A 236,010-nucleotide genomic window follows, 5' to 3' on the forward strand; every position below is an offset into this window, starting at 1 on the left:
AAAACTCTAAAGTGCTACATAATTATAAACATTTATATTATCTTTTCAGTATTTAGTATTGTTTTAGTACTTATATTATTATCATGCCCTGGTCTTTAAGTTTCAGCTCAAGTGTTTTTTCCTTTAAGAAAATATCCTTAACTACTCAAGTCTTTAATGATCTTGTTTTTTTCTGGGCTTTGGTATTTATCATATTTACTGCAAAAATTAGCCCCCATGATTATTCTATCTTGATTATTCACTGTAATTTGTGTTGTTGGTCTTATCTCCCCAACCCAGATTTTAGATTTCTTTAGGCAAGAGTCTTGTCTTCATTAGCATCAACAAATATCAGAGTTGCAGAGCTCATGAGGCCAAGGTCACTAAGAAATAGCACACGTGGGCTGGGCGTGGTGGCTCAAGCCTGTAATCCCAGCACTTTGGGAGGCCGAGGCGGGTGGATCACGAGGTCAAGAGATCGAGACCATCCTGGTCAACATGGTGAAACCCCGTCTCTACTAAAAATACAAAAAATTAGCTGGGCATGGTGGCACGTGCCTGTAATCCCAGCTACTCAGGAGGCTGAGGCAGGAGAATTGCCAGAACCCAGGAGGCGGAGGTTGCGGTGAGCCGAGATCGCGCCATTGCACTCCAGCCTGGGTAACAAGAGCGAAACTCCGTCTCAAAAAAAAAAAAAAAAAAAAAAAAAGAAATAGCACACGTACCCAGCCCACATATTGCCTTAGAATTATTTCCATCATAGCACTCCAGGCAGCTTCTATAAGTTCAGTGGTATTATATCTGACATAAAACCTACTGGCAATGGTGGATCTATGCTAACCTTCTCATTTTCCAAAGAGGAAATTAAGACCCAAAGAGGAAGTGAGTTACTCATGGAGCACAAACTCAGAGTGAGAACTCATGTCTTTTATTCCTTGTCGTCACTCTTTCTTCACCTTCATGAAACATGCTGCTTGTTAATGTCCCCAAGGTGTCTGACACAGTGGCTGAGGTCATACTGAGTCCTCAATAAACACCTATGGCCATCTTTCTTCCGGCTGAGTTTGCTCAGGTATTTGGAAAGCGGAGTGTTTCCACAATACTCTTGACATTGTAATTTAATATTGTTGGCTCTGCCTAGGTGGAAGCTTAATTCATGATTGTGAATTATCTGACCTTTTACTTCAAATTCGTAGTATTCAAACAATTTTTCTTCTATAATGATGTCCACAAAGGATACCCGAAATCTGCTAGCATACATAGCCATTTCTCCACGTCATTGCTTGCCAAAGTCTATACAAGTTACACAAATGGAATAATAATTGCACAAAACATTCTTAGTTAAATAAGATAATGGAAAATACATTAATCACATTCATAATGAAAATTCAATGTAAGAAGCTAAGTCTAAAAATATATTTGCATGAAATTACTTTATTCTCTTCTGAGTAATTTAAGGCTGAGTTTGATGTATCTGAGCAAAATTGTCCTCTCAGTTCTCTCTATAGGCACTGAAATGGGCACTTAACAAACCAGTTATTAAAGGCAGCAGGTTCTTCAAACCCCAATGCCAATACCCTTTTCGCTGTTTGGAGATTGTTGTTATAAACTAAATCTCTATGTCTTGACGGGGAGTTTTGCGCAGTAAAAGTCCAGACCACCAAATTCCTTCAGATAGAGTACCTAATATCCATTAATCTATAGCAATAATAGTTGCTACTTACCGTTTAAGCAAGCCATCCTCACTCTCTTTCACTTCCTACGTTATCTCTGGGAAAATACTGGGTGTTGTGCCTTCTACAAACAGGTTCAGGCTTGTTACATTTAGAATTGTATCCCCTGCTCCCACAGTCCTTTCTTATCCCATTTCTTTTTGTAAAGAAACTGTGACCAACCAGAAAAGCTGACATATGAAGAACTCTAATAGTAATGCTCATAGGGGCCATAGTAATGTTCACAGGTTTTCAGGCTGAAATTTCATCACCTAGAATTTTTTCTAAGAAAAAATTCAGGCCAGGCACTGTGGCTTATGCCTATAATCCTAGCACTTTGGGAAGCTGAAGCGGGCAGATCACCTGAGCTCAGGCGTTCAAGACTAGCCTGGGAAACATGGCAAAACCCTGCCTCTACTAAAAATACAAAAAATTAATCGGGCATAGTGGTGCACACCTGTAATCCCAGCTACTCAGGAGGCTGAGGCACGAGACTCACTTGAACCTGGGAGGCAGAGGTTGCAGTGAGCTGAGATTGTGCCACTGCACTTAAGCGTGGGTGACAGAGTGAGACTCAGTCTCAAAAAAAAAAAAAAAAAAGAAAAAAGAAAAAAGAAGGAAAAACAATTTGGAAAGTGACAATACATTTGACAACAGAAAAATAATTTATCATTATATGTCTACCCCAAGGGCTGTGATGCCAAACACTAATAGTAACATAAACAACTCTTACATTATAATAATAAATAGAAAATAGAAAAAAAAGTATATATGTATATTATTATTGGGACCATGTAAATATAGATATGAGTGAGGATTGGAAGATATTGAACTAAGACAAAAATAATTTACATTGGAGTGGCAGGACAATGGTGGTGTTCTGGTGGTGATCATTTTAAAAATGTTTTTAGTCATGCAAAAAATTACTAGTATACCAGTATAGTTAGTATTATGGTACATGAAAGTAGAAAGAACACTAGTTTGGGAGTCAAGAAATGCTACTAACTGGAAACGTAAACCCAGAAAGTTATTTTGCTCTCTGATCTCATGTTTTTCATCTACAAAATCAGCAGTTATTTTTAAGTTATGTAGCTTTAAATTATAGCATTTTTCAAGGATTTACTTCTTTAAGTTGATGTTTGAACTTGTTTTTTTTTTTTTTTTTTTTTGAGACGGGGTTTTGCTCTTGTTTCCCAGGCTGGAGTGCAATGGCGCGATCTCGGCTCACCGCAACCTCCGCCTCCTGGGTTCAGGCAATTCTCCTGCCTCAGCCTCCTTAGTAGCTGGGATTACAGGCACGCGCTACCATGCCCAGCTAATTTTTTGTAGTTTTTTTTTTTTTTAGTAGAGACGGGGTTTCACCATGTTGACCAGGATGGTCTCGATCTCTTGACCTCGTGATCCACCCGCCTCGGCCTCCCAAAGTGCTGGGATTACAGGCGTGAGCCACCGCGCCCGGCCCTGAACTTGTTTTAAATGTTTAAGGATGGTAAATATTTGTTAAATTTCAGGGTCTTGGTCCAGTAAAGAAATTCTCAGGTTTCAGTTTTAAACTTAGCGAAATGGGTTACATAAAATGAAAAGTAATACATCTATCTTGTCTCAAAACCAGTCTTTTTTTTTAGCTTAAGAATTCAATTTACCCACTTTTCAGAAAAGCTCATACTTTTAACCTGCTGCTGATTACATAATTAATCACACAGGAAGATGTCTTTGGAAGATGGAGAAATAGTATTATTCAAGGGCAGTCTGATCGTATGAGTGAATTAAATGGAAGTTTGACTGCCTTCTTCTAATTATTCCAAGAGACAGTGATATGTATATTTTAGTTTTATGTGCTAACAAGTCAGCAAATGAGGATCCCTAGTAGTGGCAATATGTTCATCAACAGAACTTTCCCTAAAGGTGATACTAGAAAGCTGTTGGGGATCTAAGAATCGGTGTTTCCAGAACACATTTTACTTAGCTTGGCTCCAAAACTTAGTTCCTTTTCTAAGGCTACCCTTCTTCCTTTCCTCTACAGATGGAAGTCCAACCCACCTTTTGAGTACCCAAGGCCTAGCAGAGGCTTTGTGGTCACATCCACATGGGTCTAAATCATCACCTTCCCCCTCACCAGCTGTGTGACAGTGCTTTTCTCTGAGTATCACCATCTATGTATCAAGCCCTTCCTCAAATAGCTGTGGTACAGAGATCTAATGCTTAATGTGCCTGGTATAGTGCCTGGAATTTGGTGAGTATTAAATAAATGTCGAGGTAGGGTGCAGCGGCTCACACCTATAATCCCAGCACTTTGGGAGGCTGATGGGGGCGGTTTGCCTGAGGTCAGGAGTTTGAGATGAGCCTACCCAATATGGTTTAACCCTGTTTCTACTAAAAATGCAAAAATTAGCCAGGCGTGGTGGGGGGCACCTGTAATCCCAGCTACTTGGGAGGCTGAGGCAGGAGAATCACTTGAACCTGGGAGATGGAGATTGCAGTGAACTGAGACTGCACCATTGTACTCCAGCCTGGGTGACAGAGTGAGACTCTGCCTCAAAATAAATAAATAAACAAAAATAAACATTGAGACCTTTCTCATTTTCTGATTCCCTCTTTTAAGAATCCTCATCGACTTCCACCAAGATGGCCAAATAGGAACAGTTCTGGAGTGCAGTTCCCAGTGAGAGAGACACAGAAGGGGAGTGATCTCTGCATTTCCAACTGAGGTACCAGGTTCGTTTCCGTGGGACTGGTTGGACAGTGGGTGTAGCCCAAGGAGGGTGAACCCGGGCAGGGTGAGGTGCTGCCCTAGCCAGGAAGTGCAACTGGACAGAGGATCAGGGACTTTACCCCCTGGGCACTTGGGTTCAGATACCGCCCTTCTCCCATGGCCGTTGCAACCCACAGTCCGGGATAACGCCACCAGGCTGAAAAGTGCTGCGAGTTACCAACACAGATCTGAGCGACAGCTTCGGCAGGCCTGGCACCATGAATTGTCAGCACAGATCTGGGCGGAAGTTTTGACTAGTGCAGAGTGCCTGCCGGAGGGATCTACCCACCCCCCAGGAAGAGGGAGAGCTGAAAGCAGGGAGACAGGTGATACAGCTTGGCAGGTCCCAACCCCACAAAGACCAGTAAATTGAAGCCCTCTCGCTTGAAAGTTTTGTAGCCAGCACTTCCGTCCGAGCTCTACCCAGAAATAGGAACATTTTTACACTGTTGGTGGGAGTGTAAATTAGTTCAACCATTGTGGAAGACACTGTGGTGCTTCTTCAAGGACCTAGAAATAGGAATTCCATTTGACCCAGCAATCCCATTACTGGGTATATGCCCAAAGGATTATAAATTGTTCTATTATAAAGACACATGCACATGAATGTTCATTGCAGCACTGCTTACAATAGCAAAGACCTGGAACCAACCCAAATGCCCATTGATGATAGACTGGACAAAGAAAATGTGGCACATATACACTGTGGCATACTATGCAGCCATGAAAAATGATGAGTTTGTGTCCTTTGTAGTGATATGGATGAATCTGGAAACCATCATTCTTGGCAAACTGACACAAGAAGAGAAAACCAAACACTGCATGTTCTCACTAATAAGCGGGTGTAGAACAATGAAACCACATGGGCACAGGGAGGGGAACATCACACACTGGGGTCTGTTGGGGGTTGGGGGTCTAGGGGAGGGACAGCAGGGGGTGGGGAGGTTGGAGAGGGATAACACTGGGAGAAATGCGTGATGTAGGTAGGTGATGGGGGGATGGAGGTAGCAAACCATCATGGCATGCTTGTACCTATGCAACAATCCTGCAAGATCTGCACATGTGCCCCAGAACTTAAAGTAAAATTTAAAAAAAAGAATCCTGTCTACGGTACTGTTTGTAACACGTACTTTGGCACCACACAGATTTCTCAAATGACTCATATGAGCATAACTAATCTACTAACTCTCTTTGCTACAGGACGCTTGCTCTAAGATAAGCATCAATTGAACATGCTAGAACCTTGGGGAGAAAGTCCAGTAACATCATCTATTATGAAGCAAAATGTAGAGCTAATATGTATTGAGTGGTTCTATATAAAAGCCACTGTGCTGAGGACTTTTAATGTATTATCTCCTTAAAATCCTTACAGAAATTTCATGTGGTAGGTAATACGTATTACTCCTCTCTATTAATGAAGAAATGGCATTTAGAAAGGCTAACTCATATACCAAGAGACATAGTTAATAAATGATGGCTGAGATCTGTAACCCACATTCCTCTGATTTTGAATTTAAACTCTCCTTAAGACATGAATTTTTTATCGACAATGACATTTGTAGAGTTGCTACAGAGTGCGCAGGGTCCACAATCCAACCCCAGATTTGTAGATGGAGTAGTGCCTTTGACTAATAACTGTCAGAAACTGGCTCTGCAGCTGTGTTCTAGCTCTGATGTCACTATATGGCTCGTATTTCTGCTCCACCAGCTGCAGGATAATAAAGAAAGGAAAGAAGGGATTGTCAGCTCCTTGACAAAAGTGAACTCTATTAACCTACCTAGAAGCAAAGCAAGAGTCTCTAAGCCCCATCTCTAGTCAGACCTTTCTCAGATAATATAATTGTTATCTCCTTTAATTGACTCTCACAAAATTTGATCCTGCTCTGTGATAGAAATCTTCTATCTGTAGGCTTTTTTTTTTTTTTTTTTTTTAGCAGACTCTCTCTCTGTTGTCCAGGCTGCTGGAGGGTGCAGTGGCACAATCTCGCTCACTGCAACCTCCACCTCCTGGGTTCAAGTGTTTCTCCTGCCTCAACCTCCTGAGTAGCTAGGACTACAGACATGCACCACCACACCTAGCAAATTTTTGTATTTTTAGTAGAGACGGGGTTTCACCATATTAATCAGGATGGTCTCAATCTCCTAACCTCGTGATCCACCTGCCTTGGCCTCCCAAAGTACTGGGATTAGGCGTGAGCCACCACACCCAGCCTATCTGTATTGGTTTTAAATGGCTAAATTAATGACTTTTGGAAACATGGTAACTCTTACGTAACACTAAAACTATTGAATCAGCACTGAATATTTAAAAATCTTGATGTTCCAGGATTCTTTAATAGACTCACATATTTTCTGGCTATCTTATACCAAAATAGTGATGATTACATTACTTCGAAATTCTGTCCCGAATGTGGCCTTTGCCTCATTGTTATTGCTACCTTTGAACTGTTAAATCTGTAGTCACAATTACTAAGGGGGCTGACGTATGTGGTTGTAACAACGTATAGGTAACAAAAATAAAATCTTTAAATATAGATGCTTTGAACTTGGGACAGGTTCACACCCTAGTAAACCCATTAGAGTCAAAAATGTGTTTAATACATCTAATCTACCAAATGTCATAACACAGTCTAGCCTACCTTAAACATGTTTGGGACACTTACATGAGTCTTTAGTTGGGCAAAATCATCTAACACAAAGTCTATTTTATAAGAAAGTGTTCAGTATCTCATGTAATTTATGGAACACTCTACAAAAGTGAAAAACAGAATGGTTGTATGGGCCCTCAAAGGACAGTTTCTGTTGAATGCATGTTACTTGCTCACCATTGTAAAGTATTGTTAAGTAGAACAATTTTAAGTTGGGGACCGTCTGTATATGTTTCCTTCAAAAGTTGTTTATACGTGCAAGTGTTGGTGAAGGTATCGAGCAACCAGAACTTGTCGGTAAGAAAGTAAAATGATACAACCACTTTGGAAAAGTGTGTCCTTTCTTAGAAAGTTAAATATTCAGCTACCATATGATGATCCAGCTGTTCCACTCTTGGTATTTACCTAAGAGAAATGAAATCATACATCCATGCAAAGTCTTGTACATGAAATTTGTGGCAGTTTTATTCATAAAAGCTTGAAATTGAACATAATCTAAATATCTATTACCAGGAGAATGGATACTGCTTCTGGAAGCCTAACTTGCCGAATGGGGTCAGCTTCCCTTCTTTAAGCTGATCTTATAATGATCTCCACCATATAAAGAGCTTGAAAGTTGTCATTCCCATTCTTACAATAAGAGAAAAAGTGAACAAACTAAAAATTCATAATTTTTCTTAGACCTATCAGAGATTTGATGTAGCAAGACAAACCACCACCCTGAAATCTGGAGGAAGAGGCTGACATGGAGAGTCAAGCCAAGATCAGCTTACCTGGAGCAGAAGCTACCAGAGCCATAAACTGATAGGAATACTAAATGGTTATTTTGACGAATTCCTGGAGGCTGAGTATGCACTAATGTGAGCATGAGATACTCCTGGGATCCTGTCTTGGGGTTATGGGGAAGGTGTTATAGGTGGCATACTTCATGGGTTATTCCAAGAAGCCCCACTAGGTTCTCATGGTGGAGAGCTAAGAGAAAACTTAGTAGTAATCATTTTGAAATACTCTCAAAGCATTTTCCCTTAAAAAAATCTACTCTTCATGAGAAAAGGACTTTACCAGAGTCTTACGAGCTTAGGAGAGGCGCAATTCCTCAGCTTAGGAGTATTCCTTCCCATATCACCTGGAGGAAAAAAGCTAAGAAACATTTGTGAAGGTCTCAGCCCAGGGACAAAGATCCACTAGTAGAATGAGATTTAATAGAGTTATAGACGGCTTTCCCTTCCCATCATTTACCACCACATCAGCAGGGGTCCAGGACATCAGTGGATAACAGCTGAAAGACCTGCAAGGCAGATACTTCATGTAACAAAGTGCTCTTAGGGAAACTCAAGCCAAGAGAGGAGATAAAAATATGGACTTTAAAGGAAGCTGGCCTCAGATACTTACAGGTATAACAAAGAGTAACCACAGCATAACTCCTCCAGATAAACATAAACCCTCACACTAATGGCCTATTTACCTCTGTTATTAGTATCTAATTCATCATGTCCCGCTTTCAGTAAGGCACACTAGGAGACAAGAAAAAAACAACCTCAAGAGACAAAGCAAGCATCAGAACCAGACTCAGATATGACACAGTTTTAGAACTGTCCCACCAGGAATTTAAACTATCTATAATTAATATGTTAAAGGCTAGAATGGGAAAAGCAGACAACATGCAAGATCGTATGGGTGATATAAACAGAGAGTGGAAAGCTTTAAAAATGAATCGAAAGGAAATGTTAAAAATTTAAAATGGCCTCATTAATAGATTGGGCATGGCCAAGGAAATAAACTTGAAGACGTATCCATAGAAATTTCCCAAAATGCAATGCAAAAAGAAAAAAAAAGAGCGGAATATCCAAGATCATGTGATGGTTTGAAAAGATGTAACATATGAGTAATTGGGAGAAAAAGAAAGAGAGAATGAAGCAAATGAAATATTTGAAGTAGCCGGGCGCGGTGGCTCACGCCTGTAATCCCAGCACTTTGGGAGGCCGAGGCGGGTGGATCACGAGGTCAAGAGATCGAGACCATCCTGGTCAACATGGTGAAACCCCGTCTCTACTAAAAATACAAAAACATTAGCTGGGCATGGTGGCGCGTGCCAGTAATCCCAGCTACTGAGGAGGTTGAGGCAGGAGAATTGCCCGAACCCAGGAGGCGGAGGTTGCGGTGAGCCGAGATCGCGCCATTGCACTCCAGCCTGGGTAACAAGAGTGAAACTCCGTCTCAAAAAAAAAAAAAAAAAAAAAAATTTGAAGTAAAAATAGATGAAAGTTTTTCAAAATGAATGACAGATGCCAAAGAACAGATAAGTAAATTACAATATGTTAAGGGAAGGCAGGGAGACATTGGGAATATCCTGTTATAATACAGCCACACTGCCCATGAAGCGTGCTGCAGGGATGCTCAATCTTTTGGCTTCCATGGGCCACATTAGAAGAACTGTTTTGGGCTGCACATTAAATACACTAACAATAGCTGATGAGCTAAAAAAAAAAAAAAAGAGGCAAAAAAAAAAATCTCACAATGTTTTAAGAAAGTTTACAAATTTGTGTTGGGCTGCATTCAAAGCCATCCTGGGCTGCGTGCCACTCACAGACTCTAGATTGGACAAGCTTGGTATAGTGTTACTTGAAAGGGATTTAGATTAGTTGCATATGCATAGTGCAAACACCAGGGAAACCAGTAAAGAAATTTTGAAAAGAACTATGATTGATATGCTAAGAAAGAAGAGGAAGTAAAACCATATAAAATTTTCAATGAACCAGAGAAAGCAGAAAAAGAGGAGAAGGGAAAAAAGAAACAAATAATGAGTGCAAGGAAAACAGTTAAACAAATAAAGGGATAAAATAATTGGAGTGAAGCCATTCAACAGTCATCTATTCAGCAATATAAAGAATCAACTATTGATACAGGTAACAACATGGCTATATCTCAAAATAATAATGCTGAGTGAAAGGAGCCAGATTTCCCCAAAAGAACCTATACTTAATTTTTCCATGTATATAAAATTCTACAAAATTTGAACCAATCTAGAGAAACAGAAAGCAGAATCAGTAGAGCCCTGGAGAATGCTTAGCTAAGCATTTTGTTATGGACCTATAAGGACTATGGCATTAACTTGATGGGATTTTTCTATGTGCATGTACAGAATAGTAAAACTTGGGTTTGAAAACACCATGGGCCGTGCATCTGTTTTAGCTGTTAAACTCAAAAGCCTGGAGGCAGAACAGTTTCTTGCATGCCATGGCTAAACTAAGTCCTGGGAATGAATATGGAGAGAATGTGAATTGTTGAGATGTGTATAAAAGGAAATTAGACTCAAAAGAAATTATCTTCTGGGAATATTTGAGCCATATTGAAGCTAGTATTTTAGGTGTAGAATACATTATCTTTGTAAAACCAGCTACCAATGCAGTGATTTAAAAATTTTTTACTCCACTGATGCTATTTAAACTGGCATATTCTGTTTGTTGTGTAGGTCTTTCCTTTGAATATGTTCAGATATTTAAACCACAAAGAGGCAAGATCATGCCATATCATTCATGGAGAAGATGTGAGTAATAAAGCTTGATGAGAAGAAACGTGAGAATTTGTAAAAGCAGTTTTCTGTAACCAACATGCTGTTGCCATGCACTCCCAACTTCATTATTACTGGAAAAAAAATTCCCTTTTTTAATCTAAAATATTTTTGGCACCTTGTGCTCTCAGATAAGCATATTAAGTTACTTTTCAATGTGAATCTTCAGTGCAATCTAATATTAGCAAAGATCTTCAAGAACATAGGGTTCCAGCATTAGATTGATCTTTAGTTGAGTTAGTCTAGTTACAGAGGTAGAGCCAATGGACAAAACACTTGAGGGATCCACTAGAGGGCAGCAAAATGTAAATGAAATTTAAATTTGCTCCCAGAAAGGCTAATGTTATCAAAAATATTTGAATTGCAAATAAGATTTCTTGAATGCAAAAAAACTCAAATTAGATTAGGGATGTACAGTGTTTCTCTTTTCCTGGAATTAGTAGTCAAAATGACATGAGATGGAAGAGCAAAATGAAAATCAAATAGGTTCTAGTCTCAACTCTTTTTACTGATTGTGTGATTTGGAGCAACCTAGAATTTGCTTCTCTGGTCCACTTCCATGATACAGATTTGCACAAAATGATTATTAAAGTTCTTTTCAACTATAAAATTTTATGGTTTTATTATTTATTATTCTATCTAAGCCCCTTTAAAATCTTTTTGATTAGACTCTCAGATTATTTGATCAAACCACAACTTGCCATTAATGGAGTGTCTGTTTGGAAATCACCACCACTATTTCATAAAAAATTTAGATCCCTCAAATGCATTGATTTACTTTTTTGAAAAAAAATCTTCTTAATAAAATGACATGTATATAATGTAGTGATAATAGTTATTGCAACATCTTCTGGAAAAAAAACTTGTGCTATTTAATCTATCAATGAATTTTTTTATTTTTAAAATGGAAAAATTAAAACCCACAATGATACTATACATAGCTAAGGGTTATTTTCACTCTCCATTCATTTTCCTTTTAAAATGCTACATATGTGAATTCATTAGTAGTTACCCTACCAAAATTCCAAAATCATGAAGATGGTTATACATAAAAAATGAATGTTGGCTTGAGGGCCAAGGAAATATTGACTAATAATAGAAAAGCACATGTTAGATCTGAACTACTGTACGTCATCATCATTTGGTCAACCACTGCAAGCTTCTGGATGTGGCTGATTTTTATAGAGTCACAGAATTCACAGTATTCTTCACAGTTGTTCAATGGTCATCATTATAAATACACATCACAATAACCCTTATTTGTGACTGAAACAGAAAATCTTCTTTTTTTCTTCGAACTTTGCATAATATTTATTTTCGTCAAACTCTTTTCTAAATAACACTTTTAATGAACATGAATGGATAAAACTGTGAACAATTTTAATAAAAGCAGAAACTGGCCAGGCATGGTGGCTCACGCCCATAATCCTAGCCCTTTGGGAAGCCAAGGTGGGATGATAGCTTGAGTTGGGTGGTAGAGGGTGCAGTGAGCTATGACGGCACCACTGCACTGCAGCCTGGGTGACAAGTGAGGTCTTGTTTCTAAAAGATAAAATGAAATAAAGCAGAAACCATTTCTGAATCCACACTGATAATAGAGTCATATCTAACACCATGCTGTATATTTAAATATTTTCAAATTTTTAACCTTCATTTAGGATGCATTTTCTATTTGCATATAAAAAAGGAAGAAAAATACCTTGCTGGCAGGGAATTCAAGGGATGAAGGAAAATCATCCTTTTAAAACAGAATTGTTAAATCTAGAATTCTTCTCAGAGGCCAGAGGTAAAACCCTGTTCCAGCAGATTCGCTTACCTGGTTACAATAAGGCTGACACCCATTTCTATGGTTCTGAAGCCAGTTAGCTTCCTCGTCAGACTCTTAGACCCATCAGCTCATCACAATGCCTGAAGTTATTAGCACGAGATGATAAATTATCCATTTCAGTCAATTTGCTTTTTCACCAAAAGCAGGGTAAAGAATGCAAGGAGACATCAACTTCAGAGTCAACAATTTCACAAAGAAATCGCACCATCTCGCAACTTTAATAGCGAGCTGTTTAGACACTGCAGTATTACCGATACCACTTACTTATATAAGAGTAATGAGTGAAATACGGATTGTCTAGGTTCAAATTCTGACTCTGATCTTTATTATGCGCCTCAAAATCCTCGTCTGTAAATGGGCATAGCAGTGCCTCCTTTTGGGAGTTAAGACATAAATTAAGACTTGTAAAACTAGTTATTATTATTGCACTTATTTGCAGACAGGGTCTCACTCCGGTTGCCCAGGTTGGAGTGCAGTGGCGGGATCTCGATTCACTGCAGCCTCGACCTTCCAGGCTCAGGTGATCCTTCTGTCTCAGCCCCGGAGTAGCTGGAACTACTACTAGGTGCGCGCCAACATGCCCGGCTAAATTTTGTATCTTTTTTTTTTATGGAGACGCGGTCTTGGCATGTTGCCCAACCTGATCTCCAACTCCTGGGCTCAAGCGATCTGCTTGCCTCAGCCTCCCAAAGTGCCAGGATTACAGGCATGAACCGCTGCGCCTAGCTTATTATAATTATTATTTAAGCTTAGAAAATGGTTTCATTTTCTCCAATGCTTTTCCAGTAAGACATAGCTAGGAGTATCAGACTGGCGTTCTAACTAATAATTCACTGTTGATCTTGAACAAGTCACTTCACCTTTATTGGCCTCATTTTCTTATCTGGGGTCTTAAACAAAATGCTTCAAAAGTAAATGCTCCAAGGTGGTTCGATGCATGTTGTGGAATGCACCAATTTTAAAATAAGATGATTGGAGCAAATAGATCGCGAAGACACTTTCACACCATTCCACTGCACACCATTCCATTTGCTGAAAAGAACTCTGGAGGTATCTATGGAAAATATCATATCTTTTGCGGGGATACTTTTAATCTAGAGTCATCTCTACCAGTGTTGAAATGAAACAGGCCTGATGAGAACAACAAATACACGTTTATTTTATTCAAGGCAGCTGTCAGTGTCGGGAGCGCCCGGGGGAAGGCCGGGCCCTCAGAGCAGCAGGAGGGCGCCCAGAGGCAGCTCGCCCTGGCCCAGCAGGCGGCCCCGCTCCCGGCCGCGGCCCTCGTCCCGAGCCTTCACACGAACCGTCAGGCGGCGCACCTCGTCCTCCGAGAGGCCGTCGAAGCAGAAGTCCTGGTCCAAGGCGGCCTTGCGGCTGCGCCCCACGACGGCGCTGCACTGCCGGTGCGCGGTGCCCGGCGGCCGTAGCACGAGGCTGAGGCGGCAGCGGACCGCACGGGGCACGGGGGCGCCTCCGGCCAGGCCCTCAGCGCGGAGCAGCCGGAGGCGGAGGCGCCCGGTTCCCGGACAGTACTCGGCGGCCAGGCGCAGCGCGTCGCCGGCGCGGCCCAGAGCCACGGTGCCCTCGGCCTCCAGGCGCTCGGGAAGCGGGGCGCGGGCCGACGGGGGGCTGGCGGAAGGGGCCCGGGCCGGGGACTGGGAGCCTGCGCGGCGCTCCTCGTCCTCATTCCCGCTGGAGACGGAGCGGGCGCGGGCCCGGCGGCGACTCCTTCCCGCCCGCAGCGCGCGGCTCAGCAGCCTGTTGGGGGCGCGCAGGAGGCGGCAGCCGCGGGGCTGTGGGGCGAGAGCGTCCTGGGGCGGGCGGGGACCACCGGGGGCCGCCGGGGTGGCCGGGAGCGGAGCTCGCGGGCCGCGCATTGTCCCCAGGGGGGCGTCCGGGCTGCCGCCGCCGCCGTAGGTGTGAGCCCGGGGCCAGGGCGCCGGCGGGCCCCCGAGCAGGAGCGACTCCTTGCGGCGCGTGTGCGGGCTCTCCAGCAGCGCGCAGAAGCCGTAGGCGGTGCGCACACGCGGCAGATGCGGGAGCGACAGCGCGGCCTGCGAGCGCGGGTCCCAGTCCGTGTGGCCCGCGCCTTCGTCTCTCCCTGCTTCTTCACTCCAAGAATTCCGGAGAGCTGCCAAGGCCAGGCGGGGCTCGAGCCGCGGCGGGATGCAGAACTCGGGGATGCGGTCCGGGGTGAGCACGTTTGCGCACCCGGCGGTGGTGAGAGACCTGGCTCCGCGGGCCCGACCCGGGAGAAGCCAGTCCCCGCCCCGCCGAAGGCGCTCAGGGCCCAAGCGGAGTCGCTCCAGGCACCACATCTGGCCACCCTCTGCTGGAGCCTGTCTGCCTGCAAAGCACAAAGGTTCAAGGATTGTCAGAGCGAGCCCCGCAGGGTGCAGAAATTCCAGTCCCTTTTTTTCTATTAATACTTTCGGGGTGTTTCTTCCTGCCTTTCCCGAAACAAGGCAAACTGCTCTGCATGCCGCTATTGCAGACTATTTTTCAGTGATCGAAAAAGAGTTGTTTTTCTCTTGTCCTGTCTCAACTCTACTGTAATACACACTTCAGAGCTTGTTTTATTCTCTATCCGCCCTCGCTGGCCTAAGGCAGAGGTTCACAAAATGCTGGATTGTAACTTCAGTCGCTCTGTTCTCTGTGCCAACGATTGCCTTTCTATGCGCTATCGTTTTTGACTCTCTGGAGTATAGCAGTCTAGTCCTCAGCTAGAATTAGAGTAATTATTAGTCCTTCCAGGAATACTGTGGCTTGTTCTCCCCTTGCAGAGGCAAAGAGCTAAATCCCCCGGGGAATTTAGCAAGCTGACAGGTCTCTTCTAAAGTACCTGGAGTCCTGCTCAGATGGGTCTCTGCGCCTTTCTGCCTGGTACACCGACGAAGAGAGGAGACGTGCTTAGCCGCTGAGAAATTCAAAGCGCGCGCGGTGGGGTTCAGCACAAGTGCTCAAGGACAGCCGGCCTGAGCTTTTATGCCTGCTGCTGGGAGCGCTTGGCAGTGGGCCGAACAGAGGGGCGCTGCCTGGTAACCTGACGCCAGGCCCTCCTCTCTCCCTCCGCCACGTGGCTGGATTTGCTGAGCAAGGTCTGGAGACCCAGTTCTTTCTCTCTCCGGCTTCAGGTGGAGGTGTTTTCCTCGGAAACCCTGAGCAGGTTTCTGTTTCCTCACATGCAAAATGGTGTTAAGTCTCTACTATACCGCAGAGTCACTGTGAGGATTGACGGGTGTAATGAATGTGAACGTGTATTAGTACTCTACATCCACCATTAAAATGAGGACAAGTCCGGTTTGTCTTATTTTTGCCTAATAACCCTTCCCGAAATCCAGCTGCCAGTTGCCCAGCTTTCAAAGTTCTTTACTTGCTTTCCGGTTTTCGGTTCTGATTTTAGATGTTCTTCTCTGGTTATAAACCACTCGGGTTCAGGGGGAACGTTTCATATCTTGATCACGGTGGAGTTACAGAGGTGTATCCATCTGTAAAAAAAAAAATCAACTAGTGAACACTTAAGATTAGAGCACTTTATTGTGTGTATGTTATACATCAATTGAAAAAACGCAACCTACTTCTTAAGCCATGTGTGCTGATTTTTTTAATTGCAAAATGTACACTATCATGTATCTGGGCAGTTGGAATCGCCCTTTCGAGGCGCCCTGACCACATCTGACGTTTCTAGGCTGTGCCCACCAGAGAGATCCTTTTCCTTCCTTTTGAAAACTAACCTGTGTTCATTTTGTAAGATAGTTGCTTCCACTTAGCTCCGGCTGAAAGAGATCTGAGGCATTTTGTTCAGCATTTGGGTGTATGATATTTCTGCCTAATATCCTGCCTTGCAAATTATTCACTTATCTAAATAATGTTTAATGAATTAAATTGAATTCATGCAAAAGTGTTTTCAGGATAGGGCATGTGCATTTTGTTTCCAGGACACACAGGCACTGTGCTAGATGATTTATGGATCGTCTGTAGAACTGTCACAGAAACCCTGCCTATTCAGATTATCCTTATTTTATAGATGAAAACTAAGACTCAGAAATCAAGTACCTTATCCAACGTCACATAATGATGGGAAATAGAGCAAATAATACCTCCTAATGGGTATAAATGAGCTGTTTTTGGAATTAATATAATAATGTAAAATATTTTACACCATGCCTATAACATGGTAAGTGCTAAATACATAGAAGTGATTATTAATAAAGAGAGAAGGAAATTTGTAAAGGATAGTGGTTAAGAAAACTGGATCTGAAATCAGATCTACTGTTAATGCCAGAATGGTGGCTGTGTGACCTTGAGCAAGTTACTTAACCTTTCTAAGCCACAGTATCAAATTTAAAATTCTTAATAGTGTCAACCTATAGGGTTATCATGAGTATAAAGATAATGCATATGAAGAGGTTAGCATAGCACCTGATATGCACAATGTCACATATAATATTATTATTACAGAAGAGAGTAAATGCTCATTAGTTCATTCATTCAAAGCAATATGTACTGCGTGAGTGTTTTCTGGGTTCCAGCCACCATGCTAGGCAAGTGGATACAAGTTGGCTGTACAAGATCATATCAGCTATGTAAATCCATAAATGATGGAATTAAATGATAAGAGTAAAATATTTGAATTCCATCTAGGTGAGGCAGACATGAGAAGAGGCTACTGAACATTACTTAGGTTTTCTGGTTTTTTTTTTAGACTGGGTCTCACTCTGTTGCCCAGGCTGAAGTACAGTGGTACAATCTTGGCTCTTGGTTCACTGCAACCTCTGCTTCCCAGGCTTAAGCAATCGTCCAACCTCAGCCTCCCAAGTAGCTGAGATGACAGTAATGAGCCACCATGCTAATTTTTTTTTTTTTTAGAGACGGAGTTTCAACATGTTGAGCAGGCTGGTCTCGAACAAAGTGACCCGCCTACTTCAGCCTCCCAAAGTGCCAGGATTATAGGTGTGAGCCACCGCACTTGGCCTGGACATTACTTATATGTTTAGTCTAAGGGGCGGGATTGGTGGGTCTCTGGATTTACTGTGCCCTTGACTAGCTATGTCTTATTATTATTATTAATTTTTGAGATGGGGCTCACTCTGATACGCAGGCTGGAGTGCAGTGGCACAGTCATGGACACTTCAACCTCAACTTCTCAGGCTCAGGCAGCTCTCCCATGTCACCGACCTGAGTAGCTGGGACTACAGGCATGTACCACCACCCGGCTAATTTTTGTGTTTTTTATAGACATGGGTTTTTGCCATGTTGCCCAGACTTGTCTTGAGCTCCTGGGCTCAAGAGATCTCCCAGCCTTGGCCTCCCAAAGTGCTGGAATTACAGGTATGAGCCATGAAGCCCAGCCTACTTATTTGTCTTGATATCACCTCTACTCTTTGCCAAAGTTCTTGGGCCAGGGCTAAATCTATGGTAAAAGTTTTACCAAATTACATAGTTGAGGGTCATGTGCATGTGTTCTGACTCACCTTTTCTCAGGAAACAAGATGTTGGTGGCCCTGTGAGAGCCCTTGCTTGGTTAAAGTGATGAGGAGCACAGATCAGAGTTTACAGCCTGGGAAGTTGGCTGAAAAGTTGTTAAGCAAGTTAATGAACCTGTTTGAGTTCAAGTTATAAAATAATTCCGACCACTTAAGATTGTTGTGGGGGGCCGGGCGCGGTGGCTCAAGACTGTAATCCCAGCACTTTGGGAGGCCGAGGCGGGTGGATCACGAGGTCAAGAGATCGAGACCATCCTGGTCAACATGGTGAAACCCCGTCTCTACTAAAACTACAAAAAAAAAAAAAAAATTAGCTGGGCATGGTGGCGCGTGCCTGTAGTCCCAGCTACTCAGGAGGCTGAGGCAGGAGAATTGCCTGAACCCAGGAGGCGGAGGTTGCAGTGAGCCGAGATCGCGCCATTGCGCTCCAGCCTGGGTAACAAGAGCGAAACTCTGTCCCAAAAAAAAAAAAAAAGATTGTTGTGGGGGTTAAAAATCTATGCATGAAAACACTTGGTTGGCAGTTAAGCGCTGGCTAGCAGTTAGCTGTTATTATTACTATTATTATTATTATGACTGCTTGGCCAGGGATTAGCTGATTCACATATGGATTCCTTTAAAAACATTTTTCTCCTCAGGCAAGCAAAGCAGATTTACTTTGTTTTTATTAATGATTCACTTTCTTTAGTAACACTTTAATAGCATTTCCTGTACATGATTTCTTAAAAATAGCAGAGATTTGCCCTTGCCTGGCTGGTCCCTGTGACCCCATTAAGCCTTATGTTTTACTTAACTCGGAAGCACGAGCCAGCCACCCAGTACTTGGAAGGATGGTATAACCAGTGCCTAGAACATACAGATCTACTCAGAGGAAGCTCATAGCTGTAGCGGTGGGAACATCCAGTATTGGAGCTGGAAAACAATTCTGTCAAGTAAGCATAAATAGACCACACACCATCAAGACAAGAGGTGCTCTCAGAGTAAAAGGAAATTAAACATTTTAAAGCACTCTCACAAAAATACAGGAGGTTGAGTGTCAAGGAAAGCAAGAAGAGAGTTTACAGCCAATAAAATACTAGTGTTCTGACTTAGGCATCTTGTTCAACACAGCTAGAGTATGGAGTACTGGGGAGGAATACAGAGCAGAGAGTCAGGACACTTGGGTTTGCGTTTTCACTCTGACAGTCACTAACTTGTGGGACTTTGGGCAAACCTTAAATTCTCCCTGGCACTCAGTGTCTCCATCTGTCAACTGAGGGCGTTGGATTAACCAGATGATCCTCCCTCTGGCTTTAACATTCTGCAGTCCACTCCCTTGCTTTCTCCTAGTTAACCTCCCTAACTTTTCCTGCAGTCCATGGTATCATGGCTTATACTCTAGCTTTCTCCTCCATTTTCTTTTTCCTCCAAATTCCTTTTGCTTTTCTCCAGAAACTCTAGGGTTGGGGACTAGGATATGGGTGGTGGTTAGTGTGGATTTTGTTTTTTAAACATTTTTGAGTAATTTTTAAGTGTCCCTAATTTATACTTTTGTTTTTAACAGAAATACTATTTTGCTTATCTGTTTTTATTGTTCAGTCCTTCACTGAAGTTTAGGTTTGTAATTGCCTTTGTTGTCATTCTCACTGTTCTTAAGCCAGAATGAAGACAAGAACTATAATGAATGAGAATGCTCATTTTCTTCAGTTAACCTCTGTATCCAAATTATTTTTGATACAATGGCATACATAAGAATGCTAATGGCGTTTCTTGACACTGGTTATAGTTTGTTTTAAATTGGGACTGCACATTTCTGACTTCTTAAATAAATATGGAAGATTTGGGGCATGACTGAATGCACATAATCAATCACTTAAAACATGCTGAAAATGGAAAATAGTAAAATTTAAAGCTTTTTATACTATATGGTAATCTCATTTTTTGAACCAAAAATTTAGAGCCAAATTTTCCACTGAGTTTTTTTTTTCTGCCATGAACCTTTCAAAGTAAGATCTCTGATACTGACTAATAGCCCAGCGGTGATTAAACTGCATAATTACTGGAAGAGAAAAGGATGGCAGTGCTTAGGGAAGCAAAAGAAATTAATATCGGCTGTGTGGTTTTGGGTAAGTCATTTAACATTCCTGAGCTTAATTTTTCTATAAAATAAAGACCATACTACTACCTGCATTAGTTACCTCACAGATCTTTTGTGAGGATTACGCCAAAATGCCTACCTTTGCATAATAATGACAGCTCACAAAATATAACTGAAACATAATAAAATTGATGCATATGAAAGCACCTTTACACATTGTTCTTTCAAAATGGTCACATTATACCATAGAACTGTAAGGAATTACTGTATTAGACAAGGCATTAGTGGTCCTCACTTCTCCCAAAAGATTGTGCCTGTTGTCCCACCTGTCTGACCAAGCTATGTTTGTGCCATCTTTCCTGTTACTCATACGTCCTTGCATTGGTTTCTTAAGTATTTGTGGTACATGCCTTATCTCAACCAGAACATATATTGCTTCTTGACATTCCTTCTGGTGCATAGTCAATATGAATGTAAAAAGGAAGAGGGGGGCTGGGCGCAGTGGCTCAGGCCTGAAATCCCAGCACTTCAGGAGGCCGAGGCAGGCAGATCACCTGAGGTCCATAGTTTGAGACTAGCCTGACCAACATGGAGAAACCCCATCTATACTAAAGAAATAAGCAATTAGCCAGGCATGGTCATGCATGGCTGTAATCCCAGCTACTCGGGAGGCTGAAGCAGGAGAATTGCTTGAACCTGGGAGGTGGAGGTTGCGGTGAGTTGAGATCGTGCCATTGCACTCCAGCCTGGTCAACAAGAACAAAACTCGGTCTCAAAAAAAAAAAAAGGAAGAGGGGATTGTTAGGGTGTATGACTAGAAAGAACCTGGAGAAGGTTTGAATAGAGTGTTCTAAATGCTGGGAAGTTATTGGATGTTTTTAAGCAGGTGAGTAACTTAAGCTCACCTATGCTTTAGGAAATCAAGTCTGGTGTTCATGAGAATAGACTGGAGGAAGGAGTAACTGGAGGCTAGAAAGTGAGTTTCAAGGAGATTGCCTGGCTCAGAAGGAACACATGGAGAATTTAGGAAAGATGGCAAAAGCAGAATAGACCAGTTGAGCTGTTATTTTGTTGTGGACAGTGAAGAAATCCCGAGTACTTACTAGGTATTTTGTCTGTGTGACCAGGTAGGAAAAACACGTGGATAAGGATTTATCTTTTTTTTTTTTTTTTTTAAGAAACATCTTATTAATACAGTATTTATTTGTCTTTTCTCTGTCAAACCCTGAGCCAACCACGTTCCCCAGGGTACCTGGAGAGGTATAGGAAAAGGAACACACAGGGCCGACCACACATGGGTGAAAGAACTATGGGACATGGAGATGGCTTCTTCACATGGCCTAAGAGGATGAGAAAGGCCACCATCAAGCCAAAAAGCCCCATGGCCTCCGAGAAGGCAAAGCCCAGAATGGCTTAGGAGAAGAGCTGCTGCTTCAGAGAAGGGTTCCCGGCATAACCAATGATGAGGTTCCCACAGTCCCAATCCCAGCCTCAGAGCCGGCCACCCCAACGGCGGCAGCCCCAGCCCGGATGAACTTGGCTGCTGTGTCCATGTCCCTTGAAATGGCGCTGGTTTGGAAGCTGCAGCTGGAGACAAGTGAGGTAAGGGGATGTGAGACTGCCAAGCTTCTGGGGCTCTCATCTGTCAGTGTCTCCGGTCATTTCAGCACCACTGCAGACAGCGGACAGCTCAGCAGCTGTGACGTGCTCTTGACCAAGGAGGGAGTGGAGGCCAACTTGGAGCAGGCAGATATTTTCAGGAGGTGAGGGGCTGTGGCAGGACATCTGCTCCCAGTGCAGAGAAGACAGAGAGGGCGGGATTTATCTTATTAAAGAAGAGTGGTATGTGCAGGAGTGGGAGAGGAAAGTGGATCTTGACAGTACTGGTTAGTAGTGACTGGGTCTCTCTTTGTACCTTCAATTTTATATTTAAGGTACAAAGGTATTTAAGGCACAATACCAACTGTAGCCATTTTGATTTTCTTTCTTCTCCAGTGGACCTTGAATTTAAAATTTTTCTTTGTGATCCTGTACAAGCTTCAGTTGTTTAGGAATAATACATGGATAGTTTCTTGGACATCACCTTGTAGCAAAGCACTTATAAATGCCGTGACTACAAATCAGCATTTCTTAGGTTCTATTTATTGTATCTCAACAGCTTTTTGAAATACATTTTAGGAAAAAATTTCCAGTTCTCTGAAGAGGTGAACGTCAACGGGTCATAAAATTTCACCAGAGTTGAAAGACCTTGTGGTATAAAAGCTCTGCTTTTAAGGTTGTGCTGCATCAAAGACAGTTAAACGACATAATGAAATAAAGTGATATATAAATAACAAGTAACCCATACTTAAAAAGTCACTACAACATTTTGTTTTTTATTTCTGTAATAAGATAGGTAACTAATTAATGGCTTGTGAATTAAGAGTGAATCTTAGAGAAAGGGAAGAAGAATGAGTTTCCCACAAAACACATATATTCAGTTCCTATTCTATGATATCTGCCCTTTCATGTGGCTCTGTTCCCCTTCTCCCACTTTTGTTTGTTTTTTGAGACAGAGTCTCACTCTGTTGCTCAGGCTGGAGTGCAGTGGTGTGATTTCAGCTCACTGCAACGTTTGCCTCCTGGGGTCAAGCAAATCCCTGCCTCAGCCTCTGAGTAGCTGGGATTACGAGTGCCTGCCACGACGCCCGGCTTTTTTTTTTTTTTTGTATTTTTTAGTAGAGAGGGGCTTTCATCTTCTTAGCAAGGCTGATCTTGAACTCCTGACCTCGTGATCCACTCACCTCAGCCTCCCCAAGTGCTGGGATTACAGGCTTGAGCCACCACGCCGGCCCCTCCTCCCACTTTTAAATTATTTGTCATGCTCCACTGGTCCCAGCTATGGTCCCAGCTATTCAGGAGGCTGAGGCAGGAGGATCCCTTGAGTCCACGATGCCAAGTGTGCAGTGAGCTATGCTCCCGCCACGGCATTCCACCCTGGGCAACAGAGCAAGACCCTGTCTGGGAAAAACAAAACAGAACAAAAAAACCTATGTGTTTTCAAGAATGAGAGGGCGGAGTCGAACTCTAGCAGGACAAGAACGCAGTGGGTCCTTTTCCCCACCTGATCCACAGGTACAGGGGTGGCTGCCTAGGTGACGCTCTGCGCGTACTCCTGGCCAGGCGGCTCCGGACACCGCGCTGCGGCCGGAGGTCAACAGCAGGTGGCGGCGGGAAAGCAGAGCGGCCACAAAGATGTCCCTGTGCTCGGAAACTCTTGCCCTCACTTGTTCTTCTCGAAGGTTCTTTTTTTTCTCGTGCACGGCTGCCGAGGTAGGCCCAAGCAAACTTCCCCTTCGCGCCTCTGCTGGACCCCAGAAAGCCGGGGCTGCAGCGCCCAAGAGGCCCGGGATCACCGCCCGGCCCTCGCGGCTGCCAGCCGGGCGACTACGCGCCTGCGCACAGGCGGGGTCACGCGCGCGGCGCGGGGGCTGGCGGGCGCCGGAGGGGCTGTCATTCGCGGCGCTGGTCGCCGCCCTCAGCAGTGCCGGGCGGTTCCGGTTCCTCCCTCTCCCGCTGCCTCAGCCCCACCATGGTGCTGGAGTCGGTGGTCGCGGACTTGCTGAACCGCTTCCTGGGCGACTATGTGGAGAACCTGAACAAGTCCCAGCTGAAGCTGGGCATCTGGGGCGGTAAGCGAGGGGGGCGCGGCCGGCGGGCTGCGGACGTTGAGGGCCCTCCCGAGGGGTTGCTCCGCCCCGGATCTTGCCCGGGCCCTGCTCCCTCCGCCGCCCGAGACTCCCCCTCCTGGTGCGGCAGGTGCTGGACACGGGAGCCTCTGCGGACCGCGGATTCTCGGGGTCCCAGTGCCGACCCCGGCTGGGGAGATGCGGCGGGATTCCGCCTGCGCTGCCGAAATTGCCACCTTTCGCGTCCCCGAGGCCAAGCCCTGGCCCTGTTCTCCCCGCCCTGCCGGTCTCTGGTCCTCTCGCTGCACTCGGCGTGGCCCCTTTGGCCCCACGCGTAAAAACAGAGCCCTGTTTCGGTACCGCTTGGAGTGAGCATGGTTGTCTGGTCATACACGCTCGAAGTGGCACTAAGGAAAAAGAAGTCGGAAATTGTATTTCGCAGTTATCTTCACTATCATTTTACAGGGTGCAAGAACTGGGTTCCTTCTCTTTAGGATTGCCGGGTTTGGAGAGGAATAGGCAGGGGAAGATCTTTAAGAAAGGCGTGTGCGCAGGGATTCTTAACCCTTAATGCTTTCAGCTCTTGATAAGATGATTTCTTCTTTTAACATTTAGTTTTCCGTCAATACGAAGAGGGTTTTGCATTTTGTTTTGGAGCAATAGGGAGAAATTCAAGCCTTTATCAGCATCGTCATTAATTAGGTGTCTGCTTGGTTGCATGCCCAGGAATTTATGCCAGCGTTTTTATCCTGGAGATTAAGTGTATAGAAGTATTCAATGAATAGTATGCTTAAACATGCACTGTTCAACAGCTTAATCGTTTTCATGAATTACGTGTCAAGTTTTGAGGACTTTGGGACTTTCTCACTATAAGGGAATTTTGTCAGCTTTGGAGGAAAATTCAAAAAACGACTCAAATGTATGGATCTGCTTTTAATTCAAGCAGCAAATAGCTATAGACTTCCCCTGTCCATTAGGGTAACCACTAGCCACTGTAGCTGTTGAGCACTTGAGATGAGGTTAGTGCTAATTGAGACGCCCTGTTAGTATGAATTAAAACATCGTTTTGAATAAGTATTACTCCTAATGAAGTAGAAAAAACATAATACCTCAATTTTTATGTTGCTTATGTCTTGAAATAATATTTGAATATATTGGGTTAAATTAAATATAATATTAAAATGTATTTCCCCTGTTTTTAGTTTTCCTTTTTCTTTTTAAACCTGGCTTCTAAAGTTTATAATTACATAATGTGGAACATATATTTATATGTTGTTTATAGAACGGGGGTGCTACCCTGATTTGTGGAAGAGCCTGTTTTTTTTTTTTTTTTTTTTCCTTGTCTTTGAGACGGGGTCTGGTCCTGTTGCCAAGGCTGGAGTGCAGTGGCAACTCCTGGGCTCAAATGATCCTCCCGCCCCAGCCTCCCAAAGTGGTGGGATTACAGGTGTGAGCTGTAGTGCCTGGCGGAGAGCCTGTTTTTCATCAGTGGCTGATGATTTGATTGGCTCACTGTGGTGTGCCCAATAGTCCCTTGGTATCTATAGGGGATTGGTTTCAGTACACCTGCCCATACCAAAATCGAAGGTTGCTCAAGTCCCTTAAGTAGCCTAGTGTTTTTACGTACCCTATGCACATCTTCTGTATACCTTGTCATCTCTGGATTACTTATAATAAATACCCAATTCAAGTAAATGCTATGTAAATAGTTCTATTGTCTTTAAACAAAGTAATTGCGTTATTTTTATTGCTGAATTGGTATTTTTAATTTTTTTTCCCTGAATAGTTTGATCTGCAGTTGATCTGCAGTCAGTTCAATCCGTGGATATGGAGGGCCTACTGTGCATACTTTGTTTACATCCCCCCAACACACTAAATATAATGTAAAAGAAAGGGAAATAAAGACACACTTAAGGATTTAAATGTCCAGCACCTTCTGCAGAAATCAAGTGTTTCTTAAGAATCCTGGCAATATTATCTCCAGTGATTTCTTATAGTTTGTAAACATTTGCAATTTGAAAATGCACTGGAGTGGCAAATCTGAAATCTGAATAGGCCTAATGAATGGTGTGTTATGTTGGACAAGACACTTACCTTATTGGGCCTTAATTTCTTCATCTTAATTTAAACTTTTATAGAAAAAATATTTTTAAATTCTGAAAAATTTAAGTCATACTGGATCATGTAATATTACTGCCCATATTTTGATGTTACAATATTATGCCATATTTACTTCAGACCTTTTCTTTTTAAAAAGATAAAATGTATGGATACATAGTAAAAGCTTCCCTTGCCATCAAATGTTACTGTCTTTGTTTCTTTAAAATTAGAGGTTGGACTAGGTGACATCTAAGATGATGCCAGTATTCTGTTCTTCCAATAATGGTTTTACCATGACATCGAGGAGCACTGCTTGAAGATTTTGAACTTTTTCACAACTGACATTAAAAATGCCGTAATTTTATGTTATTTTTCCTTTTTTGTTTTTTTGAGGAAATCTAGAAAAGGAGACTTCTTTCATCTCATTTTTAAAGTTTTAGAATAAGGTATTCTGCCAGTGGCCAACATTAACTTTATAATAGGCCTGAGCAAATAAACCCTTTTGTTTTGTGTATTGTGTCCAGCGAACCTCCAATCAGGGATTCTCCTAGCTTTATCAGCTCTCAACTCTGCCTCTGTAAAGTTGTGCTGCCTTTTATTTTTGTGGTTGCTATAAAAAAGGCTAGAAGTCACGAGCTTTTAGAGTTACTGCACAATCTGTTGTTAACCCTAATTCCTCATTAATATTGGAAGGCAAGATATCTGAGTCGATTTTTCCTGTTCTTTCAGAATATTGCTAAATAAATTTGTCTTGAACTTTTTTAGAGTAAACAAATGGGAATATTTAATAAAATAGCTGATATGGCATCCACAATGTTGACAAGTTTTTTAAAAAATTGAAAATTCTGTATAATCTTGTTTGAAAACTATTTGCTTTAGCAGGTAAAGTTTACAGTTCACAGAGGTTTTTTTTTTTTTTTTTTTTCTTGTTGAATTTCCAAGTCTTGAGAAAGGGAAGAATTCATCCTGTAAATATTTCACACACCTGATCTTAGTATTCTTTGAAATCAATTGATACACTACTTTAATACATCTTAACTGGAGCATCTAACTAGCCTAAAGCAGTGGTTTTCAATGGGAGGTGACTTTGTGCCCCAGGGGATACCTGACAGTGTCTGAGACATTTTTGGTTGTCACACTGAGGGAAGAGATATGCTACTGGCACGTAGTGGATAGACCCCTGGAGTACTGTTAAACATTCTGCAATGCAGGGGACAGCTTCCTGCAATGAAGAACTGTCCAGCTCAAACTGTTAGTTGAGAAATCCTAGTCTAAGGGGGAAGACTGAGATTGTCTTCTGCATGTGCAGTAGACCTACTGGGTGCTGAACAAAGTGTAAGGAGTTAAAAAGGACACAGAGGAAGTAGATTACTCTTATGAAATCTATAATTTGAGAGAGAAATTGATACCTTAAGTGACTGAAAGGTATCATGTCAATAAAAATGCATAATCTTTGCTTGGGTGATCTTTGGAAGTAGTTTTAAGAATCAAAATATTATGTTAACATGATTTGGAAAAGATCATACTATGCATATATTCATATATGTAGACATTCATAATGAAATTTACAATTAAAAAAGGTTGAGAAGGTTGGGGAAAATAACTGGAATGCCCAGAATCAGGAAGTATGCTTTTAGAATTTGCCTTTAAATTTGAGAAGCAAAGCAAACAAACATCCTACCATTGTTTTTCTGTTCTTTAAATATTTAATGCCAGGCAATTCCTGTGTGTTTTTAAAAGTAATCTAAGCAGAATTTCCTTTTAAAAATCCTTGTCATTGTAGATAATTGAGACCTTGATTATTTATTAGCTGTGGGACCCTGGGCAAAACATTTCAATTCTCAGTCTCCTAAACTGTAAAGTGCATATATAATATTCAGAGATAGATTGTGTCAAAATCCTTTGTCATTGTTGATAATATTGATAGTAATAATGATTAACCAAACCTAGCTGGGTGATGGAAAACAGTCTTTGTTTTATTTTCGTATGGATGTTTCTTCTAACTTCAGACTTAGGTATGATTATTATTATTTTACTTCAAGTTCTGTGATACATGTGCAGAACATGCAGGTTTGTTACATAGGTATACTGTACATGTGCCATGGTGGTTTGCTGCACCTATCAAACTGTCATCAAGGTTTTAAGCCCTGCATTCATTAGGTGTTTGTCCTAATGCTCTCCCTCCCCTTGCTCCCCACCCCCTAACAGGCCCCAGTGTGTGATGTTCCCTCCCTGTGTCCATGTGTTCTCATTGTTCACCTCCCACTTATGAGTGAGAACATGTGGTGTTTGGTTTTCTTAGAGGTGTCCGTATTCTGTTGAGTGATAATCTTGTGTAGCGCTATCCTTACATATCTGAACATTTCTTATTTTCCAAACAAATTTCTTTAAAAAAAAAAACTCTATTTGCCTTTGAATTTATGCTTATACTTTTACAGTATTACCTGCCAGCTAGTTTGTAAGTCAGGCTTTTACAGGTTCAGAAAAGTGCCTGTTGGGTATGTACTGCCTACTTAAGTAGGAAGGTTTATCTAGATTTTTTTTCCCCACAAACATACCAGGAGATAAATTGCACAGCCCTTAGCTATTGAGATGTGTCCAGGATATAATTGTTTAAAGAGTAACGTGTATTTGAAAAGGTATGTTGAAATGCCACATCTTTTGCAATTTGATTTGAGTAGTAGTGTTGCAATGTAGAACCTTTGTCAATTTGATTTTTCAAAGTGATTTACTGTGGAGAGTCAGCAGGAAAATCTTCCATAACTCTGAACTCTGTTGTTCTTGATATTTGGACAGATGGAATCAACATAGATGCTGTGATGTGTTGGATACAAGGGTGACTCTGGTGACCAGGAATAGAAGCCAAGTGCAATGCCCTCAGAGTTGGTGGCTCTGCAAGCCAGGCCGAACCTGTGCTGTTTACTCTTCTGTCCTTTATCCCACCCCTGACACTTCCCCTTGAGCTGCCAGATACTGTTGGAGCAGAGCAGCATAAGAAAGGACAATGACCACTGGACTGGGAATGAGCAAACCTCTTTAATGTTACTCCATCTCTGATACTGTCTAGCTGTGTAGCTTTTGGCATGTCTCTGACAAGTGACCATTGGTTTCTTATCTGTAAGTGAAAGGTTAAACAAGGTCATCTCTTCTGTCTTTAAACTTCTATGATTTAGCAAGGCAGAAACATTGTGAGATCCTTATTGGATGACTGGTACGGCCACTTCCTCTGCAATCATAGTGAGAAAAGGTATTTAAATAATGTATCTTTATCTTTCCTTTTTGCTCTTCACCCAATATTGGTGAGTGAAGAGCCACAGTCAGTGACAGTGACAAGATAAATGAAGTTCCAGGCTCATGCTAATATTTGTGGGTTCAAGTCTAATATACTGTAATACATTGTCTTAACAGGTTCCTGTAAGGCAGCTTGAAAATGAAAGAAAAAGCAGGACTTTTTGCTTTCTTTGGCTTTGACACATAAAAGATGGCAGTATCTAGATATTTCTAAACCTGTAGAGGGATTTTCTTTAGTTTTTTCCTCTCAGCCAACAGTTGGTGTAGTGGAGGCTGCATTTCTCATTAGCTTGTTGTTTAGCGTTCAAAATAACAAAGGAAAACTCAATGGTGTAATATGTATTTAGGCTTAGTTACTATCAGTTAAAGCACTGCTTAAAATTTAAATGTAAGCACTTTTTTACATATTTAAGTAGCATTATTAATTAAAAATTTACTCCTTTTCTAGAACTAGAACTGAGAATTGGTACTTTGGTAACCACTCTGCTTGGAAGCGCTACCACACTACTCAATATTAGGAGATCCCTGAAGTGAACTGTAAGAGAGAAAGTTTAGCAGTAGCTGCATCTTTCCACCCTTATTCACTATGACTTCCTGTTTCAATAGGGAAATGGAAAGAGTAAGAGTCAGAGTTGTTTCCTTTCTCTTTTCTGCCTTCCTCTCTGTAGACAAAGTGAACTCACTGAAAGGAGTCTAGATTGGTTAATTTTGGTTGACTAGCTAGATTCATTTGAAACGAATAGCTGTAATATTTTCTTTGGTACTCTTTACTAAAACGTAAGTCATTGAAATAATTTGATTCGTGCTTTAAAAAACTGGTGAGTCATCTACTTTAGCTCACTTTCCTGGAAAATGAATGTATCAGATCATTTGGATATACTTTCAAATAAATAATGAATGTTTATATTATAGATACATAAACAAAATCTTAAAAAATAGGTACAGAGTATTCTTTAGTTCACTGTTTTACGATATGCAAAGCTAATTTCATGGATTATGGCATGGCATTTTTGTTTGTTGGTTTTTGTGTTTAGTCACAGTCGTGGATTAATTTCTATGTTTTATATTATATTCTACGTCTCCTGACTCTCTCTGACTCTGGAGAGTCAGGAGACGTAGATTCTATTCTTAGTACTGCCACGAAATAATTGTATAACCTTGGATAAACTACCAGATCTCTTTAGACTTTAATTTTTTCATTCATAAAGTGAGAAGGGATTAGATTTGAGTATCTTTATCTTCCCAGATAGTTCTAAATTGTAATTTGTGAATTTCTGTCTTTGGAAAAAAAAGAGATTTTTAAAAAGTACCAAAATGACCATTTTGTAATACCACCTCCTGCATCTGTTTTCCCCTGTGGCGCTATCTTTTCTTCTGGGTATGCTCTGAACATAACTCCTTGACTGTATCCTACCTTTCTGCCTGTGCCCTTGTTATACAACGTTTAGTTATCCTTTTTGTTTTGGATTTTTTCACATATTTTTGAAAATACAGACACCGAAAGTGGAAGTAAAACCACACTGGCCTGTCAGTGCTGAGTCTGATTTTTTGTATGGCATTTTTCTTATCCAGCGAGGTAGAACTGTCTTTTGAATGAACATTCTATACCCTTTATGCTCTGCTATTTGGGAGAACAGTGTAATTCTGAACACAGCGTTGAGTGTTATAAGATTTGAGCCTTGGCACTACCACTCATTACTAGATTGCCGTAGGATTCTTGGGCTAGTCATTTAACCTCTCGAAGCCTCATCTTCTATTGTTTAATACATACAACCTGTTTCCTCACCTAGGAGGCCATGAGGATCGAGTAATGTTATATATCTGAAAGTGTTTTCTAAAATATAAAGATTTATGTTCTTATTGCCGTTGTTTCTACCCCAGTACAGTATATATTCTAAAGTCAATATTTATTGAGTACCTATTCTGAGGAGAATCAGTAAGAAGTTTATAATCGGGCTGGGGGTTTATATAAAGTTAAGTGCTAAGTACCATAAGAAAGGTATAGCCTAAATTTCTGCAAAAGTTTAGAGATTATTTCTGGCTGGAGGTGTTTAACAATAGCACTATATATCTTATATTTATTTTGTAGGCCATTATATATTTGAAAAGCCATTCTTGGACTTAGGCAGGCTTTTCCCTATTAGGCCAGTACCATTTGGTTTTTATTTATAAATACAGTAGCTTGGTTGTTTTCTGTAATTTACCAACTATTTCTACTTTTTTTTTTTTTGAGATAGCTCCAACTCTTGATGTCATTTGCTAATTCCATTTTCATCTTCTTGTTCATTGACGAGGATTACTAAATTTTGATACAGGATTTACACTTTTAGTGTTTTTTTTGTTGTTGTTTTTATTTTTGAGACTGGATTTTGCTCTGGCTCTGTTGCCAAGGCTGGAGTGTAGTGGCACAATCCTGGCTCACTGCAATCTCTGCTTCCTGCCTCGAGCCTTCTCCTGCCTCAGCCTCCTGAGTATCTGGGATTATAGGTACCGGCCATTATGGCTGGCTAATTTTTTTTGTAGAGGCAGAGTTTTGCCATGTTGGCAAGGCTGGTCTCGAACTCCTGGGATCAAGTGATCCAAGTGACTTGGTCTCCCAAAGTGTTGGGATTACAGGTGTGAGCCACTGCACCTGGCCCTTTTAGTGTATTTCTTAAAATATCTTTCAAGATTGGCTTGGAAATTGACTTTCTAGCAATGTACGTACATCCAAAATATTTGTAGTTTATTGATGAGAATCATGTGGGGTCTCTTCTGAAGCACAGACTACTTACTATGCAGGTTGTCTACCCTCCACCCATGGGCCTGTCCCACATAAGGGAGATCACTTCACAGAATTTCCTTGTCTGTCACCTTAGTCTGTTTAGACTTGGTAAGATTAGAGCCACTTGATTGTAGGATTGGCTTTAGAGCTTTCCTTGCTGGGAGAGTTAAGTTTATTCATCTCCAGTTATTTGTCACCATTTTTTTTTTTTTTTTTTTTTTTTAGAGATTGGACACAAATATTTATCCTTCCTTCAGTTTTTTGGGAAACTTTCTAGGGCTTCTGTGTGTTCTTAGCCCTGGTGATCTGGCTATAGCAGTAAAGTTATTTACATGTATATAGAATTATTATGTTGCCTTAAGGTAGAAAAGGAAAATGAAATCTTTTTCATCGGTGTTCAGTTAAATATAAAATGGTTGATTTTTAGGGGAGTGATGGTTTAATCTGATCTTATAAATTACTTATCTTTCAACAGGATTTCTAGAATCCATAGGATATGAAATGATGCTGCTGCATATTTATCAGTCAGCATGCAGTTTAGTGGAGAGTACTTGTTAGTCCACTGCCTTACCAAGATAAATACTCATCTACTAGTTGAACGACCGAATGCACTTTTACCTCTTTACACTGGTGCCAGTGTTAATCTGAATTATGCTGCTTATTCCTTCCCTATTCTTTGTATTAGAACTAGAGGCTCCTCCTTCTGTGCAAATAACTTATAGACTGTATTATTCTTATTTCACTGTTATAGTTACTGTTTGTTAGATGACATTCACATTTTCAAAGAGGAAGTATGCATTTGTTAGACTGGGTAGCAGAAATAAATATTTCTTTGTTATTCTTACATGTTTGGGGGTAAGGCAGTACTACATATAGAAAAAATTTATATAAAAATATTTAAATCATATTGACATGTGAATTTACTTTTGTTTTATTTCCCCATTTTCCTTCTTATAATTTCCATAATAATTTCACTTAAAATTAGTATCTAATTATTATAAAACTAGAAAATCCTGAAAAGCATTAATAAAAAAGCCATCTTTAATTCTAGCACCCCGTAATAAGTACAATCTTTTTTTGTCTGCCAGTCTGTCTAAATATACTTACCTAACTCTGTTAGCCATATTGGTAGTTTTCAGCATTTCACATCTTAACTACCACCTGCTATCTACTACTTGATCAAAGAACCAAAGTGTCAAGGCAGCAGAAACAGCCCACGTTTTACAAGTATGTTTATATTTTTACACACATTATGTTAGTGCCTTAACAATTGTTATAAAGACTTCGCCTCTAACAAAGATGTTTTCTGATTACTCTTGGTGACACTTGACCTACCAATTGAGAATGACTAGGTAGAACAATCGAAATTTATGAGCAGAGTTTAAAGTCTGCATATGGGCCTTGGATCTATTTACACTAGTTTGGATGGTTTCAGATAGGCACTAGCATCTGTACAGATTACCCTGTGGGCTTCAATAGACTTCCCAATTATAATTTTGTGTAATTCATCATGACAGATTTGAATCCAGGAATATTTGTCTTTATGTAATATTAGTGCATATATAATGCATAAGGACTTTTATTCCTCCTCACTTGCTAAACATGTTAGTCTTCCATGACTACTTTATTGTTCCTACGTCTGGGCAGGATGGTATCCTGTATATTCTGCCTCCAAAATAACTCTTTACTGTGACTCTACCTCTTTTATCCTGAAGTTACTTCTTTATTTTAGGTTTTAATTTATTGTCAGTGTATTATAGAAGTTTCCTGACTGCCTATATTCTTTCATTTCCCTCCTACTATATGCTATAATATTTTCTTACCATTTGTGAGGTTTCTTTCCTCCTTTTCTTCCTTCATTGTAGTTTTCGACAATTTATTTTAGAAAATTTGAGAACTGTATGTACACAGAAAATGAACTTTATTATGTAGAAATAACCACTGTGAGCATTATGGCATCTTATGTTTTTTTTTTCTGTGTATGTGTGGAATGCACACTTGTGCATATATAGATACTTTTAAAATTAGATCAATCTGGGCATTCTTTTACCTGTAAAAAAACCCTCAATATTCTTTGAACATTTTCCCATGTCTACTTTTTTTTGTTTATAATATTGATGTATTGTGAGTTATGCCTTCTTGCTGGACATTTAGATCTTTAGGTTCTTTCCTTCCTTTCCTCCCTCCCTCTCTCCTTCTGTACTTCCTTCTTTCCCTCCCAATATTTTAATATCCTTGTAGCTTAATTGTTTGGGCAGATCAATAGTTATTCTTTAGGATAGTTGAGTAATAACATAATCTCTGTTATGTATATTTTCTCTCTTTGTTTTGGTGGGTCTGGAATTTTTTGTCCTAAAAGCTCTTCATGAGTCTGGCCCCTGCCTGCCTTTCTGACCTGATTTCTTATCCTTTTCTCACACCCTTCACTTACACCAAACCATTTGTGCTTTCAAAAATGTGCCTTACTCACACATATCTATTTGCCCTCTTTTCTTATCTACCCAGTAAATACTATTTAAGCCTTCCAGCCTAAACCTATGTGTGTTCTTGATATCCCTAGTCAATGAGGTGGCTCCTCCTTTTCATCTTGTATATGCTTCTATTGGAATATTTATAAAATTTTAGGAAATTATTAGTTTGATACAGAAGTACTTGCAGTTTTCGCCATTAAAAGTAATGGCAAAAACCACAGGTAGTTTTGCACAGTCCCCTCTACTAAGCTGTGAGTACCTTATTGCAGGAACATTGTTCTAGTAATCTTTCTCTTTCCAGCACCTAACATATAATGGGTGCTTAATAAATGTTTAATTTTGAGATCTGAGGAAAAGCAGATCTCTAAAATGGCATAAAAAATTAAATATACTTTTAAATTTACCCCAAAATACCCTAAGAAAAAGTTACTTGATTGAAAAATATTAATGGGGAACATAGCTACTATAGTGTAAAAAAAATAAATGTGTCATAAATGATTAGGAAAATATATAAGTCATTTATGCCTGCATTTAATGTTGAAACTGTAGTTTTGTTAGCCTTAGCATAATTTAAGTGAAATGAAAACTTTTTCCTTAAGTTTTTATGTGAGCATGAATATTTAACTGTGGTGTACCAACAAATACAGGGATAGTGTTTAAAATTTGTGTCATGTAATAGTGTTTTTATAACAGCATATGAATATAATAAAAGTTGGACTGAGAAGCACATCTAGTAGTCATTGGGAAGGTAGAATGTTTGGAGACATGAAAAGACACCATGTTTCTGAAGAAAATGTTAACTGATACCATAATTAAAGAACCGTGGATGATTGATCTGACCTTGTAATCATCTCTTTTTATCTTCGGATTTTGGCTCAATCATTCAAAATGATGGCTACTTTCTTTGGTCTTAAAGTTCTGTCCAAAAATCTCCAGCTTCTTTCCCATTGTTTTTTTAAATGTTAGCTAGTTAAATATTTTATAATTTCTTTTACACTGGGCTAACTTACAGTGTGCTGCAGTTAATAACTCTTGACCATATGTAGCAACTATTTTGTGCTGGTAGCCAATTAAGTCAGTTTCGTTTATCATTGTATTCTTAGCACTTAGCACAGTTTCTTAGTGCTTGGTAGTATATTATGGTAGGTTATACTAATTGGTGTGTTATTGTAATATTTTTCCTCTTTTTCTTTTTTAAAGGTAATGTGGCTTTAGATAATCTACAGATAAAAGAAAATGCCCTGGTAAGTTTTTTTTTTTTTTTTTTTTTAAAAACTGCGCTAACATCTCACTTAATTTGATAAGTTCTTAGAAACCTTTGCTTATTAGGCATCTGATACCTGGTACCAGGTAAAATAATGGAATCACTCAAGAAGGATTACTTGTTTAACCATTTGCTGTTGGAAAACCTGAGATTAAAGATTTAGAAATTTTTTCCCCTAATAATCAAAATAGTATCTCTTGGAAAATGGAGTGTTTTTTCTTAATCTAATTTAACTGTACAGTTTTGTGGTTGACTTTTTCCTTACAGAAATTTTTTTTTTTTCAGAAGTATCTTTACATATTTTTGAGATAAATGAGAGTTTAATTTAAAATAATATATCTAATAAATAATTATATTTTGGAAATATATTGACAATCTTGCATTATTATAGTAATATTAAGAGGTAAAATAGGATTTTCTGGACTCTAGCTCCAGAAAGTAATTTGTGTTATTTGAGTTGAAAACAAACAAAACAATGCCCCCACCATTAGGTTTCTATTTAGCTTACTGGGCTAAATGTGAGATTATGAAGTCACTTAATGAGTTTATTGTTTAGTTAATTTTTTCAGCTTTCTAACTTCTTAATTTTTTTTTTTTTTTTTTTTTTGAGACAGAGTCTCACTTTGTCGCTCAGGCTGGAGTGGAGTGGTGCAATCTTGGCTCACTGCAACCTGCGCCTCCTGGGTTCAAACAGTTCTCCTGCCTCAGCCTCTCTAGTAGCTGGGATTACAGGTGCCTTGCCTGGCTAATTTTTGCTTATTGACAGCAAAGATTTTTAGTAGACATGGAGTTTTGCCCTGTTGGCCAGGCTGGTCTCCAGCTCCAAACCTCAGGTGATCTGCCTGCCTCGGCCTCCCAAAGTGTTGGGATTACAGGTGTTGAGCCTCTGCGCCTGTCCTAACTTCTTTTTTTTTTTTTTGTCCTTTTGGCATGAGTTTAATCAACTTTAAAGTGGAGTTAAGTATAAAACAAAATCAGGTAAATTGATTATTTTAGTTAATTATTACCTATATTTTGGTGGCCAGATTTTTATAGTATTAGAGTATTAAACAATAAGATGAGAAGTAGAGCCTGGCATATGGTAGGTACTCAAAATATTGAAATATTTTTCTCTGTTTTATATAGGATGCTACAACTTTTAAATTTTAAACAAAAATTTAGACCTTTTGATTCTGTTGTTAAAGATTGGGTTTTTTTTTCTTCCCTATTTATGACAATATAAATAGAATTGTAGTGACAGGATATATATCAGCATACTTAGGGGTCAAATTATTTGTACTCTGTTTTAGCCTAATTAAAGTTTTGGTTATAATTAAATATAATAAACTATTTTGTAATTTATGTTTTTTATTAATTCAAAATAGCCTCCTTTCCCCAGTTAAATTAGATTGATGAGGTTTTACTTTGATATGAGTTCTTTACATTTATTTTCTGTGAAAATTATTTCAGGAGGATTAAAATGAACAGGAGACCTCCTTTTTGGAAGTATGTAGTTTGTAGTTTGTATCCTGTATAATGCGAATTCTCTTGAATTTATTTTTCTTGTCCTCCAGAGGACAGAGCTGCCCTTATTGGCAGCAGAGGTTTTTTTTTTGGGTGTCTGAAAAAGACTTTTTATCCAAAGCTATTGTAATATAGTATTTTGTTCAATTCTTGTTTACCTAGAATGCAGATGTAATCAGATGATCAGGTAAATTGATTATTTTGGATATTACCTATATTTTTTTGCTGGTCAAATTTTTATTGTATTAGTATATATTAAGTTACACCTAACAGAATGGCTGTACTAACTGGTTTAATTTTTAATAATTCTAAAGACTCAGGTAATTATTATGAGTGTCACTTATTGTTTAGCATTCTGTGAATAAAAACAGTTATTTGAACTTACTAGTTGTTTGGAATATAGGAAAGTGAGGGTTTATTATTATTTGTTGGTACCTGTCTGTAACTTATCTAAAGGAAATGCTAATTCGGTAAATAATATTTTGGGAATCTAGCTTTTCTTTTAAGATTTTAAAATTTATTCATTTACTAAATATATTTGAGTGAAAATTGTTGTTCTGTATTGTTTTCAACTAATTTATGCAAAAAGACTCTTCTTTTTCCTTGTTCTAGTATTTTAGATAAACATTGTCCATCTGTCTACATGCATTTGATTTGATGTTAATTTCCATTAGATTTGGTTTACTTAAAGCAAGTAACCAGTTTATCTGGTTATTTAACTATAAACTTTATGTTTTTCCTATTTATCATTTTGTTTTTTTTTGTGAATTCTTTAAAGTCAGAGTTTTAAGTTGTAAAACTCATTTTTTTTGAGATGGAGTTTTGTCTTGTCACTTAGGCTGGAGCGCAATGGCGTGATCTCAGCTTACTGTAACCTCCCCCTGCCTGGCTCAAGCAGTTCTCCTGCCTTATCCTCCCAAGAAGCTAGGAGTACAGGCTCCTGCCACCACAATGGCTAATTTTTTTTTTAAATTTTAAGTAGAGATGGGTTTTCCGTTTGTTGGCTAGGCTGGTCTCAAACTCCTGACCTTAGATGATCCACCTGCCTTGGCCTCCCATCGTGCTGGGATTACAGGTGTGAGCCACCGTGCCTGGCCAATAAAACTTTCTTTAGTTATAAAATATGTCCTTTATGAGTTATTCAAATATAGAAAATTTGTTTTTTGTTTTTCTTTAGAGATGTATATTTAAATGATCATACAAAAGTGATTTTTGGGGTGGCTTAATAATTTAAGATGTCCTTTACATTTTCTTTTTCTTCTAAAGAGTGAATTGGATGTTCCTTTTAAAGTCAAGGCTGGCCAAATTGGTAAGTACTTTAGTCTTCATTTGAATTATTCTTAGTCCTTTCAGTTTTCTATTTTGCTTGTGTTATCTAACCTTAACAAATCTTTGACTAAAAGTGTGAGTATTTCTTAAATTACATTAATTAGAGCTTGTAGAGTTCTGAGCCTAATGTATATTATATATAAAATATGCATACTGCTTATTTTTTATGACAAAAGGTAGAAAATGGAAGGATATTTGTACTACAGTGGCATTCTTCAGGTTTTGGTTCTACCACGCAAAGTATACCCCCATTTTCAAATTAGATTTCCAAGTTTTATGTGCTTTTTCTTTAAGTGTGAAAGTAGTATAATTTGCAAACTCTAGTAGGTAAACTGTAAATGGAGCTTATTTCCTTCATATTTTGTTCAACCATTTTCACTTGATGTATTATGCAGCAATGTGGTATGGAGGATATGTTTTGGTAAGTACAAAGTCTCTCTCATTGCAGTTAAACTCCCACACTAAGACTGTCTATAAGTAAATATATATCTTTGTGGAATAAATTTTTTAATAGGACATTTAATTTACAAAGTTTTCCCATGTAGTCCATGCTATCTGGTTTTTATTTTTATTTAATTAATTTATATTTTGAAAAAGTTTAGATTTAGGTGGTCCATGTGCATGTTTGTTACATACATATATTGAATAATCATGGGGAATGGGTTTCTAGTGTATCTATCACTCAAATATTGAACTTTGTATCCAATAGGTAATCTTTCAACCTTCACCTTTCTCCTTCAATCCCTACCCCTTTTTGGAGTCCCCAGTGTCTATTATTTTCATTAAATTTTTTTACTTTTAATTTTTATGGTTACATGGTAGGAATATATATTTATGGGGTACATGAGATATTTTGGTACAGGCATACAGTGTGTAATAATCACATCAGGATGAATTATGTTTCCATCACCTCAAGTATTTGTCCTTTCTTTGTGTTACAAACAATCTAATTAATACTCTTAGTTATTTTAAAATGTACAGTCAATTAATGTTGACTGTAGTCATCCTGTTGTTCTATCAAATACTAGGTCTTATTCATTTTGTCTAACTATATTTTTGTATTCATTAATCATCCTCCCCTATTACTCTTCCTAGCCTCTAGTAACCATTGTTCTACTCTCTGTCTCCATGAGATCAATTATTTTAATTTTTTTTTTTTTTTTTTTTTGAGACGGAGTTTTGCTTCTGTTACCCAGACTGGAGTGCAATGGCGCGATCTCGGCTCACCGCAACCTCCGCCTCCTGGGTTCAGGCAATTCTCCTGCCTCAGCCTCCTGAGTAGCTGGGATTACAGGCATGCGCCACCATGCCCAGCTAATTTTTTTTTTGTAGTTTTAGTAGAGACGGGGTTTCACCATGTTGACCAGGATGGTCTTGATCTCTTGACCTCGTGATCCATCCGCCTCGGCCTCCCAAAGTGCTGGGATTACAGGCGTAAGCCACCGCGCCCGGCCCAATTATTTTAATTTTTAATTACAACAAGTAAGTGAGTACATGTGAAGTTTGTCTATTTGTGCTTGTCTTATTTCACTTAACATAGTGACATCCATTTCCATCCATGTTGTTGCAAATGGAAGGATCTCACTCTTTTTATGGCTGAATAGCACTCCACTGTGTATATGTACCACATTTTTCATTCATCTGTTGATGGGCACTTAGGTTGCTTCCAAATCTTGGCTATTGTGAACGGTGCTGCATTAAACATGAGAATGGTGGTATCTCTTCAATATACTGATTTCCTTTGCTTTGGGTATATACCTAGTAGTGGGATTGGTGGATCATATGGTAGTTCTATTTTTAGTTTTTTGAGGAACCCTTGAATTGTTCTCCATAGTGACCATAATAATTTAGATTCCCGTCAACAGTGTACAAGGTCTTCCTTTTCTCCACATCCTTGCCAGCATTTGTTATTGTCTGTTGTTTGGATAAAAGCCATTTTAAGTGAGGTGAGGTGGTATCTCATTGTAGCTTTGATTTGCATTTCTCTGAGGATGTGATGTTGAGCACCTTTTCATGTATCTGTTTGCCATTTGTATATTTCTTTTGAGAAATGTCTATTCTGATCTTTTGCCCATTTTCAAATCAGATTTTTAGATTTTTTTCTGTAGAGTTGTTTGAGCTCCTTATATATTACAGTTCCTTAACTCTTACTTGCCCTGGCAATGTCTCTGTGGAGCTCAGTGTACTGCAATGGCTATTAAGCACCTTTATGTCTATGTGTACCCACTGTTTAGATCCTATCATTAAGTGAGAATATACAATATTCTCTAATATACAATATTAGATTTTCCGCCTTTGAGTTGGTTTACTTAAGATAATGGCCTCCAGCTTTATCCATCTTGCTGCAGGGGACATGATTTCATTCTTTTTTATGGCTGCATACTATTCCATGGTATATATGTATCACATGTTCTTTATCTAATGAACTGTTGATGGACACTTCGGTTGGTTGCATGACTTTGCAACCAACTTTGTGAGTAGTGCTGTGATAAGCATACGAGTGTAGGTGTCTTTTTTAATATAATGATTTATTTTCCTTTGGGTATATACTCAGTAATGGGATTGCTGGTTCTATTTTTAGTTTCTTGAGATAGCTCCGTGCTGTTTTCCATAGAGGTTAAACCAGTCTGCATTTTCACTAACAGTACACAAGTGGTCCCTTTCATCTATATCCATGCCAATTATCTGTTATATTTTGACTTTTTAGTAATAGTTGTTGTAGCTGGTGTAAGATAGTATCTCAGTGTGATGTGAATTTTTATTTCTCTGATGATTAATTATCTTGAACATTTTTTTCATGTGTCTGTTGGCTGCTTGTATTTCTTCTTTTGAGAAATGTTTATTTCCTTTGCTGTTTTTAATGGGATCTTTTTTTTTTCTTGTTCATTTATTTGAGTTCCTTATAGATTCTGAATATCAGTCCTTTGTTGGAGGCACAATTTGCAAATATTTTCTCGCTTTCAGTAGTTTGTCTGTTTGCTGTGTTGATTATTTCTTTTGCTTTGCAGAAGATTTTTATTTTTAGTTTTTAAAAATTAATTAATTAGTTAATTAATTTAGAGACAGCTTCTTGCTCTGTTGTCCAGCCTGGAATGCAGGAGCACAATCATGGCTTACTGCAGCCTCGACTTGCTGGGCTCAAGGGATTCTCCCACCTCTGCCTCCCAAGTTGCTGACATGACGGATGTGTCACCATACTCGGCTCATTTTTGTATTTTTTGTAGTGATGGGGTTTTGCCATGTGGCCCATGCCATTCTTGAACTACTGGGTTCAAGTGATCTACCCGCCTTGGCCTCCCAGAATGCTGGATTACAAGTGTGAGTCACCACGCTCGTCCTAGAAGCTTCTTAGTTCAATTAGTCCCATTTGTTTAATTTTGTTTTTCTTGAATTTGCTTTTAGGGTCTTTGTCATAAATTCTTTGCCTATGCTGATGTCCAGATGAGTTTTTCCTCAGTTTTCTTCTAGGAATTTTATAGTTTCAGGTTTTATGTTTAGGATTTACTTAAAAAAATATATAGAGTTACAACCCAAAATGGCTTACTCTTACTTTAGAATTCTACTTATGCTATATCCTTTCTTCCAACTTTATCACCCTGCTATTACACCATATCACTTTTATTCTTTATTCAGTATTCTATATTATAGGAAGGCTTTGTCTTTCACTACTCTAGCGTCTCTTAGCAATTATTTGGATATTGTGTTTGGGTCATATTATGTGATATATATGTTTCCTTTTAATATATTAGAATATTTTTATGTTTTTGTCTCTTGAAACAGGAGAAATTTTCTTAGATTGAAAGCATCTTTAGGCATGTACAATCTTTATAATTCCTTTTTTTTGGTATACCAAGTGTTCATTTTAGTCGTTAAATTTCTGCTTAGGTTAAAATATTATACCTAACCTCTAGGGTCAGTGTGGGTAATTAAGCTCAAGTGTGATTTGGTTTTCTAAGAGCTGGATGTATTTGTGGTTACACTTGAGTTATCCTTTTTCTTAAAAATTTTAAAAATTTTCTGGTATGTAAAAGGAGGGAGTAATATATAAAAAACTCAATTCTAGGATCCTTTTGAGAAGTTGGGGGATAATTAGGATAAATGTAGAGAAGAAAAGCTTTAGGGAAAGACAATTCCTTTGTGGTATGCTAAAGCGATATTTCCTACTTTTTCAATCTTACGCTCACCAAGAAGTCAATCACATACGTTTTGTTAGGAGATTTTGATATAATTACAAATGTAACAGTACCCATTGTAAATATAAAATTGTTGGACTTAGAAATGACCCAGAATGCTGTAGATTTCCCTGACATGTGAGCCATTTGAGAAACTCAGCAGGTTTACAAGCTGAAGAGAAAGGAAAATCTAAGTGGAGAAATAATTTGATATTTTATTCTTGGAAACAGATAACAGGTAAAACTGGCTTACCTACATATCTATCTAGGGGACCCCAAATATTCCCTCTTACAATACATTATTTTATTTTCTCTTTAGTTTGTTAAACAGTTTTTTAGTTCTTTGAACTTTGAGCATTTTCATTTAAAAATGATTTTAAATATGAAAAACCACTAGTGATTCTGGTGGTGTAAGTAACTTAATTATTCACATGCAAGCATGACTTAGTTGAATCAGAATCTTTTCTCCTGAAAATCTTGATTAGTAGCTCTGAGAGAACTATAGATTTTAAATATAATTTAAAAAATTATGATGAAGGAAGGTATTTTATTTTGGACCATGTAAAGCTTTATGTGTAGGAAAGGTTTGGATAGAGTTGATATAGAAAGGCAGATTGGATACGTTTTGCTGCCTGGAGACCTGGAAAGGGGATACTAGAGATTGGGGTAAGAAACATGGAAAGATTTTAACAGATTTTGCCCATTTCAAAATTTAGCTGAGAGTATGCCCTTTTTGTCTTCTCTCCTTTGCCCTGAATAGGCTTTCAATAAAACCCTAAACTTAGGACAGTAATACTAGGGCCATAGTTCGTCTGTGTCATGAGTGAAAGCTTTTGTGGGCTCGCCTCAGGAGGACCTGACATTAATACCATTGTTTCCAAGAGATAATATGTGTTCTGTCTTCTAAGTCATTTATAAATAGATATTTGGAATATAAATGGTCTGAGTTGCCTGTGATTCATAACGCTATTCTTGAAACAGTATGCCTTGCCTTTAGAGTTAGCCTCTTCCTGTCATAACAATTTGGTATAGTCTCAAAATTCCATTTGCACAAAGTTCTTTGCATCTCTTCGCTGTGTTGCTGCTTCAATTGCTGGTAGCTTGTGTAGATATTATTTTACTGTTCATCTGTAAAGATTTATTTGTTGATGTGGATAGAAGAGCATATACAATATTAATACTATGAACTGTCATGCACCGAATCTGGTTCAGCATCCTTACTGATAATCTGGTCACTGCTTAAGTCACTAGATAGACTTAAGCAATTAACTTCTTTAGGAAGTTAATTAACTTCTTTAGGACTGAGTTTCCTTTTTTTTCAGGTTTGAAATAATAGCTGCCTTATTCATTTTACAGTTTTTGAATAATGGATAATGGTTATCAAAATATTTTATATTGAAAAATAAAAATTACAATGTGAATTTTTACTTAAGTTTATGTGGAAAAGACTGTTGTAAACTTTAGTGTTGGAGTTTTTTCATCTTTTTTCAGTGATATGCATATTATATGCCTGAAGAGTTTTTTATACTTTTTCTCTAATGGAAAGTGAGAGAATTATGTCTTCTTGAGCAGTCAAATAAGAATTTAAGGTTGAAATTATGTTTCTTTAGATAAATTAACTTTGAAGATTCCTTGGAAAAACCTTTATGGAGAAGCAGTTGTTGCCACCCTAGAAGGATTATACCTGCTTGTTGTCCCTGGAGCAAGTACGTTATTTTAGGTTATAACCACTCATTAACATCACATTGAAATTAAATTGTTACCTAAGTATTTTAGTACATTTATTTATTAAGATAGAAGGTAATTTAAATAAACCAATCATACATATATGCATACATTTTGAATATTTATGAACATATATAACCACGTTTGTGTATAAAGTATTTTTGTTGTTGAAAATTTAATCTATTTTTGCAATTTATTCTTTCTGTGAGTACTTGTTTTGCAACTAGGGCTTCCTGTTGATTTGAATTAGGCTCAGCTAATAAAAAATGAAGTGAAAGAAATCTTTGAAAATATCCTGATGTGTTAATCTGCAGATTTCAAGGTTGAAATTTATTTTTTTTCTATTTCGTTGCTTCGTGTTTTGAGAGAATCCGCTCTCAAAAATTTGTAAAATTGGTAATTTTTTCCTTAGAAATTGTAGTATTTTAATTTTTAATTAATGCTTTAAAGTAATGATGTTTAAGTAATATCTTTATTATTTTTTCATTTGTAAGAACAATGTAATGTTAAGTTTGGATATTTTAGGGAAAATTTACAATTTCTCAACCATTACACAAATACGATTTTAATTTTTACATTTTGCTCTTCAGTCTTTAGCCTATGCATATGTGATTTTCAGTAGCTGTTACCACATTGTATATACAACATTGATCTGGCCTTTTATTATATACATTTTTGATGTGTTTCATAGCTTTCATGATGGCAGTGACAGTTTTGAAAGGCTGTATGCTGTTCTGTTGTGGGCTACTAACTGCTTTTTGCTTTATAGTCAATATTTTAAATATGTCATTATAGATCTTTTTAATTCTTTTTTTTTGAGATGAAATTTTGCTCTTGTTGCCCAGGCTGGAGAACAGTGGCGCATTCTCGGCTCACCGCAACCTCCGCCTCCTGAGTTCAAGTGATTCTCGTATCTTAGCCTCCTAGATAGCTGGGATTATAGTCATGTGCCACCATGTCTGGCTAATTTATTGTATTTTTAGTAGAGGCGGGGTTTCACCGTGTTGGCCAGGATGATCTCGATCTCTTGACCTCATGATCCACCGCTTCAGCCTCCCAAAGTGCTGGGATTACAGGCGTGAGCCACTGCGCCTGGCCAGATCTTTTAATTCTTTTGTGTTATTTCCTTACATTGCATGATCAGAAAGTGATTACTAGATAAAAAGGGCTTATATATTTTCTGACTGTTGATACGTATTTTGAATTACTTTCTGAAAGTTTAAAAAAATCAATATATATATTGATCCCAGGTAGTATTGGATATTAAATTATTTTGTAGTTTATTAAAATTGACCACTGACAGAGAAATATTCTGGTATACTTTCTGTCTTCCCTCTGTTTCTCCTTCTTATCTTTGTTTTCACCCTCCTCCTCTCTCCCTTTTTCCTATCTTCCTTTCTTGCTGTAATTTCTTTTCCTCCCTCCTCCTTTTTGTGTTTAAGTTTTTGTCAGTGAATAGGAATGATATATGTTTAAACATTTTGTAAAACTTTTCTAAAAATTTGAAAGTATTTTTGTATTGCAGAAAGATTACATACTTACACAGTCATAAGCAGGCTGAACTTTTTCCATTTGTTTATTTATGAATTCCATTTGTATGAATTGACTATATATTTTTAGGTATTAAGTATGATGCTGAAAAAGAAGAAAAATCCTTGCAGGATATTAAACAGAAAGAGCTATCCCGAATTGAAGAAGCCCTTCAAAAAGCAGCAGAAAAAGGTAAAAAGTTTGTTTTAGATAAACTTAGCTATACCTATATTTTAGATATATTTAGTTTCCTTTAAAGAGGATGCTTTCATAAACTGTCATAAGCTGTAGTTCTAAAGAAATAATTTTTTTAAAGTATCAAAATATTGGTTATATTTTCATGACTCACATTTAGGAAAAAGTAATTGCCTTTTTTCTGTAAGTGTTTTATCATGTTGCTAATTTGATTTTTCCACTTTTCTTAATTAGTCATTTTTATTGTGCTACTTTAGGAGACTTTCCAAATTTAGAGTATTTGCAGGCCTGTTTATTTTGGCCAAATGTTAATAGTTTCTTTGTGTGCGTTTTTACCTGTGTTCTTGCTAGAAAATGAGGTAAAGCATAATGCTATAGTGAAATGATGTTTAGGGTAAATGCTGCTGTAATTCTAGTCCTAGCTGTCTCCCTTCATGTTGTACAGGATAATAAAAGAAAACAACAAAACAAAGAAACAACTTGATTCTTCAGGTTTTAACATTTTCACATCCTGCCTTATGTTTACATTTTTGTTTTTATCTAAAAATAAATCTGATGACCTTGATTTGGTTTATAGAGCAAGAATAAGGGTAAGATGGAAGAGTATCTGTAGAGTGATGAATTGAAGGACTTTTCTAGATACCCAGTGTTTATCTCTTTTAAGTTAATCAGCAGTTGCTGATTAGGGTATAAAGGTTATTAGCGTTTTATATAATTTTTATGTCATTTGGTGGCATGTGTATATATTTTTATGATGAAGATAGTCTTGCTTGAAAGATAAAGCAAATATTGAGTTAGAAATGATGTTAATTATATTTAGATATAAGATTTCTTAGCTTAAGCTGCTTTTAATTGAATCAATTAGAAATCTTTAAAAATAGCTTGTTCCTTTAAGTTTTTAATCAGAATTTTAAATTCTTGCTCCAAGTATTTTTTTCTTATGCAGAAATATTGATTCTTTTATTAAAAGTTACTAAGCTATTTAAAAATGCAGAGGTTACCAGAATGGAAGAAATTTTCTAAAAGCCTCAATATTTTTTTCCTTCTTTTCACTCTTAAGCTTTTTTTGTCTTCCTGCTGAAGCTTAAGTATCTGTATTTTTAGGGAAACAGTTTTTAAAAAATTTATATTACTTTTGTGTGGCAAATAAAGCAAGACGAGAATGGTTTTGTTTCATGACAGTTCAGTGTAATTTTTTTGTTTGTTTATATTCAATTTTGGCTAATAAATATATATAAAAATCGTATTATAAAAATGAAGACCGTGAATTGGAGAGCACTAGAGTTTCACTTTTTTTCTTTAAACTGTTCAGATTAGGATATTGACATATGTATATTCATCAACAAGTATATTGATATTAGATATTAGACATTAGAGATATTGATATAACATATAATTACACATTTATCATTTATAATTCCATAAGTTATATATATTATTATTAATAACCAAATATCAAAGTCCACCTTTTTTAAAGATGGAGCATAACTTGTGTTTGCTTAAAAAATGCTTTAGTATTTTCAGTCACCTGTAAGAAAAGGCATGGTATATAGTCTCATTTGTTTTAGTAGTTGACAGTTTAATTGGTAATATGATTATCTATTTTACACACATTTCGTACTTAGGAAATTTTGACTTCTGGGTCTTCAGTGCTGAGAAAACTGATAATTGGGTCTGACAAAGAGGCTATTATGAATGGTTTGACATAAAGGATGTACATCTGTAGTATTTTGTGTGAATGGAACTATTAGGCCTATGCTGTATATAGTAATGACGTTATAGCTTGGATGATAAAATTTAAGTTTTTTTCATACAAAATTGAAATTCAACAAGTGAAACTGTTTTAACACGCAGTTTTAACATGTTGTATTTGTCAAAAAAAGTTTTGAGTCTAAAAGATGAATTCAGGAATTGGGAAGTATATTTAGATTATTTTCTTAACTGTTAAGAAATACATTTAATTATGTTGTAATTTTTTTTCTCATTTCTATGGATATGAGTCACATCTTACAATATTATTCATGTGAATGATAGACGACAACCCTGACCTTTATATATTTTACATTTTACATTATTAATAGTTATTAATTATACTTTATTTTTCTACTTTTTATTGACATTAAAAGCACAAAAGCACCATTGCACGTGTATAGGGACTCAGAGAGGGAGGGAAGGAGGTGATTCAACTCTAAGCAGCAGATGATTCAACTCTAAGCAGCAGATGATAAAAATGAAAACAATTACCATGCTGATCGGCTCAAAAAAAGCATTTTGACTTAGTTTGTTTTATTTGATAAAAATATACTGTTTCCCACTATCATAGGAATAAAAGGAAATTGAAATGTGACTATGAGTTCATTTCTAGAAAATTTGCTCAACTGTAAAAATAAACTCTTTGATATTTTTCTCCTTTTATTTCATTGGAGTGAGTTTATTTTCCTGTGAAGGCTATCATAAAGAGAAAGATTAAATTCCTAGTAAGTCCAAAAGATTTGCAAATGCTAGATTCTGTACCTAAGATGTTGAATTTTATCAAAGTAGTACGTACACACACTTGAAAATCAATATTTTGGCCAAAAAGACATGACGAAAAATGGCAGTTCATTCAGACCAACTCCTTTGAGCTAATAAGATATATATATATATATATATATATATATATATTTTTTTTTTTTTTTTTTTTTTTTTTTTTTTTTTTCTTCTTGAGACAGTCTCTCTCTGTCACCAGGCGCTAGGCTGGAATGCAGTGGCGGGATCTCGGCTCACTGCAACCTCCGCCTCCCAGGTTCAAGCACTTGTCCTGCCTCAGCTTCCTGAGTAGATGGGACTACAGGCGCACGACACCACGCCCAGCTAATTTTTGTATTTTTTAGTAGAGACGGGGTTTCGCCATGTTGGCCAGGATGGTCTCAATCTCTTGACCTCGTGATCCACCCGCCTTGGCCTCCCAAAGTGCTGGGATTAACAGGCGTAAGCCACTGTGCTCTGCCTGAGTTAATAATATATATATTTTTAGCAATGTTAACATCTGTCATTAATCTAGTTCATTAATATAGGGCATTATCTAGGACTTCCTGTTATGGTAGTAAAGGAGTTTACTTCTCTTACTATCTCCTTGCACCCTGAATTCTCCTTCCCATTTTCTCATAATAAGGACATATCATAGTTTTTGGTCAATTACTAGTCAGTACTTAGATTACTATGACAATACAGTTATTGTTTACTGTGCAGGTTAGATGATATATGTGTTAGGCAGTTTTTGTATTGCTATAAAGGAATACCTGAGACTGGATAATTTATGAAGAAAAGAGTTTTAATTGGCTCACAGTTCTGCAGGCTTTACAGGAAGCATGGTGCTATCACTTGCTCCTGGTGAGGGCCTCAGGAAGCTTTCAATCATGGCAGAAGGTGAAGTGAAAGCAGGCATATCATCATTTATGGAGGACCCACCCTCTTAATCCAATCATTTCACGTCAGGCCCCACCTCTAACTTTGGGAATCACATTTGAATATGAGATTTGGAGGGGACCAATATCCAAACCATACTAGTGTACTATGACTGTATTTCCTTTCTTTTACGATCTTTTGGTTTTCTTGAATTTGTGAATACTTTCTTATTTGCTTGGTCTTATATGTAAATTTATCTTTAATTCTTTTTCACATGCTACATGAAATTTGTCTGTTATCTGAGTATTGATGTTATTTTCCAATCATGTAAAGCCATCTGTTGATACTCTCTACCACCCTTTTGTCTTTTGGAGTTTCCCCTCTGAAATGATTGTTTTTTAGACCAGTGCACAGTTGTCATCTTAGGACTGGTCTTAATTGCTCTTCTATGATTAATTCCCTGTTTCCTGTGTCCTTTGCCTTCTTTTTCTTCCTTAGTTTACTCATTTGTTTTGCTAGAGCACATCTAGAAGCTTTTAAGAATGGATGCATTGGGTATAATTTTGAAAATTCTTTCAAGGCTGAATGTCTTTGTGTTTTACCTACACTTGTTTGATGCGTCTGGGGCTAGAATGCTAGGTTAAAAATTATAGTTTTGGAGGCAATGTTTTCTAGCTTCCAGGTTCTTTTGAAAAAAGTCTGATGCCAGTCTGTACATTGTTGGAAGCAAAAAAAAATTACAGAGTCCCTGGACCCTCCTGTCAATTCAAAGACCTTACATTTTAAATGGCAAATAAGAAATTTGCATAATAATAAGCAAGAGAAAGTGTTGAGTCCCATCAGAGGTACAGACTGTTTTATGGGAGTTGAGAACGAACATGTCATATTCAGTCAAAGAGATCAGGGTAGATACTGTGAAGGTGTGTATTTCAACTGGGTTTAAAGGATGGATCTGCAAAAAGGGAGGGCAGGCATTCTAGGTACAGGAGGCAGTGAGGTGGAAAAGTATAAATCATCTGTGGGCACAGCTAACAGTTTGGTAGTCTGATAGAGATTAGATGAATTTAGGGTTGGAAAGCTCAGTTTAGATCAATTTTAAGAGATTTGCATGCTCTAATGATGTTAATGGTAATGACAGTGAAAGCAGCTGACCTTTATTGAGCATTTATTATTCACCAGCCACTCTTCAAAATACGTTATATGAATTAGCCCATTAATAGTCACATGCTGTGCAAGTGCTGTTGTTCGTATCTTACAGTTGAGGAAAGTGAAAGTTAAATAAATTTTTCTAGGTCTCATGGTTAGAAAATAGCAGAGCTAGAATTTGAACCCAGTCTGGCTCTAGATCTTGTATTCTTAACCCTGTACAATGTGAACTTTCATCTGTAGCCAGTGGGGAAGTAAGTTTTCCTTTTTCTTTCTTTAAGAGTCCAAGGAATCACATGACCAGAGCTATGATTTAAGGAAGTTAAACTTGCGGTGTTGTCTAGGGTAGACTGGATTTGGAGAGCAATGTGGAAGATGCTGTCTAGCCATCATTAACAAGAATGGATATAAAGGATTCAGACAGTGTATCTAAAGAGACCAGATCACACTAAAGCAAGATCAGATCATTTCAGCTGACTGTAAAATTAGTGTCAAATATCTCAGTAATATTTTATTCTGAAAATGGGCAAAATGGCATGCAAAAAGAGAACCAAAATAGCAGATTTTTGCACTGTTTGAAAACTTGTCAAAGATTTCAGTGAGCTATTAGGCATAATTGATATTTACCTGCCTCACATAATTTAAAATGATTATTATAATTTCAGTTGTTAAGTAGTTTTGTTTTAATATTATGAAAATAAAGTTTTTGTGTTAAAAGAACAAAAATGGTGTTACTGTGACTATTTCCTTAGAAATAGTTTTCGTGTCACCAAATTTTAATTGTCCTGTTACATGATTTCTAATTATTTGAAATTAAGTTTAGTCATATTTTACATGTGAAATTGAAGGTGTCTTTAAATTGCTTTGCATTTTGATTACTGCTGCCATGTGGATGCAGGCACACATTCAGGGGAGTTTATATATGGCTTGGAAAACTTTGTTTACAAGGACATCAAGCCTGGTGGGTATGCATCGTTAATTATATTCAACTATATAAACATATTCTTGTATATGCTTGTGCTTTTGATGGAGTCCATTTGATGGCATGCCATCCTTTTAGAAAATATGGAAATGTAATTTGTGATTTCCCCCTTTACCATTGTTTCCTTTTCCTCACCTGTAGTCATTTATTCATTTACTAAATATTTGAGTGTCTTCTTGTGGCAATCACTGTGCTGGATGATGCTGGATGTTTGTGGGGTAAACAAACATGATTCACTGTTCTTATGAAGCTTATAATGTGATCTACAAATAGCTTTCAGATTTGGGCTACCCTTTTGACTTTAGTTCTAGAGTTCTGAATTAAGTAGTTTCTGAATTAAGCGGTTCTTCTCTGATAGTGGTGGTTTTGAAACATAAAAAGCAATAAAGTGGATTTAAAAAAAAAATTCAGACCCTTGATAGGAGGTGTTCCTCTGAGCTTCCTCTCATGCCCTCTCTTTCATTTGTTTCACCTCTGTAGTAGCTCTGGAAGTACCTCTAGACTACTGTTCTGTACAGCATACTGAAATTTCAAGCTTCGTAAAATGGAGATTAAAGTCTTACTGTTTGTATTCAGATTTAATAAACTTCAAGCCTTGAGCATGTCTCTAATATTTTGTGCAACAGCAGAGAAAGTATGCCTGAAGCATTTCTGCAAACTGAAGTAAGGTGATTGTCTCAAGGAAGAGTACTTGTGCAGATGTTTGAGTTGTGAGCTGAGCTAGTTGCTTTTTTTTTCTGGAAAACCATTTTTAGTTGGAAGAATCACAGAGTACCATTATTCGGATTTGGTTGTTTTGTAGACACCTCAACAAAACCACTTCAAGGAAAACAACTGGCAGTATTTGTTGCCAGTGATAAAATTTGAACTCTTGAGTAGAATTTTGGAAAACTTCTATTTGCCACCTTGAGATCGACAGCTTCCTAGTAATACTTTAAGACTTTTCTGATGAGATTGGTGGTAATATTAACAGATGTGACTTTTGACGTTAAATAATGAAATGACTTGAGATTTGGAAGATTTGCATAATTCAGTAAAGCAGCATTTCCAATGGATTATAAAAAATATACATGTGTAAAGGGTTCATTTAAAGTGCAAGATGGACTAATTGATTTTAATTTGTATGAAAAATTCATTGATAGGATTTCAGATTCCATGATGCAACTACCTTTAAGAAACTTCCACTTGTTAAATTTGATATAATATCTATAATTTCATGAAAAGGCATTGAAAATGCTCCTCCCTTTTCCAGTTATATATCTAGAATGAGATCAGATTTTTATCATGTCCTTCAATTAAAACAACATATCTCAAAAGATTGAAGACAGAAGCAGATATGCTAATCCAACAGTCTTCTACTAAGTCAGACACTAAAAAGAGTTGTAAGAATGTAAAACCATGCCACTTTTTTCAGTAAAACTTAGTGCTATGTAATGGCTTATTATTTTTAAACAAACTCATAATTTTTTTTCAGTTTTTATTTCTGATATGGTAACCATCAGTATTTATAACCCACATAAATAAAAAGTTCTTTAGAGTCCTCAAGTTTTTAAATTTATTTTTATTTTTTATTGCATTTTAGGTTTTGGGGTACATGTGAAGAACATGTGAGATTGTTGCATATGTACACAAATGGCAGTGTGGTTTGCTGCCCTCCTCCCCATCACCTATATCTGGCATTTCTCCCCATGTTGTCCCTCCCCAACTCCCCACCCCCCACTGTCCTTCCCCTGTTTTTCCCCTACAAACCCCAGTGTGTGATGCTCCCCTCCCTGTGTCCATGTGTTCTCATTGTTCAACACCCGCCTATGAGTGAGAACATGCAGTGTTTGATTTTCTGTTCTTGTGTCAGTTTGCTGAGAATGATGGTTTCTACGTTCCTCCATGTCCCTACAAAGGACACGAACTCATCATTTTTTGTGGCTGCATAGTATTCCATGGTGTATATGTGCCACATTTTCCCTGTCCAGTCTATCATCGATGGGCATGTGGGTTCGTTCCAGGTCTTTGCTATTGTAAACAGTGCTGCAATGAACATTTGTGTGCATGTGTCCTTATAATAGAATGATTTATAATCCTTTGGATATATACCCAGTAACGGGATTGCTGGGTCAAATGGAATTTCTATTTCTAGGTCCTTGAGGAATCGCCACACTGTCTTCAACAATGGTTGAACTAATTTATACTCACACCAACAGTATAAAAGTGTTCCTATTTCTCCACATCCTCTCTAGCATCTGTTGTCTCCAGATTTTTTAATGATCGCCATTCTAACTGGCGTGAGATGGTATCTCAGTGTAATTTTGATTTGCATTTCTCTGATGACCAGTGATGATGAGCATTTTTTCATATGTTCGTTGGCCTCATATATGGCTTCTTTTGAAAAGTGTCTGTTCATATCCTTTGCCCACTTTTGAATGGGTTTGTTTGTTTTTTTCCTGTAAATCTGTTTTAGTTCTTTGTCAATTCTGGATATCAGCCCTTTGTCAGACGGGTATATTGCAAAAATTTTTTTTCATTCTGTTGGTTGCTGATTCACTCCAATGACTATGTGGTTTTTTTTTTTTTTTTTTTTTTTTTTTTTTTTTGATGTGCAGAAGCTGTGTAGTTTGATTAGGTCCCATTTATCTACTTTGGCTTTTGTTGCCGATGCTTTTGGTGTTTTAGTCATGAAGTCCTTGCTTGTGCCTATGTCCTGAATGGTTTTGCCTAGGTTTTCTTCTAGGGTTTTTATGGTGTTAGGTCTTATGTTTAAGTCTTTAATCCATTTGCAGTCAATTTTAGTGTAAGGTGTCAGGAAGGGGTCCAGTTTCTACTTTCCGCATGTGGCTAGCCAGTTTTCCCAACACCATTTATTAAACAGGTAATCCTTTCCCCATTGCTTGTTTTTGTCAGGTTTGTCAAAGATCAGATGGTTGTAGATGTGTGACGTTGCCTCCAAGGCCTCTGTTCCGTTCCATTGGTCTATATCTCTGTTTTGGTACCAGTACCATGCTGTTTTGATTACTATAGCCTTGTAGTATAGTTTGAAGTCAGGTAGTGTGATGCCTCCAGCTTTGTTCTTTCTGCTTAGAATTGACTTGGCTATGCGGGCTCTCTTTTGGTTCCATATGAAGTTTCAGGTGTTTTTTTCCAGTTCTGGGAAGAAGGTCATTGGTAGATTGATGGGGATAGCACTGAATCTGTAAATTACTTTGGGCAGTATGGCCAAAATTTACAATAAAATCATTTTCACAATATTAATTCTTCCTACCCATGAGCATGGAATGTTTCTCCATCTGTTTGTGTCCTCTCTCACTTCCTTGAGCAGTGTTTTGTAGTTCTTCTTGAAGAGGTCCTTTATGTTCTTTGTTAGTTGTATTCCTAGGTATTTTATTCTCTTTGTAGCAATTGTGAATGGCAGTTTGTTCTTGATTTGGCTCTCTTAAGCTTGTTTCTGTCAATTCATCAGACTCATTCTCCATCTAGCCTTGTTCCCTTGGTGGTGAGGAGTTGTGATCCCATGGAGGCGGAGAGGTGTTCTGGTTTTGGGTGTTTTTATCCTTTTTGCACTGGTTTCTTCCCATCTTTGTGGATTTATTTACCCATGGTCTTTACAGTTGTTGACTCTCAGATAGGGTCTCTGAGTGATGTCCAGTTTGTTGATGATGAAGTTATTTCTTTCTGTTTCTTAGTTTTCCTTCTAACAGGCCCCTCTGCTGTAGGACTCCTGAGGTCCATTCCAGGCCCTGCTTGCCTGGGGATCACCTGCAGCGGCTGCAGAACAGTAAGAGTTGCTGCCAGTTTCTTCTTCTGCTATCTTTGTCCCAGAAGTATACCCACCAGATATCAGTCTGAGCTCTCCTTTATGTGGTGACTCTTTGAATATACGGGGGTCAAGGAGCTGCTTGAGGAGACAGTCTGTCCTTCATAGGAGCTCAAGTACTGAGCTGTGAGCTCCGTTCCATTTAGAGCTGCTGGGCAGATATGTTGAAGTCTGCTGCAGCAGAACTCATAAACACCTTTTTTTCCCCCAGGTGCTCTGTCCTCGGGAGGTAAGGCTTTATTTATAAGTTTCTGGCATGCTGCTGCCTTTTTTCAGGGCTCCCCTGCCCAGCAAGGAGGCAGCCTAGTCAGAGTCTGCCTGCAGAGGCTTTGCTGAGCACCTGTGGGCTCTGCCCAGCTGCCATGTGAACTTCTCTGCAGTCCTGTTTATAGGGGTATAGTTAGAACTGCCTCGGCAATGGCGGCCCACCTCTGTAATGGCAGAGGGTCTCTGTAATGGCAGACTGCCTCGGAATGGCGGACTGCCTTGGCAATGGCGGGCTGCCTCAGCAATAGCGGACTACCTTGGTAGTGGTGGACTGCCCCGGTAAGGGTGGACACCCCTCTCCCACAGAGCTGGACTGTCCAGGGTTCAGCTGTGCTTGCTGTGAAACTCTCAATTCAGAGCGTTTGAGATTGCTGTTTTTTGTGGAGGTGGGACCGGCTGAGCCTGATCACCTGGCTCCCTGCCTCAGACCCCCTTTTTTTTTTTTTTTTCAGTTGAATGGGTGACTCTGTCTCCCAGGCGTCACTCACCAGTTGAAACGGCGCCCGGATTTGTGTGATTTCTTGTGTGTAGACCTGCTGCACTGGCTGAAACATCTGCTGCAGACTTGTGGCGCTTTTTGCCAGGGAATCTCCTTGCCTAGCTCCCTGTTTCAGTCCCCTTTTTTTCAGTTGAACGGGCGACTCTGTCTCCCGGGCGTTCCAGTCGCCAGTTGAAAAGGTGCCTGGATTTGTGTGAGATTTTGTGCAGAGACCCACTGTGCCAGCTGAAATAGCCACTTGGAGATTTGTGGTGCTTTTCTGCCCGGGAATCTCCTGGCCTGGCTCCCTGTTTCAGTTGCCTTTTTATCAGTTGAATGGACGACTCTGGCTCCCAGGTGTTCTAGTCGCCTGTTGAAAAGGCACCAGGATCTGTGTGATTTCCCGTGTGGCGACCCACTGCACTGGCTGAAACAGCCGCTCGGAGATTGGTGGCACTTTTTTTGCCTGGGAATCTCCTGGCCTGGCTCTCTGTTTCAGTCCCCGTTTTATCAGTTGAATGGGCAACTCTGTCTCCCAGGTGCTCCAATTGCCAGCTAAAACGGCGTCTGGACCCGTGTATTTTGTGCAGAGACCCACCGCTGCGGCCACAACAGCCGTGCTGGCGACCCATGGGGCTCCTACGCCTGGGAATCTCCTGGTCTGTGGGCAATAAAAATCTGTCTGGAAATGCGGCATCTACTCACCCTCTGCATTCTCGCTGGGAGCTGCAATCCTGAGCTGCCCCTAATCGGCCATCTTGGAGTCCTCAAGTTTTAAATGTTAAATGGATTGTGAGGCCAAAATGTTTGAGAACTGCTTTAGTGTGTGATTGAGAATCATAAATTTATTATTTATTGGATTAATTAGAAATTTTTTCTAAAGTGCTGTAGAGCACTCAAATTAGATTTAAACTATTTATACAGGTTTAAACATGGTGTATCTGCCATTGAGATGAAAGACAGAATATGGGGCTAGAACAGATATGAAACCAGAAAGATAATTGGTCAGGTAAGAAAAGAATTTAAATCCAGGCAGCTGAGTCTGTGTCTTTGAAAGCTGTCCTACCAAGTGTAATGGTTCTCATGGCTAGCCTGGCTTTCTTACTTCTTTTCAAATGGCATTTCTTTGAGAACTTATTTTTTTATGTATATTTTATTTGTGAGTAGAACAGAGTCGGTGACTTTTACAGTGGCAAGAATTACTGGTATAGCACTATCCTGATTGTGTTACATTACTTATTAAATGTTTTCTTCTTGAAACTGAGGATTTTATTTTTGTAGTACAGGATTTGTTTTTTAATTTTTATAGTGGCAGAACAATTTGCTTTTAAAAATCAAGGAAGAACAAATTAAAAATTTCAAGCCAAATTATTCTCTTAAATATATATAACATTAATTTAGTTGCATGTGGATCTTTTTAAATCCATTTGAACAGATAAGTATTGTATGTTTTGTGCCCAGGTATTAGGATAATCTCTGACCCAATGAAGTCTTCTGCCTGATGGCAAGACAATTGAACAAACATTTCAGATACGTTATAATCACTGTTTATGCAGTTCTGTGTAAGGTACAGGCCCTGGGGCTACTTGGAGGAGTTTAAGAAGGCTTCACACAGGCAGTAGTGCTGGACCTGAGATTTAAAAGCTGCCTAGGAGTTCACCTGGTGAAGAACTTCAGGGAAGGCAACACAAGTTCAGGGAATGATATATGTAGAGGCATTAGGCATTAGAAAGCATGGCTTGTTTTGGAAAGTATAAATATTTCTGTAGTATCCAATGCAAGGATGCATGGCAGGAGAGAGAACAGGACAGGGAGGTAGGGGTCACATCATAAAAGGACATTCTTTATTGTGTAAACACATTTTAATTTTGTCTGGCAGGTTACAGAGAGCCTGTAAATAATTTTGAGCAAGAGATTAACAAGCTGTAATTAGCTTTTTAAAACACATCAACCTGATAACAGCATAGAAGGACCTTTAGTAGGAGGTGAGGCTGGAGAGTAGAGACCAGTTGATAAAACAGAGAATGCCTCAAGAGTTCAGACTGGGGGTGATGCCTGGTACGAAGCTGAGTATGAAGATTTCTAAGTTGAGTAAGACAGGTATTGGTAAATGCCAAAATGCAGTGAGGCAGTGTCAAAAGAGAATGAGGTTTTAAAGGAATTGCTAATTGAATTCCGTGTACAGTCCAATGTAGATGTTATGCCCACTGAATATTCTTTATATCCTTGAGTCATTAAATAATTTTTTGTGTGAAGTATATCATCCAGAGGAAGTTATCTGTTGCCAGCTTACCTTTCATTTCATCTGCATGCCTATGTTCCTACCACATGTTTATCAAAACCTTCTAAAAGTTTTATATTCTGTCATTGTTACATTTCCAATATTTTGGTAATATTGAAATTAAAGTGTAACTTTGTAAAGTCATTAATATTGTAAATGGCATTGGGAATGGAGATTTTATCCAATTTTAGTATAATTACACCTGCCGATTTATTTTCTGGATTAAAGAAGGTTATTCTTTACTGTAGAAGGTTATTCTAGACTAAAGAAGATTTGTGAATTTGTGTTTATATTGAAGTAACAGGTCAGTGTAGAATAAGGTAAGGTGAGTTGTGCCAGAATTTGCTGTCAGGAAGAATTCTGTTGTCTTTTTTTTCTGTCCTGTAGTCTGCTAACTTGAATTTTATCCTTTTCTCACTAAAATGCTTCCACTGAGAAGGACGTAAACGTAAAAAGCACAAAAAACATTTTAAGAAACCTTTTAAAGGTCTTGATCGTTCAAAAGGTAGGTAAAGTAGTTTTATACCATGGTGGTGTTTATATACATTACTGCTTTATTTCTGATTTGGAATGTTAAATGAGTGTTAGATTCCAGTTGGAAGGTGAAATGAATGTCAGATAAACAGTATAACTTCAAAAACATTTTAGGAAGAGGTGATACAGGCATTAAATATGAACAACAATGCCAAAAAAACACATTTTAGGTTGGAAATGCATATTAAAATATAAATAAAGACACTATGGCTGTAATTTCCATTGAGTAGTGCCTTAGCTATCCTTTGGTTATTAATTTTGATACATTAATTAATTTTGAAGTGTGTGAGAATTTCAACTTTTGAGCTTGTATTTTTCTATTTTTTAATAGATAAGCCAAAAGAAGCCAAAAAGGATACATTTGTGGAAAAATTGGCAACTCAAGTAATAAAAAATGTACAAGTAAAAATCACAGACATTCACATTAAATATGAAGATGATGTAAGTAATTTTTATTTACTCAGTTTAAGTTAATAATTAAATATGCATTTTATAATATTTTTGACTTTCTACATATGGATTATCTGTACCAATTTTTAAATCCAAGATTGATTTTTTTTTCTTATAAGTACACTACCATGTGTTCTTGTATTAGGCTAGTTTTATTGAGCATTTATGTACATAAATATACTATAAAATTACCATGTGTTCCTTTCTGAAGCTGATAAAAGAGGCTTTTGGATTGTCCTCAATTATCCTCTGTTTTTTTTTTTTTTTTGAGTTTTGTTTTACGTGTTGAGACTCATCATATTAAAACTTTAAGGAACTAATTTTTGCTTTCTGCTGACAAAAGAGCTAATTCTAAAAGGTGATGAAAAAACTATTGGTAATGTTAATTGCCCAAAAAATGACTAAAACTCTGGTCACCTGACTGTAGTCTCATTTGTTTTACATTCCACTGAGTTGGATTGAACAGCCACAGCTATTCACACACATGTGGAACAGTAATTGCGCAAAAGAAACCAAACTCACTCATAATCAGAAGTGTAACATCAGCTGATTAAGAACGGTTTAACTGGCTAATTTTAATTAAAATGCAACACATATTTTGAACAACATGTATTGCTTTGTTTAAAAGTTTGAAATGTAAGAAATCTTGAATTTTTTCATTTATCTAAGAACTTGGAAATGTTCATTGCTTCTAAAAATGAGTTTGCATTCTTTTTGTTTTTAAGTTGCTTTAAGTTTGAATTGAATTAAAGCAATACCGACACTGACATTTCTAGATTTTATTTTTCTTTCCTTGATAAGTTCCCTGTGTAACTTGAAAGTCAGCAGGAGACACTTGTAGATTTTCAAAAAACACCATCTCTGTCATACCGACTTTATCTCTTGGTTTAATGGAGTCATTAAAATGAATTGTGTTAACAAATAAATGTCTTAAAAAAACCTAACTCATAAATGCCTTGTTAATGATAAACTTATGAAAATAAAGTGTACTCAACACATTATGAAAGTAGAAGAATTATCATTAAAATCCTATGTGAAGAAAAGCGAACCTGGATACACTGTCGGTGGGAATGTAAATTACTTCAGCCATTTTGGAAGACAGTGTGGAGTTTCCTCAGAAAACTAAAAATCGAATTACTATATGATCTAGCAGTCCCATTTCTAGTTTGTAATATTAAACGTTATCATAGGTTTATATATATGAAAAAGCATAGCATATTTAGGGATTTGGTACTATTTGTGGTTGGAGACATCCACTAGGGAGCCTGGAACATATCTCCCGAGGATAAGAGGATACTGATTTCAATTCCTATGTATCCAAAGGAATTGAAATCAGTATTTCAGTGAAAAGGCTGCATTCCCTTGTTCATTTCAGCACTATTCACTCTAGAGAAGATTGCCCATCAATGGATGAATGGATAAATAAAATGTATATATACACAATGGAATACTATTCAGCCTTTAAAAAGGAGGAAATTCTTTCATTTACAAAACTATTTATTAAGAAATGGGTGTATCAAAGATAGACTGGATAAAGAAAATATGGCACATATACGCGATGGAATATGATACAGCCATAAAAAAGGATGAGTTCATGTCCTTTGCAGGGACATGGATGAAGCTGGAAACCATAATTCTCAGCAAAGTAACATAAGAACAGAAAACCAAACATTACATATTCTCACTCATAAGCGGGAGTTGAACAATGAGAACACATGGACACAGGGAGGGGAATATCACATACTGGGGCCTGTAGTTGGGTAGGGGGCTAGGGGAGGGATAGAAGTGGGTAGAGGGCTAGGGGAGGGATAGCATTAGGAGAAATACCTAATGTAGATGGTAGGTTGATGGAGTGCAGCAAACCACCATGTTATGTGTATACTTATGTAACCTGCACGTTCTGCACATGTACCGCAGAACTTAAAGTATAATAATAATAGTAAAGAAATGGGTTTAGAGAAAATACAATAATTTATCATAAAGATGCTCACTGGATAATAACTATGGTTTATAGGTAGTACGTTAACAACTGAGGGTTGTCTTTCATAAAACTAATGACAGTTTCTTCAGAATGAGCTGCAAGTTATTTTGAGCTAGTTATCTCTAAGTATAAAAAGATGACTGTGGGAATGAAGGAAAATACTTTGCCACAAATCATCATATATCTGATGTTAATTAAAAATGACTTATAAAGCTATTCATACTTCTCAACTGTACCACATGGATTTTTTTTCCATTTGAGAAAAGTGTGTGTGACTAAACTCTGGAATCCCAGTTGGATGATTTAGAACATTATCTTTTTCCCTTCTCCCTAATTTCCTTAGTTTCTGCCGTGACCGAGCAATTCTATAAGACTTTTCTTTAAGATGTCTAAAACAGTGATACTGTGCACATTGTGGTATAGTTTAAGCACTGTGGATTGCAACTTAGATATTGAAGATCAGAAATAGAGCAAAAACTTGAACACAAATCCAATTCAGCTGTATGACTTAACTTGAAAACACATTTCCCTTTGCTGCCTATTGTAAAGGACATGGATTCGCCCTCACCATCAGTATTTTTTACTCTTATCGTTTCTTTTTTGGTAGGTCACTGATCCAAAGCGGCCTCTTTCATTTGGTGTCACACTGGGAGAGCTTAGTCTGTTGGTAAGTTTGCTTTATTTAAAACTTCTGTGGAACCTGTAAAGTATTATTCTGAAGTCACAGGGTAAATTGTCTAAAATCAACTGTACTGTAAAGAACTATGATTTTTTAAATGTATTATCATGCTACAACTTTTCCAGGAGTTTACCATTTTTAGTGATGCCATTATTACATTTTAAAATTATTTTTAATTGTCTTTCCATATAACAGGTGTCAAAATATCATTATCGAATAATTTGAAAGAAAATAAGCTGTATCTTAAACATGGGAAAGTAGGGGAAGGTGAATTTCTGTAGAGTAATGTACTCATCTTTGGTATAGGTAGATGGAATTTCTAAGTAGTTTATAGATATATATATATATATGTTTATGTGTGTGTACATGTATGTGCATTTGCATCTCTGGGCTATATGTAAATTAATTGTTTTTGATTATTTTATAATAAGTTTTTCTTTTAATGGTCTTTAAGGGTAGACATTTGTGTATATATATTGTACACACACATATATATACACACGCAACTCTCTACCCTTAAATATATATATAGGCTGGACATCTATATACATATATATAAAATATATAGGCTGGATTTTTTTCTATTTTTTTCACTATCAGTATATTTTACTATTATATTTATAGGCTGTACATTTTTTTTCTATTTGGGCAGCTAAGTGGTAGGAAACATGTTTTAGGGTATGTAAGTGAAGACAGATAGCTGAATTAGGTTTTGCTATGGAGAAGATGTGGTTCACTTAGATACTTTTAAAGTTAAAGACAGTGAACCGTAAATGATACCAGACAAGTTTGCCTTGTTACTACTTACATGAGAGGGCCTCAGTAGGGAAAGAAGAGGAAGAAGAATGGAAGGGCAGTAGACTGCCAGAGAAACAGGAAAAGAAGGACATGGTTATATGAAAGACTTAACAATGTTGTGGGCACATAGAGAAGCAGAGACACACATTGAATTAAAGAACAGAGCAGAAACAATAAAGAAAAAGACAGCTGAAGAAACAAAGGAAAGGAAGTGAAGGAAGCTCGTGTTTAATATACTGTTTATCCTTTGCCGTTTCCAAAATGAATTTGAAGAAACTTTTGACAAAAAGAAGTATACAGTAACACCTTTAAGAAGGGTTGAATCTGTGTTCTAAAGGATAGAGAAAGAGTTGTTCCAGAATACTGTATCTAATGATATTGGTCATAAGGGAGCATAGTAACTTTGCGCTTCTAGCAGACAATGCGCAAAATACAAAATGGTCATATATCTCCTATTGTCTGATAACAGATATGCTAGTGTGTAAGAATATGTAGTTTCCTTAGTGTTTGCTGTTGTTTGACCTATTGTATCTTTGCTCAGACTCTTGATTCTGCTTTAGTTGTCTGTATTACTCTCTTTCCTTTGGCTGGCTGGCGATTCTACTCAAGTTTTAATACTTATGTGATATATGACCTTCTCTTTCTCATTCTTTTTCATTTCCTTCTTAGAATTTGCCACTCCCTCTTTTATGCTTCCTATTATATTTTATCAAAGACCTGCAAAATCACATTGTACTGGTTACCATGTTAATCTCCTTCTGTCAAAACCACATTCATTCACTAGCATAGTATCTACCTTTTAGTGTTTTTGTGATGATTAAATGAGATAGTTTATGAAAATATTCAGCACATTGTCTGGCTCAGTTATTTCCTGCTTCAGCTATTACAGTGGCTATTATAACAACAGCAGCACTAGCAGACCTACCTCTGTATCCACACCGTTTGTTTTTCTTTGCAGTTACAATCTAACTTTTAAATCTAAAGTTATATTCCCACATCTGATCTGGATTTCATCTTACCTTTCTTACCGATGCCTTACTCATTTTACTCTCACTCTACTGCTCCACTGAAACAGCTCTTAACAGGTTCCTCAGTAACGTGCTTGCTACTAAGTAAGTTTAGTATTTGGCATTGCTCAACGTCCTGTCCTTGTAGAAACATGGTCATGCTGTAATTTCCATACTGTCCTGGTTTTCTTCCTATTTTACAACAATTATTTGTTTGTTTCTTTAAAAAAGAATGTGTACCATATTCAGTAGTATATAGGCTGGCCCTCTGTTTTCATTTATACCCAATTCTTTCCAGTAATACACATAGTAGCCCAGTAATTACTTTCTGAGTGAATGAACTCAGTTAAGTTAGAACCATATCAATTCTCTTTTCATTGTTTCTTTGATTTTGTCTTATAAATATGTAAAGAAATATATAGCTAATATTAACTAACATTAACTAGATGTCTTTTCTTCCTAAGTTATTTCGTTACATTTTACAAGTATTAAAGCACCATTGTATGACATCTATACCACATTTCACAGGTATTATTTTTCCTTTTAGACTGCAAATGAACACTGGACTCCATGCATATTAAATGAAGCAGAAAAAATTATATACAAGGTATTATATTGGAATAAAAATTTTTGTTAGTTTTCTAGGTGCACTTAAATTATTTTCTTGAAGAAACATTGGTGGAGCATCATGTGCCATTGGAGTGAGTTAAAAGTCTGGGGTCTAGTTTTGGCTATGCTACTTACTATGTGACCTTCTGTAATCACTTACCAATTCTGAGATATAGGTTCTTTGTCTACCAAATGAAGATATTGGATACAGTTAATATTTCCCAAATGGTACTTTATGAACATTAGATATTGAGATATTTTTAGATGTTACAGAAAAAATATTCTCTGATCAGGTAAGAATATTGAATGAAGTACTAAGCTATACATAATTAAACAGATATGTTTCTTTTTATTTTAAACTACAGAGCTTCACAATACTTTAAATATGTTAACAAACATTGTGAATCCCCAGGAGGGATATTTAGTACATAGTTTTTCCACTGTATTGATCATAGACTCCTCTCCTACCACCTGTTTTCAGCAAACAGCCATTCGTATCTGCTGGAGGGATCATGTCTTTTTTTTCAGCAAAATACTTACAGGGTCTGTTAAATACTAAATTCTCAATAAATATTTGGTAATTGAATGAGTTCCTTGGAAATAGTATTCTTCGAAGCACGATTTAGCAAATGCTAGACTTAATGAAGTCTGAATAGCATGGATATATTTTCCCCTCATTTTTGTATTATTTTCTTTCTTTTAAAAATTCAAAATGGCATTTGGGTAATTTTGGAGTGGTGAATATGAGAATAATCTTTTAATATTGATTCATAATTTCAGTGTGGTTGATCTCTTTCATTTTTCTCTTACAGCTTATACGACTTGATAGTCTTAGCGCCTACTGGAATGTAAACTGCAGCATGTCTTACCAGAGATCAAGGGAACAGATTTTGGTAATATTAATGTATACTTGGAAGAGCTAACTTCACTCCCACTCCCTAAATTTGTTTAATATAAGAGGGCCTTCATGAGGAAAGGATATCAGCTATTCGTTTAACTTGTATTTCATTAAATCAGAAATTTGAAAAACGTCCTTTCAAACCTTTGTGTCTTCAGAAAAGCACTTTTGTTTTTTAAGATTTTTGTAAAATGATTCACTGGGCAATGACATGAGAGCCCATAGTATTAAATTAAGACTGTATTTTTTATTTTTTTAAGTTCTCATTTTGTTGGTATTCTGGTTACATTCTGATATTTCATATTAGAATGATTAAGAGTATTATAAAGATGATGATACTTTCAGATATAAAGCATATATCTTTGACAAATGTTTTAAACATTTGTGGTGATGTTTTCTGAATAATAGAAGATTAATTCAAAACTTCAGTGTGCTAAGCCAGTCTTAGCCATGTTTACTAATGGATAAAGGAAGAACAGTTGGATTTTTAGACCTGGCTAAATTTTAGTGTTCCATCTCTTAATTCTCAGAAAGATACTGTACCACCTAATTTGCTTTTGGCTAGACTGTGTCTGAAATCCTAATGTATGGATATACATTTATATACTTTTTATATATTTTTTCAGAGTCAGAGGGGACATACTACATGATTGTTTGTAAACATACAGAATTCTTAAAATTGTCTGCTTCTATATCTTTATACTTGTAAATAATGCTCAGTGTTGTTGTTTTTTTTTTTTTTTTTACCACCAGTAACAAATAGAGAAACAAAGATACCAATGTAAGAACCAAGTTTTGTGTGTGTGTGTGTGTGTGTGTGTGTGTGTGTGTGTGTGTGGCTGAATATCTGTGCATTTTCTTTTTTATTCTCATTCATATTTTTTGTTTAGGATCAGCTGAAAAATGAAATTCTTACAAGTGGAAATATACCTCCAAATTATCAATACAGTAAGTAATAGTTTATTTCACGTTATAGGAAGAAACATAGAATTAAATACATTATTTTAACATACCTGTGTGGTAAAGTTACTTTGTCAAATAAAGTTTATTAATTTTATACCTTAGTATTATGATACAGCATGTTTGTGTTATAACTATTTAGAAATAGATAACACACACACCACTGGAGAGTAAGAGAGAGAAGGGCAATGTGGCTGTAGTTCATTCCTTACAGCCAACCTTCTTTGAATTCCATGTATTCTTCTTAGATTGCTATTGTATTCTTTGTTTTAGGATTTAGGTTTTCCTTCTTTTTTCAAAAAAATAACTTTATCTCTGAGATCCTGGTATTCAGGTCATGCTTACCATGTTACTATTGCAGTGTTAACATAAACCAGCCACTCCAGAGAGTTTTTTTTTGTGTGTGAGCTTTTCTGTTTCTGGGCAGCCTCACCTTTATTTTATAATTAGATTTCTAAGAGAGCTTCCTTCTTATTTATTAATTTTTTCATCTGTTTTCTTTATTTCAGTTTTGTTATAATGAAGCTATTGGTTTATTTCGTCTTTATGACTGTTCTCGGCTTTCATACTCATGTTGTTCCGTGTTACTCTGGTTCACTGTTTTCTTCATGTTCTTTTGTAACTAATTGTCTCTGGATAATAGTTGGCACTTATGTTATATAGATCCCTGTATTTTATGATGACAAAACTTTCAAGTGCTGCTTGTTTGCAAAAGCATTTAGGTTCACTGACATAAGAAATAGTTAAGAAAAATCTACAATTTTATTCTTAGGCATTTTCCATTTATAACTACCATTTAAAGCAGTTGAAAATTTTGTACAATCTTATACAAATTGTAATTACCATAAGATACTACAGTTTTTATAGTTTTGATACTATTCATAGTTAAAATTTATCATTTATCACCTTGCATTCCCCTATTATCTTCCCTAATACACCTTTTTATATTACTTCTCAACCCAAAGATTATTTTCTTTAGTTGATTCTAAGGTTATGTATGTAATGATCATCTTGAAAATCATAAAGAGGTGAGCAGTTGCCTTTTTTGGAATGAATTTTACTCATGATTTTGTTATTAAATTCTGTTAGTGATTAAATAAGACAAAGTTACCACATCTTATTTCCCTTTTTCTGTTAGTATTTTCAGTGAATAATAAAATCATTAAAGGTCTTGCAGCAAGGAAGAGAAGCCTAATTTCATGCAGACTGTGAATAACCAAGAGTTGGTTGTCTGATTTATACATTTCTTACCTAGAAGCATAGGTCTCCAATTTGCTCCTTGGAGATTTCGCTTTAACCATTGAGCTTATTATTAGGCAGATAAGTAGAAGCTTAAACTGCTGAAATATTTTTTGGTAGTGATTTTGTTACACATATTTTTGATCATTTTTCTTTACTTCTAGTATGACAGTGCTGTCATAATTATTTATACTTGTTTATATGTAAAAGCATATAAGCATATCTTATGTCTTCCTGTGTGATATAAGTTTTCCAGCCAGTATCGGCCTCTGCAAAACTCTACATGAATCCTTATGCAGAATCAGAGCTCAAAACGCCCAAACTGGATTGGAACATAGAAGTACAAAATATTGCCATTGAACTTACCAAACCTCAGGTATGATGCATTTGGATACTTGCAGCTTTGATTAGCCTCAAATCTTGACTGCTTTTATTGGTGATTATTACTTCTCTAGTGGTTTGGTGGATTTGGGGGGTTCGTTATGTTAATATTTCACTGTTTAAAAAATTGTTTGAAGGAATATGAACTTCAAATTTAAGAAATAGTTTTCTTCACGTTTTTTCATCTTTTCCTAAATTGTGGAGAATCATATCAAACTGTAGGGAACGACATTATTTCCATTTGACTCACAATTGTTGATGGAAGATTTTAATGTATTTTTCCCTCCTCAGTTTTTAGTGGAAGACACTGTTATTAAATACTGTTTCTTTAATTTTTAGAACAGCTATGTTGGCAGCTTTTTCCTTCATTTGTTTCCCAAGCATGGTTATATGCCCAGAGAGTTGGGGTGACAGGCATGGTGAACTGCAAATGAAAGGAAGACAGGAGATTTAGCTAATTTAGCTTTTTTGTACAGTCCTGTTCAATCAAGATGTAATGCAAGTTGTAATTTTAGATTTTCTAGTAGATCTGTTAACAATGTGAAAAGAAAAAGGTGAAATTAACTTTAATAATACACTTCGTTAAACTTAACATTTCCAAACTATTAATCATATCAACATGTAATAAATGTAAAAGGTTGTAATGAGATAGTTCACATCTTTTTCTCCCCAAATGTTTGAAATCTTTTATACTTACAATACATTTAAGTTTAGACTAGACACATTTCAAGTGATCAACAGCTGCATGGTAGGTAACCCTGAGTTACAACTGCATTATGAAAAATTAGAGAGGAGGAAGCTAGACTTGCCCTTTTCTTTATCTTCTCTGCTTTCATGTTACTTCTGGGTGTATGTTTCCCTCCATTTGAGCTGTTTGTCAGATCTATGCAGAATTGCTGTGTTGGTGGTAAGATGGCTGCTTACATAGCTTTATCTTGCTTTAGTTATGCAGTAATTTTTTGCAGAAATTTCAAAATCAGCTCGTAGATAGTTACTGCTGAAACGATGGTCCAGAGGAAAAATATATAGTCTTAGAAACAGACATATTTTATGTCGTACTTTACAGATACCATATTTCATTGTTTCTAAGTTGTTCATTTAGTTTACATTTTAACATATCTGGAAATAGGATATATAGGTGATAAGACAGTTTAACAGCAGTTTTCTTTTGTAGTAGAACCTAAAATTATATTACAACTTAAAATTGATAGTGTCTTACATTTGATGAAATACAGTATACTTGTAGTTGATAGCATCTTAAGTTTGATTAAAAACAGTATATTTTTGGGTTACCAGGCCACGTTGTTCTGGGAATTGGGAGTCTCACTAGACTAAAAAATAGAATGAAATTTAGTCTTTATTTATATGTACAATGTAATAAATAAATTTTGTTTTGTTTTAACAGTACTTAAGTATGATCGACCTTTTGGAGTCAGTGGATTATATGGTTAGGAATGCACCTTATAGGAAATACAAGCCTTGTTTACCACTTCATACCAATTGTCGACTATGGTGAGTTAGAATTTCTTTTTTTTATTTTGTAAGAAGCATATAATCATGTAATTAGGTACTCTCAAGAGTTAAGAGACCCTTAAAAGCCATGTAATTCAGCCACTTTTTAAAAGAGACAAGAATATTAAAAGACAAATAGTAAATACATTGATTACTTATAAAAACAGGAAAACAGCTTTTAATTCTTTTATATGTCCATGTTACTTTTTTTCATATGAATATCCACTTGTATTTCTGCTCCTAGGTTCTGAAATTCTTTTTTTTCCTTTTCTTTTTTTTTTTTTTTTTTTTTTTTTTTTTACAGGGTCTTACTCTGTTGCCAGGCTAGAGTGCAGTGGCACGTTCTTGGCTCACTGCAGCCTCCACCTCCTGGATTCAAGTGATTCTCCTGCCTCAGCCTCCTGAGTTACTGGGACTATAGGCGCGTGCCGCCACACCCAGCCAATTTTTGTATTTTTAGTAGAGACGGGGTTTCACCATGTTTGCTGGGATGGTCTTGATCTCTTGAACTTGTGATCTGCCTGTCTTGGCCTCCCAAAGTGTTGGGATTACAGGTGTGAGCCACCATGCCCAGCTGGTTCCCAAATTCTTAACGTTCAAGAAATTCAACATTTTTATAAAAGTTTTATTGCTTATCAGTCACCCATGTAAACTCAATGTTATAACCTTACCGGAATACTATTTTCCACATGTAATTTTGTGCCTTTGGGATTTTGCTTTGGCAAAACCTCTTCCTTACGAGTTTTCTTATATCTAAATCTGTTTAAGTCAGACAGTTGCACTGGGAATTGCCGAGCTCTTAAAGGAAGACAGTTAAGAAGAACAAAAAATTTTATAATTTAATATCTAAAACGTCAAGACTCTTTTCCTGCTTTCTCTGAAATCTTTATACTCAAATTTACATTAAAAATTTGATTTTCAGGTGGAAATATGCAATTAATTCTGTTCTTGAAGTTCATATAAGAAGGTATACACAGATGTGGTCATGGAGTAACATAAAAAAGCACAGGCAGTTACTCAAGAGTTATAAAATTGCCTACAAAAACAAGTTAATACAGTCTAAAGTCTCAGAAGAAATACAAAAAGAAATTCAGGTATATCTTGCATGTATTAGTGAGAGCTGTTATTTGTGTAATCATCCTTTAATATTCTTCTCTATGTAATTTGAATCAAAAAATAATTTTAGGAGGAAAATTATTCACCTCTTTTTGAGAGAGAATCATATGGGAAAATGTAGAATATTTTTTTCCGGTTTTTCTTCTTTAAAAAAACTTTTTCCCCATGCTAATATCAGATGAAATAAGGTTACTGTAAGCGATTTGGGAAAGGTGTTTGGTTTTCATAATAATGTTTAGAGAGTCAGTATCATAGCTGTTTAAATATGCATTTATTAGATAGCTATATCTTGTTTTGTTAGTAAAAATCCTGTATTTAAATGGTAGTGGCTTTTTAAAATACTTCAAAATATTATTTATATAAAACAGCTTTTACTTCTCGGGAGAGAGGATGTCTTATCTAGCCCTTTTAAAAGGTAGAAACGCACTGGATATATAATTTCCTTAATGTCATCTGATTTCAGTTATAGAACTGTTTGTACCAGTGATTCATAAGGTGAAAAATGAGTTGAATTCCTGTTTTTCTGAAATATATTACAATCCCCAGTTTGAAATGTTAGAAAAAGTATAGATATTAGAATCAGATAGATTTGGGTTCAAATACTGACTTGGATATTTACTGAGTGTCCTTCTGATTATGGACACAAGTTTCACAAACTCTCAGGTCTCATGTTCTCATATATAAAATGAAACAGTATCTGTCTTACAGAGTTGGGAGAATTGCATGAGACAACACATAAAGCATCTGTAACACAGGTCACCTGGTTAATGTTAGATTCTCCTACCTATTTTTATATAAATGCCTTCAATCAGATTCTGCTTTAGCCAGCTTGTTGATTTGCAGAATTTTACCTTCTTAAATATTAAGTGTTTTGTAATGGTACTCTTAGTATAATAAAAAGAATAGGGGAGAGTAAGAGGTAAGAGCCTTAAGGATAATATGTAAAACAAATCCCCTTTCTAAATATTCTTGTTTTCATGTGCATTTATGACTATCAATTATAATGGTCTCACAGAAAAATTATTTTTGTACTGTATTTAATGAGGATTTATTTTCTTGGAAAACTCTTACTGTACAAAATTAAAAAAATTGAAAGTCTATACATTCAGATTTATACTAATACTTTCTTTAGATCACAAGTACTGATAATGGACTAGATATGCCTAGAAATCATAAAAGAAGAATTTCTTTTATCTAGTGATTATGTTTCCTGTTTACAAGTGTCTCTGTTTTTTACAGGACTTGGAGAAAACTCTAGATGTTTTTAACATAATTTTAGCAAGGCAACAAGCACAAGTTGAGGTAATCATTTTTATTAGCTCATTTTGTGTTTTAAACATGTTAATACCTTCCTTTAAACCTAGGATCAAGATACTGAAGTTTCATGAGGTGAGTTATTGCTGAATTTACTCTCAGGAGAAAAGAAACTGGAGTACTGAAAAAACTAACATAAAGGGAAAAGAAAACTTTATTTTGTTACCATTTTTTTGAGATGGAGCCTCACTCTGCCTCTCAGGCTGGGGTGCAGTGGCACCTGGGTTCAAGTGATTCTCCTATCTCAGCCTCCTGAGTAGTTGGGATCATAGACGCTCGGTAATTTTTTTTGTATTTTTAGTAGAGACGGGTTTTCGCCATGTTGGCGAGGCTGGTCTTGAACTCCTGACCTCAGGTGATCCACCTGCCTTGGCCTCCCATAGTGCTGGGATTACAGGTGTCAGCCACTGTGCCTGGCCACTTAAAAAATTTTATGATGAAAACTGAAAAACTCCAGGAAGAAATTAAAAGACATCTATACTCCTAACAACTTAGAATACTACTGCTATCATTTTGGCTACGCAGTTTTTCTCCCATGCTTATATACCTGCTTACTTATGGTTTTTATCTCCTATTTCTTTTACTTTTTCTTTCCTTTGTTTCTTCTTCCTTCCTTTCCTTGTTCCTTCTCTCCCTCTCTTCTTTTCTCCTTTCCTTCCTTCCTTTTTTTTCTTTCTTCACTTTCTTCTTTTTTTTCTTTCTTTCTGATAGATTTGTTGTGAAAAGAGGGTGAAATGAGATTCAAGGACTATTTTAATTTATATCCCTCTTTCTGCCTAGTTAGCAAGCCAGCGATGTATATGAATTCTGAAATATAATTGTTTTAAATTAATACTTCTTTGGGTGTGTCCCTTTCAAGGAACTTTTTGTTTTATAAACATGGCTGTCTAGTGTCTCCTTAACTTGAAAACTTGGAAGTCACATTGCTTAGAAACATTCTACTTGGAACGTTAATTATATTGCTCATAAAATGCAGCCTCATCAAAATGCTGTCAGTTGTTGTGAGAAGTATTAATAAACTGATAGGGGAAGTACATTTAACCAAATTATGTTGTGAGCATAATTTAAGCCAATACTGGCTTTCTTGACTGGTTCAGTCTTACGTAGTGTTTAAAAAAAAAAAAAAAAAAAAGTGAACCATTGTTTTTTCCAGGCTACACCTGAAAATGAAGAGGGCAACATTCTTCAAGTAAATTTTTTAATTTTTTTTTTTTAGGTGATTCGGTCTGGGCAAAAATTAAGGAAAAAGTCTGCTGACACAGGCGAGAAACGTGGAGGCTGGTTTAGTGGGTTTTGGGGTAAGAAAGAGTCTAAGAAAAAGGACGAAGAGTCATTGATCCCTGAAAGTAAGTTCCAAGTCAAATTTATTGTACAGTGTTAAGTAACAAAAAAAACAAAACTATGTAAATTATGTCTTCCCTGTTAGTTGAATTTTATTTTGAAATACATTTGAAATAAATTAATTCAGTATGGTAAATATATGAGCAAATACATTAGGCTGGAATGTTTCCATGTCTATCTAAAATAAAACTTAGACTAAAATAAAACTTTGATTTTTTTTTTTTGTTTGTGAAATATTTACGTTAAATTTAAAATGTTTAAGTTTAGAGGTCTCAACATTTAGCATTTTTTGTTACCTTTTACATAGGTCTCTTTTCCTTTTCTTGACCTTAGCAAGCAAATAGAATATGTTTAGTCAAAATTGTAGCATATTAGAGGAAATTACCTGGCTAATTTTGCTTTAGCAGTTATGTCTGTTGATTTTAGGATGCTTGTTAGTTTGGTTAGTCTTTTTAGTTATATCTGTCAAATGAATGCAATTAATTTTTTTAAAATGTTTTTTCTTCATAGCTATTGATGACCTTATGACTCCAGAGGAAAAAGATAAACTCTTCACTGCCATTGGTTATAGTGAGAGTACCCACAACCTAACTTTACCTAAGCAGGTACTTATTTAAGTGGTTTAAGAGGTATTTTTGTCTCATTGTACTGTATTAGATTGAATTGAGTTAGAGTTACTGTTAAGTAGTAAAAGTGCTGCTAGTTTCACTCTGCTACTTATTAGTTGAATGCTGTCAGTCAGGTTTTACCAATTAAAATTTTCTCTCCAACTTTTATTTTTATTTTTTTGAGATGGAGTCTCACTCTGTCACCAAGCCTGGAGTGCAGTGGCGCAATCTTGGCTCTTTGCACCCTCCGCCTCCCAGGTTCAAGCAGTTCTCCTGCCTCTGCCTCCCGAGTAGCTGGGGTTTCAGGCATCCACCACAACCCCTGGCTAATTTTTGTATTTTTAATAGAGACGGGGTTTTGCCATGTTGGTCAGGCTGGTCTGGAACTGCTGATTTCAGGTGATCTGCCTGCCTCAGCCTCCCAAAATGCTGCGATTACAGCCTTGAGCCACCGTGCCCATCCTCCAATTTTAAGTAGTTTTAGTGAATATAAGAACAACCTGATAAAAGTACTTATTATAGTGCTAAATTAAAGCTTTAAAGAATTTTATCTTAAAAAATTTGTTTCAAATTGTGAAGCATAACATATATAAAAGAGTAAGCAAAACCAAAATGTACTGCCTATTTGATTGACTAAAAAGGGAACAGCTATGTAATTATTATTACGATTAAGATTTAAATATTGCTGCCCCTTTAGAAGCGCCTACGTCCCCCATCATTGCTTCTCTGAAGGTAGCCATTATCCTGATTTTTATGGTAATCAGCTTTGATTTCTTTTTGATTTTTACTACTGACATTGTGATTTTGTTTTGCATATTTTTAATCTTTCTATAAATGGCCTCATTATATATATATATATATAATTATTTTTTTTTTCTAGTTTTGTTCTTGTGAGATCCATCCCTGTTGTTGCAGTAGATGTATTTTACTCATTTTCTTTGCTGTGCAGGATTCAGTTATTTGAAAATACCACATCTTATTTATTTGTACATTTGTTGATAAACATTTGGGTTGTTTCTTATTTATTATGAATAATGCTGCTCTAAACTTGTGCCTTTTAGTGTGGATGTGTAAGATAATGTTTACTGAGTAGAATTGCTGAGTCATAGAATATGAGCATATTTGATATTATATTGTACCAAATAGTTTTCCAATGTGGAAAACACTTCCACTAGCAGTATATGAGGATAATTATTGCATCATGTCTTCACCAGCACTTGGCATTATCAGTCTTTTAAATTTTAGCCGTTCTAAATGGGGATGAATAGTAGTAGTGTTAGGTTGATGCAAAAGTAGTTGTAACATTACTGTTTTAATTTGCATTTCCTGGGTGACTAAAGAGGTTTTGCACTTTTTAATGTATTTATTGGTCTTTAAATAGGCTTTTCTTGTGAAGGTGGGTTTTGAGTGCCTTCATTATTAGGTTGTCTTTTTTTCTTACTTGTTTGTAGGAATTCTTTATATATTCTGGATATGAGGCCTTCGCTGGTTGGATGTTAATATCTGCCCTCACAATGTGGCTTGGCTTTTCATTTTTAGTTGTGTTGCAAGTCTCTTCCCTCATAATGTAAAGTATATTTTTATTCTCTGTTTTTTTTGTTTTTGTTTTTGTTTTTGTTTTCAAGACAGGGTCTTATTCTTCCAGAGTGCAGTGGCACAATTTTGGCTCACTATAACCTCTGTCTCCCAGGTTCAAGTGAGTCTCCTGCCTCAGCCACCTGAGTAGCTGGGATTACAGGCATGTGCCACCACGCCCAGCTAATTTTGTGTGTGCGTGTGTGCGTGTGTGTGTGTGTGTGTGTGTGTGTGTGTGTGTATATATATATATTTAGTAGAGACAGGATTTTGCCATGTTGCCCAGGCTGGTCTCAAACTCCTGAGCTCAAGCAACCCGCTCACCTCGGCCTTCCAAAGTGCTGAGATTACAGGTGTGAGCCACCACTGCCATCTCCATTTTCATTCATTAATGGTATCTTTTGATGGCTAGACTTCTTATTTTTAATATTTACTAATTTTTTCATTTATGGCTAGTGCTTTTGTGTGTCCTGTTTAGAAGTCTTTCCTTACTGCAAGGTCATGAAACTATTCTTTCAGAAGTTTTATATTGTCTATTTAATTAATGGTCTGTCTAAAATTGGTTTTGTATATGGTGTGAAGTTGGGGTTAAGATTCAATTTTTGTCCATACAGCTGTCTCCTTGACACAACACCGGTTGCCTTTCCCACTGCTCTCCATTTACCCCTTTATCATCAGTTAAGTGTCTATACTTGTGGAATTCCTGCTTTATTCCATTGGCCATTTGTCTGTCTTTGTATTGTTCTGTCTTAGTTATTGCAACTTTGTAATCATTCCTTTGACCTTGTTGTAAAAATCCTTAAACTCTGGTGTTCTTATTGCCTTATCTATTCTTGGTCCTTAAAATTTCCATATAAATTTTAGAATCAGCTGGTCAGTTTCTATATAAAAACTTGAGATTTTTATTGGGATTTTATTGACTCTATAAATTAATTTGGGGAGAATTTATATCTTTATAGTATTGAGCCTTTTAATCTATAAATACAGCACATGGCTCCATTTATTTACCCCTTTTTCATTCCTTTAATCATGTTTTATACTTTTATCAGTAGAAGTTGAACATCTTTTGTTGGATTGGTATAAGTGGTGTCTTTAAAATTTGGTTAGGGCAGAATTACAAGATGGAGAACATTTCCATCTCTCCAAAAAAGTTCCCTTGTAACCCATCCAGTCATTTTTCTTCTTTTGCCTTTCAAAAGCAAACACTTTATAACTTACATCACCATAGATTAGTTTTTCCTGTTCACCTAGTGTTTTTTGTTTTATCTTCTTTTGCTTAAAATAATGTTTTTGATATTCAATCATATTGTGTATGTATTTATAGATGGTTCCTGTTCATTGCCGAATAGTATTTAATTGTATGAATATGCCATACTTTCTTATCTATTTCCTGTTGATAAATATTTTTGTTGTTTCTATTTTTGGCTATTACAGATAATGCTGCTATGAATGTACAAGTCTTTGGTGGACATATTTTTTTATTTCTCTTGAGTTAAATACCTGGGAGTAGAGTCGCTGGGTCATAGGGTAAATATATATAACTTTTCTAAAAACTGTCAAACACTTCTCCAAAAGTTGTAATATTTTATATTCCTACCACTAGTTCCAGTTGTTAGATATTCTTGCCACATTTGATATTGTGAGGCTTTTTAATTTTAGCCATTTTAGTGGGTATGATATGTTCCTCAACTATGGTTTTAATTTGTATTTTCCTAATGACTAATTATGTTGATATGGTTAGGCTTTTGTGTCCCTCTCCAGATCTCATCCTAATTGTAATCCCCATAATCTGTACCTTGCCATCATGGAGGGAGAGACCAGGTAGTAGTAATTGAATCATGGGGGTAGCTCCCCCTCTACTGTTGTAGTGATAGTGAGTTAGTTCTCATGAGATCTGATGATTTTATGAAGGCTCTTTCCCCTTCACTCAGCACTTCTCCTTCCTGCCAGTTTGTACAGAAGGTGCCTTGCTTCCCCATCACCTTCTTCCATGATTATAAGTTTCCTGAGACTTCCCCAGCCATGCTGAAAGATAGTCAATTAAACCTCTTTCCTTTATAAATTACCCAGTCTCAGGTATGTCTTTATTAGCAGCATGAGAACAGAGTAATACTCTTGATTATTACAGCTTTGTAAGTCTTGAACTAAGACCTCTGACCTTTTTTTTTAAAGAGTGTTTTGGTTATCTTAGGCCTTTTCCACTTATATATACCTTTTAGAATCATCAGTGTTTTTCAAAAGTATATGGTGCTTTTGTTAGAGATTACATTGAATCTGTAAATTATTATGGGGAGAATTATAAGTGTATAAATATTTAATATTCCAGTCATGTAATTTCTTTCTGTATCTCTAACCATCTGTCAGTCATTTTCCTTCTACCTGAACATTGCCCATCATATTATCTTATTTAACGCAGTTCTGCTGGTGACAAGTTAAAAAATTTTTTTTTCTGAAAAGATTTTTATTTTTCTTTATTTCTTGAAGAATACTTTTTTATCTATTTATTTATTTTTGAGACTGTCTCACTCTATTGCCAGGTCGGAGTGCAGTGGTGCGATCCCGGCTCACTGCAACTTCTGTTTTCCGATTTCAAGCAATTCTCCTGCCTCGGAGCCTCCCGAGTAGCTGGGACTACTGGCACGCACCACCATGCCTGGCTAATTTTTTGTACTTTTTAGTAGAGACGGGGTTTCACCCTGTTGGCCAGGATAGTCTGAATCTCTTGACCTTGTGATCCCGCCCCCGGGCCTCCCAAAGTGCTGGGATTACAGGCATGAGCCACTGCGCCCAGCTGGATACTTCTTTTTGTGTATAAAATTCTAGGTTGTTAATGATTTTCTGAGTTTTGAAGATACAATTTCATTGTTGTTTGGCCTGCATTTTCTTTGGTGTATTCAGCTGTTAGTCTTACTGTATCACTTTGAAGGTAATTTCCACCCACCTCTCTGTTTTGTCTATTTTTAAGAAAATCTCTTTACCTTAAATTTTCAGTAATTTTGCTATCATGTGCTCAGATATGTATTCATTTTTGTTTATACTTTTTGGACGTCTTACTGTTTGGACATCTTGAGGTTTCATCAATTTGGGAAAAATCATTACCTCCAGTTTTGTTTCTATCCCATCATTCTTTTATCCTTCATCCTTTGGGACTTCTAGCGTACATAGTGGAATCTTTTCATAATATCTCCTGTGTGTCTTATTTTCTCTGAGGTAGTTCCAAGTTCTTTATCTGTTTATTCTTTGGCTAGTTTCCTCTACTTCTGTCTTCAGCTCTTTGTATATTACTGTTAAACTCATTCATTGAATTCTTAATTGGTTTTTGTATGGTTCAGTTCTTGAATTTCTATTTGGTTCTTCTTTTTATAGCTCCCGAATTATTTGCTAGCATACTCTGTTTTATCTTTTTTGTCTTTGGCCATAATAAATCTAGTAGTCTGATTAAGTCTAAATTTAGACACACTTGATGTCTAGAGCTCCTGTGAATCTATTTACTATTGTTTCTGCTTTTATTTTTTCGAATTTATCTTGAATCTGGTGAGCCTGTGTGTGTGCGCATGTGTGTGTTTGGGTGTATATGTGAGAGAGAGAGAGAGTGTGTGTGTGTGTGTGTGTGTGTGTGTGTCTGTGTGTGTCCATGCACACAGTCAGTGTCACTGTAGGTATTGAGATGATTTGATGCTGTGCTGCAGATCATGGGAGTCTGCCTACTTCCAGTTCACCTTTACTCCTATGATATAGCCCTCTAGGGTCCCAGTCAAAGGAGAGAGTGTTTTATCAGTGCTTTTACTTTTTGTGGGACCTGGTTTCCAATTTTGACCCTGCCAGCCTAGCTTCATAGCCTCTAGACTGTCCCCTCTGAAATTTCCAAATACCTTTAGGAGAAACACATCCCCAGATTCCAGGATCATCTCCTTGGTTCTCTGTTTTACCTTCAGTCTTGACTCAGTAATTTTGGGGTCAGGATTTATTTTCTCAGTATCTTACTGATTCTGCACAGCAATCAAGCCAATGCACTATATAGTTTTCTTTCCTTCAGCCACAGGATTATTCTGAAATAGTTTGTTTCAGAAAAAGCTGCTAAATTGAATCTTTATGTCACAGAACGTTTTGTAATTGTTTCATTGTTATAACCTTTAAAAGTAAGAGAGGGTGAGCCTGTGTGTGCGTGTGCACAGTGGCTCATGCCTGTAATGCCAGTACTCTGGGAGGCCGAGGCAGGCGGATCACCTGAGGTCAGGAGTTTGAGACCAGCCTGGCCAACATGGTGAAACCTCGTTTCTACTAAAAACACAAAATTAGCTGGATGTGGTGGCAGATCACATCCCAGCTACTCAGGAGGCTGAGGCAGGAGATTGCTTGAACCTGGGAGGCAGAGGGTGCAGTTAGCCAAGATTGCACCACTGTACTCCTGCCTGGGCAACAGAGCAAGACGGCGTCTCTAAAAAACAAAACAAAACAAAACAAACTAAGAGAGAGAAATGAATTTATAGGTGTTTTGTAAGTATCCTATTTAAGTGGACAATTTTATATTGAATTTTCTAATTTATAGTGAATAAATTTGTAAATGAAGAATATTTCCTTTATGGTGAGCATATGGATGCCAGAACCTACTGTGCTCTATTTGTTAGGTTGCGTTATAATTCAGCAAATTTAAATAAGAGGAAAGTATTAAAGAAAGTAATAATTATTTAAACTTTAACAATTTTAATTTTATTCTTTCTCTATAGTATGTTGCCCATATAATGACCCTGAAGTTAGTAAGCACCTCTGTTACTATCAGAGAAAACAAGAATATCCCAGAAATACTAAAAATTCAGATAATTGGCCTGGGCACTCAAGTATCTCAGCGTCCAGGAGCACAAGCACTTAAGTAAGTTTTTAAGAACTTATTTCAATTTTTATTTCTAGCTACAGTTTTAGGCGAAAAATGTGGTGTGTTTTTCGGTATTAAAAAATGATTAGTGCTAGCTTTTCTTTAATTTCTTTTGCTTGTATATGTCAAGAGAGTCTTTTTATATTTGCTTTTGTTCTGTTATGGAGCTGTATGGGTACTTCATCATTTGTTCTGCCTTCCCTCCTTACGTTTGTGAATATTTATTTGATAGTATTTAATTTATAGGCCCACTACTGTGAAAGCTATGGAGAAGTACAAGTTTTTGTTTTCAAGAAATGTAAGTAGATAAGAAAAGATATAAAAAAATTAATAATTCAAGAACTATATAACAGTAGACAGCTCTAAGGTGAGAAGGTATTGTAAGATTAAATGCCTCATAGTTAACGCTACACAAGCTTAGTTGTGGAAGAGAATAACTGAGCTAGGAGAAGGCCTTGGCTCCTGATGGAAATGACTAGAAGAAGCTAGGATGGAGTAAGAGAGTGTTAAGGGTGGTGTAGAAATAGGGTGAGGAGTTCATCCATGTCGTGTAATCTTTTATTCATACAACAGTGATCACAACTTTTACAGTATTCTGAAGTTGGCTAAAGTGAGTTTTTCATGTGGATGAAAAGGAATTAATTAAAACAACAAGAGCAGCAAAACATTGTTTGGGGGCAATTGAATACCTGGCTAAGGAGGTTGAGCTTCAGCTCTGAATAATGTGCATGGGTGGTCCTGGTTCTCAAAGAAGTTTTTAAAGGGAAATTTGTATTTTGGCCCATTAGATTACAAAGACCTTATCTGTATTATTTCCTTTTTCTTCATTGGTTTATAGGGTAGAAGCAAAATTAGAACACTGGTATATAACAGGTTTGAGACAGCAGGATATTGTACCATCACTTGTGGCTTCCATTGGTGATACTACATCATCTTTGCTTAAAATTGAGTTTGAAACCAATCCGGAGGATAGTGCTGCTGACCAGAGTCTGATTGTTCAGTCTCAGCCTGTGGAGGTCATCTATGATGCTGTAAGTGCAAGGAAAAAGTAACTCTTTATTTAAATCATCTTACACTTCTGACAAATGGCTTTTTAATTTCTCCTGTTTCATATTTAACATTTATTTACTTAGTAGGTAAGTTTCCTAATAGGTTTTTCTTATTTGAAAAGCAGTACATGTTCAGCAGCTAATTTTGATTTTTTTCATATGCTATACATTTTTTCCTACTCTAAGGTTTATTTGTCTTTGCTCACGTTGAATTTTTAAAAATCTAATATAGTTGAAAAAATTCTTGTTTATTTGCCAACTACACCCAAATTGTTGTACGTTGACTTCTTACTCCAGTTCTTTTTTGTGTAGTTTCTCTTTTCTTTCATTGTTTAGAAGAAATTCATAGAGCTTTAGGAGTGATTAAAAGAATTTTAAATATTGTTAACGTGGGGAAATGCTGGCTCAGGTTCTGTATCTATGGCTTTACCTTTTGTTCAGGCTGTCTTATCCACCATCTCAAGTTAGTCAGCAATATGGATATGGTTCACTATTCATTGCATCACTTGCAGGTTTGCCCCAGCTTGTTGAGATCCCTTACTTAATTTTACTTTACAACTGAAAGCTAGATTCAGTGTGTGTGTGGGAGGGGCAATATATAAAGACTGCAGAACTCATTATATTTTATAATTAAAAATTTTAATTGTGGTATAATTTATATAACTCAATATAATATCTTAACCATTTTTAAGTTTACAGTTCAGCAGTGTTAAGTACATTCACATTGTTGAACAACCAGTCTCCAGAACTGTTTTCATCCTGGAAAATCTCTGACTTTTTTAAAGTTTAAGTTTGACATGTAGGTAAGAGCTGAATGGCTTCCTTCCTCGTAATTTTCTAAACTTCAAAGTGCAAGGGGATCTAATTACAGTGTAGAGAAGTGGCATTTCACCTTCTGATTAATTGGAGGCTAAAACTAGAGGTAATATCTGCTGCAGCATCCATATGACACTGTAGAACATACTTGACACCTTAATGATAAGTGCACATTTATAAGCTTGCTTAGGCCCTTTCTTTTCTCCAGATTCTCTTTCACTCCAAAGGGAGATGTAGTAGAGCAGAGTATCTTTGAAGTTCCACAGTTCAAAGTCACAGCTGTTTAGAATTGAGGTGAAACTTTAAAGTTTACAATATGGAAGGAACTATGTGTAACTTGGTTACATTAAAAAATTTTTCTTACAGAAAACTGTCAATGCAGTGGTTGAATTCTTTCAGTCAAATAAGGGGTTGGATCTTGAGCAAATAACATCAGCAACATTGATGAAGCTGGAAGAAATTAAGGAGAGAACAGCTACAGGTAAAGAATTTGAGTGTCTACGTTAGCATCAGCTAAGCTTTAAAAATTTTGTCTACTCTACTGTAAACATTGTATTCAAAATATTACGTTGCTTTTCTTCTTTATTTTAAACTCAGACTGTATTACAGTATAGAGTGGATATGGCTTACTCAAAGACAAATATACCTGCTAGACTGGGTGAGAAAGAACATAATATGAGGCACAGATGATTCTGCCTTCCATTACAGTCAAGAACTCATGCTTCAGAATGAGCTTGAGAGGAAAAACAATCCTCCATCTCAGTCCTCAAGAAACTCTTCATCACACTCTGTGTGAATATAGTTTGAAAGATACTTTCTTTTGTATAACATGGCCTCTAAACTCAAGCCAACTATTTTATCCCGTTCCTTAAAATACTAGCTGTGTTAGGTTTACTATAATGTGCTATAATAAGATTGTTTCCCATTGATTGTAAGCCATTTTCACCTTACATGCTGAATTGAGAATCTAATTTTTGACAAAAACTAATACTCCTTTGTAATTCTTTTCATGTAAAATTCTTATTCTAGTTGTTAATAATATGATTACATATTTCAACTTGACCATCTAATCTGTGATTATTTCTTACCTTTTTTAGGACTTACACATATTATTGAAACACGAAAAGTCCTTGATTTAAGGATAAATTTGAAGCCTTCTTATCTAATAGTTCCACAGACAGGTTTCCACCATGAAAAGTCAAATCTTCTGATTTTAGATTTTGGTACATTTCAGGTAGGTATATATGCATTTTTTTTGTCTGCCCATTTTTGACTGGCTTGCTAGCCCACGCTCCAATAGTTTGCTGTTTTTTTCTTCAGAGTTCACTAAACAAAATGTAGACTTATTTTTTTTAGCCTGTTTTTCTTTTTTTTCTTTTTTTTTAATTGCATTTTAGGTTTTGGGGTACGTGTGAAGAACATGCAAGATTGTTGCATAGGTATACACGTGGCAGTGTGATTTGCTGCCTTCCTCCCCATCACCTATATCTAGCATTTCTCCCCATGCCATCCTCCCCAACTCCCCACCCGTTTCTGCCCCTCCCCTGTTTCCCTCCAACATACCCCAGTGTGTAGTGCTCCCCTCCCTGTGTCCATGTGTTCTCATTGTTCAACACCCTCCTATGAGTAAGAACACATGGTGTTTGATTTTCTGCTCCTTTGTCAGTTTGCTGAGAATGATGGCTTCCAGGTTCATCCATGTCCCTGCAAAGGACACAAACTCATCGTTTTTGATGACTGCGTAATATTCCATGGTGTATATGTGCCACATTTTCCCTGTCTGGTCTATCATTGATGGGCATTTGGGTTAGTTCCAGGTCTTTGCTATTGTAAACTATGCAGCAATGAACATTTGTGTGCACGTGTCCTTATAGTAGAACAATTTATAATCCTTTGGATATATACCCAGTAATGGAATTGCTGGGTCAAATGGAATTTCTATTTCTAGGTCCTTGAGGAATCGCCACACTGTCTTCAACAATGGTTGAACTAATTTACACTCCCACCAACAGTGTAAAAGTGTTCCTATTTCTCCACATCCTCTCCAGCATCTGTTGTCTCCAGATTTTTTTAATGATCACCATTCTAACTGGCGTGAGATGGTATCTCAATGTAGTTTTGATTTGCTTGCATTTCTGTAATGACCAGTGATGATGAGCATTTTTTCATATGTTTGTTGGCCTCATGTATGTCTTCTTTTGTAAAGTATCTGTTCATATCCTTTGCCTACTTTTGAATGGACTTGTTTGTTTTTTTCTTGTAAATCTGTTTTAGTTCTTTGTAAATTCTGGATATCAGCCCTTTGTAGTTGGGTAGACTGCAAAAATTTTTTCCCATTCTGTTGGTTGCCGATTCACTCTAATGACTGTTTCTTTTGCTGTGCAGAAGCTGTGGAGTTTGATTTGGTCCCATTTGTCTATTTTGGCTTTCGTTGCCAATGCTTTTGGTGTTTTGGTCTTGAAGTCCTTGCCTACGCCTATGTCCTGAATGGTTTTGCTTAGATTTTCTTCTAGGGTTTTTATGGTGTTAGGTCTTATGTTTAAGTCTTTAATCCATCTGGACTTAATTTTAAGTGTGAGGTGTCAGAAAGGGGTCCAGTTCCTGCTTTCTGCACATGGCTAGCCAGTTTTCCCAACACCATGTATTAAACAGGGAATCCTTTCCCCATTGCTTGTTTTTGTCAGGTTTGTCAAAGATACGATGGTTGTAGATGTGTTGTGTTGTCTCTGAGGCCTCTGTTCTGTTCCATTGGTTTATATCTCTGTTTTGGTACCAGTACCATGCTGTTTTGATTACTGTAGCCTTGTAGTATAGTTTGAAGTCCGGCAGTGTGATGCCTCCCGCTTTGTTCTTTTAGCTTAGAATTGACTTGACTATGTGGGCTCTCTTTTGGTTCCATATGAAGTTTCAGGTGTTTTTTTCCAGTTCTGTGAAGAAGGTCATTGGTAGCTTGATGGGGATAACTTGAATCTGTAAATTACTTTGGGCAGTATGGCCATTTTCACGATATTGATTCTACCTAACCATGAACATGGAATGTTTCTCCATCTGTTTGTGTCCTCTCTTATTTCGTTGAGCAGTGGTTTGTAGTTCTCCTTGAAGAGGTCCTTTATGTTAGCTGTATTCCTAGGTATTTTATTCTCTGTAGCAATTGTGAATGGCAGTTCATTCTTGATTTGGCTCTCTTTAAGTCTGTTATTGGTATATAGCAATGCATGTGATTTTTGCACATTGATTTTGTATCCTGAGACTTTGCTGAAGTTGCTTATCAGTTTCAGGTGACTTTGGGCTGTGACGATGGGGTCTTCTAGATATACAATCATGTCATCTGCAAATAGAGACAATTCGACTTCCTCCTTTCCTATTTGAATACCCTTTATTTCTTTTTCTTGCCTGATTGCTCTGGATAGAACTTCCAGTATTATATTGAATAGGAGTGGTGAGAGAGGGCATCCTTGTCTAGTGCCAGATTTCAAAGGATATGCTTCCAATTTTTTGCCCATTCAGTATGATATTGGCTGTTGGTTTGTCATAAATAGCTTTTATTATTTTGAGATACGTTCCGTCAATACCTAGCTTATTGAGGGTTTTTAGCATAAAGGGCTGTTGAATTTTGTCAAAGGCCTTCTGTGCATCAATTGAGATAATCATGTGTTTTTTGTCTTTGGTTCTGTTTATGTGGTGAATTACGTTTATGGACTTGCATATGTTGAACCAGCCTTGCATCCCTGGGATGAATCCTACTTGATCATGGTGGATAAGCTTTTTGATGTACTGTTGCAATCGGTTTGCCAGGATTTTATTGAAGATTTTTGCGTCTATGTTCATCATGGATATTGGCCTGAAGTTTTCTTTTCTTGTTGAATCTCTGCCGGGTTTTGGAATCAGGATGATGTTGGTCTCATAAAGTGATTTGGGAAGGATTCCCTCTTTTTGGATTGTTTGGAATAGTTTCAGAAGGAATGGTACCAGCTCCTCTTTGTATGTCTGGTAGAATTCGGCTGTGAACCCATCTGGACCTGGGCTTTTTTTGGGTGGTAGGCTATTAATTGCTGCCTCAACTTCAGAACTTGTTATTGGTCTATTCAGGATTTCGACTTCTTCCTGGTTTAGGCTTGGGAGGAGGCAAGTGTCCAGGAATATATCCATTTCTTCCAGGTTTACTAGTTTATATGATAGAGTTATTTGTAATAATCTCTGATGATGGTTTGAATTTCTGTGGAATCTGTGGTAATCTCCCCTTTATCATTTTTATTGCATCAATTTGGTTATTCTCTCTTTTCTTTTATATTAATCTGGCTAGTGGTCTATTTTGTTGATCTTTTTGAAAAACCACCTCCTGGATTTATTGATTTTTTGAAGGGTTTTTTGTGTCTCTATCTCCTTCAGTTCTGCTCTGATCTTAGCTATTTCTTGTCTTCTGCTAGGTTTTGAGTATTTTTGATCTCGCTCCTCTAGCTCTTTCAATTTTGCCGATAGGGTGTCAATTTTTGATCTCTCCTTGCTTCTCATGTGGGCACTTATTGCTATATATTTTCCTCTACAGACCACTTTAAATGTGTCCCAGAGATTCTGGTATGTTGTGTCTTCATTCTCGTTGGTTTCGAAGAACGTCTTTATTTCTGCCTTCATTTCATTGTTTATCCAGTCAGCATTCAAGAGCAAGTTGTTCAGTTTCCATGAGGCTGTGCGGTTCTGAGTTAGTTTCTGAATTCTGAGTTCTACCTTGATTGCATTGCGGTCTGAGAGACAGTTTGTTATGATTTCTGTTCTTTTGCATTTGCTGAGGATTGATTTGCTTCCAATTATGTGGTCAGTTTTAGAGTAGGTGTGATGTGGTGCTGAGAAGAATGTATATTCTGTTTATTTGAGGTGGAGAGCTCTGTAAATGTCTATTAGGTTTGCTTGTTCCAGGTCTGAGTTCAACTCCTGGATATCCTTGTTAATTTTCTGTCTGATTGACCTGTCTAATATTGACAATGGGGTGTTAAAGTCTCCCACTATTATTGTGTAGTAGTCTTAGTCTCTTTGTAAGTCATTAAGAAGTTGCCTTTTGTATCTGAGTGCTCCTGTATTGGGTGCGTATATATTTAGGATCGTTAGGTCTTCTTGTTGCATTGATCCTTTTACCATTATGTAATGTCCTTCTTTGTCTCTTTTGATCTTTGTTCCTTTAAAGTCTATTTTATCAGAGACGAGAATTGCAACTCCTGCTTTTTTTCCTCTCCATTTGCTTGGTAAATCTTCCACCATCCCTTTACTTTGAGCCTTTGTGTATCCTTGCATATGAGATGGGTTTCCTGGATACAGCACACTGATGGGTTTTGGCTTTTTATACAATTTGCCAGTCTCTGTCTTTTGATTGGGGCATTTAGTCCATTTACATTTATGGTTAATATTGTTATGTGTGAATTTGATACTGCCATTTTGGTGCTAGCTGGCTGTTTTGCCCATTAGTAGATATAGATTCTTCATCGTGTTGATGCTCTTTACCATTTGGTTTATTTTTGGAGTGGCTGGTACTGGTTTTCCTTTCTATGTGTAGAGCCTCTTTCAGGAGCTCTTGTAAAGCAGGCCTGGTGGTGATGAAATCTCTGAGTACTTGCTTGTTCGCAAAGGATTTTATTTTTCCTTCACTTATGAAGCTTAGTTTGGCTGGATAGGAGATTCTGGGTTGAAAGTTCTTTTCTTTAAGGATGTTGAATATTGGCCCCCACACTCTTCTGGCTTGTAGGGTTTCTGCTGAGAGATCTGCTGTGAGTCTGATGGGCTTTCCTTTGTGGGTAACCCAACCTTTCTCTCTGGCTGCCCTTAGTATTTTCTCCTTCATTTCAACCCTGGTGAATCTGACGATTATGTGCCTTGGGGTGGCTCTTCTTGACGAATATCTTTGTGGTGGTCTCTGTATTTCCTGGACTTGAATGTCTGCCTGCCTTGCTAGGTTGGGGAAGTTTTCCTGGATAATATCCTGAAGAGTATTTTCCAGCTTGGATTCATTCTCTTTGTCGCATTCACGTACACCTATCAAACGTAGATTAGGTCTTTTCACATAGTCCTACATTTTTTGGAGACTTTGTTCATTCCTTTTTACCCCTTTTTCTCTAATCGCCTTCTTGTTTTATTTCATTGAGTTGATCTTCGACCTCTGATATCCTTTCTTCTGCTTGCTCAATTTGTCTGTTGAAACTTGTGCATGCTTTGCGAAGTTCTCATGTTGTGTTTTTCAGCTCCATCCATTCACTTTTATTCCTTTCTAATTTGTCCATTCTCGTTAGCATTTCGTCAAATCTTTTTTCAAGGTTCTTAGTTTCTTTGCATTGGGTTAGAACATGTTCTTTGAGCTCACGGAAGTTCCTTATCACCCACATTCTGAAATCTGATTCTGTCATTTCATCACACTCCTTCTCCATCCAGCCTTTTTCCCTTGCTGGTGAGGAGTTGTGAACCCTTGTAGGAGGAGAGGTGTTCTGGTTTTGGGTGTTTTCATCGTTTTTGTGCTGGTTTCTTCCCATCATTGTGGATTTATCCACCTGTCGTCTTTGTAGTTGCTGACTTTCAGATTGGGTTTCTGAGTGGACGTCCAATTTGTTGATAATGAAGTTATTTGTTTCTTAGTTTTCCTTCTAACAATCTGGCCCCTCTGCTGTAGGGCTGCTAAGGTCCACTCCAGGCCCTGCTTGCCTGGGGATCACCTGCAGTAGCTGCAGAACAGTATAGGTTGCTACCAGTTTCTTTTTCTGCTATCTTTGTCCCAGAAGTATACCTGCTGTATGTCAGTCTGATCTCTCCTTTATGAGGTGGCTCTTTGGATATACAGGGATCAGGGAGCTGCTTGAGGAGACAGTCTGTCCTTTACATGAGCTCAAGTGCTGAGTTGTGAGCCCCGTTTTTCATTCAGGGCTGCTGGGTAGGTACGTTTAGGTCTGCTGCAGTAGAACTCATAACCACCTTTTTTTTCTCCCCAAGGTGATCTGTCCCAGGGAGTTAGGGCTTTATTTATGAGTTTCTGTTGTGCTGCTGCCTTTTTTTTTTTTTTTCCAGGGCTGCCCTGCCCAGCAAGGAGGCAGCCTAGTCACTGTCTGCGTGCAGAGGCTTTGCTGAGCTGCTGTGGGCTCTGCCCAGCTGTCATGTGAACTTCCCTGCAGTTCTTTTTTATATGGGTGTAGTTAGTACTGTCTCAGCGTTGGTGGCCCGCCTCTGTAATGGCGGGCTCTCGCTGTAATGGCAGGTTGCCTTGGCAACGGAGGGCTGCCTCAGCAATGGTGGACTACCTCCGAAGTGGTGGAGTGCCTCGGCAATGGCGGACGCCCCTCCCCCACAGTGCTGGATCGTCCCGGGTTCAGCTGTGCTTGCTGTGAAACTCTCAATCCAAAGAGTTTCAGATTGCTGTTCTTTTGTGGGGGTGGGACCAGCTGAGCCTGATCACCTGGCTCCCTGTCTCAGAGCCTTTTGATTTTTAGTTGAATGGTCGACTCTCTCCCAGGTGTTCCAGTCGTCTGTTGAAAAGGTGCCTGGGTCTATGTGATTTCCCCTGCAGCAACTCCTGCGCCGGCTTAAGAGCTGAGATTCCTGGGGCTTTTTGTTTGTTTGTTGTTTGTTTTTGCCTGGGAATCTCCTGGCCTGGCTCCCGTTTCAGACCCCTTTTTAATCAGATGAATGGGCGACTGCGCCTTCCCGGGCTCCAATTGCCAGCTAAAAGGGCACCTGGACCATTGTATTTTGTACGGAGAACTGCCGTGCTGGGGTGCCGCAAAGCAGCCGCGCGGGCGAAAACAGCTGTGGGGACCAAAATGGCCATTGTGGCCAAAACAGTTGCGCTGGCGACCCGTGGAGCTCCTCTGCCTGGGAATCTCCTGGTCTGTGGGCAATAAAAATCCATCTGGAAATGCGGTGTCCACTCACCCTCTGCGCTTTCACTGGGAGCTGTAATCCTGTGCTGTTCCTAAACTGTCATCTTGGATCCGGGTCCTTTAGCCTGTTTTTAAAGCCTAGCTTGGAGTATTTTATTTATGTTTTATGATTGTTAAAAGAAAACACCTCCAAATTTTCTGTAATGATAGGTGAATTGACAGTAAGGACTGGATTCTGTCTTTTCCTAATTAGAAAGAAACATTCCTAGTTTTCAAAGTTTCCAGAGTTTAATTATACCTTGTTATTTGTTGCATATATATTTTGACAGTAGGAAATTGTATGTATATGAATATATATTTGTTAAACCACTGTCAGTAACTAAGTAGAGCAAGAGTACTTTTGGATTTTGGATTTTGATTCTCGTGGAAATCCAAGCCTCCAGTAAAAGGTGACGATTTCAGTTATATGAGGGGACTTCAAAAAGTTTGTGGAAAAATGGAATTAAAAGATAAAAAAAAAACTTATAAGCTTTGTTTCTCAGCATCAGATCCATCAAGTTCAAGACATTTTTGTAAGTGTTGATACTAGCCATTTAGTCCATTGCTCAAGGATTGAGGCTCCTAGAAATTTAATCATGTCAGTGTAGCCTTTTTTATATTACTAACTGAAGAAAATTGGGTGCTGTTTATAAATTTTTTTTTAAGAATAGGAAACCAAAAAAAGGAGGAGGCAAATTAGGACTATAAGGTGGGTGCCTAATTATTTCTCAGAAAATCTTACAAAACTGCCCTCATTTTATGAGAGGAATGAGCAGAAGGTGTATTGTTGTTGTGAAGCAGGGCTCTCTGTTGAAGATTTCCTGGGTATTTTTCTGCTAAAACATGGGCTGACTTTCTCAGCACACTCTCATAGAAAGCAAATGCTGTCGTTCTTTGGCCCTTCAGAAAGTGAACAAGCAGAATGCCTGGAATATCCCCAAAAACTGTTGCCATGACCTTTGTTCTTAACTGGTCCACTTCTGCTTTGACTTAGACCACTTTCACATCCTGGTAACCATTGGTTTAATTGTGGTTTGTCCTTAAGATCATCCTGGTAGAGCCATGTTTCATCTCTCTTTTTTTTTTTTTTTTTTTTTTTGAGACCGTCTCATTCTTGCCCAGGCTGGAGTACAGTGGCACTAGCTTGGCTCACTGCAACCTTCGCCTCCAGGATTCAAGTGATTCTTTTGCCTCAGCTTCATGAATAGCTGGGATTACAGGTGCCCACTACTACACCTGGCTTATTTTTGTATTTTTAGTAGAGTCAGGGTTTCACCATGTTGGCCAGGCTGGTCTTGAACTCCTGACCTCAAGTGATCTGCCCACTGTGGCCTCCCAACATACTGGGATTACAGATGTGAGCCACCATGACCAGCCCATGTTTCATCCATTATTACAGTTCTTTGAAGAAATGTTTCTGGATCTTGATCCCATACTTTTAAAAAATTTCCATTGAAAGCTCTGCCTTTGTCTGTAGCTGATATCAGCACAATGGTTTTGGATCCTGTTGATTAATTTGCTCAACTTTAAATTTTCAGTCAGAATTGGGTAGGCTGAACCAGTTCAAATTGTGTAGGCTGGAACTAGTCTGGTGTTGACTATTGTTTCTGCTGTTAATCGTCTATCCTCTTCGGTTAGGGAATGAACATGATTACGTTTTTCTTCGAAAATTGATGTGCATGGTCTGCCGCTGGTGGGCTTCATCTTCAAAATTGTGTTGACCCTTCTTAAAATTAGTTACCCATTTGTAAACTGCTGATTTCCTTGGGGCACTGTTCCTATACATTTTTTTGTAAAGCGTTACTGATTTATTCCTCCATACAAGCTTCAGCATAAATTTGGTGTTTGTTTTTGCTTTAATTTTAGCAGAATTTATGTTGCTACGATAGGGGACCCATTTTCAAACAGATGCCTTAATCTTCTTAGTGACTCAAAGTTGATCCTGTTCAGACATGATATAAAAAGTTAGTACAAGTTTCTTTTGATGCAAAACAGTTTTGAAATTTATTTATAGTTTTTTCATAATGGGCATTTTCCATCAACTTGTAAAGATCCCTTGTATACTCCTGAATTGATCTTTGCTTCCACCGGGAAGGGGAGGAAGGTAGTCTTAATTGGAGCTGAATTATAGTGGCCTAATTATTTCTGTGATATAGTGTGGAGAAGGAACAAAATGCTGCTATTTAATGGTGAAGGGTGTAGGTTGGGGAAGTAGGGGAGCTGAACTATAAGTGGCAATAACTCCTGAGAGCCAGGAAGAGGAGTAGTTGTACGTCTAGACAAGTTATTTGAGGCAGACAGCTTAAACATAAAAATGTGCTGAACACCTATTTCTCAACTTTAATAGAGATGTATGCTGAAATATTATATTCCTAATACATTGTTTACAAATAATTATCTGAAGATTAAACAAAATGCTTATTCATTAAAGGCAGTATTTTCAGTTTGTTAGGTTTTAACTAACTAAATGCAAGATTTAAACCTAACTAAAATGTGTTGATGTATGTGCTTTTCTGTTTTGGAGGAAAAACATTGAAATTTTTCCTTCGTTTTAGCTCAACAGTAAAGATCAAGGTTTACAGAAGACTACTAATTCGTCTCTGGAAGAAATAATGGATAAGGCATATGATAAGTTTGATGTTGAAATAAAAAATGTACAACTACTTTTTGCAAGAGCAGGTAAACCATTATTCAACTTTTAGGATCTTGGAATTATATTGGGTAGTTTGTGTAATATATGTGTGTATATATGTGTGCCTTTATATCAACCCTGACAACCATTTTGCACACATACTCTGTTGGCCGCTTAAAGAAACCATGTAGGACACTATCAGTGTAAATTACTGCAACACTCAGAAATGGAAATTTGGCTAGTCATCTTAAGATACCTAGCTCCATTTGAATCTGGGTCTATTCATAGCCTGTATTTTTATAATATGGCTATAAAACTGCTTAGAACACAAAATGGAAATTGCAGTTGATTCATATTTTTCTGTCTTAATGCTTTTGGGATGACTCAATATTATCCTTGCTGCCTTCATTATTAAATATTATATTAGCCTAGTCTTCATTTCAATAGTATTACCAGTATTATGCTTTCTATTTTTGTAGATATCTGAGAAATGTATATCTACAAAATCGTAGACATAGTCTTAATATCTTAAAGTAATTGACTTAATTATTTTCCAAAAGCTTTGGTGTTTTCTATGTTTAAGTAAATATTTTTGGTTTTTTTAGACTTAGTTTTTAGAAGCAATAAATATTAATTATCCTTGATCATAATATCACTTTGTGATAGGTCATTAGAGGGAAGGACACAGTTATAGTCTCTACATGTAGAGTTTATACTCTAGTAGGAGTGTTGAGATTTATTAAAATGTAAATACATAATACTTTTCATGTATTAAGAGCCTGTTGATTCCTTGGAGTATTTACACAGAACATTAAAACTGTCTTTTCTTTTGTATTTACTTAAAAATAATTGAATTATAAGTGATAAAAGATGTTCAGTCATTGCCATCAATAAAGATAGGGTTGCATAGGGCTCTGTTGGTTATAGGAAAATCTCTTTTTGGGACCTTATTTGAAGAAAAGTGATTATTAAACTTTTTTGGTCATGAAATTTTGATAAAACTCATCTTTGCTTTGGAATTGTGTGCTAAGCTGGTATAAATATTGTACTTTAACCATAAACCTCTTTTTTTATTTTTTCTTGCTTTTCTTCCTCTTTTCACTGTAATTATCAACCTTGGTCACTAATTCTGGAATTGGGGTAGTAGATCCTGGGCTTTGTTTTTTCTGTTTACTTTGAAATGGAAGATGTTATGTGAACATTCTCCAAACAGAATTATTTTATATCACAGTCTTTGATCCTGTCAGTTTGTATTTAAAAAGCATAGGTTATTTAACTAATATGCTGAAAGAAGTAAAAATTGGTAATCATTGACTTTGCATTAATTTACAGTGATTTTCCATAGACTGATAATTTAAAATAGTATTCATTAAAAATAATATTTTATCCATGTTCGACTGCTGTTTGTAAAAACAGTAAATAATATCTTAAATTATTTTTTAAAGAGGAAAACTGGAAAAAGTGTCGATTTCAGCATCCATCAACTATGCATATATTGCAACCCATGGATATTCATGTTGAGCTGGCCAAGGCCATGGTAGAAAAAGACATTAGAATGGCCAGGTAATGTATGAGCTTCTTTTATATTAGAAAATCAACAGGTGAAATATGTCTGCATCAGTTGCTAGAATTTAAGGAAGCAAAGATAGATTTATGTGGGAGACAGAAATAAATAAAGGTTATTCTATCTTGCAGCAGAAATAAATTTTTAAGAAATGTATGTTTGAGTTATACATCACCTCTTATTTCAGAAGTATTTGAACTTTTACATTCTGTAAAAGTTGATGGTCCATTTTTTGAATGAATGTAATCCCATGTTTAATATCAATGAAATAAAATCTTTAAAAACATTAGAGGCTCTTTTGATAATGAAATCTCATATTATCCTGAGAAGAATAAAATGACATAAAAATAGAAAATTATTTTTGAATTTAAGTACACAGTTATGAAATGTTTTTGCTGGTTTTTAAAAACAGCTTTATTGAATATAACTGCATCTATTTAAAGTTTACAATTGGATAAATATCACCTTAGCTATATAGCTGTGAAACCATCATCACAGTCAAGATAATGAACACATTATCTCCAAAAGTCACCTTGTTCCCCTTTGTATTCTTTTCTTTTCTTCTGGAAATTCTCTTCTCCCAGTCCCTGGACAACATTGGTCTGTTTTTTGATGCTATATACATGTTAGAATTTTCTAGAATTTTACGTAAATAGAATCATAGACTTTTAACTTTTTTGTTTGACATTTTTAATTCAGCGTAATTAATTTGAGATTCATTTATGTTATATGTATCAGTAGTTCACTGATACCCTTATCAGGTGGATATTAAACCAACTTTTCATTACTAGATTAAGCTCGCTTGGTAATGGTGAACATCCTAATCCAAAGACCCGAAATTTGAAATGCTCCAAAATTTGACACTTTTTGAGACTCAACATGATGTCACATGTGGAAAATTCTGCACATAAGTTCTTAACACAAGCTTTGTTTCTTGCACAAAATTATTAAACATTTTATATAAAATTACTTTCAGACTCTGTGTACAAGATATGAATGAAACATGAATCAATTTTGTGTTTAGACTTGGGTCCTATCTGCAGTATATATCATTAGGTAATACAAATATTCCAAAATCTGGAAAAATCCAAAATCTGAAACACTTCTTGCCCCATTTCTGATCAGGGATACTCAACCTTTATGTATTATTCTTTTAAAATATTTTTGGACTTGTTTTGCCAAAATTTGGTTACACAGTTTTATATTTGTGTTAATGAGGGATATTGGTTTGTGCTTTTCTTGTTTTGATATCAGGATAATGTTGGCCTCATACATTGAGTTTTCTGGAAAATGTTGTGTAGAATTGGTATTATTTCTTCCTAAAATGTTAGGTAGAATTCTCCAGTAAAGCCATGTGGTCCTGGAGTTTTCTATTTGAGAGGTATTTAACTACAAATTCATGTTTTTTCATAGATACAGGGCTAGATTATCTATTCTTTTGAATGATCTATGTGTTTCAAGTGTTTTGAGTTATTGTTTCTTTGTGTTAAGGAATTTGTCCATCTTAGTTGTTGAATGTATTGGCATAAAACTGTTCATAATGCTTTCCTCTTACCCATGTAATACACAAAGAATCTGTAGTGATGTTATTTCTCTTAGTCCTGATGTTAGTAATTTGTGCCTTTTCTCTTTTTCTCTTGATCACTCTGATGAGAGGTTTATCAATTTTGTTGATCTTCTGAGATACCCAGCTATTGGTTTCCATTTTCTTTTTTTTTTGTTTCTTTTTTTCCCCCTGATTTCCACTCTGATGTTTATTATTTCTTTCTTTTGCTTATTCTAGATTGTATTTGCTTTTCAGTCCTAGTTTTTTAAGGTAGAAGCTGAGGTCATTGATTTGAGACCTTAGTTTTTTTCCAATATAGGCATTTAGTGCTTTATGTTTCCCTCTCTATAGTGCTTTACTGTACATACCCCAGTATGGCATCTAGCAATTAGGCATCTGTCAGCTTGAGCTGTTCACAGTTTAGTCAGGAAGCCAAAGGTAAGCAAGAACCAAAAAGAGCTTTATGACCAGCATAGAGCTGCCACAAAGCTATTGAGACAAGTAAACCTGGGGCAATTACATTGAGTAGGAAACAGAATAGAAGCACCTGCCAAAAAGTAAGCAACTGATGAAAACACAATGGTGATTCAGCAGTGAGTAAAACAGATGTCCTCATGGAGCTAACATTTTAATCAGAGTAGACATGAAATAAACAACTATAAATGTGGTATGTCTGGTGCTGCCAACTGCTATATATAAAAGAAAGAAAGCAAGGCAATGGGATAGAGAGGTGATGGGGTAAATACTCTTTGATGTTTATAATATGAGATCTTTGATACCAGGAAGTAGTGTTTTGGTTTTGAAAGGTAGAGAATTGTGTTTGGAAAGATTTTGATAAAAATTAGTTAAGTTAAAGAGGTTTGGCTACTTAAGAGGGATATGTTGAAATTATCTGGAAACTTAGCTAACATAGAACTTCCTATTTCTTTTCTTTTTTTTAATTTCTCTAAAACTTTATTTCATAGTTATTCACCTCACCGTTAATAAGGTCTATGATTAATGCTCTATGCCAGTTTTGGCGGGCCTGCCCATTGCCGGCAGTGGACTTTGAGAAAACCCATTTCCTGGCACCCAAAAGTTAAATTACCCTTTTCAAAACATACCAATCTCCCCAACACTTGCAAAAGTATTGCATGCACCATTTTCCCACCATTCTTTAAATCAGAACTTAAATTATTAATCTGCATCAGTGAACGTTAAAATGAATTCATTTTAACAAATTATGACTGCACAAATCAAAATACTACTAGTTCATATTAGACAGACACTACATTACATATTACCTTGCAATTGGAAACATTACTTTTCATATTTGTGTATGTTATTTTAGATAGCTGAAACTTCACAGAATTTAATAGCAAAGTTTAAAAAATTTAGTTCTGTACGTTAGCTCCAACTATCTCTATTTTACAATCTATAAGGCTCATGCCATAGTTCAGCACCAAAAATCTACACAAAACTGTTTAACCAATCTTCTTATCCATCCTGTGTGATAGTTTTTGTTTGTTGTTGTTTTTTTTTAAGGTAAAAGTCCTACTTTCAGTCCTTGAAGTGGACTCCCTCTAGTCAGACTACAAAACTTGCATTGTACCTTCTTATTTTAATTGAACAGATTCAAAAAAAAGAAAAAAAAAAAAAAGAACTGTGTCACACCACCATTAATTTAGGCTGTCAGTCTATATGTTGAATTCATAACACTGAAGCATCAGAAGTAACCTAACAATGCCCTGCCTCTATTCTTCCCCTCCATTTTAAATTTTTAAAAAGGCAACCAGAAAAATGTTTCATTTATTCTTTAAAATAAGGTGCAAAGAAGGATTACAACAAACTTCTTCATCTACGCCTCCAGTTACATCTCACTGTTTAACATTTCTTGACAGTGTTGTAAAGGAGGCATTTAATGTAATTAGATTAAAACATGTTTGAACTTTTGACATGTTTTAATCTAATTATATTAATGCAATTCTTTCCTTCGTCTGTAATATTGAGATGCGGACTTAAAACCTTACCACTGAATTGTACTTTTAGATTTAAAGTATCAGGAGGACTTCCTTTGATGCATGTTAGAATTTCTGACCAGAAGATGAAAGATGTGCTATGTTTGATGAACAGTATACCTTTGCCACAGAAATCATCAGCCCAGTCTCCAGAGAGACAGGTAAATAGAGAAAATAAAATTTGTAAATCTATTTTTATCATCGTTTTAGAGTAGTGGTGAAAAGTCTGTTTCAGCGCAGGGTTTATAAGTGAAAGGACCAAAAGTACAGAAATGAAAGTAAAATGTCTTTCAGATTTATAAAATGTGTTTTAAATAAAGCTAGAGGAGAAAAAAACAAACAAAAATCTTCTTTAGAATCTTGCAAATGAAACACTTGGTATAAAATTTCCCTATATGTTAAGACCTAAAAGTTGTAGGTCACTTTAATTGGAATTGATCTTTATACAGTAGAAATGTTGGATTTCTACTTTGAAATGAAATTTGATAAAGCCAGCTGATGGTGGTACCATGTGCCAGGGACCTCTAAAAAAGATGTACTTTAATATTGTAATAGACAGAATGTAAATGATATGCAGTATTAATAGAGTAACTTACTGGAGCTACGCTTTAGTTTTGTCCTTGTAAATGTGGGAGGTAGACTTAATAATTTGTAATTCTAGTTAACTATTAGTTGATTGCACAATATGTCTTGTTGGAAGATTCGTATATTGTGTTATATTGTGTGTATGTGTCTTTCCATATCTCTTTATCCTCTGTTACTTTTTAGTCTTTCTCTCATTTATGACATTTAATCCTGCTAAATCATTCTTTTTAAGAAAACTTTTTATATTCTTTGCTAGGTATCCTCAATTCCTATTATTTCAGGCGGGACAAAAGGTCTACTTGGTACTTCACTGTTGCTAGATGCTGTGGAATCAGGTAAGGAGAGTAAAATACTCTTTCTCTACTAAATTAAGCCTATACATTGTTATACAGTGATAACATTTTCAGAAAATAAGGGCATTCTGAAAGTGCTATAGTAATTTACTGGTTTTAGTTCTAGTTGTGCCACATTAGTGTGACTGAGTCTTTTCTCTTCTTGAAGCCCAAGTTTCTGTCTTCATTGGATAAATGAAGGGATTTTTTTTTTTTTTTGTAGTTGACAATGCATAAGATTCTAAATAAGCTACTTTTTTTGGCCCCAATCTCTATATGAACTTTTTCTCTATCTCTGACCTAATTGATCTGTTTTAATTTGGAACTAGAATGTAAGCTTCATCAGGACAGGACTGTGTCTATCCTGGTCATTCTGGTATCCTTAGCGGCTGGCACAGCCTGATACATGGTAGATAATGCCCAATAAATATTTTGTTTAATATTGAATGAATGAATTAAAGTGAAAAACAGAATCATTGAAGAAAAGAACATAGTGCTATTTAATTTAACTAAATCAAATCTATTTACTTATTTTTGGAGATGGGAGTCTTGCTCTTGTCACCCAGGCTGGAGTGCAATGGCCAATCATGGCTCACTGCAAAATCTGCCTCCTGGGTTCAAGCAGTTCTCTTGCATCAGCCTCCTGAGTAGCTGATGGGATTATAGGCGCCTGCCACCATGCCTGGCTAATATTTTTTTTTTTTTTTGTATTTTTAGTAGAGACGGGGTTTCACCATGTTGTCCAGGCTGGTCTCAAACTCCTGACGTTATGATCTGCCCACCTCAGCCTCCCAAAGTGTTGAGATTACAGGCGTGAGCCATTGCGCCTGACCTTGACTTTTGATGTGATTATTACATGTCAGGTTGAGTTCCTTGGTGGAAGTTTAAAAAAGGCAGCTATTCTGATGATAAATAGAAGATTATATCTAATAAATGAATTTCCCTTTTTGGAGACTTAGATTTGAGTGTTTTATGCAGTTTTCAACGTACATTGTCCCAGATCAAATAAATATCTTTTCCCTTTAGAGTCTGATGATGAGTATTTTGATGCTGAAGATGGAGAACCACAGACTGGTAAAAGTATGAAAGGATCAGAACTTAAAAAAGCTGCAGAGGTCCCAAATGAGGAGCTCATTAATCTTCTACTCAAGTTTGAAATTAAAGAAGTATGTGCTTTTTTGTCTATAAGTAGATATATTCTGGTTGTCACTATCTTTTGAGCTATCCTCAAGCTAGACCCAAATGTCAAGTATATTAAAAATGTGGTACTCTGTCTTTCCTGCTGCCCAACACACATGAACATACACACTCATACACACTCACTCTCTCACACACAAAGATTTTTAAAAATAAAATGCTTTTTAAAAAACTGATGTATGAGAAGAGATCCAAGATGGCCAAATAGGAACAGCTCTGGATTGCAGTTCCCAGTGAAAACGCAGAGGGTGAGTAATCACTGCATTTCCAAACGAATTTTTACTGCCCACAGACTAGGAGATTTCCTGGTGAAAAAGTGCCACGAGTTGCTGGCATGGCTGTTTCAGCCAGTGTAGCGGGTCTCCGCACAAAAACTCACACAAATCTGGGCACTGTTTCAACTGGCGAGTGGAACACCTGAGAGACAGAGTCGCCTGTTCAACTGAAAAAAAGGGGGCTGAAACAGGGAGCCAGGTGATCTGGCTCAGCCGGTCCCACCCCCACAAAGACCAGCAATCGAAACACTCTGAATTGAGAGTTTCACGGCAAGCACAGCTGGACCCGGGATGGTCCAGCTCTGTGGGGGGAAGGATGTCTGCCATTACCGAGGCAGTCCACCACCACCAAGGCAGCCCGCCATTACCGAGGCAGTCCACCGTTACCGAGGCAGTCCGCCATTACCGAGGCAGTCCGCCATTACCGAGGCAGTCTGCCATTACAGAGACAGCCTGCCATTACTGAGGCAGACCGCCATTACCGAGGCATTTCTAACTATACCCCTTTAAACAAAACTGCAAGGATGTTCACACAGCAGTTGGGCAGAGCCCATGGCAACTCAGCAACGCCTCTGCTGGCAGACTGTGACTAGGCTACCTCCTTGCTGGGAAGGACAACTCTGAAAAAAGGCAGTAGCATGACAGGAACTTATAAATAAAGCCCCACCTTCCTGGGACAGAGCACCTGGAAAAAAGGGCAGTTATGAGTTCTGCTACAGCAGACTTAAACGTACCTGCCCAGCAGCTCTGAATGGAACAACAGAGCTCACAGCTCAGCACATGAGCTCCTGTAACGGACAGACTGTCTCCTCAAGCAGCTCCCCAACACCTGTATATCCAAAGAGTCACCTCATAAAGGAGAGCTAAGGCTGACATCTGGCGAGTATCCTTCTGGGACAAAGATAGCAGAAGAAACTGGTAGCAACCCCTACTGTTCTGCAGCCACTGCAGGTGATCCCCAGGCAAGCAGGGACTGGAGTGGACCTCCAGCAGTGCTACAGTAGAGGGGCCTGACTGTTAGAAGGAAAACTGAGAAAAAGAAATAACTTCATCATCAACAAATAGGATGTCCACTCAGAGACCCCATCTGAAAGTCACCAACTACAAAGACCGCAGGTAGGTAAATCCACAAAGATGGGAAGAAACCAGCGCAAAAAGGATGAAAACACCCAAAACCAGAACGCTTCTCCTCCAAGGGATCACAACCCCTCACCAGCAAAGGTACAGGGCTGGATGGAGAACAAGGCTGATGAATTGACATAAACAGTCTTCAGAGGGTGGGTAATAAGAAACTTCTCTGAGCTAAAAGAACATGTTCTAACCAAATGCAAAGAAACTAAGAACCTTGAGAAAAGGTTTGACGAAATGCTAACAAGAATGAACAGCTTAGAGAGGAATAAAAATGAATTGATGGAGCTGAAAAATGCAACATGAGAACTTCATGAGGCATATGCAAGTTTCAATAGCTGAATCAACCAAGCAGAAGAAAGGATATCAGAGATTGAAGATAAATTCAATGAAATAAAATGAAAAGGCAAGATTAGAGAAAAAAGGGTAAAAAGAAATGAACAAAGCCTCAAAGAAATATAGGATTATGTGAAAAGACCTGATCTGCGTTTGATAGGTATACCTGAATGTGATGGAGAGAATGAATCCAAACTGGAAAACGGTCTTCAGGATATTATCCAGGAGAACTTCCCCAACCTAGCAAGGCAGGCCAATATTCAAGCCCAGGAAATACAGAGAACAGCACAAAGATATTCCTCAAAAAGAGCAACCCCCAAGGCACATAATCGTCAGATTCTCCAGGGATGAAATGAAGGAAACCATGCTAAGGACAACCAGAGAGAAAGGTTGGGTTACCCACAAAGGGAAGCCCATCAGACTCACAGCAGATCTCTCAGCAGAAACCCTACAAGCCAGAAGAGATTGGGGACCAATATTCAGCATTCTTAAAGAGAAGAACTATCAACCTAGAATTTCATATCCATCCCAACTAAGCTCCATAAGTGAAGGAGAAATAAAATCCTTTACGAACAAGCAATTGCTCAGAGATTTCATCACCACCAGGCCTGCTTTACAAGAGCTCCTGAAAGAACCGCTAAACATAGAAAGGAACAACCATACCAGCCTCTGCAAAAACATACCAAATTGTAAAAAGCATCGACACAATGAAGAAACTGCATCAACTAATGGGCAAAACAGCCAGCTAACATCAAAATGGCAGGATAAAATTCACACAAAACAGTATTAACCTTAAATGTAAATGGGCTAAATGGCCCAATCAAAAGACACAGACTGTCAAACTAGATAAAAAGTCAAAACCCATCGTTGTGCTGTATCCAAGAAAGAAACCCATCTCACATGCAAGGATACACATAGGCTCAAAATATAAGGATGGAGGAAGATTTATCAAGCAAAGGGAGAGCAAACAAAAGCAGGAGTTGCAATCCTAGTCTTTGATAAAATGGACTTTAAAACCAACAAAGATCAAAAGAGACAAAGAAGGGCATTACATAATGGCAAAAGAATGCAACAAGAAGAGCTAACAATCCTAAATATATACTCACCCAATACGGGAGCACCCAGATACATAAAGCAAGTTCTTAATGACCTACAAAGAGACTTAGACTCCCACACAGTAATACTGGGAGACATTAACACTCCACTGTCAATATTAGACAGATCAATAATACAAAATTAACACGGATATCCAGGACTTGAACTCAGACCTGGACCAAGCAAACCTAATAGACATTTACAGAACTCTCCATCCCAAATCCACAGAATATACATTCTTCTCAGCACCACATCGCACCTACTCTAAAATTGACCACATAATTGGAAGTAAATCACTCCTCAGCAAATGCAAAATAATGGAAATCATAAACAGTCTCTCAGACCACAGTGCAATCAAATTAAAAATCAGAATTCAGAAAATAATTTAGAACCACACAACTTCATGGAAAGTGAACAACTGGGTCTTGAATGTTGACTGGATAAACAATGAAATGAAGGAAGAAATAGAGATGTTCTTTGAAGCCAACAAGAACGAAGACACAACATATCAGAATCTCTGGGACACATTTAAAGCAGCGTCTAGCGGAAAATTTATGGCAATAAATGCCCACATGAGAAGCAAGGAAAGATCTAAAATCAACACCCTGTCATCAAAATTGAAAGAGCTAGAGGAGCAAGATAAAAAAAACTCAAAGTTAGCAGAAGACAAGAAATAACTAAGATCAGAGCAGAACTGAAGGAGATAGAGACACAAAAAACCCTTCAAAAAGTCAGTAAATCGAGGAGCTGCGTTTTTGAGAAGATCAACAATATAGACTGACCATAAGCCAGATTAATGGAAAAGAGAGAAGAATCAAATAGATGCAATAAAAAACGATAAAGGGGATATCGCCACAGATTCCACAGAAATACAAACCACCATCAGAGATTATTACAAACAACTCTGTACATAAGCCAGTAAACCTGGAAGAAATGGATAAATTCCTGGACACTTGCATCCTCCCAAACCTAAACCAGGAAGAAGTCGAAACCGGAATAGACCAGTAACTAGGGCTGAAGTTGAGGCAGCAATTAATAGCTTACCAACAAAAAAAGCTCAGGTCTAGTTGGGTTTACAGCAGAATTCTACCAGACATACAAAGAGGAGGTGGTACCACTCCTTCTGAAACTATTCCAAACAATCTAAAAAGAGAGAATCCTTCCCAAATCCTTTTATGAGACCAACATCATCCTGATGCCAAAACCCAGCAGATACTCCACAAGAAAAGAAAACCTCAGGCCAATATCCATGATGAACATAGATGCAAATACCTTCAGTAAAATACTAGCAAACCGATTGCAACAGCACATCAAAAGGCTTATCCATCATGATCAAGTAGGCTTCATCCCGGGGATGCAAGGCTAGTTCAACATACACAAGTCTATGAACATAATTCACCACATAAACAGAACCAAAGACAAAAACCACATGATTATCTCAATAGATGCAGAGAAGGCCTTCGACAGCCCTTTATGCTAAAAACTCTCAGTAAACTAGGTATCAACGGAACGTATCTCAAAATAATAAAAGCTGTTTACGATAAACCCACAGCCAACATCATATTGAATAGGCAAAAACTGGAAGCATTCCCTTTCCTATTCAATATAGCGTTGGAAGTTCTAGCCAGAGCAATCAGGCAAGTAAAAGAAATAAAGAGTATTCAGTTAGGAAAGAAGGAAGTCAAATTGTCTCTATTTGCAGACAACATGATTATATATTTAGAGACCCCTTCATCTCAGCCCAAAATCTCCTGAAACTGATAAGCAACTTCAGCAAAGTCTTAGGATACAAAATCAATGTGCAAAAAATCAGAAGCATTGCTATACACCAATAACAGACTTAAACAGAGCAAAATCCTAGAATGAACTGCCATTCACAATTGCTACAAAGAGAATAAAATACCTAGTAATACAACTAACAAAGGATGTAAAGGACCTCTTCAAGGAGAACTACAAACCACTGCTCAAGGAAATAAGAGAGGACATGAACAGATGGAGAAACATTCCATGCTCATGGGTAGGAAGAATCAGTATCATGAAAATGGCCATACTGCCCAAAGTAATTTACAGATTCAATGCTATCCCCATCAATCTACCAATGACCTTCTTCACAGAACTGGAAAAAACCACCTTGAACTTCATATGGAACCAAAAGAGAGCCCACGTAGCTAAGTCAATTCTAAGCAGAAAGAACAAAGCTGGTGGCATCACCCTATCGGACTTCAAACTATACTACAAGGCTACAGTAATCAAAACAGCATGGTACTGGTACCAAAACAGAGATATAGACCAATGGAACAGAACAGAGGTCTAGGAGGCAATGCCACACATCTATAACCACCTGATCTTTGACAAACCTGACAAAAACAAGCAAAGCAGAAAGGATTCCCTGTTTAATAAATGGTGCTGGGAAAACTGGCTAGCTATGTATAGAAAGCAGAAACTGGACCCCTTCCTGACACCTTACACTAAACTTAACTCCAGATGGATTAAAGACTTAAGCATAAGACCTAACACCATAAAAACCCTAGAAGAAAACCTAGGCAAAACTATTCAGTACATAGGCACAGGCAAGGACTTCATGACTAAAACACCAAAAGCATTGGCAACAAAAGCCAAAAGAGACAAATGGGACCTAATCAAACTTCACAGCTTCTGCACAGCAAAAAACAGAGTCATTAGAGTGAATCAGCAACCAACAGAATGAGAAAAAAATTTTTGCAATATACCCGTCTGACAAAGGGCTGATATCCAGAATCGACAAAGAACTAAAACAGATTTACAAGAAAAAAACAAACGCATTCAAAAGTGGTCAAAGGATATGAACAGACACTTCCAAAAGAAGACATATATGAGACCAAAACACATGAAAAAATGCTCATCATTACTGTCATTACAGAAATGCAAACCAAAACCACATTTAGATACCATCTCATGCCAGTTAGAATGGTGATCATTAAAAAATCTGGAGACAACAGATGCTGGAGGGGATGTGGAGAAATAAGAACACTTTTACCCTGTTGGTGGGAGTGTAAATTAGTTCAGCCATTGTGGAAGACAGTGTGGCGATTCCTCAAGGACCTAGAAATAGAAATTCCATTTGACCCAGCAATCCCATTACTGGGTATATATCCAAAGGATTATAAATCGTTCTGTTATCAGGACACATGCAAATAAATGTTCATTGCAGCAATGTTTACAATAGCAAAGACTTGGAACCAACGTAAACGCCCATCGATGATAGACTGGACAGGGAAAATGTGGCACATATACACCCTGGAATACTGTGTAGCCATAAAAAACGTTGGGTTCGTGTCCTTTGTAGGAACATGGATGAACCTGGAAATCATCGTTCTCAGCAAACTGGCACAAGAACAGAAAATCAAACACTGCATATTCTCACTCATAGGCAGGTGCTGAACAATGAGAACACACGGACACAGGGAGGGGAGCATCATACACTTAGGTCTGTTGGAGAGGGATTAGGGGAGGGACAGCGGGGCGATCCGGAGTTGGGGAGGGATAACATGGGGAGAAATGCCAGATATAGGTGATGGGGATAAAGGCAGCAAACCAGATTGCTGAGTATGTGCCTATGCAACAATCCTGCATGTTCTTCATATGTACCCCAGAACCTAAAATGCAATAAAATATATATATATACAAAGAAAAAAAACTGATGTAAGAATGATCTGTGACATATCTAAATTATTCTGGAAGAGCTTCGACTTTTTTTTTTTTCTTGAAATGGACTTTCGCTCTTGTTGCCCATAGTGGAGTGCAGTGGCATGATCTCTGCTCACTGCAATCTCCACCTCCTGGGTTCAAGCGATTCTCCTGCCTCAAGCTTAGACTTTTAATTAGGATTTACTTTTTTGCAGAAAATTTTTATTACATGCATGCTTTAATTTTTTAAACTTTTAACTTTTTAGCTAAGTAATGTTGCTCATTGTCATGTTTATGGTTTGAAAAAATGTGAACAACCTAAATTTCCAACATATGTTTATAGCCTTTAAAAGTCATGTGGTAAAAGGAAACATGGAGAAATATTTACAATATGTCAGTATTTGGGAAAAGAAAAAGATTATAATACCAAGGATATTATGATTCCATTTAAAGTTATATTTATATATTTTCTTTGATAAATGACAGACAGTGTTCATCTCTGGGTGGTGAGATTACAGGTTTTTATATTTGCCTGCTTGCTTTTCCATGTATTCCAGATTTCTATAAAAAATTTGTCTTGCTTTGATAATAACACAAAAGGATAGAAAATGGAGATATTCCTTATTGACTGTTTCATATCTCAAAGTGACAGCATGTCCTAAAATACAATGTCAGAAATACTACATTTTATCTGTGTGTACAAACCTAAGTATTACTGATATTTGTTTAGAGAAAGGTTTGTTCTTTTCCATTAGCCACCTTCAACTTCTCTCTTTCTTTCATACTCCATCCAAAATATAATTAAATACCATGACCCATATTTCAAAATGCATTCAAATGATTGCTTTTCCTTTCTGCTGCTAATGTGCTGTCCAAGGTACCATAATCTTGCCTGGATTATATTCCAGTAGCCTCTTAACTGTCTTTGCTTCCATCAGGCACTCTGTTCTGTCAGTTGCCAGAGTGATCCTTTAAAAGTGAATGTCAGGCTGCGTGTAGTGGCTCATGCCTATGATCGCAGCATTTTGGGAGCTGAGGTGGGTGGATCATCTGAGGTCAGGAGTTCAAGACCAGCATGGCCAACATGGTGAAACCCTGTCTCTACTAAAAATACAAAATTTACCATGCATGGTAGTACCCTGTAATCCCATCTATTCGGGAGTCTGAGGCAGGAGAATTGCTTAAACCTGGGAGGTGGAGGTTGTAGTGATCCAAGATTGCACTACTGCACTCCAGCCTGGGTGACAGAGCAAGACATAGTCTCAAAAATAAAATAAATTAAATTAAAAAAAAGTGAATGTCAGATCATGTTGCTGCTCTGCTCCATATCCTCCACTGACTTCAGGTCTCACTAAGAGTAAATGATAAGTTCTTCCCATGGTGGACAAGGCCTAACATTTAACACTTCATATGACTGGCCATTTATTTCCTGCCTTGCTCACTCTGCTTCAGCCATATTCCATTTATCCTTTCCATAAGCATTGATCCTGTGCCATTTTTACCAGACATTATTTTAGATAATGGAAAACAGCAGTGAGTAAAGTTCTTGCCCCCTGGAGCTTATACCTGTCTTATGTTTTTCCTTCTGTGTACCAAAGCACATTCCTTGTGCTTGCTGTGATAGCAACCTTCACTTTCTCCAACTTTCCCTAGAATGTAAACTTCATGATGATAAAGAATGTCTTAATTTGTTTTATGTTACTGTGACAGAATACCTCAGCCTCCCAAGAGGCTGCGATTACAGTCATATGCCACCACACCCAGCTGATGTTTTATAGTCTTTGTAGAGTTGGGGTTTCACCATGTTGCCCAGCCTGGTCTTGAACTCTCAGGCTCAAGTGATCCACTTTGTGGATCCCAAACTGCTGGCATTATAGGTGTGAGCCACCACACCTGGCCTCTTCTTTAAGTATTTTTAAAGTTTTATTTCAGTGTGTAATTATAACATCTGCTAACAATATTTCGCCTTTTTTCAGTATTATATTATTCTGGTTATTATTGCTGCCTATCAAGTCAAATAGCTTAAAATAACTATTTTATTTTGCTTACAGGTTTGTGGATTAGGAATTCTGGAAGGGTCAAACTGGGCAATTTTGTGTGTAGTCTTTCATTTGGTTACATTCTGATGTTGACTGGGGCTGCAGTCATCTGAAGCCTCAAGCTGGAGGTCCATGTGGCTGACTTAATGAGGCTTGCAGTTGATACTGGCTATTGGCTGGGAGCTCAGCTGGGAGTGTTGACTGAAACCCCTCTTTATTGGCCTCTCAGCATGGTAAAGTCTATGACAGCCTGAGTAACTGAGCTTTTTACATGGTGGCTGGCTTCCCCCAGTATGAGTGTTCCCAGGTGGGGGTTTCATGGTCTTTTTTGACACCAGAAGTCCTTATAGTATCAGTTCCTTTCTACTCTAATTATTTAAGCATTCACAAGCCTGCCCATTCAAAGGGTGGGGACAAAGGTCTACACCTTTTGATTAGAGTAGCAAAAGCACTTACATCTTTTAAAAATTACCACTTTTTTTTATACAGGCTATCATTTCCAGAGTTAATTTAAATAGTAGTATGATAGTGAACGTCTTGCCTTATTTCCTACTTTGATGAGAATTTTTAAAAAATCCCCATAAAAAATTACTAAATAAAAATTACTAAACATGATTTTTGCTTTGAAATACAGGTTTAAGAAAATCATATTAAGGATATATATATTCCTCTTTTTACTAAATTAGAAAAAATAAACAATGAAGTTAAATTGTTATGGTTTTTTATAAATATGCTTATGTCCTCAAGAATAGAATTTCATTTGGTAATTTCCAATTATATTAAATAGCTATGGTCGTAGAAGGATATGAGCGAAGTTACTACTATTCGTATGGTGATGTGTATGGAGAAAGATTTTGTTTTCATTATTTTAAGTATGATTCAGACTCCTTATCAACTTTTCATTGGCTCTACTAATTCTTTTAGGTGATTTTGGAGTTTACTAAACAACAGAAAGAAGAAGATACAATTCTAGTATTTAATGTTACTCAGTTAGGAACAGAAGCTACAGTGAGAACATTTGACCTAACTGCGGTATCTTATTTAAAGAAAATCAGCTTGGATTATTATGAAATTGAAGGTAATAGCCATAAAAATAGAAATAGTAGCCTGTAATAAAGATAGCTCTTATAAGTATGTGAAACACTTTAATTTATGTAGTATTTATAATAGATAATATCTGTATGGTTCTAAGCATTTTCTAAATAATAACTCATTTAATCCTTATATCAGTGCTATGGGGTAGGCAGTGTTATTGTCTACAGTTTACATGTAAGTAAACTAAGGCATAGACAGATTATATTAATACAATTTATCATCGTCACAGAACTAGTAAGTGACTGAACCATGATTAAAACCCTGGAAATCTGGCCCTAGGGTCTGTGTTCTTAATTAATATTACCTATTGCTTCAGATAGTCTGTAAAAACCTCCTTGATACGGGGAATATTATTCTCATTTTATAAACAGATAAAGGCTAAATAAAGATTAAGCAGCTTACTTAATATGTATTTCATGAAGGACAAAACTTAGAGTTTATCTGTGGTCTTAAGATATTGAAGGCCTTGTTCTTTCATTTAAATAGTACTCATTTACCACAAGAAATAACCAAGTTATAAAAATAAAAATGGTAGGATATAAAGTTAGTTCTTTCAGAAACTCTGATAGTTTATTCATTTCAGTGTCTATGTTGTGTGCTCAGGTATTTCAGGCATGTAGGAATGGACAAATCTTCAATAATTAAAATTCCCTAACATTTGCCTAAAGCTTTAGTCAAATACCATCATCCCCTGGTATCTGTGGGGCATTGATTCTGGGACCTCTGTGGGTACCAAAGTCCATGGTGCTCAAGTTCCTTATATAAAATGGCATTGTATTTTCTTTTATTTTTATTTTTATTTTTTTTGAAATGGAGTTTCACTCTTGTTGCCCATGCTGGAGTGCAGTGGCATGATCTCGGCTCACCGCAACCTCTGCCTCCTGGGTTCAGGTGATTCTCCTGCTTCAGCCTCCCAGGTAGCTGGAATTACAGGCATGCTCTGCGACGTCCAGCTAATTTTGTATTTTTTTAGTAGAGATGGGGTTTCTCCATGTTGGTCAGGCTGGTCTTGAACTCCTGACCTCAGGTGATCTCCCCACCTCGGCCTCCCAAAGTGCTGGGATTACAGGTGTGAGCCACTGTGCCCGGCCCCGGCATTTCACATAACCCATGCATATCCTTCCATATACTTTAAATATCTTTATATTTCTAATACCTAATACAATGTAAATGCTATGTAAATGGTTGTTATACCATATTGGTTTTAGAAATTTTTGTGTTTTTAATTTTTTAAAAATATGTCAGTTGGAAATTGGTTTGGAATCCATCAATACAGAAGGCTAACTGTATAGAGACTTATGTTTTATAATTTTTTTAAATAGCTGAAACTAAAATCTCAGCTTAGAAGAAAAATATTTTATGTGTTTGTAATTTCTATAGGCACTGTGTTAATACAAAGTTTGCATTATTGTCTTGAGGGAAAAATAAATAATAATAAATTTTCTAGGCTATTTTTTCCTTTAGTGAAGGTTATGCCCTTGGAAGTCAAGGGAAAATTTTGAGATGTCTCAGAAGCAAGAGTTAAAGAATTGCAAATAATAAAAGATGGATAAAATGGTGGACAAGTACTTCTCCCTCCACAGCTTTTGGAGGCAGTTCCTTGGTACATCTACCTAAGAATATAAAGGACATGTGGTAATACCTGTTGTTTTTAAGTTAAAAAGGAGTTTAACAGCTCTCTCTTAAGGAAAAAAAGACAAACACAAAATTTTTTCTCTTTTAAGTCACCTCTCACACTTTAAACAAAAGGAAATTATTTTAATTTCTATAATAGAAGTAAAATAATTTGTCAGAATTTTAGAAGACACTTGTGAAATCAGGTGAAAATAAATATGCATGTTTTTAACCAAGATGTCAGAGGCAACTATTGGTGTTCATTAATTTCATCAGCAGTGATGGCCTTAGTATTTAATAACTGACAACATGCAAAGATTTTCTTTTAAAGCTTAATTAACAAGTTTTTAAAAAGTCTAAAAAGTTTCAAATTACAAAAGAGCAATTTATTTGAAACACATTTTTTTCCCCTTTTTCTTTAATCTAGGATCCAAAAAGAAGCCTCTTCACTTGATTAGCTCTTCTGACAAGCCTGGATTAGATCTTTTGAAAGTGGAATATATTAAGGTAGGGACCATAGAATGGTTATTTATGTATTGTATATTCCAAACTATATCTCTGGAAGGAAAAATATGACAGTAAAAAACTAATGGCTCTGGATGTGTATCACAGTTTTTAATTATAGGGAAATCTGCTTCTTTTTTCATTTGTACACCTTCTTTCTCTTTCAGTTAAGTACAGGGCTATTATTACACAAAGTCACTGAACTTCTTATCCCCAAAGATATAAACCTGGGATGAAGTAGGTACCATTTGTCTTTGACAGCATTCTCACATACCTATACTGATTATAGGTCATATATAGGTGACCTTTGGCTGAGTATCCTGCATGAAAAAGGATAAAGTCCTATTAAATTGGGTTCAGAAGAGAAATGCCAGGAATAGGAAGGGCCACAGAAATATTTCCTGTGAGCAACACTAAAGGAACTAATGGTATACAGCTACATTCAAGATATTCAAGATTAGTTGATTTGTTTAATCAGTCAGCAGCTATTTATTGAATATCTCTGCATGTGTTATTGGCTGTCTATACTGTTAGGCGCTTGGGATACAGAAATGAAAAACATTCCCTGTTCTCAAGGAAATTATAGACTAGTAGGGAGATACACAAGTAAATAATCATTAGAATATAAGGTGATTGATTTTCTAATAAAGAAAAGCACAAAGCATTATTAGAACAGAGGGGCAAGGGAAATTGGCAAGGCCAGAAAACTTCTCACAGGAGGTAAATATTTTGAGTTTGAGTTTGTTTATGTTCCCAAGGGACAGAACGAGGACCAATGATTAGTTATGATGGGAGATAGATTTTAGACTCAGTGTGAAGGCCTCATTAAGATTTCTAAAGATATGATTTGCAAAGAAACAAGGTTTCTTTTACTAGAGATATAAAAAAAAAATGGACTTGCTAAAGACTTGATGGAGGGATTTAAGCGTTAGGTGATAGATGGGCTATGTGACCTTTATACCTTACAACCTTCAGAGTTTATCGTTCTGATTCCTAGCTACAGTTTCCCAGAAGTGAATGTTCTCCCATGTTTGAAGAGGAGAACACATTTGCACTATTATAATAAATATGTTATTTGGATGTAACTTTAAAATAATGGCAATAAAATTAAATATACAATGTATGTAAAATATATTTATAACTAACTATAAATTAACTAGAGATCATAAATAAGTGATTTATTTACTTTGATCTTAGTTCCTTCTTTAGAACTTTTGTTTTTTTTTCTTCAGGCTGATAAGAATGGACCTAGTTTTCAAACTGCTTTTGGAAAAACTGAACAAACAGTTAAGGTAAGAAATTCTGTTAAAGGAATTTATCCTGTTTGAAAATAACCTACTCTTGAAGTCTCTCTAATATCTTTTGAGGAGTATTGACTGGGTAATTTCATGGCATAGTCAAGGATCGATATGAGTTATAAATAACCTCATCAATACTTATCATGCTCTGTGTTTATGATTCAGCTTACTAAAGCTGTTGTTTCATTGTAGCACATCCTAACATCCTTAAAATTTTCAGTATTATTTCTGAATTAGGAAATGTTATAGGCAAAGGAACTTTGATGTACAAAAAACTAAAGGTTTCTAAACTAGCCAAACTATATACCATTGTTTGATGTACAGGTGAAAAAGTGTATTAAATATAAGGAGAGATGTTGAGCACTTTTGAAGTTATACTACTTATGTAGTAGCTTAGAGTAAAAGGAGCAAAATGTACTTATGAGTAACATTAAAATGTTAAAATGAAGCCGGGCGCAGCGGGTCACGCCTGTAATCTTAGCACTTTGGGAGGCCTAGGCAAGCAGATCTCTTGAGATCCGGAGTTCAAAACCACCCTGGCTAACGTGGTGAAATCCTGTCTCTACTAAACTTACAAAAAAATTACCCGAGTGTGGTGGTGGGTGCCTGTAATCCCAGCTACTTGGGAGTCTGAAGCAAAAGAATCTTGAACCCGGGAGGCGGAGATTGCAGTGAGCTGAGATTGTCACACTGCACTCCATCCTGGGCAACAGAGTGAAGCTCAAAAGAGTTAAAATGAAAGAGCTGAGTTTTAGCTCACACATTTTTGAGAGGTAGAAGAATATATGTTTTAATATTGTGAAGCTTTTATTGCTTTTATATCCATTTAGTGTTACGAGAAAATGAAAAGAAATTCTTATTTATAAACAGAATTTTTAATTTTATATTAATTTGATGTTAGAAAACTACCCATTCTTGAAAGCAGTTTGTATTGCTATCTTAGCTTTCTAGAGTGATTGTTTTAACAAGTGTAGTACTTTTTCCCTGTAAGTTATATATTGTGTTTCCTTTTAAATGATAAGACAGTTATTGTGATTTGAGGAGATCACTTAGTAACTCACTCATAATTGTCCTTTTTATATTTAAATCTCATGGATGCCACCTTTGAAATCATTTCTAGACATAATAGTAGCACATGGTGGTTCTGGGATTTTATCTTTTGACTTGTAATTTTATATAATCATAATTATCTATTGAAGATTTAAAAAGCCATCTATATGTTGAATATCAGGATGGCCATGAGAAGCAGAGTATAGATTTCATGACCATTATGCTTGGTAAATGGAGTAATTAGGTTACTGTAATATTCTGATTACCCCTGTAGTATATAAGTGTAATTTTCCTCTATATGTTCCCTGTTAAAGGGGATTGTGATCTTCCTCTCTTCACTGTTCCTTCTAAATGGTGGAAAGCAATGATGCAGGCCCAGCTGAGAATCTTTTGGGTCTGTTGTGGAGACTACAGGTTATAATTGGCTGTGGAAAACTAATTTTCCTCTTTAAAACATTTTTAGGTGGCCTTTTCATCTTTAAATCTGTTACTACAAACACAAGCTCTTCTCTCTTCTATTAATTACCTTACAACCATTATTCCATCAGATGATCAAAGCATAAGTGTTACCAAGGAGGTACAAATTTCAACTGAAAAACAACAAAAAAATTCAACTCTGCCGAAAGGTATGAAAAATACATTTTTGTTTTTTGTTAGCAAGGGTTTTCAAATTCTAAAGCTGAATGAGGAATACTAGAGATTATCTGACTCAGTCATTTAATTACCATTTTCCCCTTTTCTTCAAATTAAATTATATGCAAGCAACTGATATATAAGGCAAATATAATCAATACTGTTGTTTTAAAAACATGTTTGTTCTTATTTTGGTGGTGATATAGGATGCCTTTAGGTAGGTAATAGGGGGAAAAGACCTGTATTTATACTGAGCTCTTCCTCCTCTCTCAGTGGCTCCTGAAGGGGCTTTATAAAGAGTTAGTCTTTTTTTCCATTTTACACATAAGGAAATTAAGACTCAGACAACAAAGGTAGGGAAGGATTCAGAAGTAGCGTCTAATTGGCCAAGAGCCCAGATTTCGGATAAGGAAGAACACAGTTCAGATCCTGATTTTGCAACTTCAGCCGTGTAAACTTAGGCACATTATTTAACTTCTCTGAGGTTCAGTGTCCTTATTTATTTTAGGTTTTTTTTCTTGCTTTTAAATCACTATTAAAAATGCAAATTTTACAGAATATATAAAGCAAAAAAATTATTTGAATCTTTAACAGTTGGAAAATGTTATAATTTTTTTTTAACGCAATAGTGGTTCACTTAATATAGGGAATAAACCTTAATAGAGTGTAGATGACTAGAATTTCACTGTGTGATAGAGTGCTTTGTTTTATTTCTAGTGATTGTATCCTCCAAAGATAGTGACATTATTGGCTTCAGGCTATTTGCTAAGTTGAATGCCTTCTGTATCGTTGTTTGCAACGAAAAGAACAATATCGCTGAAATCAAGATTCAAGGTAAAAGTTCACACGGTGTTCAAAATGGTGAAGAGAGAGGCTTTTTCTTCTTCCTTTTTTTTTTTTTCTTTGCAGTGCAAAAGAATGTACAAATAAAGGGCTCTGAGCTGTGAAAGCTGGAAAGACATAATTGGATTGTATGCTTTCTTCTCTTTGGGTTATAGATATTGGTCAAAATCTGACCATCCCTATTGAACTTGATACACATTCTGGTGTTTGAGACCTTCCTGAGAGTTATCTAGGAAGTGGAAAAGGGATACTGATGTCAATGTAGAAATGCTATTGAGCTAGGGGAGGTGTCAGTCTAGATTTGAGGTGAAGGTCTATGGACATGCTTTATAGTAACTTTACTTTTTAATTTTTTTTACCTTTATGTGATTTTTATATATAACATACTTATGTATTTGTGTTTATTTATCTTTCCTTATGAAAAGCAGTCTTATAATGAATGACAATATCTGTGAGCACATTATGTTCTTTTAGGTAAAAGTTGCTAAAACTCATCTAGCTTTTCCTCTGGCTTACCTTTACTAGCTTGTGATCTGGTAAAGATAAAGAATATGTTTAATAGGTGGCTGGGGGTGGTGGCTCACACCTGTAATCCCAGCACTTTGGGAGGCTGAGGCAGGCAGATCACCTGAATTCGGGAGTTGGAGACCAGCCTGACCAACATGGAGAAACCCCGTCTCTACTAAAAATACAAAAAATTAGCCTGGCGTGGTGGCGCATACCTGTAATCCAGCTACTTAGGAGGCTAAGGCAGGAGAATCGCTTAAACCTGGGAGACGGATGTTGCGTTGAGCTGAGATTGCGCCATTGCACTCCAGCCTGGGTAACAAGAGTGAAACTCCATCTCAAAAAAACAAAAACCAAAACCAGAATATGTTTAATATGTTTCATGAAATTTTTTAAGATCTTAAAAACTGGAAAACTAGTTTGTTTTTTCTTTTGTCGTTTCCAAACTGGCAGTGCATCTACTAGTCTGAATTTGATTTGTGAAACTTTTATAGTTTCCTTGTAAATGATTGGATATAAGGTCTAAAGGATATTTTCTTAAATCCTGAGGTAATCTATTTGTACTAGATGTGTTTCTTTCCTGGATTGAAAATTTAGATAATTGCTTAACGAATTTATAGATTTTGGTGTTTATAAAACCAAAAACTTTAATATTGCAACTTATTTATCCATTGGGAGTTGAAACACTGCTAAATTTAAAAGTCACCCCAAAGTAAAATAATGTAATGTAATGGAAATAAAGATCTTATATAGGGTAGATATGTAGAAATTATAGTACACTCTTTTTTCAGGCCTGGATTCCTCCCTTTCTCTTCAGTCAAGAAAGCAGTCACTTTTTGCCCGACTGGAAAATATTATTGTTATAGATGTTGATCCGAAGACAGTTCATAAGAAAGTAAGTGATTATAAACAGTTAATATTCTTTAATGGCTGAATATGAGATTCTGTTGTAAAGTATGTTTTATTTTAAAAACATTAATGAAATGTACTTCAATAGAAAAATGTTTTTATAAATATTACAAATATAAAGCCTTTTCTAAAATTTTGTCATTATCTTCCTGGATGAGAGTACATTCAAGTCTCTGTTTTTCAGGCTGTGTCAATAATGGGAAATGAAGTTTTTCGTTTTAATTTGGATTTGTATCCGGATGCTACTGAAGGGGATTTGTATACTGATATGTCCAAAGTGGATGGTGTGCTATCTCTGAATGTTGGCTGCATTCAGATCATCTATCTTCATAAATTTCTTATGTCACTTCTGGTAAAATCGTTATTTATATATGGATTTTTCACCTTTGAAATACTTTTAAAAGTCTAATAATTATGATGGCAAATGTTATAAATCTTGGATTTTAGGGTGGGCATTATTTTAATTATAGATGGTATTTATGCATGAATGTAGAGATTAAAACTCCTACTTAACAGTTGAAATCTGAATCATTTAATGATTTTTGTTTAGAACAAATTAGGTTTACTATAATATAATGAAGCCAAATTCTTTAGTACAAAAATTATTGGAAAAAAAATTCTTTCTCTGTTTCTTAACTATGTAACATTAACTCATTTCAGGCAGCTCTTAGCTATAGATGGATTATTGGTAATTTCTTACTACCACAAGGAAAGGAGGGCTCAACTGAAAGTTAAATATTGGGGAAAAAAAGTTACCACATGTATGAAAACAAGATTGTGTTATTATTGATGTGCCTGTATTCTCTTTGAATTTCTCTTTTTATACTTTGTGTCCACAGAACTTCCTGAATAATTTCCAGACAGCCAAAGAGTCTCTGAGTGCTGCCACTGCTCAGGCTGCAGAAAAGGCTGCCACAAGTGTGAAAGATCTTGCCCAGAGGAGTTTTCGTGTTTCCATCAACATTGATTTGAAAGCACCAGTTATAGTCATCCCACAGTCTTCCATTTCTACCAATGCAGTAGTGGTAGATCTTGGGTTAATCAGAGTTCAGAATCAGTTTATTCTGGTGTCTGATGAAGACTACGTAAATCCTCCAGTAATTGATAGAATGGATGTGCAGCTAACAAAGCTTACACTTTCTAGGTATGCTTTTTCAATAATTATGGATTTAAATATTATGTTCATGATTTCCATGAAATTTTTATGACCGTTGAAATTCTTACCCAACACAGTTTGTTCAAATAAACTCTTCAGTTACACAGATTTTCTTTTACGTGTGTGTGTGTGTGTGTGTGTGTGTTTGCTCTGTCACCCAGGCTGGAGTTTAGTGGCGTGGTCTTGGCTCACTGAAACCTCTCCCTCCTGGATTTAAGCAATTTTCCTGCCTCAGCCTCCTTAGTAGCTGAGACTATGGGCACGCGCCACGATAGCTGGCTAAATTTTGGATTTTTATTTTTATTTATTTATTTTTGGCTTTTTATTTATTTATTTATTTATTTTATTGCATTTTAGGTTTTGGGGTACATGTGAAGAACATGCAAGATTGTTGCATAGATACACACATGGCAGTGTGATTTGCTGCCTTCCTCCCCATCACCTATATCTGCTATTTCTCCCCATGCTGTCTCTCCCCAACTCCCCACCCCCCATGTATTTTTAATAGAAACGGGGTTTCACTATGTTGACCACGCTTGTCTCGAACTCCTGACCTCAGGTGATGCACATGCTTCGGCCCCGCCAAAATGCTGGGATTACAGGTATGAGCCACAACACCTGGCCCAGAACAGTTTTTTTATTTTGTTTATTGAGACGAAGTCTCAGTCTGCTGCTCAGGCTAGAGTGCAGTGGTGCAATCTCAGCTCTCTGCAACCTCTACCTCCCAGATTCAAGCAGTTCTCCTTCTTCAGCCTTTTGGGTATCTGAGACTGTAGGTGCAAAACACCACACCTGGCTCAATTTTTTGTATTTTTTTTTTTTATAGAAATGGGGTTTCTCCATGTTGACCAGGCTAGTCTCAAACTCCTGACCTGAGGTGATCTGCCCACTTCGGCCTCCCAAAGTGCTGAGATTACAGGCCTGAGCCCCCTGCACCAGGCCACCAGAACAGTTTTTAAATCAACTTTTACTTTCAAAAATTTCAAACCTACAGAAAAATTGAAAAAAATGGTACTGTGAATGTACCTACATATCCTTCATCTAGGTTCACATATTGTTTATATTTGATTTAATCTGTCTATACATATGTACATATTATTTAAAACATTTTTTGTTAAATCATTTGGGAATAGACATCTTAACTCTTTGTCTCTAAATACTTTATTATATGTCTCCTATAAACAAGGACATTCATTCTTTTACATTAACCATGATATAATTTCAGAAATTTAATGTTGATACATACTATAATCTGAAATTCAGTCAATATTCAGATTTTACCAGTTGTCCCATTATAATACTTTACATTATAGGAATATCCACTGTTTCACCCAATTCAGGATCACCCATAGTGTATAATTGTATTCTGTACTACTGAGGAGGATTTCTGTACTGCCAAAAATTTATTTTGGAGTAGTCCTTCAGCTTTTCTTTGTCTTTTATGACTATATGACTATTACTGTAGTTTTGAAGAAAACAGTCTGGTTCCACTTACCTCTCAATTTGGTTTTGTCTGAGTGATTCCTCCTGGTTTGATTGAACTTGCACATTTTTGGCAGGCACGTTGTGTAAATTATGTTGTATCTTAAGTGCTCATACCAGGTGGCACATGAAATCTGTACATAATACATTTAAAAATTATTTTCTACCCCATCAATGAAGATTTAATTATGTAGAATAAAAAATTAATGTGACTGTAAGGCAAGTCTAGAAAATAATCCTAGAGAAGAGCTTTATGAAATGCCTTAGAAAATGCTAACTGTTCACCTCTTGTTCACTTTGCCATCATTTTCTTCAGTCTCTGCACCAACACACCTATTAATCCTTGAACAACTGTATGTAATGATTTTCTCTATTTCTTTGTGTGGATTGCTTTTAAAAACTTATTCCATTTTTCACCTATCTCCTGTTTAAAGAAAAAAGTTTTCTTAATGGTTCATTGTATATCACCTTTTAATTTGTCCCTTCTAGTGGATTATAGATTAATTATAGATTCAGCTTTGAAAATATTCAAGCCACACTTACAAATCAGTATTTAGAATAGCCAAAAACTGCTTGACTTTGCTTTTTTTAATTTGTTGCATTTCTACCCTATATCTATGCATATGTAACATTTCTGTTTTTCACAGGACAGTCATCCAGCCAGGCGCCTATCATCCTGATATTCAGCTGTTGCACCCAATTAACTTGGATTTTTTTGTAAATCGGAATATAGCTGCATCTTGGTACCACAAGCTGCCTGTTGTGGAAATTAAAGGACATCTTGATTCAATGAATGTAAGTACATGAGTGAAAAAAAATTTCATTGTTGAAATTTTAAACTCTGAAGAATTTTAAAGTTGAAATCCAAATGAAATATAGACTTTTTTGCTGAACAGCATAAGAAAAATTTCAGTGAGACTTTTTCCAACAAGATCATTACTATTTTCTGTAGAATTTAATCTTTAGTTAAGATTTCTTAACTTTAAAATTTGTTATGCATGCATATTGGTAGAGATCTGTATATAAATTATGTATTAGCATATTATACTTTATCTCACATATTATATATGTACATTTTTATTTTTAGGGTTATCTAAGTACCCCTAGGATAATTATAGCATTGAAGAAAATATTTATTTTTTATATTGAAGACAACCTTTTTATTTCATTGGAGTTGTTATTGTTTAAAAAGTAGAATTTATGCATTTTCCCAATTTGTCACTTTTTAAAAAAAAGATAAGATTTCTTTGATCATTATTAACTTTCAGTAAACATAAGTCATTGGAGCTAATATTGACTGATTGAATTACATTGGTTTTTCTGTAAACATCTTCTTATCTTTGAAAATAAAAATTTTAACATGAAATAAGCAGTGCAATTCTTGTGGGTTTTGATTGTATGTAACTTTTTAGTGTTAGGATTATTCTGTCATGTGTTGCAACTGGGAATTTATTTTCTGTGTTACAGTTGTTTCATTAAAAAATGTAATATAGTTTTTTTTAACATAATATTTTACAGGTTAGTCTAAATCAAGAAGATCTTAATCTTTTATTTAGGATACTAGCAGAAAATCTCGGTGAGGGTACTGAAGACTTGTATAAAGTGAAACCAGGAGCACAAGAGACAGGTAAGAGGCTGACAGTAAGCGGCATAATACTTATGTGTCTATTTATTTTATGGTTTAGTAGGGAATTAGGAAATAAAAAGTAAACAAATGTATGTTTACAAGTTGCAGTTCATATTACCAAGAAAATAAACAAGATGCTATTGAATGAAATCATAGTTGGAGATGATTGACTCTCTTAAGTTTTCAGTTATAGTTTCAGACTTTTTTCTAAGTTGCATGAGTGAAGAGGAGGCCATAAAGAAGGACTTCAAATCAGTGGTAGATTGTTGAAGTAATCATTGAAATTGCGTGTATAGAAGAAACCATTCTGAGTTGGCAGTAGGTTATGGTAGCATAGTGTATCTGATTTTTCAAAAAGGCTTGGTAGTAAAATATCTGTAGGAATTGAAATGGTTGATAAATTATCACTTTCCAAAGATACTGAGAAGATTATACAGGAGTAAAAATGGAAACTGAATTTAAATTATTAGTTACAGTGGCCCTTTTGACTTAAAGACAAAATAACTACCAGCCTTATTTTTTTAAGGTAATATATGCATATATACATATATGTGTGTGTGTATATATATATAATGTATGTATGTACACATAAATGTATATATAATCTTTAGTTTTTTTCAAACATGGTAGCATCCTGTATGTATATACATGCATGTGTGTTTATGCACTTTGCTTTTTTAAAGAAATATTAACAGTGTATCTTGGTGTCTATTCCATATCTGTAGATACATATAGATCTCCTTCATTCTTTGTAATGGTTGCCTGGTATTAAGTTCTGTTGAAGTATCTTAATTTATTCAGCAAGTTCCTACTGGTAGACGTTTTTGGTTGTTTTTAAACTTTCATTATCACCATATTGCATTGAATATCTCATACATACTTTTATAAGTATGTATGTATCTATGAGATAACACCAGTTAAAAGATATATAAATTATTAATGTAAATTTAATTGACAATTAGGTCAGCAAATCAATAGACTAATCTAAGATTTTGACCGATCTTGCTGTTTACCCTCCATAGAACATTACTAACTTTGCACTCCCACCAGGTTGTTTTTCTTTACCTTTCTAACACAGTATATTATCAGATTAAAAAATTTTGTCCATATGATAAGTGAAAACTGGCATCACATTGTATTTTTTATTAAACTATTTTACTGTATTTTAATACATACAGTGAAGTGTACAAATATTCAATATACAATTCAATGAATTTTTTCAAATATGGATACTCCTGTGTAATCACCATGATCAACATGTAGTACATTTTCAGTACCCCAGAAGGCTTCTCTCTTGTCCTTTGTCAGTCAGTACCAAACATCCTGCCTGCAAATCCACCCAGAGGTAACTACCATTTTAACTTGTAATAGATAGATTAGTTTTGCCTCTTCTTGAATTTCATGTAAATGGAATCGTACAGAATTTACTATTTGATGTTCAGCTTCTTCAGCATTATGTTTGCAAGATTTGCCCATGTTGTGCATAGCAGTAGTTTGTTCTTTTTATTTCTGTGCAGTAGTTAGTTATATGAATGTATCAAAATTTATTTTATTCATTCTATCTTTGATGGACATTCAGGTTGTTTCCAGTTTTTAGCTATCATGAATGAAATTGCTATGAATGTTACTTTGTGTCTTTGACATAATTATATACGCTTTTTTTTTTTTTTTTGATATATAGGTAGGAGTAGAATTACTCAGTCATATGTGAGATTTATGTTTAGCTTCAGTAACTTGTACCATATTAGAGCAAGCAGTTTTCCAACTGGTTGCACTAATTTACTTTTCTAGCAGCAATGTATGAGAGTTCCAGTTGTTTCACATTCTCTCCAGTACTGGGCTTTGCCAATCTTTTAAAATTTAGCATTCTAATAGATATGCAGTGTCATCTCACTATGGGTTTTATTTGCTTTTTGTTTACTAGTGAAGGTGAACACCTTTTCTTATGGTTGTTGGCCATTTGGATATCTTTTTTAGTGATGTAACCATTTAATCCTATTGACAACCATTTTTATTGAGAGGTTTGCCTTTTTTCTTATTGATATGTGGTTTTAAAATTCTGAATATGAGCCCTTTGTTGGTTATGTGTGTTGCATGCATGTATGTGTAGAAATATTGTGTGTCACTGAGATTTCATCTACAAATGATCCCATAACCCATGTAGTGAGCATAGTATCTGACAGGTAGTTTTTCATCCCACCCCCTGTCCACCCTCCCCCATCCCCAGTAGTCCCCAGTGTCTGTTGTTCCCATCTTTATGTCCATGTGTACTTAATGTTTAGCTCCCACTTACAAGTGAGAACATGTGGTATTTGGTTTTCTGTTGCTGGGTTAATTCATTTAGGATAGTGGCCTCCAGCTCCATCCATGTTGCTGCAAAGGACATGATTTCATTCTTTTTTTGTGGCTGGTAGCATTCCATGGAGTATAGGTACCACATTTTCATTGTTCAGCCCACTGCCAGTTGGCATCTGGGGTGATTCCATGTCTTTGCTATTGTGAACAGTACTGTGATGAACAGGTGAGGGTATGTGTCTTTTTGGTAGAATCATGTATTTTTATTTGAGTATGTACCCAGTAATGGGAGTGCTGGGTCAACGGCTTTAAGTTCTCTGAGAAATCTCAAAACTGCTTTCTATAGTGGCTGAACTAATTTACATTCCCACAGTGTGTAAATATTCCCTTTTTTATGCAACCTGGCCAACGTATGTTATTTTTTTGACTTTTCAATAGCTATTCTGACTGGTGGCCTTTCAGTCTTTTAATGAATAGAATTTGTTAATTTCAATCAGCATAAATTTACTGTTTGTTAAAATGATCAATGTTTTTTATTTTCCACTTGAAAAATCTTTGCCTATTCTGGGAATTGTTTTTTGAAAGCGAAAATATTTGCTAGAATCATTTTCCCTGGTTCACATTATGTTTGGAACAGTGTTGGAGTAGGATGATAGTTAAGAAACCCTGCCCTATACAATGCCTTGTCAAAGGTAATGATTAACAATAGTGGCTTTCTATATGGAATTCTGGTATAGTTTATACTACATGGTTCCCATGTGTTGCATTACTGGTCAAGATAATGTCAACTGCAATAATAGTAATAACTTATTTAATGATATTGAGGGACAGTGGAGAGTGAAGACTGTAAAATCAGACTGACAAGTTTGGACTCTGCCATTTGTACAACACTGGGCAAGGGACTGAATCTGTCTGAATCTCATTTGGTCACTTCTGAAATAAGGACAATAAAGTTCTTGCCTCAAAGGTATATCATAAGAATTAAATAGAAAAGTATATATACAGCCCTTAGAACAGTGTCTGCCACACAGGTGAGCACTTAGCAAGTGATAGCTCTTAATATTTTTTATATTACAGTTTAAAAAGCAATTTTATTGCATTTCATGGTGTGCGAATTTCAGAAACAGCATCAAAATTATATAGCTGTACTTTTGTTTCGTAGTGTGGTATAAGAGTCCCCAACCTCCTGTTCCCTTTTTTCTTTTCTAGTCTTAACTCTTGTTATCCCCCTAATGACTTAACCATATCAAACTCCATTCTGTTTGCAAAACCTGTCATGTGTTTTCCTCCTTTCTAGTAATGTCTGTGCTGTGTGAGGTGGTCCTTTAGCTCTCCTCTAAGAGCCTTTCTTGACTTCTGTAAAACAGTGTCACACTTTCTTCTGTGCTTCCAGTGCATTTTATATAGCCTCTATTAACGTTTGTTCACTTAATGTGACTAGGTATGGCCTGCTTATTTTGTTTGTCTTTTTTTTTTTTTTTTTTTTCTGAGACGGAGTCTTGCTCTATTGCTGCTGGAGTGCAGTGGCACAATCTCGGCTCACTGCAGCCTCCGCCTCCTGGGTTGAAGCGATTCTTCCACCTCAGCCTCCTGAGTAGCTGGGACCACAGGCATGTGCCACCATGCCCGGCTATTTTTTGTATTTTTAGTTGAGACGGGGTTCCACCATGTTGGCCAGGATAGTCTCGATCTCTTGACCTCGTGATCCGCCAGCCTCACCCTCCCAAAGTGCTGGGATTACAGGCATGAGCCACCGAGCCCGGCCTTGTTTGTCTTTTAAATGTATATGTCTCTTCTACTAAACCATGAGTTTTCTAAGGGCTAGCGCTGTTACTAATTTGTGGATTTTCATTGCTTCTACCAGGTCCAGAATACTCATATAAGTCCACAATAAATATTTGTGGAAGAAATGTGTGAATAAAAGTGAATGAATTTCTTTTAAACATTTCAGGTGAAATTAAAGAGCCCCTTGGAATCTCCATATCACAACAAGATGTACCCGCTTCAAAAAATACTTTAACAACTGGAGTGGAAGAAATTAGATCTGTAGACATCATTAATATGCTGCTGAATTTTGAAATTAAAGAGGTGTGTAATTTTCAGCTGTTTTTGTAAAGTGAGGTGAATAAGTAATGGATATTTGGAATTACCTCTACTAAACTTATAGATAATTGATACTGATGAAAAAAATTTATGTGGGCTGCTCACATATAGCAGTGATTTTTTTTTTTTTTTGACAGAGTTTTGCTCTGTCGCTGGACTGGAGTGCCGTGGCTTGATCTTGGCTCACTGCAACCACTGCCTTCCAGGTTCAAGTGATTCTCCTGCTTCAGCCTCCTGAGTAGCTGGGATTACAGGCAACTGCCACTACGCCCAGCTAATTTTTTTTTTGTATTTTTAGTAGAGAGTGGCTTTCACCATGTTGATCAGGGTGGTCTTGATCTCTTGACCTTGTGATCTGCCCTCTTTGGCCTCCAAAGGTGCTAGGATTACAGATATGAACCACAGTGCCTGGCCCAGCAGTGATGTTTTAAATATTAAAAGTTATTAAGGATTTGGGAGCTACAGTATTTCATAGAGAAAATGACAGCATCCTATAACATGCTTTTTAATGATTTTAGGAGAGTTGGAATGTCACTTGCCTTGGATGTCATATAAGAAAGCCAGGAAAGGGAAACAGTGTCAGAGAAATTATTTTCAAATGTTAGCAACCCGTGATAGAATAAAATACTATATGCCTGCATTTTTAAAAAGTTAAATTACTAATATGTTTGCCATCTGCATATTCTTGAGAAAAGATGAAATGGATTTTCTTCTTTTTTCACACATCCAACAAATGTTTATTGTATGTGCCTGGTGATAAGGATGGAGGCAAAAAGTATAGAGCCTGAACTCATGTAGGAAAACTATTAAAAATTTTTGTAATCACTTCACGAAAACTCTTGCCGAAGATGCTGTTAGAGCTTGCGGTGCTGATGGTAGGGAGGGGGTATTTAAACAGACTGAGAGGCTCAGTAAGGATTTTCTGGAGAAGGATATATTTGAATCAAGTTTTTAAAGAGAAATAAATTATCTGAGAAAAGGGATCAGGAAAGGGTCTGGGGGCAAGCCAGAGAGGAACAGGCATAAAAGTGTGAGTATGTGAGAAAGCATAGTGGATACAGAGACTTGTGAGGACTTCCTCTAAATCTGTTTTATCAGAGCTTATGTTTTTTCTCTGAGCCAAAAATAATAAACTTTTAAATAGGCTGGTTGCAATGGCTTATGCCTATAATCTCAGCTCTTTGGGAGGCCAAGACTGGAGGATCGTGTGAGTCCAGGTATTTGAGACCAGCCTGGGCAATGTAACGAGACTGTGTCTCTACAAAAAAAAAAAAAAAAAAAATTTTTATTAATTATTCAGGTATGGTGGCATGTGCCTTTACTCCTGGCTACTTGGAAGGCAGGAGGATCACTTGAGCTCAGGAGGTCAAGACTTCAGTGAGCTCTGATTGTGCCACTGCACTCTAGCCGGGGTCACAGAGCAAGACCTTGTCTCTAACAATCAGTCTGTAATCAAACAAACAAACTTTTAAAGGAATGGGCTCTACTTTTAGGAATCTGAAATACATGCTTTGAAGCCAACTTCTTTTACGTTAAACTTGTATGTTTTTCAGGTTAATATCAGAGTTACTGAAGGTTTTAAGCCTTGGTCGTTGAAACATTGATAGATGAATCATTCTATTTGCAGATATACTTACACAACCATATGCAACATATATATATATACATATATAAAACCCGTAAGACATTTTAAATATTATTCGTAATGTATATTATGATTGTTCTCTTTCCTTAGGACAATGATTGGGTTAAAGGGAGCAGTTTGCATTGGATATTTGGCGTTCTTTGAAAACATTTTCTGTTGCCATTATCTGGGGGGAGAATACTAATGACATCTGGTAGGTAGAGGCTGGGGATGCTACCTTGTATCCTACGATTCATAAGACAGTCCCCGCTTCAAAGAATTACCAGCTCAATATGTTAATACTGCCAAAGTTGAGAAAAGACACCTTAGGAATAGTGTAAAAATTGGCTGTTAGTTTCATAGACTTTTAGATGGATAGCTGTCCATCAGACTAGGACTTCTGGGAATTAGGCCAAACTGCAGGCACAAATAGAAGTAAAGATCTTAACATTATGTCAATTTCTTGCTTATATCACTCCAGATACTTATTAAATTCTTAACTTACCTTTATTGTGTATTAGTGAAATAGTTGATGGTAATACTGGTACCTTCTTTTAGGTTGTGGTTACTTTGATGAAAAAATCAGAAAAGGAAGGAAGGCCTTTACATGAGCTAAATGTCCTGCAACTTGGAGTGGAAGCTAGAGTTAAAACCTATGACATGACTGCTAAAGCTTATCTAAAAAAAATTAGTATGCGATGCTTTGATTTCACTGGTAAGTGTGAAATATTGTCTGTGAAAATTATTCATTAGGCAGATGATCCCTACCTTTTTATCAACATTAAACATATTTATTTGTGTACAGTTGTGTTAATTTCCTATTATATTAACTCAGCTTTTCAAAAACAGTCCCTGGGTACAGAGGTAGGGGACCCAGTGAAAAGTTGAGTTAATTTACGAAAAAAAAGACATCTTATTTGTTTTTTTAATTTTTAAATTATGTGAGTTTTAACATTTCTTTTAAATTATGCTAATATGTGTTTGTGAAAAATCAAAATTAAACACAAAAGTATATAGAAGAAAAAATTAATATCATCTGTAGTCTCATGTCCTTCCCTCAGAATAAATACTAAGTTATTGTTAGTGGGTATCCTTGACCTTTTAAGTTCTTGCAATAAGCTAACTGTTAAAGTTCTATTAGTGTTTAAATTTTGTAAGAACTCTATGGGATATCTTTAAGTAAATTTGTATTGAGAATAATTCTTACTTTATGTATTTTATAGATTCTTTAATATACTAGGATTTGTTTGGATGAGAGTAATATCGTAGTACCATGTGTTATACTAGTTGTAATTGGTGGGTACTAGTATTTTGTTTTATGGAATTTGTTTCCTTTTTCTTCAAAGCCAGGGTTATTGAGGTATGATTTATACACAATGTACTTCACTCTTTTTAGTGTACAGTTCTGAGGTTTTTTTTTTTTTTTTTTTTTTTTTTTTTTTTTTTTTGATACGGAGTTTCACTCTTGTTACCCAGGCTGGAGTGCAATGGCGCGATCTCGGCTCACCGCAACCTCTGCCTCCTGGGTTCAGGCAATTCTCCTGCCTCAGCCTCCTGAGTAGCTGAGATTACAGGCACGCACCATGATGCCCAGCTAATTTTTTGTATTTTTAGTAGAGATGGGGTTTCACCATGTTGACCAGGATGGTCTCGATCTCTTGACCTCGTGATCCACCCGCCTTTGCCTCCCAAAGTGCTGGGATTACAGGCTTGAGCCACCGCGCCCGGCCCAGTTCTGAGTTTTGACAAATGTACATTTGTGTAATGGCTGGTCTTGTTTTAAAACGTGTGAAATGTTTAACTTGATGTATCAACCTTGTCTTTCTTCTCTATTAGACTCTAAAGGAGAACCTCTTCACATTATTAACTCTTCTAATGTGACTGATGAACCCCTTCTGAAAATGTTACTGACAAAGGTACATTTCATTTCGTTTCTAGGATTCTTTAATATTAGAATATATAAAGTTATATATATTACCCTTGTATTTAATATTCCAGTTTTCTCTCCCAACATTTTTCAATCTAAACTGATTGATTGTGGTAAATTTTGCAAGCATCTGAAAGTCCTGGATACGTTCATTAACCTTCTGAGTTACTCTATGATGTTGAATAAATGAGAATAACATAAAGTTCCATTGTAATCCAAAGTGAAATGTGTTATATATAATCTGGTACTTTTTCCTACTTTTTAGGTTAGTGTACCTAATCTAGTTATACTAGCATTTCCTCCACAGTAGGATAAGGAATTTGAGTTTTTGCTTGTATGGAGTGTGAGAAATGCTTATGTGGTCAGTTTGGTTTTTTTTGAATGATCTTCTTTGCCTTTAAAAAATATGGTTTCACTCTTTTAATAGCATGCTTAGAAAAGTAAAGAGTATATGTATTTTCAGTATATGAATTTTTAGTGTTTGAAACTCAGTGGTGTAATTTTCCACTATTTGTAGGCAGACAGTGATGGACCAGAATTTAAAACTATCCATGACAGTACCAAACAGAGACTGAAGGTAAATCTTTTATAATTTACTGTAAGGCTGTGTTGTGTTGATTAAATCTAGCTTCATAGCTATTTTCAATTGTGAGATTATAAATTCTAACGTGAGAATAACAGTGGCAGTAATAATATTTCTGATCTAATTTATGCATAAAGTTAAATAGATATAGAATTGTAATAAAGTTTTTACAGAAAGTTGATTTGAATTCTGAAAATATTGTTTCCTAATTTTGACTTAGATTTCTTGAAAAGTATGTGAATAATACACTTAAAGGCAATTGTGTTACTCATTTTAGCCGACTCTGTTTATTTGGCCTAACATTGATGGAAGCATTAAACATTTGAATTATGTATTGGCATTCGAATTAGAATAAGATATGGTGGAGGGTAAAGCATAACCTAGTACAGACATTGCTCACAGTCCATTTGAACATGGATAGTCAGCTTGGAACTGCCTGAAATGTGGTTTAAAGCCTGATAATATTTCCTGTGTCTTTACTTAAAATCCATCCAGTTCTGTTGAATTAAAAAGCGGAGTGTGCAGAGTGTTGGTTTATTATCTGGCAAAGATTAACATTTTAATAGAGTTAGTTCTTAAAAAAATTAAAATTTTAAAAAGGCCCTTAATTGGACTATTCTTGTGCTGCTTATATCTGTTGAACCCTGATGTAAAAATGTTACTGCATCTGAAATCTGCCTCTCTAATTGTTCATTGTATTAGGTTTCATTTTCATCCTTAGACGTAGTACTTCATTTGGAAGCTTTGCTTTCCTTCATGGATTTTTTATCATCTGCTGTTCCATCCTCTGAACCTTCCTCTTCTGAGAAGGAATCTGAGCTGAAACCACTCGTGGGGGAGTCCAGAAGTATCACTGTCAAAGCTGGTAATAATTTTGAATCACGATCTAATGCTTTGTATCTGAACTTTAATAATAATATAGCAACTTGTTTTTTTCCATTAAGTTAAGTATTTAGCATGTTGACATTGCTGCTCTGATAGGTTAGTTTCAAGAGAAAGAAAATGTTATTACTATGGGATTATAGAGCAGATTAGTGAAGAATTTTAAATAAATGTTGTTTAATGTTATGTATTTATATGTCAATTCACTGTCTAGTTTTTACATAAAATAGAAATTTATGTACTTTATGTTGATATGTTTTTGCAGTCTTCAGTTCAATGAAAGTGAGAAAGGAAGAAGTTCAATTATGGATTCAATCATACATGGTAACAAAGGTCCATTTCAGTTAGTCAGGTAGACTTGACTTACCTGGTGCTCAGTAATTTTAAGTGCTTTGTGGGACAATGCAGGGAAGGAGCTCATGGAATGGACAGACACTGTTTTCCAACCAAAACTATATTTAGATCACACAGATATGGTCACATGGTCCTCAGGCATATGACTTATGTTATGAAATATTAGGCATGACATTCTGAGTGAATAAAGAGCATTTGCTTATTTTTAAGCCAAATGTCATTTTAATTATTTTTCTTTTATGTTATATGATGCCAGTATTTAATATCCAGGGTGATTCAATTTTCAGATCATTACTGGTTTGAGTTTTACCTATATTACTGACATGTTTGGTGTAAAACTGTCATTACTATTAGATCAGATACAAAGATAGGATTTTTGTAAGCCATGCAACTAAGCAAAAACCCTAGTTTCCTTATAAACTAGGGTAAAAGAGCTTTACCAGACTCTTTGCCTTTAATGTACCTGTAACATTAATAGCCTCAGAAGTAATACCCTCAGAAGTTTGTCTCCTTTATATAATGTATATATACAATAAATACACAATACAGTTGAAAAAATGAAAAAGAAATGTTTAAACTCACAATACACTAGAAACACTATTAACCCCAAAGATAGTCTTCCAGTTTTACTATATTGTTGGTCTTTGTGGTTTGGTTATACTACATCAAATATTAAAGAAAAAAACCAGCCTGTCGTATTGGTGATTAAGGACAGATATTCTCCATGCTTTTGCAATTTCAATCAGAAGTCTCTATTTCCTTCAAGTGAGACAGATTTTTAGGAAAATGTAAATTTATCAATCAGGATCTGGACTCAAGTGGATTTAGGGAACTAGTTTGATTGTGATTCTTATGCACACATACACCTGCATGCACATACAATTATAAAATATATTTTTGGCTGGGTGTGGTGTTTCATGCCTGTAATTCCAGCACTTTTGAAGGTTGAGGCTGGCAGATCATGAGGTCAAGAGATTGAGACCATCCTGGCCAACATGGTGAAACCTCATCTTTACTAAAAATACAAAAATTAGCTGGGCATGGCGGCATGCACCAGTAATCCCAGTTACTTGGGAGGCTGAGGCAGGAGAATTGCTTGAATCTGGGAGGCGGAAGTTGCAGTGAGCTGAGATGGTGCTACTGCACTCCAGCCTGGCAATGGAGCAGGACTCAGTCTCAAAAAAAAAAAAAGTATATATTCAAAAAAATATATGTATATGTATATATACATTTTTTTGGAGATAGAGTCGCACTCTGTTTTGATTTGTTTTGTTTTTGCTTTTTTAAAAGTTTGGCCCTTTATGTTCATTTTTCATAGAATTTATTTTAGGATTATTCATGGAGCAACAGGCTATAATCTAAAGAAATTCTTTCTGTAGTTAATAACATGTATAAGTGCCATAGTAAATAATATGTATTTTATTAACTATGCATCACTAATTCATTTTGTCATGAATTATTATTTCTTTAATCTAACTTATTAGATTAGCAAAGGAGTTCAGAATCAAAACTTTAGACCAAGAGAATTCTAGAGTACTCATATACAATGTAACTTTTTCCCAGAAAAAGTTATAGTAAGATTTCCATCAAGTAAACTGCACTTTCAAGGTGCTATTAATAGTATAGTTGCCTTTCACACCTGTAGTCCCAGCTACTCAGGAGGCTGAGGCGGGAGAATCACTTGAACCCAGGAGACAGAGGTTGCAGTGAACTGAGATCATGCCACTGGACTCCTCCTGAGTGACAGAGCAGGACTCTTTTTAAAAAAAAAAAAAAAAAAAAAAGCATAGTTGCCTTTATTTGTAATTTGAAAGGGAAAATGCTAATTTTTGTATGATTGGAATTTGATAATTGATCCAAAATCTGTTAATTACATGCTAGCTTAATGGAGGGAGTTCTGGTTCCTCAGAGTACATTCTGTTCTTTTATTTTGGTGGATTTGAGGTTATTGTATGTGTTCTATCATGTTTGCCCTTTGCTAATCAGAAGGTTTCTGTGACTTTTTAGTATCCAGCAACGTTTCCCAAAAAGATGTGTTTGATTTAAAGGTCACAGCTGAATTAAATGCATTTAATGTCTTCGTCTGTGATCAGAAGTGTAACATTGCAGATATTAAAATACATGGTAAGTAGTTATTTCTTGTTGTAGGCATTTCTGTTTCTTTATATAACTAAGAAAAATGAGCTTGTACCTGGTAGACTTCTTATGAGTATTCTTTTGGTTTACTTACATTGAAGGCTTTGCAAACTTTTCAAAGATGTGCTTTAAAATGTTAAAAGTAAATTTGTTGTGATTCATAGCTGACTTGAGACATTCCTTATGCATTATGTATTATCTACATTTTTATGCAGTTGTAGAAATCATTATGCTTTTAGAAATTGAGAATGACAAATTTTGTTTTGGAGAGAAATCTTAGAGGACTGCTATCTAATACAGTTTATTATAGAAATAAGAGTATTCATCTTTATCCCTAAAGGTATTCTTATCTTTCTTAGGTGTCTCAAACATGAAAGTTGATGCCATTAATATGTCTAATAATGAGTAATTTTTATTCACTTTATATCTTGTCAGTATATTATTGTACTTAAATACCTCTGAATTGGTGAAAAGTTTATAAATGTTGTGTTTCCTATAGGAATGGATGCCTCTATTTCTGTGAAGCCTAAGCAGACCGATGTGTTTGCCAGACTTAAAGATATTATAGTTACGAATGTAGATCTGCTGTCCATTCACAAAAAGGTGATTAAAAATTAGATTTTTATATTGGAATTTATGTTGTTCTTTGGATTTGAGATGTTATTATTTGTTTGCATACTATACATTGATTGTCTGTCATGTACCAGGTACTTTATTAGGAATTGGAGATGAGAATGCTAATAGTCGGCTTTCACATTGTATATAGACTAGGCCTCTTGATACACACTGATTTGTAAAATTCATTTCTGAACAGTTAAGTGATTGATATTTTTACTGGTAAAATGATTTTTATAGAAATAGGAAGAAGTTATTGTTACACGAAATGTTTTCAGTTAATAATTTTTAAGGTTGAAACCATAGATTGCTACTTTATATATCAAGGATTCTGTAATAAGAGAACTTATTTATAATATATTGATAAGGGCTATAGAGCACTTTTGATATAATAACCAGTTAATGTAATACTTTCAGGCTGTCTCTATTTTGGGAGATGAAGTCTTTAGGTTCCAACTGACTCTTTATCCAGATGCTACAGAAGGAGAGGCCTATGCTGATATGTCCAAAGTAGATGGCAAACTTAGTTTCAAAGTGGGTTGTATTCAGATTGTTTATGTGCATAAATTCTTCATGTCTCTTTTGGTAAGTTTTAAAAAATCTATTTATTTTTCACTGAGGCCCAAATACCTTTGCTTGTATAGCTGAACCTAGATAGTAAAAATCTTCACTGATAGGGCTATGTGATGAGCACCTGAGTGCCGAACAGAATGTTAAATCCTTTTCATGGTATTAACCAAATGAATTTTTTAAATTACTGTTTTGAAGTTATAGACTATAATCCTCTAACATTTCCATAGATATACATTTTAAATGTATATTTTATGTTTTAATTTAGGGCTTTTCACTGTTACTTGTTTAATGAAATATATTTAAGAGTATTTAGTTAAAACAATTTTTTTGAGGAAACTCTTCAAGCATTTGGAGGACTCATATTGGAACTTACAGCTTTTGGTTATGATTGTGATCCACAGGATCATGAAATGCTTTTCTTTCTATTGTTTATTTCCATGTAAGTGTCAGGGTGTATTAGTCTGTGATCACACTGCTATGAAGAACTGCCTGAGACTGGGTAATTTATAAAGTAAAGAGGTTTAATTAACTCACTGTTCTGCACAGCCGTGGAGGCCTCAGGACACTTAACAGTCATGGTGAAAGGGAAGGCAGACTTGTCTTAGATGGCAGCAGTCAAAAATGAGCGGAGAGGGAAGTGCCCCTTGTAAAACCATCAGATCTCATGAGAACTCACTATCACGAGAACAGCATCGGGGAAACCACCCCCATGGTTCAGTTATCTCCTGCTGGTTCCCTCTCTTGACACCTGGGGATTACAATTTGAGATAAGATTTGGGCTGGGACACAGAGCCAAACGGTATCACATGGGCTAAAGGATTTAAATCTGCCTGTTCTTCTTAGCAGGGCTGCTAATCAAAGCTTTCTAAAATCACGATTTTTCAAAAAAAATAATTTCAACTTTTTTGGACTTCAGTTGTTAATTTCAGTGGATAATTTCAACTATTTAATTTCAGTTAATGATCCAAATATTTTAGATTCAGGGCATACATGGGCATGTTTGTTACATGAGTATATTGCATGATGATGAGGTTTGGGGGTATGATTGATCCTGTCACCCAAGTACTGAGAATAGTACCCAATATTTTTTCAACCTTTTCCCCCTTTCCTCTCTCTCTCTAGTAGTCCCCAGTGTCTCTTGTTACCATTGTTATGTTCATGAAATACCCAGTGTTTAGCTCCCACTTATAATCGAAAATATGTAGTATTTGATTTTCTGTTCCTGCGTTAATTTGCTTAGGATAATGGCCTCCAGCTGCATTCATTGTGAAAATATGTAGTATTTGATTTTCTGTTCCTGCGTTAATTTGCTTAGGATGATAGTCTCCAGCTGCATTCATGTTGCTGCAAAGGATGTGATTTCATTCTTTTTTTATGGCTATGTAGCTTTCCATGCGTGGTGTATATGTGCCATGTTTCCTTTATCTCGTCCACCGTTGATGGGTACCTAGGTTGATTCCATGTCATTGCTTTTGTGAATTGTGCTTTGATAAACAGATGAGCGCGTGTGTCTTTTTGGGAGAACAATTTATTTTCTTTTGTGTATATACCCAGAAATAGGATTGCTGGGTCAAATGGTAGTTTTGAGTTCTCTGAGAAATCTCTAAATTGCTTTCTGCAGTGGCTGAAATAATTTAAATTTCCAGAAATAGTTATGTAAATGTTATCTTTTCTCTGCAGTCTCCTTAGCATCTGTTATTTCTTGACTTTTTAATAACTGCTATCTTACAGATGTGAAATAGTATCTCATTATGGTTTTGATTTGCATTTTTCTGATCATTAGTGATGTGGAACATTTTTTCATATGTTGGCTGTTTGCATGTCTTCTTCTGAGAAGTGTCTGTTCATGTCTTTTGCCCATTTTTAAATGGGATTTGTTTTTTTTGCTTGTTCACTCATTTACTTTTCTTTTTTTAATAAATTCTGGATGTTAGACCTTTGTCAGATACTTAATTTGCGAATTTTTTTCCATTCTGTAGGTTGTCTGTTTACTTCATTGAAAGTTTCTTTTATAGTGCAGAAGCTCTATAATTAGGCCCCAATTGTCAATTTTTATTTTTGTTGCAATTGATTTTAAGGACTTAGTCATAAATTCTTTCTCAAAGCCAATGTCTAGAATGGTGTTTCCTAGGTTTCTTGTGGGATTCTTATAGTTTGAGGTCTTACACTTAAATATTTAATCCATCTTGAGTTAATTTTTTATATGATGAAAGGTAGGGGTTCTTTCACCATAGAATGAACAGTGTTTAATTCTTTTGCTGTGGCTAGCCAGCTCTCTCAGCACCATTTACTGAATAGGGAATCCTTTCTTCATTGCTTATTTTTGTTGACTTTGTTAAAGAACAGGAGGCTGTAGGTGTACAGGTTTGTTTGTGGGTTCTCAATTCTGTTCCCTTGGTTTATTTGTCTGTTTTTGTACCAGTACCATGCTATTTGGATTACTGTAGCTTTATGGTATAATATAAAGTCAGGTAATGTGATGCCTTAGCTTTGTTCTTTTTGCTTGGGATTGGTTTGGTTATTTAGGTTCTTTTTTGGTTCCATATGAATTTTAGAATAGTTTTTTCTAGTTCTGTGAAAAATGACATTGGTCATTTGATAGGTATAACATTGAATCTATAGATTGCTTTGAGAAGTATAGCCATTTTAACAATATTGATTCTTCCATTCTATGAGCATGGAGTGTTTTTCTATTTGTCTGTGTCATCTATGATTTCTTTCAGCATTGTTTTCTAGTTCTCCTTGTAGAGATCTTTCACCTCCTTGGTTAGATGTGTTTATAGGTACTTTGTTTTTTTGATGGATGTTATAAATAGGATTGCGTTTTTCATTTGGCTTTCAGCTTGAATGTTATTGGGGTATGGAAATACTACTGATTTTTGTACATTGATTTTGTATCCTGAAACTTTACTAATGTTGTTTGTCAATTCCAGGAGCCTTTTGGTAGAGTCTGTAGGGTTTCCCATGTACAGAATCTCATGAGTTCTTAAAATCATGAATTTCTACTTAAACCATCTTGTTTATTTTTCTAGAGAGTAACTAATTTGGAAGTGGGTGCCAGGGAAGATTAGATTGCCTTTGTAATATTAATAGATGTATACCAAGAATATTGCTCCTAAGAATGACCTTATCCTCATTGGGAAAAATTTTTCTGTTTTTAGTTGAAATTGAGATGAAATACGTCTTACTCTAAATAAATTTTGACTCTTACTAACGATTACCGGATTGTAGACAATTAATTGTCTTCCTTATGCATGAGTACATTAAAAAAAATCTTTAGAAGTAAGCCGGCAGAAGCTTAGTATCTAAGGCTAAACTTTATTGCTGTTACCTGCAGTACAGAATAGAACCCAATTTTAGAGTAGTACAGTACTGTCCTTTCCCTTTCATTTAAATTTGAATTTAAAATAATCAACATTCATGAATAAAAGGGAGATTTTTAAATTGCCTTTATCTTCATGACTCCCCTATTCTAGTCCACCCCATAGCTGCCAGGTAAGGCTGGAAGTAAAGTTGCCAGTTTCAACCATTTATTTGTATATGTGTTCTATTATACTATGCTCAGCAGTCCTAATGATATACTAGTCTGTTGTATCAAGTGTTCTTTCTTAGAACAACATTCTAGAAATTTAGCCTCAAATTTTCTTGATTTCTCATTATTCCATTTCTCTTATTTTTTCTTTAAAAAAAAAAAACAACTCAACCTTTTTTTTCTCTGATGTCTTCATCACTCAAGAGTAACTTATCACATATCTTCGTTCTCCTTACTTAGCAAAGTATTAATAATTTATCCTTTTTCATTTTTCCTACATCTTTCCTTTCAAATTCTTATTTTGCTTGACAAAATAGATTTTGAATATAACTAAACCATTTTAATCCCACTTACACTTAATTTTTTTTTTCTACTTCGAGATATCTTTTTGATGTGTAGCTTGGAAGAGCCCCCTACTTTAGTTTATATGTTCACTATTTTTATTTCTCTACTGAACTTATATAAATGGATCATTCAATTATTTTGAGTGTACTATGAGCAATATACATTTACTTTTTAAATTTAGTAACGGTGAGAGTAAAGTTTATTTAACTCTATCTGTTTTTCCAAGACTGAAAACAAAAGCCTGAAGTAGTAGTCACTTTCCATTTTTCAGTTATGCAAAAATCTTGGAATGTCATGCTCTCAAAGGCAAAACAAAATAAAACTAAGGAGTGTCTAAGGCAAGCTTGTTGAACCCATGGCAGGATAGCTTTGAATGTGACCCAACACAAATTTGCAGACTGTCTTAAAACATGATGAGTTTTTTTGTGATTTTTTTTTTTTTTAAGCTTATCAGCTACTGTTAATGTTAGTGTATTTTTTGTGTGGCTCAAGACAATTCCTCTTGTTCCAGTGTGGCCTGGGGAAGCCAAAAGATTGAACACTCTTGGTCTAAGGAATACTGAAAAGCTCTAATGGGGGTTCAGAGAAGGGTAAGATTGAAGCATATATAGCTGCTGCTGTCCTCTTGTCAACCTTGAGTCTACCAAGAGAATAATAGCAGTAGCAGGAGTAGCATACTCAGTTGTTTACAGGTGACAGATAACATATGTAAATGAATAAAGATCACTTTTCCTTGAAAACAAAAAAGAATTTTTGCAAAAATTTGTCATAAGAATAAAATAATTCTCAAATATATAAAATGAAAGAAAGAGCTCTTTCTTAGAGCATATGTTATTAATAGCTCAGAGTGTATGTTTCTAGACTTTATTCTCTCCATATACAAAATCTCTTTTATATTACTTCTGTACATCTTTTATATTACTTCTTTTGTTTATTTTTTCCTTTTAAAGTAAACGCTTTTTAAAGTTTTTCCTTTTAAAAATAATTACCTTTTTCCCTAAAAACCTGTCTCTTCCAACAGAACTTCCTCAACAATTTCCAAACTGCTAAAGAAGCTTTAAGCACAGCCACAGTCCAGGCTGCCGAAAGAGCTGCTTCCAGCATGAAAGACTTGGCTCAAAAGAGTTTCCGCCTTTTGATGGATATTAATTTGAAAGCACCAGTTATTATTATTCCTCAGTCTTCAGTATCACCTAATGGTGTTATAGCAGATCTTGGTTTAATCAGAGTTGAAAACACGTTTACCTTAGTTCCTATGGAACATTATTCTCTTCCTCCAGTCATTGATAAAATGAACATTGAACTCACTCAGTTGAAGCTGTCAAGGTATAAATATGTAATCTAGTTGTGTATTTCTTACTAGAGATAGGAGTTTCATAGAATTTTTGCCTAAGGTAAAATATTCTAGTAATTTGTGGTTTTCATTCCTTATTTCTTCTAATTATGAAATCTTGACCATTAGCTTCTTGGTCAGTGGTTAATAGTCATTTGTATGCCTTATAGAGTCTGTATTTTCTCTTACTAAGTTTATAATATGATTTTTTTCCATGCTATAAAAATTAGCTATTATAAAATTATAGTTTACTCAATACTTATTTTAATTTTTTTATTTTTCTTACTTTGCACATAACCCTTTCCTTTTTTGGGGGGGGGGTGTGGGAAAAAAACTTCCTAACATAAAAAATTTCAGATTCATTTCTTATTTTCAAACTTTGTCACATTTGGGAATTTTTTGTGAGTTATCTAAAGGATTATTTAATCCATATAGGACAGTGTTGGCTCTATTGAGTGACAAGAGAACTTATTTGATGATGCAAATAGTTGTTGGCAGGCAAGCTAGAATGACTATTACTATATGTTTGTTTAACTTTTAGAGAAGTTGAGTTTTCCCCTTGAGTCTAGAGAAGTACCAATAGCATATTAAGGGCTAAGTATAGATTACTTTCTTTATCTTCCAGTTTTAGGAGGATGTAGCATTTGTTGGCATGTCAGTATATACTATTTACTGTATCAAACAGCCTTTGTGAAAAATAGTAAATAATGCAGTAGTCATAGTGTATGACAATTATGTCTTTGAAATCAGTGTTATATAGGCTTGGTTTTGGATAGCTCTGCATATTAACTTTATTGTGATCTGGATTGATTTTGTGAAAAGAAGTATGTTCTAAAAGACTTCTGATAGCAGCCTTTAACCTTTATGAAAGGCTGTGTGGAAACTGTTACACATCGGGTAGTCCTTATTTTAAAATGTAAATTTGAAATAAAAAATAAATTCTTGTTTTTCTTTCAGAACTGTTTTGCAGGCTAGCTTGCCACAAAATGACATTGAAATTTTAAAACCAGTCAACATGCTTTTGTCCATACAGCGAAACTTAGCAGCAGCATGGTGTGTGCAAATTCCAGGGATGGAGATAAAAGGAAAACTAAAACCTATGCAGGTAAATATCTAGTATATAATATATGAACATTTCTTGATAGGCTTTTATCATTGATCGTAGTGCAGTTGTAGTGGATATCAGAAGAATGTAATACTGTAGAAGATGCTACATTATTGATAAAGCTAAACCAGTTTTCTCTTAGTGCACATTTGTTGTATGTATACTTTTGCCTAAGTAGTAAATAGAATAAACTAGATTTGTTTCCTATTCAAAAATGACAAAAATAAATAAAAAATAAAAGGGAATCCTTTGTTAACTGCGAATGAGATCATCCTTGTTTCCCTCACTTTTCTTTGTTTTCATTTTAGTTAGTTGTTCGGTAAAACCAGCAAGGAGTCTGAGATAAAATCTGCTGGAGTCTACTAAAAAATATTACTATTTTCTTTTTTTTTTTTTTTTGAGGTGGAGTCTCGCTCTATTACCCAGGCTGGAGTACAGTGGCATGATCTTGGCCCACTGTAACATCCGCGTCCCTGGTTCAAGGAGTTCTCCTCCCTCAGCCTCCTCAGTAGCTGGGACTATAGGCACCTGCCACCACGCCTGGCTAATTTTTTGTATTTTAATAGAGACATGGTTTCATGGTGTTAGCCAGGCTGGTCTTGGTTTCCTGACCTCGTGATCTGCCCTCCTCTGCCACTGAAAGTGCTGAGGTTACAGGCGTGAAACACCATGCCCGGCCCAAAATATTATTCTTAATTTTGGAAAATTATTTTAAAGTTTTAATGCAGTTAAATTGTAAGACAATGCTAAGTGATGTTCAGACACTACATTCAAAGCACCTTAGTATTTTTAATGTGTAGAGACCCTTTTTTAACTAGAAAGGTGATACCATTTTGAATTGGCAAAGGTGTGTATTTGATAAGCTTATAAATACAGCATTTTTAATAGTGTAGTTCATAGAGGCCATGTTTTAGTTAGAAAGGTGATATTGTTTTGAATAGGCAAATGTGTATATTTGATAAGCATATACTTATAGCATTTTTTTTTTTTTTTTGAGATGGAGCCTCGCTCTGTCACCCAGGCTGGAGTGCTGTGGCACAATCTTGGCCCACTGCAACCTCCGCCACCCAGGTTCAAGCGATTCTTCTACCTCAGCCTCCTGAGTAGCTGGTATTACAGGCACATGCCACCACACCTAGCTAGTTTTTTTTTTTTTTTTAAATTAGAGATGGAGTTTTACCATGTTCACCAGCCTGGTCTTCAACTCTTGACCTTAGTGATTCACCTGCCTCAGCCTCCCAAAGTGCTGTGGTTACAGGCATGAGCCACCGCACCCAGCCACAGCATTATTTTTAATAGTGTTGTTAGCAGGTTGCATATTAGCTCAGAGGAGGAGGTGAGACTGGTTGAAGGTAGTCGTGGCAGTATAGGAATCCTGTGATTCTTGTGAGCCTATGTGTGAAACTGTTGAAACCCAACAGCCAGGGATGGGTTAGGGGTGAGAGAGGCTAAACAAAACCAAACAAAAATTCAATAGTTTAATGGGTTTTGATACCCGTGATTATTTCAGAATTGACCCTAACATAAAACAAGAAGGATCAAAGGAGCAGAGTTCTACTAGGGAAGAAGTTAAAGTTGAAGCTTGCTGTAGAAATGAAAGGTTTCTGTTCATATACTAGTGTATATATTACATGAAGAACAATGAGCGAATTATGTCTGTTTGGGCATTGATAGGGTAGGCTTTATTCCAGAATATGGGTACCTTCTTTTAATTTCTCTCTGCTAAGAGATTAGATCCCACTAATGTTTGACTCTCCCTTTCAAAGATTGTGTACTTACAGGTTTGGTGAAAGCCTAAGTAAAACCTAAATGTCCGTTGGTAGCAGAACATGGATAAAATTATGGTGTCTTCATATAATGGATGTTGTAAAGCAGATAAAGTAATGAAGTAGAACTATATGAAACAAAATTGATATATCTTAAACATAAAAATGAAAAAAGTGAGTTGCAAAATGATAGTACAGTTCTATCAGTTCTGTATTATTTCAGATTTTCAACAGGAAAGATACTACTATTATGTATTGTTCATAAGAGATGCAGTAGTGGTAACTGTAAGAAAGTATTCATGGAAATAATAATTCTGTAATTTAGGCTAGTGTCTTTCTCCTGGGATGAAAGGAGAAGGGAGTAGGGTTTCAGAGAGGTACACACAGGGCTTCAGCTATATCTGTAACCTGGAAACAAGATCTCAAGGACGTATTGCAACTTGTTAAAATTTGACTAAGCCAGGTGGTAGATTCACGGGAAGATTATAGTATTTTCTGTTCCTTTCCTTTATGCTTGAAGTGTTTTAGAAGAAACAAGAAAACAAAAAGTAACGTCTGATACTTTAGCATCAAAGTATGATCATTACTTTAACCAAAAGGACTCTTATTAACTGAGGAATGCAGTAACAGTGGATGAGGCCACCAATGCTTAATTTGTCAGCAGTCCAGGTCTCTCTAAACACCTGTCTTTGGTCATAGTCTGTATAGTTTTCCTGAGTCTGGGCTGCAGCTCAGAAAGGGTATCAAACAGGTGATAGATACCAACAAGTTGTTTTGCATAGATCAGTTTGATGGTTTTTAAAGAACTGTGAGGCTGCCTTTCAAAATTGTTCTTTATACTTGTTTTTATTTTAACACACAGCAAAGTGAAAGAGGGGTGAACTTAGTTGCCCTTTAGGAAGCTGTGGTACCTTGGCTGGCATAAGAAGGGGGAAGGGTTACACAAGGAATTTCTAAGGCGTGAAAATTATACCTGTTATGTGAGGCCTGGGGCTTAGGACAAGCCATAAATCCCTGGTCTTTATCTTGTGCTTAAATAGCTCTGTATTTTCATTTAAACTGGGAACTAGGCAATTTTTCTGGTGATAGGGACCTAATTTGGCAGACACAGGGTATTGTGGTATTCAGAGGAGATTTGCTATGCATGCATGCATGCGTGTGTGAATTAGTGTATAAATACTTGAAACAGGTCTTTTGTGCCACTGTGTCTTGCACAAGGTGGAAGGATAAGAAACTTCAAAGAAAGTACTGATTTAATGGATTTTAGCAGCCAATAGCAGCTTTGTTTGTTTTAGTTGCTTTGTCTTGTTCTGCAGCCGACTGTGAGAAAGTTGGTATTATGCCTATTTTAAAGATTAGGAAACTTGAGTTAAGAGGTTAAGAAACTTGGCAGACAAGACAGCTTGAAGTGGTAGAGTTAATACAGATCTGTCTGACTCAAAGCCCTGGCTTTTTTTCTTTTTGCTACACATACCCTTTTGTGAAGGTAAGAGATAAAGAAGATGCTACCTTCCTATTTTTTGTTCTTTAAACATTCTTTGTAGATACATTTGTTATTGTTCTAAGTGGTATTATTCTTGATAAGTTAAACAAATGTTATATATATATATATATATATATATACACATACATACATACATATATATACACACATATATATATATATATACACACACACACATACATATATATATATATCCAGATGCATGTGTACTGAGATTAAGAGCTACATAGCAGGAGAGCATCTTCTTACTTTTTGATAGAGACTAGAAACTGAACAACACTCTCCCTGTGTTGAATTACAAGGGGAGGAAATAATATAGAAGTGCTGGTACTACGTGAGTTGAAAGAGAGACAGAATGGAGATGGGAAGATCGGGAAAGGGGACAGATAGGCACAGGTCCCGGAACAGGAGGACATAGTAACAGATAAGCCATAGAGAGTGTTGGAGTGCCAGAGGCAGAGGCCTGGATATGGGTGAAGGCAGAAGTGTGTGTACACACAGAAAACAAGCTGAAATACTTCTCTTCTGGTATTTATGGTCCCAACTCTAACTCTTTCTTTTTTAAGTAATGAACAATTAATTTAAAAAAACATAAATTGAGACATAAATACGATGGTCTGCATTTTTTTTGAGATGAAGTTTCACACTGTCTCCAGGCTGGAGTGCAGTGGCACAATCTCAGCTCACTGCAACCTCCGTCTCTGGTTCAAGCAATTCTCCTGCCTCAGCCTCCCAATTAGCTGGGATTACAGGCTCCTGCCACCACGCCCCTCTAATGTTTTGTATTTTTAGTAAAGATGGGGTTTTACTATGTTGGCCAGGCTGGTCTTAAACTTCCTGACCTCATGATCTGCCCGTGACCTTGGCCTCCCAAAGTGATGGGATTACAGGTGTGAGCCACCATGCCCAGCCAGTCTGCAATTTTAACATTACTTTCAGTTAACAAATTATTGGTGGTTTCCAGGTTGCCCTCAGTGAAGATGACTTGACAGTTTTAATGAAAATTTTGCTGGAAAATCTTGGAGAAGCTTCCTCACAACCAAGCCCTACACAGTCTGTGCAGGAGGCTGTAAGAGTCAGAAAAGTTGATGTTTCAAGTGGACCTGACCATCTCAAAGGTATAAATTGATGTTATACTTCATGGAGAAAAAATTAGTGTTAATGTCATATTTATATATAGTATTTTCCTAGTTGTCCAGCACATTGTGGTATGAACTAATTCAGTTTCGTTCTACTTACTGTGGAAATTTAGCTGGGGGTGGTGTGTCTGTTGGCTGCTACAGGGGGAATAGTCACTTCTTGTTGGCATGATGCTTGTTTACCCTTTACTTATGAATGCTAAATCTGCTGAATTCACTAGGCACTGAAGTGGAATATCTTGAGAGAAGAATCAAACTAGACAGGCAGTGTAGTCAGGTTCCAAAATAATTAAAAGATAAAAGGACCTTGGTATCACATATCATACTCAGATGATTGAACAATGAGAAAGGAAGATATTCTTGTATAGTAACTGCTTTATTTATCTGGACTTATTGGAGAAGTATGAATCAAATACATAAGATACTTTTTCAGATCATTTATTTGAACCTATTAAAAGCAGTGAACCTTTTTAATTCAGCCATTTTGAAATGATAGTTTTTCTGAAATATAAGGTTTCTTTTTGCTTTCTTAGATTATATTAAATATAATTTCTTTTTTCATTTAAAGCCATTGATGTGAATGTTATGTTTTATTAGACTGTAAATGGGTTAATATTTTCATGGCTAAAAAGACACGAAGTACCCCTTGCCCATATAGTAAGTGGTCCCGGGCTGCTGTGCTTTTCTAATGCTCTCATACCATCAGCTATTCTTCAAATGACAGTAATTGATAAAACTACCAGTTGATACACTGTATCAACATTACTTTTCCTATAGTTATGCTTGGTGTGTTTTGAAATGACACAAACAAATGACTAGAACAGTATGCAAGGTTTCTGGTTTAAGTGGATAGTTTTTTTTTTTTTTAATTATACTTTAGATTCTGGGGTACATGTGCAGATCATGCAAGATTGTTGTATAGGTACATTCATGGCAAGGTGGTTTATTGCCACCATCCCCTTATCACCTATCCCTGACATTTCTCCCCACATTATCTCTCCCCCACCCTCACTCCCACTATCCCTCCCATGGCCACCCCCAACGGATCCCAGTGTGTGATGCTTCCCTCTTTGTGTCCAAGTGTTCTCATTGTTCAACACCCGCCTATGAGTGAGAACATGTGGTGTTTGATTTTCTGTTTTTATGTCAGTTTGCTGAGAATGATGGTTTCCAGGTTCATCCATGTCCCTGTAAAGGACACAAACGCATCGTTTTTTATGGCTGCATAGATTCCATGGTGTATATGTGCCACATTTTCTTTGTCCAGTCTATCATTGATGGGAATTTGGGTTGGTTCCAGATCTTTGCTATTGTAAACAGTGCTGTGATGAACATGTGTGTGCATGTGTCTTTATAATAGAACGAGTTATAATCCTTTGGAGTAATGGGATTGCTGGGTCAAATGAAGTTTCTATTTCTAGATCCTTGAGGAATCGCCACACTGTCTTCCCCAATGGTTGAACTAATTTACACTCCCACCAACAGTGTAAAAGTGATCCTATTTCTCCACATCATCTCCAGCATCGGTTGTCTCCGGATTTTTTAATGATCGCCATTCTAACTGGCGTGAGATGGTATCTCAATGTGGTTTTGATTTGCATTTCTCTAAAGACCAGTGATGACGAGCATTTTTTCATATGTTTGTTGACTTCATATATGTCTTCTTTTGCAAAGTGTCTGTTCATATCCTTCTCCCACTTTTGGATGGGTTTGTTTGTTTTTTTCTTGTAAATCTGTTTTAGTTCTTTGTAGATTCTGGATATTAGCCCTTTGTCAGATGGGTAGATTGGAAAAATTTTTTCGCGTTCTGTTGATTCTTTTGCTGTACAGAAGCTCTGAAGTTTAATTAGATCCCGTTTGTCTATTTTTACTTTTGTTGCCAATGCTTTTGGTGTTTTAGTCATGAAGTCCTTGCCTATGCCTACATCCTGAATGGTTTTGCCTAGGTTTTCTTTTAGGGTTTTTATGGTGTTAGGTTTTTTGTTGCTGTTGTTCCAGTAAACCAAAGGGACACTTTATTGAGGTTCCAGGGCCATGGGGCCTGGGCAGGAGGCTGCCCTTCCAGAAAGGAAGAGGCTTATTTGACCTCCTCCTTGGGGCGCAGGTTGTTTGCGTGGCCACACTTCTTGTGGCAGTTGACAGCATGGGGGTACTGAAAAACATAGCACTTAAGGCAGATCATCTTGTTGTAGTTGTATTTCTGGGTGAGCTGGCGGAGGGAAGGCTCAATAATGCCACCTCGCAGGCACAGCACTAGGTGCAGGGTGGACTCTTTCTGGATGTTGTAGTCTGAGAGAGTGCGGCCATCCTCCATCTGTTTGCCGGCAAAGATCAGACACTGCTGGTCAGGTGAGATACCCTCTTTGTCTTGAATTTTGGCTTTGACATTCTCAGTGGTGTCACTGGACTCGACCTCAAGGGTGATGGTCTTGCCCATGAGTATCTTCACAAAGATTTACATCTCTGCATCTGCAACTTGGCCACTTTGCTGAAGAAAAAAAGCTAAGTTTCAAGTATTGCAACATCTCCCCAGGTGAAGTTTGTGCCACCATACAGACAAATGCTAGATAAACAGGCTGTTATTATAGTTAGACAAGAACTATATGTAGAGATGAATAAACTGTTAACAGGCAAGCCTTATGTGGTTAATGATCTCATTATGTTCAGTCATGATCACATTCATGTATCTGGTTCTTGCTATATGGACACTGTGGCACTTGGGAAAATTTATGAATTCAAATGGAAGCTGCAAAGATGATGAAAATTAGAATATAAATTATTTCCAAGAAAAATGGAATTTTCTAACTTGGAGAAGGCTTAGGTGGTTAGAGTTATGCAGTATTCGTTTTTCCAGTAACTTGTAAGAACAGACTCTTCTGTAGAATGACAACATTTAGAATCAATATTGAAAAAGATTATAGAATCAGTCCGTAAGAGGGATTGAAAGCAAGATCTATTCAGTCTGTATGCTCTATCTAAAGATGAGGGAAAAAACTAAGTTACTTCCTGAATTCTCATTCGTCTCAAAATTCCAAAGCACCCACTCCCTCCCCCTGCATCATATATGAACTCTGTTTGATTTTGCTATTGAGTTATATTCTGTTCTTCTTATAAAGATAACATGTTGGATAATATAGGTAGTTAAAGATACTGGGAAGTACATTAGGCTAGCAGAGAATCTGTTAACTAGCTGTCTAATCTAAGGGAAAATATTTGACTGTTCTTTGTCTCCAATTTCATAATGTCTTCAAAATGGCTTGTAGCCAGTTAGATTTAAAAGCCTTGAAAATTATAAACTATATTCTTTGTAAGTCCCCCTCTTTAAAAAATTTTTTTAACATAGTCTGCCTGTGCCTCTTTGTGCATATATAGTAAATATATATGGAATAGTCATTGCCATTTTTAGAATTTAACAGTTGGAATGTAATTGCCATTTTTATTAATTGTTTCTAGGTGATTTGCAGAATCCCAGAGAGTATCATATAAATTTAGAATAATAAATTCTCTCAGATTTAAAAATATTTATAAAATTATGTACCTACTTAAAAGCTTTTAAATTTTCACCATCAGAACAAGAAGATGGGACAGACTCAAAGCTTTCTGTGAACCAGAGTGTCACTCTTCAGTTTGACTTTCACTTTGAATCTCTTTCCATTATCCTTTATAACAATGATGTCAACCAGGTATGTAATACATTTGTATAATTAGAAATAAATCTGTAGCTCTTGATAGTCAGTTTTAGAGTATTGGCTTTTTTTTTTTTGGTGGGACTTTTCATTAAAACATTTAATATGTCTATAAAATTCTGTTTGGCCTACAGATGCATTGGTCCTGCCCTCTATCTTCACTTTGTTAGTATTTCTAATCTCACAAGGCTAAGGCAAGGTACTCAGGGTTTTCTTTCTTTCCAAGTAATATCAGCATCAATACACAGTTTGATTTATTACTAGTAGAAGAATTTTATATGTGAGTGATTAATTATACATACAGTTTTATTACACAGCTATATGTGTATGTATGTGTATATATAACTACTTAAGAATAATAATTTAGTAGTGGCTTTAGAGCCCTGCCTGATGATTTTTAAATTCATGATTACCCATGATATATAAACATTAATTATGTTTCTATTGAATAAATGTTATATGTAGTAGATTATGTATTAAGGAATATACCAATTATTGAATTGAAGAATCAAGGTCTTATGACATAATGATTTGAACTAATTAGTATATCAGTGGTATTGTTGAAAGCTGTTTTTTATTATGCAGATATTTCCTTCCAGTAAATATTTTTAATTAAATGTCATATATTAATACCTATAATGCATATATCGCATTTTAATATCCATATTTTGTATTGATTATAGATTGAACATTGAGGATATACCGTAATTGGCCAGTGAGCAGTATACTCAAATGGACATTAACAACAGATACAGATTGTGGGTTTTATATCTGTTGTTAATGTCTATTTATATGAAATATATTCATTCTTATTTCATTTACTACAAATTATATAATATTTGTACATTGTTACTATTGAATTTTGGGCTTGTATTTGTCATTTATGCAATGAACTGCCTTATTTTCTAATGTTTAGTGCTCATGAAAACATCAGAAAATGACCTTACAGAAAATGAACCATTAAATTCAATCTTTATTTTACTTGGTACCGTCATTCTGCTGGTTCCCCAGTCTTAGAATCTTGATGTCTACTTTTGCTTCATTGTTTGCATACCTTCCTTATTCATTGAGATGCTGCGTACTATCAGTTTTCTCTTAAGTAAACTTTTTCTTTTTTCTGTCAATTCTCATACTGCTTTATTTGAAACTCTTCTTACACTTGTACTGCAATGACTTCCTTGTTTGACTTTTTTACTTTCATCCATCCTAGATATTGGCACAAGTTCATTTTCCTAAATGAATCTCATGTAGTCATTTCCAACTTCCCTTTCCACTAATAAACATTGTGTTATATAATCTGAATTTCATCTGTGGAAAAAAATTTAGGGGCTCCATAGTGTCTCTATCAGGAAACCATATCAGTAATCCTATCAGGAAACATTAGTGTGTAGTAATCAGTAGATGTGTCTCATGCCCTTTCTATTAACGGTTATAGAATAAAAGTTTGTGAATAAGTTTCATTTTTATAAGTTAAAGGCATTCAAAGTTTGCCAATAATGTCATTCTGACCCAATTGCATGAACATACTCTCTTGAGTAAGAGAAGGGGTGAAGTTCTAACCAGTGTGCCGATGATTGCATATACCCGGCACATTTATTATCATTGCCTTGGTCTGTAGTAAGCAATGGTGATGGATGTTCATCGCTTGCCTGAAGGTTTTTGTTTGTTAATTGGCGAGTTTTTTTTTTTTTTTAAATCTGGGCATACTGAGACAATTTGGAATTATATGTTATGGTAGAATAAAGATTGAGGTCCCTTTTTCTGTAAGTGAAAATTTAAATATTTAGGTTGGGATTTGAGACCTTGCTTAGGCCTCTGTATTTTTTTCTAGTTTTTTCCCTGCCATTCTTTACTGGAGTATCCTAGCCCAATTACCCTGTATCGTATGTCCTCAGAGCATCTTAAATTGTTTGTTCATGTTTTTTCTTTATGTAGAGTGTCTCCTGCCACCCCCTTAGCCTATCTGATCCCACTTAGCCTCTGAAGCTGTATTAAGCTCTCACAGTCTTCATGAATTTTCCCCCAGCCAGAATGATCTCTTCAGCCTCTCTGAGCTCTTACTATTTATATTCTTTACCTAACCACTAAATGGCCTTTGTGAAATGTGAGAAGATATAAATACGAATGAATAAAATACTATGTGTCACAAAATATTTAATCATTTACAACTAATAGCATCTTCTTGTGATGTTCCTTTTAGTGTATTTCTGTTTTGTTTTCTCAAGGAATTGGGGTGTATGCTCACTCACATCACCTACCATGCCTTACTCTTTCTTATAAACCTCATAAATCTTATCACAGTTTTTTTTTTTAACAGAAGATCTCATTAAATATTTACTAGATTAATTGGTTAATTGACAGAACTCCTTCCTAATTATTTTTATTTGCAATAAGCTGTAAATCAGATAAATTTTTCTATACTAACCATTGTTGAATACTCACACATATATGTATTTATTAGTATGTGCAGGTATATTCACAAACATGCATATTCTCTGTTCTATTTAGGTGTTTTAGCATTGATTCTTTTAAATTTTGTGAAATCAATTCGCCTTTAATCTCTGAATTAAGAAATATGTTTAAAAGTAATTATATAATATTTAAAGATAATTAATTCTTTTGCTTGTAAAATATACCATAGGAGTCCAGAATTTCTTTTCATAATGACAGTTTCCAGCTTGGTGAACTCAGACTACATCTTATGGCCTCCTCAGGGAAGATGTTTAAGGATGGCTCAATGAATGTTAGTGTTAAACTTAAGACATGCACCCTTGATGATCTCAGAGAAGGAATTGAGAGAGCAACATCGAGGTTTGTCAGCTCTGAATTTGCTATACATTATTTCAGGTTGACATTGCAGTTGGCATGGCTTCCAGACATTGCTAGGCTAGGGATCACCAAAAAAGATTTCTGTCTTTTGATCATACTTCCTGATTTGAATTGCATTATGAAGTAGTGCAAATATAAGATTCAGCTGCTTTAAAGGTTAAATTAAAGGGAAGTTTAATAATAAAATGGAATACCATCTTTAGAATGGGAACTAAGAGAAAATGTGTTTTAATAGTTAAATCAACATGGGGTGATATATTTGGTGATACATTTTTCGAATTTTTTCCAGTAGGCAGAATTTTTATTTTATAAAAGCCTTCAAGTTACGGATTTTTCCTTCGTCTTGTTTATTTTGTTCATGTCTTTTTAAAACAGTTATGCAACATTTATTTCAAAGTTTTAGTAGAAATAGAATCTAGTGCATTCACATCATCAAGCCATTTTTGAAAGAGTGACTTATATTAGCTCACTCTAAAGTGGGAAATATGTAATTTCAGTAGCCTAATTATGTTTTTATTTTCTTTCTCAAGTTATGAGACACAAATTTTGTACCTTTTTTTTTTTTTTTTTTTTTTTTTTTTTTTTTTTTTTTTTTGGAGAAAAACTATGTTGCTACTTAAACTTGGACTCCATTGAATACATATGGGATACTTCTGAGCCCTTTGTTTTTCTGAGAGATGAATAAATAAGGAAGGAGTGCTGTCATGCACCCAGGTTTTCTAGGTTGGAAATTTCGTGTCTAGAGTAGCTGTCCACAGCTCTCTAGACAAGGGTGATAAATGATAACATCCATCAGGTAGCCTGCTTTTTCCAGTTTATGGAGGACATAGGGGAACTATAATTGAGCACTCTTGATAAACACTTGATGATTTATGTTGTATTGAATACTTTTGGGCTCAAATTTTCATAGGATTATCTTTGACGATGAATTTTTTAAGTGAGGTTTTATTTCATAAAAATAATATAAAAAGGCTGTGTTACATTTTGTGTCACTACACTGATGTGTTTTATTAATTGCCCAAATTCCATTCTGGCCATCATTGTTTTGTTTCTCTAGTATTGCATTATAATGTAATTCTCAAGAATTGAATTATAATGCAATAACATATATAATTGCATAATAATATAAGTATAAAATATTGAGTAATTGCTTAATAACCTCTGTCTTGCGTTGGAGATTGGTAGTCTTGGTTACTAATGGATAATTAGATTCTAGTTAACCTTGACCTGTTTTTTATACAGATTAGAAACTGAAAGGTGAAAGAAAGATTATTGAGGTATATAGGAAATGTTTCATCTTTTTTATTGGTTTAGCAAGAATAAAATAATGAATAGCATTTTTTTTTTCAGAATGATTGACAGAAAGAATGACCAAGATAACAACAGTTCTATGATTGATATAAGTTACAAACAAGACAAAAATGGAAGTCAAATTGATGCTGTTCTTGACAAGCTGTATGTATGTGCCAGTGTGGAATTTCTGATGACTGTGGCAGATTTCTTTATCAAAACTGTGCCTCAGAGTCCAGAAAATGTGGCAAAAGAAACACAGATTTTACCAAGACAGACTGCCACAGGGAAAGTCAAGATAGAGAAAGGTTAGCAGAATTTATCTGTCGTAGATGACAACTTGTATATTTTAACAAGAATTACAAACAGAAAAAAAAGAAATGAAGAACTTAAGAATGTAAAATTAGTCTTTTAGATTTAAACATATTCTATATAAAAACTTTAGCTTTTTAGTTTTTTAAAACATTTTAAGAAATGTTTAATATGTTTAAATGTTTAAAACATTTTAAGAAATGGTTTAAAATGAAAACATTTTTAAGAGAGAGGTACGGTAGAAATTGGACCAACGGCCAGGAAACTGCTTTGGTTCCAACTGTGCCGTGAACACTTCTTTACTGATCCAGAAATTGAGTTAATCTGGGTCAGTGGTTAGTGGCCTGTTTTATAGCTGGGAAATCTTATTCAAAGAAAACATTTTGAGAATTCTAGCACATTGAAAAACAACTGAAAATATTAAAGCAGAACATGGGGACTTTGGAGGACCCAGCAGGACCTCCCTGAAGGTCAGCTTAACTCCTTAAAGTTTGTAGAAGAGTTTCCAAATGTCTGGCCTAGCTGTATGCTAAAGCCACTTTGAGCTGTATACTTCTTTTGTTCCAGCATTATCTAGTAGATTAGTGATTTTCTTTCTTTTCTTTCCCTTTGCTTTTCTCTCCTCCCAACCTTTTTTTTTTTTTTTTTTTGAGATGAACTCTCACTCTGTCACCCAGGCTGGAGTGCAGTAGTGTAATCTTGGCTTACTGTAATTTTCACCTCCTGAGGCAGGCTCAAGCAATTCTCCCACCTCAGCCTCCTGATTAGCTTGGGACCAGTTTTGCACCACCACACCTGGTTAATTTTTTGTGTTTTTGGTAGAGACTGGGCTTTGCCATGTTGCCAGGCTGGTCTCAAACCCTAGGCTCAAGTGGTCCATCCTCCTCGGCCTGCCAAAGTGCTGTGATTATAGGTGTGAGCCACTTTGCCCCTGCCAGATCAGTGACTTTTCTATGTTAAATTACAATTGTCTTAGTCAGATATGTTTCTCTCTAATGTATTATCCAGATTGAAAAAGTAATATGTCCTGGTAGGGTAAGAATGCTGTTTTAAAAATTTACTGTTACTGTTTTTTAAATAGTAATTGTATCTGATATTTATATATGCATTGAATGTATTTATACTATAGATTATATGACACTGACTATGGACTTTTGGGTGAAACCGACGGAAACAAGTAACAGTGTCTGCTTTATCAGAGTTTCTTTTCCTCTTCCTGATATTCTTCTTTCCAGTTTTCCCTTTCTTGCACCTGCAGTATAATATATACTTATGTCTGTGTGTATGCATATATCTTAATTCTGACAAAAAGAACTTCAAAACAGGATTATTCCTGCTAGATCAAAGTGGTGATGGTATTCTTGGGACAGGGATCAGATTGCCTTATCTTACATAATCAGCATTTGTTAATCATTTAATCATTTGCATTAACCAATTAATGTTGTCAGTTTCACCATATCTTTTATAGGAAAACATTGAGAAGAACTTAACAACTTGTAGATAACATGCAGTCAAATGAAAATACTTAACCTGAAACTTTTCTGGTTCCTGTTTTTTGTTTCTTCAGATGACTCTGTTAGACCAAATATGACTTTAAAGGCCATGATCACAGATCCAGAAGTCGTATTTGTTGCCAACCTGACAAAGGCTGATGCTCCTGCTCTGACAGCCTCGTTTCAGTGTAAACTTTCTCTGTCAACATCCAAACTTGAACAGATGATGGAAGCTTCTGTGAGAGATCTGAAAGTACTCGCTTGCCCTTTTCTCAGAGAAAAGAGAGGGAAAAACATTACCACAGTAAGAATTACCTTGTGTCCTAAACTTGGGTTGAAGAGTGGCAGAAACAGTTGATTCATGGAACTCTAGAGTATGAGAGCTCTGCAGGACTTTAGAGGTTATTTATTGTGAACTTGCGGTTTTACATATAAAGACACTGAATTCCAAAGATGTTAAATGACTTAGCCATGGATGTGATGACCAAACTGAGGATTATCTCCAGAATGGTTTTATTTTCATTAAACCATCTTCTGTTGAGTAGCATTTGATAAAATTCAAAAATGTACGAATTAATATTCTTTCTCAACTGTTTCTTTTGTTCACCATAGTATACCTATTTAATGAATGAATGATATTTAGGCTTAGAATGAAAAAATTGGAATCATCTCTCCAAAAGCATTGGTGTTTGCTGTTACTGAAAGTGAATGTCGGCTGGGTGTAGTGGCTCATGCCTGTAATCCTGGCAGTTTGGGAGGCCAAGGCAGGCTGATCATGAGGTCAGGAGATCGAGACCATCCTGGCTAACATGGTGAAATCCTGTCTCTACTAAAAATACAAAGAAAAAAAAAATTAACTGGGCATGGTGGTGTGTGCTTGTAATCCCAGCTACTAGGGAGGCTAAGGCAGGAGAATCGCTTGAACCAGGGAGGTGGAGGTTGCAGTGAGCTGAGATTCCCCCCACTGCACTCTAGCCTGGGCGACAGTTCGAGACTCTGTCTGTCAAACAAAAAAAAAAAAAAAAAAAGTGAATGTCAATTATATTTTCACATTATTATTGAAAAATATGATTTTTGTCAGTTAATTACCACACCAATTATTTTGTAGTATTGATAATTTTATGATAAGAGAATCATTATATTATGTGACTTATTTGTAGTGGCATTTTAAATAAAAAAATTTGTGGGCAAAGTGACCTGCATAAAGAAAGTGTGAAGTCTGTACTTTATCGTGAAATATTCTTTGACAGGATCATCTTTATACATGTCACCAAAAGCTTATATCTATTAGCTCATCCTAATTCTTTCTCTTTTAGAGATAAGTGTCTCATTTTGTCACCCAGGCTGGAGTGCAGTGGTGCCATCTTAGCTCACTGCATCCTCAAACTACTGAGCTCAAATAACTGTCCTGCCTCAGCCTCCTAAGTAGTTAGGACTATTACTTGTCTAATTTTTTTAAAAAATTAATTTTTTTGTACAGAAGGGGTCTTGCTCTATTGCCCAGGCTGGTCTTGAACTCCTGGCCTCAAGCAGTCCTTCTACCTTGGCCTCCCAAAGTGCTGGGATAACAGGTGTGCACTACCATACCTGGCCTCATCCTATTTTTTAAGAAATAACAATTATGCAGTACTAATTGCTTCATTCAGTTCAGGTACAAGCTTATTCATTCATTTCTTTAATCGTATGTAAGCATATAAGCTTCACAATTTGAAGATTTGACTTTTATTGTAATAAGAGCCATATATGATATTTCAGACTGACCTGTTAATCATCTGGAAACTGTTTATTTACCTACCTTACCATAGTCTTTAGCTCACTTTTATAGATATTTCAAAGATATATTTCATAGAGGACATCATTTAAAAACTATTATAGCAGAAAGAAACATTTTAAATTTAGTAAATGTGCATTATTACTTAAAGATTTGGCACGATGAAATTCATCGGAACTGCCTAAAGTACTTTACCAATGTGTACAGACTTCTCATAGTTGAGAAGCGTCTTCAAAAGAGATTCTCAGCTAATTTAGTTTTGCCTTTTTGCTTTTAGAATAATAGCAAGCTGTAGTTAAAAATCCCAAGTTAAGTAAGACATGGTTCTTGGAAGTGTGTGTTACATATTTAATGGATCTATGGAAATGTGAACTTCATTTATCTGTTTATAGGTCTTGCAGCCTTGTTCTTTATTTATGGAAAAATGTCTGTGGGCTTCAGGAAAACAAAATATAAATATCAAGGTTAAAGAATTTATAATTAAGGTTAGTACTTACCATATTCTTTGAGTGAAAATTCTTATTTTTCCTCACAACATTGCATATTTTGCAGTTGAGACAGTATCTTTTGATGTCTCTCACAACTCAAGCATTATGCTAGTCATATATTCAGTAATAAGTAATTTCTAACATTAAAGTATATTTTTCTTTAATGCAAATGTTTGCTTCTATTTTCTTTAAAAGAGTACTTTTTACTATCTACAAATGATCAGGGTAGTTTTTCTCTATTATATTTGCATGTATGTGTTGGAGAGGTTGAGTTGGATGAGGGAAGAGACACGGGGTGGGAGGGAAGATAAGGGAAGAAAGGATGGAGAGAAGAGGTTGTTATTCCTTTATTTGTAATAAGTCATTTTTAGGCATTATTTGATGTATAAGTTGATTGAATTTAATAACTGTATGATTAAATTTTTTATTTGGCTTCAAATATTTGTAATGACACCTGTACAGTAGAAATAATTATTAGGGTTTACTGCTTTTTACTCTACATTTAAAGTATTGAGAAACATTACTTGTTTTCAGTGCCATTGAAATAATTGTTTTCCAGTGGCATTTAGATTCGTGCCCAGTCACAAATGGAAGATGTAGAATACTTTCTGCAATCTGTTTTTCTGTTTACACAAAGGATACAAAAATGAATCATTTTTTGGTTAATTCCTTAATTTTTGGTTAATTGGTTAATGCCAGTAATGGTAGTGGCTTTACTTACATATGTTCATGACCAACAGTGATTGAACTAAGGCTGAAACTCATTTCATTTGAAGTACAATGTAAATATTAATTTAGTTTTTTCTCAGTATTTTAAAATACTGAATAGTCTTAAAATGTATATTGTTAATGGATTTACTTTTAAAAATATATAAAGTAGTAAATGGGGGAAAAAATCCTTGAATTTTCATGTATTTTCTCTTAAGACATTAGGTTAGGTGCTGTTAAGACTTTACATTCTTTGAACATAAATGTATTGACTGATTCAACAAACGTTTTTGGGTTTTTACTGTGTATAAAAAAAATGTCCTTTATAAGGCATTGGAAATTCACAGCCCCTGCTGTCAAAAAACTTAATGACATATGCGGGAGAAAGAAAGAAATCAGTGATCGTAGTTCTCAGTGCTAAAGGCATGGACAAGGTTCAGTTGGGAGCAAAGACATGGAGCCTTTAATTCAGACCAGGACATCAGGGAAAGCTGTGTAGAAGCAGGACTATTTGATCTGAGTTTTGAAAGTCTAATGGAGATTAAATAGATGGAGAGCATGGAAAGTTTTATCCAGACAGAACTGATAATGTGCACAAAGGCAGAGGTATGAAAAAATCCTTTTAAGACTCAGAGGGGTGGTCTCCATATGGCTGGAGAGAATGGTGTGGTGGAGTTGTAAGACCGGAAGCATTAATTATAAGTGACGTTAATAAGACAAAAAAAGTTGACAAGTACGTTAGGAAAGCAGTGTGTACTAGATCCTGCTTCTGATGATGTAATTATATCTCTTTACATTTTAAGTAGGGATTGTGAGGAGTGAATAATAAAGGAATACAGTTAACTTATTTAACCTAGTATTTCTGGGGAATTTCTGGCTAGCTGGTTGAATAGGCACTAGGCCACAAAGAGCTTTGCACATTAAGCTAAAGAGAGTTTGGATTTTATCTTGTGGGATAAAAAAGTTATGGAAAGTTGGTGACGATTTTAAGCATAAGAATGACATGCTCAGATTTGGGTTGTAGAAAAATTATGCTGGTGACATTGTGGAGGGTAGGCTGAGAGAGTGTTGGACATAGAAGGTATGTATCATCAGTGTAGAACTCAAGTTAGAATAATAGAAAATGAGGGAAGTGAGCAAAGAAAGGCACTATCCAAAGACAGTAAGAGGTAGAATCTGTAGATCTTGGGGTAAGCCAAAGGAGAGCTATGGTTTCCAGTCTTCGAGTTTTAGTAAGGCAAACGGAAGCAAATGCATGTCTTCTTTTATTTTATTTTTTTAAGATCTTGTTGCTTAATGATATTTATGTGTGTCTTGACAAGGATCACACACTTTGGTTTAGTTAATGCAGCTGATTTTAAAATGAAGAATTTGTTTACATTTCTATACTTGTCTATTCACATAACACTATTTTGGTCTGAACTGATCAGTTTAACTTTAGATTTTGACTACTGACATATAACATTAGTTGCTTAATTCCAGATAACCTGAGTAGAAGTCAGTGTTGCATGGTTAGTTGGCTTGACATGTAATTTTGTGTTCTCTCTTGTTTTTCTTGGTTATGAAATTATTTAAAATTTATATTAGTTACTTTTTAACTTAAAAAATCATGTATGGATATATTGTCATCTGGGAAAGAATTTATTCTAAATATTTTTCTGCTTTTTTTTTTTAAAGATTTCACCCATAATTCTTAATACTGTGATGACAATCATGGCTGCATTGTCTCCAAAAACAAAAGAAGATGACTCCAAAGATACAACTAAGGAAATGGAAAATCTTTGGGGTGTCAAATCAATTAATGATTATAACACTTGGTTTCTTGGTGTCGATGTGGCAACAGAAGTAACGGAAAGTTTCAGAGACACTGAACATTCATTGATAGAGGAAAATTGTGCTGTTCTTATAGAATCAGTTCAGGTTACCTTAGAATGTGGCCTTGGACATCGAACTGTACCTTTATTATTGGCAGAGTCTAAGTTTTCAGGAAATATTAAAAATTGGACTTCTTTAATGGCTGCTGCTGCAGACTTGACGCTACAGGTATGGCCACTTCATTTAATACCTTCAGAGACAACTTATTGAAAATGCAATTTTGGAATTAAGATATAAGCTTTTCTTGTTTGTACATGGCCATCATGAGTATATATGTGAATAGATATTGTATTCGGACATTTAATTTGTTGATGTATTGTTTTTTGATAATTATTTTTTAAAGCTTGATTTGGTAAATAATTTATGACAATAGAGTAAGAGAGTAAAGGAATATACACTCTCTATATTGTTAGGTGGGTTTTTAAAATGGCTAATAATAATATAACATTAATATTTTTCCCACTGATCATGAAATACATAATTAAGGCCCAAAGACTCTCTTATCATTCTGTATGTATCTTTCCAGGTGCACTATTACAATGAGATTCATGCTGTCTGGGAGCCACTGATTGAGAGAGTGGATGGGAAGAGACAGTGGAATTTAAGGCTTGATGTAAGGAAATCTTAAAATATCTTTGGATAGAATGATACTGTGCGTATTCATTCCTAATTTTTAGTTCAGTGATTCTTAAGATGTGGTCTAGGATCCTTGAAGCCCTTTTAAGGGCTCTGTCCATGAGGTCAGAACTCTTTTCATATATCGTTTTCATTCTCATTCTCTTATGAGTGTATAAGTGGAGTTTTCCAGAGACTACATGAATGTGATACTGCAACAGATTGAATGCGGAACAGAAACGAGAATTTATCTGTCTTCCCTTAAGGCAGGCACTAAAGAAATTTGCATATTCTCCTCTTCTCACTGTATTTTTAAAGTAGTTATTTCTGATTACAATGTTATTTATATTAGCATGTAATTTTTATTTTTAAATGAATATTTAAGTTTTTCAGTTTTGTTAATAGAGTGCATATTGGTAGATACAACATAAATGATACTGTTTAGTATACTCAGTGATTTTTTTAAGGGTCAGACAAGAATATCTGAGAATTGCTATTCTAGTTAATAAACTCTTTGGTGTTACCTCTTTATGTTATTTTTTGAGAACACCTCAGTATCCTAGATACCGAAGCACATTTTTCTTGATTAAAAGGAACTTGAGTCATATATTGTTAAGAAATTGTCATAGCATACTTCATTGGGACAGCCTAAGGAGTCAGGCATGGAAACGGACTCCACATATTCTTCTGTTAAAGATAAGTCACTTAACCTGTATTCCAGTTTCCTCTCAATAAGGAAGTAATATTTTTCTGACATGCCTTTCTTGGGCATAGGGAGGCTAACAAAGAATGTTTTACAAGGCTTTTGAAATACTGCTAGAACAAAAGCTGATGGAATCTGATGGCTAGTTAAGTGTTTACTATATTAATATTACTTATTTGAAGGTGTTATTGGTTAAAAAAAAATAGAAGGAAAGAAGCATTTCCAGGTGGCACCTCTAATAGGGATCACTTTAGACTTCAGGGTCCTCTTTGATTGCTCAGCAACACATAGTCACCAGTTGAATGACACTGAATAAATAGCTGTGCTCTGAGGAATGCATAAGAAACAAATATTTTAGCTGGCTTTGAATAATTTCATGACATAATTCTAAACTTTTCCCCATGTTTGGACTATGCTCTGAAGGAATGAATGTTGATCTCCATGGAATCAAAGTGAACCACTGTGTATTTTTGAAAATAAGACTTTTGTGGAACATCTGTTTAGCATTTTTATTTTATTATCAGTTGGTTAATAAATTTGCTATGTTATTTTTCTTCATAGGTAAAGAAGAACCCAGTCCAGGATAAAAGTTTGCTGCCAGGAGATGATTTTATTCCTGAGCCACAAATGGCAATTCATATTTCTTCAGGAAATACAATGAATATAACAATATCCAAAAGTTGTCTTAATGTTTTCAACAATTTAGCAAAAGTATGTCTGAATTTTGCTTAGAATATTTCAAGTGGAGTTTTAAAATGAAACATGGATTTTTTTATCAAAATTTTTTATCAAAACGTGTGTAGTTATGGTATAGGTTTTAGAAAGAATGTGTGTTTTTCAAAAATTTTACTGTGATGATATGTTCCTTTTCAGGGCTTTTCAGAGGGCACTGCTTCTACTTTTGACTACTCTTTAAAGGACAGAGCTCCTTTCACAGTAAAAAATGCTGTAGGTGTTCCCATTAAGGTGCGGCCCAATTGTAATCTCAGAGTAATGGGCTTCCCCAAGAAAAGTGATGTTTTTGATGTTGATGCTGGCCAGAATTTGGAGCTGGAATATGCCAGCATGGTACCTTCAAGTCAAGGGAACCTATCTATATTGAGCCGTCAAGAAAGCTCTTTCTTCACTCTGACCATTGGTATGTTATATTTATTTTCTTTTGAGGGCATTTTAGAAATTGTTGGTGTGGGCTTATTTTTGATAAAATATGAAAAAACATTTTGCTGCACATATCTGGAGATACAACATTTGAAAAATATAATTGCTAACCTCTTGTTCCTTGTTTTCTAAACTTGAGAAAATTAAACTTTATTGATTTAAGGACTACTTTACAAAACTGTATTATTTTTATGCTCTTAAATAACACACACATATAGATATATAATGTGTTTTTAAAAAGATAGGAGTTTAATGAGGAGAGAAAATAGCTATATTCAGAAGTCTTGCAATAGTGACACTGTGACAGAGAAAAAGATTGTTGCTATATAATTGAGAGAATAAAATTATAAGTTGGATTTTGTTTTATATTCAAAATCCCAAGAAAAATTGTTTTGGTCAAAAATTTTCTAACAGTAACTGGTCTTCTTTTTTTAGTTTATGTGTCTTAGAAAAGCATTTTGTGGTGATCGTTTCTAGTCATGAAGAAAAATACTCATTATTTTGAGGTACTAATGATAATTCTGTCATACAGAAACATTGGCAAATTAATATTTGGAATTCTTTTCTCTTATGCACTGCCTTAGTACCTCATGGATATACAGAGGTTGCAAATATCCCCGTGGCCAGACCTGGACGGCGATTGTATAATGTACGGAATCCCAATGCCAGTCATTCTGACTCCGTCTTGGTACAGATCGATGCGACTGAAGGGAATAAAGTAATTACCCTTCGCTCTCCTCTACAGGTAATACTTCAGAGTGAACTGCATCACTTTCAGTGTATCAAGAAATATTCAATAATTTAGCTGAATATAGGAATATAGTAAAACTTCATTAGGTCAATGCTGATTATTCAGAAATAAATTGTAAACTGAAATGGCTTCTATTTACTACCCAACTTGCTTTGGTAATATTTATTTTAGATGTCTGTAGTTTTGTTAAATTAAAGCTCAGTTTTGTTTTCTATCTTTTAAGACAGCCAATTTAAAATGAATAAAGCTTTTTTGGTATATTCCTTTAAATATTCAGACCTGAGGATTATTGTAATTGTAGTTAGGCAACATTCCATTCTCTGAGTATGCCACTTGGATTATATTTTTCGAGTATGTATGAAGGAATATTGGAATGATCTACTCCTTTAAAAACATTTTAGCATCTTAATCTGTGTAAATATTTCTACTTTGAAGGTTTTTTCAACATTTTTCTTTTTCTCTGTATTACTACAGGTTTCAGTATATGGTCAGCAAAAGAACTATTTTTTTTTTTCTATCTGTAACATCAGATAAAAATACAAAAGTTTCAAATTTTGGTTATTGTTACGTCTTAGTTTGTTATTTATTCCAGTGCATAACAGACTTTAGTCAAGGAAAGAGAGTTGTACTATTTTTCTTTCTCTCTCTTTTTTATTTTTTGCTATTCATTTCTGTTTAGTTATTATACATGATGCATTAAGAAAAGATTGTCACAGAGAAAAAATGCTTAAATCTTCAAAGAATAATACATATTTGAAAGATAATATAGACTAATACTAAACATAAGCTTATAATATATGGAGCATTTGAATACCTTAATTTTCAACTGCCACTAAACATTAAGTTTAATATATGTAACACTTAAATATCCTAAAATTTTTCAATTGCCAGGAAAAATATTTTCCAGTATTGAGTTTGAAATATTTTAGATCTAAAAGTAATTGTGTGTGGCCCTCGTTTTTCTTTTGCACTTGTGTATCTTTTAAAAAATTTGTATGTCTTTTTGTCCAACAGATCAAAAACCATTTCTCCATTCCATTTATCATCTATAAATTTGTTAAGAATGTTAAGCTATTGGAGCGTATTGGGATAGCCAGACCTGAAGAGGAGTTCCATGTTCCTTTAGATTCATATAGGTAGATACTTCTTTAAATGTACTGAGCATTAAAAAATTCATAATACGTATTTTTAATTTTGTGAATTGGGGATTTATATTCTGGAAAATAACTTCATATTTTTATTATGTAAAGATTGGTAAAAGCCAATTTTAAGACATAATTTATTCTTACATTAAGAAATACATTTACATTATATTATCATTGAATTTATCAGATGAAAATTCCTTATAATATGTTTGATATCAGAATTTTTCTGAGTATTTTTATTAGATTGCCTTTGTATTTGAAATGAAAAAAATTTTTTAAGTTGTCTTTGTTTACAGAGTTTTTTTTCCCCCACTCCCCAGAAAGTTCCTCCACAAGTTGGGTATGTGATTTTGTGTGAATTTTGTAACCTTTTTTTCAGCCCTGGTTTCCTCATCTGTACATCTGTAAAAACAGGAATAATAGCACCTATCTTGTAGAGTTGTCAGGAAGATTTAATAAGATTCTTTTTCTTAAGTTCTGGATCAAAACTTTATTCTCACTGTTTCCTCTTTCTGCAGATGTCAGTTGTTTATCCAGCCAGCTGGAATCTTAGAGCATCAGTACAAGGAATCCACCACTTATATTTCTTGGAAGGAAGAGCTTCATAGGAGCAGGGAAGTCAGATGCATGTTGCAGTGTCCATCAGTAGAAGTCAGCTTCTTACCTCTCATCGTGAATACAGTTGCTCTGCCTGATGAATTAAGCTACATATGTACACATGGGGAAGACTGGGATTTAGCTTACCTTATTCATCTTTATCCTTCTCTCACTTTGCGAAATCTTCTCCCATATTCTCTAAGATATTTACTTGAGGTATGTCTTTTGCATTTGGTTTGATTTTTATTGTTGCACAGAGTAAATTTTGATTGTTTTATGATATTTTTAATTGAGGCCAGTGTTTTATATAGCATATATGTAATTTGTAATTCCTTCATAATATTAATGATAGCAAAAACTGGCATAACATTTACTATGTGCCAGGAGCTGTTCTGTGTACTTTGCATGTATCAGCCTATTTACTCTTTATAATAATCCTGATGTAGGTACTTATTAGGCCCATTTTATATATAAGGAAGCTGAGTTGAAAACAGGGTAAGTGACTGGCTCAAGGTCCATAGCTAGGAAGTGGTAGAGTTGCGATTTGAACCTAGGCAGTTTGGCTTTTTGATCCCTGCCTCTTTGTGGCATCTTCTTTCAATTAAGAGCCATGATCATCTCTTTATTAATTTAGTAAAATTCTATTAACTAAAAGGAAAAAATGAGAAAATATTTACTCTTAAATTTTTTATTTTAAAATCAATATTGTGATTATTTCTTCAAGGTTCTATTGAAAATAAACCTTGGAAAATAAAAATAATTTACTGTCTGTCTTAAGAAGTAATAAAGATTTTCTAGTAATGGAATATGATAAATATTTTAAAATTTTTGTATGCCAGTATATTTTAAAATACTAAAATCTGGAAAGTATTTGGAACCTATTTTTTTAAATGTGATAATGAGCCATTCCTGAGTTGTGGAGACAAAAATTAATTAAATGACTTAAATAGTATTTATATAAGAGGAGTTTTTAGTAAGGAAACCTGGTGTACATGTTGTTATTCATTTTTCGAATAATTCCACCTTAGATTACCCATCAGAATAGTTTGATGCCACTTTTCTTATTCCATTCATATGGGAACCATTAGGCATGGTATATGAATAGAGGATAAAACTGAAGGCCAGGCACTTAAGTGGTCCATTTAAAGCCATAGCGCTAATGGACAACAGCCAAGCTTCCTGAATCCAGCCTTTGACTCTTGTTATAGACCTGATTTTTTCACAAAACTATGGCTATTAGTCTCCTAATGGCCAAAGTCAGTTTCTGCCTGTGGCTATGGTATAGTGTTTGCTTTTTAGTCCTTAGTGAGTACTGGACATTTGTAATATGTAAGCATGGTACTGCACAGAAGACTTGGCAGTTAACTTGCAACTGGTAGGTTATTTAGCATTTGTGAAAAATATGGATTTTGTTATTTCAAAGGTTTTAAAAAAATCACTAAAAGTTTTTGTTTGGTTGTAGGGCACAGCAGAAACTCATGAGCTGGCAGAAGGCAGTACTGCTGATGTTCTGCATTCAAGAATCAGTGGTGAAATAATGGAATTAGTCCTGGTGAAATACCAGGGCAAAAACTGGAATGGACATTTCCGAATACGTGATACACTTCCAGAATTCTTTCCTGTGTGTTTTTCTTCTGACTCCACAGAAGTGACGACAGTCGATCTGTCAGTACATGTCAGGCGAATTGGCAGCCGGATGGTACTGTCTGTGTTTAGTCCCTATTGGCTAATCAACAAGACTTCCCGGGTTCTCCAGTATCGTTCAGAAGATATTCATGTGAAACATCCAGCTGATTTCAGGGATATTATTTTATTCTCTTTCAAGAAGAAGAACATTTTTACTAAAAATAAGGTGTGGTTTTGTTTACATAATAAGTTAAAACAGATAAATTTCTAATCTAGAAACTTGGGAATTATTTGCCTTCCCTAAAACCATGCTTACCTATTTGCTAAATGCCATTGGTATGAATTAGGCTCAAGGAGACTTAAGCATAATCAAAAGGTATGTTAGAAACTAACTGGTTTCCTGAACCTGAATTGCCCTTTTCTCCAATGACTATAGAGTTACCTCTGTTCTTGAAGTGGTGGTAGTAGTAGTATGGTAGATAGAATAACTTGATTTTATGCACTTTACCAGTGATGAAATGGCATTTCTAAAGATGTAATCATTGAATTTGGCCTATATTAATTGAGCCTTCCTATGTGTGAAGCACTCAGCCAGGCCTTCGGGAAAGAAACCTAATGGCTAAGCCTGGTCCTTTATGCTCTGTTCCCTTCATTCCTCTTTAGGCTCATGTCTTGGTATTTCTTACCACATGCTTTCCCAGGGGCTCACCTGTAGGCTTTTGTGTAGGGTGTACCCTTTGCCTACAGTGCCTCTTCCCCTATTTGTTTCTCTGTCTTCCTCATCATTCCTGATTATCTACTGTTCATCCTTTGGCATTGTGCCGAAGCCTAATATGTGTGAAGATTTTCTAACCATTTAAAATGGGTCTAGATATCCCATCCATGTTCTTACAGTAGTAATGGTTCTCAAATTTCAGTGTACATTAGAATCACCTAAAGGTTTTGTTTGTTTGTTTGTTTTTGAGATGGAGTTTTGTTCTTGCTGCATAGGCTGGAGTGCAGTGGTGTGATCTTGGCTCACTGCAACCTCAGCCTCCCAGGGTCAAGCGATTCTCCTGCCTTAACCTCCTAAGTAGCTGGGATTACAGGTGCCTGCCGCCATGCCTGCCTAATTTTTGTATTTTTAGTAGAGACAGAATTTCACCACGGTGGCTCGTGTGGTCTGAAACTCCTGATATCAGATTATCTGCCTACCTCAGCCTCCCAAACTGCTGGGATTACAGGTGCGAGCCACTGCACCTGGCATCTAAAGGGTTTTAAACACTGTTTGCTGGGTCCTGTCTCTAGAGTTTGATTCAGTAGGTCTAGGTGTGATTTGAGAATTTGCATTTCCAACAGGTGATGCTTTGGGATCTCCACTGTCTTTGAGTGTTTATTAAAACATGGTATTGTAGTTGTAATTGCTTGTTTATGTGTCTGACCTCTAGTTGTCCTCAGGTTTTTTTACAGTCTAATTGGGTGGGTGAGGGTGAGATTAACAAGGTCATAGTTTGATCTCTTCTGTGAATCTTTATCTAAATCCCAGAACCAGAAGTAAACGATTTACCCTCTCACCTTGATAGCATTTTTTGCCTCTTCTATGGCTCTTATCCCATCAAGTCTTGTATGATATTTTTGAGTATGTATTTCCTAGTCTCTCTTTCTAGTTGGAAGCTCATTGAAGACAGGAACTGTGTCCTGTTGTCTTCCATTCTGCCTATCACAATGTCTTTAATGCAATGTCTGCTGAATAATGTTAAAGACATCAATTCTCTATATGCTAAGACTTTAAAAATTTGTTAGCTCTGTATCATAGGTCTATCACTGAAAAACATCATGTTGCTTTATAATTCTTTTTAAAAACAATACAGAATCTCATTGGTATCTATCTTTAGGTTTACTATACTCATTGCATAGGTGAATGAGAAAGTCAGAACTTTGTTTTCATTTTATTGTTCCCTAGAGTTTTTTGTGGTTCTGTTACCTGTTTGCTATATGACTTTGATTATATTTTTCTGTGTCCTATAGTACTAAAGAAATTTCTAGTAGTCCAGCAGCTTTCTATCAGATAAAATTATTATTATTATTTTTTTTGAGACATAGTTTCACTCTTGTTACCCAGGCTGAAGCGCAATGGTGCGATCTCGGCTCACCGCAACCTCCGCCTCCTGGGTTCAGGCAATTCTCCTGCCTCAGCCTCCTGAGTAGCTGGGATTACAGCCACGCGCCACCATACCCAGCTAATGTTTTGTGTTTTTAGTAGAGACGGGGTTTCACCATGTTGACCAGGATGGTCTCAATCTCTTGACCTCGTGATCTACCCGCCTCGGCCTCCCAAAGTGCTGGGATTACAGGCTTGAGCCACCGCGCCCGGCGCAGATAAAATTATTGTAGTGTTTTAGGTTTCTTATATGATGATATGTGCTCTCTGGTATAGGTACAATTAAAAATTTCAACTAGTGCCTGGTCCAGCAGTTTCTCGTTGGATACAGTGGGAAGTTATGGTTGTGTGAAGTGTCCTGCCAACAATATGGAATACTTGGTGAGTTCTGCTTGCTTATTTACTTTTGATTCAATTCACCTTTTCTACAGTTCAATGAACAACTCGGCTCCTAAAGGGTACAGAAATTTGAATTTAAAGTGATATATATAAGGCTGTTATCACTACAGATTTTTTTGGCCGCTGATACCAGAGCACAACCTGAATGTGTCTAAGTTTAAGACAGTGAGCTTAATCCATCCAAGAGAGCAACTTGGAAAATATTCACAGTATGCTAGAGTCCTTATTCTATACCACCCCTTGCCAGACATTTCTTAAATCTTAAATTTGACTAGTATGAAAATTTGAATAATCTGGTGCCAATTGACCTTCAAAATTTTAATTTTACTAATAATAGATAATAAAGCGGCAAAACTTGTGCCTGAATACAAATTATAATGCAATTTATGTTTGGAATTTTTAAAAGTAAAGAATGCTAGACATATTAAATCTGTCATTGCAAGTCATTAGTTAAATTACTAATTGATATTTCTTGAGTTCTTGCGCCAAACTAAGGAACTAAAAATTTTTTTCTTAGAAGATAATCTGTAGTAGAATATAACTTGTAGTTGCTTTATTTAAGAATTCTTATTTTAAAATGTTTTAAGAAGTTGGTGTGTGAATGAGGGGCTGTGTGTATATTTCAAAGATATTGAATAAACTGGAAAATAAGCTTGTTTCCTTTCCACAGGTTGGTGTTAGCATCAAAATGAGCAGTTTTAATCTTTCACGAATCGTTACCCTGACTCCCTTTTGTACCATTGCAAACAAGTCATCATTAGAACTAGAAGTTGGTGAGATTGCATCTGATGGCTCAATGCCAACTAATAAATGGAACTATATTGCTTCTTCAGAGGTAACATTTTTCTCTATTACAACTGGTTCTAAGATATACAAATAAATGTTGACATCTAAATAAGAATTGTATATACCTCTTTTTCATACTCTATGATATTGATGTGTTAAAATACAATACCCAGCTTTGAAAGATTCTTTTTTACTATATTTTTAAAGAAACAATAAAAGTTTTGATAATACTTACCACTAGCCCAGTCTAGATCATTAATAGTCTTTTTTCTAATTCTTATCTGTATAGAATGTGGATATGTACTGTAAAAAGTATGTAGATATTATGTACTATGTAGTGTCTCCATAGTCAAGATAATGCCTCTATATTCAAGAAGCTATTATCTTAAAAGAGTTATAAAAGTCAGCACATGGAGACGAAGATAGCATATGCTAAGTTATAGGTGGTTATAGAATTTCTGACTAGGTGAGCTGGAAATTTCTTTGAGCTAAAATTTCGCCCTCTCTCTTTACTGAAAAGGAAACTGAGTTTCAGAGTTTTCCAAGGTTGATAAAGTCATTGGTAGTTGAAATCATAGTGCTATAGATGAAAAGATAAAAGTTTCACAGAAGAGTTGGATTTGAACTAAGCTTTTCATGCTCAGTAAGATATGAGGAGGTAAAGCAAATGGGGCAATGTGTGCCAAAAGAGGACAGGTGCAAAAATAAACACTAGAGCTTGATCTTGACTGAGTTTTCAGCCAAACAGCTGATGCTCAGGATAGTTGAAGATCAATTGCCACTGTTTAAAGAAAGGTTCTGAAGTTATTTTTAAAATGTTTAGCAAAAGACACAAAAGGAAGGATTCCAATAACAGTATACACAAAGTTAGAGCTCTAAGAGCCGTGTGTTCACGGCTCTTAGAATGATCACCGTAAACTCAGCAACAAATAAATGCTCATTATCTTTTTATCTTTATTGTGAGTTTGATTATGTAGTATTTTTAATTGAGAAATAGAATTTACCTAGTATATTCCATAACAAAAAAAATTCCATTTTTTTATTGGGAACTAAATCTTCAGTTTTATAAGTAAAACTGATGCTCAAAGAAGTAATTATATGGTCTGATTAATATCAAACAGCTAGAAGGGTGGTGTCAGAACTTCCAGCAAGGTCTGTGCTGCTCTCTCCTCTGACTTTAGTTGTCTTTCTGGTTTACCTAGGATAAGATACTCTGTGAAATAATTCATCATATATTAATGAATTAAAATGGGATATACAAAAAGGCAATTGAGGTTATAATTTTAAATAATTGAAATTAATTGTATAATTCTTAATCAACAGGCTCTTCAGTTTCTCATATTGTAATATACCATAAATGCATATAGATTAATATATCTATATTCTCCTGATGAAATTTCATTGGTTTCACAGTCATTATATTGTCAGTAATCTTACTATGAGATGGGGAGTATATATTTTTAGAAACTTCATAATAATTTAATCAAGAATCAGAATTTAAAATTTAATTAGTATGTTATTTATTATATTATAGTATTGTCTTAAGACTGATAATAACTTTTATATTTTCAGTGCCTTCCATTTTGGCCTGAAAATTTGTCAGGCAAACTTTGTGTAAGAGTGGTGGGCTGTGAAGGATCTTCCAAACCGTTCTTTTATAACCGACAGGATAATGGCACTTTATTGAGCTTAGAAGATCTGGTAAGTGTCCATATTTTAAAATAAAATTTTTTTGATTTCTAAAAGTTGCTTTGAGATATTTCAGTAAACCATGCTATCAAAATCTACTGGTAATTATTTGAAGGTGCTGCTATATCAATATGTCATGCCTACATATATTTGTAACAGATCCAGAGCCAGTTTGCTTTTCAGTAAGAACTTAAGAAAACAGGAGAGGCGTGGTGGCTCAACGCCTGTAATCCCAGCACTTTGGTAGGCCAAGGCGGGTGGGTCGTGAGGTCAGGAGTTTGAGACCAGCCTGGCCAACATGGTGAAACCCCATCTCTACTAAAAAATACAAAAATTAGCCAGGCATGGTGGTGCATGCCTGTAATCCCAGCTACTCGGGAGGCTGGAGCAGAACAATTGCTTGAACCCAGGAGATGGAGGTTGCAGTGACCCCAAGTTCTCGACACTGCACTGCAGGCTGGGTGACAGAGCGAGATTCTGTCTCAGAAAAAAAAAAAAAAAAAAAAAAAGAAAAGAAAACAAAGTTTTTGTGTTTTACATAATATTGAAATTTCCATATGTAAGTGTAGATTAAACCAATTTATCAAACATACATTTTTTTTCCTACAATAGGATGGGGGTATCTTGGTGGATGTAAACACTGCTGAACATTCAACTGTCATAACTTTTTCTGATTACCATGAAGGATCTGCACCTGCCTTGATAATGAACCATACACCATGGGACATCCTCATATACAAACAGAGGTATGAGAAAAAGGGGTTAATGGGAAATACTTATATTGGTCCACAGTAACTTCTGGGAAACACTTTGGTTTCACATTCAAAATGTTTTTAGATTTTAGAAAGATGATATGGGACACATGGTGTTTGAATACCCTTAGCATGTTTTGAGATAACACTCTGTAAACACATTAATATTTCTGCAGCAAAAGCGATGAAGATTCACATCAAATAGGATAAATAGAAACTATTAATAGTTTCATATCAGGTCAGGTTTTGCTGCCAAATAAGTTTTGACACCAAATTTCCAGAAAAATGTTTGGGCTTTTAAAGCTTTTAAGATATCAGAATGGCACATAAGGGAGTGAACCTGTTTAAGTATTACCTTTCCTATGTAATCTGGTAGTGCTCAGTGAACTTCTTCTTACAAATCTGCATCTAGTCTTTTTGGGTAGGAGTAGTAGAACGTTACGTGAGAAGACGATGAGGAAATAGTGGTGTTGAATGTATAGCATTGGCTGATAGGAATTTCGTTATTCTTGCATTTGCTGTCATTTGGTTTGGATGATGCCGTTATTTAATGGTAGAGAATTTAAGCCCTTAAAAATAATTTTATTTATAAAATTATATATATTTATATTAATATATGTATATATGTTTATACACATATATACACATATAAATATATGTATAAATATAAATTCCTTAAAAATTTCCCTAGTCTTAATTCTAATGGAGTGAATCCAGTGAGAGATTTAAAAGTACGTATTAGGATTCAAATCTAGTTGGATTACTTTTTTCTCCCAGTTCTCTGGATTTTTTTTTGCATTAAATGGACAAATGCTTCTTAAACTTTAATCATCAATTTTAAAATCTCCTGGGAATCTTGGTCAGATGCAGATTTTGATTTAGTAAATTTTGGATGGGGCCCAGGACTTAGCATTTTCCACAAGTCCCCAGGTAATCCTTGCTGCTTGTTTACAGACCACAATTTGCATAGTAATGGTATGGACATAATTTTTTTTGGTTGCTATGACCCATGATACATCTTAAGTATTGTATTTGATTTAAAAGCTTAGCTGGTTGTGGTAATGCATAACTATAGTCACAGCTACTTGAGAGGCTTCGGTAGGAGGATCTCATGAGCCCAGGAATTTGAGGCTGTAGTGCAATATGATCTTACCTCTGAATGGCCACAGCACTCTAGCCTGGGAAACATAGGGAGACCCTGTCTCTTAAAAAAAAAAAAAAATGTTGAAATTTAAGCACTGAGTGAAGTTCTTCTGCTACTAAAGATATTTATTGTTCACAGCCGTTTCTACAGGTGGACTTTGATCTGCCAATCTGTTTACCCTAATGAATTCCATTGGTATGATTCTACTTGGATCAATTGCAGGTGCCCTGAAGCTTCAGAAATGGCAATATTCTGTTTCCCCAAGCTTAAAAACCATTAGTTTATTAGACATTTTAGGGTACTTGTTTTTAGGTAGAGTTGTATTTTATTAACCAAAGCAATTTCATAGGACTCTTGTGCTAATCCCCTCCTCAGTAAACTACAGGTTTGGGTTTTTTAACTCCAAGATAATCTGATCTTCTCTCTGTCCATTGTGTTTTAGTGGGTCACCAGAAGAAATGGTCTTGCTGCCAAGACAAGCTCGACTTTTTGCCTGGGCGGATCCTACTGGTACCAGAAAACTTACATGGACATATGCAGCAAATGTTGGGGAACATGATCTATTAAAGGTATCATTTGATGTGAATGAGTGCTATATGAGTTACCTGACAATAAAGAAAGTAGAGAAGCTGTCTTCACTGACTCCTTGTCCTAACTGAACTAAAAATGAATTGGAAGTATTTCCAGAATAAGCAGCTTTTGGACTTTAGATGGCGAATACTGTAGTTCTGACCAATATGTTATCCTGGATCAATCTAAACAATTTAAAAAATAGACAGTTTAAAAAATAGACCTGCCTCACCTTGCCCAAGTAAAGACCACTAAAGCACCCTTTTTATTTACCTATTTTAAAAGGAAGGAATTGTAAGACTAAGTTAAAAACAACTTTATTTTGAACATATCTATTGCCACCTTTGGCTATGAGTTTTTAAAGCATGTCTTCCTAAACACAGCTATATATTTTGTTAACTAATGGAGTCGGCAAATTACCCTATGTAAGAAATTTAGTGAAATATTTATTGAAACAGTATTTAGGGATTTGAATTGATTAAATGTGTTATTTTTTATACTCTCAGCATCTGAAAGGGCCCTAAGAATTTACCAGCCTCCCATCTGATATAGGAATTGCTTCTGCATTAGTAGCAGATCATTTAGTTTCTGTATGAATATATTCCATGATGAAAGAGTTTAAATAGTGTCATTGTCCACTGTTCATCATCCAATACCGCCAGCTCTTAAAAGGCTTTCTTGACTTTTGCTTTAAAATGGTAATTGGCCAGCAGTGATTGAATTATCTTCATTTCTTCTCTCCTCACATTTAATACTATTTAGCAACCGTAGCTCCCAGTAAGTAGCATGTAGATACTAGAGAGAAGGTGGCAATGACATTCTGGAGGAGAATTTAAAGGCCTGTGTATAGAAGCAGATCCAGGAAGAATTCTGTTAACAGCGTGATCAGGTTTTTCAATTTTTAATGTTTCTCTTCTATTTGGTGTTAGAGAACAAGATAGTAGGAAGAGAGGGTGATTCTACCTCAGTCAGCAGATAATCTGTCAGGTATTAAAAATTGAGCTATAAGCAAGGAAATTGTTCATGTCCTTTTCCACTCACTTGGTCAAAGAAGGGAGTTCTGCCCCAGGCCAAGTGGACATGACAGGGAAGTTCAAAGAAAATCATGCATTGTTGGCCAACACTAGGTTTACACAGATCTTTCCTCATTTAAGTATGATAAACAGAAAAAAACTCAACATGGACTTTGTGAAAAAACTACGTCATTAGAAAAAGGTAGCATTATCCTGTTGATTCAGAGGGTAGTTATGCCTCTGAAAAATTTTTTATTACAGAACCAGAAGAAGCATTTCAAAATGTATGCCTGGCATTCTCAACTAGGTTATAAAGACATGACAACTATGAAATAAGAGAGAGCCAGGTGAAGTAAAAGACAAAGATAGCAAACTAAAGTGTAAAGGGAGAGGGAAAGCTATATATATCCTATTTAATCCTAAATTTTAGTTAGAGAAATTGTAGATTTAAGATATGTCTTTTTAAAAAAGCTATCAATTAGTAGAACTCAAATCAGTGAGAAAGGAATTTCAAAGCAATGAGAAAATGAAAATAAATAAAACTTTGCCCTTATAGTAAAAGCATGAAACCTAAGAAAGTATATAATAAATGACAAATACATTTTATTGAGGACATATCATATATTAATGCTTTTTATATATTAACACTAATTCTTATGATAGGAACATTGAACTGCTGGTTGGAATTCAAAACCAGGGCTGTATGACTTAAGCCTATGAACTTTTTCTACTAGACCATGCTTCCTATCAGTTATGTCAGTAAATAGAAATGATTTAAATTCTATTAAAAGACAAAACATTCAGATTAAATTAAAAAATAAGATTTAACTCTAAATTGTTTACAAGAGTTTTGTTTCAGCCAAGCTAACAGAAAATTATAACCATGAAGAGAGATGGTAAAGATTTAATAAGCAAATGGAAGTAAAAACAAAGCAAAGTTGTGATTTTAATTTCTTTCTTTTTAAAAATTTATGTACAATAATAGTTGTACATTTTGGGGGAATACATGTGATATTTTGATACATAAAATGTGCAATAAAAAAGTTGGAGTAATTGGCATATCTATCACCTCAAAAATTTCTCTTTATATTGGGAACATTCTAAATCTTCTATCTATTTTGAGGTACAGAATACATTATTGTTAACTATGGTAATCCTGAATTAGCTAACACAAGATCTTATTCCTTCTGACTATATTTTTGTACCCACTAACCTCTCTTATTCCCTCCTATCCCCTTCTCATCCTTTGGTAAACAATAACAACTCTCTATAAAATAAAATCCACTTTCTTTAGCTCCCACATATGAGTGAGAACATGCGGTATTTGTCTCTCTGTACCTGACTGACTTCACTTAACATAATGACCTCCAGTCCTGTCCAGTTGCTGCAAATGACAGGATTGCCATCATTTTTATGACTGAATAATATTTCATTCTGTATATGTAGTACATTTTCTTTATCCATTCATCTATTGATGGACATTTAGGTTGGTTCCATATGGTGGAGTGCTGCAATAAATATGGGACTACAGATATCTCTTTGATATCCTGATTTCCTTTCGTTGGGATGTATACCAAGCAGTGGAATTGCTGGATTATGGTTCTATTTTTAGTTTTTTGAGAAAACTCCATACTGTTTTCCATGTAGGTCTACTACTTTACATTCCCACCAGCACAAGCTTGGTGAATGTTTTGAGTTCCTTGTATTTTCTGATTATTAATCTCTTAGTATACAGATAGTTTGCTAATACTTTCTCTCTTTCTGTATGTTGTCTCTACTATTGATTGTTTCCTTTGCTGTGCAGCCTTTTAGCTTAATATAATCCTGTATGTTTGTTTTTACTTCTGTTGATCATACTTTTGAGGTCTTATCCAAAAAGTCTTTGCGTAGACCAGTGTCCCAAAGCATTTCTCCAGTGTTTTCTTTAAGATTTTTTTTTGTGGTATCAGGTCTTAAATTTAAGTCTTTAATCTATTTCAGTTTTATTTTTGTATATGTAAGAGGTAGGGGTCTAGTTTAATTCTTCTGCATTATATGGTTATCCAGTTTTCCCAGTATCATTTATTGAAGACACTGTCTTTTCCCAGTATATCCTCTTGTCACCTTGTGGAAGATGAGTTGGCTATAAATGCATGGATTTATTTCCAGGTTCTCTATTCTGTTTTATAGACCTGCTTTTTATGCCAGTATCACATTGTTTTGGTTACTACGACTGTGGTATATTTTGAGGTCAGTTAGTATGATGTGTCCAGCTTTATTCTTTTTGCTCAGAATTACTTTGGCTATTTGGGGTCTTATGTGGTTCCATATGAATTTTAGGTTTTTTTCTATTTCTGTGAAGAATATCATTGATATTTTGATATGGATTGCATTGGTCTTGTAGATCGCTTTGGGTAGTAGAGACATTTTAACAATATTAAATTCTTATAAACCATGAATAAGGGATATCTTTTCGTTTTTTGATGTCTTCTTTCATTTCTTTCATTAGTGTTTCATAGCTTTATCCAGTTTGGTTAAATCTTATTCCTAGGTGTTCTATATTTCTTGTAGCTATTGTAAATGGGATTGCTTTCTTGATTTCTTTTTTAATTTGTTTTTTGTTGGCATAGAGCTATGCAATTGATTTTTTTTTTTTTGGAGACAGGGTCTTGCTCTGTCACCTGGGCTGGAGTGCAGTGATGTGATCATAGTTCACTGCAGCCTCAACCTCCCAGGCTCAAGTAATTCTCCCACCTGAGTCTCTCGAGTATCAGGGACTACAAGTGTATACCACCAATCCTGGCTTTTATTTTTATTTTTGGAGAGATGGAGTTTTGCCATGTTGCCCAGGTCTCAAATTCCTGAGGTCAAGTGATCCACCCACCTTGGCCTCTGAAAGTGCTGGGATTACAGGCATGAGCTACTGTGCTTGGCCATTTGATTTTTACATATTGATTTTGTATTGTGCAACTTTACCAAATTTATCTGTTTTAATAGGTTGATTTTTTAAAATTATGTGTGTGGAATCTTTATGCTTTTCTAAATACGTTGTTTGTGAGCAAGGATAATTTGACTTTTTTTTTTTTTTCCCTTCAAATTTGCATGCCCTTTTTTTCTTTCTTTCGCCTAAGGGCTCTGACTAGGACTTCACTCTAAAATAAAAATGGTGAAAGTGGGCATCCTTGTCTTGTTCTAGATCTTAGAGGAAAGGCTTTCAATTTTTTCCTCTTCAGTATGATATTAGCTGTGGGTTTGTTACATATAGCCTTTATAATTTTGAGGTATGTTCCTTCTGTACCTACTTTGTTGAGAGCTTTTGTCATAAAACAATATCAAATTTTGTCAAATGCTTTTTTGGCATCTGTTGATGGTTTTTGTCCTTGATTCTGTTAATGTCATGTATCATATTAATTTGCATATGTTGATCCATCCTTGTATCCCTATCATGAATCTCACTTGATCATGATTGATCTTTTTAATGTGTTATTGCATTAAGTTTACTAGTGTTTTGTTGAGAATTGTAGTTGTTATATCTTTGTCTGGTTTTAGTAACAGCATAATGCTGGCCTTGTAAAATCAGTTTAGAAGTATTCCCCCCTCTTCCATTTTTTTTGAAGAGTTTAAGTAGAATGGTTCTAAGTTTATTTTATTTTATTTTTTTGGAGATGGAGTCTTGCTCTGTTGCCAGGCTGGAGTGCAGTGGCACGATCTCTGCTCACTGCAAGCTCTGCCTCCCAGGTTCAAGCGATTCCCCTGCCTCAGCCTCCCAAGTAGCTGGTACTACAAGCACGTGCCACCATGCCCAGCTAGTTTTTTGTGTTTTAATAGAGACAGGGTTTCACCTTGTTGGCCAGGATGGTCTAGATCTCCTGACCTCATTATCCACCCACAAATCCCAGCACCTTCCAAAGTGCTGGGTTCATAGACGTGAGCCACCGCACTGTGCCTGGCCATAAGTTCATTTTCGAAGTGTTTGGTAGAATTCAACAGTAAAGTCATCAGGTCCTGTGCTTTCCTTTTATGGAAGACTTTTTGTTATTGCTTTGACCTTGTTACTTGTAATTGGTCTGCTTGAGCTTTGTGTTTCTTTTAAAATAATTTAAAAATTGACACATAATTGTACATACTTATGGGGTACATAATGATCAGATCAGAGTATTTAATGTATTTGTGTCTCTTTCTCATTTCTTTGTGTTGGGAACATTCAGTATCCTTTTTCTAGCTATATATGTAACAACAATAATAAGAATAATTTCGTTTACCATAGTCATCCTACAATGCTATGGAACACTAGAACTGATTGCTTCTATCTTGCTGTAATTTTGTATCCTTTAAAAAAACTTTCCCTATCCCCCTTCTGCCTATCCTTCCCAGCCTCTAGTATCCACTATTCTAATTTTTACTTTATGAGAACCAGCCGTTTTTTAGCTACCACATATAACTGAGAATCTGCAGTGTTTAACTGCCTGCTCCTGGCTTATTTCACTTAACATGACGTTTTCCAGTTAGGTTTTCTGTTTCTTCGGGGTTCATTATTAGTAGACTGTATGTGTCCAGAAATTTATCTCTTTCTTCTCTGTTTTCCAATTTGTTGGCAGATAGTTGTTCAAAATAGTCTCTAATGATCCTTTTATATTTCCTTGGTATCAATTCTTATGTCTCCTTATTCATGTCTGATTTTATTTGGGGCCTTCTCTCTTTTTGTAGTCTAGCTGAAAGTTTGTCCATTTTATGTTTTCAAAAAACTTACCCTTTGTTTCATTGATTTTTTGTATTTTTTAGTCTTAATTTTATTTATTTCTGCTTTGATCTTTATTAGTTTTTTCCTTCTACTCTTTTTGGGTTTGGTTTATTCTTGCTTTTCTAAATCCTTAAGGTATATTTGTTAGGTTGTTTATTTGAAATTTTCTGTTCTGATATAGGCATTTATTGCTGTAAACTTCCTTCTTAGTGCTCCTTTTGCTGTATTCTATAAATTTTGATATATTGTGTTTCCATTTTCATTTGTTTTATGAAAATTTTATATTTCCTTCTTAATTTCTTCATTGACTTATTGTTCAGGAAGGTGTTATTTAATTTCAATGTGTTTTTATACTTTATACGTTTCTCTTGTTATTGATTTCTAGTTTTATTCCCTTATAGACAGAAAAGATACTTGATATAATTTCAGCTTTTTGAATTTTTTGTGACTTGTTTGGTAGCCTACCATATGGTCTTCCTGGAGAATGTTCCGTGTGCTGCTGAGAAGAAGGTTTATTCTGCAGCTGTTGGATAAGTGTTCTTTACATGTCAGTCAGATCCATTTGGTCTAAAGTGAAGTTTAACTCCAGTGTTTGTTGATTTTCGGTCTGGATGTCTTTCTATTACTGGGAGTGGAGGTGTTGAAGTCCCCTATTAATAGTGTATTTCAGTCTATCTTTTCCTTTAGATCTGTTATTATTTTCTTTATATATCTGGCTGCTCTGGTATTGGGTACGTGTATTTACAACTGTTATATCCTTTTGCTGAATTGATCCCTTTATCATTATATAATGACTTTGTATCTTTTTAGAATCTTAGCCTTGAAACCTGTTTTATTTGATGTAAGTATAGCTACTCCTACTCTTTTATTCTTGGTTTCCATTTTTGTGGAATATCTTTTTCTATCCCTTCACTTTCACCCTATGTCTTTCTTTATAGATGAAGTGTGTTTCTGGTAGAGAGCATACAGTTGGGCCTTATTTTTTAATTTATCCAGCCACTACATTTCTATTAATTGGAAAATTTAGTCTATTTACATTCAATGTTATTATTGATAATTAAGGACTTACTACTGCCATTTTAATACAGGTCTCCCCTCCCCTCCCCTCCCTCCCCTCCCTTCCCCTCCCTTCCCTTCCTTCTTTCCTTTGTTTCTCATCTGTCCATCTTGTCTTCTCTCTTCTCTTTCTCTTTCTTTTTCTTCCTCTTCCTCTTCTCTTCCTCTTCTCTTTCCCTTTCTCTCTCTGTCACCCAGGCTGTAGTGCAGTGGTAGGATTTCAGCTTACTACAGCATTCACCTCCCTGGTTCAAGCAATTCCCCTGCCTCAATTTCCCGAGTAGCTGGGATTACAGGCACACACCACCACAGCCAGCTAAAGTATTTTTTTTTGTATTTTTAGTAGAGATGGAGTTTCACCATGTTGGCCAGACTGGTCTTGAACTCCTGACCTCAGACAGTCTGCCTGCCTTGGCCTCCTAAAGTGCTGGGATTACAGCTGTGAGCCATTACACCCAGCCTTTCTGATTATTTTGTAATGCCACTCTTTCTTTCATCTTTTTTTTTACTGTCTTCCTTAGTGTTTAAGTCGTTTATCTCTGACGGTATGTTTTAGTTTGTTGCTTTGTATTTTTAGTATATTTATTATAGCTTTTTGCTTTGTGGTTACCACGAGGCTTACAAAAAACATCTTATAGACACAATACATTATTTTAAACAAATGACAACTTAACTTTGATCAGAAAGGAAAGCAAGGAAACTAAACAACACTATACTTTAAGTCCATCTCCCATACATCTTGACATTCTGTTGTCTCAATTTATATCTTATTATATTGCTTTTTAACAGATTGTTATAATTATTTTTGGTAGGTTTGTCTTTTAGTTTTCATTCTAGATATATGAGCAGATTACACACCACAATTATGATGTTAGATTGTTCTGAATTTGTCTATGTTCCGAGTTTTACGAGTGAGTTTTATGCCTCCATTTTTTTTCATTTTAGCTTCCTTTTCTTTCATACTGAAGTATTCTATTTATCATTTTTAGTAAGATGCGTCTAAAGATAATGAATTCCTTCAGCCTCTTTTTGTCTGATAAAAACTGTCTCTCTCTGTCATGTTTGAAAGAAAGCTTTGTTGGATACAATATTCTTGGTTGACAGGATTTTTCTTCACCTTCAGCACTTTGAATATGTTGTCCTACTGCCTCCTGCAGGGCATGGTTTCCTGAGAAGTCAGTTGCCAAACAAATTGCAGCTTCTTTATATGTTATTTGTATTTCTTTTGCTGCTTTTAGGGTTCTCTCTTTGTCATAGGCCTTTGAGAGTTTGATTATTATATGTCTTGGGATAGTCTTATTTGGATTGAATCTTTTTGGTGATCTCTGACCTTTAACTGTACATTTCTGTCTTTCTCCAATAGGGAAAGTTTTTTCTTGTTAATTCTTTAATTAACTTTCTACCCCTTGCTCTTTCTCAACTCTCTCATGACCACCAGTGACTCTTAGATTTGTTCTTTTGAGGTTATTCTCTATATCTTGCAGGCATTCTTTGTTTTTTTAAATTCTGTTTCTCCTCTGTGTATTTTTCAGTAGCCTGCCTTAGAGCTGATTATTTTCTCTACTTGATCCAGTCTGCTGTTGAGAGCCTCCAATGCATTTTTCAGTTCAGCAAATTTATTTCTTCATTACAACATTTCTGTTTAATTTGATTATTTCAATCTGTTTCAGTTTCTCTGATAAATTTCTTCATTGTTTTTCTGTGTTATTTGGAAGTTGCTGACTTTCTTAGAATTGCTATTTTGAATTCATGATCTGAGAGTTCACACATGGCTGTCTTATCCAAGCTTGTCACTGGCACTTTGCTTTGTCTATTTGGGGAGGCCATGGTTTCCTGCTTGCTGTTGTTTCTTGTGGACATGCATCTATGGCTTTATATTGAAGGATTATTTATTTATTCCAGTGTTTGTTCCCTGGCTTGGTTGGTCATTCCAGAGTATGTTTGCTTAAAGGTCCTTTGCAGATGCCTATGGGCCCTCTTTATCCTAGATCACTGCCTCCTATTCAGCACTAAATGGTGTCGTAAGTCCTGGTTTGCCTCAGTTCTCAGAAACAATTGGCACTGTCTCCAGTGGTGAGGAGGAGGTTGCATTTCGAAGCGGATATCCTAGCTATGTGGGAAGGCTGGCCATTGGTTCCTGTTCTGAAGATTTATGGACTGTGCCTCCCACAATGTGGTGCTGGTGAACAGCTGCTCTGAATAGGCATCTCCTTTGGCTGAAATAAGGAGCAAAAATTCCTGGAGTGGAGTTTTTAATCCCGCTTCCCCTCTTTGTCTGTAGCTGCCCTTGGGGGGTTTTCTTCCTGAGACACTTGGGATGCTTCCCATGGGTTGAGTCAGGAGTGATTTTCCGGCAAGGGAGCCCAAGATGGTGGGGAAGCTGGCTTTCTGAGCCTGAGAGGAATTTCCTGCATGCGATGCCAGGCAGATTTGGGGAGAGGCATTGTGGGGAGAGAAGTTCATTTCTCTTACAGTCTGCATGGAGCTTTTTACTTCTCTGTGGTCCCAGGAATTGTGTCAGCCTTGGGTTTAAGTTCTGGGATATTGCTGGTGATAATCTTGGCACTAGAAGTTTATGTTTGGTTTTCTGTGGTAAAGAGTGAATCTGCATTGCCTCTACTCTTTCCATTTTGGAGATATCACTCTCAGTTGATTTTAATTTCTGACCAATTATAATTCAAAGCAAAATTATTAAATAGATAATGATAATATGACAAAGAAGGAGTGATAGCCATAAACTTTCATGCAGTGGCTAGTATTGCATTAGCATATAAAACTTAAAATGCTAGAAATTAACTGAAACACAATTGCGTGGGGATATTTTATTGCACTTCATTTAATTTTTAACATAAGAAATAGATGAAAAACAAGAGTCTGAGAATATTGGAGTAATAGCTGTGAACTCAGATACATAGCACATTTTATAGTTTACATAGACAGAATTCACCTCTTTAATAGGTATTTATTAAAATTTGATTTCTTATTAGAGTAAAAAAATTGGACAGGCTTCTTTGATAATATAATATACCTTAAAAGTATTAGTAAATTTTGAACATTAATGACACTCTACTATTCTTATGCTCTTGGTAACTTCATTTGTTTTTTGTTTTTTTTTTTCCTCCCCTGGAAAGCATGAAATGGCAAGTACATAGTAGGTATTTGTACTAGTTATTAAAATGAACTGCTGTTCTATTTTTGTTAAGCCCTGAATGAAGTAGAATTTATTATTAATTTATTATTTTAACCTCTGAAAACATTGATCAAATCAAGCCTCATATGTTTAAGTGCTACATGTAACCTTCACCAGTGTGATTTATGTAAATATTTTCTATGTTATAGATCATTAAAACATAAAAATAAGCTAGGCTGGTTTTGTCTGAGGTTACATTTTTTTTTCTTTTATTATTTTTTTATTTTTGAGATGGAATCTTGCTCCTGTCGCCCAGGCTGGAGTGCAATGACACGATCTCAGCTCACTGCAACCTCCGCCTCCTAGGTTCAAGTGATTTTCCTGCCTCAGCTTCCTGATTAGCTGGGGTTATAGGTGCCTGCTACCAGGCCCGGCTAATTTTTGTGTTTTTGGTAGAGATGGGGTTTCACTATTTTGGCCAGGATGGTCTTGAACTACTGACCTCAGGTGATCCACCTCAGCCTCCCAAAGTTCTGGGATTATAGGCATGATCTACCATATCTGGCTTGAGGTTATATTTCTAAGAAACTTGTGAACCATTCTGTTCTCCAGCTTGGAGACAAATAAGCATCTTATGGCATTGGTGCCACCAAAAGATCCTCTTGAATCCTGCTCTGTGCCCTTTTAGCGCTCACTAGATAATTCAGACAAAGGTATTAAAAAACTATTCTTTTAGTCAGTTTTTGAAAATAATTGGTGAATATGTTTTAAAGTAGATTATAGCTTAATTTATGTCATTTTGATGGTTAGAATTTTTCAGTTTATAGTAGTGCTTCTTAAACTTTTCTAATCTTTCTCTACTTTATATAATAAAAAGTTACTATGTGTGGGTTTAATGAAAAGTCTTTCTCTTTCCCAGGATGAATGTGGACAGTTTCCATATGATGCAAACATACAGATACACTGGGTATCCTTTCTAGATGGGCGGCAAAGAGTTTTGCTTTTCACCGATGATGTTGCCTTGGTTTCCAAAGCACTGCAGGCAGAAGAAATGGAACAGGCTGATTATGAAATAACGTTGTCCCTCCACAGTCTTGGGCTTTCATTGGTTAACAATGAAAGCAAGCAGGAAGTTTCATATATTGGGATAACCAGGTACGCAAGAGGGAAAAAAGAGACATCCTAAACCTTTAAAAGGCATTGAGTTCATAATATCCAATTTGAGGAAAGTAAAAAGATACCTGGTTTGACTTTGGTATGGTGTATATTTATTCAGTAAAACTTACTCACTTTGTCTTCACAGTACTCATTGTCAGTTCGTGGGGAAAAAAGTGGTTTGCTTCTTTCCTTGTCCTTATACATGGTTGTGTTTTTTAATGAATTACAAAAATACTGAGAAAAGGAAAGGGTGTACAAAGAAGGATGTACATGTGCATTGGAAATACAGAGGTAGAAGTGACTAATTTGTTTGGTGTAGTAGAGGTTGGAGAAACCGTCATGAGTCGGGGGAAACCAACAGAAACTGGAAAAAGTTTATATAAAGAGATAATCTATGTAATGCACTTTGCATAACACCCGACAAAATAATGGTTATAAATGATATCATACATACAATTAATATAATGTTAATGTATTTATGTGTGTATAGGTAATTCTTTGTTATATATTTCAGTATTATATGGTATTTTTAAACTAAACATGGACATCATTTTTAGTCATATAGGTCCAATATTTTCTTTTATTTTGTTCTTTGATAAAACTTCTTTTTACTTTAATATTGTATATCCTGTCCCAATTTGTCAGGTTTACCTTTATTTATAAGAACATTTAAAAATTTATCTAAAATAACTTCATTACCTTTTTTATGACATGGTACACATTCAGTGAAATCTACGCTTTCAAAAGAAAAACACCAGTTTTATAATTTTAACAACAGACTTTTTTTGAGCTGCCTTATGTCTAGAGAAAAACTGTGTAAAATACAGAGTTTTCATATACCCACACTCTTGTTTTTCCTATTGCTCTTGCGGTCATGTGATACGTTTGTTACTAGCGATGAGCTAATATTGGTACTACATTATTATCTAATTTTATTATTATCTAACATTATTATCTAACTTCCCTATCTAACATCTAACTCTTTGTGTTGTACGTTCTATAAGTTTTGACAAATGTGTAATAACCTGTATTCACCATTAACAGTATTATGTAAGATAATTTCACTGCTCTGAAAGTCGCTCAGCTTCCTCCTGTTAATCCCGCTATTCCTCTTCTAAACCTTTGGAAACCACTGATCTTTTTATTGTCTCCAAAGTTTTTCTTTTATCAGAATTTCATGTATGTAGCCTATTCAAATTAACTTCTCTGACTTAGCAGTATGCTTTTAAGGTCCTTCGTTTCTTTACATGGCTTGACAGTTTATTTCTTTTTATTACCGACTAATAGTCCATTGTATGAATGGACTCTTACTCCAGTTTGTTTATCCATTCAACTATTGAAGGACATCTTGGTTGCTTCCACATTTTGACAATTATGAATAAAGCTTTTATTCATGTGCAAGTTTTTGTGTAGACATATGTTTTCACCTTTTTGGGGGTAAGTGCCAAGGAATGTGATTGCTGGATTATATGATAAAAATATGTTTAGTTTTGTAAGAAACATCAAACTGTCTTACAAAGTGGCTGCACCATTTTGCATTCCCACCAGCAATGAATGAGAGTTCATGTTGCTCCACATCCTTGCCAAAGTTTGGTATGGTCAGTGTTTCGGATTTTAGCTATTTTAATAGGGATATAGTAGTATCTCATTGTTTTAATTTTCACTTTTCTGATGACATATGTTAGGATCTGTTCATATGCTTATTTGCCATCTGTATATCTTCTTTCCTGAGCCACCTGTTCAAATCTTTTGCCCATTTAAAAATTAGGTTATTTTCTTAATGTTGAGTTTTAAGAGTTCTTTATTGATTTTGGATACCAGTCTTTTATCAGATATGTGTTTTGCAAATATTTTTTCCCAGACTGTGCCTTATCTTTTCATTCTCGTAACTGTTTTTAACAACAGAAGTTTTATGTTTTGAGTCAGACTTAGCAATTTTTTTCCTTTGTGGATTGTGCTTTCGTTGTTGTATATAAAAGTCTTTGCTATACCCACAGTTACCTAGATTTTCTCCTACTATCTTCTAGGAGTTATATAATTTTGTGTTTTGTATTTATTTATTTTTATGTATATATGTATGTATTTATTTTTGAGACAGAGTGTCACTTGGTTGCCCAGGCTGGAGTGCAGTGGTGTAATCTCTGCTCACTGCAACCTCTGCCAACCGGGCTCAAGCAATCTTCCCACCTCAGCCTCCTGAGTAGCTGGGACTACAGACACACGTCACCATGCCAGGCTAGTATGTTTTATTTCCTTGTGGAGACCAGAATTTCACCATGTTGCCTAGGCTGATCTCGAACTTATATTTAAGTCTAATCTAGTTTGAGCTATTTTTTTGTGAAAGATGAAAGCTCTGTGTCTAGATTTGCTTTACTGCATATGGATGTCCAGTTCTTCCAACATAATTTGTTGAAAGACTTTTGTAGTTTTCTCATTTAGATCACATACACATCGTATTAGAGTTTGTTTATATGTAAGTGCTCGTTTCTTTGGTGCTGATGTAAATGGTATTGTGTTTTTATTTTAAATTCTAATTGTTTATTGCTGGCATATAAGAAAGCAGTTGACATACATTAACTTTGTATTTTTGCAATCTTTTTATAATTGCTTATTAGTTACAAGAGTTTTTTGGTTTTTTTTTGGGGGGATTTTCTGTTTAGACAGTCAGACAATTTATTTCTTCATTCCTAACTTTATTTTCTTGTCTGATCACATCTTGGACTTACAGCACTATGTTGAAGTGGGAGTGGTTGAGAGTGGGCATACTTGCCTTGTTCCTAATCTTAGTGGGAAAGCATCTGGTTTCTCACTATGATGTTAGCTATAAGTTTTTTGTAGGCGCTCTTTGTCAAGTTGAGGAAGTTCCCCTTTAAGTTGTCTCAGAGTTTTTATCATGAATAATGTTGGATTTATATTGTCTATAGTAGATATTTTATTCAGTGCCTTCACTGGTATCCTCTAAATACATTTTATATTTAGGACATTGTTAACACTAACATTGACTAATGTAAACAAGCCATGTAAAGTATTATAGATTTATATTTTATTATTATATAAATATATATATTATACAAGCATTATTCTCTAATTCAGTTGCCAGCAAAGTTTGACCTATGAGCCACTAGCCCACTGCCTGTTTTTGAACAGCTTTTGATTTAAGAATAATTTTTTTTACATTTGTAAATGGTTGAAAAAAATCAAAAGAAGAATATAATACTTGAAAATTATGAAAATCAGTTTGTTTCCCATCAATAATGTTTTGTTGGGACACAGTGATTTCTGTTCTTTTACATGGCTGCTTTAACACTGCTACTCAGTGCACTACAGATAATGGTGTGTTTCGGTTCATGCATATTGTTCTCCAGCATTTTTTTATATTACTGATATATATCCATCATGTCAAACAAGAAGAGAAAAATGGACTTTGAATGTTATTCTTTTAGGGCATAATGGAATGTGGATTATCTTCTTATTAAAAAAGCATTGTTTTATTATGTTATGAAACTATAGCTGTGCTGAAATAATACAATATATGTTGACAATATAGTTTCCAAACCAAGCGCTTACCATAACATTTCCAAATCACAGGGAAGCAAGAGCCAGACAAATTAGAAAGTTTAAGGCAACATATCTGATCACAGAAATATCTTCACAAATATAAAAAAAACAATAATGAGCTTGCAAGCATAGTTTCTGAGTGACTCATGTATTAGCCAAGCCAGGAAAGTCTTTTACCAACAGTGAGTTAATTGAATTGTGTCTACAGCAGCTAAAGAAATGTATCCAGAGAAAATGAACTTGTTTAAGGCCATCAGCCTTTCAGTGGGAACAGTTGCTTAAAGAATAGAAGACATTTAGAACATCAATAGTCAATTAAAAAAACAAGGCAAATGATATTGAGTGGTTTCCCTTGGCTCTTGATGAGTCAACAGATGTTACCAGTACTGCTCAGTTGTATATATGAGATGTCAGTGCTTAGTTTGAAGTGACTAAAGGGTTAACCTCTAGGTTAACCTAAATAGTGTGCCTGGGACAACTATAGGTGAGAAGATTTTTAAACAGGCTGAAGAAATGCTAATTCCATATTAACCTGAAGATATATACAACGGATTATGGGGAAAATATGTGTGGAACGGAAAAAGACTTAGTTGGACTACTTCATATAGCTGTTGAGAAAATGTAAAGCACTTAAAGCCTATTACTTGCGAGTAGGTTCTTAGTGGAAAAATTTTAGTTTGTCTTTTGTTATCAAACCATTAGTGTCAGATAGTAAACTTTATTCAGTTTTGTGGACTTAACCATTATTAGTTTTGTGAATTTTTGCCAGAAATAGAAATTGAATGTTCTTTCTGACTTGTCGTATCACACAGCAGTTTGATGGGTTAGCATCAGTAACTTTTTGTTGTACTCTTGAGTTCTGGGCCAGGATTAAAATTTTTTTGAACAAAAGAATCACCCTCAACCACTGTGACTGAGCACCAATAATAGTGGCTTTGGAAATTAATTTTTGTTGCAGAATTGCAGAGTTGATGATTTTTTTTAATGAATTTCAAGCTAAAATCAGAAGACAAACAGTGCTTATGTGAAAAATTTATACTACAGTGTAGTCATTTTGAAGACAGCTAATGTTTGAATCTCAAGTAATATCAAGATGTTCCATGTACTTTCTGTGCTGTCCAAAGTTAAAACATGAAGCAAAATCTCCACTTCCACATGTATTTGGAGAGGATATATTTTATGGCCTGCAACTCCAGTTCCAGCAACATGTTTTCTAACTTCAATGCAGGTGTAAGGAAATTTCCTCATTTCAAAATTTATTTGTGCAATTGAGGAGCTTCTACCTAACTTTGAATTGGAAGTGATTGACTTGTAACATATTGATATACGAAAAGGCAAATATCAAGAGAAGAATTTAATAGAATTTTATAAATACCTTTGAAGTGATATATATGCTCAAGTAAAATAATAAATTCTCATTGATCAATATGAGTATTTGACAGCACCTATCTATGTGAAGTGGCATTTTTAAAGATGCTCATTATACATTACCATTAATAGATGAACATTTGCAATAGATTTTGATAATTAATGGCACTGAGTGACATTACTTTCACAAAAGAAGTTTATTTTTTTCATTAATAGACTTGTTTTTAAGAATTGCTCCACTTATTTTATATTCTGAGTTTCAATTAAAAATTTATGGGAGTTTTTTCTTTCTTTTATATCTAAGTTGCCTATCTAATAACTTGGATTGTGTCTCAGTCCAGAAAACCTAAAATATTTACTGCTTGATATATGGCCCTCTGCAGAAAAAGTTTGCCATTCCTTTAATTGATTGATGTCAATGTGTGATAGAAAAAGCATTTTCTTGCCTGCCTCTTTTCTTTTTGTACGCTTGCAACACAGGTATGGTTCGCTACTTTAAGAAGTTCCTTGTACCAATGTAATTTTCATAGAAAACAATAGTTACAATAATCTGGAGTTGAATAAAGTTCCACAGACCTAAATACATGTTGCCAATTTAATTTTCTTTGTGAATTATTTAGTTCTGGTGTTGTTTGGGAGATGAAACCAAAACAGAAATGGAAGCCATTTAGTCAAAAGCAGATAATCTTATTGGAACAATCCTATCAGAAACAGCAAATATCAAGAGGCCATGGTTGGATTAAGCTAGATAATAATTTTGAGGTATACCAAAATTCTTTTGTTTTGATTTTTATTATGTGTATTTTCTTGGTGGCTGTAGTAAGTAAAATTGTAATGCCCAAGTAAAGATGTGTTCAGAAATGAACTTACTTATTAGTAGATAAAGTCTTATTTCTTAATAGGATTGGCATGACTAATGATACATGTTAGTATATTTTTAATTAAAACATATTTAATCATATACTGTGAAACAGGATTTAAACCTGTGTTTTAATAATTTTATTGTATTTTTATGTAATTTGTTATATTTACAAATCAGATAGTCTCATGGAACTTGTTTTCAGAAAAATTAGGGATAAGATTACTTCATTGAAATTTTTAAAAAATATTTTGAATGACACCAACATATATTGCTAAATAAAGACTGTGTAAAATTACATATTTCATTGAGGAGAAACCTACAGAAACCTGCTCAAGTAAATTCATTAATTGTGAGTAATTGTTGGACTTGAGTAGACATCCACAAATAAGATGCACTCTACCTGGGTCCTTACACAGTTAAAACTAACAGTCACTGTTGCTCCAGAAAGTGTGCAGAAGCTTGACTGCAGTTTCCAGCTTGCTCTAGTTTAATCATGCAGTTTGGTTACTCTTTGTTGTTGGTGTCTGATGGTTCAGTTTGCACTGGTCAAACTGTTCGGTTCTTTACCACCCCCGTCAATGTTGGCCATACTTAAGTGATAAAAAACAATATTATTAGTGTCAGGCATGATTAAGCTATCAATTAGTGATTGCAAAACAGAGTTTGTTTGAGAATTATCTTGGGGCCAGGTGCAGTGGCTCACACCTGTAATCCCAGCATTTTAGTAGGCTGAGACTGGAGGATCACTTGAGGCCAGGAGTTTGAGACTTGCTTGGGCATCATAGTGAGACTTTGTCTATACAAAGAAAAAGATAATAAGAATTAAAATTAGCTGCACATGGTGTCACACCTGTATTCTCAGCTGCTCTGGAGGCTGACGGGAGGATCACTTGAGGCCAGGAGGTTGAGGCTGCAGAGATGTGATTTTGCCACTGCACTCCATCCTGTGTGACAGCAAAAACTTGTCTCAAAAAAAAAAAAAAATCCAGAATTATTCGTTACTTGAAAAAGTTTTCTTTTCTATAAAGCATGTTTTTTAAACTGAAGTTTCTATACTTGAAAAGTTTCATAATTGTTTTCTTGCTTTTCTAATAACTTTGGTAGAAAAGTGGTGCTTTTGTTTCAAAGATCTCAACTGTAGATCACCGTAAGATAGATCTTTTGGTGAGACACAAAGATAAAGTTTTTTCCAATCTGATCAGTAAATAGATATTTAAAATGGAACAGCTACTGTGCTAACAACAGCTCACAAAAACATGTGCTTTTTTTCCAGGTCAATTTTGATAAAGATCCAATGGAAATGCGCCTCCCTATTCGTTGTCCTATTAAGCGAGACTTTTTATCAGGCATTCAGATTGAATTTAAGCAATCTTCTCACCAGAGAAGTTTAAGGGCCAGGTTGTACTGGCTTCAGGTAATACTGTCATTCTCAAGTAAGTATTTATCATCACTTTGGGAATCTTGAGAATAAAATTTCTTTTTTACAACTTTATAGTTTACATTGTAATTGGTGTCTTTTCTTTTTGTTTGAATGCTTTTTTCCCCTTCTTCCATAATCCTATTTATTTAACATCTTACTTATAAACTTTGTGATTATTGATACTAATTTAATCAGTTAGCCTGCGAAAGGGTTTTCTTGCATTGAGATTGTTATTTTTAAACGTTCCTGTGAATTTGTCATGGGATCCCCAAATAAGGTTGTCCTTTATCATGGTTCAGGGCAGAGAGCCGAGCTTTGCTGAAGGTTCCTTTTAGATAGATTTGCAAGCTGCTTGCTCGCTCTCAGCATCCCTCCTTTCCTTCTTTTTAGCTGTTAAGTACAGTTTAGGCTACTTTAATTCTTTTTCTTCTTTTTTACCTTATCCCCTAATTTCATATTCAGTTTCTACTTATATTTTATTTAAACCACAGAGAGTTGAAATCTCATGGGATCCATAGATACAAGTATTTTCATTAATGATGTACATACCCCACACTGTTAATACAATTATGAGGGTATTTATATAGTTCTTTATTTAAAGCCTTGTCCTTGCTGAGGTATATAACTTTTACAGATTTAAAATGAAACTTCTAATTGCACCACATAAACATGCAGACAAGTATGATGAAATTAGAGACCTCTTCTATAACATTATCTTTGAAACTGAAAGTTTGAATTCTTTGAAATCCTGCTAAGTTGGTTTTCTTTACCTTCAGGTTGATAATCAGTTACCAGGTGCAATGTTCCCTGTTGTATTTCATCCCGTTGCCCCTCCAAAATCTATTGCTTTAGATTCAGGTAAAAAAAAAAAAAAGTTGTGACATAGATATACCTTATTTATAAAAGTTAAATAGTCAGTAGTTTGACCTAGTATAAACTATTTTGTGTGTCTATGTTACTTCTTCCTCTTAGAGCCGAAGCCTTTCATTGATGTAAGTGTCATCACAAGATTTAATGAGTACAGTAAAGTCTTACAGTTCAAGTAAGTAAAGATTCCTGTTGTTTCGCTAAAGGAATTTAAAATGAAAATCTACTTTGAAAGTAATTTTACTCTTTTTGAAAGTGACTTTCATGTAAAAAGTATTTTCCAACTGAACCTCTTAATTCACTTTTCATAAAATAATATGCTTCAACTTATTTTATTAGTAGTCTTTACATATTTTAAAGTGTAGAATTTCTTCAACCACCTTCTTCCTTTTATAACTCCAATTAGAATATAAAATAATAAGTGAAATCTAAATGACATGTATGTGTGAGCTGTGTTCTTTAATTACTGTGAACTTTAAAAATTGGATCATATATGCTACATCATCTAGTTGTATTTGTTTCATCTGTGACATGATGAATGTGGCATTTGGGACTGTAAGTGCCAAGTGGTAGTGCAGCAGTATTACCTTAAGTGAAACTTTCACTCCAGTGAAAAAGTCTCAAGACTTTCATCTTATTAACATAATTTTTAGGAGATGAAGGAAAAGATGCAATTATGGCTTTTCATTAAAATCATAGTTTTAACACTGAAAATTAAAAGACCTGATAGAAATCCTTTTCCATCTTGAATTTTATTTTCCTTAGGTATTTTATGGTCCTCATTCAGGAAATGGCCTTAAAAATTGATCAGGGGTTTCTAGGAGCTATTATTGCACTGTTTACCCCAACAACAGACCCTGAAGCTGAAAAAAGACGGGTAAAAATTTTTATTTCTTGGGAAAATTATAAAACTAAAATTTAAATCAACATTTTTGAACTAATTGTAATAGAGAAAAAAACTAAAATAGAAATTGTTGATTTTAATTTTTTCAGGCAAAGTTAATCCAACAAGATATTGATGCTCTAAATGCAGAGTTAATGGAGACTTCAATGACTGATATATCAATTCTTAGTTTCTTTGAACATTTCCATATTTCTCCTGTTAAGGTTTGTTATAATTATTATTTTGAAAATTTTGTGAAATTGTTGTAGAACTTTTTAAAGGGTCTGTGGACAAAAGTAGGTTTTAATTTGTTGCATCATGTATTTGGTGGGAATTTTGTTTGATTAATCAAAATAATTAAGACAATTCTCTGTAACATATGTACAACCAAAATTCCCACTGAGAAACCACCAAAGCGTGTTCTCTAGTCTTGAATTAATAACCCCCTTATTCAAGGAAGAAGCTGACAAAAGCATTTCTTAATTAAGCGTAGAAGTGCTTGCCAACATTTAATGTTTTGGTTGCACTTTGTAACTACTATCACTGTCTACACAGAGAGCTATAATGGGTGCCCTAACCAGAATGTGAAAACGCTGAAGTAGGTACTATACTGTTGATGTGGTGTTTTTCCTCCTTCCAAAATTTAATTGTAACTAAGGGAGTGGAAAATTGGATACCTTTCACTTGCCTGATTTTGTACTTTATGAACCCATTTCCTTTTTCCCTTTTGTTGTTCTTTTTAGCTTTTACAGGAGAAGGTGATTGCTTAGTAAATTCACAAATGCTATCAACCACAATGCTCTAAACTTGTGTAATGTAATGGGCCAGATTTATAATTAAGTAAACTCTTTAAAATATTGATGATCCTTATATAGTCTCAAAAACTGTTCACAGTGCATTACTTTCAATTGCATACACCAGTCCTTCAGCTAAATGAATAAATTTCTAAAATGGAATTATTATTTTAAATTGATATATTAGTTTGGTGATAGCAGACATATTGATAGTGTCAGGTTTAAAGTAGATAATGTTTTATGTGATAGGTAATATACCATTTCTTTTTTATTTTTAAGTGAAAATCAGTTATTTGTGAGATTGAACAATACCTTAAATATTTACTGAATGCTTATTCTCAAAGTTGCTGTGGAGGTATAAAATGGCTTTATGGATTTTATATGCTAGAGGAATATTAATGATTGATAATTTCCGAATTCATGTTCTTAGGCACAGTGGGAACTGTACCATGAAGTCTAATGGCAAAAATTATGAACAACAATTATTTTCATAGCCCATAGTGACTTTACCCTAGGGAAAGGCTGGATCAGTGTTTACTCATGGTTACCTTTCTTGGATCCCAGCACTCCCAGACTCTTCATGTGGGCAGAAGGTCACATGGAAGAAAATAACCACAGGCTTTCCTGGCCTCGCCCCAAGTTCACTTTACTTGAGCTCTATATTAGTTAGTTAATATGCCTAGGAAATGACAAAATGAGAAAGGAAATTCATCTACTTTATTTCACATATTGAATTACTTTTTGCCTGTTTCTTCTTGCACTATTGCACTAATGATAGCTTAGCACAAAGTAGCAGCTAAATGAGAATCTAAAATCTCATTTTTAAATACTAAGTTGGAGGGTCTGTGGAAGCTGAAAACCTTATTATGCTTTTAAAAACTTGACAGTTTGGTAACTTACCTTGTCATGTTATCGTTATTATCTATTACTTTAACTGTCAGATTACTTATGTGTCAATTGACATGTTTTTCTTCTTAAAATGATTGGCCAGGTGTGGTGGCTCATGCCTATAATCCCAGTACTTCGGCAGGCCAGTGCAGGTGGATCACAAGCTCAATAGATCGAGACCATCCTGGCCAATGTGGGGAAACCCCGTTTTTACTAAAAATGCAAAAAATTAGCTGGGTGTGGTGGCGCACGCCTGCAGTCCCAGCTACTTGGGATACGGAGGCAGGAGAATTGTTTGAACCTGGGAGGTGGAGGTTGCAGTGAGCCAAGATCGTGCCATTGCACTCCAGCCTGGCAACAGAATGAGACTCCGTCTCAAAAAACAAAAAAACCAAAATGATTATGCAAATTTTTAAAAGTATGTTGGTCTCCTTCATATGAATACAATGGCATTTATACACATTGCATAAAATTAGAACTCTATTTTTGGATCAGACTAATTTGTATTTTATCAAAAAGTAAAGAGAATCAAATATAAGTGGGTTGTTCTGCTTTAATGTGTAGTATCAAATAATGGCTTTCACTAGGACTCTAATCAAAAGAATTTTTTGGTTTGTTTCTGTAACTACTTGGATACTCTATATGTAAATTTTTCACTTTTAGCTTTCATTTATTGAGAATTATTTTTCTTTTAGTTGCATTTGAGTTTGTCTTTGGGTTCCGGAGGTGAAGAATCAGACAAAGAAAAACAGGAGATGTTTGCAGTTCATTCTGTCAACCTGCTGCTGAAAAGCATAGGTGCTACTCTAACTGATGTGGATGACCTTATATTCAAGTAAGACGTCTGTTAGAGTACACTGGGAGGCAGGTGTACAAGATCATGTTTCGCGATGTTAGTTCTTTCCATTTGTGCATTGTTAGCTTAGGAAAAGGATAACTTTACTACTTACATTTGGAGAATTTGGTCCATTTGTGATTATACTCTTTAGGAATGCTTATTGTTTCATAATGATAAGGTGAAAAGTCTTGTTTTCTTTGATTACTCATATCTAGATAATACATGAATGTAGAATAATTGAGTTTTTTTAGTGATATATTATAAATTGACCATATTTTAAAACATAATTATATTTAGAAATATGTAATGCTAGAAACATATAAATTCAATATTGTTATTAAATTGAAATTCAACAATGGTATTGGAACAAGTAATTTTCTGGGTGAAAAAAAATTCCCTGTAGATCATTTTCCTCACATGTACACTACTAAATTTTGGAGAAAATGAATGATAAAACATAAAACCTAAACTGAAAAGACAAAAAAAGTAAAATCTCTGAATAGAGGATGTCTTTCTAAGTTTAAAATCACTGGAAAACATGTCAATGGAAAATGCGAGATATATTTAACCACATAAAAATCAAATATTTTACAACAAAATCAATGAAAACAATTTAAAAAACAAAAGACTGGGAAAATACAATAACAGAGAAAGGATTGTTATCTTAATACTAAACATCGATAACAAAAACCTAGATTCTAATGGTTATAGTGGCCAGTGAACAATGAGATAATTAACAAAAGGGAAAACACAGTGATGGTGTTATTATTTATCAAAGAATACATGCATATTAAAGCAAATTATCACAGATTTTAAAATACGAACGATTCCATTTTAAAATCCTATTTAATAATAGTCAGGGGTAAGTCTAAGAAATAGACACTTTTTATATACTATTGGTGTAAGTGGAAAACTACGTTTGTTAGGAGCCTTAAATGTTTTGTTGCCTTTCACTCAGTAATTCTCTTTTTGGAATTTTTTTCCAAAAAGTAATCTAATCTTGAAGTTCAGTTAAAGAGATATTCAACATACACATGGCATCATTAATTATTTTACCAAAAATTGGAAATGTCTGACAGAATTGTTTATTATGACACTGCCACATGGTGGCATACTGTGCATCCCTTAAAAATGGTTATGTAGAGTTTTAAATAACGTAGAGACATACTTTTCCACAATGTTGAGTGTAAACAGGGCATACAAAATATTTTAAACATTTTACCATTGCATAGAAAAAAAAAGAATTCAAAGTGGGAAATAAGAAAATAAACCTTTGTGGTGGGATGATTGTTGACTTTTAAAAAACGTCTTCACTCTTTATCCATATATGAAAAACTTAGGCACCGTTTTTATAATAATTTAGTAACCATTATTAGGATAATCATAAATTGTGTATGGTAAATGTACAAAGTCAATTGTGAAAGAATTGGCTGTGACTAGAATTAGCTGTCATTCAAATTTTAAGTCCCTTTTTTTTTATTATTATATATTTTGGTATCTTTGAATCTTTCCTTTTTCTCCTCCCAGACTTGCTTATTATGAAATTCGATATCAATTTTACAAGAGAGATCAGCTTATATGGAGTGTTGTTAGGCATTACAGTGAACAGGTAATACCCTATCATAGTATTTCATAAGAAATATACTTTATCAAATAGCAAAACATTTGCATGTGACTGTATAGTGTGCAGTAATGTTTGTCTAATTTACCTCACTTTGAAATCTCCTTATTTAGTGGTTTTCTTCAATGATTAATTTCTTTTTTTTTTTTTTTTTTTTTTTTTGAGACAGAGTTTCACTCTTGTTACCCAGGCTGGAGTGCAATGGCGCGATCTTGGCTCACCGCAACCTCCGCCTCCTAGGTTTAGGCAATTCTCCTGCCTCAGCCTCCTGAGTAGCTGGGATTACAGGCACGCACCACCATGCCCAGCTAATTTTTTGTAGTTTTAGTAGAGACAGGGTTTCACCATGTTGACCAGGATGGTCTCGATCTCTTGACCTCGAGATCCACCCGCCTCGGCCTCCCAAAGTGCTGGGATTACAGGCGTGAGCCACCGCACCCGGCTAATGATTAATTTCTTTATTTTTTTTATTATTTAAGTTCTAGGGCACATGTATAGAATGCTCAGGTTTGTTACATAGGTATACATGTGCCATGGTGGTTTGCTGCATCTATCACCCCATCATCTACATTAGGTATTTCTTCTGATGCTGTCCCTCCCCTAACCAACCTCTGACAAGCTCCGGTATGTGATGTTCCCCTCCCTGTGTCCATGTGTTTTCATTGTTCAGTTCCCACTTATAAGTGAGAACATGCAGTGTTTGGTTTTCTGTTCTTGTGTTAGTTTGCTGAGAATGATCATTTTCAGCTTCATCCATGCCACTGCAAAGGACATGAGCTCATCCTTTTTTATGGCTTCAAAGTATTCCATAGTGTATATGCCACATTTCCTTTATCTAGTCTGTCATTGATGGGCATTAATTTCCATTTCTTTAGTTCTACCCCTCTTTATACACCTTTTGAAAATTTTCTTCCTGTTCCTTTTTTTCCTTTGCAATTGTATTTTTACCACTTTGGGAAAGAATAGTGAATTTGTAGTCATTACACTTGATTTCTTTAGTGATTATAGTTCCTAAACATAATCTAGTGAATCTCAAAGAGAATTCGAAGCCTGTTTCCTCCCTCTGCCTCAGTTACTCTGTGGTTCAAGTATGTATTTATAGAGACAGTAGTTGCTGCAGTTTCACTTGGGTAAAACTGCTATACCATGGAACTGCAGGGTGACATCTTTCCTTCTACTACCGGAATATTCCGACTCCTATGACATATACAGACATTATGGTTGTTACATGTTAAAATGAGGATACAGTTTCCCTTATTTTTTGTTTTCATTATTATTTTCCATCTAATTTATTAATAATAGTGATGGTAAGTAGTAGTAAAAACAACTAACAATTACTAAATTATGTATTCATTTAATATGCATAGTCACCCATGGAAGGACAGTGTAACTTGCCTTTTTAAAAAAATTTTCATTTTCATTTTTTATAGAGATGGGGTCTCACTATGTTGCCCAGGCTGGTCATGAACCACTGACCTCAAGTGATCCTTTTATCTCAGCCTCCCAGTGTTGGAATTACAGGCATAAGCTACCACACCCAACCTAACCTTCCATTTTATAGATTAGAAGACAGGCCATTAGATACTAAATGACTTGTACAAGGTCACATGACCGCTGCATGTCAGCCTGTGCCTTAAACCTAGTTCTGTCTAATTTAAAAGCTCTGTGTAAAGTATTAGCATAGTGCCTGGCACGTAGTCAAAGATCAATTAGTGGATGTGGTGGCAGTTATTCCATACAGCTTTTTTTTTAACACAAAATTTTATCAGTAAATCTCTTTTTTTCTACTTCATTATGATCTGTCTTACAACAGTTGTGAGGACTTACTTTAATTTCTTTTTCAGTTCTTGAAACAGATGTATGTCCTTGTATTGGGGTTAGATGTACTTGGAAACCCATTTGGATTAATTAGAGGTCTGTCTGAAGGAGTTGAAGCTTTATTCTATGAACCCTTCCAGGTATTGACTTCTTACTTATTTTAAGGATAGATATAGAAAAATGGATGTTCTATTTATTAATGACAAATAGTAATTTGCATTGTAATTGTATCTGGGAATTGAATAATGTTCAAATCACAAAAGTATATCAATTTAATATTCTTATTTAAGGTACATGAGATAACATTGGATGGTTGCTTAGAATTTAATGAACACTGCCCACATTTGCCAGGATTTAATGTAGTTGTAAGAATATTTAGAGTGCTGAGTAGATTAAGATTTTCAAGGCTGTACCACCATGTGGAAAGGACTAATAGGGCGCTGAAAGCAAAGTTTATTTCATTTCAAGCTTTTATCTAATCGATTCCCCTCCATTTAAAGGGCCTACCAGCCCAGTGTATGAGGGTTTTAGAAGAATAAAGCAGAGAAAATAAATGGGAGAACAAGACAGTAAAAAATTTGTGGGCTCTTACTCTTGTTGCAGCTTGTTTTAGCAACCTGATGAAACTTAGTTCTGGGAGGCCCGCTTCAAATTGTAATTGAAGCCAGTGATTTATACCTATCCAATTTTTGACTTAAAGGGTTTGCTGAGCTTGTGTAAGTCGGACGTGCCTTCAAACACAGTAGATTATCCATACTTGGGGTAGAAGGTGTAAATTGATCCATCACAATGTTTATGGATTTTTACAGATAAAAATTCTTCATGCAAACCCTGAACTATTAGATTAAAAGTCTTAAACTTATTTAAATTTTAAATAATAGCTTTTTGTTTTTGGCCAGGGTGCTGTTCAAGGCCCTGAAGAATTTGCAGAGGGTTTAGTTATTGGAGTGAGAAGTCTGTTTGGACACACAGTAGGTATGTATTACATATTTGTGTTTATGTATATATTGTTTATTATACTGTTATGAAATATGAAAAACAAATGCTTTCATTTAATAAAAAGAGGAATCACTTTCTTAGTAATCTCTTCTAAAAGACATGTTTCCTTGTTTTTAAATGGAAAATAAGTTAACAGTAGCCTGTTGGTTTTTTGATATGTCTTTGTAGTGTTGAATCATGTATTTTAAATAATTTTGTTCCTTTTCTTGTTAGATGGGAAAAGTTAATTTCTGCATTTCTTGTATGGCACAGCATTTTATGCTCTTATTAGTTTAAAGCAATTGCATGCTATGTATTGTGATAATGCTGTTTATATAAACAATGTAACTTCTCTGAGCCTTAAAAATTTTTTAAATTTTATTTTTAAATGAACTTAATGATTGTACATATATATGGAGTATAGAGTGACATTTTGATACCTGTGTACAATGTGTAGTGATCAAATCAGGTAATTAGTATATTTATTACCTCAAAATTTATTATTTCTTTGTGTTGGGAACATTCAAAACCCTCCCTTCTAGCTATTTGAAAACATACAGTAAGTCGTTTATTGTAGTCACTCTACAGTGCTATAGCACACTTGAACTTATTCTCCTATCTGGTTGTAATGTTGTGTCCATTAACCAGTCTCTCCCTATCTTCTTCTCCCCCTACCCATCTCAGCATTTAATAACCACAGTTACTCTTCTCCAATTCTATGAGTTCAACTTCTTTAGCTTTCAGATGTGAATGAGAACATGCAGTTTTTGTCTTTTTGTGCCAGACTTTATTCATTTAACATATTGTCCTCCAGGCTCATCCATGTTGCTGTCAATGACAGGATTTCATTTTTAAAAAATGAGTAGTACTCCATTGTATATATATATATATGTATATCTCACATTTTCTTTATCCATTCTTCCATTGGTGGACACTTAGATTGATTCTGTGTCTTAGCTATTGTGACCATAGTGATGCAGTAAACATGGGAGTGCGGACATCTCTTTGATAAACTGATTTCCTTTCTTTTGGATATATACCGAGTAGTTGGATTGCTGAATCATAGGTTAATTCTCGTTTTAGTTTTTTCACGAACCTCCATAGTTTTTTCCATAATAGCTGTATTAAGTTATATTCCCACTCTCAGTGTATAAGCATTCCCTTTTCTCCACTTCTTTGACAGCATTTGTGATTTTTTGTCTTTTCCGTAGTAGCCATTCTAACTGGGGTGACATACTATCTCACCGTGGTTTTGATGTGCACTTTCCTGATGACTATTGATCTTGAACATTTTTTCATATATTTGTTGGCCATTTGTATGTCTCCTTTTGAGAAATACTCAGATTGTTTGCCAATTTTTAAATCAGATTGTTTTCTTGTTGTTAAGTTGTTTGAATTCCTTGTATCTTCTAGATATTAATTCCTTGTCTTTGATAGGTGGTGCAGCAGGAGTTGTATCTCGAATCACTGGTTCTGTTGGGAAAGGTTTAGCAGCAATTACAATGGACAAGGAATATCAGCAAAAAAGAAGAGAAGAATTGAGTCGTCAGCCCAAAGATTTTGGAGACAGCCTGGCCAGAGGAGGAAAGGGCTTTTTACGAGTAAGTTCTCTGTTGAATCTTTAAGAAATCTGCAACTTAAAAAAAATATATATGTATTCTAGCTGGTTGTATGAAACTTAGACTGTTCCTTATGAGTCTAGGCCTGTTAGAATAGAAATAATGATAAATTATGGACTTTCCAGTTTCCTTTTGCTCCCCTTCCTCATTGTCATCACCAGATCTATCCCTTGAATTGCCAGATTTTGTAAAACTGTAATGATAACTGGTTAGAACTGGTGAGAAGGTGAGGAAGTGAGAAGTAGAGATACGTGGTACCAATGGAAACTAGAGGAAGAAGGAACTCTACAGGTTATCAACAATTGACTGTTTCTTTAGAAGGGATGTGTGAAAGTTGTTAGTAAACCAGGAACTGCCTTTCATTACTTTTTAAGACTTTTAAATTATATAGATAATATATGAATACTGTTAATTATATAGATGATATATGAATATTCTTCTTATAAATAATTGTAAGAACTTACAAGTTATTATTCTTTTAATAAGTAAATAAAACATTAAAAGTAAAGGTAGATTAATCATCTCTCATCTGTTTCCAGTTTAAGTATGTGTCCATCAGTTCTCTTTCTGTGTGTTTTTAGAATATACAGGTAGTTTTACTACTATTACTTCACAGTGATTAAGAATGTATTAGTATATTCATGTTTCAATTTTGGAAATAATTTTAGGAAACTGACTGCTGTGTTTGTGATAGTAATTTGTAATGTTGGATGCTATAATCACTAAGGCACTTTATTTGCCAGGTTATTAGGTATCCTTGGGAGGTCCCTTTATTTTCAGTTTTCTACACTTCCACTAAGTTACAGAGTAATCTCATTAAAATCTATAATTAGATCATAAATATTATTTGGCTCGACTCACTCATTTTGCTGATGTGGAAACTGAGACTTACAGATTTCCTCAACTGCCCATGGTTACATAGCTGATTGGTATCATAGCCAGATTTAAAATCCTTTTATCTGCTTTTCTCCTGTTTCTTTTATAACCTTTTACTCCTACTAGGTGATTTCATTAAAATTTGCTGTGATATAATATTTGAAAAATCATAGTGCTAACTTATATGTGTATGTTGTTCACATTATCAAGTCTTCAATTTTTTGTTGTCGTTGTTGTTATTTCCAGTATGTCTGTAGAGACCTCTAGTGGTTGGTTTAAAATTAAACGCCTTCCATTCAGTCTAGACTATATGTTTGATTTGTCTTTCAGGGAGTTGTTGGTGGAGTGACGGGAATAATAACAAAACCTGTGGAAGGTAAGTTGAGAATATCACCTTCCTTTACAAAATCTGAAGACTTAATGCGTGGTAAACATAATATATGTTACTGATGCTAGATACTTGATTGAGAAAATTACTGACTGAATTTTATATTCATAGCCGTAAGTTGCTCAATGAACATATTTTCCTCAGAAAGCAGAGAGGTTAAGTAGGAGATTATGCTTCAGACTTTGAATGTTATTTTTAGCAGGACCAGAGATAAACTAGATTTGTTTGGGCCCTCAGTAGCAATTGACTCAATTTTGCTGCCGTTGTTTTTATCCCATTAAAAAAGCACATTGCTTCTTCCATGCAATCCCTATCAAAATCCCAGTTGGTTTTCTTTGCAGAAATTGACAAGCCAAGTCCAAAATTTAAATGGCGGTTCCAGGGATCTAAAATAGCCAAAACAGTCTTGAGAAAGAAGAACAAAGTTGGAGGACTTCTACTTCCCAAATCCAAAACTTACTGTAAAGCTACAGTAACTAAGACAGTGTAGTACTGGCAAAAGTATAGACATGTAAAACAGTGGGATACAATTGAAAATTCAGAAATAGATCCTTACTTATGATTATCTTCGACAAGAATGTCAAGATAATTCAATAGGAAAGAACTGTCTTCAACAGATTTGCTGGGACAACTTCATATCCACGAGCAAAAGAACGAAATTGGACCCCTACCTGTATCATACATAAAAATGAGTTCACAATAGATTAAACACCTAAATGTAAGAGCAAAACTGTTAAACTCAGAAGAAAATATAGGAGTAAATCTTCATGACTTTGGATTAAGCAAAACCTTGCTAGAAAAGATACATAAATTGGACTTCATCGAAATTTAAAATTTTTGTGCTTCAACGGATAACCATGAAGAAAGGGAGAAGACAGTCCACAGAATGGAAGAAAATGTTTGCAAATCATATATGTGATAAAAGACATATCTAGAACATATAAAGAACTATTATAAATCAAGAAAAAGACGAATGACATAATTTTAAGCAAAAGATATGAATAGACATTTCTCCAAAGAATATATACACATGGCCAATAAGCACATAAAAGGATGCTAAACATTATTAGTCAGTAGGGAAATGCAAGTCAAAACTATGATGAGATGCCATTTCATGCCTACTGGGATGGCTAGTATCAAGTGTTAGGAGGATGTGGAGAAGTTGGAACCCTCATATACCAGTAGTGGGACTATAAAATAATGCAGTTATTTTGGAGGAAGACAGTCTGTCAGTGCTTCAAAAAGTTAAACACAGAGTCACCATGTGTCCCAGCAATTCTACTCCTAGGTTTACACCCAGAAGAATTGAGAGCAGGTGTTCAAACAAAAACTGTGCACAAATGTTCGTAGCACCGTTATTCAAGATAACTGAAAGATGGAAACAACCCGAATGTCCATCACCTGATGCATGAATAGACAAAAGGTGATATTTCTATACATTACAATAGTATTCAGCCATGAAAAGGAATCAGGTACTGGTACATGTTACAAAATGGATAAACCTTGAAAACGTGATGCTCGGTGAAAATAAACAGTTGCAGTATACCACATATTACGTAATTCCATTTGTCTGAAATGTCCAGAATAGGCAAATCCATAGGGATAGAAAGTATCTCTAGTCTGGAGTTGGGGAGGGGCAGGGAGAAATGGAGGTACACTGGGTAGGATTTGTGGGGGAGAGCCTGGGGGAAATCGGGAATGACTGTAACGGATAGGGGGTTTCTTTTTAAAATGTTTAACATTTCCTAAAATGGATTGTGATGATAGTTGTGCAAGTCTGAACATACTAAAGGCCACTTTATCCTAGAATTTAATTTGTACATTTTAAATGGTAAATTTTATGGTATATGAACTACGTATTTCAATAAAGTTGTTATATATTTTTTAAAAGTATACTTCTTGAAAAATCTGATGGTCAGCATTAAAAAAGAGAATGTTTTTGGTCCCTTCTTACACCTGCAAGTTACAGGTACTGATGTGACTCCTAGATCAGTAGTTCCCAAACTTGGGCATGTGTCAACACAACCTGGAGTGCTTATTAATGCCCCGAGATTCTGATTCAGTAGGTCTAGGGTGGGGCCCAAGAATGTGTGTTTCTAACACACTTTGAGAATCACTATTTTATCACATTAGGATTACATTTAACTTCTTTAGAAAGCCAAATTTTTGTAACTTCCTGGTTAAAACAGTTCAGTATCTGGCCCCAGTTTTGGTTGAATTCAAACTTGCTCATTGTAAAATATCTTTATTCATTTATTGTCATTGGACATTGAATTTCTGAAGGTGCCAAAAAGGAAGGAGCTGCTGGATTCTTTAAAGGAATTGGAAAAGGGCTTGTGGGTGCTGTGGCTCGTCCAACTGGTGGAATCATAGATATGGCCAGTAGTACCTTCCAAGGCATTCAGAGGTAATTGAGTGTACTATGTGCAAGGTATGTCTCTGTGTGCTAATTATTACAAGGAACACATAAATAGATTAGATAATTTGCGTGCTCTTAAGGATCTTAAAGTCTAATTGAAAGCTGTGATGGCTTTAAAACATACAGTGCCACCAGAAAGGAATAAGAAAAGACGTATTTTCTGAATTTCTCTTTTATTCAACAAATGTTTATTACCTACCGTGTGCCAAGCACTGTACTAGACACTAAGGATACAGAGAGTAGATGAGCTAGGCCCTGGCTTTATTACTTTGATATTTCTTTTTATTTTAGAAAAGCTTGGGGGACTTGGAGTCATTTTAATATTTTTGCATTATTTGGGGAAAGTTATTTAAAATTACTGATTTTTAATGAAATATTTATGTATTTAATCAATACACACTTTACTTTGAAAGACTGTCGTGTGTTTTCTTAGACTTTCTCTGATGCCTTATTCAGGGCAGCAGAATCAACTGAGGAAGTATCTAGTCTTCGTCCCCCTCGCCTGATCCATGAAGATGGTATCATTCGTCCATATGACAGACAGGAATCTGAGGGTTCTGATTTACTTGAGGTAAATTCTGTTCTTCATGGTCATGAGTGTAATGGAATTTTAATGATTTCTAGGTCCAGGATTTCATGGGTGGTTCTTAAAGTTCCTGATTCATGAACTTCTTTAAGTATTATACATAGTTTTTAGAATAGAATTTAATTATTTGTTTTTCATTTGAGCATGTGTTAAATTGAAATTATAGATTTTTTTTTTTTACACAGGAGTAAAGCTTTTTTTTTTTTTTCCCCCAGAAGCGATAATGTTAAGTTATAGGCTATATCACTATTTCTGTGATAACTTGTTTAATTAACGTTGTTAATTTTGGTTTCCTGCTTTGTACCTGATTACTGGAACTTCATTGCTTCCATTTCTCCCAAACAAATTAATTTATTTGCACTACTTTGTCAATCTAGATTTATTCCAGTAAATAGAACTTGGGAGGGGGGAAGGAATAAAATATTATGTATAATTATGATCTTGCTAAATCTTAAAGAAAATTTAAGAGCTTTTAGGCTTTTAGTTTTAACTATTGTGTTTTGATTATATATATATATATTGCTGTTTTCCCATGACAGGCTTTCCCCCAAAAGAGATTTATTAATATTTTTCTACCTTGACTTTAAAATAAAATGCCTCTTAATTGTTCTTCCTTTGGTTTTTATTGTGTATGTTTACATTTTATCTATATTTCTGCATGCTTCTAACTTTATTTTCTTTGTTTTTCTGCCTACACAGCAAGAACTGGAAATACAGGAATAAATGTTTCCTAAGCTACTACTTGATTTCATCCTTAAAAATCAAAACAAACTGTGGTATTGATTGACTGTGTGTGAATTCCATTGTCAATTTTAATGAAATTTTCTTTAAAACTCTCAACTCCATCTGAACTTTCATAGTAGTGGCTTAACTACAAATAAAAACTTGTGGTATTCCTGGTAATACAGTCCAGAAATAAGAGATTAGCACAAAATATTAAAGGATGCAGAGAATCAACTCTCTTCTCTGTTTAATAGATTGACTTTAATAGACTTTATTGAGCTCAGAAGCAGATAACTGTTAGTATCATTTCAAAAATTTTACCTTTTTGTATGGTGTTCACGTGCATTTCAGGTAAAATTGAAAAACAGGACTATTTTATGTCCAATTTAGTGAATGTGTTCTTTATGTTTCTGAGTCCTGATGATGGAATTACATAGCTTTCTGTTTCATAAATGACTAAATTTACTGAAGTTACAGGACTGTTTACTGGAGCATCTGCTTTAATAATTGAAGTGTCAGTTGCTCTGATCCTGCCCTTAGACCTCAAATAATAGTTGGCCCATGAATTTTGAGAATATGTTTTCTCATCCCTCTTTTTCCTATTTAACCCCTTGGTACTGTTGCTAATAAATGATAGTCATTTTGTAATTGTGTTATATACATTTTCAGCCTTTAGCATTTCTGCTTTTCAGAAATTGAATCTCCTTGTTGGTTACGCTTATTTCATAATTACTAGTTTTAATTAATGTAGATAGAAGTTGAACATGTAATTAGTCAAATTGCTGTGTGGCCCTTGAATATATAGAGGTCTTTATTTTTAAAAACCAACCTTTTGCATTTAAATCCTTAGAGAAGATTTATCTTAATGAGAGAAAAATAATTATAAATCATTATTTTTGAAATTAGTACCCTCTTAGTTCTCAACATAAATTATGTTTCAATTTCTTTTTTTGTAATAAATGATGGAAATGTTTAATTTAACAATATCTTATCTAGCAACTTTTATGCTTCTCCTCAAAAATGAAGCCAAAGTATAAATGTAGATTTAATATGTTGTATATTTGAAGAGAATGAGACTATTAACATATAACTGTTCAGTTGGATTATGTATTTTAAGGATTGCAGTTATCAAAATAATAAGTTGAAGTTTATGTTTAAAATAAGCACTTTAAAGAAGATAGACTGACATTCAAAAACCAGCCTGTGCTGAATATACAAAGGAAATGACATCTGTCCTTAAAGGATCAAGTATAACAAAACATGTAAATGTTAATGGTAGCTGACAAACCTTTCTTGTGCCTAGAAAGTTGAGCGATGGCAAAAATGTCACCGCATGCAGTATTCTAGGAGAGTCAAGCACAAGTAACTACTTCAAGATACTATCTTGAATCATTTCTAGTAGTTTCCCTCCTGAGATTCTAAAATAAAAGTAACGATTTTTAATTTTACTGGATATATTGCTATTTTAATGAGACTTACTTTTGAGAACTTCTGTAACTTAAGATTTTTTCTTAAATGTTGAATTTTTGTTTAGCTTTTTATATTATTAATCTTTTCCTTGTGATATCTTTTTATAACGCTATGTCAGAAAGCACAAAACTTCAAGAAACTTTTAATTATTTTATTTAAACATATAATCATTTTGCCTGATTCATTAGTTTTAAGGTATCAGACAGCTTTTAAAGCTTTGATGCATTATTAGAATTACTGGAAGAAATAGAATGATTATACACTAATGAGAGAACTTGATAGGTTTTGCCATGGATGTCAAGTGTGGGCATGGAAAATGGAGATATTTAGGCTATTTCATTCTTTGCCTGTCTTGCTGTCATCAGTTGGGTAAAAATATTTATTGATTATTGATTATTTTGACTGTACTGGATATACAAAAGAAGCCTTCTGTCCTTAAGGGACCAAGTATAATAAAACATGGAAATATTAAAGAGTGTTAGAGTATAAAATTATATCTTTTTAGCCTTTTGTAATATGGGCAAATTATAAATATTTTATTTGGGGATCTTTTGATACTCGTTTTCTTTTTTCTCCTGAGTAGTGCTCTGTATTCTTTAATACTCAGCTTTGAGAGTTACTAAATCATATATTATGTTTTCCTGAGATATACTATTCTACTTATCCTCTAGTCTTCATATTTATATGTGTATATACATATATACACATAAACACATATATACATACATTATGTATATATAGTCATTTAATACTCATTTTCGTTCACATGCTTATTACGATCATACAACATTTAAAGCAACATTCCTTGCCTTTTCATTTTAGTTATATTTTTCCATGTTCTTAGAAGTGATTCATTAACATTTTTAATTCTTGTATATATGACTATACATATGTTATATGTATGCATATATAGTCATTTAATACTAATTTTCGTTCACATACTTACTATGATCATGCACCATTTAAAGCAACATTCCTTTTCCATTTTCGTTGTATTTTTCCATGTTCTTAGAAATGCTTCACTAACATTTTTAATTCTTGAATATATGACTATATATGCATTGTATGTATATATAGTCATTTAATATTCATTTTGGTTCACATACTTATGATCATACAACATTTTAAGCAACATTCCTTGCTTTTTCATTTCAGTTATATTTTTCCATGTTCTTAGAAGTGCTCCATTAGCATTTTTAATTCTTGTATTGCCATCTATTTAGGTAACGTTACATTGTGCTTTTAACTCTTAATTCATGACATTAAATTTGTTTGTTATTTTACTAACAGTAATAATGCTGTAATAAGCATCATTATACATTTTGCGTTTTTATATCTTGTTTGCTTTTTGATATTTCCTTAGAATTTATTTGAAAAAATTGAATTACGGGGTAAAGGGCTTTTGCAAAGTATTGTTAAATTCCTCAAGTTGCATTTTTGGGAAGGATACATGAATATTTTATCAACTAATTTGGTCTTCTGCTGCCATTAGTGACTGAATATCTTAATCTGAATCTCATAGTGTAATGGGTTTTTAGTAGTGCTGAAAACAAGGTTTTCTAGAGTATTATGGTGATAAATTATATTGTAAAAGCTCTCAATGGTTTGAAGCACAATAGCCTGATAACGAATGCACACAAGATAGAAAATGGGTAGTATTTCTTATGCTTGCATTTCAAATATAAATATTTTAACATTTAAATTTCAAGCTGAAGATAAATGCATTAACTTATTAAATTCATTTCCCATTTTCTCAATGAAGAAATTAAGGCATAAATGTTAAAAGACTTTAGCTAATTTGCACAAGTGAATTGTGAAACAAGTGACTATTACTATGAAACTGCACTCTTCTCTGAGACTCATTCTGAAGATTAGATCCCAGTTCTTTTTGGATTCCTCTTCCTTATTCATGGCTTTTTTGCAATTGTCAAGGAATGACTAGGCACCAAGCAACTTTAAAAAATGTATACTTAAGCACTGAAATAATATCAAGTGTGGTTTCTCTGCTTGTGGTTATATTGGTTGTGTTATCCTTTTAACAATGTTGGTGTTACATTCTTGGTCATAGAGTGTCAAGGTCTTATTTTTTCAGTAAAGTTATGTTCTGTATTTTCATATATATTATCTGTTTTCAACTGTGTATTATATATAATGTCAGTAATATTTCATTAGCATCCATTATTAAAAAAACTCTTGTTTTTAATATTTGACTAATTCAAGTCACAATACTTTTGAGATAGCTGAAAAGGAAAATAAATGTGTTTTAATGTGCTACTACTTACATTTGAATTACTTTATGCTTACATTTGTCTTTAGAAATAAATTGTGTCAGCTATTTTGAAATCTTAGAAATTCTTTGTTCATACTAATATTGTCATATTTTCTTTACAATAAGAAATATAATTTGATACATAAATATACTTCTTAATGCATGCTTAATCTATAAGATCAAATGTTCAAAGCATTAAACATTATCTTGGAATTTTATTATGTGTATAATTAATTATATATTCCTACCTCTATTTAAAGCAGTGGTTCTTAATCTTTGAGAGAGATCACAGACTCCCTTCTGTGACTGAAAAAAAAAACTGACAAAAAATATGAACTGTGCTCTGAAAAAAGTTGTAGAAACACATTTTCAAAAAATTTTCCATTTTATGTTTGGTGCATTAGAGATCCACCCAAAGTCCTACCATGGACTCCTATTTGAGAGCCCCTGTAATGTTAATGTAGTTATTTTATATTAGCATATGTTTATATGTTTCTTAATTAAAATGTGATGATTGCTGGCAGATATTTTAATATTTCTAAGTTACTACAGAACAAAATGTATTTTACCAGAAGACCACTTGGTAAGCATTTAATACATATTTTTCTCTTAAGGCAACAGTGGAAGTTAACTTACAAACATGCTGTGAATATTTTTCTAGCTTCATGTACCAATATGTAGAATTCTGCTGTTATTTCTAATAAATGTTTTCCTAACAGTATAATAATTAGCTAATATGCAGTATTGTAAATACTGCTTACATGCATATACTTCTCAAATCTAGAGCCTGGTTTCCTTTTCAGAATCATATCAAAAAGTTGGAAGGAGAGATTTACCGATACCACTGTGCTGTTCCTGGAAGCAAGAAGACAATCTTTATGGTTACAAATAGGTATTGACTTGAAGTGACATTTTTTCAAATACTACTTAGTTGCATAGGTCACAAGAATTTTGAAGGCTAAACTGGCAGAGGATTTGGAGAATTGTACTTAAAATTCTCCAAAGTGAATGGCAAAATGTTCATTTTCATAGAATCACAACAATACAGATCTAAATATGTCCTCTGAGATTTTCTGTTCCAACCTTCTCATTTTAAAGATGCTAAAGCTGAGATATCTTTGTAGCTTAGGGACTTATCCAAGTTACACAGTGTAGCTTAGGGAGTTATTCACATTACACAACTACTGAGAGAATCCAGAATAGGCTTTATACCTATAATAGTGATACCCTTATTCATGAATTGCAAGACCAGTTATGGAGGATTAATTCATGAATCACTTTTACTAAGTTTTATTTTGAGTGGTTAGCATGCCCCTTTTAAAGAATGGCATTACTTCTTTCTGTTTATCTCAGCTTTTACTAAGCATTTGGAAGTGGTAGATAATTTTTCCAAATACAGGAACTTGGACTAAACTACCAAGCTTATCTTCCTGAGATTTATCCTAGATAATAAACTTATCCCAAAGTGAGATTAATAATTTTCAGAACTTTCTTAGTGATGAGTTTTATAAGATTAAGACAAAGTTCTTATAGTAGGCAAAATCTGCATTAGATTCCTCATGACTGCGTTTAAATTTATTTGGATGGGAAGAAGAAAAGGAAAGCTGAATGACAGGATAAGAGAGGTTAACCAGTCATGTAAAAATCCTCATGTAAGGGAGGATTCTTCAGTCATCTGATTTGCTCATTAGTTAAGAGGTAAAAATATTCACAAAACAATCTAAAAAGCAGATTTTACGACTTTGACAAGTAATCACTTATTTTTTATGTCCATAATTTCATATTGTCTCCTATAGATTAAGCCAAAACAATGTTTGTCTTAGATATTCCCTGATTTCTTACTGTTACATATTTGTAACCAGATCCTTTTTCTATTATTTTATTGGAATACATTTTTAAAAGTGGGATTACTAATTTAAAAGTTGCGAAGATTTTTGAGGTCTTTTCTGTATATTGCCAAGTCATTTTTCAGAAAGGTTGAATCAGTTTTTTAGAGACCACTCAACAATACACGAAAGCCTTCTTTCTCCTGTGTTTTGCTAAGACTAGGTTTTATCATTTAAACTTATATCTTTTGCTGGCTTGATGGGTAGAAAATAATTTTTTGTTTTAATTAGTGTTTCTTTGATTACTGTTGAGCATGAACCTTTTAATATATCATCATCCATTTGTATTGTTGAGCATGAACCTTTTAATATATCATCATCCATTTGTATTGTTGAGCATGAACCTTTTAATATATCATCATCCATTTGTATTTGCTGCTACTTGAATTACTTGTTCATATTCTTTGCTCATTTTTCATTGGTATGTTAGCCTTCTTACTGAATTTGAAGAACATTTTGGAAATTAATGATATTAACCCTGTTTATCAAATGTATTATTGACATGTTAATGATTACTAATTAAGTTTCTCAGTATATAGCACATTTTATTTTGAAATTCACCGAAAACTTAGTCCCCCAATTTTTTTTTCTTATGAGGTTTTAAAAACAAAATGCAAGCTCTCATGACCTAAATTTCTTAGGCTATAGCTTTACTAGTTGGTCCTAACTCTGCTATAGTTTAGCAATCCTTATTGAGAAATTGATTATTGAGCAGACTTTTAAAAAAAAGCATCAACATGTGACAAATACAGGGACACAGAGATGAAAGTTACATCTCTGTCCCTTCCCTGTTTTAAAGGCTGGGGGCTACAAATTATCAATGATGTCACAGTATGATAGTGCTAAGAAAAGCAAAGAAAAGCCAAGGCAGTCCTCCCGCCTTGGCCTCCCGAAGTGCTGGGACTATAGGCATGAGCCATCGCACCCAGCTGTCTCTCATTTTTTTGTTTGATACCACTCACAGCTCACACAGAGGCATATGCACATAGTACACACATGAATCATCTCTCTTTTGTTCTACCCTATGGAAGGCTTGTAAACAGGGAGTAATTTGATGAGGCTTGTAGTTTTAAAAGATCCTTTGTGGTTAGCTGCAATACTGGAAGAGAATCAGTTCGGAGGCAAGGAGACCAGTTAGAGACTGTGTACATTTTCTATTGACAGAGACTGAAGACATAGGAAGAACTCTTGATACAGTAAGATGGGGACCACAGTGTCATGGGAAGTATCAAGGCGGCTTTTATAGATGAGGGAGCTTGAGCTGAGTCTTGAGTGTATAGCTTTTACATAGGTAAACAAGAGGCAGGTGGAGGCATACAGCAGTATGGCAGTTTGACCAGTAAGATCAGTGTGGAATGGCTGGATGGTAAGATGTTAGTGTTGGGAGATGAGTCATAGGTAGTAGCTCATAAGATTTTAAAGGTTTAGATTTTATTATTAATGTGATGGAGAATCACTGTTTTTTGCTTAAGGTATAGTCTGTTACTGTATTTTTTTGAAACAGGGTCTGACTTTCATTGCCCAGTCTGTAGTGCAGAGGCTTGATCATGGTTCACTTCATTCTCTACTTTGCTGGGCTCAGGTGATTCTCCCACTTCAGCCTCTCACATAGTTGGTACCACAGGCATGCAACAGCTAATTTTTTGGATTTTTAGTAGAGATGGAGTCTCGCTGTGTTGCCCAGGCTAGTCTTGAACTCCTGGGCTCAAGCAATCCTCCTGCCTTGGCCACGCAAAGTGCTGGGATTACAGGCATGAGCCATCACACCTGGACATCTGGTTTTTTTTTTTTTTTTTTTTTAATGTCACTTGTAGCTGCTCACACAGAGGCATAGTACACACATGAGTAACCTCTCTTCTTTTCTACCCCATGGAAATCTTGTAAACAGGGAATAATACAATGAGTCTTGTAGTTTTAAAAGATCTTTGCCAGTTTGGATGCTATACTGGAAGAGAATCAGTCCAGAGGCAAGGAGACCAGTTAAAGATTGTATAAGTTTTCTATTGCGGCACAACAAATTACCACAGAATCCACTTCAAAGCTCATTTTCTGTTGTTGACAGAATTCTAAGATCCCTGTATTGTTGACCTCTGTCAGCCAGTGGGCTGCTCTCAGCTCCTAGAAACCACCTTTATTCCAGGCCAGCAAGGGTGCTTTGAATCTCTAAATTCTTAGTATCTTACCCAGATTTAGAGTCCATGAACTTAGGTCAGGCCCACCTGCATATACTATTTTTGCTTAAAGTCCCCTGTGCCTTATAACAAAACCTAATCTTGGAAATGACATCCATCATATTAAAAGTCTAGGGGACTATGCTGAGATGTATAGTAGGGTTTGGGAATCTTGGGGGCGGTCTTAGAATTCTGTCCACCATAAAGACTGTGGCAGCTATCATGATAGGAAGTGGGAGGGTCTGAAGAATGAGGATTCAACTTACGAGATGAGGCCTGGTGACTGAGTGGATATAGATGAGAAGGGACTACATGATAGGGAGAGAGGTAGATAGATACCTAGATAGATAGGTAGGTAGGTAGGTAGGTAGGTAGGTAGGTAGGTAGGTAGGTAGATATATAGGGAGGGAGGGAGGGAGGGAGGGAGAGAGAGGTAGATAAATACCTAGATAGACAAGGTAGGTAGGTAGGTAGGTAGGTAGGTAGATAGATAGATAGATAGATAGATAGTTTGGATAAAAATCCGGAGTTGAGATCTTTCTGAGACCATTCTGAGAGAGTGTGTGAGTAGAAGACCACCAAGATTTGAATCCTGGTAAATATGGTGCAAGAGGAAGAGAGTAAAGGAGACATTTTAGGTGGTAGGAGAGCAGTGTTATTAGTTTTGGAGTAGTGAATTGTGTTTGGCACAAGCATTTGTCACAGCCATTTTATCTCTTAGCTCTGTCAGCTTATTATCAATTGGGGCCAGGAGTGTGGGCAGTGGAGACTGTTTGGAAATGAATGTTGCTGTTGGAGACTGTCACAGTGATTAGAGGATGCTACTGCCACTTACTAGGCTGGGGTTAGAGATGTTGAACTTTGCCCAGTGCACAACACAATCCCAAACAAGTCCAAAATTTAATAACACTTCTGCTGAGAAATACAGTGCCAGGGGTCTATTTCAGTTCCCCACACTGCATTGGTCACCATGTTCATTCATGTCTACCTTCTAAACATGTGGAATCTAGCCCTTTCTTCCCCCTTCTCAGGCCACTGCCATACTTGAGGCTTTCATTGTCTCCTGATTGGACTATTGCGGTAACTTCCTACCTTGAATATCTATTGCCAATCTCTTTGCCACCTCCCTCTGTTACCAACAGAACCATGACTCTAAAATAATAAACATTATGCCATCTCTTTTTCATTAAAAGGGAAACAACATTATCATGTTATTTCCTGTTTTATTAAAAGCGAAAATTTTTTAAAAGGAAAAGAAGAAAGCCCCTCAAGGTCTGGTGCTAAGCTCATTTTCTTACTACTTCACCATGGTATCTACCCAGTACTCCAGCCACAGACCTCCACATTCCTCAAATAAGTGTTTCCTTTTTTGTATCCCTTTATATGTCAGTGTGTTCCTCTTTTTGTCTGGAGTGTCATTTCCTTACCTACATAGAGAATTCCTTCCTTTCAAGAATCAACTCCTATGTCACCTGCTTTACCAATACAGTCTTGTTCCTCTCTCTTTCTCTTGCTTGCTCCAAAAGACTCAATCTGCACACTCTTATAGCACTTGTCTAATTGTGCTGTAGCATTTATTTACATGTTTATTTCTCCTCTAGCCAATGAGCACCTGTCAAGCAGAAACTATCTTCTTTGTTTCTCTGGCACCCTAAATATTTGTTGAATTAATAGTTCTCTTCTTTCGTAATTTTGCTTTCTGTAATAGAAGCTTAATTTCAAGTATAGGTGTATCAGTAATCAAAATGAATCACACACTGAGAAATCAATGTGGATGCCCTTTAAGGGTTCTTTTATTTTTTTATTGCCATTGAATATACTCTGTGATAAAGTATATTAGCATTAAAGTGTTCAAATCTGATCTTTATTAGTAGGCCTAAAGTGAATCTTTGCTGACATTTAAGGTTTATGACATTTCCTGCACATTCATTCTTGACTGGAAGGCATAAATGGCTGACAGTAAAGAGCAATTAATAATTTTCCAAGTAAAACATTTTCAGGGGCTTCTGCCTTTACTGCTCCCCTGATGAAAGTACAGCCTGTTTCTTATGTGTTTCAAAGATGATTTCTCTATCAGCTTTTTGGTCGGTTAACCAAAAAAAAAAAAAAAAAAAAAAAAGTTACATTTTTCTGAATTCTGTAAGATTGACAGAAGGGGAATTTTTGAAAGTCTACTTTGTTACTTTACTGAGCAAGTGCTACCTCTGCCATCCAGCAGAGTGAATTATTGGTGAGAATAAATTGTCTTCATCATGACCTGTAAGTTTTTGTTTTCTTTTGCAAAATAGGCGAGTGTTGTGTATAAAGGAAGTTGAAATCCTGGGCCTTGTGTCTGTAGACTGGCAGTGTCCATTTGAAGATTTTGTATTTCCTCCTAGTGTCAGTGAAAATATGCTAAAAATTTCAGTTAAGGTAAGAAAACATGTCACACCTTTAGAGCTAAGAATTCATTGCTTTCAGACTGTTTTACAGTTAACTGCACCAAATGTTTGAAGAATTAGTGTCATTACTACTATATGCTGAGACGTAAAGAAAGATATAATCAATTTATTTGTAACTGTAATTTATTTTCTGGCAGTCTTGATTGCATAGAGTGAAGTATCAGTTTACCCACCCAGATAATTAAGATTCTGATATGCTGATATTTTCTTTTTGGTAGAAATAAGCATTAGTAAATAGAGTTGTTTTTTTTTTAATTTCATATGGATACCCATGATACTATTATCTTAGACATTTCTGGAAAGATTCCTCTTTTTTAGGTTTTAAGAAGATTATTAAGTGATTTGATAAAAATAAATGTATCCAAAATTCTCATGTTATATAATATTTGACATTTATGGAATGCCAATACAATTTAAGTATGTAATAATACTTTTTTTGTCTTTTGTGCCATCATTTTATAAGGAAGCACTTTTATTTTAATTACATAGTAATTTGTAAAAGTGATTATCTTTTGCGTAGTTTACAGACTCAAGTACTTAACTTTCTTTGAAATATGTTTGCTACATTATATATATTATAATTTTCATGCCTTTAAAAAACTGTAAATTGTTATTCTAAACATGGTAATTTCTCTAGTGTATTTGTTTTCTCTAAACAATAATGTCGTTTCTATTAGCAAAACTATCTGAAAAATGTTTACTGTGAAATTCAGTAGCTAGAAAAACATTTACTGTGAAATTTAATAGCTAGAGATGTGAGTACTGTTACCCTTTAATTTATGTTTACTTATCTTTTCGTGGAAATTTACAAATAAAAGGAAACACCATGTTACCCTAGCATTACCACATTGTAGAATGTCAAAACTTAAGGAGTGGCTTGGTGTATGAAATACAGTTTTCAAACTGGGAAAGACTATGTCACTGTGCATATATTTTACAGTTTCCTCAGTTATCACTTTTCTTTCATATCAATGGTGAGAATTGACTCAATGTATTTTACATTATACAAAAATTTTATCAGCCAAAGAAATGAAGGAAGGGTTTTTTTGATTTGTCAGATGTGATGTGTTACCAAGTGGTGTTTCTGTAGGCTATTTATCATAGACTGCAGAAAGCCATTATTTTATACAGATAGATGTATGCTCATCCAGTTTTATAAATTCTAACAACTCACATATGGAAATACTGTCTTTGTACCAAGATGATTTATTTCATGTCTTACTTGAATGTGTGTATTTGGTTAGTCTATTTGTTATAAAATAGAGTTCACATTTAAGTATACAATTAAAAGTTGTGATTTTTTTTTTCCTTCCTCAGAATAATTTCCTTTCTGTCATTGTTTCTTTTGAAACAGGAACAGGGTCTCTTCCACAAAAAAGACAGTGCCAGTCAAGGCTGTGTTCGAAAAGTTTACCTGAAGGACGCCGCCACAGCAGAGGTGAACAAGAGTACCCCTCTTTTTTTTTTTTTTTTTTTTTTTAGCTGAAATACTTTTTTAAAAACCTGTTATAATGAAAACCATTATTTCTCCCTAAGGCCTCCCAATTAGAACTTTGGATGGATATATAAACTTAAAATGATAAGCTGTGGATCAGTCAGGTGCAAGAGTCTTATTTTTATTTGACACCTGTGGACTGTATCCTTGGTCCTTAGCTATTAGACCTGTTAGGAGAGCTTCAGCTCTTGCTTTCTTAGCTTTCCCTTCAACCAAATGAGCCTATACTTGTCTTTACAATTCATAATAAGTATTTTACTTTACAGAGAGCATATAATGCCATTGAGGATGCACAGTCAACGAGACAGCAGCAAAAATTGGTGAAGCAGTCATCAGTGAGACTTCTCAAACCCCAAATGCCGTCTTAATCACAGATCCCAGGGGCTCCAACAGGGAGAAAAAACACTCACTGGTCTGGTCTATAAATCTGCTTTATCTTGCTAAAGACAATTTTCAAGCCATCTTTTAGTTTTATTTTTCTATAATAACTAATATGGGTTTTCTACTTTTTTCCCCTTTTAGTTTTTACTCTAACTTTGTGACCATGTATGTGATAACAGTCCACTTGAGCACTGCCGCCCAAATGGGCCAGACCCTTGAAGAAACATCGCTTCAAACTTAGAATGAAATTTTCATTAATGTTAAAATTGTGACACAAAGGTCAATAGGCTTATATTTAATTTAAGCCTTACTGAAGAATAGGAAAGGAGTTTAGAATGACTAGTGTTCTTTGAAAGGTTTTTTTTTTTTTTTTTTTTTTTTTTTTGAGATGGAATCTTGCTCTGTCTCCAGGCTGGAGTGCAGTGGTGCAATCTCGGCTTACTGCAACCTTTGCCTCCTGGGTTCAAGCAATTCTCCTGCCTCAGCCTCCTGAGTAGCTGGGATTACAGGCGTGCGCTGCCATGCCCAGCTAATATTTTTTGTATTTTTAGTAGAGTTTGGTTTCACCATGTTGGTCAGGCGGTCTCAAACTGACCTCGTGATCCACCCACTTTGGCCTCCCAAAATGCTGGGATTATAGGCGCTAGCCACTGCGCCTGGCTGAAGGGTTTTAACCCTTGGACAAATGTTGGACCCTGACATTTTGTTGAAGAGTAATTTGTTCAGTAATTGAACTGAGTTAACATTTTTGGTAAGCCAGGTAATTGAATGAAGAAAACCCACTAAAGGAAGAAATGACATGTTTGCTATTTTCTTTTCATGAAAGCACTGTTTTCCCTCTAATAAAGCATATTTTACATTGGTGCTTATTTTTTCTCCTTGTACTCTAATAATAAAAATTGTGGACAATCAAACCTTAAAATATCTACACTCTGCCCTCTTTAATGTAGCATTCATAAAAATTTGGAAGCTATTTACGTGCTCTTTCAAGATGAGCTTATATGGCATAATTATTTGCTGATACATGAAATATTGCACTTTAAAGTTTTTCAAGACTCTGAAATATGTAAAATTGAATATTTTTATATTCCCAGAAATTGTTTCTTACAGGTTGAAATACTTTACGGACATCACAAATTAACATTTAGTCCTAATGCATACCTAGAATGTATTTTAAATACTTTTTAAGAAGAATGAAAATTCTCTGGTTGTTTTATATATAAATAAGCCGTATATAATGACACTGTGTTTCTTGAGGGAGCAGGCTTGTGAGAATCAGTTCAGTACAGTATTTTTTTTTTTGTCATTTCTGCATCCTTGATCAGAGGTACACTATTAAAACTTTAAAAAATACTGAAAAATATTTAAGTTTTTTGGCCGAACCTGAAGATTTGCTCCTAATGTTTAACACAGCAACATTTATTTCAAATCACTGAATTCATGAGGATGTGGACACCCTCTGCTCTATTTTTGTTTATGGTGGTGGTGGTTCTGTCATCATCATTCATGTTTTTTAAGGCCTGGTCATAAAACTTTGAATTTTCCTAGTGTGATTTAATAGACATTCTAAAAAGAGAATGCAGTAACTAATGCCCTAAATGTTTGATCTCTGCTTGTCATAACTTTTTCAAAATTATTTTTTTCTGTAAAGTATATATATAAAACTTACAGCTTAAATTGAATTTCTATATTAGTGGTTAATTGCAATTTATTAAAGGGATCATTATAAGCGATTTCATAGCAAATGTTATTGTATTTTGTATTTTTAAAACAATTAGGCATTTGAGATATCCGATTATATTTTCATATGAATCAAGCTGTTGACAGTGTCCTATATATTTAAGAAATTATATTATACTGATACTATTTGTAACATTTTTATTTAATCTCCAGGGACAGAAATAATTTCATTGGTAAAGTGTAATAATTTTTTTTTTAATGCTTTGAGAGTCAGTTACTTGCATATGAGAGAAATAAAACATTTGGCACATTGTTTACAGGTGTAAAAACTTTGTGGGTTTGTATTATTCAAGTAACATTTGCTTTACTTTTTGTCTTTCCCTTTTCGTCTTCAAATCCTATAATAGGGAGAAGTTATATTAACAGTTACAGAGGACTTTACAAGATGCTAGTCAGATAAGCTTTTTCTCAGGGGTACTGAGCCCCTTCATCATACTGGAGATCTGTGGCACACACCTCCAATACAGTGGGGATTGCAGAGAATGCAGTTGACCTGGGGGCCCAGCTGCACTTTGAAATCCATTGCAGTATTTGCATTGCCTTCTGTGGTTTCTCTCAGCCATTGGCTGAGTGTGGCAATTATACTAAGATAAACTTAGTTTACAAATTCTAGAAGACACGGAAGTCCTCTGACAGCCGTATTTGGCTTGAAAACTCTACCGTGGCCTTGCAGAACCTTTGTTAGACTGCATGGCTGTCTGGGATGTTCTACCATACTGCCTTTCTCCTCCCTCTTCCACTTGGGGCTCAGACTACAAGTCTGGAAGGCTCACCCAGTGCTGGATTATCCAGTAGGAAGAATAAGTTCATGCTGAGGGCTGTAGCAAAGCAGGGGCATTTAAAAAAAAAAAAAAAAAAAAAGAATAAAAAGAGTGTACCCAGGCTTCATAAGAAAAATTCCATCCAGGGTGGACTTCCTTCCATGTGTTTTATGATTGAATATTGTTTTTATTTTGAATTTTGCATGAAGGAGGACACTATTATCTTTTTGGTGTTTTGGGTTTCTAAGTATATTGATCTGGTGCTGCCTGGATATCTATTTTTAACAATGTTCTGTGTGTATTTCTAATGTATAGCCAGAACTAAAAATTAATGCTCTGGACTTAAAATGATCAAATTCTTAAAGAGCTCTGCAGATCTCAATGTCAGTTAATATTGATTTGCCATTATTGCCAGAGCTAGAAGAATCATCTTTTTATTGCAGAGAAAACCCAAAGGTTCTCAGAAAATAGAAGATTGCTCATTATAGGGTCAGTTGTCCTCTAGGGACAAGCCCTTGTGGTTGAGAATCACTGTCAGAATGACCATGAGTACTGGTGAAAGTGGGTTCTGTGCCATGTGTGTTGGCTCTAAAAAGAAATGGAGACTTGAGCTGAGGGAGCACATTTCACTTGGTAATTGTGCTGCTAGTGGAAAAATTGAGGCTTATTGTTCTTGAATCCATGCTTGAAAGTATCTTCAGTTTTAAGTATATTAAATATATATGTATACAGACAGTCAACTGTGGGTCTCTTTGAGGTGAAAAGTCGTCAGAAAGACTTTTCTGTTTTGTTTTTACAAGCCACAGACTTCTTCAAAAATTCAAAAAGCTCTGAAAACCCAAAGATTTTGCAAAAGTTTGAAACAAAGACATTTGGCAGCAAAATCTGAACTGAATTGACATGAAGCTATTCACGGTCTTTTTTTTTTATTTGGTGTAATTAATTTGGCTGTAGCAAAAGTACTTAATTTTTTTATGGAGTGCTGCTGCAGATTTCCTTGGAGGTATACAAGCTGTATGTGATGTGGTATATGAATGATGTTGCATTGCCCTTCTTTTTTATTTTATTTTTTTTAATTAGAGACAGAGTCTTGCTCTGTCTCCTAGGCTGGAGTGCGGTAGCATAATCTTGGCTCACTGCAACCTCCACTTCCCGGGTTCAAGTGATTCTCCTTCCTCAGCCTCCTGAGTACCTGGGACTACAGGTACACACCACCATGCCCGGCTTATTTTTGTTTTTTCAGTAGAGATGGGGTTTTACCATGTTGGCCAGGCTTGTCTTGAACTCCTGACCTCGTGATCCACCCACCTCGGCCTCCCAAAGTTCTGGGATTACAGGTGTGAGCCACTGTGCCCAGCACACACTGCCTTTCTTAAATGTGAATTTCTGAATTCTGAAACACATCTGGACCAAAGGTTTTAGATAAGAGATTGTAGAGCTGTATGCCCTCAAACTTCTCAATTTATTAAATTTGCTTCTCAAATTTTAGAAAAATCATAGACTATAGGAGAAACTCTAAGAAACAATAGAATTTTCTTCCCTCTTCAGATCATACCAATGTTTCGTTTTACAAGTGCTGGCAAATTGTTTTGATAAAGAATTCAGAGTAATTGGTGTTAACATATATGTTGCCACATGATTGTACATCAGAAAGATGACACTTGAGAAAAAATAGGAAACATAAGCACATCATTGATTTTTATCCCTTGTGTACATTAAATATCATCTGCTGGATGAAACGATTTTAAAAATTGACCTCTAGTGGGAAAAAGAATAGTAATGAAATATATATACCAGCATGATCTTCTATCCACTGAGATGATAACACTTCACAAAGAAGATTTAGTTCTTTAGCATTAATTCTTTTAAACCTGAAGAAAGATCAAGCAACTTCCCCAGAAACTGACTGCAATGCCTCAAGCGGTTTCAATGCCTTGGTAAATAATTTTCACCAAGAGTATATTTCAGTTCTTGCTGTTTGGGTTTTGTTTTTGTAGAAATCATTTACCTTGTGATACCAGTTTTTCTCTTAAACCACTTTTCTCTTTCGCCGTCATTTTAAGTCTTCTTTCTCTATGCATCATTTTATCTTTTCTTATGGCACTTCTTTAAATATTAAGGTATTTTTATTAAATAGATACTATACTATTGCTTGGCAAACTACAACCTACAGGCCAAATCATCTGTTCTTACAAAGTTTTATTGGAACAACTGCACTCATTTATTTGCAGTGGTTATGGCTGGTTTTGCCACTACAGTGGCAGAGTTGGGTAATTGTGACAAAGACAAAATGGCCAACAAAGCCTAAAAAATTTACCGTTAGACCCTTTACAGAAACGTTTATTGATCTCTATATGATTTCGTATAATTGATCTTACAGATGGGACAAACAGATATCAAATGGCTTACCCAAAGTCCTGTGGTGAGATAGGAACTGAAATTAGGATCCAGCATCACCAGCATCCCTTTCTACCTGTACTTCTTCCTAAAAACAAGGACACTTACACCGGTGTTGAGTGAATGCAGCCAGTGTTGGCCTCTTGGATTTCTTTTTCTCAACCCCAAATTTTACTCATTCTCTCCCTATCTATGTTTTAGGTCTAACTGTGATATGGCATTTTTCATAGTAACACCCAAAGCTAAGCCAGCCCTTAATTAAACATTTGTTTTCCTGGAGAATTCTTACATATGGTCTAATATTATTGTGACAGTTGACTAGCATATGTAGCACTTGAGGTGTACAAAGGAAATTTTGAATATGGGACATAAAACTTGCCTCTATTTCTACAGCACAATCGAAACTAAAAATCAAATGCGTGTGGTTCCACTATAAGCCATTATAGGAGTTCTGCTGATGTCAGGAGCAGAAAAACCATGCCCAAGATACATCCTTTGTCGTAACTGGCTAGGGACCTGCCAAAGTAGAAATGATATTTTTGAGCATGGCACATGACATTATAGAGTAGTAATGTAACAAATGAGCAGGTGTTCGAAGATTGCAATTTGAATGGAAGCTATAAGATTTTAGCTTCACCAGAGGATGCTGCTGCAAATTAGTTAAGCAAGCACTTATTGATGGTTTAAATTAAGCAGCCACTCTGGAACAGGGCACATTTCCTTTCCCTGTGGAGTACTGTTAGAGAGGCTTAACCTACTTTGACACTTCTGATCAAATCTTCCCACTTCATTCAATTCACAGTGATTCATGCTCTCAAAAATAGTAAAAATGAAAAAAAAAATAGGGCATGAACTAGAGGATTAACAGCATTCTTAACTTTTTCAGTAAAGATTTCTTGGACTGTGCAGTCAGTTGAATAATTTATCACTGTGTTACTGAAGTAAATAGATTTTTTTTTCTTTATGTCAAGATAAGGAAGTTATACTCCTGAGGAATTCTGGAATAGTTGTAAGGTCTATGGGACATTTGAATATATCTGGAATTATTGGCAGCAGGAAACAACTGCTTTCTTGTGGAAAAGATTCCTGTAGTTAAAATGGAGAGACCTGGAAAGCTCTCCTTTTGAGTTGGCCTCAAGTGAACAGAATAGAAATTTTGCAAGACTAGTATTACAATCCAGATGGTAAATGGATACCATTGAAAACACTGTTTTGTAAGACTGAGTACCCATGACTTAGACTGGTGAATAAGAATGTATTTCCCACACTACCTAAAATTAATGCTCAGTTGCCACCGAATTACAGTGCAGCTCTTTCAGACGCACTAATGATGCTTATTTTGTGTGGAATGGATTATTTTTAATCATTTTTTTTGGCAAAAAATAATTCACTTGGGGGCCTTTTTTTAGTTGTACTTACTCATAGACTAGTTAATGGTTGGAAGATCTTTATATTCAGCATAGATTTATTTCTCATGGCTTCCATCCATTGAGCCCAAATCCTTAGGGCCATCAGAATGAGAATGAGTCTTTCTGTATATGAAAGACTAGCTATGGGAGCACTACCTAGTAGAATTGAAGGCTGGCCCCATGCTCTACCGTTTATCCAGCAAGCATGTAAGTTTTATTTTCAAGTTCTTATCTTAGTCTACCTAAACCATCCCTAATGAGACAAAACTTCAAGTCATCCCATAACCCTGGTGGCATTCCTTAAACAAGTGCATCCAGGTTCCTCTTACGATATGGTGCACTGATCTGTAGGAATGTTCCAGGAACCAACTAAGGCAGATTAGTGCTTTGACAATTCCATATTTTCTGCTACTTGACTAGTAGTAGTAAGTATCCCAGCCTATTAAAGCAATTACTTTTGTAAAGTAAAATTTTTCCATTATTGTAATTTATTAATCTTGTAGCTTAAGAATATTGTTTATTCTTTTTACCATTTTTGCTAACAGGAAGGGTAAACAACCAAGTAGATTTTTTAGAAATTAAAAAATCATTAAAATAAAAAGTCAAAGCCAGGCGTGGTGGCTCACGCCTGTAAATCCAACACTTTGGGAGGCCAAAGTGGGTGAAACATGAGGTCAAGAGATCGAGACCATCCTGGCCAACAGGGTGAAACCCTGTCTCTACTGAAAATGCAAAAATTAGCTGGGCGTGGTGGTGTGCACCTGTAGTCCCAGCTACTCTGGAGGCTGAGGCAGGAGAATCACTTGAACCCGGGAGGCGGAGATTACAATGAGCTGAGATCATGTCACTGCACTCCAGCCTGGCGACAGAGCAAGACTGTGTCTCAAAAAAAATAAAAAACAATCAATGGACAGCCACAAAGTACATTAGACATAGCTGAAGAAACGATTAATGGACTAGAACAGTAGAACTTATGAATACATTTCCTGGAACACAGCACAGACAGAGATGGAAATATGAAAGAGAAGTTAAGTGACATGAAGCATAGATGAGTGTATTGAACGCTAATCCAAGTCCTTTTACAGAGAAAATGGCTGGTATGATTCCGAAAGATATGATTTGATAGATGCAAGAAACAAAGTGAACCTAGAACAGAAAAAAAAAAACAAATGTAAACCTAAGAGACACTGGATAGAAACTATCACATAGCAATCACAAAGAGAAAAACTGAAAAACAACTAAAACGAACAGAAATTACTGACAAAGGGTCAACAATTAGGCCAAAAGAAGAGTTCTTAACAATAGCCCCCAGGGAACAAGAGGATAGCCACAAATTGCTGAGAGAAAACCTGCTGTCTACGTAGTTGACTTTAATCAGCTACATTATCTTTCAAGAATGAGGGTTAAATAATCCCGTTTTCATAATAAAGAAGAGAAAGCTTTCTAATCTCAAATTCTTTCTTTAAAAACTAAGGGATGTCCTTCAGGAAACGGAATGAAATATAGAAATCAATGGCAACAAAGAAATTGATAAACTTTAGAGTTAAAATATAATTTAAAGTAGCAACAAGGGTGCACAGGAAGAAGTTCATCAAAACTTTGCAAGACATTTTTAAAGAAAATTATAAAATTATATTGAAATAAAGTTTAAATTTTCTTAAATACACAGAAAGTGATATAATGTTCATGAATGGTAAGACTTATTAAAAAGTAATCATATTCAAATTTATAAATTCAATACAATTTTAATCAACATCCTATTAATATTTTTCATAGACCTTGACAGGCTGTTTCAAAAATTCATGTGGAAGACTAAAAGGCCAAGAATTATCAAATAACTTTAAGGAATGAGATCGAGTGAGAGACATGTGTTATCCTCCCAGATTTTAAAATGTACTAAAAAAGTATAGTAAGTGAAACGATGTGATATTTTCAGAGAAATAGATTAGAAGAGAAATGGAACAAAAGAGAATAAGGACAGACCCATGAAAATAAGGAAATATAGAATAAGAATAGTAACTATAGCTTACATGATTTCTGCTATGTAAGTTTTAGGCAGTGTTCCATGCACTTTATATATTGTAATTAATTTATCCTAAAAGGTGACATTAAATTTCAGTTAAGCATAGCAGTATTAAGAGCCAAAAGGAAGAAATAACACATATGTATATGAAGACATGAAGGGATAAATTGTGGTACAGACAGACAGTTGGGTATGATTCAGCTATGAAAAGCAATATGCTATAAGATAGATAAACCTCCAGGACATTATGCGAAGTGAAAGAAGTTGTGATCAAAAGGTCACATCTTACACGATTCCTTTTATATGAAATATCCAAAATAGGCAAACTATACAGACAAAGAGCAGATTCCTGGTTGCTAGGGGCTGGGAGAGAGGGAGTGATTTCTCAAAAGATATGGGGTGTTTGCATGTTCTCACTTATAAGTGGGAGCTGAACAATAAGAACACATGTACACAGGGAGGAATGGCACACATCGGAGCCTGTAGGGGAAGAATAGGGGCGGAGAGAGCATTAGGGAAAAGAGTGAACACATGCTGGGCTTAATACCTAGGTGATGGGTTGACAGGTGCAGCAAACCATCATGGCACATGTTCACCTGTGTAACAAACCTGCCCATCCTGCACATGTGCCCCGGAACTTAAAAAAGTAAGGCAGTGATTACCATGGAAGAAAAAAGGGGGTGTTCTTTTAGGATGAAAAAGTTGTGGAACTAGAGATAGTGGTTTCATGGCATTGTGAATGCTCTAAATACTGCTGAACTGTACAATTTTAAATGGTTACTTGTTAATGTGAAATTTATACCTCAATAAAAAAATTTGCAGTCAGCAAGGATAGACAGCTACTGCTCAGGAAATTGTTTTCTTCAGATGAGAAACAATTGGATTTCTGCCTCGTACGCCACACGAAAATAAATATCAGTTATGTAAAACCCCAAACGCAAAGCAATTCTTTAAAACGTACAGAAGACAATATAAGAGAATATTCTTACACTCTTGAGAAGCTAGAACTTTCTATGAGAGAAAAGACCATTAAAAAGTTAAATGCCAAGCCACAAACTTGGAGGGAATATTTGCAACCAATATAACAGCCAAAGGGTTATTATCTGAAATATATGAAGACCTCCTTTAACTCAATATGAAAAAACAACTCAATAGAAAAATGGGCAAATGCTATGAACAGACAATTCACAGAATAGGAAGACTGGAAATTACTCATTGACATGCAAAGTGAAACTGAGCTTCCCTTTTACATCTGTCAGATTGGCACGAAGGGAAGTTTGAGAACAGCTGATGTTTCACAGGATGCGATGAGACGCACACAGTAAAACCCTGCTGATGGGGTGCAGAATCACTTGAGAAACCAAGCTGGCAAGGCCTACCCCAGCTGAACGCATGCATACAAACACAGCAGTTCCACTCCAGATATCCAGCTCAGGGAACTCTCCTGCAATCTAAGCATAAAGAGAAATAAGGATACCAGGATGTTTACCGCAACACTTTAAATAAAATAAAAAAATGTGGAAATTAGCCATCAGCAGCAGATTTTAAAACATGCAAAAGAATATGAAAATAGCAGCTATAAGAAATGAACTCTCAAGTTTTGGGTGAAAAGAACAAGTTGCAAAAGGATATAGATCATGTAAATGTGAGCACATAATCCATGAGGCATATATGAGAATTATACACGCCAACTCTAGAAAATAATTATTTCTAGGAAGAGAGGGTGAGAGGAATGAGGAAGGAGAAGGATGGGCTTTAGCTATAAATTTGGAGGCCAAGCGTGGTGGCTCATGCCTGTAATCCCAGCACTTTGGGAGGCTGAGGTGGGAGGATCACTCGAGGCCAGGAGATGGAGGCCAGCCTGGAGACCCCATCTCTATGGAAAATACGAAAATCAGCAGAGCATGGTAGCACATGCCTGTAGCCCTAGCTACTCATGAGGCTGAGGCGGGAAGATTGCTTGAACCTAGGCGTTCCAGCCTGCAGCCTGGGTGACACAGTGAGACCCTGATTCAAAAAAAAAAAAAAAAAGGTTTTGTACACTTTCTGTACACGAAACATTTTATATTTAAAACGAAGGAAGGCAGGAAGGCAGAAAGGAAGGAAGGAAGGAAGAAAGGAAGGAAGTGAGGGAGGGAGGGAGACAGAGAGGCCCCCCTTACGGTCAGGACAGCGTTTGAAGAGCTTTGTCAGTGCAGCCGGGGAGTTGGAACGTTCCTTCTCTTCCACAGCTGTGGCAATCCCAAAACGCAGAGAGGGCTTCTCTCCCAGGCCAGAGCCCACAGATCTCCAGGGACTGATCTTAAGGGAGGCCTCTCAGGGAGGGAGGAGGCTGTGAGAGGAAGAGAGCAGGTGCTGGAGTCACTCTGGGTCTTGGCAAAAGGCAAGGAGGGGAAAATGGGAAGAGAGGCAAGGGTCAAACGGCCTAAGGAATTCCACCCTGGAGACATCGGGTTAAAGGAAGCAAGATTCCACCCCGGACGCGTCTGCACCCTTCCCGTCCCCCGCTCCAGTGCCAGTGGAGAGACCATACAGGTGAGCGGTGGGGGAGACGTCAACAGTACCGAGGGGAGGCATGACTGCAATTGACCCGGCAAACTGGATACAGCTGGAACTCAGAGGCTTTGCGGGGGAACGCTGTCCACAATGGTAAGCTTCTGAATGCTGCACACTCACAGAGAGAATGCCGAGTGTTGGGTGCAACTGAAAACAAGGGGATTAACTGAAAGTCTTAAAATGGGCACATTAAGACATCCCCAGCCATCCGCAGCCGACTAATAGCCCTTCTCCTGAATTGGCAGGAGATCTTGGGGGAAAGGGTGTAAGTGTGGGCTGGTGGTGGCAGGGGACCTGGGATGGCAATCAGTGCCCTACAGAAATTGACGCAGAGAGTTTCTGGGCTCTGGGACACAGGCCATGGTGGGCAGTTTGAAGAGCTGCACTGAGCGTCAAGAGAAGCTGAGGGGAAAAACGAGCATTCAGATTAAGGAGACCCCAGTCCCCTTCTTTGCTCACTCTCTCCACTCAGCCAGGCAGTCAGGCCAGGAAACCAAGACGGAAATAGAGATTTGTTTTCTTTGGAGAAACTGATTTGCTTAAGACATTTTTGACGTTTCGAGGTTTTGACATAAGAGATTTTTGACAATTGTATCAACATTTTTGCTCCAATGCAGTGGCTGCTTTGATTCAGCAATGGGGAACCAGGCACCCTCAGAGCGATAATGAACTTCAGAGGTGATGAGGTCCCTCTTGTTACAGAGGGGCCAACTGAGTCCCGGGGAAGCAAGGGGTCTGCCCAGGAGAACACTGCTGCGTATAATGCAGGTATCTTTTCCTGTAAGATAGAAATGCTATAATAAAAAAATTACAATGGCAGACTACATGGAAGGGGATTTCTGAGGCAATTCCACTCTATTTCTTTCAGGTACAAATCGTTTCCATAACTTAAACTAGGTTATCAAAGTATGGTCTGACCAGGGCTCTGGGGGATCTGCTTTAATGAATTAGAGAAAGTCGATTCATATCTCAGGTACCAAATGATTGTCAATTGCTCCTTCTAAGGTAATTGAGAATGCTTGAAAGGTAATTTAAGTGATGCGTTATGCTATTAATTAGCTCTATCTAACTTTTATATTTCATTGATAGAGCAGAGGCCTCACTTGAATCACTTCGGCAATCCAAGCTACTAAGGTTTTCTGGATAAGAAAATGTTTCTGGATCTAGTGTGGCCTGACAGGAATCTAGTTTGGATTCAGCAAGCTTCTGACCTTCACTGGACATTCCTGTAGCATTTACAGTGGCCTAGCCCTATGCATATCTTGTTTAGCCACTAATTACACATTTTGATTGGAAATCTCTGTCTTCTAAGGCAGAACCCACGTATCTGAAGCACCCATGTCTGAGGGCTGATCTGATGAATTAACTAGCCAGGACTTTGGACAGCTACCTTGTTGCTTCTAGAAACCTTTGCTTTTGATGCAACACCTCTGTTAAAACAAAGATAAACAGGGATAAATTGACCTCTTAGGGAAATGTAAGCTTCCGTTCATCTGCTCTTTGAGAAAGTGCACCATGTCTTTCATCCTTCTTGTGAGAAACTGAGGGAGTGCTTCTGCATAAAGAAATTCTTCGTGGCTTCCTCCAGAATGGCTCTTGTCTTCATGGGGCTGGGAATCCAAACGGGAGGCTCAATGCAACATCACAAGGCCGTATTTATTGGAGGGCTTGATGACGGACCTGCACAGACCTATCTCCCTCTGCTTGCATTTGAGTCCACCTTTTACTTGTCCCTTCTGTTCCTCCCAGCTCCCTTCCTCATTCCGAGCTGCCAAGGAGGAGGAACTCCGAACTCACCTGCAATGGCATCAAGCAAGGCCCACGGCATTGCTGCTGTTTGCCTGGGCCGCCCCACTCTGAGAATGTCACAGGTGGCTCCGGTCACTGTGGCCAGAGAAGAGATACTGTTGTTTGTCTTGAGGTAGCTGTTTTTTTTGTGTCATGTGGGCAGCCATGAGGCCCCAGCTCCACAGACATAAGAGAGGAATAGCAATTTTGCAGTCAGAAGGCCTGGGCGAGGGTCTCAGGGATGCCCTCCCCTCTGTGAGTCTGTCTCCTTGATGCCAAACTGAGTAGGTTGGTTCTGAAAGCACTTCCAGTCCTTTAGTAGGTTGAGTAGTTTGAACTATGAATAAAAAGCCCAAGTGGCAATAAGCTTGGAGGTTTTGTTTTTTGTTTTTTTTTTAATAGAGATATGTTCGTCCTTGGTAAATTGCAGATAGAAGCTTTTCTAGGGATCACACCTGTGCCCTAGAAGTTGCTAGCACAGATCCGTTAAGGACATTTCGTGAGTACCCACCACCTGCCTAACACTGTGCTAGGCTGGGACTCGGAAGCAACAGCCTCTGCTTCTCTGGGCCCTTTGATGCAGGGGGCACCAAGGTGAGAGAGGAACAATCACAGTCAGGTCTAAATGAACTTGCTAATTTCACTGCTCTTGAAACCTGGAGGATAAAGTTTTCTTACTTTAATTATCTTGCAATAAACATATTAATATATAAAATTAATATATAATTATTAATCTGAACCCATTTGAATTGTATGCTTCAGAAATTATGAAGCTCAGTCTCATTAATGCAAAAAGAAAAATGCACAGACATGCTGACGGATTTAGTTACCTTTTATAAATGCTGAATTGGCTTCTCAAATTAAAATCATCATATACTTCTCTTGAAAAGATGTTTACACTGACACTTTATAAATGCTAACTCAATTCTTTCCAGATCAAGCAGCCAGGTTCTTAGATTGGAGGCATTTAATGTTAGAAAAGGTGAAGTTTAAGGTTAATCATTGGAAAGTTTTTTTTTTTAACATTATTTATAATGTTTTGGTAAGTGCGAAGGTCTCACCGAGGAAGAGCCAAAGTTGTCTTTATGCAGTGAGTATCTATTTATGTTTTCAAATCTGTTGTTCAAAAGCTGTGATTTTGGTAAATTTGTATTTTAAATCTTTCTGGGATTATGTACCACTGTTTTGTGCACAGTTTGATTTCGGTCTTCAAGTATTCAAATGTATTCATGTGATTAGATTGGAGACACTGTTTAGAATCACATTTCTTTTCTAAAAACATCTCCGTATAAAGGCCTTTTGTGGAATCCTTATACTACATTATTTTCCTTTCAAGCACTTACTTAACCTCTCTGTTTTGAAATTCTTTTTGTCTGAAATTCTTTTCATTCGGTCAGCATCCTCCGGTGTAAGTGCGTTAGAAGTGGGTTATTCTTGCCAGTACTCGCGGCACTGACACAGGCGGCAGGGAAGTGGAGTGAGCCAGACAGGGACGAATACCTGTTCAGGTCTCTGTTTAGTTTTCTTAACAATGGAATGGAAATAATAATACCTACTTCATGGAGTCATTGGGAAAATTAAATGAGATTATGTGTGTAAACTGTCTGGCTTGACGCTCAGTTCTCAGAGGAACTGAGTAAGAGATGTTACATCTTAATGTTCTTTGATTTTATAATACTTGATCCAACATTCCTGTTAAATATCCACATTAAAATACTGTTTTGATATTTAATAGGTTTTGTCAGTATCTAAAGCTACAGAAAAACTAACTGCAAAGAGTATATCATAAACAATAATAACCCTTGTGTGGTGCTTAAATAACTCCATTTACAAAAATTGTCAATTTTTTTTTAAGTCAGAATCCCACTCTGTTGCCTAGGCTGGAGTGCAGTGGTATGATCGCAGCTCACTGCAACCTCCACCTTGTGGGTTCAAGCCATTCTCGTGCCTCAGCCTCCCAAGTGGCTGGGATTCATGCACCATCATTTCTGGTTAATTTTTTTATTTTTAGTAGAGACAGGGTTTCATCATGTTGGCCAGGCTGGTCTCGATCTCCCGATTTCAGGTAATACACCTACCCTGGTCTCCCAAAGTCCTGGGATTACAGGCATGAGCCACCATGCCTGGCTAAATATCAATTTTTAGTTTACAATTTTTACAAATTTTAAGCGTAGGCCCTCTTCTGTGCATGCCCACACAATAGGACTGTGTGCATCTGCTCCAAGCATTCCTGGAATCTAGTTTGTTCAAATGGATGTGTGCTGCACAATGGATTTTATATTTTAAAGAGACTAATAAAAAGACCAAATGCTTTGGTAATGAAATGAGTCATTTAAAAAAAGAACAGCTACTATTTGTCTTGGTTTTCAGACCTCCTACTTGACAGGGCTGTGCATGCATTTGATGCCCAAACTTGAGAGCTCCCTGAGCCAGGAGAATCATGCGTGAAACACATCAAGGGAGGAAGGCAGCCCAAACACCAAACTTCATTGTTTTTCTTGGAGGTGGAGAGGGCTGCTGTTCAGAAACATTTCCAAGGTTTCTGTGATTTGTTATGAATTGAAGGTCGTTCCCTAGACTGGATCAGAGGAGGCACTGAAGCCTGCCTGCCAGTCAACGTGGAAGCAGATGTGTGCTGGCAATCCTGAAGTAGGGGAAAGAAAACTCAGGAGAAATACTCACTTGGCTTGCTTGGTGAGTTTCATTTTGCATCCCTCCAGGCTGTCTTCTTATGATCTTCCACTAGAGGGCGCCCAGCCACCAGCTGTGCCCGTGCTGCAAGGAAGTCAGCCTCCTTTCTGATCCTGCCCTTTGGGCTCTGGTGTGGGGTCCCAGGAGAGAGTCCTGGCCAGTCACAGGCTCGGAAGGATTCCAGCTTCAACCCTGAAACAGGCGACCCTCCGACCCCCTGGACAGGGTGGCCACTGTGAGAGCCCCACACTTCAGGATTGGGATTTCAGAGACCCCAGTGCGGGTTTTTCATTTATGATTGTTTATGCCTCTTCCATTCGAAAGGGTGCTGCGAGAATGGGGTTCCGGGAGCTGTATTTCCTGAACCCCAGTCGTCAGACCCTGCCAGGCACATGTGTCTTTATTGGCGCAACAGACTGGAATATTTGACACCAGAAGTCCAGAAAATCCAGAACAGGTGGTTTCCGTGATCGGGGCAAGCTCTGTGTCACAGAGCCCGCGGGCCTCCCTGCTCTGGCCAGAGTCACTCCTGCACTGGCACTCTGCGGCTGAGGGGGGTTACTGTCAACTCGAAATGCCAGTGAGCAGGTCACTGGTTCATGGTTTGTGGGTGGCCCGCTTGCACTGTGACTCCCAAGCTGGGCAGGAAGGTGTGACATGTCTGGTCACACTAACTCCGGTCTGGTTCCTCCTGCTTGTGTTTGAAGACATCATTTTGCGCAACCTGCCCCTCTTGAATGTCTTCTGACACCTTGGAACATTTCGTGAGAGTAACTGGAGCCACGTTCCTACCGCCCTTTAAAAGCCTTACAGTGTGCTTCTGCACACCCCACGTCCCTACAACCCGAAGGCAGGGGCAGGAAGACTGACTCTCACCCCTGCACGTCACAGATGAGAACAGTAAGGCTCAGAGCAAGCGAATTCTCCAATCAGGAGTCGAACTCACTTCAGCTTCAGCAGGGGTTGCTCATACTTCCTCAGGTCTTCGCAGCAGTAGGACATTGGGTTTGACTTTAGAGAAAATCTTCCGACCCCTTGACCTTCAAACACATGGTTGCATGTTATCAGGAGATGGTGACGCTGCCTTCAGACACTCTTCATAACACGGCAGTGACGTGTGTTTCCCGAGTAGGCTCAAGGGTGTCCTTCCTTGGGGCAGGAGGACGAAGTGGATAAACCCTGGGGTTGGATTCTAACCACGATGTTTTGGAGAACAAAGCACCCAGAAATAGATGAATCGGTCCCTTTAAACACAAGAAAACTTGTGTACAATTGTATGAAAGCAGACAATTTCCAGTGCAATGAGGAACTGTGGTAAGGCCTTTGAGGAGGCGCTCCTGAAAAGTGCTAGCATGGATTTAAAAATGGTGAGCAGGAGGCTGAGGCAGGAGAACTGCCTGAACCCGGGAGGCGGAGGTTGCGGTGAGCCGAGATCGCGCCATTGCACTCCAGC

General features: G+C 36.0%; 2 protein-coding genes and 2 pseudogenes across 9 annotated transcripts; 1 reads left to right on the forward strand and 3 right to left on the reverse strand.

The window, feature by feature from the left end:
- Positions 1-13,625: 13,625 nt before the first annotated feature.
- On the reverse strand, positions 13,626-16,577 carry C2CD4A (C2 calcium dependent domain containing 4A). Its single transcript, XM_032297268.1, has 2 exons — positions 15,336-16,577; positions 13,626-14,840 (listed from the first exon to the last, which is right to left on the reverse strand). The coding sequence occupies exon 2, from the start codon at positions 14,809-14,811 to the stop codon at positions 13,702-13,704; it is 1,110 nt and encodes a 369-aa protein (XP_032153159.1). The 5' UTR covers positions 14,812-14,840; positions 15,336-16,577; the 3' UTR covers positions 13,626-13,701.
- A 4,697-nt stretch (positions 16,578-21,274) lies between these two features.
- Positions 21,275-23,552, reverse strand: LOC116564589 (annotated as a pseudogene).
- Positions 23,536-221,187, forward strand: VPS13C (vacuolar protein sorting 13 homolog C). Of its 8 annotated transcripts, XM_032297269.1 has the most exons (85): positions 23,552-23,727; positions 35,551-35,594; positions 38,384-38,426; positions 44,229-44,324; positions 45,964-46,065; positions 51,500-51,562; positions 58,854-58,919; positions 59,280-59,389; positions 61,987-62,046; positions 64,411-64,470; positions 65,285-65,365; positions 66,261-66,318; positions 67,818-67,945; positions 69,356-69,462; positions 70,385-70,556; positions 71,818-71,880; positions 73,109-73,238; positions 73,744-73,838; positions 80,144-80,286; positions 81,128-81,320; positions 82,521-82,635; positions 83,252-83,388; positions 92,599-92,722; positions 94,121-94,238; positions 97,814-97,943; positions 98,624-98,702; positions 99,726-99,865; positions 109,360-109,513; positions 111,572-111,651; positions 112,881-112,940; positions 114,460-114,622; positions 115,347-115,463; positions 116,771-116,874; positions 117,073-117,240; positions 117,728-118,032; positions 120,174-120,321; positions 121,045-121,153; positions 125,400-125,536; positions 127,734-127,890; positions 129,012-129,091; positions 129,620-129,679; positions 130,388-130,550; positions 132,929-133,045; positions 133,557-133,660; positions 134,090-134,257; positions 139,144-139,448; positions 140,413-140,560; positions 144,795-144,948; positions 148,540-148,652; positions 151,297-151,466; positions 152,835-153,082; positions 154,654-154,883; positions 156,743-156,835; positions 159,224-159,589; positions 159,948-160,034; positions 161,301-161,450; positions 161,613-161,877; positions 162,482-162,642; positions 163,663-163,784; positions 164,312-164,606; positions 165,853-166,242; positions 168,433-168,537; positions 169,226-169,390; positions 170,914-171,042; positions 171,643-171,776; positions 173,369-173,495; positions 184,335-184,570; positions 190,120-190,261; positions 191,635-191,775; positions 192,558-192,639; positions 192,754-192,823; positions 193,414-193,525; positions 193,642-193,755; positions 195,909-196,048; positions 197,579-197,660; positions 199,517-199,630; positions 200,390-200,465; positions 201,906-202,069; positions 203,294-203,339; positions 205,635-205,758; positions 206,227-206,341; positions 211,622-211,710; positions 217,164-217,287; positions 218,671-218,754; positions 219,078-221,187. In XM_032297269.1, exons 1-85 carry the CDS (start codon positions 23,628-23,630, stop codon positions 219,177-219,179), a joined length of 11,265 nt encoding a protein of 3,754 aa, XP_032153160.1. In that variant the 5' UTR covers positions 23,552-23,627; the 3' UTR covers positions 219,180-221,187. The 8 variants fall into 8 exon arrangements, with proteins under 8 accessions (XP_032153163.1, XP_032153160.1, XP_032153161.1 ...); XM_032297270.1 differs by lacking the exon at positions 58,854-58,919 and having other exon boundaries at positions 23,553-23,727; XM_032297271.1 differs by lacking the exons at positions 23,552-23,727; positions 35,551-35,594 and adding an exon at positions 36,530-36,592.
- Positions 146,962-147,460, reverse strand: LOC116564283 (annotated as a pseudogene).
- Positions 221,188-236,010: the final 14,823 nt, after the last annotated feature.

Source organism: Sapajus apella, unplaced genomic scaffold, assembly GCF_009761245.1.
Source record: "Sapajus apella isolate SASKATOON/1434 unplaced genomic scaffold, GSC_monkey_1.0 scaffold37, whole genome shotgun sequence".
Taxonomy (NCBI): domain Eukaryota; kingdom Metazoa; phylum Chordata; class Mammalia; order Primates; family Cebidae; genus Sapajus; species Sapajus apella.

Bases quoted from the DNA above. Each gene is read 5' to 3' on its own strand.
- C2CD4A (XM_032297268.1), bottom strand. From the start codon at position 14,811: ATGTGGTGCCTGGAGCGACTCCGCTTGGGCCCTGAGCGCCTTCGGCGG.
- VPS13C (XM_032297269.1), top strand. From the start codon at position 23,628: ATGGTGCTGGAGTCGGTGGTCGCGGACTTGCTGAACCGCTTCCTGGGC. The intron at 112,941-114,459 runs GTAAGAAATTCT...AAACATTTTTAG, and splicing joins AAACTGAACAAACAGTTAAG to GTGGCCTTTTCATCTTTAAA. The intron at 205,759-206,226 runs GTAATTGAGTGT...TGCCTTATTCAG, and splicing joins ACCTTCCAAGGCATTCAGAG to GGCAGCAGAATCAACTGAGG.